General features: G+C 35.5%; 1 pseudogene; it reads right to left on the bottom strand.

Moving 5' to 3' along the window:
• Nucleotides 1-67,614: 67,614 nt before the first annotated feature.
• On the bottom strand, nucleotides 67,615-256,964 carry LOC122747196 (annotated as a pseudogene).
• Nucleotides 256,965-288,358: the final 31,394 nt, after the last annotated feature.

Below are 288,358 nucleotides of genomic sequence, written 5' to 3'. Positions count from 1 at the left end.
TCTTAATTTATACCTGTCTTAATTTATTTTCAGAATCTTATTGGAGTGCTTTTATGGCCTGAGACAAATTCATATTTTTCTTGGAAGCTTTGGATGTAGGAGCTTTGACTTTGTTATCTTCTTCTGAGGGTGTATTTTGATCTTCCTTGTCACCATATAAACTTTCTATGGTCAAATTTTTTTTTGTTTTCTCATTTTCCCAACCTATTTCTTTTCTTTTAATTCTTTGTTAAAGTGGGGCACTGTTTCCAGGGTGGAGGGTACACTGTCCCTAAGTTCAGGGGGTTTGTGCAGCTGTTTTCAGAGATATTTCTAGGTATTTGTAGGTTTTTAGTTCTTCCAAGGTCGTATGATTTAAGTAGAGGTAAGTTTACTACTCTCCTGGCCTCTGCTCTGGTCTGCAAGCAACCACAGTCCTGCCCTGGAACTATGAACAGAATCCTGTTCCACTGTGTCTATAAGCTCATGCATGCTTGTGCTCCTCCCCACACCTGGGACTGCCATCCAAGACTATGACCTGGATTCAGTATGGACAAAATAACAGAATCCTGCCTTGGACAGCTAGATGATGCAGTGGATAGAGCACCGGCCCTGGAGTCAGGAGTACCTGAGTTCAAATCCGGCCTCAGACACTTAATACTTAACTAGCTGTGTGACCCTAGGCAAGTCACTTAACCCCAATTGCCTCACTAAGAAAAAAAAAAAGAATCCTGCCTCAATGCTAGCAAAGAGATCCCTGTAATCTTCTGGACAATTGTTTGACCCCCTTACTATCTGTGGGATGAGTTCCAGAAGCAGTTGCTGCTGCTGCAGATTTAGAGGCTTCTGAGGCCTGCTACTTGTTTGCCTTGTTTGCTGTAGCTGGGGCTGGGGCTGCACTGGTGTGGTGGTGGACTTTGTTCCACACTCAACCAGGTACAACGGACCTTTCCTGATGACCTTATAAGTTGTCTTTGGCTGGGAAATTATTTCACCCCATCTTTTTCTGGGATCTGCTGCTCCAGGAATTGTCTCATGGCATTATTTGAAGATATTTGGAGGGGTCTTGGGGAGAGCTCAGGAAAGCCACTGCCTTTCCTCCGCCATCTTGTCTCCTGATTGATTGATTATTAAGAAACTTATGGTGACTAATTGTTCTGGAGGCTGGCCCTCTCAGTGAACTGTTTGACTTTCCTTCAAAGCTTATGTTTTGGGTTTTTTTGTTTTTCTTTTTTCTTTTGTTTTTCTTTTTTATATGGTAATGAGTGTTAAGTGACCTTTGTAGGGTCACACAGCTAGTAAGTGTAAAGTGACTGAGGCTGGATTTGAACTCAGGTCCTCCTGAATCCAGTGCCTATGCTTTATCCACTCTGCCACCTTGCTGCCCCCTCAAAGTTTATGTTTTAAAAATCATGCCTCTCTGTGGTCTGTGCTTCACAGAAAGGTTCCTTCCTGATGCATTTTCGGTCTTCTTCCATTCTTGTCTCCCTCCATCATCATACTACAAATGTTATCCTTAATCAGGTGTGAAGGGATGGATGCACCCTGCAAGTTGTCACCTAAATGGATTGTCACTTTTAAAAAGGATAATGATGCTTTGAAATGAGTAGGGGTGGGGGGAGAGAGATAACCTCTCATGTTTTTTTTTTTTTCAAAATACATACATCAGATGAAAAATACCTAGTCATGTATGATCTTCTCCCCACTCTTTCCTTACATTGAAATATCTATTCTTAAGGTCATGCAGGACACTCTCAGTAATTTAGTCATTCTTTCTCCCTTCGCTGTGAGTTGACTAGCACATGATGTAATTCTTAAGATTGTCATGTTCAGCAATTGAACTGGACAGAGTCTTATTAAGGAAAGGGCTTTTCCCTGATTAATCACAATCAGTTCCTATGGCCTAAAAATGATGAAAGTTTAGGAAACTAGTTCTCACAGATACTTGAGGTAGATTTTCTCATAAAAAATCAATGGCATTTTGTTGGTTGTTAATTCATAAAATGGGAATTTAAACTTTACTTTCATTTCATTCCTATCTTACCTCTACATGAGATAGCTGTTTGTGCCAATCTAGGATGATACTCTGTGTGCCTAATATAATTTTCAGGTCCTTTCTGTGTACTCTAAAGAAATTAAAGCTTTAAACTTTCTATATTAATATGATGTGTACATCTATAAGTTAGAATTTCCATAATAATACTGATTAATAGAATGAAAAATGTTACTAGGAATCTTCCCTTAATTCAGTATCTCTTATTGCTATTTCATTTAGGGAAACACTACATGTCTTTGTTCTATTTGGCTGAGAGAAATTTTTTTGGGGGAAATAACAGTCTGATTCATCAATACACTTTCGAAATACCACAAATAGCAGGGAGTTCTTAAAGAGAAACTTTTCTAGTTTCTCATTTATTTGTTCATTCGTTAAATCATTTGTTCCTTTATTCAACAAGCATTTATGAAGTATTTGCTATTATTTACAATTTGAGCGTTATTCTTCAAAAGCTATGGGGAATTGGAAAAACCATATTTTTAAGCCACCTGTGATACTATGATGCACATAGAAAATGAGTTGATACTGTTTTAACATGATGCTTTAGTGAACATTGAAAAGTGACAACTTTTCTTTCTTTTTTTACATCATTCATCGACCATCATTCTAAGCCCAAATGAGCTTTTCTTGTCATAGATTTCCTCAAAGTTTTCTTCAAGTTGAAATTTCCCATGTTGCCCTTAAATGTATTCAAATTACAAACAAATCTTTGTAATTCTCAGACTCCTGGTATCATGCCTCAGATTTTTATTTATTTTTTTTTTTCGGGGCAACAGGGGTTAAGTGACTTGTGCAGGGTCACCCAGCTAGTAAGTATCATGTGTCTGAGGCCAAATTTCAATTCAGGTCCTCCTGAATCCTGGGCTGGTACTTTATCTACTGTGCCATCTATCCCTTCAGATTTGTTTTTTCATAAGATTTAGAGTTCCAAATTTTTCTCCCTCCCTCCCTTTCCTCCCCCTCCACAAGATCTCAAGCAGGTTATATATGTACAATCCACAAGTGTTCTTTTTTATCACTTCTTTCTATAGGGGTGCATAGTAAGCTTCCTCATTAGTTCCTTGGGATTGTCTTGGATCATTGCATTGCTGAGAGTAGTTAAGTTATTCACAATTGTTCATTGAACAATACGGCTGTCACTATGCACAATGTCCTCCCAGCTCTGCGCACTTCACTATATATTGATGTTCATTAGTCTTTCCAGGTTTTTCAGGGATCATCCTGTTTGTCATTTCATGTAGCACAAGACCATTCCACTACAATCATATAGCACAGCTTTTCCCATCATTGCTCAATTGATGGACATTCCCTTGATTCTCAGTTCTTTGCCTCCACCAAGAGTTGCTATAAATATTTTTTGTACAATTTCCCCCCTTTTCTCTTTTTCATCATTACTATTGTTAACTGTTTCCCATCCATCCTATTCCCTCCCCCATGATATTTATTCTATTATCCATCTTCTTTCTTCCTATCACTCTTTGAAAGGGATTTGCTTCTGTCTGTCCCCTCCCTCACTCTGCCCTTCCTTCTTTTGCCCCTGTCTCTTTATCCCCTTCCCCTCCTATTTTCCTTCAGGGTTAGAGAGATCACTCCACCCAGTTGAGTGTGTACATTATTCCCTCCTTGAGCCAATTCTAATGAGTTTGAGGTCTTTGAGCCAATTCTGATGAGTGTTAGGCTCATTTACTGCCCAGATTAAACAGATTACTCCACCCAATTGAGTGTGTCTGTTAGTCCCTCCTTCAGGCAGCTCTGATGAGTTTATGGTCTTTGAGCCTTTTCTGATGAGCGTAAAATCCATTTACTGCCCTGCTCCTCTACCATTTCTTCCCCCACTCCATAAGCCTTTTCCTGTTTCTTTCATGTAGGATTTCACCTCTGCCCTTCCCCCTCCCACAGTGAATTCCCTTCACCCTTCAATTTAACCCTAAAGATGTCATCACCTAGCTAAGTGACACAGTGGACAGAGCACTACCCCTGGATCCAGGGGGATCCCAGCCAAAACCCAGCCTCAGATACAAGACAGTCGCCCACTGTACAACCCCAGGTATGTCCCTTAGCCCCAATTTTTTATGGTTCTCTATGGCCTTGTATTTGAAAATCAAGTTTTCTATTCAGTTCAGGTCTTTTCATCACAAATATCTGAAAGTCTTCTTTTTCATTAAAGTCCATTTTTTCTGCTAAAAGATACTGCTGAGTTTTGCTGGGTAGGTGATTCTTGGTTGTAATCCCATTTCCTTTGCCCCCTGGAATATAATATCCTATGCCCTCTGGTCCTTTAATGTAGAAACTGCTAGATCTTGTGCTATCTTCACTGGGGCTCCACGGTACTTGAATTCTTTCTTTTTGGCAGCTTGCAATATTTTCTCCTTGACCTGAGAGCTCTGGAATTTGGCTATAATATTCCTAGGAGTTTTCCTTTTGGGATCTCTTTCTGGAGGTGATCGGTGGATTCTTTCAATTTCTATTTTAGCTTCTTCTAGAATTTCAGGGTAATTTTTCCTGAGAATATCTTGGAAGATGGTGTCTAAGCTCTTTCCTTGATCATGGTTTTTAAGTAGACCAATAATTTTCAAATTATCTCGCCTGGACCTATTTTCCAGGTTGGCAGTTTTTCCCAAAAGATATTTCACATTGCCCTCTATTTTTTCCATTCATTTGGATTTGCTTTATTGTGGCTTGGTTTCTCATAAAGTCACTGGCTTCCATTTGTTCAATCCTAATTCTTAGGCAATTATTTTCATCAGAGAGCTTTTGTACCTCCTTTTCCATTTGGCCAATTTGACTTTTCAAGCTGTTGACTTTTTTCTCATGTCTTTCTTGCATCACCCTCATTTCTCTTTCCATTTTTTCCTCTTCCTCTCTAACTTTATCTTCAAAGTCCTTTTTGAACACCTCTATGGCCTGAGACCAATTCATATTTTTCTTGGGAGCTTTAGATATAGGGGCCCTGATGTTGCCATCCTCCTTTGAGGGTGCCCCTTGGTCTTCCTTGTTACTGAAGAAACTGTCTTTGGTCCTCACTTTTCTCTGTTGGCTCATCTTGCCTTTCTTTTACTGGACTTTTAGCTCCTTAAAGTGGAGCACTGTTTCCAGGCTGCAGTATCCCAAGCTTAAGAAGTCCCAGGTGGTATGATTTAAGGAGAATCAGGTTCTTCACTCACCCAGCCTGTTCCCTTGTCCTTAGATGACCCCAGACCAACTTGCTAATCAACCAGCTTTGTGTGTTGTGGTTGTTAGCTCCAATGAGCCTGTGCCCCTCCCCTACCTGGGCCACTGCTACTCAAGCCTACCTCCTGGTTCTCAGCAGGGGTATAAAATCCAAGTTCTGCCTTAGCACCAGCATAGACCCCTGTAATCTTCCCCCTTCCCAGGGCTCAGCCCACTCTCCAGACTGTGAGCTTAGTTCCAGACAATACTGACACTTCAGCTGATTCAGAGGCTCTGGAGGTCTGCTTCTCTGGTGAGTCCTTCCTGGGACTGGATCTGTGTCAGGGTGACTGTGGGGTTGGGCTCAACTCCTGTATCAGCACAGCAGTTCCATCCTTCAGACCTCCAAGCTGTTCTTGGTTAGAAAATGATTTTAGCACATTCTTCTGTGAGTTTTGCTACTCTGGGCATTTTCCTATGGCACTATTTGGATGTTTTTTGGAGGGATTGTGTCATGAGTTCGGGAGCTCACTGCCTTTCCTCTGCCATCTTGGCTCTGGCCCCCATATTTGTTTTTTATAAATAATTTTAATTTTATTAGAAAGTCTTACAAGGGTTTAAAAACCTCATCTGATCTTTAAAGCAAATATGTGTTTCTTAGTCTTACCTTATACTGTCCCAAAACCACAGATATTAAATTTCAAAATTACATTTAACTGACATCAACTATAATACAAATCAATAAAAGGCAGGAATTCTATTCCACTTGTATTTTTTCATGATATTCAAAATGATCTGAATTTAGAGCACAAGAGCAGACTTCGGGTACTTTTTGTACTTGATATTCAGAATTATTTCCATTTAGCAAAGGCTTTATGTAGTTAATTATGCAGTGGTTTTCATGGATATTTTATAGAAATTATAGGAAAGATACACGATAGTATAATATACAATACTGACTTAGAAACTTGGAAAATGCCTGAAGGAAAACCAAATGAGTTGATGATACACAGGTGTTCATCACTCAGCATGATCAGAGGGGAGAGCCCAACTGCCATTGGTTCTACATTTATAATTATCTTTGTCCCAATACAATTTCTTCCTTGAGCTGTCTAGACAAAGGCAAGAAAATGAAGTATCATTAACATGTATAAATGACCTTAATTCCTTTAGAAACATATCAAAATGCTCGTCCTCTGCTTCTTACTCCCTTTTCCTCTTGGTCTATAAACATGTACAATTTTCATTAATATTTCACTTTAATGAGAATTTTCATGGTATCAGAAAATGGGAAAAACTGTCTAGTCTAATTGTGGCCCACATTCCCTGCTTTGGAAGCTCAGTGGTTTCAGAACACTTCCCTTATTTTGAGTCAATTATCTGTATCACTAGTGGCTCAATCAATAAAAAAAAAAAAAAAATAGGTTTCTGCCTCTGCTCCTGGCTGCCTGCCCAAAGAAAACCCTTCCTCCCTTGGCTCCCTCTTGGTGTTAACTTAACAAAATTAACTCCAAATACAAAAAAAAGTGTTATACAGATCAAAGGAAAATGTTTAAGTATAAATTAATGTTCCCCAATGTGAGTCTCTTGGGAAATGCTCATCTCCCTTTAGACAAGAGATTAAGTTCAACAATATTTTTAGGAGGTTTCTATGGTTTTTTTTTTGTAATCTTATCCCTATTATACATCCACTTAGTTTACTTTCCATAGCTGTATTGGGAAAGAAATTTGGGGGGCACCTATGGGGGGGAAGATTGTTTACTAGTAACTGTGACTAAAATAAATGAGATGTCAAAGAGAGTGGCAAATTAGGATTCTGATGCTTTTTAGAGGTTCAGTAGCAATCTTCTTGGGACTTACCTAAATTTCCTGAGCATGTTCTGATCTTATTTTACTTTGACATTTTACAGAGCTTTAATTAATTGTTCTCTTCTCCAAATTATTTTTATAGCATCCTGAGAGACTTATGAGGGTCAGTTATAAAATGAATTTATTAATGACCATTTTTGTGCTCCAATTATTTTTACATAAAGAATGTTAATGAAGTTGCCCTAGTTCTGCCTAATCAGGTAACCATGTACAGAAACATCCAAAAAATTGGTTATTCTGTTGGCATCCCATCAAAAGGCAAATAGCAAGTGGACACAGATCCTAATCAGGGCATTATGTTTGTTGAGTTGAGAGTGGAAGCACAGTGTGATTAGGACTAGTGATCTACAACTGCTTTGTTGCACCTGGTTTTCAAAATATGGAAGACTCAAATTTCTGAACTCTAAATCTAATAACTTTCTTTTTTTTAATTTTAGACTTTTATTTTCCAAATTACATGTAAAAGCAAATTTTGACATCAATTTTTTTAAAAAAAAACTTTGTGTTCCAACTTCTCTTCCTCCCTCCCCTCCCAATCCCAACCCAAGGACTCAAACAATTCAACTTAAATTATACATGAATGGTGATGGCAAACAATTCTACCTTATCTAGGTTGTAAGTAGAAACAAATATAAACAAAACTTCAGATTAAGGAATTAAAAAAAAATTGTTTCAGTCTGTTTTCAGATACCATCAGTTCTTTCTCAGTAGATGGATTACAATTTTCCTAGGTTCTTCAGAGTTATATTGGATCATTGCCTTGCTGAAAATAATCACGTGCTTCCCAGCAGATCAGCTTACACTAATGCTGTTATTTTGTATACAGTACATTTCTCTCTGTTTCAGTCCATGTGGGTCTTTCCAGGTTTTTATGATAGCATCCTGTTCATCACAATTTCTATATAGTACCTTGAACTTGACAGAGAATTTTCTTCACAATAGCCCAGCAGAGTAGGTACCATACATTTTGACCTTGTAGTCAATCAACATAACTATTTTCCTCCATCCCATTCCCTTCCAATGATATTTATTCCATTGTCTACCTTATTTTGCCCTAATCCTCCTCATAAAGGTTCTGCTACTAACTGACCCCTCCCCTGCTCTACCCTCCTTTCATTAACACTTCCCTCCTTATCCTCTTCCCTTCCTATTTTCCTGAAGGGTTAAATAGATTACTCTTCCCTATTGGAAGTGTATGTTATTCCCTCCTTGAGCCCACTCTGATGAGGTTATGGCCTTTGAGCTAATTCTGTTTTCTAAATTTTTCTTCCTCCCTCCCTTCTCAACTCTCCCTATGAAATCAAGCAATTCAATATATGACTTCCCTTCCCCTCTTCTCCCCGCCCCCCCCATCTCCTTCTCCTCCCACTTTTCCTCAGGGCAAAAATATATTACTATACCCACTTGAGTATGTATATTATTCCCTCTTTGAGTCAATCCTGATGATAGTGAAGTTCACTCACTCCTCCTCTTCCCCTCCCCTTCATAGGCTTTTTTCTTGTTTCCTTCCTGTGAGCTACTTCTCCCCATCCCACCTCTCCCCTCTCCCCTCCCCCAGTCTATTCCTCCTACCCCTCACCCCTATTTTAAAGATGTCATCATGGGTTAGCTAGGTGGCACAGTGAATAAAGCACCACCCCTGGGCCCAGGAGGCCTAGAGTCTAAATCTGGCCCTAAACACCAGACAACCCATCTTGTTTGCTCCACAAAGAACAAGGATATACAAAAAATAAATGCTTTACAAATACCATCCCTTCATATTCATTTCAGACCTGTGTCCTTTGTATATTCCTCACCTGGCCTGTTCTCTGGTCTAGAGATAAACTCAAGCCTATTTACTAAACAACCAACCAGCAAAACTTTCTGTGGTGTGGTTTTTGCTTTGGATGACCCTGCACACCTGTGCCACCTGAGCCTCCTGCTGATCAGGATTTCTTCCTGGTTCCCCACTGGGGTGGGATAACCAAATTCTTCCCCTGTCCTTCTGGCACCCCTTCAGTTTCTGTCTGCCTCCCATCCAGCTGATCCGCCCTCTCACCTGACCACATGCTCAGCTCCAGAAGACGCCAGCGCTGTAGCTGATTCAGAGGCTCCAGGCTAAATTCCTCAGGCGGCATGTCTGGTGTGTCTGTCAGCTCGATGGATCGTGGGGTTAGACTTTACTTGTGGTCCAGCATGGCCCCCTGAAATCTATCTATAGCTGGAAAATAATCTCAGCCTGTATTTTTGTGTTTTTTTTCTGCTCCAGAGGTTCTTTTATTGCCGTTTTTGGGGTGATTGTAACAGGAGCTCTGTGTGTTTAATGTCTTTCCTCTTGGCTCCACCCCTCTAAATCTAATAACTTTTAAAAAAATTTTGAATGATTATGATTCAAGACAGTCTCAAGTCTACATCTATTGCATCTTGGTTGTGGATAGTTGTTCTGTCATTTTACAGGCGTGTCCAACTCAATGTGATCTAATTAAGGGTTTTCTAGGCAAAGATACTGGAGTGCTTTGCCATTTCCTTCTCCAGTCCATTTTACAGATGATAAAACTGAGACAAATGGGTTTAAGTAACAGGGTCATACAGTTAGTAAGTATCTGAGTTCAGGTTTGACTTCAAGAAGTATCTTTATATGGTGGCAGATAGGTATCTCAGTAGATAGAGAACAGACCGTGGAGTCAGAAGGACCCGAGTTCAAATCCAGCCTCAGACCATTGACATTTACTAGCTGTGTGATCCTAGTCAAGTCACTTAACCCCAATTGCCTCACCAAAAAAAAAAGTATCCTCATATGGTAAATGTGACACATAGTTAGATAGTATACTCAATTGGTGAGATGATGCATACTTTCCAGTACTAATTGTAATATTGAGAAAGTCATCTAATGTCATGACTTTTTATCAAAAAGCCTTTAGAATTAATACATTATATATATTGCTGCTGAATGTTCTCTGGGTCCCTATTTTCATGCTTCATACTTCTTCCTGCAACTTGCTTTCTCATCCTGCCTGGCCAACCAGAATTCTGTTACTGGAATATATCTTTGCCACCATATTCTAGAAATTTTCTCAGCACTTCCTCTGATTGCCGAGTTATTCCTAGAACTTTCATTTTAAAGAATGGATTAAGTGAATTATGTCCATTCCTCCATTCTACTATTGACAGGTTCCAAATCTTGATTTTCTGGACTTACTTCTCCATTTTGCTTCTACTTTTTATACCCTCATCCCTTTGCTTTTCAGTTTCTTTTTATGTATTGTCTTCATCCAATGTAATATAAGTTCCTTGATGGAAAGATCAGTCTTTCTTACTTTTATGTGTATTCCCAGTGCCTCTCACACTTCCTGACATTTAATAAGCATTTATAAATACTTATTGCCATGACTCGACTTGACCATCACTTTCTCAGACTTTTGCTAAAGAATGATCATTTGTTCTTCCACATGAGGTTATGGAACCCAGAAATGTGTAGAAATGGAACCTTGAGAAGTTTGTAATTGGTGGGGGTGGGTGGGATTTTGGGGTAGAAATTTTTAAGTTAAATTTTCCTTTCATAGCTAGGAAACCATTTTTATAGCCAGTACTTCTGCTAAGGACTTCATTCCTAAAATATATTGGGAAGTAAATCAAATTTATAAGAATCTGAGTCATTCCCCAATTGAGGAATGGTCAAAAGATATGAACAGGCAGTTTTCTGATGAAGAAGTCAAAGCTATCTATTGCCATATGTGAAAATGCTCTAAATCACTATTGATTAGAGAAATGCAAATCAAAACAGCTCTGAGGTACCACCTGACACCTATCAGATTGGCTAATATGACAAAAAAGGAAAATAATAAATGTTGAAGAAGCTGTGGAGAAATTCGAATACTAATGCATTGTTCATGGAGCTGTGAACTGATCCAACCATTCTGGAGAGCAATTTGGAATTATGTCCAAAGGGCTGTAAAGCTGTAATCTAGCAATACCACTATTGGGTCTTTTTTCCAAAAAGATCATAAAAAAAGGAAAAGGACCAACATGTACAAAAATATTTATAACTGCTCTTTTTTATGGTGGCAAGGAATTGGAAATTGAGGGGCTGCCCATTAATTGGAGAATGGATGAACAAGTTATGGTATATGAATGTAACAGAATTCTATTGTGCTGTAAGAAATGATGAGCAGGCAGATTTCAATTGTATAAAAAAGAAAAGTGAGACAGAAACAAGTTATATAGCTTTCTCATAAACACAAACTAATACTATTAGAGTTTGAGCTCAAACTCAGGCCTTCTAATTGGTTGCTCTTGCCACCATCCCAAAACAGCACATATGTCTCTTAATTATATATTCCTATCATTTATATAGCTTAAAGTTTGTCCAGGGAACAATCTTTATTAGTTTGTTTTATTTAAGTTTTCATCATTTTCTTTTTTTTTTTCTTTTTTTTTTTTTTAGTGAGGCAATTGGGGTTAAGTGACTTGCCAAGGGTCACACAGCTAGTAAGTGTTAAGTGTCTGAGGCCGGATTTGAACTCAGGTCCTCCTGACTCCAGGGCCGGTGCTCCATCCACTGCGCCACCTAGCTACCCCCATCATTTTCAATAAGTCTATTAATTCATTCATATATACATGCATATACACCTCCCTAATTTTCTAGTTATTTGTCTTTTTGCATTTTAAACCTATCTCAATATGATGAACATATGAAGCTCCATTTTACTCCTAAGTGTGTTTGATCTTCATCCATAAGCAGAATGTTATTTGTTTACACATGCCAGGCAGTATATTTAAGATAAGAGAGAATGAAGGACTTGATTAATTGTAATCCAGTCATAGGCATTTGAAAAGGTAATAAGATAATAGATTTAGACTACAAACGGACATTAAGGAAAATTTAAACCCCAAGGTCACACAAGTATTAAAGAAAATAGATATCTAGGGGAAGCTAGATGGCATAGTGGATAAAGCACCTGCCCTGGATTCACGAGGACCGGAGTTCAAATACAGCCTCAGACATTTGACACTTACCAGCTGTGTGACCCTAGGCAAATCACTTAACCCTCATTGCCCTACCAAAAGGACAAAAAAAAAAAAAAAAAAAAGAAAAAAATCTATCTAAACCCATGCCCTTTGATTCCAAATTCAGTACTCCTTCCACTACTGTATAACAGAATACTTTAATATAGAAATATTTGATGAGATAAGCTTTTAATCAGTATAATGGGACTCTTGTTTACTAGCTATGCCAGCAAATTTGGAAAACTGAATAGTGGCCACTGGATTGTAAAAGTTCAGTTTACATAAGAACAATGCCAAAGAATGATCAAATTATTGAACAATTGTATTAATTTCACACGTGAACAGGATTATTTTATATTCTGCAAGCTAGACTTCAGCAATATGTGGACCAAGAGTTACTAGAAAAGCAAGCTGCTTTTTGAAGAGGCAGAGGACCTAGAAACCAAATTGCCAATATTTGCTGGATTATTGAGAAAGCAATGGAGAAAACAAATATATATATACATAAACATATACACATACACATACATTTACACATACACATACATATACATTTACACACATATATATTTGTATATATACACACATACATATATACCCATATACATATACACATATATTCACACACATATTTACATACATACATACTTTTGCTTCATTGACTACACCAATGCCTCTGACTGTGGATCATAAGAAACTGTGGCAAGTTCCCAAAGAGACGAGAATATCAGAGCATTTTACTTGTCTACTGAGAAACTTGTATTCAACCCAAGAAAAAATAGAACCGAACATGAAAAACTGTTTTAAGTTTGGAAAAGGATCACAACCAAGGTGCATGTTCCCAGCTTATTTATTTTACTTATATGCAGAGTACATCATGTAAGATGACAGTCTGAATGAGTCAAAAGTTAGACTTAAATTTGTCAAGGGAAATATTGGCAATCTTAGAAATGGAGAAGATGCCACTCTGATAGAAGAAAGAATAGACAAATTAAGAAGTTTTTTTTATGAGAATTGAGGAGGATAGTGTAAAATCTGGCTTGATGCTTGATATTAAAAAAAACAAAACAAAACCCAAAACAGATCTAGCCAACTGGTTCCATCACTTCCTGTTAAATATAAGGAGAAATAAAATGGAAAAAGTATGAGATTTTATATTCTTGGGCTCAAAGATCACTTCATATGGCGACTATAGCCACAAAATTGAAAGATGCTTGCTCCTTTGAAGGAAAACTATACCAAATATGGGCAACATATTAAAAGCAGAGACATAACATTGCTGACAATGGTCCGCGTAGTCAAAGCTATGCTTTTCCCAATAGCAATCTATAGCTATAAGAGTTGGACTATAAGGGAAACTGAGTGCCAAAGAATTGACACTTTTGAATTGTTGTGCTGGAGAAGACTGAGTCCCTTGGACAGTAAGGAGATCAAATCAAATCAATCAAATGATATTTAAAGAAATTCAGGCTATTCACTGGAAGGTCAGATACTAAAACTGAAGTATACTTTGACCACATAATGAGAGGACAGAGTAAATTTGAATTGACCCTGATTTTGGGAAATATTGAAGGCAAAAGTAACAGGTACTGCGGAGGTTGGGATTGATAAATAGTGTCATAAAAGCAATAAATCTGAGCTTCCACAGACTTCAGGAGATAGTGGAGGATAGAAGGGACTGGTGTGCTATCATCCATGGGGTCAAAAAAGTTGGACAAGACTGAATGACCAGTAGGCTAATGAATACAATTATTTATCTGTCAATAGATGTATTGGCTGCCTCTTATGCATAGCCTTTAATTCAAAATTTATTGTGGTATTGATTTTTTTCCTTTTTATAAAACCTTCAGACTTTTTGGCTTCATTATAATCATAAGTAAACATAATTGAAGATAATGCCCAGTTATAAAAACAAATACCCATCCTAAAGGTGAATTCCATGAACCAAAAGCAGTGTATGTGGGTTTCAGAGACATGAAAATACATAGAATTTTTTTTTTATCAAAAAAGCATTTTAAGTAGACTTTTCTAGTAAAACTTCTGTTTAATGCATTGCCAAAATTCTTTTCAATTGTGAAAGTAATTCAACAACCTATTAAATTTGTACTGTATACTAGGCACTAGGGATTCAAAAATAAAATAACATTCTCCAATCCAGGAGGTTTTACTTAAACAAAAAGATGAGGCAGGTACATAGATAACTAAAATACTACAATGAAAGCCGGGATAATGTAGTGGAAAACATTCATCTTCTGGGTTGAACCCTGACTTTGATATTCGTGCTTTCTGTGACCTTTCACAGATTATATTACCTCTCTGAGCCTTAGTGTTCTCATCTGTAAAATAATAATAGCCATAACTCTGTATTTATTTCAAATAGTTAATAACTGGAGATAAAACAAGTTAAATGAAAGAACAAATGAGTGGAAAAGTATTAATTAGACACTTGTTATGAGCAAGGAATAAAAAAGTGAGAACACTTGTTTTCAAGAAGCTCACACTCTAATAGGTATAATCATATGCAAGAGGTTTCAGCCATAAGGCAGAAGGTAAGGCCCAATGATCATCAGGATAGAAAAGCAAAGCATATGGTAATGTGTCTTTTTTCTCTTCATTTCCATTGCTAAAACTAATTTCTACTGTTGAACTGTTTGACAGGACTAAAAATTTTAAAGTGACCTCAGTGTCTGGTGCTGTGGAACTTGGAGGTTTAGTTAAAAGGTTGCGTTACTAGAAAAGTTGTGCAATACGAAGGCCATTGGCACAGATCAGAGCTCATAATGGAGGTCACTACTCTTTTTGGGGGGTCTTGGGATTACCTTCTTATTGAGGGTATCTGGTCAACAGTTGTTGTTGGTTCTAGTAGGGAAGATAGGCATTTTTATCTGCAAAGGATTTCCTCCTAAACTATGGTTACAATGGTTAGATGGAATTAGGATGAATATTTTTGGTATTTTACAATTCTTAGGGCTCTAGAACTCTAGGTCTTCAGCATTCTACACCAGGCCATTTGGAGAAGTGATGTTCAAGATGGTGGTAGTATTTTGACATGGCTGGCCCATACAGCTTCCTATTTATCCCTTGGAATGCCCTGCTTCATATAAAATACTCTGTAAACTTTATGGCATTGTATACATTATTATTAATATAATTAAAATGATTAAATGTATAAGGGACATTAAATAAAATGACTGGAGATATTCAGGGATGGAAGAGTCTCTTATTGCTAGTCATATCACAGAAGATTCAGTGGACAAAGAAGTAGTTCTTGAGATGGGCTGTGAACAGCTGAAGGATAATAGTGTATGAAGGTTGAACAGTGGTGAGATCTATTCTAGGGGGGAAAAATAGTATCTACCAAGACACCTGGCTGCTTCCCTGGACTCCTGTATCTCCAGAAACTCATAATTCTGTAAGATAAAATAAACTCTGAAGCTCATATCTCTTCAGGTCACCTTGGTCCTGGGTTCGCTTCCTCCTTCTGATTGCAGAGTAGAAGGTAGACATCAAAGAATTCCTCCCAGATCCTACACCACTAAAAACAACAATAACAACAACAAACATCCAAGGCAGCCACTTAATCATTTGCAACCACAGTTTTAGGCTTTCATTATGTCCCTGCACCAGGTATTTTCCCTGACCTTCCCTGGTCTTTCTGGCTTCTTCTTTTTTCTTTTTGTGATGCCTTACTCTATAACATTATAGCCTCCGTGAGGGCAAGGACTGTTTTGTGCCTTTTCTTTGTATCCCCAGTGCTTTTAAAGTGTCTGGCATTTAGTGATTTTAATAATTTTTTTTTCTGTTTAGAATTTTATTTTCAAAATTACATGTAAAAACAAATTTTGACATCAATTTTTTAAAATTTTGTGTTCCAACATCACTTCCTCTCTCCCTTCCCACTCCCCACCCCCACCAAGGACTCAAGCAAGTCAATATAAGTTAAACATGAGTAGTCATAGAAAATATCTCCACATTAGCCAGGGTGTGAGAGAAAACAGATAAAAACAAAACTTCAGATTAAGAAACTTTCAAAGAAAATTATGCTTCAATCTGTTTTCAAATACCATCAGTTCTTTTTCTGTAGATGGATTGCAATTTTCATAAGTCCTTCAGAGTTATATTGGATCATTGCATTGCTGAAAATAACCACGTGCTTCCCAGCAGATTATTTTACACTAATGCTGTTATTTTGTATACAGTACATTTCTCTCTGCTTCAGTTCATGTAGGTCTTTCCAGGTTTTCCTGATAGCATCCTGTTCATCATAACTTTTACATAGTACCTTAAACTTGACAAAGAATTTTCTACACAATATACCAGCAAAGTAGGTAGCATACACTTTGCCATTATAATCAATCATCATAACTGTTTCCCTCCATCCTATTCCCTTCCCATGATATTTACTCTATTTTCTATCTTCTTTTACCCTATTCCTCCTCAAAAGTGTTTTGCTTCTGACTGCCCACTCCCCTACTCTGCCTTCCCTTCTTATCCTCTCCCCCTCTTACTTTCCTGCAGTATTAGATAGATTACTCCTCCCAATTGGGTGTGTATGTTATTCCCTCCTTGAGCCCACTCTGATGAGATTAAGGTCTTTGAGTTAATTCTGTGTTCTAAATTTTCTTCCTCCTCCCTCCTTAACCCTCCCTGTGAAATCAAGCAATTCAATATAAGTCATACATTTACAGTTATGTAGAACATCATCACCTTCCTTGAAAGTGTTTTGCTTTTTACTGCTCCCTCCCACAATCTGCCCTTCCTTCCTTCCCCTCTGCTAGCCCCCTCCTTATCTCCTCCTCCCACTTTCCCTCAGGGCAAAATATATTACTATACCCACTTGAGTATGTATATTATTTCCTCTTTGAGCCAATTCTGATGATAGTAAGGTTCACTCATTCCCCCACTCCTTCCCCAGGTTCTGTTCCCTCCATAAGCTTTTTCTTGTTTCTTTTATGTGAGCTACTTTTCTCTAGTCTACCTCTCCCTTTCCCTTTCTTCCAGTGCATTCCTCTTACACCTTAACTTTATTTTAAAGATGTCATCATGGTTTAGCTAGGTGGCACAGTGGACAAAGCACCATCCCTGGATCCAGGAGGCCCCGAGCCCAAATCTGGCCCCAGACATAAGCCACCCCATCCTGCCTGCCCCACAAAAAATAAGAATAAACAAAAAATAAATAATTTAAAGATATCATCCCTTCATATTTAGTTCAGATCTGTGTCCTCTGAGTGTATTCCTTTCAGCTACTCTAATACTGAAAATGTTCTTATGAGTTTGAAGTATCATCTTCCCATGTAGGAATGTAAACAATTTAATCTTTTAATATCCCTCCTGATTTCTTTTTCCTGTTTACCTTTTTATGCTTCTCTAGGGTCTTGTATTTGAAAGTCAAATTTTCTATTCAGTTCACGTCTTTCCATGACAAATGCCTGAAAGTCCTCTTTTTATGGAAGTCCCATTTTTTCCTCTGAAATATTATACTCAGGGGCAGCTAGGTGGTGCAGTGGATAGAGCACCAGCCCTGGATTCAGGAGGACCTGAGTTCAAATCCGGCCTCAGACACTTAACACTTACTAGCTGTGTGACCCTGGGCAAGTCACTTAAACCCAATTGCCTCACCAAAAAGAAAGAAAGAAAGAAAGAAAGAAAGAAAGAAAGAAAGAAAGAAAGAAAGAAAGAAAGAAAGAAAGAAAGAAAGAAAGAAAGAAAGAAAGAAAGAAAGAAAGAAAGAAAGAGATATTATTCTCAGTTTTGCTAGGTAGGTGATTCTTGGCTATAGTCTCAGTTCCTTTGCCCTCCAGTCCTTTAATGTTTAATGTTTAATGCTGCTAGATCTTTTTTTATCCTTACTATAGCTCCACAGTATTTGAATTCCTTTTTTCTAGCTGCTTGCGATATTTTCTACTTGACCAGGGAGCTCTAGAATTTAGCTATAATATTCCTGGAGGCTTTCCTTTTGGGATTTTTTTCAGGAGGTGATTGGGGGACTCTTTCCATTTCTATTTTACCTTTTGCTTCTAGAATCTCAGGGAAATTTTCCCAGACAATTTTTTGGATGATGATGTCTATTAGATTATAGCCTCTTTGAGGGCAAGGACTGTTTTGTGCCTTTTCTTTGTGTCCCCAGTGCTTTTAAAGTGTCTGGAATATAGTTAGTGATTTTAATAAATGTTGACTGACCTTAACTGTGACACAGAAGTGAGAAAAGAAAGAATGAGATTGGGGATGATGATTAATCAAATTTGGTAGGAGCATATCACATGGTATGGGTAGGTATCACAAAATAGATTTCTTTCATACCTCTCCTGCCATTTCCACTCCCAGATAGACCCCCAAGCCTTGTTCTGCTTATTGATGAGATCTCATTATATCTAGCTAGCCCATTCACCCAATTATACCATCTCCTTTCCATGTGTCAGGTATGTAGACTCTCCTTCCCCCATTCTCTTATCCTGAGAATAATAATACAATCATTTCTATCATTCTTTCCAGAAAAGTAACACTATGTATTTGCTCCATGGTTCCACATTATCTTATAAGTGCTTCTTGAGGGCAGAGATGGCCTCTTTTTTACATTTGAATTCTGACTATTTAACACAATGGCTAGCACATAGTAAGCATTTTTTTCATTCATTCATTCATTCATTCATTCATTCATTCATTCATTCATTCATTCAGTTGGTAAGTCAGTCAGTCTTCCCTTTCATCTTCATTCCCTCCCTCCTTCTTTCCTTTCTCCTCTCTACCTCCTTCCTTCTTTCCTACCCTCTTTCCTTCCTCTTTTTCCTTCCATCCTTTCTTTCTTCCCTTTTTTCCCTATTACCTTCCCTCCCTCCATCCATCTTTCCCCCTCTCCCTCCCTTCCTCCTTTCCTCTCTCCCAACTTCATTCCTAACAATACTGTGGAAAAAAACATTGAAGTCAGATGGTCTTGAATGAAAATGTTAGTTTCTATTTTATTCAATAGAAAATGGGGAGCTACTGAAGGTTCTTGAGCAACATGATCATATCAACGCATTAGAAAAACTAAATGACCTTTCAATTTCATTTTTTGATGACTGCAAGGCCAGTGAGTTATATAGATGGTTACAGTCTAATAAAATGTCTGCCTTATAAGCTACAAGGGAAAGAAATGAACAGTAATAGGAAGATTTTATTTCTCTTTACTACTAGTAGATGTACAGTGTTTGCAATAGCAATATCCTAAGTGTGTTTTCAAAATATTCTGGCTTTCAACTCATGACTCATACTTTTTTTTAGATATCAGAAATCAGGTGCTCATGAAGATTAGGCCAGCCAGCTAAAGGCAGTTGATTGGCAGGGATGTATTTCCAGAAAAAAACCCAAACAAACAAACAATGATATTGATTTAATTAAGAGTAACTGACAAATTGTTTCAATCTTTCAAGTCATGCTAGATTTAATCCTGGAGATATTTTTTGATGCAATGTACAGTAGTAATGGCATAATGAGTCACTTAAAAAAAAACCAAACTACCCCCTAATACCATATCGGTTGTTGAAAACCCTCTTATGTTTCCAGGAATGAGATATGTACATTGGCATAATCCTGAAGAGGCAATTAAGATCTGTGTCTGCCAGGTTTTGCTTGTGAATGCATTCTCTCAGGGCGAGGCAAAAGGAACTGCAGCTAAGGAACAGCAGAACAGAGTGCTTAGTTCATGTCTGTATTTAAAATAAATGGCTTATTTTATATCCTTGTTGTATTACTAAAGGTGTTACTATAGAGAGACTTTTGTCTCACTTGGGATTTGGTACCATAAAATGACATCATTCTAGGAAAGAATCAGAATAGTCAACATATAGAAAAAACTCTATATATTTGATACAAGTTGAAAATTAAATTGTGATGTATGACTCTCATGTACTTATAGTTGTCTAATTTATTTCCTATTTATTTCTAACATTTATCCTTACTGAACTGAAGCTACTGGAACACAGTTGCCATATTTTGTGTTTCTTGTATTTCTCCCAAAACAGTAAATAGTATAGTGTGCATACTCATTTTTAAATTAATATTTGAAATAGAAGAAGTGAGAGGGAACTTTGGAAACTAGCTAGTAATTACTTATCGTTTCATTATTTGTAATATGGCAATAATAGAACTTTGATTAACATGGTCATGCAACGAATGAAGATCAAATGACATGATGGGGGGGGCAGCTAAGTGGTACAGTGGATGAAGTAAAGGCCCTAGATTCAGGAGGACCTGAGTTCAAATTGGGGCCCTCGGACACTTGACACTTACTAGCTGTGTGACCCTGGGCAAGTCACTTAACCCTCATTGCCCCACCCCCCAAAAATGATATGATGTATGGGAAGTATTTTGTAAATTGCAAGGCCATTATTTACCATCATCATCATAACCAGAAGCATTTCCTTTTCTAGAAATGGTCTCACTTTCACAGGAAGGACCTGAATTTTGTTGAAGAAATTATTAGGCATTAATGAAAGATAAATGATGGCATTCAATCATCAAGTATTTGTGAAGCATCTATTATGTGCTAGGAAATGTATTGACTCTGGGAATGCAGAAAAAATGAAATATTCTCTGCCCTCAAGAAGCTTATATTCTGTTCCCCTAAGTTCATTTTACAGATAAATGAATTTATGAATTAAATACCCCAAAGTAATTTATTTTAACCATTTCTGGAGTACCTTGACCTGAGTAATTATATCTAGAGAATGTTTTTTATCCTTGGTGAAGGGAATAAAGATGAAAGAGAGGTTATTTTTACTATTTAAGCACATAGTTGCCTCAGTTGAGGTTTTTGTTGGGTTAAATAAAGTATCTTTTATTCACTATTTTGTTATCTTGTATTCCTTCAAAGCAGCTAAAGAGGTTTGAAGAAATACAAAGCAAATTCTGATGGTTCAATGGGTTTCCCTAGGTGATTTCAAAGGTAAAAGAGATTGTGACAAATGTCCAAGACTAAATTAAATGTTAATAAATAATTCCTAATGGGCCATGGATTTATATGAGTTATTGTGCTAGGTGCTTAACTAAGGTTTATTGATTGATTGATTATAAGTGAAGAGACCCTTGGTAAAGTTTGCTGATTGTGTTTATCTTCATTCCATCATCACCAAACAGCAAGACAGGTGCTACTTTGACAATTACAATAAACAGAGGAGAAGAATGTCACAGCTTAGAAAAAACCCTTCAGGAAAACCAGTAGTAAGACTGATCAGACAGGAAAGACATTAGTAAACCACCCCCAAAGATGTAGAAGCATGATGAATAAATATTTATTGGAAAAAGACAATTATTTAAAACACAGGTAAGAGAGAAAATACTGCAACAATGACTATGAGCCCTAGGAAATGATAAAGGAACAATTTTTCTTTCTTTCCTTCCTTCCTTCCTTCCTTCCTTCCTTCCTTCCTTCCTTCCTTCCTTCCTTCCTTCCTTCCTTCCTTCCTTCCTTCCTTCCTTCCTTCCTTCCTTCCTTTCTTTCTTTCTTTTCTCTCTCTCTCTCTCTTCCTTCCTTTCTATCTCTCTCTTTTTCTTTCTTTTGTAGGGCATTGAGGGTTAAGTGACTTGCCCAGGGTCACACAGCTAGTATGTGTCAAGTGTCTGAGGCCGGATTTGAACTCAGGTCCTCCTGAATCCAGGGCCAGTGCTTTATCCACTGTGCCACCTAGCTGCCCTGAAAGAACAATTATAAGAACCTTCAGATTTTTTTCAGAACATGAGAACTGCTTATTTTTAATTTTTTTTTTAATTTTGTGGGGCAATGGGGGTTAAGTGACTTGCCCAAGGTCACACAAGCTAGTGTCAAGTGTCTGAGGCCGGATTTGAACTCAGGTACTCCTGAATCCAGGGCCGGTGCTTTATCCACTGCGCCATCTAGCTGCCCCGAGAACTGCTTATTTTTAAAGTAATTAAGGCAAAATAATTAAAGGAACAAAGTAATAACTGAAAATAATGTTGTGTGTTCAAACAACATAGAAGAAAGAAATTGAAGTACTTTAATGAACAATTTTGACCCAAGAGAAGACACACAAGACTGAATCTCCCTCCTTTCTTTGTAAAGATGGATAAAAATTCTCTATTATTGAAGATGACTCCTTGAAGCTGAGAGGAAAGACTATACTGAAAACTATAATTGATAAAAAGGCCATAAACACTTTTAAAGGAATGACTCAGAAGAATGATAACATACATAAAATTAAATAAAGATAAAAATTAGCAATGATAGGGAAAAATTGTTGCTGAGTTGTTTTTCAGTCATATCTGACTCATTTTGATCCCATTTGGGTTTTTCCTTGGCAAAGATACTCGACTGGTTTGTCATTTCCTTCTCTAGCTCATTTTATAGATGAGGAAACTGAGGCAAATAGGTGTAACTGATTTGCCCAGGGTCACACAGCTAATAAAAATTTGAGGACCCATTAGAACTCAATTAGATAAATCTTCCTGACTCTAGGCCCAGACCGCCTATCCACTATACCACCTACTTACACCCAAGGCAGGGAAAAAGAAAAAACAAAATAATAGGTACCTGGGAATAAAAATTGAATATACCCTCCAAAACAATAGATTCTCTGAAAAAAGGGAACAGATTTGAAAAATGTCTTACAATCTAATTCTATTTTTATGGAGAAAATTGAATGATATGGACTAAATAGAATGGGTTAAATTGATATTAACAAACATTCATTTAGGACTTGATAGTAACATGTAAACAATATTCTGCCCAAACCAAATCTGAATTACTGTGTTCTGTTTGGGGCTCTACAGCTAAACAAAGAGAGTGATCTGAAGAGACTTTGAGGAGGACAACCAATATGGTGAAGAATCTTAACATCTTTCACAAAAAGCATGGATGGTGGGACTTAGGAGTTTTAGCTTGGAAGAGAGGAGACGTTGGGGGCATGGGAGAAACATGTTAGTTGTCTTGTGTTATTTGAAGACTTTTTTGTTGAGAGAAGAATTGGATTTATTATGCTTGGCCCCAGAGGGCAAATCCAGGAAAAATGAGTAAAAGTTGCAAGAGGTCAATTTAGGCTTGATATCTGGAAATAATTCTCTAACAATTAGTATTATCCAAAATTCTCCAATTCTACAAAAAGTTATAAGTTTTCCATAATGGTGGTGGCTTCCCTCACCTTAGAGGTCTTGAAGCAGAGTCTGGATGACATGTTAGATATATTAAAGCATGCATTGCTTGTTAGTACTTGGCCATTGGAGTATCTTCCAAATGTGACATTCTATGATGTTGTCATTCTGTGTTTGTTCAAGTCTGAACATGAGTTGTATTAAAGGCTGGGAATTACGTTGGGTCTGAATTGTGGAGCAACACATATTATGTTCTATGTATTCCATTTATTAAAGTTATGGAGTATGTGATACACTTTGAACTATTTTTCATTGTCAATAAATCCACTTGTGTTTCAAGGCACAAACTTTAGTTATCTGAAAAATGAACTTAAACTAAATAAAATATAAGACCTTTGAGAACAAAGACTGTCATATGCTTAATTCAATGCCTAGAAGCTGCATATTAAATATTATTTGCTAATTTACTTGACTGATTGGAGTGGTTTATTTGTTTCTGATGCCTGAGAAGTGAAGCATTACCTTAATACTATGCTGGTATTTTCTGTTAGAAACTATATGGATTAAAGTTTTGGGGGATAGAATTTATTTTAAAAAATAGATATATTCTCTGTTCTGTTCTCTACATAGCTTTATGTTTTGCAATGTAGTGTTTTTCCTATTTGAAATTTCATCTGTTTTGTTTGTTCAGTTTTCTGTTTAAATGAGGGGAGTGGCCCTGCACTGTTTTGATGTCCCTAACCCTTGACCATTGTAATGTTTTTAGAATTAAATGTAGCCACACATTAAGAAATCCCTTTGAGAACTTTGCATTCTCTATAGTTCAAAGACCACTAATCTGGGACCATCACATTGGTGACAGGCTACAAATGTTCTTGATAGCTGATCTATCTTAGAGGTCACTATCAAATTGTGGTCAGCCATTTTTCTTAATTTTTTTTCAGTCTATCCGTAGCAGTTAGGCTTTTGACCTTTGTCTGACTCCTGCTGTCTTTTTCCTTCCATTTTTCATTTCACTGATTTGGGCAGAAGCAATATAAGAGATTTAATATCACAGAAGAGTTCCAGAAGTCGGAAACCATGATCCAGCTATTCTTTCCCTGAGATCAGATGAGATGTGTGTGAACGTGCTTTGTAAGCTGTCAAACTCTATACATATGTAAGATGTTATTTTCCCCCATGATTTCTGGTGTTTTACATTTAGTAGGAGAAATGAAAGAAGAAGAAATATCAGGAGTAGTGCTGGAGGCAGGAAATTGCTACAATTTCCCTAGTCCACACATTCTTCCTGCATCTTTCAACTTGCCTGCTTCAGGCCAAATTTAAATGGACACTTGATTTTCAGTGTGTTCCAGTATAATCGGCCCTGTCCTTTTATAGAGTAAGAAGAATGGTAAAACTGTGACAAAACGAAACAACACCTAATATAAGTTGATGTTGAGTGTTAGGCATTAATGAAATATTGAGTTGTTTTCAATGCTATATTTATTAGCACATAATTAACTCATTTTTTTTTTACCATATCAATATCTAAGGCACTAGGATAAGACATGACATAGTAATACTACAACTGCTATTAATAACAAAACACCCAAACAATAATATTTAGCATTTATACTGTAAGTTAAGATTTGTAAAGCACCTTAGATTAATTATCTCATTTGTTCTTTACAGTAACCTGGGAAGGTAGGTGCTAATCTGAGCAAAGAGATCAAGGTATTTGCCAAGAATTTCCCAGATATTGTGCCTGAGTCACAGTTTCAAATGCAAATCTTTCTGCCCCCAGTCCATTACTCTATCCATTGTGCCACTGTGGATAGCTTACTTCATTTAGAAAGACCTGAGTTCCAATTCAGTCTCAAACACTGATTGTATTAACCAGGGCAGATCTCAGCTTCACTGATTTTCAAGCCCCTCATCTCTCAAACAATGATAGAACCAAATCCAAAGGATGGTAGAGAGAGTTAAAATAATGTAATACATGCAAAGCACTTCACAACTTATAACTATCTAAAAATCAGATATTATTATATTATTACTATTATTTTGATGATTTTATAATATATTATAAAGATAATCAACATACCAAATAAAAACTATAACTATGCTATTTTGAAACTATTTTTTTCCTGTGTGTGTATGGGGTGGAGGGGATATGCTGATTTATTTGCTTGCAACATTCTTTTACTTCCAGGTTTCATGCTAAGTAATTATGGTACAAAGAAAGACAAAAATGGGAGCTTACATTCTAATGAGGAAGAAAACATTACAAAAACAAATAGGTATATAGAAGATATACACACAGCAAATAGACAGTAGTTTCAGAGAAAAAGGACTAGTTATGGGCAGCTAGTTGGCACAGTAGATATAGTGACTGGCCTGAACTCAGGAAGATCTGAATACAAATCAGTCCTCAGATGCTTAAAAGCTGTGTGAACCCATGCTGAATCAAATTTTACTTCAATTTCCTCATCTGTAAAATGGTAGCACTTATGAGAAATATTTGAAAAGCACTTAGCTCAGAGACTGCTACATAGTAGGAACTATATACATATTAGCTAAAAGTAGTAGTGGTAGCAGCAGCAGCAGGAGTAAATGATAATAATAGTAGTTATATGTATATATAGGTAGCAACCTGAATCAGTAGAAAAGTATACATATCAATTAAATAATTAACCCTCAAATATCTTTTTAACAGCACAACCAAATCCACAAATTTTCAAGTATATAAAGCACATCTTTTTCTATATTTATATGACCTTTCAGAGGTCAAGAAACATAGGAATGTCATAAAACTTATTTGTTTGCATATAGAAGAAACAAGAAAACAAATTCAGCAAAGAATTACTGAGTGCCTACTGCTAACTGTGCCAGATACTATAGAAAACAGAAGGATAGTTTTGAGCAATTTATCAGTATACAGTAAACACTTATCAAGTAAAGTATTCTTAAGTTCTTGCCATGAGTCTGTCACTGTATATTATATAAAGAGGAATTAAAAAAGTATAAAACAGGGTTCCTGCTCTTAAATGAACATGAGTAGTTCAAACATAATTAGGCACCTAAAAAGTTATTGGATTGTAATGTTGGTTATATTCAGTCAATCAATAAACATTTATTGAGTCATGCAATATGCTAATTAATGGAGAGAACAATGAAAGGTAAACAAAGCCTTTTTAAAAAATTTAATTTTACACTAAATAGTGAATTATATAAGGCATATCTAAGCAAATTCTAAGCTAGTTGAAGCAAATGCAGTAGAGGGTAAAGAAAGTAAGAAATTTAGACTATCTTGGATACTCATAGAAGACTTCTTTAAGATGTTCATCTTGAGTTGAATTACAATAAGCGGGTTTCTCATTGGACCTCTGATCAATGGATTTCTCCCAGCCTACTTAGTGAAATTACAGGATGTAAAAGGAAAGGAACAATAACAATGCAGTAACAAAATTACTACAAATGACAGGGATGTAGCAAAATGGGCTAAGTTGTTGTTGAATTGTTTCATACTTTTCATAACACTTTGGACCCCATGGATCATGGGGTCTTAGTGGCAAAGATACTGGAATGTTTTATCATTTCCCCCTTCCAGTGGATTGAGGCATGTAGATTAAATGATTTGCTTAGGCTCACAAGACTATTAAGTTTCTGAAGCAAGATTTGGAGTCAGATCTTCCTGACTCCAGACCCAGTCCTCTATCCACTGATCCATCGATTTGTCCCTGTGTCCTAATGAAAGATAGTTAGTTTTCATATTATACAATAATTATGCTACATGGACTTTGTAAGGTTCATTAATAGATCACAGTGGAGAAAAACACTTGGAAAAAAAATACCTGAGTCTCTTTAATTACTAAGAGCTATTCAAGGCAGGAAATATGGACAAAATGCTGGCCATTGGATTTTCTGGACAGATAAACATTTAATTGTGGAGAGAGTATTCGGTTATGGGGCTGAGAGTAGTGATTATGGTTGCTCTGCTATAGAACCAGAGTTTTGAAAAAAAAATAGATTAATTTGAATAGGTAGAGAAGAGACAAGGATACAGACATTTCACTGTACTACAGGGAGCAAAAAGAACTGAAAAATGAGCAAAACAAGAGTCAGGAAAAAATGTATTGAGATCATTATGAGCATAGCATGGTTTCTAATTGCCTTTCAGTATCTAAAGTAGTTCAGTTGTAATGATTGGAATGACGCCACCTGCTGGAGACTTACTGTAGAAAAGCTCCACCATGAGGTGAAGGTCTCTGAGGGCAAGACCATGTGCCTTTCCTTTGGCATCAGGAAGTGATGTTTGCTAGTGGGAGGACGAAGGAGGAGCCTGGCACTCTGACTCACTCTCTCGGGTGGACTCTGGCAGAGAGCAGAGCTAGGAATGCTCGCTCCCTTTAATAGATCAGAAACTAGGCCTTTCTCTTTCTCTTCACCGAATTCTTATTCTCCTTAATAAATGCTTAAAAGTCTAACTCTTGCTAAAGCTTATAATCTATTGGCGACCACTCATTAGATATTTTAGATAGACTTGCTAGAATTTTAGCCCTTAACACAGTATAATTTTACATTAAGGAAGATTTGGGGGGAAATATGTTGAGACTGTTAATTTCTCTCCAACATTTATCATCTCATCTACATTGGCCTAAAATGTCAAAAGACCATCCACTCAAACTCAAATTCTACTCATTACACATTATTTACTATCCACTCTATTTGTTCTATGCTATATGACTGATTTATATCTGAAACCAATTTGATCATTTATAATGAGAACTATAGCCACCATATTTGTATCTATCACCTACATTTGGATCAATCATCAAATTCTTCTCCCAGTTGGGAAGCCTAATGGAGAAATCAGACCAAGATCAGAAAATTGCTTAATTACTCTAAGCAATCATAGAATGTCAAGCAAAAATTAATAAACTCTAACTAGATGCTTGTCCGATTACAGTTGCTCTTTGGCAATGATGGGGATACAAAGACTATATTTCTTTTTCTCCTAATTTTCAATACTCTCAGCTCATTTCTGGTTTTTTTTTTTTCATTCAATCACTGGTCCCCTGATTGCATCAGGAAGAGAAGAGGCTCTAGTATGCTTTAATCTCCCTTTCAACACACTTCAGCTGCAGATTTTTTTTTTCAATCAAGAAGAATATGCCTCCACAGGTTTCACTGGAGAAACTTAAAGAAGAAAAATAATCCTGAAGGAAAAAATGCTAATTTAAATTTAGAACAGATGAATGGGAGTAGGAAAAATAACTGAAGTGATGTACTTGACTGGAATAAAGGAATGATTCCAATCATTGTATTTGTCAAAAGCTGTTTGAATATTTGGAGTGTAAAAGACTCAAAAATATCACTTGTAATTTCAGATTAAAGGTGTGTATGTAGTTTTTGATGTCTTTCTTCTTAAAATGTTTAATTCACTTATTTACATTTCTCAATTTTAGAATTTAATTTTGTGAACTGAGAAAATAGAGTGTAGTACCAAGAAACACTTACCCTCTGCGTATTCTATATAATGCATATACAATGCCAAGCAATGTTAGAGGCCATTCACTGAAGGGGGTCATCTTGACCCCCAGACTAAGCTTCACTGAGATTCCTGGACAGTCTCTATTCCCTGTCATTATTGGGCTGCCTTCACTTCTCATGACATAGATAATCCTGATTCTTCTGTGAGCTTTCTCCTTGAAATACATGAAATGAAAGCAATGTTCACTGGTTATTCACTCTTTCAGTCATGTCTGACTCTTCATGACCCCAAGAACCATAATGCCCATGAGGTTTTCTTGGCAAAGATACTGTAGTGTTTTGCCTCTGCTCCAGTGGATTAAGGCAAAGAGAGGTCAAGTCACATATCTAGTGTCTAAGGCTGGATTTGAATTCAGAAAAAAGGAGTCTTCCTGACACAGACATAGTGCTTTACCCGTTGAGTAACCTAGATGACTCCAGTGTTAATGAGTTACCACCTACTAATCAATCAATAAGTATATTAAGTTCCTAATATGTGCCAAGGACTATGCTAAACTATAGAGATGCAAAGACAAAAAAAGAAACAGTTCGTGCCCCCAAGGAACTAATATTCTTTAAGGAGAGACATCATATAGATATTTAAGTATACTATAAAATAGACAAAATAAATATATAAATATATAAATATAATACCTACGTGTATACTCTCTGCAACCAAGTAGGAGGCCAAAATGGAACTTTCAAGAATATGGTATTTATTATTATTCATATTGTTAATAATAATAATAATACATATGACTTCTGTAGGTGCTTTCAAGTTCACAAAGTATTTTGGAAATGTTATTTCTTTTCATTATACAATGACCCTTTGAAGGAGGATTATAATGATCCCTATTTTAGATGTGATAAAACTGAGACAGAGAGCATGAAGTTATTTACCTGGAATCATATAATGTCTAAGGCTAGACTTAAACTGAAGTCTTCCTGCCTCCAAATCTAGCAATCTCTACTACACCGCTTTGTTTGCCCATCATTACAGCTCCTGTATTATTATAAATGCCACCTGATATTCCTGACCCTGTAGGTTCAGACACCCCTCTGATACCCTTCCCCCATTTGCCATTGCAATTTATGCCTGCTGAGCAAAACTGCCTATAAGATTGTTGAAGATATGGCCAGACTTTATGTTAGACAGATCCTCAAGGGAATAAATGCAACTTGTCTTACTCAACCCAATTGGCTGATGGCATTTTGATCTCAAAAATCATCATGTCCATTTGAGTCTTTCTTAGTATCCTTTACTGGATATCCATGACATCTTTGTTTATTTTATTTTATTTTATTTTACTTTCAAGGGAAAAAAAATCAGCATTTGCCTTTGAAATATGATTCATACAGGGCAGCTAGGTGACGCAGTGGATAGAGCACTGGCCCTGGAGTCAGGAGTACCTGAGTTCAAATCTGGCCTCAGACACTTTACACTTACTAGCTGTGTGACCTTGGGCAAGTCACTTAACCCCAATTGCCTCACTAAAAAAAAAAAAAGAAAGAAAGAAAGAAATATGACTCATAGAATGTCTGTTTAGGCTTATGGCATCAAACTCTTCTGTTTTCCACTATTAATATTTCATTAATGTGAACTCACTCTTGTTCATACATTTTTCTTTCTTCTTTCTTTCTTCTTCCTTTACTTACTGTGGTCTTCTAATCATCACTCAAATGATTCTAAAGATCAGAAAAGAGGTTGACATTTCTGTTTGAAGGGGAGGTCAGACTACTCTATTTGCTTAGTATGCAAGAGCATTCTTCTATCAAGCTTTCGGAATAGTTTCCAAATATTATTAGGACTATGAAGATCTCATTGAGGCAGCTAAATTTGAATTGGCACTTCTCACACTTATCAATGCTTCCCTCATCTCCTTCCTGATTCCGTCTGCTTTCTAATGATTCTCACTTCATTAGGATAGAAAGAAAAACAGAAACATAAATACGAGCTTTGGACATAACCTGTTTCACAAAGGATTGCTCTCTGAAACTGTACTGGATACAGTGCTGTATGTGGAGTCAAAAAGATTTGGATTTACTTCTGCCCCCTGTGATAACGTTGAAACCATGGGAAAGTCACTTAACTTGCCTGAGCCTCAGTTTTCTCATCTGTAGAATGAGATATTAACTTTTAAATCTTTTTCACAGGTCTGTTGTAAGACTGAAGTTTGTAAAATGCTTCAAAAACCATAATTAGCTATCCAAATATCAGTTATGGTGATATTCCTTTGTTTTGTTGTTTTTGGGGGGTAAGGCAATTGGAAGTTAAGTGACTTGACCAGGGTCACACAGCTCATAAGTGTCAAGTGTCTGAGGCCAGATTTGAACTCAGGAACTCCTCAATCCAGGGCCGGTGCTCTATCCACTGCACCACCTAGCTGCCGCATGATGTTCCTTTGTTTTACATTCTGGTACAGGCTTTCATCAGCTCACCCCTGGACTGCTGGTGGATCTGCCTACCTCAATTTTTCCCCACTCCCATGAATCCTCCATTTAGCTACCAAAGTGATTTACGAATGCACATGTCCAACTATGTCATTCCCCTAGGAATAAACTCCAGGGCTCCTGTCACCTCCAGGATTAATATTCAAAACCCTTCATAACCCTGCGTCCTCCTACCTTTCCAGGCTTCTTACACCTTACTCCCTACCACCTACTTCTCTATCCAGTGATCTTGGCCTCCTAAGTCTTCCCCAAACAAGAAACTGAATCTCTTTACATGCATATTTTTTTCTGGCTGTTCCTCATGCCTGGAATGCTCTCCCTCCTCAGTTCCACCCTCTAGTATGTCTGGATTACTTTATGTCCCAACTAAAATCCTATCTTTTATATTAAGCCTTTCCCAACCTTTTCTAATTCTGGTGCTTTCTCTGTTAGTTTCCATTTAGCTTGTATATAGCTTGCTTATACACATTCCTCTGCTTGTTTTATTCGATTGTGATCCCCTTGAGGAAAGTAACTAATTTTTGCTTCCTTTTGTATTCCCAGTACTTAGCACAGTGCCTACCACATTTGTTGTTTGGTCATTTTTCTGTTGTCTTTGTGACCCCATTTAGGGTTTTCTTGGCAAAGATACTGGAATGGCTTACCATTTCCTTCTCCAGTTCATTTTACAGAGGAGAAACCTGAGGCAAATAGAGTTAAGTAACTTTGCCAGGGTCATATAGCTAGTAAATGTCTGAAGCCAGATTTAAACTCAGGTATAGTTTTCCTGACTCTAGGCTCAGCATTCTATCTACTACACTATCTAGCTGCCCTCCTAGTACATAGCACCCATGTAATAAATGTTTATTGACTGATTGATTTTAACACCCTTTATTTTCTCAGTGTAAGAAGCTTCTAATGAGGAAACTCCCAATGTGTATCAGCAAATGTTTAACACTGACCTAGAGGGCTGTCTGGAGCATTGTGAGGTTAATTTGCAGGATCATAGAGTCGGTATGTGTTAGAGACAGAACTTGAACCCAGGTATTTCTGACTCCTGTACTATATCCATGAAGCCAAGCTATCTCATGATTATTGATGAGATTATGATATGAAGATGATGATGATTTTAAAGAAATTTCAAGTCAATAGTATGGATAATAATTATAATTTATGTTTATACCCGAGCCAAGGAAACAAAGCTCAATTGTTTGGCACAAATAAACAATTGAATGGGAAGTCATATCTATGGATTCAAACTGGATAATTTTCCTGAGGGGTCAACATCCAACTTCTCTGAGTTATGTTAGCACATTTTCTTCACAGAGGGGTTTCCTAATAAGATCTGTTGCATTCGGCTTAATGTCCTGGCTATGTGCTACACCTTTAGGTTAGTGGCCCAAGTCAAGAAGGGTTAAGCAAGAAAGGATGGAGCAGGTGATTGAGTACTAGGAAGGAAGGAAGCAGACCTAGGAATGTAGTGATTATGTTTATATCTCAGGATCTCACTGATAAGTCAATAATTCTACAAGACAGCTATAAGAGCTAGAATCAAAAACACAGAAGAGCTCTCTGGGTTCTGAAGGTAACAGTGTCCAGAAGTCCAGAGCGGCTGGTGATATTACAAATACCTGAGAGCTTTTGCTCTGGATTTAAGCCAGGGGTTATCCTTGGCCCTGTTGCTTTTCTAGTTTTGGACCAGGTTCCCTCATTGTCAGTTTTCTCTGATGGAGTACCTGCTAGCAACTGAGGATAATACAAATGCTCTTGGTCCCTACCCTCCTCCTAACTCCAGATATTATCTGAAAATAACAGATGAAAAGTTAGGACTGCATAGAAATGACAATACCTCTGGTTACCTACTTTTGAGCAGTGCAAAATATAATTATTTCCATGCCTCCTCATTTCTAGATTCTAAGTGACTTTTACTTTGCAAATAGGATCTCAGGTGATCTCAACCCTCTTGTGTATCTTTTTGCATTAAAAAAGAAAAAAAAAACCTAAGTTTTTAGATAGTTTGGGGCATACATAAAACTACAAAACCATCTAGGTTTGTTTTCCTTTGAAAATGACTTAAGCTACAATCATTTGGGAATTGGAACAGAAGATGACATTTGGGTGGAAATCATAATTTCTCCTTCATTAAGGAACTTTTGCAAATAGATTAAAACCAAAGAGTACTAATTACTCCACTGATGTGAAGCAGGCAGTGATAAAAATCTTCAGGGAAACCTTTAAGTGGTCCTCACAAATTCCCTTTTCTACAAAAAGAAGAAATAAAGTGGCCTGGGAAAAGAAAACCTGTGACTGTGGTTTATTTGGAAAATCTTCAATCAGGCAGAATGTATAGGATCTAGGCAAAAGAAAGAAAATTGTGTGATATTTTCTTCACTGTTATGGGGAATCCAAAGTAATGGGGAACATTTGAAAGATTACTAAATTGAAATTTCATTAAGAAGTTGTCTACCTGGGTAAAGACCAGAGCATAGACCATGATGTCAGCAACCAGACCACTCCCCACATAAGGCCACTTTATATGCATCAAAATCATATAGACCTAACAGACCAAGCCATGAAATTAGAAGAATAATATAAAAGACAGAAGCTCAGATAAGTCATCTGCCCCAGGGATGAGTAAAGTCAAGCTCTAACATGAAGCTAAAAATAAAAAAATGGGCTGGACAAATGAAAAAAAAAAGAATCTAACCATGAAAAGGCACTATTCGTGAGAGGGAAACTAAGGATACAAGCTCAGAAGAAAATTGCTTGAAAATATCTGTGAGCACTGTCTCAGAGAAAAAAATGCCCATTGGACACAATGCCAACCCGAATTTCCAGAAAAAGTAATGAAGGGGGCGGCTAGATGGCACAGTAAATAAAGCACCAGCCATGGATTCAGAAGTACCTGAGTTCAAATCCGGCCTCAGACACTTGACACTTACCAGCTGTGTGACCCTGGACAAGTCACTTAACCCCCATTGCCCTGCAAAAAAAAAAAAAGTAATGAAAGCAATTTTTAAAAAATCTCAAAAATCAAAAAAGAGAAAAAGAAAGAAAGTGTGGAAAAGAAATGAGAACAATGCAAGGAAATTGTGGGAAAAAATTAACAGCTTGATAAGTCATAAAAATACTTGAATTTTTCTTAAAATCAGAATTGGAAAAATGGTCAAAACAATTCAAAAGTTCATTAAAGCACAACTTCTTAAAAAAGCAGAATGAGTTAGGTAGAAGCTAATGACTCCATGAAACATTAAGAAACAATGAAATACAGGGAAATATTTGAAAAAAAGGAAAAAAAATGAAATAATTCATAGGAAAAACAACTGACCTAGAAAAACAATTGAGGAGAGACAATTTAAGAATTATTCGATTATTAGAAATCCATGACCAATAAAGGAGCCTAACCATTATATTAAAGAAATTCTAAAGGAAAACTACCTAGGTTTCTTAGAATCAGAGGGGAAAGTTGAATTTGAAAGAATCCACTGATCACCTCCTGAAAGAGATCCCCAAATGAAAACTCCCCAGAATATAATAGCCAAATTCTAGAGTTCTCAGGTTGAAGGAAAAATATTTCAAGCAGCCAGAAAAAAAGCCACTTTAATACAAGTGAGAGTCATGTTCACACAACACTTAGAAGCTAATAATATGAAGGAGTAGAGGGCTTAGAATATGATATTCTAGAAGGGAAATTAGGTACCATTGCAGTCAAGAATAATCCATCCAGTAGAATTGAATATAATCTTTTGTGGGGGGAAATGGATATTAAAAAATAGAGGATTTTCAAGCATTACCAGTGAGAAGACCAGAGCTGAATAGATAATTTGACATTCAATCACAAAATTCAAGAGAAGCATAAATAAGGTAAATATGGGTAAAAAATCATAAGGGTCTTAGTAGAAAATGTTTGTATTCTTATTTGGTTGGGTAATATATGCAGTACCTCAGAACATTATCATCATTAGGGCAGTTAGAAGCAATCTACTTTAAGAAAGAACATGGTTGTACCTATTTTCATCAAATAATTTTGAAAAAAAAGAAAGGAAGTGTGAGAAAGAAAGATAAACTAGGAGAGGGCGGAGGGAGAGGAATAGGGGGAATTATTTTACATAAAAGAGGCAAGGAAAATGTGTATGTGGGAGGAAGGGAGTGGGAAATGCCTGAACCTCACTTTCATCTAAACTGGTTCAAAGATGGAAGAATATATATATATGAACAATTGAGTACAGAAATTCATCTTACCCAACAGGTAAGTAGGAAGGGAAGGAGCCAAAGGAATAGGAGGGGTGACAATTGGTAAAGTATTTTAAGAGAAGCAGTGATTAGAATCAAAACAGATTTTTCGGAAGTCAGGGTTAAAAAAATATGATAAAAAGAATATAATGGAGGAAAATATAATGAGCAATCCTAACTGTGAATGTGCATGGGTTTAATTCACCCATGAAACAGAAGAGAACAGAAGAATGAAATAGAAAGCAGAATCCAATAATTTGTTACTTTCAAGAGACACACTTAGAAAGATGCACACAGAATTAAAATAAAGGGATTTAGCAGAATCTATTATACTTCAGTTAAAGTAAAAAAGGCAGAGGTAGTCATCATAATCTGAGAAAAATAAAAGCAAAATTCAACCTAATTAAAGCGGATATTTAGGGAAACTACATTTTGCTTAAAGGTATAATAGACAATTAATTAATATCAAGACTGAATATTTTTGCATAAAAGGAATAGCATTCATATTTTTGAAAAGAAAAATACATGAGTTACAGGAAGAAATAATAAAACTAGTCTAGGGTCAGACCTCAGTTTACCCCCTCATAGACCTAGATAAATGTAACTATAACATAACTCAAAAATATATTAAGGTTATGAACAGAATTTTATAAAAATATGATCTATCATTGGAGAATATTAAATGGGAATAGAAAAGGCTATACTTTTTTCTTAGCTGTACATAATTCTTTCACAAAAAACTGACAATGTGTTAGGGCACAGAATTTTCCCAATTGTAGAGAAGCAGTAACATTAAATGCACCCTTTCCAGACCATAATGTAATAAAAATACCTTCAATAAAAAGATTTTTAAGCATAGACTAAAAATTAATTGGGCACTAAATTATCTAATTCTAGAGAATGAGTGGGTCAAGGAACAAATCATTGAAATAATCAATAATTTAATTGAATATAATTACATCAGGGGCAGCTAGGTGGTACAGTGGATAAAGCACTGGCCCTGGATTCAGGAGGACCTGAGTTCAAATTCGGCCTCAAACACTTGACACTTACTAGCTGTGTGACCCTGAGCAAGTCATTTAACCCTTATTGCCCTGCAAAAAAAGAATATAATTACAACAATGCAACAACATACCGAAATCTGTGGGTTACAACCAAAGGAATACTTAGGGAAATTCTTTATATTAGTATTCTTTCCAATCTAATCCACCTTTTACATTTTTTGCTAGAATAGCCTTATAAAATTATAGACTGAGAATTAGTGTAGACATTAGTGTAGTGAGATTTAGACTGACATTTAGTGTAACCATATCATTTTACATATTCAGAAACTGAGTGCTAGAGAGATTAACTTGCCTAATATACAGGTAATATATGAGAGGGCCTGGAATTGATTCTAGATCATCTGATTCCAAATCCAGGATAGTTAATAATCATAATACTTTTTTTGTGGGGCAATGGGGGTTAAGTGACTTACCCAGGTTCACATAGCTAGTAAGTGTCAAGTGTCTAAGGTCAGATTTGAATTCAGGTACTCCTGAATCCAGGGCTGGTGCTTTATCCACTGCACCACCTAGCTGCCCCCAAATAATCATAATACTTAATTACTTAATTAAACAGCATCAAGGAATCACTATTTTCTACCCAGTGAAGTACATAGTTCTTAACCTTGCTTTCAAGGTTCTCTATAATGAGGCTCAAATTTACATTTCCAGTGATACCTCAAAAAGCGTCCTCTCCATGTCTATTTTGTTCTAGTCAAAGTGAACTACTCAAGGATGTCTATCCTTTTACTGAATGTTGGATAATCTAGGCCTCCATCCTAAAATATATTTGACCCAATCATCATTTCCTGTTGAAATTTCTCTCTTCCTTCAAAAAAGACAAATCATGTGCCCTTGGAATGATCCTTCATCATTTTACCAACTGAAAATTAGATTCTCAGATTTTTAATTATATTTTGTTTAAAACTTTTTTATTTATCACATTTTTTATTACTTACTTATGTACATGTCTTGCTCTTTCTTCCCCCATTTGATTATATACCCTGGAGGTCAGAGTTTATGTCTTACTTAATCACTACATCCCTAGAGCCTACACATAGTGCCCCCACTATATTAAATGATCATCTATATTAAGTTATTAGCATATAGGCAGAGAAGGAGATCCATATGTTAGATCCACTCAGGTAAAATAATGATTCTAAAGCTTAGCAAAGATACTAGAGATAGAAATAAAGATTTGTGAGGAATTCCAAAGGGATGTTAAAGCTTGAGTGGGTTATAGAACCAAAGTATAAAAACCTTGGGGAATGACTGTACTTACATGTATGTAAGAAATACATTAAGATATTGGTTTTGTCTGCAATGATAAGGAGTGCTTTGTGAGCATTTAAATACAGATAAATGGTTATAAAAAGCCAGCACTGATTCATTCAACAAACATGGATTTAAAAACTATTGACTCTGCATGATTAGAAAATGAATCAATGGTGACTAAAAATAAAAAAAAATTAGTTCAGTGAATATATGTTAAATATCTTCCCATATGCTATGTACAGTTTAAGGTACTAGAGATGAAAAGACAAAAATGTATCAGGAGGACAATAATGTGAAGATAAATAAGTGAATGTGACATAAAAGTACATAAAAAGTAATTTCTTCAGGGGAGGTCACTAATAACAGGAGAATTTGTAAAGCCTTGCATTGGACAGGGCATGTGATCTGAACCTTGAAAGAAGAAGGGCATTCTTAGAGGAAGAAGAGAAAAGAGTGCATTCTAGGCATAGAGGTCAGCTTGTTTAAGTCACTGAGATGCTAGATAAAAATTATTCATGAAGAATGGCAAGGAGGCCAATTTAATTAGAACATAGAAGGCATGAAGAAAATTAGTGTTCAATATAAGTGCAATGTCTCCTGGTAGGAGCCAGACTATAAAGGGCTAAAAGACCAAACAGAGGTATTAGAATTTTATTTTTGAGGGAACCACTGAAGTGTCTAAAGAAGGAGAGTAATCTGTGTTTTAGAAATATCACTTTGGAGCTGCATAAGGAGTTGGCTCTCCATCACTGAAGATCTTCAAATAAAGCCTGGGAAACTTGTTGATCAGGTCATGGAGGTCATTCCTGTTCAATCATGGGTGAGATTAGATGACCTCTGAAGATACTTCCTACTCTAAAAAGTCAAGGATTCTATGATGTTCAGTAAAAAAGATGACATGTCAGGTTCATTCAAAAAACTAATTTAACTTAAAAAAATAGCATATCCAGTCACTTTACTAAGCAGAAAGGTCAATTTTGTCAAAATGATTGATCTTATTGTCTTGTGTAGACCTGCACTTCCTACATTATCTTCTATGGCATTTTTCACAATCAATCAGAGATAGTACCAGGTCCAGATATACCAGACATACCTATTTTCTTACATATTTTTCTAATCTTCTTGGAAATTCATTCTATAATTTCTCTCAGTTATATAGAATACTCTTCTTCCTCCAGAAAGAAAGATTTTGGATTATGGGAGTTCCTATCAACAGGTTTGAGTATTATGAAAAAGAGAAATATTACATTCTCATATATATATATATATGTATGTATATATATATGTATATGTATATATTGGGGGGGGTTGAGGCAATTGGGGTTAAGTGACTTACCCAGGGTCACACAGCTAGTAAGTATCAAGCGTCCGAGGCCTGATCTAAACTCAGGTCCTCCTGACTTCAGGGCCAGTGCTTTATCCACTGTGCCACCTAGCTGCCCCTCTCTTTGATATATTTTTAAGAATTTCCCATCTGATTTAATCTCAGCTAATTCTGTATAACTCAACTCAATTTTCAGAGAAATTACAGACATGTTCATTACTGCTTAGTTACACTGGGTTGGTGATTTGATGATACAGGATGTATGAACAGTTATTGTATTGGGAAGCTAAAGAACTCATATACTAAAGAACAAGAACAAAATTTAAAAACCCTACTACAGCACAATTTTAAAGCAGAGTAGAAAGGATGTTAATACAAAGCCTACAATAAGTAGCATTGGTGATTTCCTTTAGTTTGGCAAATAATGTCCTGCTAACTGATGGATTCAAGAGTGGGGTTACAAATGGTAATAAGCATAAACGGTACACTAGGTAAATGACTAGGACCAGTCATACTGGCCTTTGAAATCTTATAGACAAGAGTATCATTGCAAAATAAACATGTCATATGCCATTCACCTATTTTTTCAAAAAGCATACACAAATACAAATTCCCTAAAATTGTTAAACAAAATTACATAGATATTGTAATTAATAATTCAAGCAATTGTCCACTCTTTGAATGTACTCTTTGCTAAGGAAAAGGAAGCATTTTTTACTTTAATTCCAAAGGTGATGACAAGGTAGTGCATTGCATTTAAAATGTTTTACTACAATTTGGTACTATTTCCATTTGTCATCATTTTATTCACTCTACTTAGGATAGGTAAAGGTATAAGTCAGGGGGTGATGTATGAAGAGATAAAGGTTTTCAAGTTGTCAATTAGGTGGAATATTGGAGTTCCCGTACAAGAAGCTATTGGTAGGGATAGAGAGGAAGCCTGAACACGCGGTATTTTTTGTCATTGGTGGATAACTGTTGATCAAGTTATCCATTCAATGAATTGTACAGAAAATAGTCATTAAAGGTTTAAAGGAGAGATTTGACTGAAAAATATTGAATTTGATGATTGCAAATAGAGGTAGCTTGAGAGTCCCCTGCAAAACTTGTCACATTTAATCTCTCAGACAAACCAGAATACCACAGGGGAGCCTGGTATAGTATTTAAGCTTGTTTTCAATATAGTAGGAATTCAATTTTATTTTGCTCCATCTGTTGTTACTTTCCTTTTCCAAATCACAGTTTAAAACAAAACTGAGTACCGTTGTGTGTGTTTTCTAAACTGTTTGTGTAATATGCATGCTAAAATCCCAACTCTTGGCAGAGAAAAAGCCAAGTCCAATTATTTTCATTTGTATGGTCCCTCCATCCAAAGAATAAACATCAGGTGAGTCTTAGATTTCTCACTTTAAACTCACAACTCATCCTTGATTGTTTATGTCTGAAATAATAATATTCTTCCTTTACTAACTCCCTGGTGCATAGTAACTCTACTTATATTTTCCTAAAATGAGGAACAAGGATGGTGCAATACATCTGGAGGTCATTAAAATGAAAGTTGGTAATTTCTGAGCATGGTGCTGGTAATAAGATTGACTTTGTTTTATGGGCAAGTTTCCATATAATTGCCCAGTTACTTTAGATGGATTTTCTTAAACTGTGCAAATGCTGGCCTTTGCTATCATGCTAATGTGGCATGTAGAAAAGTATATAGGGAGGTACTCATTCTTTTTCCATCTATAAATGCCAACAGTCAGACATAATGTACATCATGCAAAAGAATATAAATTGTTATATAGTTCCATACTTACATTTTAATGTTTTATTTTATTTTATTTTTCTGAGCACACTGGTATGACTCAGAATTTGATTTTTCTGGTCACATATTTAGGATTTCCCTATGTCAGAATATATGCTATGGAAAAGGAAGATGATATTCATCATTGTGTATGGGTGGGGAGGGGAGATAGGTATTTTAACTAAAATGAGCCTGATTCTTTGATGTGAATATTGGAAGTTAGAGTCATGTTTTACTAGATGTTCAAATGAAAATCAAGGATTCTAGAGGAATTGTTACTAGTATGCTGGAAAAGACTAGAGGATGGGGAAAAGAAGAAGATATCTTAGTAAACCTCAGCTCCCTCATTATTTTGCCTCGTGGACAGTAGAAAACTGGGCTAGTGGACTATCTGTGGAGAGATAAAGGGAACTCCTTTTTGTTTGCCTATTTTTAAATCTATACATAATGGATGAGGAAAACAGAATCAATGACCTTGGCTTCCATCTCCTATTGTCTTTTAGTCCTTTTTCCCGTATGGTAAAAATTATACTTCTCATCCTCCCCATTGATGATATAGTGACTATATATGTATCTATAACTATAGCTATATCTATCTCTAGTTTTCTTTTACTTCATGCATATCTAAAGCTACATATTCGTACACTTGTGTGGTATACATGTATATATATATATATACATATATATATATATGTGTGTGTGTGTATGTATGTATATATGTGTGTTTTAAGTTTTCATACCTTAAAACTCTATCAAAATTAGTGGAACATCGGGGCAGCTAGGTGGCGCAGTGGATAGAGCACTGGCCTTGGATTCAGGAGTACCTGAGTTCAAATCCAGCCTCAGACACTTAACACTAGCTGTGTGACCCTGGGAAAGTCACTTAACCCCAATTGCCCTGCGAAAACAAAAAACAAAACAAAACAAAACAAAAATCAGTGGAACATCCTAGACACACAGATATATGTATGTTTTTTCCTACCTCTATAATTTTATTATGTACAAGTTGACTCCTATGATAGAATATAAGGTCTTTAAGAATAATAATTACTTCTTTATGTTTTGTCTCCAGCAAGTCATAGAGTATAGCAACATAGTAGGTGCTTAATTGCTGATTTATTAATGTGTATAGCCCATAATAGTTCATCATGTACTCACATATGTATGTATTTGTGTATATGTGGGCACATATACATATCTCTGTGTATATATATATATATATATGTGTGTGTGTGTGTATATATATATATATATATATATATTTGTGTGTGTGTGTGTATGTATGTATACTTGTTCATGGTATATTGTTTTCTTCACAAAATTAAACTATAATAATAAGAACATTGATTCTATATTCATATTGCCCACATTGGTCACTCTGACTTTGTCTAGTTATTTGGATTTTGGTTATGTGATAAACAGTCCTCTAAGCATGAATTAGTACTGAAGCAAAAAGCTAAAGGTATTAAGACAGTAAAATTCCATTTGATACTAGATGTAAATAGAGGTCATAATTGTATAAGCATTTTTAAAAATGGAAGTAAAATAATTAAATAATGTCAGTGGCATTATCAGAAATCTGGCTGGATTCCAATCAGGGAATTGCTGACATTTCTTCTGTAATGTCATTTTAGTTGAACAACATGTGTTATTCTTTACTTTCTTCTCTACCAGCTGTTGGGGCTGATTGTTTCCTATGGGCCAATGTGGATTGCCCCCAACTGCTGCTTCTAGGTGCACAATGGAAGTGATGTAGGGCTCCTCTTCTTGGTTATTTTACTTACCAGGGTGGGAAAAAGAAAGTGAGGAGAAGGGATCTGACAGCTATTTAACAGAAAGGTAGTTAATTTCAGGGACCAATTTGGGGAAGAACTAAGTTGGTCATTGGCTAAATATTTCTTCCTTATTCTGGGTAGCAAAGGAGAAGGCTAACTTTAGATTCAGAAAAACCCATGTTTAAAATTCTACTATTTATATGACCTTGGGCAACTAACAATATACTTAGATTTCAATTTCCTCATTCATAAAATGAGAAGTTTATACTAGTTTATACTTAGAGAGTTTGTACTTTGTACTAAGATCCCTTCAAGCTGTCTATTATTCTGTGACCCTAGCACTATTGTGACCAGCAGGACAATTTGAACTATTTTAGAATAGCCACAGTGCCCTTCCCTACTTATTGAAAAAATATCAGTGTCAAGGAGGGGCCAAGATGGCTGAGTATAGGCAGCAACTTAACTGAACTCTCCCAACATTCCTCTCCAAAGAACATTAAAATTACTCCTTAAATCAAATTTCATCATATTAAAGACTACAAAAAGGAAGAGTAAGATTTTTTTTCAGCCTAAGAAAATTTAGGTGGTCAGTAGGCCAGGTCTTTGACACCTGGGTGAAGGTTGGCCAGGAGCACATATGATAATAGCACTAACAGCAATACTTTTAGTCAGCTGCAAAAGAGGCAACAGCAGCACTGGGAATTCTCAGACTAGAGATAGTGAGTTGGACAACTAGTCAGAAAGAAATTAGAGAGGTCTTTTTGCTGGCACTGGGTTTAGCTAGATTGGAAACTCTATTGTCCACAAGCAGTTCAGGGCCACAGTTTCAGGACAGAGAGTAGAACTTGTGGTCTGTCAAAAAAAAAAAAAGCAGGGATGCTTGTGGCAGTTCCAAATTAGAGAGGAGCACTAGAACTTTTGGATACAGGAGAGCAGGAGATCTGGTAATATTTCCAGGGACAAGAAGAATGCTAGAGGCTCCAGGGGAGCAGGGGCTTTTTCTGCATAATGACCAGAGCATAGACCAGGAGAATAGTGACCATACCTCTACCCAGATCACATAATAGTTAAAGTACCAAAAATTATCTCCATCCCCAGATGGGAAATGTCCAATTTCAATATAAACAAAGTCCATAAATAGGCTAGAAAAATAAGCAAATGACAACAACAAAAAAGACCTTGATTATAAAAAGCTACTACTGTGGCAGAGAAGAGAAAAACATAAACTCAGAAGAAGACAACAGTGTGAAAATAGCTACAAGGAAAGCCACAAAGACAATGTTAATTAGACCCAAGTTCAAGAAGAATTCCTGGAAGAATTGAAGAAAAAGAGAAGAATAGTAGTGGGAAAATTGGGAAAAGAAATGAAAGTGATATAAGAATATAATGAATAGAGAATTAATAGCATAGAAAAAGAAGTATAAAAACTATTGAAGGAAATAACAATTGGTAAACTAGAACTAGCCTAATGGTAAAAGAGGCACAAACTTCACTGAAGAAAGCAATTAAATGAAAAACAGAATAAACCAAAGGTAAAAGAAAGTACAAAAATTCACTGCAGAAAAGAACTTTAAAAAGCAGAATTAGTCAAGTGAAAAAAGAGGTACAACATTTCGCTGAATAAAATAATGCCTTAAAAATTAGAATTGAGTAAGTGGAAGCTAATGACTCCATGAGACAAAAAGAAATAATGAAACAAAGTCCAAATAATGAAAAAAAAAGAAAATATGAACTATCTCATTAGAAAAACAACTGACCTGGAAATACATTGAGTAGAGAGAAATTAAGAATTATTAGACAGGGGCAGCTAGGTGGCTCAGTGGATAGAGCACCGGCCCTGGAGTCAGGAGTACCTGAGTTCAAATCCAGCCTTAGACACTTAACACTTACTAGCTGTGTGACCCTGGGCAAGTCACTTAGCCCCAATTGCCTCACTAAAAAATAAAATAAAATAAAAAATTAAAAAATTAAAAAAAAAGAATTATTAGACAACCTGAAATTATTTTTTAAAAAGCCTAGACATCATTTTGCAATAAATTCTCAAGGAAAACTGCCCTGATCCAGAGGTTGAAATTGAAATTGACATAATACACCAATTAACTCCTGAAATAAATCCTAAAATGAAAACTCCCAGAAATATGATTGTCAAAATCTAGAGCTCTCAGGTCAAGGAGAAAATATTGCAAGTAGTAAGAAAAATCATTTCAAATATCATGGAGTCACAATCAGTATCACAGAAGGTTTAGCTGCTTCTCCCTTAAAGAAGTGGAGAGTTTGCAATATGACATTTTAGAAGGCAAAGAATTAGGATTACAACTAAGAATAACCTACCCAGCAAACTTGACTATAATAGTTAAGGGGAAAATGGAATATTTAATGAAATAGAGGACTTTCAAGCATTCCTGATTAAATGACCAGAGCTGAATTTCATATTGAAACACAGGACTGAAGATAAGCATAGTAAAGGTAAACATAAAGAAAAATCATAATGGATTAAATTAAGTTAGACTTTTTATATTTTTATATCAGAAGATGATTCACCTTACTTCTAAGAACTTTATCATTATTAGGACAGTTAGACATAATGAGTGTGAGTTAATTGTGTTGGTATGATCTCAAAAATAAGGGGTGAGGTAGAATGAGAAAAATTATTTTACACAAAAGATGCCCACCGAGAAGAGCTTTTACAGTGAATGGGAAATTGTGTGGCAGGCAATGCTTGAACCTCGCCCTCATCAGAATTGGTTCAAAAAGGGAAAGCAATTTTACACACACACACACACACACACACACATACAGCATTGGTTATAGAAATCTATTATGCTTAATATGTAAACAGGAAGGGAAGAGGATAAGATATTTAGGGAGAAATGATAAAAATGTGGGTAGATTAGAGGATGCAGTGGTCTCAGAAGCAAAATTGACTTATGGGAGGGACAGGATAAAAAGAGAGAAGAATAAACAGGATAATAGACTAGATGATATTTAATAGTTAGTGATTGTAACTGTGAAAGTGAATGGGATGAATTTACCCATAAGATGGAAGCAGATAACAGAACAGATCAGAATCCAGAATCCAATGGTATGTTATTTACAAGAGACATACTTAAAACAGAAAAACACACAAGCTTAAAATTAGAGCAGGATTTATTGTGCTTTGACTAAAATGAAAAAAAAAAGGGGGTAGGATTTATGATCTCAGGCAAAGCAAAAGCAAAAATAAACCTAATTAAAAGAGATAATCCCAACATTTGGTTTTTGTTTTGTTTTGTTGTTGTTGTTGTTGTTTTGTTTTTTTTTCCAGGGCAATGAGGGTTAACCCCAGGGTCACACAGCGAGTAAGCGTCAAGCGTCTGAGAACAGATCTTAACTCAGGTCCTCCTGAATCCAGGGCCGGTGCTTTATCTACTGTGCCACCTAGCTGCCCCCAATAATCCCAACATTTTGATAGAAAAGCTATCAAATACAATGAAGTAAACTCAAAAACTAGTCTGATAAAGGCCTTATTTCTCAAATAAATAAGAACCAAGTCACATTTATAAAAAATAAGAGCCATTCCCCAACTGATCAGTTGTCTAGGAATATGAATATGGAATTTACAGAAGAAAAATTCAAAAGCTATCTGTCATCATATAAGGAATGTTCTAAATTGCTGTTGTTTAGAGAAAGGCAAATTAAAATAGCTTTGAGGTACCACCTCACAACTATCAGGAATGACAAATGCTAGAGTGGATGAGGGATAATATGCCCGTTAATAACCCATTGATTAAGTTGTGAACTGGTCTGGTGATTCTAGGGAAAGAATATGGAACTCTACTCAAAAGGTATAAAATTGTGTATACACTTTGACCCAGCAAAATCACTACTAGGTCTATATCCCAGAGAGCTCAAAAAAAGGAACAGGAGCTATATGTCCAATTACATTTATAACATTGTGTTTTGTGGTGGCAACAAATTGGAAATTGAGGGGATATTCATTAATTGGGAGAATGCCTGAATAAGTTATGGCATAGGATTTTGATGGGGTATTATTTTGCAATAAGAAATGATGATGGGAGGCAGCTAAGTGGTGCAGTAGATAAAGCACTGGCCCTGGATTCAGGAGGACCTGAGTTCATATCCATCTTCAGACACTTGACATTCACTAGCTGTGTGACACTGGCAAGTCACTTAACCCTCATTGCCCTGAATAAAAAAAAAAAAGAAATGATGATGTTGTGGTTTCAAAAAACATGACAGCCTCTATATTAACTGAAGAAAAGTAAAGTGAGAAGAATTGGGATATCAGTGATCACAGTAATAACAATGTTGTAATGATGGCCATTGTGAAAGACTTTGCTACATTGATCAATACAATGATCCAAGACAATTCCAAAGGACTGATGAGGAAAAACTGTGATCCACTTCCAGAGAAAGAACTGATGAACTATGATTTCAAATTGAAGTATTATTTTCTCGATTTAGTTCTTTTGTCATACAGCAAATGTTGATATATATATATATATATATATATATATATATATATATATATATATATATATATTTGCTTGCCCTGTTGTAGTAAGTAGGGGAGGGTTAAGAGGAAAGAGAATTTGGAACTCAAAATTATTTAAAAAAAGGAATTGGAGGCAGCTAGATTGGTATAGTGGATAAAGCACCAGCCCTGGATTCAGGAGAACCTGAGTACAAATCCAGCCTCAGACACTTGACATTTATTAGCTATGTGACCCTGGGCAAGTCACTTAACCCTCATAGCCCCACAAAAAAGACAGAAAGAAAGGAAGGAAGGAAGGAAGGAAAGAAGGAAGGAAGAAGAAAACATCAATGTGACTTTTTACAATTATATATATGATTTGTTAAATATTTTTTATTACATGTAAATAATGTTTATAATATTCATTTTTTAAAATCTTGACATCCACATTCTATTTCTCACTCCTGCTCCTCATCCCTCTTGAGAAGACAAGAAATATGATATCAATTATATATGTGAAGTCCTACAAAACATATCTCTGGATTAGATGCACTGAAAAAACAACAACAAAAGATAAAATTAAAAAAAAAAGAAAGTTTGATTAATTTATACTCAGTTCATTAGTTTCACCTGGAAGTGGATAGCATTTTTCCTCATGAGTTCTTTGGAATTGTCTTCGATCTTTGTTTTAATCTTTCTAAGTCTTTCACAGCTGATCATCCTTACAATAGTGCTATTACTGTGTGCATTGCTCTCCTGATTCTGCTCATTTTAGTTTGTTTCAATTCATATGTCTTCCCAGGTTTTTCTGAAACCATCCTGATCATCATTCTTATAACACAATAGTATTCTCTCACAATCATATACCAACTTACTCAGCCATTCCCCAGTTGGTGGATATCCCTTCAATTCAAAATTCTTTCCACCACAAAAAGAATTGCTATAAATATTTTTGTATATGTAGGTCCTGTTAACTTTTCTTTGATCTCTTTGGGATATAGATGTAGTAACAATATTGCTGGGTCAAAGGATATGCAATGTTTTATAGCCCTTTGGGTACAGTTCGAAATTCTTCTCCAGAATGGTTGGACTAGTTCACAACTACACAGTTTATTAATGTCCCATTTTTTCCACATGCCCTCCAGAATTAGTCATTTTTCCTTTTTGCCCTTTTAGATAATCTGATATGTATGAGGTGGTACCTCAGAATTTTAAAATCTTTATTTATATAAGTAGTAATTTAGAGTATTTTTCATCTATTAATTTTAATTTCTTCTTCTGAAAAATGTTCAGGTGCTTTGACCATTTATCAACTGGGAAATGTCTATTTTTAATAAATTTTATTGAGTTCCTTATACATTTTATAAATGAAGCCTTTGTCAGATAAACTTGCAATAATATTTCCCTTCAGTTTCCTGTTTTCCTTCTAATTTTGGCTACATTAATTTTGTTTGTGCAAAATCTTTTTAATTTCATGTATTTAAAATTTTCCCTTATATTTCCGATGATCCTCTTTATTTTTAGACATGCACTCTTCCCTTTTTCATGTGTCTGAGATGTACATTTTTTCCATGCTCCCATAATTTACTTATGACATCACCCTTTAAATCATTTATACATTTTGACCCTATCTTGGTATATGGTGTGAAATGTTGGTCTGTGCCTAGTCCCTTTAAACGACTTTCTAGTTTTTCCAGCATTTTTTGTCAAAGGATTAATTCTCACCTCAAAATCTCAAAAGTTTGGATCATTGGGTTTATCAAATACTAGATTACTACTGTTATTTACCACCATGTATTGTATACCTTACCTATTTTACTGATCCATTAATCTCTTAGCCAGTACCAGATATTTAAAAACTCTCAATGTGCCTTTAAATAAATATTCTGTACCTGTTATTATGAATATATGCGTAGTTGAGGATGTAAATATAGATATATTCTAATAAGATAATACATTCAACCTTGCTAAAGGATTCTCACTGGTTTAGTGTTGTCTTGATAAAATGTTCTTTGAAGCAACGTAATGAAACCTCAGAATAACCTATCTCCTATTCAGAGAGATACAAAAAACTCTATGTGACATAGTCTCAATGTCTTCCTGGAATAAATAAGTTTGGGGATATTTCTTAGTTGATAATATACTCTGTCTAATTGGTGATGGATATCATTTATGAATTGAAGTCAGAGTGCTACTATTATCACTGAAGTATCCAATCAAATAGATGGACTCTTTTGATGGTAAAAATCAGTGTGGGAGAAAACTTCCATTGTGGGCAGACATTAATACAGTGATTAAAGATCATGGTGCCTAGACATTTTTCTCTCCAAATGGAAGAATTAGCATTTAGTTTTCTTATGTTTATAGGGTACTTATATATACTCTAATTGGACTGCATCTCCAATGACTCCACTTGTAACTATTCAACAAAGCATAGCATTGCTATTATGAGTTTCCCTGAATATATTTCAATTTATGCCTACATTTTTTTTTTTGGTGAGGCAATTGGGGTTAAATGACTTGCCCAGGGTCACACATCCAGTAAGTGTAAAGTGGCTGAAGCCGGATTTGAACTCAGGTCCTCCTGACTCCAGGGCCTGTGCTTTATCCACTGCTCCATCTAGCTGCCCCTATGCCGACACATTTTACCAGTGACTTTTACATACCCATTTTTCATACATCCAAAGCCATTTAAAAGAGGTAGAGCAAATATGAAGACTCACATGTTCCACATGAGGAAAATGAAGCAAGGACCATGGTTAGTATAGGAGAATAAGGATTTGGACCAAGGTTTTATGACTGGAAGAAGTGAAGTGCTTTTCCCACTACATCATGCTGACTCATGCAGGTCTGAGGTGAACTGTATTAACTGAATCTCCAGGTCATGCCTTAAGTACCTCCATTGAATAAGCATGTCCTGATTTGTTAATTATTCAATTTAATGTTTTAAGCATTAGGTAGCAACAAGATTTTCATATTCCACTCTTGATGTCTGGATTGAAGGCAGTAAAAGCTGTTTTGGAAAAAGATTCACACATAATTAGACATTTACTTTGATATCTTAAGCCTGCACTATTTGTCTGTGATGGATTTTCATAGAAAAATGCAAGCAAGCTTTAAAACAATATTTGCTAACAATAGGTGCGTATGAACTCAGCTGGTGTAAACAAATAAAACAAACAAAAATTGTTTTGATGTTCTTTAGCTTCAGTAGCCAATTGAAATCTGACTTCTTAGAAGTGACTTCTTTATTAACCCAAATCCAGAAAATAAGCTTTTCACACATACACAGTTTACTAGTGTAATAGGTAGAGTGTTGAATGTGGAGTAGTGAAGCCCTGAGTTTAAACCCAAGTCTTGGACACCTTTTTAGCTGTGTGACCCTAAGTGAGTTATTTAACCTTTACCTGCCTCTGTTTCTTTATTTCTAAAATGGGGATAACAGAACCTACATCCTAAGAATGTTGTGAGGATAAAATAATATTTGTAAAATGCTTTGAAATATTTAAAGTACTCTATGTTAGCTCTTATATATTTGTCCCTCCCTTTATTGCATATACCTAATGCAGACTACTAATTTCTTGGGGGTTTTGTTGCTGTCTTATTTTGTGTGTGTTGAAGTGGGGTTATCCTTAAGATTTACTTTTTGAGTCTTCTTTGTATATCATTCATCGACCTATTAGCATTCAGTTGTATTCCACAAAACTTAAGTATATGTCAAGCAATAACATTGTAGTTTATATTTCTTATAATTAAATTATCTATATTGAGACACATGTGTACACATAAACATAACCACCTGAAAAAACAATTTACAAAGCACAGTCTTCACAACTCTTTGAAGTGGATAATATCAATGGTAATATACTTATTTAACCAATTTGGAAATCAAGATTAGGGGAGTCTTATGTTAGGTGACTTATTATTCTCAGAAGTGGGACCACACTTATGATTACAGGACTGTGTTCTCTCCACTATCAGTCAGGTCACACTGTGAATAGAATGTTGGACCTGGACTTAAGAAAGTCTGAGTTAAAAAATGACTATATGCACTTTGCTATATGGCTTGGGCAAGTTTCTTAACCTATCTTAGTTTTTGTTTTTTGTTTTGTTAATTCAGAAAAATAGGGACAAGGAATAACACTTCCCCAGGGTTTTTGGGAAGATACAATGAGTTGCCATTTGTAGAATACTAATATAAATATATAGAACACTATCTAAATGCTAGCTGATTTTATTACCACATACTGTCAATTTTCAAAAAATCATTTATTAAGCCATAGAATGGGTAGTATGGAACAATGAAATGAGCAAACAATTGTTGAGCCCAAAATGGTCCATGGACCATAGCTTGGAGAGTATGGAAGGGATTGGCACCTTTATGGAGAGAGGGATAACTTGGGTGAGTGATTGCATTGTCACATCTTTGCTTACCCCAGTGCCATACTGAGAACTGGAGACTTCTTTCCTCAGGAAATGTTGCCAGGCCTCAAATTGTTGTGCCAGATCGTTAGTTCCTGGAATCTGAGTCCTATTATTCCTGGCAAACCTTGCTTCTTGCATTTTGATGATTCCTGTATTCTTGAGTTTCTGGATGGACCCGTGCTTATCATGATGTCTGGCACAAGGCAGGGGCTTAATAAATGCTTATTAACCAACTGATAGACTGGTGCACTGGATTGAGCCTTGTACCTTAAAGGCTCTTCATGTCTTACAGTATTTTTCATCTTGTGTAGAGACAGCTTTTAACACCAGAATGTTACTTTAACACCCCCTTCACTCTGTCTTTGATAATAAGCTGAAATTTCATAGAAAGATGTTTAACAGAAGGAAGCTATTATTGCCTTTTTTTCAGATGAAAACATATAAGCAGTAAGAATTACTGAATGGCTGTACAGTGTTACTCAAAATCATCAGTCTGTTGCAAGAACTAAGAGATAAGGATTTAAGTTGCCTGGGCCACATTTCTGTGTACTATCCAGACCGATACAACCTCTCTCTAGTAACAGAGTCGTTGAAATCAGACAGCTGTTAAATATTGTATGTGACAAATTCTCATATAAGTACTCACTAGCTTACTAGAAATATTTTTAATACTAATATATTTCATGATGTATGTGAGATACAGTGAAATGTATATATTTTATGATATAATGTTTCAATTAATTTTTTATCATTTTCACTGGAGATAATGAATAGATAGAATGTATTGCCTGTAATGCACTGAAGACATATTCTATTGTGAGACTGAAAAAAGAAAACTGCAGCTTTTTAACTCCTTTTTTGCCTAGTTTCTTGCAGAAGTAGGGCTTATTCTTTAAAATGACCTGACTTTGACAATGTTTAGGCCAGTTTAATAGGTAGGCAAATTGAATGAAAATGCTGTAAAATTCTATAGGTTCAGTGACAAGACATCCATAAGGAGGGAATAGGCTTGTACTGTTTGATATCTCACATTTCTAATTTGCCTTAGGTGTCACAATATGAAATCCAGTCTATGATAGCCACAGGAGCTCAGAACTCGTAGGTATTTCTCAGGGTTCAAATAGAGTCTTACCTACTCTTGTGAAGGAATATTGGAACCTGTCATGTCTGACAGTATTCTCTAGACTGATTGCTCAAATACAGACTACTTTCATGGAGTCTGATGCATGTGTAATAGGGATCCTTCGTCTGGTCCTGCCTAAAAGTGATTATCTTGTCTCAGCTTCAAGACCTGGATGTCTCCTAGAAGGCAAGGAAGAAAATATACCAACTCTCCCATAATGTCTAGTCCACTTTGTGATATCTCTAATTGCTAGGAAGCTTTTCCTGACATTAAACCTAAATTTGACTCTTTTGCTCCTTCCACTCATTGCTTCTGGTTCTGCCTTCTGAGACCAAATCAAATATTTAATTTCCCTTCAAATACCTGAAGAAAGCTAACCCTGTACCTTCAAATCTTCTCTTTTTGATACTCAGTTCCTCCATTTGATCCTAATACATCATGTATTCAAAGTCCTTTATTATCTTGGTTGACCTCTTCTGTATACTTTCCAGCTTATCAATATTCTTGAACTATAGTTTTGAGAACTGAACACAGTACTTCAGATGAGGTGTGATAGATCATCTAATCTTGAAGTAAATCCAATAAAATTATTAGAAATGGCAGCAGAGTTATGGAGAGCTTCCCTCCAGATGACTCTTAGGTCAAAGATATTTTGCTGAACTTGGGCAAGGAAAGTGATTGTGCATTGGCCAGGGCTTGTGGGGTTTAGAGGGCAGGCTTCATTCCTCCCTGGGGTCATAGGATGACAGATGCAAAACTCTAATTGATCTAATGTCTTTCTCTTCTGATAAATAAGGACAGAGAAGGACAAACTTTGTATTCATTTGCATAACATTTTTTCTAAGGAACCCCAAATAATTTCCAAATTGTATTCTAAAAGCCGTTAAAAAGGTATAAAATAATTAAGTGGGTTGATCAAAGTAATGATTTTTTTACTCTTAGGGTACAGTCACATTCACTAGTTCATCCATACAAATTGGGAAAACATTTTGTTTGTTTTTTTGTTATTTATTTTATTCAGTCCACAAATACACATATGTGTGTATATACACAATTATTCACACGTGTATATGTACATGTTTATGTATATGTATATACATACACACATATATGTTTATGTATGTATGTTCAGAGATTCTATACATAAAAGTAGAGAAGACATCTCACAGAACTTTTTTTTTTAAACTAGAAACTACCTTAGTCTTTAGTCTGATTCTGTCATTTTGCAGATGAAGAAACAGGCTCATGTTGTGAAAGGGCCCTACCCAAGATAGCACACTATTAAGTGGCAGGTCCCATACTTGGGCATAGCTAGGAGTTTACCCTCCAAGTTCAAGGCTCTTTCCACTGTACCACACTTAAGACAGAATACTGACTCATTAGCAACAAAATAAAGAGGTTTCACGAGAAAATGCCCCTAAAGAATGACCAGAAGCTGGAACACAATGGTCGATTAATTGTTGATTTTGTACTAGAGAAAGAAGTAAAAAGGGATAGGAACTAGGGCAACCAGTTAATCCAAGGAAACCTTTTGCAAATTATGGGAAGACCTAGTTATACTTTTTAAAAAATTAACAGCATCGAGGCTAAGTTTGATTTCTCTTTATAATGATACTTATTTGCACTTGAAAGGTTTCTGTTTTCTGGTGATTAAAATTTGTGGTAATGCTTGTTTTTTTTTTCTTTATAAAAGGGAAAAAAAAGGAGTTCCTTGTAGAATTGAAAAACTTTCATCTACTTCAACAAGATGCACTAACCTGTTTCCATGTGCCTGATTTTATTTTGAAAAGAAAAAGACAAGAAAGATTTCCATCAGTAGTTGGATGGCAGAGTAGATAGGCTTGACCCTTGAATCAAGAAGTCATGGGCAAGTCATTTATCCTTTGTGAGTTTCGTTTCCTCATCTGCAAGGTAAGGGGAATAATAGCACCTCCTTCCCATGTTTGTGAAGATAAGTGGGATAATATTATTTTTAAACCTTAAAGTACAACATATATGCAATTATTATTAATCCAGATGCAACAATATCTTAGGTATAATACTTAGGCATGATCAAATTATATTAGTATATGGAATTCCCTTAACACTTTGAGGAAAAAAATAGTAATTCCATTGTAGAAATGTAATGAATAATGAGTTAATAATCACCTTGATTTTCTTCAGCTACATCATTTTCCAGGAAAGGCTGAAATAATATGAGAATCAAAATCAACCAATCAGGAAGTAGAATGAGTATTGTTTGAGTTTGACAGGATAAATTTGGAACACCTCCTCTGTGCCAGAAATCACAGGACCAGCTCAAACCAAACCCTACCAGCCCCAAATGGACAGAACTTGCACAAACATCTTGGTTCTGGGTACTCCAAATTCTTCCTATTTTCCTGCCTCCTTTTGTTGTAAAACTATATAAACCACTCTCTAAACCCCAAATCATTGGAGCAGACAGACCAGGTTATTGTTCCTTTCAGTCATGGTTCTGTATTAGCCCAATAAATGCTTCTGGGTTTTGCACTTGTACTGTCCCTCTCTTCCCTCTGTTGAAGCAGATGCTCTACCCTAGTTAATTAAAATGCAAATTAATCACCATCAACTAAGAAAAAAAAACCAAACTTCATACTTTTAATGATATGATATAATAAACATTTATTTAACAACTACTATGTGTCAAGTACTGTCATATATCACCAGGTATAAACACTGGGGATATAAAAAAGAAAAACAGTTATTGTGGTCCCTGCCCTCAGGGAACTTATGATCTAATAAAGACAATTCACAAAAGGAAGCTGAAAAACTGGAAGGACTAATGCTAGAGTGTACATAATTGGAGCATGATGATGATGGTGGTAGTGGTGGTGGAATATGAATCAAAGCAGAGCAACTGGCAACAAGTGAAGGGATGTCTGAAATTTTGAAACTTTTATAGGTTTACAGGTTTTATTTTATTTTATTATTTATTTATTTAGTTAGCTAGTTATTTAGTTGTTGTTCTTGTTGTTTTTGGAGGGCAATCAGGATTAAGTGACTCCCCGGGGTTACAGAGCTAGTGTCAAGTGTCTGAGGCCAGATTTGAACACAGGTCTTCCTGAATCTAGGGCTAGTGCTTTATCCACTGTGACACCTAGCTGCCCCCACAGTTTATAGTTTTTAAAGGGAAGGTATGAGAAAAGATTTTTTTGTACGACTCTCTAGACCTTCAATTACAAGAATAGAAGCAACTGAGGATGCTGAAGATTTTGAGGACCAAAGCTGAAGTAATCTCCATGATAATTAGTTTCTTGGTATGATGAGCTTACTGAGTGAAAAAGGGCAAAATGATGATCATGGTGATGAACTAGAAACCAAGAAGAGCCAGAATATGAAAGATGACAACTTTCTAAGATGCATACCAACAACTGTGCCAAATAGAATGGCAGCTTGATCCTTTTCCATGGATCTACCACCTGAGTTTTAGTGCAATTCCAATCGTATCAAAATCCCAAATATTTTGTTTAAGTGGCTTCAGTAGATGAAGAGATCAGTTGAAAATATCATTATTACATGCTCTTCTTCTTTGGTGAAAACAAAGGGTTATAAATTTTGTGTTCTACTTATGATAACTTTCTTCAAAAAATTACTTCATATCAACTTATTCTGATATATGTAAATCAATCAATGATTCAACTAGAATTTATTAAGTACCTACCATATGCCAGGCAGTGTACTAAAAGTTGGAGATAAATAAAAGGCAAAAACCAACCCAAAAAACCACCCCAGTCCCTCCTCTCAAGAAGTTCACGGTATGGGACAGCTAGGTGGCACAGTGGATAGAGCACCGGCCCTGGATTCAGGAGGACCTGAATTCAAATCCGGCCTCAGGCACTTGACACTTACTAGCCATGTCACCCTGGGCAAGTCACTTAACCCCAATTGCCTCACCAAAGGAAAAAAAAAAGTAAAAAAAAAAGAAGTTCACAATCTAATTAGGGAGACAATATCTAAACAAGTAAATGAAAAGAAGATGTGTGTGTGTGTGTGTGTGTGTGTGTGTGTGTGTGTGTGTGTGTGTGTGTGTGTGTGTGTGTGTAATTTGAAAGTCATCTTAGAGGGAAGCCTCTATATTTAGGGAATGTTTCTTAAAGAACGTGTAAAGCTGGGAGAGAAGATAAAATTCTAGGAAAGGGAGATAGTCTGTGAAAATCATTAGAGGTAGGAGATACAGTGTAATCTCTAGTAATATGGTATATTTTTCCCATGGATTTTCAACCTGGTGATTTTATTTTAGTTTTCATTTTCATAATTTTCATGAATACCTCTCTGACATTTAAGTATGTATAATATACACATGACTAATATCCATAGGCTTATCTAATTTGACAAGTAATCTACTAACTTACAAGGAGACATTTGATGACTCAGGATATAGCAACCTTAAAGTCTGAATTTGTCATTGAGTTATAAATACTAAGTCCTAACATTTTTTTCTTATTTACTGTTTTTTAAGATTTGACAGTAATATTTTTTAGATTTGAGGATAATAATAATATTGACATATCCTTATTAAATATTACCTTTTTAAGATGTTCTCATCAACAGTATGAAGGATTAAATCTTAGTTCTGGAAATGTTAAACTAAATAAATGCATTTCTATCCCTAATAGGGAAACAACATTGAAAGAATTTGATAATATCTGCATATGGTGCTAGCCAAATATTTATGGAGTAAGAATCAGAACCAAGTAATATTTTGAATATGCTAATGAAGTCACAATTATGTACTGTGAACTTCAGAAATATCTAATTTTATTTTTATAGCAATAGTCCTATGAGATAGATCACCAGGGATTCTTAAAATTTTAGGGGGCATGAACTCATTTGCCATACTTGAAGTCCCATTTTTTTTTTCGCTGAAAAATTATACTCAGTTTTGCTGGGTAGCTTATTCTTGTTTGTAATTCCAATTCATTTTCCCTCCAGAATATCATATTCCATGTCCTCCAATGCTTTAATGTAGAAACTTCTAGATTTTGTGTTATCCTAACTGTGGTTCTAACATACTTGAATTATTCCTTTCTGGCTGACTGGAATAGTTTTTTCTTGACCCGGGAGCTCTAGAATTTGGCTATAATATTATTCCCAGAGGTTTTCATTTGGGGATCTCTTTCAGGAGGTCATCAGTAGATTCTTTCAATTTCTATTTCACATTCTGCTTCTAGAATATCAGGGCAATTTTCCCTGACAATCTCTTGGAAAATTATGTCTAAGGCCTATTTTTGATCATGGCTTTCAGGTAGTCCAATAATTTTCAAATTATCTCTCCTGCATTTATTTTCCAGGTCAGCTGTTTTTCCAAAGAGATATTTCACATTCCCCTCTTTTTTCATTAATTTGGATTTGCTTTGTTGTGTCTGGATTTCTCATAAAGTCATTAGCTTCCATTTGTTCTATCTTAATTCTTAAGCAATTATTTTCTTCAAAGAGCTTTTGTACCTCCTTTTCCATTTAGCCAATTTGACTTTTCAAGCTGTTGACTTTTTTTCATGATTTTCTTGCCTTACTCTCATTTTTCTTTCCATTTTTTTCCTCTACCTCTCTTACTTTATCTCCAAAGTCCCTTTTGAGAGCCTCTATGGCCTGAGACCAATTTATATTTTTGTTGGAAGCTTTGGATGTAAGAACCCTGACCTTGGTATCCTCTTCTGAGGGTGCACCTTGATCTTCCTTATCACCAAAGAAACTTTCTCTGGTCCACATCTTTTTCTGTGTTCTAATTTTGCCAGCCTATACCTTGACTTTTAACTCCATCTTTAAGTGGGGCACTGCTTCCAAGGTGCACTGTCCCAAGCTTCAATTGGTCCAAGGTGGTATGATTTCAGGAAAGGTAGGTTCTCCACTTGCCTGGCCTGTGCTCTGGGCTGTAAATAACCCCAGGAATATTTGCTCTTTAACCTGGAAACAAAATTCTATTTCACTGTGGTTGTCAGCTCTGGCAAGACTGTGCCCCTCCCCCACCTAGGCCCCCTACTCAAGACTGTTTCCTGGATCCCAGCACAGGTAAAACAACTGAGTTCTGCCTCAGCCCTAGCAGAGACCCTTGTAATCTTCCCTAGCCAACCCCTCAGCCCTGTCACCAGACTGTGAGCTTAGTTCCAGAAGAAGATGCTGTTGCAGCCCATTCAGAGGCTCCAGGGGTCTCTTTCTCTGGTGTGGACAGCCTGGGACTGGATCTGCACATGTGGCCACAGGGCTGTGCTTCACTCTCACCCTGGTACAACAGACCTTTCTTGCCGACCTTCTAAGTCATCTTTGACTGGAAAATTTATCTCACCTTGTTCTTTGGTGGGTTCTACTGTTCCAGGAATTGTTCTATAGCATTATTTGGAGGTGTTTGGTGTGATCATGTGGGGAGCTCCAAGAGTTTACTTCTCCTTTGGCATTCTTATGAAGTCTATGGATGCCTCAGAATGGTATTATTAAATGCATGAAATGAAATACATAGGATTATGAAGGAAACTGATATATTAAAATGCAGTTAAATCGTAAAAAATAAAAAGTTCATAGAACCCAAGTTAAGAGCATTTGATGTAAGCATTAATATACTCATCTTATTGACAAGGAAACACGTTCATGGAAGCTAAATTACTTGGAAAATACATGTTGTGATATGTTTTATCAAAGATCTTATCAATCGATATTTATGGATTATCTATTTTACTAACTTACTCTTCATTAAACCAAGCTAATCCAAGGCCCCAGTAAAAATGAATGAATTCAGGAGGACTTTAGTTCTAATCTGGCCTCATACACTTGATACAATAGCTGTGTGACACTGGATAAGTCGCTTAACCATTATTGTCCCTCAAAAAAAAAATGAATGAATGAATATAAACACAGATGTCTTGATATTTCATTGTTGTTGTCCAATAACTCCAGTCATGTCCAATATTTTGTAACTCCATTTTTGTTGTTGCCATTTTGGCAAAGATACTGGAGTGGTTTGCCATTTACTTCTCCAGCTAATTTTACAGATGAGGAAACTGAGGCAAAGTGGGTTAAGTGAATTTCCCAGGGTCACACAGATAGTAAATGTCTGAGGCCAGGCTTGATCTCATAAAGTTGATTCTTTATGACTTCAGCTTCAACCTTCTATCCACTACACTACCTAGCTGCCTGGATATTTATATTACTCTCCAAGAGCTATACCATAGAAGGTGCATTGACTCTTTCATGGAGCCTAGAGTGCTGAAAGGGTTAATGTAGCTCTTGGCTACTGCTAGGATATAAATTAAGCACTAGATGAATCTGGTTTAAGAATCTCACAAATGTATACATGATGAAGATTCATAAAATCCGTGGTAAAGCAGATAACAGGTAGCATTGTCCCTATTCTAATGTGAGAAAAATAAGACAGAGATACTGAATAACCTGGCCAGGTTTCCACAATGTATTATATCTATCTATCTATCTATCTATCTATCTATCTATCTATCTATCTATCTATCTATCTATCTATCTATCTATCTATCTATCTATTATCTATCATCTATCTATCTATCTATCTAAGCACCAAGTCCCCAAAGTCTTTTTGAAGGCTCTTTTTGCATTTGTCTGAGTAGTGAGGATTTCCCATTTGTAGAAATAGCAGAGTTAAAATCTCCCAGGAGACAGACTGATCCTCAGAGAAGGCCTGCTTAAAGATCATTTATTTCACCATGGAGAGCTGCTCTGCCCTTATGTGAAACATCCACATTGCAAAGGGTAATGGAACCATCATTTAGCCAGTACTGTAAGTAGTAGTGTTATTATCATTTATAGACTGTTGTGAGAATACATTGCTTTAGAGATTCTAAAGAAAAGAAGACAAAAAGTCCTAGCCATAGAAATCTTGCCTATAAAGTTGAATTTAGCAAAACCTAACAATGACGGGAAGTATTAAATATAGCTTTCTGTGATTTTGAGGGAAATGTGTTAAGGAGACAAAATCTCATTTAGAAGATCTGCCCTCAAAATATCTTACATCTGTCCCCAGCATGGTATAATCGATAGAGTATTGCATCTGTAGTTAGGAAAACTTGTCTTTAAATATTTTCTTTAGACATTTGCTAGCTATATGATGCTGGGCAAATAAAAATCTCTGTTGGATTTAGTTTTCTCAATTGGAAAATGAAAGAGTTGGACTCAATGGCATCTAAAGTCTCTGCCAGCTCTTAATGCATAACGCTATGTTTCTTTTTACACTCACACATCTAACAACATAATTCAAGTCCTAAACTGGGATAATGTGATAGTCTTATAATCTGCTCCATACACTAACCCTAACCCTTTTGTGTGCTCTGTCTATCTGTTCTTCTATCAATACTGCTGCTAAATTGATATTCCTTTTAAATATTCACTTTTATTTTATTTACATTTCCTAATTCATTCCCTCCCCTTCCCACTTTTCCACCTATCAAGAAGGCAAAAAAAAAATAGCATTACAGATATGGATGATCATACAACCCCCCCAAAAAATATAAAATGAAAACCCAGCATTTAGTAATGTCCATAAAAGGGGAAAGGCGAGAGAAAGAGAAAGAAGAAAAATAAAATAAAATAAAAATAAAATATGTGTTTATTTGTACTCTGAATCCCTCAGGTGTTTATCTGTTGTTGGATAGCATATTTAATTTTTAAGTCTTTTGAGATGTGGTTGGTCACTGTGTAGATCAGAACCACTATAATATAAATCATGATAGATCTGCTCATTTCATTTTGCATCAATTCATGCAATTTTCCCCAGGATTTTCTGAAACAATCTCCATCATTTTAAAAAAAAATAGTATGCCATCATATTTATATAGTGTAATTTATTTGATCATTCTCCTGGATGAACATCCCCTTGATAAGCATCCCCAATTTTCCAATATTTTGCCACCCCCCAAAAAGCTGCTACAAATATTTTTTGTACATATGGGTCGTTTTCCTCTTTCTTTGATCTCTTTGGGGTACAGTATTAGTATCAATATTGCTAAGTCAAATGGAATGTACAGTTTACTAATGTTTTAGGCGTAATTCCAAATTGCTTTCCAAAATGGTTTAACTAGTTTATAGCTCTACCAACAGTGTATTACTGTATGTGTTTTCCCATAACTTTCCTGGAATTCATCATTTTCCTTTTTTGAAATCTAACTTAATTAATCATGATTTATTTTCCTATACATAATTCTTACTAAACTGATACTCTTAAAACATCTATTGTTATCATCTTCTTGCTCAAGAAATTTAATAGTTCCATAATGTATCTAGCATAAAAATTATAAACTTTTTATTTTAAGTTCTTCACGATGTGGTTTATTTTTTTCATTTTTTTTGTGGGACAATGAGGGTTAAATGACTTGCCCAGGGTGACAAAGCTAGTAAGTGTCAAGTGTCTGATGTCAGATTTGTACTCAGGTCCTCCTGAATCAAGGGCTGGTGCTTTATCCACTGTGCCACCTAGCTGCTCCCCACAGTGTGGTTTCAACATGATATGGTATGCTATGATCTTACTTTTTCTAGATATAGTTCTAGATATTCCTATATCATCCTTACAGGGGAAATAAGAATATTCATTTCCCCTGTAAATCCCTGCTTGCTGTTGTTCTAGAGTTATTACTTTCTCTTTATATGATATGTGTGTTGGTGTATATATACACACATACATAAATGAATATATATATATGTGTGTGTGTGTGTGTGCGTGCGTGCGTGTGTGTGTGTGTGTATGTGTCAGTAGTAGTAAAAATAATAAAAAAAATAATACTCTCTCAAGCTTTGTTTAATGAATTAGAGGTTTGTGTGAGGGAAAATAACTGTTCCCCGCAGTATTCTTGGATAGGTGTTTAGCCCTGCTTGACTTTGTCCTGCTTTTTCTGGATACTTGAGCCAACTTCCACCTCATTAAGTGCCATGAATTTGGGTGAGAAGATTATAAATTACTCTATCAATATGTTTATCTGGTGTAGCACCTAAAGAAGACCATTTCCATCACTTATACTGTTACCATTCTGACCCTAAGCAAAACCCCACACTGGATTGTGGTGTGAGAGAGAGAGAGAGAGAATTTAAATGACTGGCTCTGCTACATTACCAAATTTAAAGGCCACTTTTGCTGCACAAATTCCATTACTATTGACAAAATATTCCCACAATCCCAGAATTTGAGAGCTGGAAAAGAATTCAAGTATCCATCTAGTCTAATCCATGACTGAAAGCAAATCTTTTCTGCAATACATTTAAAAAGTGGTTATCCATCATCTGCTAGAGAACTTCCACTGAATGGGAAAACTTCTACTTGCTGAGAAAATATATTTCTCTTTGTACAAGGAGTTACTGGAAGTATTTCTTTTTTTTAAATTTACACTGAATTTGCATTGCAAACCACTTTACACACATGTACAATCATTGCTCCTATTTATTTCCTCTTTAGACCATCACCTTTCTTTCATATGACAAACCTTCAAGTGTTTGAATATGGTTGTCATGCATACCTCTTCTGAGTCTTGACAAAACTAATTATCCTAAGTTCCTTCAATCAGTCCTCATCTGAAGTGAACTTCAGACTCTTTACCATTCTGATTTTCCCCTATGTACATGTTCCAGCTTAATGATGTTCTTCCTGAAATTGGGCACATAAAACTCAACACAACACTCCAAATGAGGTCCAATGAGGGTGGAGTACAGCAAAACTCTTCTTTATTCCTGAACGCTCTGCCTTTCTTAATGCAACCTATGATAGCATTAGCCTAATTAATCTATTAAAACCTTTGAGTATGTCACTTAATATAGTAACCCTCCTTATTAGCTTTGGGTTATCTAAATTGTTGAGAAATATGACACCAATGCTTTTAGCTAATTCAATGTTAATACTGTGAAGCAACACAGGACCAAGAAAATCTTGTTGGAGCACTACACTAAATACCTCCATCTAAGTTGATTTAGACTATTCATGATTATTCTTAGGTTCTAAATATTCCAACAGTGCTAAATCTAACTAATTATATTTTCATTTATCCCAAACATCTTTCACACTATAATAATATTAGATCTTTTTTCAAATGTTTCAGTAAAATCCAAGAAAATTATATGTATAATTCCTCTGTTATATTACTTTAGTAAGCAGAGGAAAGGAGAAAGAAAGGGAGAATGGAAGGAAGGAAGGAAAGAAGGAAGGAAAAGGAAGGAAGGAAGAAGAAAGAGAGGGAGGGAAGAATAACCTTTGTTATTTGTTCTGAGCCATTTCTTAGCATGAACCTGTATTGATGAAGACATTTTGGTGTTGGTGATTACACATAATTTGTGATTATGAGATTCTTTGTGCATGCGTGTGTGTGTGTGTGTGTGTGTGTGTGATTTTATCGCATAGTTTGAAATATACTCTGATTTAGCAAAACCTGAACTAGATGATATTCAGCTATGCTTTGGATCATAGTTTTTTGAAAAAAGATATTAAATATTTTAGGCTAGAGTTTCCTTGGATAATTAATTAATCCCTCAATTACACTAAGTAGAATATGACATTGGGAAATTATTATTGTTATTATTTACTATTTGATTAGTAGTAATAATTAATTATAGGAAGAAGAATAAAAAGAAGGAAGAGGAGGCAGGAGAGAATGAAAAATGAAGAGAAACAAAGAAAGAACTCAGTAGTTAGCCTTTGGATTTACCTAATAATTTACTCAATTTAATAATATATCAGTATGATCAATTACTTCTTGGTCTGATGCCTTATCTGGTGCACTTTTTTGTTTGTTTTCTATTTTTTAACTTATAACAAATATTTATGGTCTTTTGTAGCATAGTTTAAGATCTGGTACTGCTAGGAATGGTTGGTAATTTTAGTATTTCTTTTGAGATTTCTTTCTCATCTCCTCATGCCTGAACTGCTTGCAATATCTTGCTGGTGGGTCTGCCTCCCTCAAGATCCTCCCCACTCTGATCCATCCGCCATTTAGCTGCAAGAGTGATTAAACACATGACACTCCTCTACTTAATAAACTCTAGTGGCTCCCTGTCATCTGCATGATAAAATATAAAATTCCTTATTTGGTATTCAAATCCCTTCACAACCTCCCACCTTTGCCACCACTACATTTGTTTTCAATCCCTTGAAACAGGCCTCCTTGCAGTTCCTCAAATACAATACTCCATCATTGACTGTTCTCTAGGACTAGAAGACTCTCCCTTCTCATTTTCATCTCCTGGCTTCTCTGGCTTCCTACAAGTCCCAGCAAAAATTCCACATCCTACAGTAAATATTTTCAAATCCTGCTTGATTCTAGTGTCTTCCCTCTGAGGTTCATCTCCTATTTATCCAATGTAAATTTTATTTGCACATGATTTTTTGCATGTTGTCCTGCTCTCCTACCCAGTCCATTAGAATGTGAACTGAAAATCAGGAAATGTCTTTACTTTTCTTTTTAGCCCCAGCCCTTAGCACAATGCCTAATTTATAGTTGGTGGTTTATAGATACTATGCTTATGGACTAACTAACATACAAGTAGATTTTTTTGGGACTGTGTTCGCATTAAAAATTGTGTGGTATTGGACTGAAAACTGAAATTAAGAACAGAAACATTATGATAATAATTCTGAAAATGCATTACTTTTTCTTCATTCTTATTCTCTCTGTTGTTATTTTCCCCCTTACATTTTGTTTTAAATGATTTATCCTTTAAAGGACTTAAGTCTGGCATTATCTTTGTGTAAAATACAGGAATAATCCTCTCAAATTCCAAACAGCTTTCTTTTTATCCATTAATTTTTGGTCATATTTTACAGTATCAAAACAGAAGAAAAAAGTTGATTTTTTTTTCAGTTTTATGAAGCACGGAGTTGTTTCTCAGTGAATAATAAATCATCTTAATAAATGAGATGACGAGATTTCTTGCAGGGTAGCTGCATTCTGTTTTCTTCAATGTTGTTATAGTATGAGTATATCTTGTTGAGTGTCCTACTGCAGCTAATTTAAGGAGACCACAAGCATGTTCCACAAGAACAAATGGTCATGAGTGAAGTAATTTTGTGAACTCTGTTGAATATTTCATAAATTATGTTGACCTACTGTAGTTCATTTTTATCCTCTACAGAAATATACTCAATCTAATCTGCTTCTTCCCTGTCATTTGGATTTCCCTGCTGTTCTTTTCTTTGCTTATTTTCTTCATAGTCATCAATTCAGTGTCCTCTCCTAATCTATTTTCTGTTGCCTAAAGTCCAGTATCAATCCAATTACACAAGTTTTCAGTCTTTTTCTTGCTTGAGTTTTCTGACCTTATGATTCTTTCTTACTCATGTCTCTCCTTGATCTCTTCTCCTCTCATTTACTGTGAAAAAAAAGCCCAACAGGACATTATTATTAGGTGTGACCTAAAATTTGAGAGGAGAACCTATACTGTTTGCATTACATAAGGGTTAGGCATGCCTCCCTCTTTTGTAAACCAAAGGAATAATTGAACAAAAATTTCTGGATATAAGGAATCACATGTCTTAAAATAACTAAACAGGAATACTTTCTTTAATGAAACCAATCACATATGCATCAATTATATTTATCATCATCTTACAATGCTATTTTGTAAGATATATGGAGAATTATGCCATCATTGTAAGATTTTCAATCATTTCACCTAGTTATATATATATATTTTTTTAAGTGAGGCAATTGGGGTTAAGTGACTTGCCCAGGGTCACACAGCTAGTAAGTGTTAAGTGTCTGAATCCAGATTTGAACTCAGGTACTCCTGACTCCAGGGCCCGTGCTTTATCCAGTGTGACACCTAGCTGCCCCTACCTAGTTATATTTAGTTAATAATAACTAAGAGCAAATAGCAAAATAATATTAATGTTAATAATAAATAAATCTAACCTGAAATCTGAAGAATTATTTAGAAATTAATGGTATAAGAAATGTGAATGAGCTTTTAGGATTAAAAAAAAAAACTTTATAGGGTCATAGACTTATAAAAAGCTTTAGGGATCATCAAACTGAACACCCTTATTTTACAGATGAGGAAACTGAAGCTAAAAATTTTTAAATGACTTTTGTTCATTTATTTAGTTATGTCTGACTTTTCATGACCCTATGCACCATAGCACAACATTGCCTTCTGTTCTCCACTAAATCTTAAAATCTGTCCAAGGTCATGTTTGTTGTTTCCATGACACAACCTATCGATTTCATCCACTACTGTCCCATTCTCTTTTTGCCTTCATTTTTTTCCAATATCAGGTTGTTTTCTAATGGCTCCTATCTTATCCTAATGTAACCAATATATTTCAGCTTCAGTTTCAGCTTCAGTATTTAACCTTATAGTGAATAGCCTGAAACAATTTAAGTATTGATTGATTTGATCTCCTTGCTGTCTGAGGGACAACATCTCCAGCACCACAATTTGAAAACATTGATTCTACAGTGCTCATATTTCCTTATAGTCCAGTTCTCGTTGCTATACATTGCTACTGGAAAAAAAAAAACACATCGTTTTGCATATATGGATTTTGGTCATCAAGGTGATATTCCTGCTCTTATATATGGTCTCCAGATTTTCCATAGCTTTCCTTCCAAGGACCAAGCTTCTTTCAATTATATGGCTGTAGTTGCTATCTATAGTGATTTTGAGCCCAAGAATATAAGATGTAACAATGTTTCCATTTCTTATTTCTCCACTTTCCCGGGAAGTGATGGTGCCAGTTTCCAAGATCTTAGTTTTTTGTTTTGTTGGATGTTAAGCTTTAAGATAGCTTTTATACTGGAGTCCTTCATCCTTTTTGAGAGGCATATTATTTCTGCTTCACTTTCTGTCATCAGGGTGGCATTATTTGCATATCTAAGATTGTTCATATTTCTCCTGGCAAACTTGATTAAAGCTTTTGATCCATCCAGTCTGGTATTTCATATGATGCACTCTGTATATAAGTTAAATAAGTAAAAGTGACTATATACAGCCTTGTCATACTCCTTTTCCGATCTTAAAACCATCAGTTATTCTATTTTCAGTTCTAACTTTTGCCTCTGGGCTCTCATACGTGTTCCTCAAGAGACAAGTAAGATGATTTCCAACTCTTATCTCTTTGTAGAGTTACCAAAATTTGTTGTAACCCACACCGTCAGAGGCTTTAGTGTAGTCAATGAAGGAGAAGCAGAAGTAGAAGTTTTTTCTTCCTGGAACTCCTTTGCTTTCTCCAAATTCTGGCAAATGTTAGACTCTAGGTCTTCTGCCTCTTTTGAAGCAGCCTGATCTTTTGGTAATTCTTCTTTAACATATTGCTGAATCCTAGCTTGGAGAATCTTAAGCATAACCTTGTTGGCATGTGAACTGAGTGAGATTGTTTAGTAATTTGAATATTCTTTGACATTGCCCTTAAGAATGGGATGTAAACTGATATTTTCCAATTCTGTGGCCACTGTTAAGTTTTCTCAATTGCCTGGGATAGTGCACTTTACTGTGACACTTTTGTAGCATCATCTTTTAGATTTTTAAATAGCTCAGCTACAAGTCCATCACTTATCACTAACATTACTGTTAGCAATGCTTCCTAAGGCCAATTTGACTTCATTCTCCAAGAAGTCTGATCTCTGGCTCTAGAGCAGTAACTAGACCATGTTGTGGTTATCAGGGATGTTAAGATCTTTCTTGTATAGTTGTGTGTGTGTTCTTGCCACCTCTTCTTACTTTCTTCTGCTTCTGTTAAGTCCCTTATATTTTGTCTTTTATCATGCCCATGTTTCCATGAAACACTCCCTGCTATCTAGAATTGTTTTTAAAGGATCGTTTGTCTTTCCCTTGCTATTGCTTTCTCCTATTTCTTTGCATTGATTATTTAAGAAAAACATTTTTATCTGTCTTTGTTATTCTCTGGAATTTTGAATGCAGTTCAGTATAATTTTCTCTTTCTCCTTTATTTTTTGCTTTCCTTCTTTCCTCAGCTTTTTGTAAAGTCTCATCAGGCAGCTATTTTTCTTTCTTGCTCTTTTTCTTTGGAATGTTTGTTGTTTCTGCTCCCCATAAAATATTGTGAACCTCTGTCTATAGTTTTTAAGGCACTTTATCTACCAGATCCAATCCCTTAAATATATTAATCATTTCTATTTCATATTCATAAAGGATGTTATTTAGGCCATAACTATAGGATCTGATTTTTTTCTACTTTCTTCAGTTTATCTGAATCATCTCATCATCTGAGCTACAGTCAGCTCCAGGTCTTGTTTTAACTGACTGTAGAAAGACATTCTACCTTTGGTTGCAAACTATATAATCAATCTGAGTTTGATATTGAATATCTGATGATGTCCATGTGTAGATTTGGCTTTTGTGTTGTTGAAAAAGAGTGTTTACTTTGACCAATGAGTTATTTTGACGAAGCTCTACTAGTCTCTTCCCTGCTTTTTTTTTGCCCTGATTTTTTCTATACCCTAAAACCCAACTTCCCTGTTATTCTAATTATATTTTGATTTCCTATTTTAGTATTCCAATCCTTTTTGATATATATGACATCCATGTTTGTTGTTATTTCTGGAAGATGTTGTAGGTTTTCATAGAACTGATAAATGTTAGTCTCTTCAGCATCAGTGGTTGGAGCATAGAGTTGTATTGCTATGATGGTGAATGATTTGCTGTGGATATGAACAGATATCATTCTGCCATTTTGAGATTATACCCATGTAGTGTTTTTTCACTCTTTTATTGCCTATGAGGACTATTCCATTTCTTTTAAGGGATTCTTGCCCACAGTATTATATGCAATTACCACCTGAATTAAATTCAACCATTCTGATCCTTTAAATGAGTTACCTAGTATCAAACATCTAGAAGGTGACTGAGGCAGGATTTGAACTCAGGTCTTCTTGACTCTGAAATCCATTGCTCTATATACTTTGCCATCTCCCTCCCTTAGTCTAGGAGTTGTCTTTTTTTTTTTCTGCAGGGCAGTTGGGGTTAAGTGACTTGCCCAGGGTCACACAGCTAGTAAGTGTTAAGTGTCTGAGGCTGGATTTGAACTCAGGTACTCCTGAATCCAGGGCCGGTGCTCTATCCACTGTGCCATCTAGCTGCCCCTAGGAGTTGTCTTAATGGTTAACAAATACAAGTTTTGGCTTAGGAGGATCCAAGCAAAATCATTGTGTTATAATTTAATGTCAGCCTAGATAACTTAGGAGCAATTTTGTACTATAAACAGATGATTATAAGAAGTCTATTTTATTTACTAGTAAATTATTTACCCATAGCAACACTTATAATCCTATCAACAAAATTAAGTTTTGGGATCTAAATTAGATGATCATAAGTCCTAATATTTTGTTTTAGGTGTTTCCATATCTAGAAAAAAACCACTGACATATCCTGACAAGTACTAAGTCCATTACCACCAGCGAGAGATTACTAGTTATATTTACTAAGTCTTAGTTTGATGTATATTCATTACTATCCATGAAAGACTAAAGGAGATACACATAACTTATAACATAATATCTAGCACTCAGGACTCATGGGAGAGGTGTAGAAGAGGTGTGACATTCAAGAAGCTGGAACACTAATGCAACAAAACACACCTGAGAGACTAGGATTTCTGGGGAGTGCATCATTGGTAAATTCAAAGGTAGAATTATGCTCATTCTTCTGCCATCTGCATGTGTGAATAATTAACTGTAAAGCAATTATATAAGTAATACAAGACAAGAAAATGAGCCATAACTTTCACATTTGACTCTCTATATAAACATGACAAGACCTGTATTCAATGTTCTCAAAGAAAAGTTATTGATTTGTACTCTGAACTTGGAGAGTACAAGTAGAAGTACTTACTATCCCTACTTTGGGACTGATATATATTAAGTCCTTATCCCTGGAAAAGAGATAATAAGGACAAAAGCTATTATGATGGTAATGCCAATTCATACAGTATTCATTTGTTAACATACCTAACAAATAAGCAACCAGAAGGCATCTACATAGCTAAGGTACTTTATGGAAAATGTATTCTTTTATGTGTAACTTCTCTGACAAAGTGTTAGGTAGACATTTTGAGATCAAATCTTTCAAGAATCTGTATATTTAGATCTCTACCATGATTTTCAAGGAAACCTAGAGCCGGAAATCTGGTTATTACATTATGCAACACTGATCATGCTGGAACCCCAATGCTTTAAAAATAAAGATTAGAAGTATTCTATATAATGCCACTAAAATGATAAAATAAGCATTACTCTATATGTGCTAATATTTAGGTATTGCTTTCCCACTGATATACATCCCTTTCATTGCTTAATATTTTTGCTTTGAAAATTCCAGGGGAATAGGCACCACATAAAGGTCCTGATTTATTATGGATTTGGGATAGTACTTGGTCATCCACAGGTTCAGCACTGCAAATGCAAATCAGTAAGTATAAAAATAACAAGGATTATTTAAGTCATCAAAAAAGCACCAGGATTATTCAACTACTGACCAAGCCAAAATGGAATGCTCCAGTAGTCTTTGTGAAGAAGTTACATGTATTACTTGACTAAACATACAGAGTGTTGTGTGATGTGTATTTTGTAGGAAACTAACATAGGAGGCTAAAAAGAGATGGGGAGATAAATAGAGCTCATAGGAGGATTTAATGAAATTACAGCACTGTCCTAAGTACTGAGGACACCAATAATGACAAAACCACAGTCTCTACACTAAAGTTGCTTATATTATAAAAAGGGAAAACAACATGTAAACAATTATATTTATATAAGATATATATGGAGTAGTTAGAAAGTTAGACAACTTCAGGCTAAATACTTACTACCCCTATACTTTTTTTTTAATTAGAAAAAGACTTCTAATTCATTGACTAAATGGCCTAAGGAAGATTCATGGAAAGACATAGATAAGAGCATGAGAAAAAAAAGAAGTGGTTTCAATGTTTCTGTGTAATACTCATGTTGAAAAAATGGAATATCCATAAAGGTTTTAGACTACAGAGATTAATAGGAAATAATATCTCTATATACAGAATATTTATTGAGAAATTTTCATGAGTTAGGGAAAAATGCAACTGGACAAATACGAAATGTTTTTGACAATCAATGTTTTACCATGAAAATACATTTTGGTATCTTCTCTAAAGAGTGTGAACCTCTCAAATGCCTTACACAGACTGAAAACAATACCTATGTGTATGTGACAATGCTGGTAGATGTGGGGGTGTTAAATAATGCTGTCAAATATCTTTGCTTCCTGTTTATTTTTGTGGCTTGACACTGTTTCCATATCACTTTAAAAAGCAAGATTGAAATTTCAAAACAATATTATACAAGTATTGGTGATATGAGGCATTTTGAAATCTTGAAAAAGAGGAATATTCCAAGAAGTCTTTTCAGATCAGCAATTTACAAAAAAATTTTCTCCTTTTCCTACAAAATATAGCTTTCTTTCCTACCACGCGATTCATCTTATCTCCTCATACCTATGCACAGAGGCAGAACATTAATATATTTAGCCCTTTTGATTGGTGACTTAACATTTCCAGTGGCATAAAACATTAATACTGGCAGCCAAGCATGAAAATCCCAAATTAACAGAAACTAATGCTGCCATCCAGGCAGAGGGAGTGTCACTGTAAGAAACAGAAGCAATTCTATAATACATGACATAGCATGATATTGGGTCTCTTGATTTAAGCTTGATTCTTCATACATCATAAGTTAGGACATTAATCCACTTGTCATTTTTGCTTTGTGTTTCTGGAGACAGTACTACATGACTTTTTACTATGTTATTGCTATTACATGAGACCCTTTAAAAAATTGGAGTGTAATGCTGTTAATCTCTATTAATGTGACCAACCTAAGAAATGAATAGACCTTGATTTTTGCAAGATGTGAATAGCTTCCTGGACTTACAGCCATCTCAGCAAACTCGATTGTATAGCAACCCAAAAGGAGAAAAATACCAAAACAAATCAAATGAAACAAACAAAACACTTAAAGGTAAATTCCTTATATATATATATATATATATATATATATATATATATATATATATATATTTTTTTTTTTTTTACATACTCCTTCTTTATCTTTGAAATATACCCACTTCTATTTTTTTGCTTGCCTTTTCTTTTTCAGTCATCCTGTGTAATCTCTTAGAAAAGCAAATGAATAGCCCCTGAAGCCAGGATTCTTTTTCCTCCTGAACTTCAGTTTTCTGTGATGAGATCACTCCTGAGTAAGGCATGCAGTCTTCAGTAAGTGAAGGCACTAATGAAAATTAGCATGCTAAGAGAATCTACTGCAGCTGTCATCATAAAAAGAAACTGATTAGTGGTTTGGACGGTGCTAACTCTGTAAATTATCAAACAAAATACTGCAGAAGCATCCATTTACGTATATGAAAATTACAATTTGAACATCACACTTAGAGCACATTAATCAACTTCATTCTTTGTTTTTATGGGTAATGAAGCTTTGCAGAAAGGTAAACAGCTTGCTAAATAAAGTTGCCTCGGCAAAAATGGATGAAATGTATTCACACTTAGGAAAAAAAAGTGATTTAGTAAGAGGTGGTTGAACACATCCAGCATTCCTACTGGTACTTTTTTCATGAACAACAAGAAAGATAGAAGTAAATTTAGACCATGTTTTTCCCTTCCAAAAAAAATCACAGAAAAAATAGTTTTATTCATAGCTAGATTACCTGGTGATTATTGAAGACTTCTTTAAACTAATTAACAAACCAGTCCAACCTTTCTTTCTGACTTCTGCCAATTTATAGAAATGCTTCACTTTTTGAAAGATACCAGTCTTCTAAATGGTATTGGTGCCAGTATAAAGGATTGGCTCTACTCTAGTGTTACAAACATAAGTCAAATTCTGTGACACCCCTCTTGTGCCATTGTTAATTTGTGTGTGTGTGTGTGTGTGTGTGTGTGTGTGTTTGTGGGTATGTGTACCTAGCTCTCTGTAATGATGGAGTTAAGACCTTGGAAAACTCATGAACTTGAGACTAAAAATACAGTAATAAGACCTCATTGTACAGAGAGGGTATATTAGTGATACATGCACTGCACTTGGTCAGAGGAGATCTGAGTCTCTGACTCTATTTGTGCACTTATGGGAAATTTTCATATGCTCAGTTAAATAATCTAGTCTCAATTTCCTTATCTATATGATGGAGATTATGATATCTATAGAGCTAAGAATATCAAGTGAGATAATATATACAAAAATGTTTTGAAACCTTGAAATGCAGTTATTTTCAATCATTCATGAAAACATGGGGTAAGGAAATTAACATATAACAATAACATAGAAAGACCAACATATGGCATATAAATATTCACAAATAACAAATGACACTTGTTTTATTAATGACTAAAAGGTAGAAATATATGCTAAAATCAGCTTAAGTCATGATTTGAATTTAAGGTAAAAACATTGCTTACTATATTTGTTAAGCAATGGGGAGCCATTTGAGGTGTTGAGAGATATAGTGATGTGGTCAAACAGAAGATTAGGAAGATAATATGAGAGCTTAATGGGATGTATGGGAGGCAGATTATGGAGGGCACTTAGTAAGCTACTACAATTAACCAAGTAAGAGGCAATGAGCACTTAAATTAGGGTGGCAGTAGAACTAAAATAGTGATGGTAAAACTTGAGGCATTATGCATCATAGTTCTGTTCACAATTATTGTTATGTGTTTATTACCATTTCCCCCCAATTATATGTAAGAAAAAAATGTTAACATTAATGTTATGGGGGAGCTAGGTGGTCCAGTAGGTAGAGCACCAGCCCTGGAGTCAAGAGAACCTGAGTTCAAATCTGGCCTCAGACACTTAACACTTACTAGCTGTGTGACCCTGGGCAAGTCACTTATCCCCAACTGCCTCACCAAAAAAAAACCCACAAAAAAACGAAAACATTAATGTTAAAAAATTTTGAGCTCCTGTGAACAGATCCAACCATTCTGGAGAGCAATTTGGAACTATGTCCAAAGGGCTATAAAGCTGTGCAGACCCTTTGACCCAGCAACAGCACTATTAGGTCTTTTTCTCAAAAAAGGGAAAAGGACCCATGTGTACAAAAGTATTTATAGCTGCTCTTTTGTGGTGGCAAGGGATTGGAAATTGAGGGGATGCCCATCAATTGGGGAATGGCTGAACAAGTTATGGCATATGAATGCAATTGAATACTATTGTGCTGTAAAAATGGTGAATTTCAATGAAAACTGGAAGAACTTACATGAACTGATGCTGAGTGAGATGAGGAGAACCAGGAAACATTGTACACAGTATCAACAACATTGTATGTTGATCAACTGTGATAGACTTGACTCTTCTCAGCAATACAATGGTCCAAGATTGTTCCAAAGGACTCATGATGGAAAATTCTCTCCAAAACCAGAAAAAAAATGAACTGTGGAATCTAGATGCATACTAAACTACACTATTTCTACTTTTTTGCTTTTCTTTTGAGTTTTTTCCCCTTTTGCTTTGATTCTTCTTTCACAGCATAACAAATGCAGAAATATGCTTAATGTGATTGTACATGTATAACCTATATAAGATTGCTTGCTGTCTTGTGGAGGGGGTAGGGAGGGGAGGGAGAGAGAAAATTTTGAAACTAGAAATCTTGGGAAAACAAATGTTGAAATCTATCTCTACATATAACTAGAAAATAATGAAATACTTTTATGACATAAAAAAATTTTTGAGCTCCAAATTCTGTCTTTCCATTCTTCCCCTGACTCCTACATGAAATGGTAAGCAATCTGATATAGGTTATACATATGCAATCATGTAAGATATATTTTAATATTGGTCAATTTGTGGAAGAAAACTATGAGACAGAGAGAGAGAGAGAGGAGAGAAGGAGGGAAGGAGGGAAGGAAGGAAGGGAAAATGAAAAAACGATACTTTGATCTGCATTCAGACACCAACACTTCTTTCTCTAGAGATAGATGACATTTTTAACCATAAATCATTTGGGATTGTCTTGGAACATTTTCTTGATCAGAGTAGCTAAGTCTTTCACAGCTAATTAACTTGACAGTAGTGTTGTTATTGAGTTCAATGTTATCCTGTTTCTACTCACCTCATTCTGCATCAGTTCATGGATGTAGTTCTAGGTTTTTCCTAAATCAACCTGACTATAATTTCTTATACGCCAACAATATTTCATTGCAAAGATACATCAAAACTTGTTCAGCTGTTCTTCAATTGAAGGACATCCCTCAATTTCCAGTTCTTAGCAAACCACAAAAACAGCTGCTATAAGTATTTTTTAAAATGTCCTTTTCCCTGTTATTTGATCTTTTTGAGCTATAGCCCTAATAATGGTATTACCAGATCAAAGGGTTTTCATAGTTTTATAGCCCTTTGGACATAATTTCAAAGTACGCTACAGAATGATTGAATTAGTTCACAATGCCACCAACCATGAATTAGTGTCTCAGTTTTCCTACATCCCCTCCAACATTTATCATTTTTCTTTTCTGTCAGACTCATTACTGGCCTCTCTGTGGGTGGGGCCTCACTGTTGGTTTATACTCGAGGCAGGACTTCACTGATGACCTGACCTGGGCACAGGGTTTGTTCTAGGTTTTTTAATGTAACAAAGTTTTTAATAGCACCTATTTTTAAAAGACATTGTGTTTTTTATAAAATATAACCTATTTCTACATATACTATTAAATGATATATAATGTTTACAAGAAAAAAAATTCTTTTTATTAATTCATTTATGGAATCAAAGAATTTCAGAGCAAGAAGGGTTCCCAGTGTTCATCTTGTTGAACTCACCCTAAATATATATCTTCCCTGCAATATGCTTAGCAAGTGTTCATTTAGCTTTCCTCTGATCATCTAAAGTAAGAGGAACTCACTTCTTCATCTGGTACCCCATTTCATATTTGAATAATTATCATTGTTATTAAGTTTATTGAAGTAAGGCAGCAACTCACCTGAACTCTCTCAAGGTTACCTCCAAACAACTATAAAATAATGCCTCAAAATGAATTCTGTAGTGGTAGAACCAAGAAAAGTTTCTGATGAAATAATTTTCCAAACCAAGACAAGTTCTAAAGTTGACAGGAAAGATCTGTCTTACTGAGATAAAAAGGGAACACAGTCCAGTGCAGGCAGCATTTAGGAAAGCCAGCATCAGGCCCTGATGCAACAAGGCAGTTATAGGGGCCTAAACCCGGCACAGGACAGTGGTGAGGCCTCATGGTCCCAGCAGAACAGGGCAGCTATAATAAGAGCAGACCAGTGGCAAGGCCCCATGCACCCATCCCAGTAGGGTAGGAGAAAGGCCCTGTGGCCCTGGTACAAGAAGCTTGCAATAGTGCCCCCTCAACATGAGGAACAGAATCCAACTTTAAAAGTAACAAAATATGTAACTATAAAATGACAAAATACTATATAAAGAAAAAAATTTAAAATTAAAAATAAGATACAATGATAAAAAGACACAACAAAAGAGTTTAACTCTGAGCAACTGAGGTACTCCTAGAGACATAAGTACCAGTATAAAAAATCAATCTTACACAACCCTGTAAATTGAAGTATGCATATGTGTGTTTGTATATATGTGTGTGTGTGAGATATACACACATGTGTATATATGCACAAACATATACATATATGTATTGTGTTCATATATACATAATACATATATACACACATCTGAATTAAATTTAAATAATTTAGTGAAAGTTAATGTGTTGTATTTAATTTGCGAAAAAGATTTTCTTTCTTACTGAAAAAAATTTTTAAAAATTAAAAAAAATAAAAGTCACAAAATAGGCTGGAAAATAAGCAATGAGAGAGAGACAGACAGACACAGAGAGACACAGAAACAGAGAGAGAGACAGAAGGAAAAACAGTGGGAAAATAGGATGGAAGGAAAAACACAGTAATCATAACTGTGAATGTGAATGGGGTAAATTCTCCTACAAAATAGAAGCCAATAGCTGAGTATATTAATAACCAAAATCGAACAGTATGTTACCTATGAGAAACACATCTGAAGCAGAGAGACACAAAGAATAAAAAACTGGAATAGAATTGATTATGTTTCAGCTGAAGTAAAACAGACAAACAAATAAACCAAAACAGGAGTAGCAATAATTATCTCAGGCAAAACAAAAGCAAAAATTGATCTAACTAAAAGAGATAAAGAAGGAAACTGTATCTTGTTAAAATGTGCCATAAACAGGGCAGCACAGTGGATAGAGCACCAGGCCTGGATTCAGGAGGACCTGAGTTCAATTCTGGCCTCAGACACTTGACATTTACTAGCTGTGTGACCCTGGGCAAGTCACTTAACCTCAATTGCCTCAACAAATAAATCAAAACAAAAAAGTACCATAAACAACAAAGTAATATCAGTACTAAACATATATGCACCAAATGGTATAGCATTCAAATTTAAAAAGAAGTTGAAAGAGCTAAAGGAGGAAATAGACAACTTTTCCCCCTGGAACTAGATAAATCCAACCAAAATGTAAATAAGAAAGAAGTTAAATTTTAGAATTGTAAAAAAGTTAGATATGATAGACCTCTAGAAAAAAATGAATGGAAATGGAAGGGAATATACCTTTTTCTCAGTGCTACATGGCATCTACACAAAAATTACCCATGTATTATGGCTAAAAAAATTCACAGCCAAATTCAAAATAGCAGAAATAGTAAACACATCCTTTTCAGATCATAATTCGATAAAAATTACATTCAATAAAGTCCCATGGAAAAGTAAACTAAAATTTAATTCAAAATTAAATAATCTAACCCTAATGAATGAGTGGACCAAAGGAAAAAATCATAGAAACAATAAAGAATTTCAGTAAAGGGAATGACAGTAATAAGACGATATGCCAAAATTTATGTGATGTGGCTGAAGCTGCAAAGCTTAGGGGAAAATTTATATCTAAATGCTTATATATATATATATATATATATATATATATATATATATATATATATATATATATATATACACACACAGAGAGAGAGAGAAAGCAGATCAATGAATTGGTTATTCAACTAAAAACTATAAAAAAGGTGAAATTTAAAATACCTAATAAAATACCAAATTGGAAATCTAAAAATCAATGGAGAGATTCATAAAACTAAAAGCAAGATAATCACTGTAAATAATACTAGAACCTGGTTTTATAGGGGAAGGGGGATCCAATAAAATAAATAAATCATTTACTTAAATTGATTAAAAAAGAAAGAAAGAAAACACAAGTTACCAGTGTCAAAAATGAAAAGAGTGATTCACCACCAAATGAAGATGACATTAATGCAATTATTGGGAGCTATTTTGCCTAATTATATGCCAATAAATATGATAAACTTAGCAAAATAAATGAATATTCTTAATTTTTTTATTTTTTAGTGAGGCAATTGGGGTTAAGTGACTTGCCCAGGGTCACACAGCTAGTAAGTGTTAAGTGTCTCAGGCTGGATTTGAACTCAGGTCCTCCTGACTCCAGGGCCGGTGCTCTATCCACTGTGCCACCTAGCCTCCCCATAAATGAAATATTCATTTAAATAAATTGCCCAGATTAAGAAAAGCAAAAGTAGAATACTTAACCCCATTTTAGAAAAAGAATTTGAAAAAAACATCATTTACTCCCTAAGGGAAAAGAAAAAGTCACTAGGGCCAGATGGATTCACATGTGAATTCTACTAAACATTTAAAGTGAAATTAATTCCTATACTGTATAAACTATTTGGGAAAATAGGCAAGAAGAAAATTTATAATTTCATCAAGCCTAAATTTGACCATCTGAAGCTTCCATTCATTATTTCTGGATTTGTCTCTCTGTGACCAGGAAGAACAAATCCTGAAAGTTTAGTATCCCATGAATCACCACTGACATTTTCAAGAGTAGGCAACGTTCCAAATGGTGGACCGTAATGACACTGCAATTTAAAAACAATCAAAATTAAAAGAAACAAACAGAATAATGAAAAAGTAAATAAAAAGTGTGCTTAAGTAGTCTATAGCTTGCAGGGGCAAAAAAATCATGAGTCTTTACTGAGGACATATGAAATAGGACAAGTAAAAGAGGAAGGCTTATCATGTGAAGATAATGAGAAATATATGTACTACATTACCACCTTTGCAATATAAAAAGTATAAGAAGAATGTCTCTAGTGTGTTAGTTGACTCTTTTATGGAATACTTATGGAAAGACTAAATGGAGAGGAGTTGCATAAATTATGATGGTGCAAAGGAAGTGTGATATGCTTCAGTTAAAGGGATATCTACTTGGATTAAAAAGCCATGGATTCATTAGAGTATTAAGCAGTTTCATAAAGTAGATTATAGTTTTTATTATTACGTAATGCTTTGGAACATGAGAAAAGTATAATACCATTTGAAGGCATAGTCATGTCTTGAAACAAAGCTCTGGAAAGTGACATTTTTATCTACTTGTAGAGCATTTGGTAACCTACTTAAAGAAAAAAAGTTTATAAACTGGCTTTTCCTATTGTGAATATTACGCTTATTTCATGAAGGTTTCAATCTTTCAAACTTTATTGTCATGTTTAATTGTGAAATTGATTTGGAGTATGATAACCTTATTGTTCAAATCAGCAAATTGAATTATCTTGGTGAACAGATATATAGTTTAAAAGTGGGAGGACTTTAAATGTCAAATTATTGGATGCTTAAAATTTTTCATCTCCTTGAACAATACAATTATTAAATCAACTCATGAAAATGTGGGCACTGACCTGAATTACCTTGTTTATATGCCAAGAAACATGTAAGAATATATTTATTTTACACTTTTAATAAATGGAGGTTTTATGAATAACAAATAAATATTAGTTTGATCATTCATTCCCAGGATGCATTGTCATAAAGGACGATCAGCTTGTTCTTTGTTGCTTTCTGTCTATACGCTTAAGTGTTCTTTCTATAATGGCAATGTGATCTTAAAATATCAGCCTTTCAGAATAGATCTTTCTCATCAGCATAAGAAACATGTAAGCTTTAGAATCAATGAGCTTTTTCAAAAGATATATCCATTTAACAAACAACTACTAAGAACACTAAACTGGATCTAGCTTTTGTCATTGCTGTTATTTTTCTATAAGTTTCAGCTAACAGTTCACTCATTCTCAATCTGCATAACCTTCCAGCAAACTAATTGTTACTTAGTCGAGTAAAAGTCTATGAAAACTCAACTATACTCAAGCCAATAAACCAAACTTATGTGAGGATTTTACAATAAGAGGGAAGTGAACAGACTTTTCCCCAGACAATCACACTTTTAAATCACTACAACATTAAAGGCAACACCCTGTCCATCTCCCATAGACTGAACTGTGAAAGCAATAGAAAGACATAAAATATAGAAACTCAAACAAGGCATGTTCTCCAAAGGTTACCAGAGTCAATGCAACTGAAGTCCAAAGTAAATTAGTAGACTCAAAATAAGCTAATAATAATAATAATAATAATAATAATAATAATAATAACAACAACAACAACAAAACCCTTACAATTAAAAGCTATTATGTTGAGACTGAAACTTAAGACACAATGACTTGAAGACTTGAAAACATCTACAAACAAAGCTTCCAATAAAAGAAATGGTGGTTTTACACAAATCCAACAAGAATTCCTATGATACTCAAAGAAAAAGATAAAAAGAAAAAAAATAAATTATTTTTAAAATCAAATAAGATTGGTAGAAGAAAAACTGGGGAAGATATATGATATTTATGAAAGAAAATTGTGGAAAGACTATTAATAGCTTTATAAAAGAGTTGTAAAATTATTACAGAAAATTACTCTTTTAAAATTATAATTGGCCAAGTGGAAGTTAAGGATTCCATGAGACATTAGGAAACAATAAAACAAAGTCAAAATATTGAAAAAAATTGAAATATTTTTTAGGAAAAGCAACTGACCAGAAAATAGATACAAGAGAAGTAATTTGAGAATCATTGAACTTCCTGAAACCTATGATTCATAAAAAGTGCCCAGGCATCATATTTTTTTTTGTTTGACTATTTAGAATTTTTATTTTCCCAAATTGCATGTAAAAATAAATTTTTGACATCAGTTTTTTAAAACTTTGTGTTCCAAATTCTCTTCCTCTCTCCCTCCCCACCTTCACCCCTACAGAACTCAAGCAATTCAATATGTTACGTGTAAGTAGTCATGCAAAACATTTCCACATTTGCCAGATTGTGAAGGAAAAGAGACAAAAACAAAACTTCAGATAAAAGAACTAACCAAAAAATATGCTTCAATCTGTGGTAAAAAATTTTTTTAGTAAAGATTAATATTGAAATTTTTAGCTGAATAATTTGAGAGATTGAGCATGCTACGGAAGCAGCTTTTGAAGGACCTCCCCTTTTGGGGAGGAAAATGTGAGGAACATCCAGAATGCCAACTCAAAAGTGACAGCAGAAATGGAAATTCTCTCTCTCTGGCGGTTGGCTTAGCCATGGCGCGCATGGGAAAACTCTCTGGTGGCGCTCTGGTGAGGGGAATGCAGAAGCACATGTTTGGTGTTTAGTCTTGGGTGCACTGGTTTTCGGCCTGGCGGGCAGTTTGGGATTTGGTAAGTTTTATAAAGGAAAATCCTAAATTCCTTTAAATTAGCTTAATCTCTGGGATCTCATAGACTAAGCTTAGAGCTAAGACTATTCATCTGTATTTCTACTTCCTTATTTCCCTAATTGGTTTCATCTTTGTGGTCTAATTAATTCTCAAGCAATAAAACCTGATCCTTTATGAACTAAAGCTCTCAGAGGCTCTTTTTCTTATTGGCCTGGGATATATATATATATATATATATATATGAAAGTATAAAAGGGGGAGATTAATGCTCCATATATCCAATTTTGATTCTCACAAAGCTGTATTCAGATACCATCAGTTGTTTCTCTGTAGATAGATTGCATTTTTCATAAGTCCTTCAGAGTTGTCTGGATCATTGTGTTGCTGAAAATAACTAAGTACTTCAAAGCATATCATCTTAAAATATTGCTGTTATTTTGTATATAGTACATTCGACTTTGTATAAGCTCATGTAGGTCTTTCCAGGTTTTCCAATAGCATCCTGCTCATCATTTTTTTATAGTAAACTACATTTATATAGTACTTTAAAGAAAGATTTCGGGCCAGCTAGGTGGCACAGTGGATAAAAGTACTGGCTCTGGATTCAGGAGTACCTGAGTTCAAATTTGGACTCAGACACTTGACACTTACTAGCTGTGTGACCATGGGCAAGTCACTTAACCCCCATTGCCCCGCCAAAAAAAAAAAAAAAGAGAGATTTCTTTACAATAAGCCCATGAGGTTGATTCTTGCAACAACAGTAATAGATAACATTTATATAGTACCTTATATCTAACAAAAATTGTCTTCACAATAGCCCAGCAATGTACCATACGTTATATCATCATAATCATCAATCAATCCTAGTCTTCATCCAATTATCATAAATCCATCCATCAATCAATCAGTCCTCCTCCTCCTCATCATCTCATATTACTCTTGTTTCTTCTTCAAAAAAATTTTCACAATTACTATTGCTAAATGTGTTTCCCTCCATCCTATTCTCTGCCCATATTTACTCTATTTTCTATCTTCTTTCACCCTATCCCTCCTCAAAAGTGTTTTCCTTTTGACTGCCCCCTCCCCAAATATTCACTCCCTTCTTTTACCCCTCCCCCTTATCTCCTTCTGCTCTTACTTTCCTGCAGGGTTCAATAGATTACTCTGCCCAAATGAGTGTGTGTGTTACTCCGTCTTTGAGCCAATTCTGATGAGAGTAAGGCTCACTCACTCCTCTGCACTTCCCCCATCTTCCCCTCCACTCCACATACACTTTTTCTTGTTTTATTTATGGGAGATACTTTACCCCATTCCCTTTCCCTTTCTTCCAGTGCATTCCTCTCTCACCCCTTAATTTTGATTTTTTAAAGATATCATTGCTTCATATTCTACTCACACCTGTGCCCTCTGTCTAAATATACTCCATCCACCTGCCCTAATAATGAGAATGTTCTTATGAGCTACACATATCGTCTTCTCATATGGGAATGTAAAGAGTTTAATGCTTTAATATCCCTTATGATTCATTTTTCCTGTTTAGCTTTTTATGCTTCCTAGGGTCTTATATTTGAAAGTGAAATTTTCTATTCAGCTTAGGTCCTTTCATCACAAATGCCTGAATGTCCTCTCTTTCACTGAATTCCCATTTTTCCCCTGAAAGATTATACTCAGCTTTGCTGGGTATGTGATTCTTGGTTGTAATCACAATTCTTTTGTCCTCTGGAATATCATATTCCATGCCCTCCAATCCTTTAGTGTAGAAGCTGCTAAATCTTGTGTTATCCTGACTGTGGCTCTACCATACTTGAATTGTTTCTTTCTGGATGCTTGCAATATTTTCTCCTTGAACTGGGAGCTCTGAGATTTGTATATATTCCTGGAAGTTTCAATTTGGGATCTCTTTCAGGACTATCAGGGAAATTTTACCTGACAATTTCTTGGAAGATGATGTCTAATCTCTTTTTTTGATCATGGCTTTCAGGTAGTCCAATAATTTTCAAACTATCTCTCCTGGATCTGTTTTCCAAGTCTTCTGTTTTTTCAAGGAGATATTTCCCATTGCCCTCTATTTTTTCATTCTTTTTGTTTTGCTTTATTGTGTCTTGATTTCTCATAAAGTCATTAGCTTCCATTTGTTCTCTCCTAATTCTTAAGCAATTATTTTCTTAAGAGAGCTTTTGTATCTCATTTTCCATTTGGCTTTTCAAGCTGTTGACTATTTTTTATCACCTTTGTGCATCACTCTCATTTCTCTTTCCACTTTTTCTCTACCTCTCTTACCTTATCTTCAAAGTCCTTTTTGAGTGCTTCCATGGCCTGAGACCCATTCATATTTTTCTTAGAAGTTTTGGAGGTAGGATTTTTGACTTTATTATTTTCTTCTAAGGGTGTATTTTGATCTTCTTTGTCACCAAAGAAACTTTCTAGTGTCTGCATTTTTTTCTGTCTATTCATTTTGCCAGCCTATTTCTTGACTTTTAAGTCCTTCTTAAAGTAGGGCATTGCTTCCAGGGAACCCTGTCCCAAACTTGAGGGGGTCCCAGGTGGTACCATTTAAGGAGAGGCATATTCTACACTCCCCTGGCCCTTGCTCTGGTCTGTATGTAACCACAGACCTGCTTGCTCCTTAACAGAAGAAGAGAATTCTATTTTACTGTGGTTGTTAGCTCTGGCAAGCATGTGCCCTCCCCCACCTGGGCCCACCAATCCAAACTTCTTTCTGGTTCTGAGCATGGGTGACACAACAGAGTTCTGCCTCAATACAGACACCTGCAATCTATCCCCAACCATCTAGTGGTCAATGAGCTGAGTTCCAGAAGTAGCTGCTGCCTCAACTGATTTCAAGGCTTTGGAGTCCTGATTCTCTGGGGCAGGGGCTGGGTCTGTGTGGTGCAGCCTGAACCTGCACTCCACTCTCACCTTTCCTGCTGACCTTCTAAGCCATCTTTCACTGGAAAATTATATCAGACAATCCTTCTGTGGTTTCTACTGCTACAGGAAATTGTCTTATGACATTATTTGAAGGGATTTGGGGTAGAGCTCTGAGGAGTCATCGTCTGTCCTCCACCATCTTGGCTCTGCCCAGGAAATCCCCAGACATCAAATTTTAAGAAATTAGAAAGGAAAAGTGCCCAGATATCTTAGATCCAGAGGGAAAAAATAGAAATTGAAAGTAGCCACTGGAGACCCCCTGAAAGAGATTCCAAAATTAAAACACCTAGGAATATTAAAGACAAAATCTAGAACTCTCAAGTTAAGTTAAAAATATTGAGAGAAGCCAGAGGGGCAGCTAGATGGCGCAGTGGATAGAGCACCGGCCCTGGATTCAGGAGGACCTGAGTTCAAATCTGGCCTCAGACACTTAACACTTACTAGCTGTGTGACCCTGGGCAAGTCACTTAACCCTAATTGCCTCAGCAAAAAAAACAAAAAAAAACAAAACAAAAAAAAAAGAAAGAAAAGAAAAGAAAAAGAGAGAAGCCAGAAAGAAATCGTTCAAATACAAGGAAGAAAATGCAGGTTTACATGAGATTTAATGGCTACTGATAGAAAAGAGCAGACGACTTAGATTATGATATTCTGAAAGGCAAAGCAGGTATCATTACAACCAAGAATAACCTATCAAGAAAAACTGAGTATAGCCCTCGGGGGGGGGGGGAACATTTAATAAAATAGGGAACTTTCAAGCATTTCTAATGAAAAAATCCAGACCTGAATAGAAAACTTCACATTTGGACACAATACTCAAGAGAAAACTAAAAACTAAACACGAATGAGAAATTATAAGTGACTAAACAATGTTACCTCTTTATATCCTTATAACAGAAGATCATACATGTAAGCCATAGAATTTTATCATCACTAGGGCAACTAGAGGGAAACTACTTAGAGGGCATGGGTTATAGTGTATTATGTTAAAATTATTTCAAAAGAAGAATGGAAGGGTGAGAAAAGTGGATGCATTAGGAGAAAGGGAGGAAGGGAGGAAGGAAGAGGAAATATGAGGGAAATTAAACTATATAAATGGAGGACCCAAAGAGGTGTTTATATAATGGAGATGGAAATGGGAGAAGGCAGAGCATCAGTCCATATTTATTAAATACCTGAAATGTGCCAGGCACTGTGCTAAACATTAGGGATGCAAAAAAACAAAAAAAGGAAAAAGACAGTCCCTGCTCTCAAGAAACAATCTAACAAGGGAGACAACATGCAAACAATTATACACACAACTAGCTATAATACAAGATAAATATTGCATAATTAACAGTGGGAATTAAATGGGGTAAGGGAAGGTTTCTTAAAGAAGGTGGAATTTTAGTTGGGACTTAGTTCAAATGAGAGATGTCAGTAGTTGGGAGAAAGAACTGCCAGATAAAATTCATGTAGCAGAGAGATGGAAAGTCTTGTTTGTGGAATAGAAAGGAAGTCAATATATCTAGATCAAAGAGTATGTATTATAGTATAAGATATAAGAAGACTGAAAATGTAGAAGAGGTCTATCTTATGAAGGACATAGAGTATTTTGTATTTGATCTTGGAAACAGTAGCTAGGTAATAAAGTGTATTGAGTGTAGTAGAGACATGATCAGAACTGTAATTTAGGAAAATCACTTCTATTAGGTTGACAAGATACTTGTGACATGCAGATTTACCAGCAGGCCATTACAATAATCCAGAAATGACATGATAAGAGCTTGCATTGGAGTGGTAGTTGTGTTAGAGGAGGGAAAGAGTAAATATTTGAGAAATATGGTAGAGGTGAAAGTAATGGGCCCTGGCAAGAAATTTTATATAGGGGATGAGAGAGTGAGTTGCTAGTAAAGGATGACACCTAAGTTGTTAGCTTGAAGTATTGGGAGACTAGTGCTGCCCTCTATAGTAATAAAGAAGGTAAGAAGGGGAATGTTTATGAGAAAAGATAATGAATTTTATTTTGGACATATTGAGTTTAAGATGTCTACTGGACTTTCATTTCCAGATATCTAAAAGGCTTTTGGAGATGTGAGATTGAAGGTCAGTAGAGAGTTTGGGACAGGATACATAAATTTGAGAATCATCAGAATAAGAAGGATAACTAAATCTATGAGACCTGATGAAATCACCAAAGGAGGAAGTATAGAGTGAGAAGAGAATAGGGACAAAGATAAAACTAGGAGGGCTATCTATGGCTAGAGATTATTATCTCAAGGGGGATCCATCAAAAGAAATAGGAAAGGAACAATCAGGAGAAGAGCCAGGAGAGTGTGGTACCACAAAACCCAAGGAGAAGGGAATACTGAGAGTAGAGAATGATCAACAGAACCACGTGTCGAAAAGATCAATAAAAATGAGAATGACACTTGCATCTCACTCTCATATGTACTAATTCAAGAAGGGAATATACACACATAGTTTTATTTAAATATATTTGTAGATTTATTGTTTAAATATTTTACTATAATAAATTTATTATAATAATATAAAGAATTATATTTAATTTTATGTAATATATAAAGTAATGTAAAGAAGTATAATATAAACTTTATTATAATTATAATTTTATATTTATGAATTTATATAGAAATATATTTTATAATTTTGTATGTAGTTATATGCACGCATTTATATAGAGATATGTGTGCATGTATATATACACACACACTGGTGCAGAAATTCATCTTATTCAACAGGGAAATAGAAGAAGAGAATAAGATAAAGTAGTGGGGTACATGAGAGGAAAAATAAATTAAATAGGCAGTGATCAAAACCAAAACAGAGACAATAGGGTAAAAAGAGAAATATAAGAGAATAGGATAGAGGGAAATACATATTTAGTAAACATTATTGTGAGTATGAATGGGACGAACACTTCCTTAAAATGGAAGAGGACAGCAGAATGGATTAAAAACTAGAATAAAACATAATATTGTTTAAGGAATAAAACTGAAAGTAGAAAGGCACACAGAGTTAAAATAAGTGGCTGAAGCAGAATTTATGATGCTTCAGCTAAAGGAAAAAAGGGGGGTAATGGTCATGATATCAGACAAAAAACAAAAAAACAAAAAACAAAAACAAAATTAGACCTAATTAAGAGATAATCAAGAAAACTACATTTTGCTGGGCAGCTAGGTTTAACAGTGGATAGAGAGCTAGGCATAGAATCCAGAAGATCTAAGTTCAAATACAGCCTCAGACACTTTCTAGTGTGACTCTGAGAAAGTCACTTAGTCCTGTTTGCCTCAGTTTGTTCATCCATATAATGATCTAGAGAAGGAAATAGCCAATCATTCCTGTATCTTTGCCAAGAAAAACAAAATGGAATGGGGGAAATCAAAAAAAGTAAAATATGATTGAAACAACTAAAGAACAATATTTGGCACAAGATATCACAGACAATGAATTACTATTAATACAGAATACATATGTACCAAATGGCATGGCATTCAAATTCTTGAAGAGAAAGTTAAATTAGTTACGGGAAGAAGTAGACATAAAAGCCAGATTAGTCCAAAATAAAATTATACTAGTGGGCGACCTCAATTTAGCCCTCAGAGACTTAGATGCATTTAAGCAAAAACAAACAAACAAGGAAGTAGTTAAGGAAATTAATGTGATGGATTGCTAGAGAATATTGCATGGAAATTTTTCTCAGCTGTTCCTGACACCTTGAAAAAAATGACCATTTATTAAGGCACAAAATCTTCACAAATAAATGAAGGAATAAATACACATTAAAAGTACCTTTTCCTAAGTATAATGCATTAAAATTATTCAACAAAATATAGATCAAATTATATAGATTGAATAGATTTAAGTATAGATTAAAATTAATCAGAAACTAAATAACCTAAACCTAAAGAATTATTGAGTCATAAAATTATTTTATTATTTGCTAGCTACATGTAGAGATAGTTTTCAACATTTGTTTTTATAAGAATTCTAGTTCCAATTTTTCTCCTTCCCTCTCTTCCCTCCCACCTCCACAAGACAGCAAGCAATCTGATATAGGTTATATATGTACAATCACATTAAACATATTTCTGCATTAGTCATTCTGTGAAAGAAGAATCAGAACAAAAGGGAAAAACCTCAAAAAAGAGAAAGTAAAGTAGAAATACTATGGTTCAATCTGCATCTAGATTCCACAGTTCTTTTTTTCTGCATTTGGAGAGCATTTTCCATCCTAAATCCTTTGGAACAATATTGGACCATTGTAATGCTGAGGAGTTGATCAAAACACAATGTTGATATTGTGTACAATGTTCTCCTGGTTCTGCTTCCCTCACTCAGCATCAGTTCCTGAGAGTCCTTCCATATTTCTCTGAAATCTGCTTGCTTATCATTTCTTACAGCACAATAGTATTCCATTACATTCATATACCATAACTTGTTCAGCTATTCCCAAACTGATGGGCATCCCTTCAATTTCCAATTCCTTGCCACCACAAAAAGACCAGCTATAAATATTTTTGGACATGTCGGTCCTTTTCCCTTTATTATGATCTCTTGGGGAAAAAGACCTAATAGTGGTTTTGCTGGATCAAAGGGTATGTATGAACAGCTTTATAGACCTTTGGGCATAGTTCCAAATTGCTCTCCAGAACTATTGGATCAGTTCATAGGAGCTCAAATTTTTTAACATTAATGTTAAAAATTGGTTCTTACATTTAATTGGGGGAAAATGTTATTAAACGCATAACAATAATTGTTAACAGAACTATGATGCATAATGGCTCAAGTTTTACCATGGCTATTTTAGTTCTATTGCCACCCTAATTTAAGTGCTCATTACCTTTCACTTGCTTAATTGTAAGGGTATGCACAGCTGTATAGCCTTTTGGTCATAGTTCCAAATTGCTCTCCAGAATGGTTGGATGAGTCCACAGCTCCACTAACAATGCATTAGTGTTCAAATTTTTCCACAGCTTCTCCAACATTTATTATTTTCCTTTTTTTGTCATATTAGCTAATCTGATAGGTGTGAGGTGGTACCTCAGAGTTGCTTTAATTTGCATTTCTATAATCAATAGTGATTTAGAGCATTTTTTTCATATGGCGATAGCTTTGATTTCTTCATCTGAAAATTGCCTGTTCATATCCTTTAACCATTTCTCAATTGGGGAATGACTTGGATTCCTATAAATTTGATTTAGTTCCTGATATATTTTAGAGATGAGGCCTTTATCAGAAATACTGGTTATAAAAATTGTTTCCCAGTTTTCTGCCTCCCTCCTAATTTTGGATGCATTGCTTCTGTTCGTACAAAACCTTTTTAAATTAATGTAATCAAAATCATCTGTTCTGCATTTTGTAATATTCTCTATCACTTGTTTGGTCATAAACTGTTCTCCTTTCCATAAACTTGAGAGGTAAACTATTCTTCTCCTAATTTACCTATGGTATCACCTTTTATATCTAAATCATGTACCCATTTTGACATTATTTTCATATACAATGTAAGATGTTGGTCTATGCCTAGTTTCTTCCATATTCCAGTTTTCCCAGCAACCTAAAGAATTTTTATTCAAAGAAAATAATCTTTAAGTCTATTAATAATTTAATTATCAATAATGACAAAACTGAGACAACATATCAAATATTTTTGCATGTATCTCTCAATGTTAACATAAATAAAAAGATAGAATATATCAATGAATTAGACATTCAAGTAAAAAAAAACAGCTGGAAAAAGAACAAATTAATAACCCAAATTAAACACCAAAATATAAATCTTTTTTTTCTTTTTCTTTTTTTTTTGCAGGCAATGGGGGTTAAGTGACTTGCCCAGGGTCACACAGCTAGTAAGTGTCAAGTGTCTGAGGCCGGATTTGAACTCAGGTACTCCTGAATCCAGGACCGGTGCTTTAACCACTGCACCAACCAGCTGCCCCCAAAATATAAATCTTAACAATTAAGAATGGGATTGATCAAATTTAAGGAAATGAGCTACTAAATAAGACTAGCAGTTGTGTTTTTAAATAATCCAAACTATTGGACAATTTGATTTTTTAAAAGAGAGAAGAAAATCTAATTATCAGTATCAAATATGTAAAGGGTAAATGCATAATCAATGAAGATCAAATAAAAGCAAGTGTTAGGAGTCATTTTCTCTAAATTTATAACAATAAAATTTACAATCTAAAAAATTGAATCCACACAGATATACAAAAATATATTGTATATTGTATATTGCTCAGATAAACAGATCAGTAAGTAGAAGGCTTAAATAACCCTGTGTTAGAAAAAAATAATTTGAACAAGCAATAATTGTGCTCCTAATGGAAAACCAAACCAAACCAAAGAAGCAAGCAAACAAATAACCAACCACAGGATCAGATGAATTTAGAAGTGAATTCTATTAAACATTTTAAGAACCAATGAATTCCAAAATACATTCAAATATATGTATATATTTTTTCAAAGAAATATAATAGGCATTCTACTAACTTCTTTTTTATTTCACAAATAATGTCTTAATACCTAAACAAGGAGCAGTCAAAACAAACACTAGACACCAATTTCCTTAATGAATAGTGATACAAAATTTTAAAATAAAATAAAAGCAATGAAATCACAAAATACCATGAAGCTCATACACTATGACCAGCCAGTACTGTGTTGTTTAAAAATCTAAATGTGGTTTCTAATCTGTCCCCCCCCCCGAGTTTTGGGGGAAACTGGGTAAAAATCACTGATAAATTCACCAAGAGTTTAGACTTTTAAGGATTTATTAAAAGATCTAAGATAGCAAAGAGAGAGAAAGATTGAGAACAGATTTCTTATAGCATGGAAATCCTAGCCTTCCTAATCGCCCATGTGAAATTCTGCCACCACGCTGATGTCTGGAACCAAAAGAAGAAGTAAGCCCCTCAGCCAGGGTCCACTTCCTACTTTGTGTCCTCCTCCCAGAAATGGGAGGCTTATTAAGTTGATTGGCTGAGAGGGGTCTCCTGCCAATGCAGCAGTCCACAGCCTCTTGAGAACCATCCTTCTCAGGGTTGGCTAGTGGTTAAAATCTAATCACCTTTAAATGGGTACTTAATAGTTCCTCATTCACACCCAATTCAAACACTACTAAGTCAATCAAGTCAGACCCCTGGGCATCTACCACATTCCATTATCTTAAAATAGTACCAAAGCAGAAAATATATTAAAAACTATCAAAACATTTTGGTATTGGATAAGAAATAGTCATTGATCAATGACATCCCCCAAAAGAGAAAAATATTTATTTATACAAAAATATTTATAACAGTTCTTTTTGTGGTGACTAAGGATTGGAAATCCAAGGAATAACCCATATCAATTAGGGAATGGCTAAACAAATTGTGGAATATGATGGTCATGGGATATTATTGTGATATAAGAAATGACAAGCAGGATGACTTCAGAAAAGCCTGGAAAGACATGAATGAAATGAAGTATTGTTAAGTGAGCAGAACTAAGAGAACTTTGTACATTGAGACAGCAATGTTATTTGATATTCTTAACAATACAATGATACAAGACAATCCTAAATGACTATTGATGAAACATGCTATCCACCTCCAAAGAAAGAAATGAAATTGATGAAACAGACTGAATCATGCTATTTTTCACTTTCATTTTTTCTTTTAATCAAGCTTTCTTGTACAAAATGAGAAATATGGTAATGTTTTACATAATCATACATGTATAACCCATATATGATTGCTGCCTTGGAGAAGGGGGAAGGGAGGGAAGGAAAGAGGGAAAAAACAATAATCTCAGATATTAGAACAAAGTTTTACCATTTGTCAAAAACTTCTGAGAAAGGTAGAAATTAATCCTTACAGGAATTGGGAAGAGACTGACATCTCACACAATATAGTAAGAAAATTAGCAGAGCATGGAAGAAATTACCTATCAAATCTATGAACGAGGAAAAGTTCATGACCAATCAAATAATATAGAGGCTGATTGGAGGTAAGATGAATAATTGTGTTTATACAAAATTTAAAAAGCTTTTGCACAAACAAAACCAATGTAGATACAATTAGAAGAAATTCAAGAAACTGGGAAAAAAATCTTTTTTTTTTGTGAGGCAATTGGGGTTAAGTGACTTGCCCAGGGTCACACAGCTAGTAAGTGTTAAGTGTCTGAGGCCAGATTTGAACTCAGGTACTCCTGACTCCAGGGCTGGTGCTCTATCCACTGCACCACATAGCTGCCCCAGGGAAAAATTCTTAGTGGCATGTTTCTCTGAAAATCTCATTTCTCAAAGTTTTCAATAAATGAAAAATGTCAAAATCACTAATAATTCATGAAAAATATATTAAGATTTCTCAGGTACCACCTCACATGCATCAGACTGGGTAAGATGACTAAAAAAGGAAAATAATAAATTAAACAGGAGATGTGGAAAAATATGTAATGTGCTCAATGCACTGTGAACTAATCCAAACATTCGGTTAAGCAATTTGGAACTATGTCCAAAAAGCTATTAAACTGTGTATTCCAGCTCTTTTTGTGGTGGCAAAGAATTGGAAATTGAGCTAATGACCATAATATGGGGAATGGCTGAACAAATTGTTGTATATGAATGTAATGGAATAATATTGTGCTGTGAGAAATGATCAGCAGGTGGATGTCAGGAAAAAACACGAACAAAAAATTAGAAAAGTTTGCAAGAACTGGTGCTGAGTGAAATGAGCAGAACCAGAAGAACATTGTACACAGTAACAGCAACATTGTATTGCGATCAACTATGCTAGCCTTACCTCTTCTCAGTAACGCAATGATCTAAAATGATTCAAAAAGGTTCTTGATGGAAAATGCTATTTAAATACAGAGAAAAAACTATGGAGTCTGAATTTCAATTGAAATATACTGTATTCACTTTTTTGTTATTTGTTTTTCTTTTTCATGGTTTTTCCCTTTTGTTCTGATTCTTCTTTTGAACATGACTAATGTGGAAATATGTTTAACATGATTGCACATGTAAAACCTATATCAGATTACTTGCTATCTTGGGGAGGGGTGAGATGAGGGAGATAGGGAAAAAAATTTGAAACTCCAAATCTTATAAAAATGAATGTTGAAAATTATCTTTACATGTAATTGAAAAAAATACTATTTACAAAAACTTAAGCTGTGTATAAAATCTGATGTAGTTCTGTGCTAATACTGCTACTAGCTCTCTATACCCCAAATAAATAAAAGGAAAAGAAAAAAGTTCCATGTTCACAAAAAATATTTATAGCAACTCTTTTTGTTGTGGCAAAAATTGGAAACTAATGGTTCCTATCAATTGGAGATTGTCTGAACAAGTTGTGGTATAGGAATGTTTAAATATTACAGTGATATAAGAAATAATGAATGGGGTAGTTTCACAAAAAAAAAATTGGTAAGATTTATATGTACTGATACAAAGTGAAATGGGTAGAACCAGGAGAACAATTTACACAGTGACAGCAGTATTGTAAAGATAATAAACTATGAAGGACTTAGTAACTTTAACACAATGACCCACAACAGTTTCAAAAAACACAATGAAAAATGATTCCCACCTCTCAATGAAGAGCAAATGGAACTCAGAATGCAGATTCAAATATATTTTTCCTCTTTTTCTTTTATGTTTCCTCTTTTTCAGAACTTGGCTGTTATGGAAATTTGTTTTGCATGACATCATATACAAAGTTTTTTATTTTATTTTGTTTTTTGTCTTCTCAATGATTGTGGGGTCAGGGGGAGGAGAGGGAGAGAATTTGAAACTGCAAATAAAATATGATTTAATGAAAATAAAAGATAATATTATATTGTTAAAAAAGACCCATAAGCAAACTTTTCACCATCAAAATCTTTGGCACTACCACATGGCTCAACATTAAAAACAAATTTGGTTTTATTCATGGAAATGATGATGTAGATAATGAATTATTATATCTTTTGCCTTTCCATCAAAAAAAAACACTGAACTATCTGGCTTGCAGCTGAAATTTCATTAAAATGTGAAATCCTTGAGAACTATTTGTTTTTTCTATTTCTAATTCCAATGCTTACCATAGTACTCGCATGTTATAAACAATCCTTTTTCATTCATTCATTCATTCATTCATTCATTCATTCATTCAATTCATTCATTCATCAATTCATTCATTTGTTGTTTCATTCAAAGATCATTGGTAATTTTCGAGAGAATAGTTAAAAATTTCTCCCCTTTCTCATATGCCAAACTAATTTGCCTAAGCACTTGTCTGAACATATAATTCCCTAATCAATAACTTCCAGTGGCTCCTTATTGCTTTTAGAATCAAGTGTATGCTCTTCTGATTAGCATTAAAAGCCACAATAACCAGTTTCCAACCAATCATTCATTTTACCCTTTTAGCTCAAGCTCATTCATGGATTCCATAAGTCTAACCAAGCTGATCTTTTTGCTCTTCCATTCCCATCTCAATGCCTTTGCACTGGCTATCCCCTATGTCTGAAATATATGCCTGCATCACTTCTGATTCTTATAATCCTTAGTTTCTTTTAGAACTTAACTCAAATTCTACTTTTGTATTTCTCTGATCCTCATTTCCCTTACTACTAGTTTATCTGTCACCCCCAAATCCCTTGTATCCATTTTGTTTATATTCTGTACAAAAGACACCATGATACAATGAGCAGAGGGCTAGCCATATAAGCAGGAAAACTCCCCGGTTTATATTCAGACCTAGATTCAAATCCAGGATCTGAAACTGAGTCCCTGATCATTTAATCTCAGTATCCACAAGGTCCCCCTCTAAGGCAACAAATTGCACATTAGTTGCCAATCTTTATTGGCACCATAAAGTTTTGACAGTAGGAAATGCTTTCAATGAAACCATAAGCCTGGGATAAAAACATAAGTTGTACCATGCATGTAATAGATGGATAGATAGATATAGAGAGAATAAATATATAATATTAATATAAATAGCTACAATTTTGTCATGTATATGCTTATCTCCTTGTGTCTAGTTATATGGATATTTAGCATATGTATGTGTATATGATGTTTATACAGGTTATCTGTCCTGATAAACTATAAAATCCTTGGGGGCAGAGAGTCTTTCTATATTATCTTCCTATGTCTATTTCCTAGGCACATAAGACGGCATATACAAGGCACATAATGCATGTTCATAAATACTTGATTAATTGATTCACTGATTAATATGCTACTTGATAGTTTTTCCCTTGCAGAGTTTCTAGTGGGTATGTTGTCAGATACATTTTTAGAAGGAATAGTTACGGAAAAAGACCTGAATAAACTAAGGCACCCCTTTTTTGCCTCTTGTATGAACTTGGGCAAGTCTTTCCCTCTCTCACTATCAATTTCCTCATTTTAAAAATGGTAATGGTAAGAGTTACATTATATATTCCATCATGTTGTCATGGGATAGTGCTTTTTAAACCTTAAAGTATCATATTAAAGTGGATGATGAAACGAGGCCCATACTTCACTCTGTACATTTGAGAGACAGCATGGCATAGGGGATTAGCATGTGACTTGGAGTCAAGGAAACTTGTAAAAGAGTAGTAACAATAATAGTACCGATTTTATGAGATTGTTTTGAAGATGACTTAAAATGTGTTAAGTACTTTTAAAACCTTTGAGAGCTGTAAGAATGAGAGCTATTATGATTATTTTGTGCCAATTTCTTAATCATTTGATATTTTTATATAAAGGCAAGACTTTTGTCACTATAATTCTGAAGTTTTATGGTTCTATGATTTACTTCTGTATTGTTCCCACAAGTTATGAAAGTTCCTTTACATTTCTGGCATCTTGGATCATAATTAAATATAAAGCAATGCAATGAAGAAAGTACAGCTTATCACATATGTGTGAATTGTGGATGAGAGAGCCAAAAAGGCCCTGAGAACATAGTACCATATGGACATGATGAATTTCATTCACTTCTATAGCTGTCCTCCAAATTCTTTATGGCATGGCTTCATTGAACTAACATATAACAACTACCTATAGAAAGTTTAGATTTTCCTTAAAAGAAAATAAAAAGTGACTTAGAAATGGGGGAAAAAATCTAATTTATTACTTTAAAAACATTGATGGTTGATTTTAAAATATAGTATAAGTATAAGAAAAACTGAAAATCAAGTCTGAAAAAAGGAGTCTATGAACTTCAAGAATATATATTTCAGGGCGGCTAGGTGGCACAGTGGATAAAGCACCAGCCCTGGCTTTAGGAGGACCTGAGTTCAAATCTGACCTCAGACATTTGACACTTACTAGCTGGGTGACCCTGGGCAAGTCACTTAACCCTCATTGCCCCACCAAAAAAAAAGAATATATGTGTCCCTGATTATGCATACATTAACATTTGCATATAGAATAATAATAATTTATTATCATTATGATTATCATCATTATCCTCCTCATGATGATGATGATGATGATGATTAGGAATATCTTTCTCCAAATGTGTAATTCAACAAGGAAGCTGGTCAGTTACATAGCAAGTACAAGTCAGGAGTGATGTGCTTATACCCAAGGAATGTTTTTTTTTTTTTTAATGAACAATAGAAACAAAAAAACAAAACAAAACAAAAAACTAGAGGAAGGCCTCTAACCAGTTAAACAGAATTTTATATGGAGGGCCTTTAGGGAAGATAAACAAGTCTCATAAAATTAAGTAATATCGATGGGTTGCTATAGGTATTAATGGCATCTACATCAATGAGATTGTAGACTCATTGAGCTACTGAAATAAAATCTAACCTTCTGTTAAACCCAATATAATAATCTAATCTAGTGTGATGTTCCACAATTAAGCTTTTCATATGGATCAATTTGATAATCTCATTATTTTGCTAAAAATAATGCAAAGAGGTAATGTGCTGGCCTCAAAGCCAAGTAAACCTCAGTTAAAGTATCAAATCTCACCCATGTTGCCTAGGTGATCATGGACACATCACCTGAACCTCTATGCTCTAGACAACTCCATAAGACTGTGAGTGGTAAGAGAAGGTACTAGCCCACATAGGTAGAGGAAATTTCCGCATGACAGAAGTTCCCAATAATAATGAAACCTCATGTTTAGTCTTCATCCTAAAACAAAAGTCCAAAAATTCCAAAAATCATAATCTGATTTTCACCACATTGCAAATAACTCCCTGAGAAAACAAGCAGAAAATCAGATGAGAGAAAAATTTCAGTAATGGCCTATATTCATTGTATATAGAACTTCATATTTTACAAAAAGTTTTCTATTATTATTAAACTTTGACCCTTTCGACAATACTGTGAATAAACCAGTTGTTATTGTTATTATTTTACTGGGGAAATTAAGGATTAGGAAGGTTAAACTAATAAACTAGAAAATAGAACTTATCAATATCGATGCTGTAGATCAAATTCAGGCCTTCTGATCCTGAGTACATATAGTGTTTTCTTCCTATGAGATCATGGCATGCATCAAGAGAGATTTCAATAAAGATACTATGCTGTTTTTCCTAGGCCTGATCCAATCTGAAAGTAGATTTAAGACATCAAAAAAAAAAAAAGAGGTAGATATAGTAGAGAGGAGGATTTTGACTCAATGTAAGAAAAGACATCTCAACAATAAGCTGTTCAAATATAGAATAGGATGCTACAGATTAATGCATTCCCCCACTAAATGGGGAATTAATTAATTGACTGATTTATCCCACCATGCCCAGAGAAGGTTGTTAACTGGAGACTGGATGACTGCTCCTGTAGTCCTCAATTCTATCCTTTTCAAATTACAATCAAAGATTGAGAGCTGAAAGGAATCTCAGGGCTGAGCCAGTTTAACTCCACTTTAAAGATGAGAAAAATGAGAAGTAAAGACTCTTGCCAAAGATCACATAGATAGTAATTGGAAGAGCTGAGATTTGATGTAATACCTCCAGTCTCATACAGAGAATTTTATTTTTGTCATTTAATAATGTATTTCTCTGGTAACATCGTATACTAGAGTTATATGCATTTGAACCTTATCTTCCTACTATACACTATAATGGGTTTAGTAATGTATCTCATTGAAAGTGTACATTTCCCCTGACAAGTGCAATAGAGCTTTATCTATGGGTTTTACTTACTAATTGTTAATTCACTGAATGAATGAAAGGGATGCCAGGCTCTTGCATTCTCTACTATCTCTCAAAATCTGACCAAGTTCATGTTTGTTGTTTCTATCCATCATCCTCTGTCATCCCCTTTTCCTTTTGCCTTCAATCCTTCCTAAAATCAGGGTCTTTTCCAATGAGTGCCCTATTCTCATTATGTGGCTAAAGTACTTAAGTTTCAGTTTCAGTATTTGACCTTCCAGTTAATAGCCTGAATTAATTTCTTTAAGTGTTGACTGATTTGATCTCCTTGTTTTCTAAGGGACTCTCAAAAGTCTTCTCCTGCTTTATAATTAAAAAGCATTGATTCTGTGGTGCTCAGTTTTTCTTATAATTCAACTCTCACAACCATACATTGCTACTGGGGAAAATAAAGAAGCAGCTTTTAATATATGGACCTTGGTCAGCAAGGTGATGTCTCTGCTTTTTAGTATGTTTTCTAGATTTGCCATAGCTTTCTTTTCAAGGAACAAACTTCTTTCAGTTTTTTGGCTGTAGTTGCCATCTGCAGTCATCTGTGAGCCCAAGAATATAAAATCTAACACTCTTCTACCTCTGTTTGCCAGGAATTGATGGGACTAGTTGCCAAGATCTTGAGTTGTTGGGTTTTGTTGTTGTTGTTGCTGTTGTTATTGTATTGTTTGTTTGCTTTTTTTTTATGTTAAGCTTCAAACCAGATTTTACAATTTCCTCTTTTACCTACATCCAGAGGGTTCTTAATTCTTTACTTTCTGCTATCAGTGGTATCATCTGTACATCTTAGATGGAATTACGATAGCTGTCTTCAAGTGTTTGAAAAATAGAGATATAGTGAAGGAATTAAGATCACATACTGCTGCAAAGACACAAAGGGTAGTTGATATGTCTATTCTGTCACTTGGAATTTATGGTCTAGTAAGAAGACAACAAAGATTAATATAAAGTATGATATCACATGATAAGTGCAGTAAAGAATTACAAAGTATATATATTTTTTAATTAATTTATTTTTTCCGTTACATGTAAAGATAGTTCTCAACTTTTGTTTATAAAAGCTTTCCAATTTCAGATTTTTCTCCCTCCCTCCCCTCCCTCCCCCCTCCCCTAGACAGCAGGTAATCTGATATAGGTTATGTGTGTATATATATATATATATATATATATATATATATATATATATATACACATACACACATAATAACATTAATCCTATTTCTGCAATAGTCATGTTATAAGAGAAAAATCAGAGCAATGATGAAAAACCTCAAAATAGAAAAAACAACAGCACCAAAACCAAAAGAAATAGTATGGTTCATTCAGCATCTATACTCCACAGTTCTTTTTTTTTTTCTTCGATTTGGAGATCCTCTTCTATCATGAGTTCCCTGGAACTCTTCTATACCATTGAATTGGTGAGAAGAATATAGTCCATCACAGTAGATCAACTCTCAATGTTGATGATACTGTGTACAATGTTCTTCTGGTTCTGCTCATCTCACTCATCATCAGCCCATGCAAGACCCTCCAGGTTTCTCTGAACTCCTCCTGCTCATCATTTCTTACAGCACAATAGTATTCCATTGTATTCATATACCACAACTTGTCCAGCCATTCCCCAATTGATGGGCATCCCCTCAACTTCCAATTCCTTGCCACCACATAAAGAGCAGCTATAAATATTTTTGTACATGTGGGTCCCTTTCCCCTTTCCATGATTTCTTTGGGAAAAAGACCCAAAAGTAGGAATTACAAAGTATATTAAGGGGGGCAGCTAGGTGGCACAGTGGATAGAGAATCTGCTCTGAATTCAGGAGGACCTGAGTTCAAATCCAGCCTCAGGCACTTGACACTTACTAGCTGTGTGACCCTGGGCAAGTCACTTAACCCTCATTGCCCCACAAAACAAAACAAACAAACAAAAAACAAACAACAACAAAAAAAGAATACTCCCTGTGCAGTAACATTGACTCCTGCTTATTTTGTGTCCTTTTATTAATTGCTTGGCTCATTCTTAGTATTGCAGCAGAATGTCACTTTTTTGGAGTACCCACATCTTGTAGCTCTGTAACCCTTTAAAATCTCGAACATAGATTGAAATAATGTCCATCATTTCTTATTTTAAAGAAAAATGTCTCTGAAAATCCAAGTGACATTTTCTTTCTTTTTTTTTTTTGTGGGGCAATGGGGGTTAAGTGACTTGCCCAGGGTCACACAGCTAGTAAGTGTCAAGTGTCTAAGGCCGAATTTGAACTCAGATACTCCTGAATCCAGGGCCGGTGCTTAATCCACTGCGTCACCTAGCCACCCCATAAGTGGCATTTTCAAAGGATAGGATTCCTTTATTTTGCTAAAAGTTGTGACCAAGACTTTAAGAAAAAAAATTATTATCATTAGTTTTTGGCACAACTAAGTGGTAAGAAAGTCAATAAAGAGCAATAGTGTAAAAATCATCTAAGCTTAAACAATAAGGGATCTGTGACTTTCTTAATTAAGGAATCATCTTTTAAAAACTGCATTAATATTATTTAACATAATTATTTCCTAAATTATAAAAGCCTAATGGCATACTGGAATATAACTTAAAGCTGCCAACCAATTGATCAATAAAGATTTATTCAGTATGTACTATGTGCCAGCATTGGGGCAGGTAGCTGGCACAATAGATAGAGTATTGGGCTTGGAGTAAAAAAATACTCATCTTCCTGAGTTCAAATCTAGCCTCAAACACTTTCTAGTTGTGTGACTGTCGACTAGCCATTTAACCCTGTTTGCCTCGTTTTCCTCATCTGTGAAAAGATCTGGAGAAGGAAATGGCAAATAATTTTAGTATATTTGCCAAGCAAACCCCAAATGTGATCAGAAAGAGTCAAACACAATTGAAAACGACAGAACAGCAACTATGTGCTAAGCATGGAAAATAAAAAAAAAAATTAAAAAGGCAAAAGACAATACCTTATTACCTCAAAAAGCTTGCAATCTAATGGGGGAGAAAATATGCAAACAAATATATGTATATATGTGTATATATGTATGTATGTATATGTGTGTGTGTGTGTATAAAACCTATATTCAGAATAAGTAGGAAATAATTAACAGAGGGAGGACACTAGAATTAAAAGGGGTTGTGACTAGCTTCTTGTAAAGGATAGGATTTTTCTCAAGACATAAAGGATACAAGGGAAATCAGTAGTTGGAGATGAGGAGCAATAACATTCTAGGGATGGGGGACAGACAGAGAAAATACCCAGAGATGAGATATGGAGTGTCTTGTTAAAAACAAACAAATAAACAAACAAAAACCTCAAAAATCACTATCATTAAGGTTTTGTGAGGAAAATTATTTGGAAAACTTAAAGTGCTTCATAAATGTGTATTATTTTAATACTTTTGAAGCACGGGGTTGGGATAAGAGCTTGAAGGTGTAATGGTTGTCTAGGCTTCTTTAAAAAAAAAAAGATAGGATAGAGCTAAATATGTTCACAATGTTTTGTTTGTTTTTTTTCAAATCATATCCATATGGTACTTTAAGGTTTGAAATGTTTCCTCAAAGTAACCTTGTACAGTTTTTGTAAATATCTTTACCCTTTTTTTTAGAGATGAGAACATTGTGGCCATGAGAATTTGTGACTTGTCAGTGATTATAGAAGGAATGTCTGAAGTAGGCTCTGAATCCAAATCTCCTCATACTAAATTCCAGTAATACATTCACTGAGCCAAGGTCCCAGTTCAAAATGTGAGGAAAAATAGATGGGAGACGGGATGGAAAATTTGACAAAAAGTATAGAAGGGAGAAAGGGAGAGGGAGGTAAATAACAAAGGGAGAGGAGAGAGACTGAAGAAGAGATTGAGCGATGGAGCAGAAAGATAGAATGAGAGAAGGATGGAAAGAAGGAAAGGAAGGAAAGGAAGAAGGAAGAAAAAAGGAGGCAAAATTAAAGACTCAAAAGAAAGAGTAGATTAATTAATTAAAAAAGGAAAATTATGTAGCATGTTTAGTAGAGAGTATACATTCACACATATTTGTACAGGAGTTAATTTTAGCAAACATTTCTTCCTCAGAAACAAAACAGGAGCAGAGGGGGGAAATGCAAAATGATTTTGAGGTGGAGAGGAGGAAGCTGAGGGAATTCACATTGGATGGTCTCAATCTACTCAGTAAAGTGTATTGATCATTTTTGTACAATGTGTAAAACACCTGACATCTCACTTACTGACAGCCTAACTCATTTATTTAATGGACTGTGACTGATTCAAAACATAGTAGCTGCCAGTTATTCAGAGGTTAGATCACTGGGTGCAAGACTTATTCCAGTAGGGCTTGTTAAAGGTCATGTTACCACAGCAGGCTGATACTCTTTCATCAAGCTATAGAAAACAGGGAGTTGGCCTTCTGAGTTAGTGACTCATTCTCCAATATAATTCATAATTCCAAGTCACCTAAAGTAAATTCCTCTGTGTCCTCATTGCTGATATATATATCCCTGCAGGCAGCACCCCTTTGAGCTATCATGTTCCTACTCTTCATGGAAATACTAGATGCCTATTGATATTAGTTTCAGGTTTACTTATGAATTTAAAATGTGTTTGTTGCCAGTGCCACTTAGATGATTTTAACTAATTAACTCTGCAGGAGGAATAACTTTTTTAAGCTTAATGTCATTGCAAAGCACCTTCACATGCCTCAGCATGACAAGATGACATAAAAGTTAGAATATACGCCTCCACCTGCTCTTGGAGTTGAGCACCCTGGTGGTTTAGCCAAATGCATTGGTTGTTCAAATGGAAACTCAATACTAATAGTTGGGGGTGCAGATGGGAAGCTGAGTTCTAATTTGCTGTTTGCATTCTATTAGAAACATACAGGAATAAGGGCAATGATTTGTACTGAGTACAAGTCCCTTTTCAATAGGTTAAAAATGATAGTGATGTGGAATAAATTACTGGATTTAAGGGCTTAATGGAGCCTGACTGCTTATCCATCATATCTACTTTTACCCAAATTACGAAGGGTTACACAGGTTACTGTGTCTTGCTTCCTTTACAATGTCGAAAATAAGTCATATAAAGCTATACAAAATGTTGTACTTTGTGGCATGAGCAGTCTGCTTATTTGTGGAATCATAATCAAGAAATGTAATGAGTTCTGTAATGATTGTTAGTAAACACACAGCTCCTGGAGTAATGACCCTCTACCCACTTACAACAAATGGAGTCAAAGTCAACCCACTTGGACAGAAGAAATTTATAAAGACCACCTTGAACAAATCCATTCTCTAAGATGTGAACAAGTCATATGGAGAATCCTCACCTTGCCTCTGGAGACTGACCCTGACTGATGGATTAAAATCAATTCAATAAACATTTATAAAGTACCTACTATGTGCCAGCCACTGTACTAAGCACTGGGGATACAAATAAAAAACAAAAAACAGTTTCTGCCTTCAAGGAACTTACTAACTGTAAAAAGAACCTGACAGGAGGGAGGGCACCAGGTGTACCCAGCAAGCTGGCTCCATGTTCCATTGAGTCAAACACAAGCAGAGCTGCTAATGAAAAGTGGAGAGTTACCCTAGAAAGTTGATCCCAGCCCTCTATAAAGAAGGACTTTGGAAGGAGTTTAGCTCTCTACCCTGCACTCTTCCAATCACAGGGGAGAGACTCCTGAGGAGTTGAGAAAGAAATTATCTCTAACTGGATTTAAATGTCTTCCATTCATATTGACTTGTCCTTGTCTTCAAAGTTTATGTCTCTGGGCTATTTAGTTTCAGAGGAAAAAGATCTTGAACTGAATTCCTTTCCTGGACTGAATAAGCACAGCTGATTCTCCACCCTGCAATCAGCTATAAGACACCTGTTTATGGCTCACATCAGCTCTCTATATGCTTCTTGCAGTATGACCTCCCCTGTATAACAGCTTAATATACTGTGTTCTGGAAGCAGTTGAACAAGGTCAAAAAAACAACAAAACCAAAAACAGATGGTTTGTGGGATTTTGCTTTTTCCATTGGCACCTTAAATGAGGAAGACAATTGCACAGCTGATATTTTTTACCTTTTCTCCACTAAAAATATAATTCCCATTGTCCTTAGGCCTTCCTTAATTAACTTTGTTGATTTCTCAACTCTCACTGGAAATCTCAATGACCATTGTTCAGCTGCAGTGTAACCCTAGAATTTCTCTCAACACATGGGCCCTCCTCAGATTTGAATATACATTCACCCTCATGATTTTCTTATCCTTAAACATTATTTTACTGAACCTGCCCCTTTTTTCCATTAAAAAGCCATACCATCACTCCTCTAACAATGGCTCCCATTTGGTGGAGAAGCCTATAGTGGCCTACCTTCATTCTTTTCCCAGCGACTTTCCAGACTTGATAGGATGCCCTTGTGTAGGAACATTCTCCCTGTCTCCCTTCTCTTCCTTTAAAACTCATTTTTGTGTGTTATCTTCCCCATTTGAATGTAAGCTCCTTGAAAACAGGTTAATAGCTTTATTTTAGCTTTTATTTGTAGCCCCAGAATTTAGCATAGTCTCTGGATTAATAAATGCTTTTTGTGGTGGTTCCAAACACTTATTTAATTGAATTGAGATAGGGGCAGCTAGGTGGCGCAGTAGATAAAGCACCAGCCCTGGATTCAGGAGGTCCTGAGTTCAAATCCAGCCTCAGACCCTTGATACTTTCTAGCTATGTGACCTTGGGCAAGTCACTTAACCCTCATTGCCCCACCAAATAAAAAAAATTGAATTGAGATAAAGTAGAATTTTCACCTTAAGATTGATTCATTTTCTAAATAATCAAGTAAATTCATGAGTTAGTATTCAAAATTGGTCAGGTGCTTAAAAAAAAAAAACAACTTAATTTTTAACCCAATGTGCTAGAGTAGCCTTAGTTTAGGCCATATCTAGACATGCTACCTCTATTGTCCTCTTCTGTAAATCCCTGGAGTTTTCTCCCTCAAGGCCACTTAAAGCAATGGACCTCATCTAACTCTCATCTCTTCCTATTTAAATCCTTGAGCCCCTTTTTGGACCACCCATTAAATTCCTGTTTCTCTTCTACGGGAAGATTAATTCTCTGGAGGCTCATTTGCAGAGAAAACAGCCAGGTCTTGAGCTCAATAAACATTCACAGTTTAACAGCCCTTCTTACATCTCCAGGCTATCTCTGATGACTCATCAAGCAGATTTCTTCCTCTATTCCCCATTGTCACTCCCCTCAAAAAAATAGTGGTTTTTTCTTAAATTATTACAACCTCACTATAATCCCCCTCCACACTCTATATTTAATAACAGCAAACAATTTTGATGAACAGTAAAACAGGGATCATTTTGTGATAGTCCTAAATAGTTTTCTGAATAATTGAAGTACAGATTATGCAAACTGTGGAGATGTGCTTTTTCGGATTATTTAAGCTGCTTGACAATTTTATTAAAATATCTATGTCCCAAAATAAATTCACTTCTCAAAGAAAAGAATAACTATGTTATACATGGATTAATGAATATCTCTGTATATTTTAAAATACTCAGAATGTATTAGAAGAAAAATAAAGAAACCTTCCTTTTCTAAAACAAAAGTTATTTAAATGCTAATTCAAATAATACACAAACACACATATATGTATATATTCAGAAAATAATGGTAAGTTTTAAAGGTCAGTACTGGGATCTTTTGTCTTTTCTCAAATTCTAAAAAAGTTGACAAGCTCACTCTATAGAGCAAATGTGACTGTGAAGGATAATGTATAGTTTTTAGCATTCTCAAGAAGGGCACTGAATATTGCAAATAGGTAAAGTGAGGATGTTCTAAGCACATGTAAAGGTCAGTACCACTTCTAGATCATTAGTCATTCATTCATTTATTCATTCATTTTTAATCTATTCATCCATCCATTCATTCATCAAATAGTTGATGAGTATCTCTTGTTTATAGAACACTGTGTTACATATGTGGGGTTATATTCAAGCCTAGAAGAGCATGTGATGACACTACCTACCAAAGTTCCCCTGAGGGAGAAAGAAGAAAGGAAAGACAAATTTTAAAATAACCTCAGTGTATAGACACATCAAGCATACTTTTCTAGATATTTTTATATAAAAAGTGAGTGGTTAACAATAAAAAAATACCTCATGCTTTAAAGAGTTTACAGTTTAGTAGAGGCAATAAGACAGATCATCTTCTCTGTCAAATAACTGTTTTACAGTCAGTAAGGAAATTTAAATGGAGATGTTATTTTGTGTCAAGATCAAGGAAAGGAAGGATGACTACCATTTCAAAGGATGAAGTAGCAGCATTGTAGGCAGACAAAAGGATTTAAGAAAGTCTAGGAAGTGGAAAAAGATGAAGGCCTAGGCAGGAAATTTTAAATAATCTGGTTTGATAAAACAGTAGAATATGTATATGGGAGAACAGTCAGAGATTAAGCTAGAAAGGGCAGGTTGGGGCAAGACCTTCTAATCCTTAAAAGCCAAGGGCTCATTCTCAGATGCATCCACTTTGATGTCACATCTAACACTATGGATTTTAACTCCTTCATCTCCTCACCTCTAATGACTTTAATTTCTATTGTGCTTCAGTCACTGATTAACAAAACCAACCCAATAATAATAACATTATTAATAGCTAGAATTTACAGTGCTTTCAATTTTTAAAAGCACCTTATTTGAATTATCTCCTTTTATTTTCACAACCCAGAGAAGTAGGCATTATTATTATTATTATTATTCCCATTTTACAGGTGAAGAACCTGAGGTAGACAGAAGTTAAGGGACTTGTCTGGGGTCACACAGAAAGTGTTTGTTTGTTTGTTTGTTTTGGTGGGGCAATGAGGGTTAGGTGACTTGCCCAGGGTCACACAGCTAGTAAGTGTCAAGTGTCTGAGGCCAGATTTGAACTCAGGTCCTCCTGAATCCAGGGCTGGTGTTTTATCTACTCTACTGTGCCACCAACTGCCCCCCCACAATGCCATTTTAAATCATTTGTGATGGTAAAAGTAAAGAATAAAAATTTCAAGATGTGAACTGGCATCCTCATTATGGTGACTGAAAATAAAATCCCAACAACTTTATTTTGATTACTTCATTTGTGCCCTAGAAATGTTCTTAGATTTTTCATTGAAGTTGTATCATTTAGGTGCTATCTCCTCATAATCTACTATACCTATGTTCTTCTTTTCTTTCCAAGCTGTGCATAACTCAAATATTAACAAGGCTAAACATCCTAATATTATCCAGTCTGCTATTGTGCAAGTCTGTCCTAGTGAGTTTAACATTTTAGCAGCACTTTTTTTTGGGGGGGTGGGGCAGGGCAATGAGGGTTAAGTGACTTGCCCAGGGTCACACAGCTAGTTAAGTGTCAAGTGTCTGAGGCTGGATTTGAACTCAGGTCCTCCAGAATCCAAGGCCAGTGCTTTATCCACTGCGCCACCTAGTTGCCCCCGAGTTTAATATTTTAAACAGTATTTTAATGAAATTCAACATTTAATGTTTGCAGGAAAGAAAAAGAATAGAAATATGATAACAAAACTTTGAAAAGAGGATGGAATGTATATCCAGTATTACAGTCCTGACATCTAATTCTTATCATAGAAAGAAGTGCAATCATTTTCTTTAATAGAAAGGCCAGAAATATGAACAAATGACTTACTAGAGTGTTTAGGAGCTAGTTTAGTTTTGCCGACCTTGTGGAAAGGTGGGAAACTGGACAGTTGAAAAGGAAGAGCTCCAACTCAGAGAAGTCAATGGACTAAGCTTAGGTAAGGAACCTGCAGATTGGACAAAAACAAAAAGGCAGAAAAGCATATCACCTTCGACCCATTTTGATAAGAGATGGCATTTGTTCAAATTTTCAGGCCATAAAATATATAAAATTTAACATTTTACCTCTACTGCCCTCTTTCCCTGCGTTCCCTTTTAAACTTGGTCTTTTCTGGAACATATACATACATACATTGTACACATGGATGTAGGTCTATATATGTATATTTATGTGCATATATATTACGTATAGGTATGTATGCATGGATATACATGTATTAATTGTACTCATGTGTATGTATGTGTTCATGTGTATATGTGTATGTAGGCATGCATGCATGTAAAAGGCAAAGAAGTAGAGAAGCTAATACCCACATATACTTTTAAAAAACACTTTTAATTATCATTAATCATTGCTTCTAGGTAGTACAGTAGATAGGGGATTGGGCCTGGAGTCAGAAAAATGTGATTATAAATCCCCCCTTATATACTTCCTAGCATTGTGACCCTGGAAAAAAACCCAAATGCTATATCCCATAGTTACTCCAAGTGTAAAATGAAGACAATATTAGAACCTACTTCCAAGGGTTGTTGTGAGGTTTGAACAAGGTAATATTTATAAAGTTAGCATAGTGACTCTCACTTAGTAGGTACTTGATAAATATTTTTTCCTTCCTTCCTAATCTCCTACATCTTTTCTTCAACCCCCCGCCTGCCCCCCCCCCTCCATGAAAAGCAGAAACCTTTCCTTTATAATGAATATGTATGACATGACAAATCATATCCTGGGCTTCTAATCAAATGCTAGGAGGTGGGAAGTATGCTTCATCATCAACATTCTGGAGCAATGATTGATTATTGAATTGATGATATTTCTTAAGGCTTTCGTAGTTCTTTTCCTTCATAATATTACAGTAATTATAAAAAATATTCTATTAATTCTAAATTCATGCTGCATTAGTTAATAAGTCCTCTCAGTTTTCTCTGAATATTCTTCTTTCATTAATTCTCATAACAAAATGATATTCCATTTCATTTAGAAAATATAGTTTAGCCATTTCTCAATTGATGAGTAACTATGTTACCAGTTCTTTTCTACTATAAAAATTACTACTTTAAATAATTTGAACATATTTGCCCAAGCTCTTTCCACACATTTAGCTTTTGTTAGAAACAAATAGAAATTGTGTAGATAAATACCTGTTTCTCATAGAGCACAACCCTGCCTTTAAAAAAAATGTTGTAATTTGTGATTATCAACTGTGATAGACTTAAGTCTTCTCAGCAATACAATGATCCAAGACAATGCCAAAAGACTTATGGTGGATAATGCTCTCCACATTCAGAAAAAGAACTATGGATTTTGAATACAGACTAAAGCATACGATTTTCACTTTTGTTGTTGCTTTTTTATTATTGTTATTGTTTATTCTTTTCTGCATTTTTTCCTTTTGTTTTGATTAATGTGGAAATATGTTTAACATGATAGTAATGTATAACCTATATCAAATTGCTTTCTGGCATCAGGAGGGAAGATTGGGTAGTAGAACAATTTGGAACTCAAAAAATATCTTTACATGTAATTGAGAAAAATTAAAAATTGAAAAAAAATTAAAGAAAAAATGATGTACTTTCCATTTAGCTTGGTGTGGTCATAGTTGCAAATTATTTTCTTGTTTATGTATACTTCACTTTGCATCAGGTCATGTAAGTATTTGCATGCTTCACTATTTATTATATTGGGTTTTTTTTTGTTTTGTTTTGTTTTTTCCTTTTTTCTTTTGTAGGGCAATGAGGGTTAAGTGACTTACTTGCCCAGGGTCACACAGCTAGTAAGTGTCAAGTGTCTGAGATCATATTTGAAATCAGGTCCTCCTGAATCCAGGGCCTATGCTTTATCCACTGTGCCACCTAGCTGCCCCAAATATGGAGACTTTTAAAAAATAATTACAACCATGGAATATATGGTTAGTAGGGTAAAAAGTTAGCTGTGTATTTCCTGATTCCTTTCCAAAATGGTTGAGCTAATTCATATTTCTACCAACAATGTATTAACATTCCCTTTATATTTTGGATATGCAGGCTTTTTCAAAGTAACTGTCTACAGAGATACACAAAAATTCTGAATACAAACATTTCAAGAAAGTTAAATGAAAACTGACCAGAACTTTTAGAAGTAGAAGGCAAGGTAGAAAAAGAAAGAATCTACCTCTGAAATGAAATCCTAAATAGAAAATTTCTAGGACAGAGAGAAAAACAGAGACAGAGAATCTATGGTTTAAAAATACATTCAATTCAAAGGAGAAATGTAAGAGAACAAATACAAGGGAGTGATTGAGAGGCCTTTTAGAAAGAGGGTAGTCTCTATTATTTTAGAATACATTTGGTTTTTATTCCCCCATAAGTATGTAAACAATAAATCTCCATATATTTCTTCCTAATTGAACAAATGCACATACTTGAATATACTTTACTTGGTATGTGCAATTTAATTTCAAAATATCTATTAAATTCTGTATTTTCATCCAGGAATGTGTAGAAACCCCTCTATTTCATTTAAGGTCCATTTTAGTTTTATTTTCCTCCTGTAAGTTTGTACTTAGTTTTGATGAATTATTTAGCATTGATTATAAGTCTTTATCTTTTGCTTTTGGAATATCATATTCTATACTCTTCTCTCCTTTAATTCAACAGCTTCCAAGTACTATGTGATCCTTAGTTTGTCCCCTTTGATCTTTAACTTTTTTCACTGTGACTGCTTCTAGCATTTTCCTTTGACCTGAAAGCTCTAGATTTGGGCTACAATATTCCAGGGGGTTTTCATTTTGAGGTTATTTTTTGGAGGTGACTGGTGGATCCTGTATATTTTCACTTTGCTCTCTATTTCTGCTATGTTTGAGCAGTAGTATTTAATGATTTTTTATAATATGGCATCTAAGAATATATTCTGGGCAACAGTTTCATGTAGTACAATTTTTATTAAATTATCTCTTCTTGACCAGTTTTTTGGCTTAGTTATTTTGGATGATAGCTAGCTAGCTAGACAGACCAACAGGTATTTCTTCAATTTTTAAGACTTTTTGATTTTAGTATATTTCTTGTTGTCTCATTTAGTCATTCTTTTCTCTTTGACCTATTCAAATTTTCTTGAGATTTACTTCTTAGGTAAGGTTTGGAATGTTTTCTTCCAAGACATCAATTTTAATTCAGCTTCTCATTCTTTCTTTTCTAACCACTTGACTTTTTATCCCTTATTTGATATCTTCTACACATTCTTGTAATCCTTGAAACCAGGAGATTTAAAAAAAATTTTTTTCAGGGCAATGAGGGTTTAGTGACTTGCCCAAGGTCATGCAGCTAAGAAGTGTTAAGTGTCTGAGGCTGGATTTGAACTCAGGTCCTCCTGAATCCAGAGCCTGTGCTTTATCTACTTTGCTACCTAGCTGCCTCAAGCCAGAAGATTTTTATTTTCCTTTCAAGGCTACTTTTAGACATTTGGTGTGGATACACTTTTTTCAGGTTCTACCCCTTGGGTGTCTCTCAGTTCAAATTATTTCTTCATAGTTTCAGGTGTTTTCCTTTGTTTGCTTGAATCAGCAGTTTGAACATCAAGGCTGGAGGACCTGAGCTTGGGTCATACTACACTTCTGTATTCCTGCATTGCATGGGTTAGCCCTTTTTATACCTGATGTTGTGGGCTGGGTTTTCCACACACATGCACATGTGTGTATGTATATATCTGTGCATATATATATATATATATATATATATGTGTGTGTGTGTGTGTATTATGTATGTATGTGAGTGGGTGTGTAGTTGTCCATATTTTTTTCAAAGAACAATTACATCACAATGTTGAAGTTAGGGTATGGTGTGTTTGGCTGTGGCTAATAAGAAAAGGAAGCACTACTACAAATTGAGCAGAAGTGGTCTGTTAGAACATTTAGAGTGCAATTGGCTCTGGATTTGTGCAGCTCACATTTCTTTTGTGGTTTTAGAATTCTGCTTTGCTCATGGAATATGAAGCCTCCTTTTTGCAGGCACACCATTCTAGAAAGTCCTGCCCCAGTCTCCTTTCTCATAGTCAATACTAAAGTTCTCAGAGATCCTTTAAGATTGTCCTTATACTGCTTCTTCTGAGTACCTTTTATGAGTTCTGTGTAAAATTTTTGGCATATTTGACATTTGAGTTATGTTTCCAGCCCCACTGCACATTCTGAAATAGAGTTAGAATGCTTGGCAATTCAGTTCTAGAAAGGGACTTACTGTCCAGTACCTTGTCTTGCCAGGTAATCTTCAGGATCTTCCTGATATAATTCAAGTGGATGTGATTTCCTTTACTGGCATGGTACTGATAGAATGTCCAGATTTCACAGACATACAGCAGTGTAGTCAGCTGCTTGTAGATCTTCGGGTTGGTATACAGCCTGATACCCCTTCTCTTCTACACTTCTTTTTGGAGTCTTCCAAATGCTGAGCTAGCTCTGGAACTATGTGAATCAACATCATCATCTTTGTGGACAGCCCTGGAGAGTATTCTGCCAAGGTAAATGAACTTATCAGTGTGGCTTTAAAAGGGTTGCGGGATGGTTCACATGCTGTTTGTTGCCCAAAAGCTCTGGGAGAAATGCCAGGAGCAGAACAGAGGTCTGTATACAACATTTGTCAACTTGAGCAAGGTCTTTGATACCGTCAATCATGAGAACCTGTGGAAAATCATGGCAAAATTAGGTTGCCTAGAGAAGTTTATTAGCATTGCATGCCAGATTCATGATGGCATGGTTGCATGGGTCCAAAATAAGATATGATGCTCTCATGATTTCCCAGTCACCAAGGGCGTGAAGCAGAGTTGTTTGCTCACTCCCATGTTCTTTAGAAGGATATTTTTTGTGATGTCAGATGCTTTCAACAACTATGAAAATATCATCAAGATCAACTTCCTCACTGTTGGTAAACCAACTTGAAAAGATTATAGGCCAAGACCAAAGTGAAGGGGGAGTTGCTACCCAATTATTTTTCACTAATGATTATTCACACATTTCAGCCTTTGAGGCTAATGTGCAATAGATTATAGATTGATTCTCTTTTGCCTGTGCTAGTTTTGGCCTGAAAGTCAACAGCAAAAAAAAAGAAGTCCTCCATCAGCCAACACTGTGTCATTCATATATGGGACAATTAACCATTTGTCACTGTATGTATGCACACGTATGTGTATATTCACATATATGTATGGAATTCTAGGTGTATGTGCATGCATATGTGTGCATATACATACACACACATATATTATATGTGTGTGCCTGTGTATAGAAATAGTATTCGGAGTGTTGGGGTTTTTTAGGTCATTGATCTATCATAGAATTTTATCTTTTTATGTCTTTATTGCACTATGTTCTTAATGAAGGACAGTCTCCCCTAGGAAACCCTAGGTTTTATTTCTTTAATATATAGGGTTGAGCATCATTTATATTTAAGGGAATTTAATTAGGTAGATTTAAAGAAGGTCTTTCTAAGCATCACATATAGCATGCCACATTCATTTTCAATCTTTTATAAAAAATAGGAGCAAAGATTTTGAAATATATTTTTATACGCTATGCAATGAAACATGAATTGGTAGGCAAATGCATATATTTCCTTTAGGGGATGGTCTTTATAAGGGTTTATGTGTGTATGTGTTATTTTTGTTGCCTGAACACCAATGCTGGAATATTGTTTTTAAATTGTTTAAAAAATCTCTCTCTCTCTCTCTCTCTCTCTCTCTCTCTCTCTTTCTCTCTCTAGTCATCTCTCTCCCAGGACAAAAAGACCAAAGGACTATTACACTGAGATATCACTCACAATTAACACATTCTCATTATTACTTTGAAATTGCTCCCTTTTGGATGGGCAGCCAGGCAGGCAGGCAAGTGACTGATTTAAAAAGCAAGGCCAAGCTGCTTGTGTTAATTGGCCAGCAGGGGGTGGCCAATTTCCTGTTTCCTATAAACCTGGGACTGACCCTTTCATTTTTGTCCTGTGGCCAGCCTCTGATATATTGAGCACTGAAGACTGGGAAGTCATATACTCTTTTGCAGGGTTCACTTTGCACACTTCAACCCGAGTTCGGCTGCTGTTGCAAATGATTTTCAAATAGTCTCTTTAGTAACAAGGCAAAATGATTCAAGTATTGTTAAAGTCACTGCAGTGAAAGCTTTACATCATTTCATTTATTCTTTACTATATACCTGACTTCTTATCAAAGAAGAGCTAAGGGCACTCTCAGGAAACTCTGAAGTCTAAATGTACTATTTATGAAAAGCTAAACAGAATAAAACTGATAACAATTCTATGTAGGATGCACCACAAGCATTCAGGTAACACACAGGTGATCCATCATTTGGTTCCCATTGTACTCAAGTATTTTTTTTCTTTCCATTTCAGATGATAGCAGTGATAAAGCATAAAGGCTTCTGCTTTGCTCCCATTCCCATTCCTCCTCCCACAAAGAAAGAACCATCTGTTTTAAAATGACCTATGGAAAGTTGACAACTGGAATAAACCAAGCCTGATTTGCTAGGTAGAAAAGGGTGTTTTGAATCAAATAGGACTTGACCTATCCATTTGACAAAGAGTGGTAAGCATTAACTGTGCTTGGGTGAAGGGTGAAGTTGGGAGTTGGGGCAGCTGATTAGTAATGTAAGCTTTAACACTGCTGAAAAGAAACTGATAGTCAGAGAGTCCAGGCATTCTTTACCTTTTGTTGACCATCTGCACCTATAAGCCCCCCTAGCAAACAGCCAGCTCACTTGGGGACAAGAGAGCAGAAGGGCATAGCTTCCTCTACACAAGAGAGAGAAACCCAAAGCCACGCTAAACACCATCAATTAAAATTCATTAGTCCTGTAGGAACTGCCCATTAGAGTGTTGAGTGTGCACAGATGCCACTGTTACAAGCCTGACACCAGTAATTAGGCACCAAAAGTAGGAGGACTTCACAGACTATTTAGCAAAGATATGATTTCTCTGTTCTTGCATAAATTTTGCTATAACTTTAATTGCTCTGAATTTTACCTACCTTGGTCCAAAGAAATATTGCTTTTCTTATAACTGCCAGGATTGTTGCTTTCTAATTAGGTTTAAGACATAGCAAAATAAATGAGATTACTACATGGGGGGAAAAGTGCTATGCTATTATAAGTGCATTAGTTATGATAGATGTCTATACTTAGTTGAGAAAAAATTAAAGTTCAATTTATTCTTCTAAATTTTCATGTCTGCTGTCATTGTTAACTGATGGCTTGTCTTTGGAATGCATCTGTAATGTTTTAAAATAAATAAAAAGACTCAAATCTAGCAATTCACTTGTTACTGTGTGTTTTGCTCAGCACTGGTAAGTGCTAGGAAAAGAACCCTCTTTTTGGTGTATTAAGTTTGTTTTTAAAAGAAATAAAATATAGCAGAATGGAGACCTGACACTGTACTCTTACATAATTCACAGAAAAAAAAAATTATGAACATAACTGACTCCGAAAACACTTAAATAGATACTCAATACACTTGAGATTTTTAGTGAATCATAAACACCCCAATGGAAAAGTGAGATTTTTCTGATTCAGAAAAAAAAGAGAGAATGAAAAAGAGAGAAAGAGAAAGGAAAATAAAGGAAAGAAAAGGGGAGAAAGAAAGAGAGGAAAGAAAGGAAAGAAAAGAAAAAGAAGCAGATCTTTTTTTAATCCAGGGAAAAAAGAAGAATAGGGTGTATATGGAGAATCCAATAATAAATGAATGCTAAGCAGGACAAACAACAACTCTAACTCTAGCATTACAAGCCCCTTAAGGGAATAGGCTCTGCAACATGTAGATTAATAGAAAAGGCAGATTAAACAAGCCATTCAGAGCATCACTGACTATCCCGCCCGGCTTCTGCACACTTCTTTTTCTTTCAAAGAGCTTTGCAGAGTGCCCTCATTAGGAACAATCTGCTCAAACCCATATTTCTCCCTGGAAGAGCATCACACTGAGGAAACAGGAATCAATGGGGAAAGCATCAACAGGACAATCAACCAGTCCCCAGGAAAGCAAGAGAGCTATGAAAACAACAGCTTGTAAAGCATGTCAGGCCCGAGTCAGATGCTGCTTTTGGACTCTTGATGTCTGGCATCTGTGTTTGGGAATAAGAATTGTCTCATGTTGTGTTCAAGGCACCAACTTTCACATTTAGGAGGTATTAAGGCACACAAGGAGAAAATAGCAGATCCATATCTACACGTTAGGTATAATTAATTTTAAATTCTGATTCACAAGACTATAGAAAGAAGATAAAGGTAACTCCCCATCTTTTTTGTTTGCTTTTTCTTCCAATCATGTTTTCTAGTGCATTGCTGCTGTCTTCAGCAACAACTGACCTTGGAAAGAATTATTCTCCCACTTACCCAAGGTGAAAACAGAGCAAAACATTATTTGTTGCTAAGAAATAAAACATAGTTTGACTTTTTCATATATGTTTGTCTTCTGACAAGGTATGTCTTCTGACTATATTGTAGGTATGATGATCTAAATATTTGGTATATATTTTCACACCTGCATCCTTTAAAGTATAGATATAAATGACTTCTTAAAATGTATGACTTCTGTCAATAATCTGAGTATAATTAATTAGAGATCAATTGAATACACAGCCCAAAGTGAGTCTTCTCATTTTATTGTTATATTTGTAGATTCCAAAACAAAAATTGAAGTGGCAACTTAATTGCTCTGAATTGAAACGCCACATTATTTCATTGGATTGGTATTTTCAGAAGACAATTAGGCCTCTCCCCAGTTGAAGTAAGCTATCAATGTTAAAGAAACAATTAAAAATATTCTGAATCTTATGGAGGAGTAGGGAGAGTAAAATACACTCCCCCTGGGGAGTAAAGTGCTTGTCCCTATGAGGTAAATTACCTCTCTGAGTGAGCCAAATGATGATAATGATTTTCAGAGGCCAAGTAATAATTCAGCAACAAGTAAAATTTGTCCATGGCAAGTATGAGTTTAGAGTATTTATAGATTCCCTGGAGCCTTTCATATTAGATATATAGCAAATGGCCTGGTAATTTGGGTATTTCTAAACCTAAATGCATTTGCCCAACATGCATTCAGTTATTACAGATCATAGTAGTGTTGATGACATTGCCTACCCCAGAACAGTAGGTGTTGATCAAAAAGAGGTCTATTGACATCATTTCAGGATGAAATATGTAGCTCGTAGGTGTAGGACAGGGAGTTAGGGGTTCCTTCCGGAATTGTGCCAACTTGATGGGACAGATATAAGAATACTTTGTCATTAGTGGTACTCACAATCTCCACGGGCATCCCCTTCTTCAGGGTGCAGGCGTAACATGTAACGTCATTCGTCAGCTATGCTATGGTGGCTACTTTTGTTTTCTATTGTTGAATAACCTGTATTGGATGCCAAGGTGATATTGGAAAAAATCCTTTACTCTAATTGCTACTCCAGCTTCTTTGTTCCAGATCTTTATTATTATGGAGTCTGGGAAGCTAGGTGGTACAGTGGATAGAGTACCAGACCTGGCATCAGGAAGATCTGAGTACAAATCTGGCCTTGGACACTTACTACGTGACCCTGGGCAAGTCACTTAACCTTGTTTGCCTTAGTTTCCTCATCTGTAAAATGAGCTGAAGGAGGAAATGACAAACCACTCCAATATCTTTGCCAAGCAAAACCCTAAAAGGGGTCACAAAAAGACAGACACAACTGAAACCACTGAGCAGCAATAATTATTGAGTCTATTTCATTTTCACACCTTCCAAACAATTTTGCAGATCTCTATTAAATGGATGGATAATTATGTCTATGGTCATCATGCACTCAAGATAGATACAAGCAGTGAGTTTTCTCTTGCCAGGATATTTACTTCTGGTGCAGTCACTGGGAAAGAAAACATAGCTGAGTCTTCAATAAAACGTAAGACACAGTCTTTCTTCAAAATTACACTTTGATTGAAGTGCAAAGGTTCAAAGCAAAAACAGCTAAATATAAAGGAGAGAAAATAGCCCACGTTCTCAAGTAATGAAAAATATATCAATTTATCACACACTGTATATTCCTCTAGTTTGACTTTCATTTTTTATAAAAGCTGAAAGAAAATTGTAGATATATTTCAAGGCAGCACAACAAACTACTGCAAACTCTTCCCAAGCAGTGTTCCTGCATACAAAATGAAAAGGGAAAGGGTCCAGAACTGAATAATAGTAATAGTAATAATAGTAATAAAATTAGCATTTATATAATACTGTAATGCTTGCACAGAGCTTTATAAGTAATCTCATTTTATTCTTACATTAATCCTGGGAGGCCGAGGCTATTATTATTCCCATTTTGTAGTTGAGGAAACTTAGGTAAACAGAGGTTACATAACTTGCCTGAGATCACACAGCCAATAACTGTCTGAATGGGATTGAAACTCAGGTTTTCCATACTTCAAATCTAGTATGCTATTACTGGGCTAGTCAATCTTTTATTGTTTTATTATTAAAAAGACAGAAGTCAATTAACCTAACTGTATTAACCACTAACTAGGCAATTAGACTCATTCCATTTTTCCCTACCTCACATTTGCCTACTGTAAACAAAAATAGGCTCTCCCACAAAAAAGAAGTTCCCCGCAAACTAGTTCTCTGTTCCATTTTACATATCAATATGCTGACAAAAACAGTATTTGAGATATCATGACATGATTTTTAAGATTCTAATAACTGTTGGTAGAGTAGCAAAAAATAGATAAGTGTTTATCAAATTCTTACTATTGTAAAGAATTAATTGTTATTTGAGGTTTTTATGCCTCAGCGCGCACTGGCCTGGGGCTCCACAAACGGCACGGTGCTTCACCCACTGGTTGTTGCCCAGGCTCTGGCACCTCACATCATCACCACTCCCCAACGCCTACATGGGCCTGGCAAAATTATAATGACTGGAAGCCTAGTGAGGGCAGTCATGTGATTGCCAGAGCAGCCATCCCATTGGCTGGAGCTGTGTGGGGAGTTTCTAGGTTTGGGGGGAGGAGAATTGGGGCATTCGAGGTAGAAGCTGGAAAGCGACAGGCATTCTGCTGCGTATTTTCAGCTGATTCCTGGGGGGAGGTGTTTTTTCAGGTATTATAATTTCCCTTTTCCCATTTTATTTCCTTTCCCTTGATCCTACTGATCCTGTTTGTGTTTTGTTTTTAAGTTTGTTCTTGTTAAAATAAATCTTATTCTGTTTTGAGGGAGGCTGCCGGTCTCCTTCCTTGCCCCAACATTGGGGCGAGCCCCTTAGCTAGCACTCCCCAATTAAAAATTGGTCTCCACACTATGTTCCAGGAATCTTAGCATTGGGAATACAAAGACAACCATACAAGGTAATATTTACCCTTGAAAAGTTTACATTCTAATGGGAGAAGAAAACTGGAAAGGGAAACTATAAAACAAGAATAGACAGAAGGGTGCTCGCAAAGAGGCAAAACTCTTGGTAAGGGGAAAGGACAGGATCAGGGAGGGGGAACAGGATAAAATATCTGGGAAGCCAAAGTATAAGTGAAAAATGACTGGAATTTCTCCTAAAATTGTGGTCAAGGCAAGCTGTCACCAATCAGAGAGTTAGGGTTGCTTGCAAGGGAATTCTCTAGGTTAGAAAGGAGCTTGTGAGGAGGTTTAGAGGTATGGATAATCAAGGGGTAAGTAAAATGAAGACAATTATGATGACTTTCTTTATGTCCAAACATCCGGGGCCATCTGCAGTTGTCCTGATATATACATCCTGACACAGGACCCAGATGCCTCTGGAGGAGAGAGTGATGTTGGTGACCTTGCACAGCCGTCCCTCATGTAAATCTAGTTCAGTGCAAGTCATGACATTACCCTAATATCATGATCCTCTTAGGGAATAAAGGACAAATAACATGTCTTAAAATCCTCCACTAATCCCTTCACAGAAAGATGCAGTCTAAAAGGTCCTCTTTTTTGTTAGTTCAGTCTAGTTACTCATGTCACCTTTGGCAAGTTACATAATTTCTCTATGAATTTCTCTATTTCATATGAAAAATGAAGAGGTTAAATTAGATTACTTGTAAAATCTCACAGTTCTAATCCTTAAGGTATCAGACCAATTGTCACTGGAGTAAAAGAAGGTTTAAAATTCTCTTGAAAAACTCCTTACATTGTCAAAAGTTACAGAATTGCTCAGTAAGTAGAGAGCTAATCGTCCTTTCTCCATTTCTTCTTTGTTGTCAAGTAAAGTCCTCCTTTTTCTATTCTTAGTTTCTGTTCCAGGACTCCATGAAAGTGTTTATAAAAGGTATGGGACACTAAGGTCCTCTTTGACTAATAGCTGTCCAATACAGAAGCTGTAATTAGCTGTTGCATTGGTATAGTACCTAAACTTCAAAAACTCAGCATTTTGGAAAAAAAAGAAAAATACTATAACTATGAGAGCAAGGGGGGAAAGAGTAGGAGGAGCAGGGGCAAGCATAGAAAAAAAAGAATGATTGATCTTTTCATATTTTTCCTGGGCCTAACTTCACAATGGGTAATAGCCATTTGAAGAGAGTTGTGTTGTCAGTGCGTATTCTGACAGCTATGTGACCTTGGAATAATCCCATAAACATTTTGGCTTTAGTTTTCTTTATTGTTGTGGCTGGATCATGGTCTCTGGACAGGGAGCACCTGGGCTCAAATTCCATCTCTGATATTACCTGTAGGGTGATGGGACAGTCACTTAATCTCCCTGGACCTCAGGAATTTTATCTGTCAAAACAAAGGGGCTGGACTAGATGAATGATTTAAAATAGAAAGGAGGCCACTATCCCTGCAAACCACATATTAGAAAACTAGGTATTAACATTTTCTATATGTTACTGTATTTTATTAAATATTTCCCTATTATATTTTCATCTGGTTCCAGCAGCTCTCAGAAGTATTCCCAGTACATTGAGGTATATATTTGACAGATCTAGAATAGATGAATTTCTTTCTACCTCTAGCTCTCTGGTAGATATAGGTCTTTTTCCATATCTAACATTCTGTATGTGATCTGTTTCATGGTCACTTACTATGCCGTTAACTTCCAGCCACTGCTTTGTAAATCAGCGCTTTGATTTATAAGAGAGTAAGAGAATATGGGGAGGGGGGCGGCATAAAGGCAGATCATTGTAAGGAAAAAAATAAAATAAGTAAATAAATAAAATGCTCTAATTACACTTCTTGATAATGGTGGGTAGCATTTAGTATAAGGAATAGCAGATAGAAAAGGATTGGAAACAAGATTCACATCTACTGTTAAAAAGTCTTCAGGGGCAGCTAGGTGGCACAGTGGATAAAGTACCAGCCCTGGATTCAGGAGGACCTGTGTTCAAATCCAGCCTCAGATACTTGACACTTACTAGTTGTGTGACCCTGGGCAAGTCACTTAATCCTCATTTGCCAAAAACAACAACAATAATAACAACAATAAACAAAACCAACAAAAAAAACAAAAAACAAAAACAAAAGTCCTCAGAGCCTATTGGAATATTTGACTTCCTCTTCTTAGTCTTACATTTTCATTCCACTCATGCCATGAAAATTAAGTATAGTCTCTTTCCTTCTAAATTAACCTGCAATCTGATCTAGTGGATTGTAATCGAAACCTTGACTGTCTTCCTCTAACCAGGTACTTGTTAGTGCTACTTTCCATCATTCGAATATTTATTTTTTAAATTTAAATTTTATTTTCAGTTCCAATTTCTTTCCCTTCTTCTATTCCATTCCCCACCCATTGAAAAGGCAAGAAATGTGATATCCATAATACATAAAAAGTCATGCAAAACAAATCCCCCCCAAAAAAGAAGAAAAATAAAAAAGGGAAAACAAATATGCTTGAATCTGCACTCTGAGTCCTCCAGTTCTCTATCTGGAGGTCGATAACATTTTACATCATGAGCCTTTGGAATTTTAGTGGATCATTGAATTGATCAGAATTATTTAATCTTATACATTTGATATTGCTGTATTCTAATTATAGAGATTATTCTTATGATTCTACCAATATCACATTGCATCAGTACATGAGTCTGAACAGGTTTTTCTTAAACCATTTCCTTCATATTTATTACAGCACAATAATATTCTGTCATATTCATATACCAGAACATTTTCAGTTATTCCCTAATCGATGGGCATGCCTTAAGTTTCCAATTATTTGCCACCAGAAAAAACAGCTGCTATAAATATTTTTCTGCATATGGGTCCTTTCTTTTTTCTTTGATCTTCTTGGTATAGATAGCAGTATTGCCCAGACAAAAGAAAAATAACAATTTTATAGACCTTTGCACATAATTCCAAATTATTCTCTAGAATGGTTGGAAAAGTTCAAAGCTCCACAAGTGTACATATCTTCCCATATCCCTCCAAAATGTGTATTTTACTTTTTTTTTTCATCTTAGGTTAGACAGCTTGAAGTGGTACCTCATATTTGTTTTAATTTGCATTTCTTTAATTACTAGAAATTTATAACTTTTTGCATGATTATTAATAGCTTTGATTTCATCCTCTGAAAATTATTTGTTCATATGCTTTGAGAATTTATCGTTTGGGGAAATGATTCATTTAAAAAAATAAATCTGGCTAAGTTCTCCACATGTTTGAGAAATGAGACCTTTATCAGCAAAACCTATTGCAAAAAGGTTTCCCATTTCCCGATTTATTTCTAATTGTAGCTACTTCGATTTTGTTTAGGCAAAACCCCTTTTAATTTGATGTAATTTGATATAAAAATTTTCATTTTACTTCCCATTAGCCTCTCTGTCTATTTCATCTTGAACTCTTCTCTATGCCCAGATTTGAGAGGTTATTTCTTCCATGCTCCCTATTTTGTTCATGATATTACCTTTTATTTCTAAACATGTTTCCATTTTGAGTTTATCTTGGTGTACACTGTGAAATGTCAGTCTTTGCCTAGTTTCTTCCACACTTTTTCCCAGAATGCCAAGTTGTTTTTCTCATATAGTGAATTTTGCCCCAATAGCTGGGATCTGTGTATTTATCAAGCACTAAATTACTGGGCTCATTTGCTGCTCTATATTTTATACCTATTCTAGTCTAGTCATCAACTACTCTATCTTTTATACAGTACTAAATTATTTTGATGATTATCACTTTGTAATATAGTTTGAAATCTGGTACTTCCAGTACCTCATCCTTCATATCTTTTTTTTTTTTCATTGAATCTCTTGATAATCTTGACCTTTTTTTCCTCCAAATGAATTTTGCTATTTTTTCTAGCTATATAAAGTAATTTTTAATAGTTTGAACTACAAAATACTTTTCACAAAAATAAAGTCATATCTAAACAATTGGAAAAATATTAATTGCTCATGGATAGGCAGAGCCAATATAATAAAAAATGACAATCCTACTTTATTTATTTAGTGCTATACCAATCAATATATCAAGTTATTTTATAGAGCTAGAAAAAATAATAACAAAATTCTTCTGGAAAAACAAAAGTTCAAGGATATCATGGGAATCAATGGAAAAAACACACAAAAGAAAGTAGTCTAGCAGTACCAGATTTCAAGCTGGACTATAAAGAAATAGAGAGGTAGATCAGTGGAAGACGATAGAAACTACCTTATAGTTAATGACTATTGTAATCTAATATATGATAAACCCAAAGATCCAAGCTTTTGGAACAAAAACTCATTATTTAACAAAAACTGCTGGGAAAACTGGAAAACAATATGGCAGAAATTAGGTATAGACCAACATTTCACACTGTATACTAAAATAAGGTCAAAATGGGTACATGATTTACACATAGAGGATGATAACATAAGAAAATTAAGGGAGTATGGAATTGTCTATCTGTCAGATTTATGGACAGGGGAAGAATTTAGGACCACAGAAGATATAGAAAATAAAATTAAATGTAAAATAGATAATTTTGATTATGTAAAATTTAAAAAAGCTTTTGCAAAAACAAACCTAATGTAACCAAGATTACAAAGGAAGTAGAAAACTGGGAAAGAATTTTTGAAACAGATATCTCTGATAAAGGCTTTATTTCTCAAATATATAAAGAATTGCATCAAATTTATAAAAATACAAGTCATTGCCCAATTTATAAATGGTCAAAGGATTTGAACAGGCAATTTTCAGACAAAGAAATCATATGAAAAATGCTCTGGATCATTATTGATCAGAGAAATGAAAATTAAAACAACTCTGAGGTATCACCTCATATCTATCAGAGTGGCAAATATGATAAAAATGGAAAATGTTGGTTATTGGAGGGGATGTGGGAAAGTTGGGATGCTAATCCACTATCAGTGGAGTTGTGAAAAGATCCAACCATTCTGGAGAGCAATTTGGAACTATGCCCAAAGGGCTATAGAACAATGCATACTCTTTGATCCAGCAATACTACTGCTAGTTTTATATCTCAAAGACATCCCCAAAAAGAGAAAAAGACCTATTTGTACAAAAAATATTGATAGCAGCTCTTTTTGTGGTGGCTAAGAATTGGAAATCAAAGGAATGTCCATCAATTGGCTAAACAAACTGTGGTATATGATGGTGATGGAATATGATTGTGCTGTAAGAAATGACAAGCAGGATGATTTTAGAAAAGCTTGGAAAGACATGTATGAAATGATGTATTGGGAAGTGAGCAGAATCAAGAGAACACTATAGACAGAGACAGCAATATTGTTTGATGAAGAACTGTGAATGGCCACACTATCTCAACAATACAAAGATCATAGACTAGCACAGCACTTTATCTAGTGTACCACCCTGCTGTACTTTTGTTGAATCAGTATGAGAAACATATGTAAATGGTGAAAATTATATGTGAATGTAGGTCATCCTCTGTATGTATATAGAAAAAATACTAAAACTCTTCTACCTGGTCAGAGAAGTTTGCCAAGAAAACCCTAAATGGGGTCAGGAAGAATTGGACACAACTGAAAAATGACTAAAACAACAACAAAAACAAATGAAATTCTTTACTAAAGTCAAAGTGCTTTAATTGGTCCTATGTGGTCCCAGAATTTTACAAAACCTTCTCACTGAAATATATAGCAATACACAGACTTTCCTTACCATTACTCCTCCCAAACCTTCCCCCCAAAAACATTATGAAATACATGCATTGTGTACATCATTGAATAGTAGATTTTACTTACCTTAAATAGGGTTTATTCTAAGTTATCTGTCATAATCTTCATAATCTGCTATCAGGTATTACTTTTGTAACTTTATATCATATATATTCTTTAAGTACCGACTAATATGAGTAGCATATTGTATTTTCTCCTAGAGATGCAGAAGTAATTAGCCGATACTGCCTGCTCTCAAGAAGCTAATTTTCTAGTAGTACATTAAACACTTAAAAAGACAAACAAATCCTTTAAAGTGAAAAGGAAAGAAAACCTGATAATTAAATTTCATTATTTAAAAAAATTAATTAAATGTATTAAGTGACCAGTGTATTCTAGGCAATGAGCAAACTCTGTCTTCTATATTTTAAATAAGAAACTACCTTTTATGTCACTTATTTCAGCTTTGTTCAAATGAGCTTTGTTCTCTCTCTGATTTTGTTGTTGTTTTTTAGGACAGAAAACTTAGAATGTAAGTTATTTGAGGGCAGAGATGGAACTGCAATTTTTTCTTTGTACACTGACTGATATGGTATTCTATGCAATTATGAAGGATCTTATTAAATGCATTTGATGATCATGTTACCTGGGACATTTTACATAGATTTATTCAATGGTCCATTACCTTTGTGAATAAGGGAAGAAAAGTACTGAATGCATAACAACCATTCCATCTCAATACAGTATGTTCTGCAAAGTAATTTTTTAATATTTTAATTATTTTTCTATAATTACTTGCCTATTGTGCTTTATGACCAAATTCTTATATGCTACTTATTACGAAGTCTCTAGATCTTATTCATTGATTGTTCTGAGTGTGCAACAAATTCCTCATTTAATTGGCTTGACTTTAATTAATTTAGGTTTTAATAATCTCTTGTTCTTTCAAGCAAATGTTTGAAACTCCTGATATTATGCTTACAAATACTACTTCATCGGTCATGTCATCTGAGCAATTTGTCAAAAATGCATGCATATGTACATATACACTTTTGTATATATGTGTATTGTGTTATCATATGCACTCATAGAGGTAAAGTAATGGCAAAGTGTAGAAAATCAAAATTAAAAAAAAGAGTATGCCTATCAGACAAATCGTTTTTTAAGTCTATCTTAATGCCTTAACAGAAAAGGCAAAGCATATAATAATCTGATTTACGGGCATCCTGTGGATGAAGAAAATGACTGAAAATACTAAAATAGCCATAAGTTCAATTTCCTGAAAACTTATAAATATGGTTAGCCAAACTTGTATCAAATATACATGTAGATATAAAATATATTCATTTAATATTCACCCATACATCAGAGAGAAAAGAATTAGCTGCAGAGGTCATGATTATTGAGCCAGGTTTATACATCTACTATCATAGTTATTAGTAGGGGAAGTTCCAAAACTTCATTAGGTCTGTGATCTCAGTGATTTAGATCGTTCTCCCTGTGGTATACATAGGAGCTCATATATGTCTACCTATTCTTTGTGACTCGGGTTCTTTTCTTCCCATAAGTTCTCCACAGAGTGCCAATCTAAAATGTTGACCTCTGAGTTTTCCAAAGTTCTTGGGGCTATCAGTGGAGCAGAGGGCTCTTCATCCATTATATCTTATTCTTGCCAGTTATCCAGTCTATCATTTTTGATTTTACATTTCTTTGATGGGGTTCCTTTTACCAATTCTCTTGCATAATTTGAAATATATGATAACCCCCTCACTCCTTCCATATACCTCTCAATTTTCCTTGGTGGGATCCTCATTTTCTATTCCTTAATTCCATCAAACTTTGGGTCAAATTTGAAAAGTACTATGGAGGCTTCTAACCCATACTTCTTTCCCTTTCTTGCCTAGTGGATACATATGCATATCATAATGTCTTACTTGCTGCACTGCATAAAATTATAACATCATACCTTACACATAGTATAGATTTAAGAAATGTGTATTCCCTTTGAATTCATTGAAACATTCAATTTAAGAGATTAACGCCTCTGGTTAAAGCTTTTCTTCAAGAGTTCTCTGTTAAAATGAGAATAATAGCTTACATTTGTATTAGTACTTCACAGTAAAACCAATTCCACATGCATTATCTATTTGAGTTTCATAATAATCCTGTGAAGTCAATCTTATGAGTAATGTTCTACCCTGTTTTACAATTGAAGAGAATTAGGCGCAGAGAAATAAAGACCCAAGTTCACTTACTAGTACTGACAGAGCAGAGTTATGAAACCATAGAATCTTTGTTTTTTTTAGTGAGGCAATTGGGGTTAAGTGACTTGCCCAGGTTTACACAGCTAGTAAGTGTTAAGTGTCTGAGGCTGTATTTGAACTCAGGTACTCCTGACTCCAGGGCCTGTGCTCTATCCACTGTGCCACCTAGTTGCCCCTGAAACCATAGATTCTTAATGTTCTTCTAGGCCACCTACCTTTACTTGAATTGAATAGAGATTGTACTCTATCTGCAAAATTCTCCAATGGCTCATCCTGCTACCACTCAAAGTCCTCTTTCTTGATAGAAGGGAAATCTACTACGTCCTGAAACATTGCATTTTTTGGACATATCTAAGTATAAGGAAGATTTTTCTTCTGTAAGGGGAAAACTTCCACTGGAATTTCTGCTGATTTGTTCCAAGTTCTGCTCTAAGGTGCCAAACATAACAAGGCTAAACATCCTTCCTAAAGATATTACATAACATTAAAATCACCTCTCTTCCAAGTTTGAATCTCCAATTCATTCAATTTTTCCTCGAAGCATATGGTTTTCCACTTGCTCACTCTGAAGTGGCCTAACTTTGGAAAGTTTCCAAATTTTGTAATACAAATATAAGTACAATCCTCTTCCATGGATAAGGGAATGGGGGGGTATATTAAGCCTTTTCATTAGTTTGTTTATCTATAAGTATAAAGTTATTTGGAAATGGGAGAGGGCAGAATTTAGTGCTGGTAGGACTAAATGGCTAGAATGATTTAAAACAAAAGGATCTAGCTTAAAATGTTAGGGAACAGGATAAAGACACAGAGTCCCTGGACAGTCAGTTATGATGATGATTGACCCCTGGTGGGTGGAAAAGAGATGATGACAAAGAATGGAAGAATCTAAAGAAGGCAACCTTTGCAGTTTCTGTGAACATATCTGATACTTGACATGCATAAGTGAATACTATGACACTAAGAGATGTTTAAAAATAAAATAGATAATGTCATTACTTAACTTTTGCCACCTCCACTGAGAATCTGGTAGCATCACAAATATTTACAAGCAAGGAAATATGTACTGATGAAAAGCTAATTATAATGGAGACATTTTTTAGCTTGAAATCTTCACGGAAGTGAATCTTTTTTAATTAACAAAAAGGTGGAAAATCATATTACTGTAAGCTTTTTTGTGTACTATGAAATAAATATTTTCTCCTCTATGTAAATGTAAATTCACTTTTCTAAGACATATTCAGGACATTTAAAATGGATGCTTCCTGAACACAGATTCTGAGAATCACAAAGGAAATATCCTTGTAGGAGTTTCACTTTTACAAACAAAAGAAAGGCAAATGATGACAAAAATATATCTTTCTAGTTGGAGTAATAGTTATTATAGTTGCTTTCACCAAGGAGCTCAAAACAATTCATATACATACAATTACTACTCAGAACTTTTCCAAGTTTAATGCCAAGTATCATAATCTCCATCTTACAACATAGAAAACCAAGTTTCAAGCAGATTCAGACTAGACCCAACTCCATTCTCATTATACAATGTAAGGTTTGTTTTTATTTTTAGTGAGCACAAAAATTAAATGTAACTATAAAAACAATGTTATTGGACTTTTAAAAACAATTGTACCAGTGTGTGTTTTACATATATAGTATGCATGTATAACAGATAACACATATGTCCATTTATACACATGTATCAGCACACTGTGCATGTATGCCACACATGTATGTGTGTATGAGTATATTGTGAAGTTTCTTTCATTTAGTCATGTCCAACTCTACTTGACCACATGGACATTGTCCATGGAGTCTTCTTGGCAAAGATAGTGGTTTGCCTTTTCCTTCTCCAGTGTTTCCATGGTTTACAGATGAGTAACTAAGACAAATAAGGTTAAGTTATGTGGTAAAAAGTTTTAACAGTCAGTTAGCGATAATGGTAAATGCCAGTTTTTTTAAGGACCACTCTTTCGGGGAGGAGACCAACAGCATGAGCTATGCACGCCAGTCTGCCTGCTAAGCACTCGATTTCTGGGGTGTGAGCTTAAAAGGCAAGGAGAGAATGGAAGCGGGCTCTCTTTCCTGCTCTGCTGGTCCCCTGGCTGCACTGCACAGACAGATACTGACTGGAGTTCAACTCCGCCCGGCTCGCGGTTAGCAGCACGCACCTGACTCGATCTCTCTCCCCAAAGATGGCCTTGGGATTTTGGTGAGTTTTATACAGAATATAGACTAAGCTTAGACTTAAGACTATTTGTTTTGTATTTCTACTTTCCTATCCCTCTAATCAACATCACCTGGTAACTACCACACAATAAAGCTTTAACTAGAAAACCAGAGGCTTCTTCCATTTACTAGTCTGGGAGATAAATTAAGGGAAAGGTTAAAGAGGGGAGATTTATGATCTAATATCCAATTTTAAATCTCACAGTTACTTGTCCAGGGTCACACAGCTAGTAAGTGCCCGAAGACATTTTTGAACTCAGATCTTTCTGACTCCAGGCCTGGTGCTTTATCTTGTAGGCCACCTAACTGCCTCATACACATACACACACACACACACACACACACACACACACACACATGCTCAAATGAGTGTTCTTCAATGAAGTTATAGATTCATAGATTTAGAATTGGGAGAAACTTTAGAGTCCATCAAATTCAACATAGAGAGGCAAAGAGAGATTAAATGAATTGCTCAATATCACCAGGTTAATAAGAATTCGGAATAGGGTTTGAATCCTTATTTTTCTGACTGTCAGTCAGTCAGTAAATTAGCATTTATTAAGTGCTTCCTATGTGCCAGGCTCTATGGTATTTAGTCACTTCCACACGCTGATCCTCAAGAACCTACCTCAGGAAGTTGGATGTTTTTCTGATAAAATTCTGCTATTGTTCAAAAAATTTTCTAGACTGTAAGTGTATAATTTCTCCAAAAGTAGCATTCTAGCATTCCTGTGGTTCCTTTGTTCTCTCTCAAACTGAGCAACATATAATTTTATTACTTTAATGAAGACCAAATGCTATCTATGTTCTCTTCTCCCTAATAGTTCAAACTATCAATATTTGGAGATAAAAGGGAGGCTCTTCCAGGAGTGGTAAATGGATTACACCAGACCACTAAATAATGGTGAATTGAGACTAAAAGACAAGATGCTCAGATTTTGAGAACATAATTTAAATGTTTGGTTTTTTTAAGTCTCGTGATTTTATAAAAATTTCTTCTATCCACATAATAGAAACTTGGTTTTTAAAAGGCTATATGCTTTCTGAATTATGCTTGGTACTAAGAAATCAGATTATTTTTAATTTTACTTCTTACATAACACTGAATTTATATTTGCATTTGATCAATTTCTTAACATGTGAGTTAAGAATAACAATTTTCTTATCCTCCCAGAAATGTACAACCTCCCAACTTAAAGATACTTAAAGGCAAGTAGTCCAGTCTATTCCCGGACAGAAGTCACTTTGTATTATCTGTGTTAAGCCTATCTGAAAATTGCCAGTGATGTGAAATAAATGAGGCAGTACATTCTATTTTTAGATTTCTTAAGTTTTCAAAAACTGGGTTTTGTCCCCTTTCTTTTGAGTAGTAATATACACCTTTGAAATTGGGACTACTTCTGTGTTCTGATGACAACTAAAAGTCAAATTCATCTTATTACCTTCCAGTGGACGTACTCCTAAAATAATTGAACAAGAAAAGAGAAAAATAGGATTAGGACTTCTTTTTGTTTGTTTGGAATGTGCTACCTCAGCTAATTGGGGTAGCCCGGTGGCACAATGGATAGAGCACTGGCCCTGTAGTCAGGAGGATGTGAGTTCAAATACAGACTCAGACATTTGACACTTATTAGCGGTTTGATCCTAGGCAAGTCAACTAACCTCAATTGCCTCAAACATTCAGGGCCATCTCCAATAGTCCTGATGCATATCTTGCCCCTGAACCCAGATAGCTCTGGAGGAGAGAGTGAGGCTGGTAACTTTGCACAGCCCTCCCTAACTTAAATCCAATTCACTGCAAGTCATGACATCACCTTCTAATGTTATGATCCTCTTCTAGAAAGGACAAAAACATCTCAGCTAATGCAATCTAAGATCAAGTAGGTTTTGTTTGTTTGGGTTTTGTATAATTGTCATGTCTTAGTATGGATTCATATTACAAAGCCATCTAGGTCTTTTTAACCTCAACAATATCTACCCATTTCTGTCACATCCTGCACTTATGAAGTAGTGTTTTTTAAATAGTGTTGGACTTCATTTTTATCCATATGAAATTTAAACTGATTAGATCTGTTACATCCTTCAGATATTTTTGTATTGTGATTCTGTTGCACAGTGTGTTAATCATAACTTTTAACTTTTTGAGAAACAGAAATATTAATCATGGATGAAAAATACTGAATAGAACAGGACCAAAGACACATCCCTACAGCACTAGGCAAAATGTCTACCTCCAGAAAAATACCATTGACCAGTCTTTGTGTCATGTTGTATAACCACTTCCAAATCCACCAGTTAGTCAACAAATTAACTAACTCACTAACTTTCTCATATCTCTCGTTCAATTACACAAATAGATAGGAGATATTTTGTCAAACTTCCCTAAGAAATTAATGGATGTCTGTCATTGTAATCTGTCAATTTAGTAACCCTGAAACACTGAGTACCGTGCTCCTGCCCTGCAAAAAAAAAGAAAAAAAAGAAATGAAATTGGTCAGACATTACTTGTTCTTGATGAGTCCTCACTGGCCTCCCTCTGGATATCACTTGCTAATTACTTACAAATCATCTCATTAAATGAATTCTAAAAATCTGACAGGAAACCAAATAAAATTAGTAAGAAGAATCCATGCCCTTCTACATTTGGAAAATTGGCATATTTTGGTATATCTCTCCTAGTTTAAAACTCATTCTCTTTGATTGTGGAAATAGAACTAAAATGAGTTAATTCATTCTACCTATTCTCTATCTTCCATCATCACTGTCATCATTCTTATCATCATCTTCATCCTAACCACTTCAAGAAACTATCTTTGCCTATGTTTGATCTTCCTTCATAGCCCTAAGAATACACAACATGGCATGTTTTAAGTGCTGTACTGAACTCCCATTTAAAACCACAGTTCACTATGGACTTTAGCAGTGCTATCATTATTCTTAGAGGAACATGAAGGTCCCTTGTTCCACTGCCTCTTCTTGCGATGCCTAGAGGGGTAGAGAAGAAGGAAACAGCAGAAAAATCTCTAGGTCTCTCTCATTATGAAGCTTCTTAAAGTGAATGATCCCATAAAGCTAATATCCTGAAGAAAAACAGTTAAGGTGTCTTAGCACAGAAATTATAAAGATATGGCAGCTAAAGTAGCTTATACTTTGTGATTTGTCTTTGTTGCTATTGCTACTATTATTGAAGTTATTGTTGTTTTTCCAGGAACATAGAAGAATAGAGAGAGGACTTAAAATTTCTTTAGTTCAGTCATCATGTTTCCCCCAATAACACTAGCATGTCTTTGAGCAAGAGCTACACTGTGAGGCAAATAATGGGACATTATCAAAACCCAGTTCTACAATAACTTATGTCTTTCTTTCTTTCTTTCTTTCTTTCTTTCTTTCTTTCTTTCTTTCTTTCTTTCTTTCTTTCTTTCTTTCTTTCTTTCTTTCTTTCTTTCTTTCTTTCTTTCTTTCTTTCCTGGGCAATGAGGGTTAAGTGACTTGCCCAGGGTCACAGAGCTGGTTAGTGTCAAGTGTCTGAGGCTGGATTTGAACTCAGGTCCTCCTGAATCCAGGGCCGGTGCTTATCTACTGTGCCACCTAGCTGACCCCTCTTGCATTCTTTCAAAAGTATTATACCAGAAGTATAACAAGCTCTAGGTTAATATGACTATGTTTCAGATGCTAACATTAACAGGAGGGTGTGTACTTAATTCCCAAGAGGACGTTTCCATACTTTCTTACCACTGTCTTCATGATCATCACTATACCTCTAGTGCAATTATCTACTCTGGACTTATGAAAACAATACCAAGGATTCTCCAACAGATGGACCTTCCTCTTCAAATAAGACTAAAACAAAAGTGACACTCTTCTGGGTACTATGCGTGGATAACTAACAAATTATAACACATACTAACAATACAAAAATTATTTCATCAGTCTAGGCAAGTGGACTTGATAAAAACAATTAAGCAAATGTGTATGCAGTATGTATCATATGGCGATACATAGAGTTATACATCTAGTTATAGGACTATATATAACTACGGCTATAACTACAACCATATATTTGATTGGAAAGTTCTACACATAGGTGCAAAAATCATCTTAGGATGAAGAAAGACAGACTATATAGCATTCAATGTGCTTAAGTTTGTTAGGGTTTTGTCCTTCTCTACTTGTAATTTAACAAGGCATGGGTAACAACAATTTGTTAAGCAATTGTGCCAGGCACTGTGCTAAGTGTTGGTGATAAGACAGGAAAAGAAACCAAAAACAATAACAAAACTCAGCAATTCATAATCCTACTTACAAGAAGTATTTCATTCTAATGAAGGTTCTAGGGGTACAAGGTGCTTTGAAATCACATAGTACACATATCTGGTATACAGTCCCAGCTTCAAGGAGATTAGAAGGGAACAAAAGGTTATTTGAACCTAATTTAACTTTGTTCAGTCTGATAGAAATCTATATAACATTAAATACTCCTCTAAAGAACATATAAATACACCCCATTAGTTTCTCTGCCTAAACCCATTATCTCAGTTAACTATCCCTCTTCAGTTTAAAGGTTCTATATCCCTTGCAAAGTGTGTATGGGTGTGTATATGTATATACACACAACTATGTATGTATATGGGCATGCATAACCATATGTGTGTACGTGTATATGTATGCATGTGCATATGTGTATGCATATGTATATATGTATGTGTATATGCATATGTATATGTATATGTATGGCATTAATGGCAGAATGACTGAATGGCAGGAATGTTGGATCTGAAACCAAAGAATCTATGTCTAAATTCTGGTATTACCCATTTGATCTTGGTCAAGTAATTGAATCTCTCTGGACTTCGATTTCTTTACTTATAAAGGTAGAGTGTTGGACTTGATGATTTCTAAGGACCTTTCCAGTTCTAAATCAAAGCTTCTATTCTTTAGATTTCCTTTCAGTTACTTTTGTTTTGTTTTGTTGTTTTTTTCGTTTTGTTTTGTTTGTGGGGCAATGGGGGTTAAATGACTTGCCCAAGGTCACATAGCTAGTAAGTGTTAAGTGTCTGAGGCCAGATTTGAACTCAGGTACTCCTGAATCCAGGGCTGGTGCTTTATCCACTGTGCCACCTAGCTGCCCCCTCTTTCAGTTACTTTATGTTAAAGTATATCAGTAAATTTTTTTTTTTTTTGCAGGGCAATGGGGGTTAAATGACTTGCCCAGGGTCACACAGCTAGTAAGTGTCGTGTCTGAGGCCGGATTTGAACTCAGGTACTCCAGAATCCAGGGCTTGTGCTTTATCCACTGCACCACCTAGCTGCCCCCTTTCAGTTACTTTATAATGAAATTCTGAGTCCCTCCTGCCTCTGATTTTTTTCTGATGGCTACACCTAAGAGACATGGAACCATTAAATACTTCAGTTCAAATCAATTCAATAAATACCTATTAAACATATACAGTGTGCAAAGTCCAGGTTCACACAGCCCCAGGCAATACTCTTAAACTCTTGGTTGCTAAAAAAGTGTCTGACCCACTTTAGGAGAAGAAGTTCCATGCTGAGGACTCTTTAGTTCAATGGAAGCATAGTTCTAGTCCATTTTGTAAAACTGTACAATGCCCCATATTATGGACAAGAAGACAATGAAACTGTAGTTGTCCTTGGGGTTTTGGGGGGTGGAGCCAAGATGGAGAAAAGAAACCAGGAATTTGTCTGAGCTTTCCTGTGATTCTCTCAAAAACAACATTAAATCAAGTCTCTAAACAGATTCTGGAACTACAGAACCTACAAAAAAACAGAGAGACACAATCCTCCTACTTGAGATAATTTAGAAGGCTTCAGGAAAGGTCTGTCTCATCTGGATGAAAGGCTCAGCATTGCTAGGCTCAGTTGATAGGACAGCTTAACTCAGCACAGCTCAGCTCAGGAGGCAGCTCAACACAGTTGAGAGTGGGACAGTTGAGAGTGGGGCAGCTGAGAGCAGTAAGAAGCTTGAAACACTGAACTCTGTGGCCCAGGAGCAGACTTCCACTTTGTAAGTTTAAAAATAGGTTGCAACACGAGCAAGAAACAAAAAAGGACCCTTACCATTGACAGCTTCTATGGTGAAAAGGAAGGCCAAAACTCAAACTCAGATGAGTTTGTCAAAATTCCTGCAAGTGAAGACTCAAGTGGGAAGATGATCTTGTCTCAAGACCAAAAAACCTTCTTTGAAGAGCTCAAAAAGGTTTTTAAAAACCAAATGAGGATAAAGCACCAGCCCTGGATTCAGGAGTACCTGAGTTCAAATCCGACCTCAGACACTTGACACTAGCTGTGTGACCCTGGGCAAGTCACTTAACCCCCATTGCCTCACAAAAAACAAAAAACAAAAAACCCAAAACCCACCAAATGAGAGGGGAAGTGAGATGAAACAATGGATAGAGCACTGGCCCTGGATTCAGGAGGTCCTGAGTTCAGATACTTGACACTTACTATCTATGTGACCCTGGGTAAGTCACTTAACCCTCATTGCCCCACAAAAAAACAAAAAATGAGAGATTTAGAAGAAAAAATGGAAAAAGAAGTGAGAAAGTCCTTTCCCTTTCACTGAATGAATTGAGTGGGAGGAGGAGGCTCCTGGGTGTTTTCAAGATTTAACTTCACCCCTGAACCTTTGCCATGACCAAGGAAGGCATTGCTGCTTTAGGTGTACTGAAGGTTAACACCACTCTTATAAGAAATGGTGAAGACCACACTCATCCTGAATGGACTAGCTTGTATAATTCCTGAAGCTGCCAAACCTTTGGACAAATGCCAAGCCCATCTTTGTGTTCTTGCTTCCAACTGTGATGAACCTATATACATAAAATTGGTTGAAGCCCTGTGTGCTGAGCACCAAATTAACTTGATCAAGGTTGATGAGAACAAAAAGCTGGGTGAATGGGTAGGCCTCTGTAAAATTGACAGAGAGGGAAAGCCCTGCAAATTTGTTGGCTGCAGTTGAGTTGTTGTTAGAGACTAATGCAAGGAATCTCAGGCCAAAGATGTCATTGAAGAATACTTTAAATGCAAGAAATGAGTAAATAAAAGCCTTGGTCAGAAAAAAAAAGAAAGAAAGAAAGAAATGAGAGAAATGAGAGTTACACTGCAAAAAGAAGCACGAAAATTAAAGAAAATAATTCCTTAAAAATACAATTGGCCAAATGAGAGAAAAAATGGCCAAATGAGAGAAAAAAAATTGGCCAAATGGAGAAAGAGGTGAAAAAGCTTACTGAGGAAAATAATCACTTAAAAATTAAAATTGGGCAGATGGAAACTAATAACTCCATGAGACAACAAGACTCTCTCAAGAAGAATCAAAAGACTGAAAAAATAGATCAACATATGAAATACCTCATTGGAAAAACAACTGGCCTGGAAAATAGATCTAGGAGAGATAAACTGAAAAAGTATTGGACTACCTGAAAGCCATGATCAAGAAAAGAGTCTAGTCACCATATTCCAGGAAATTATCAAGGAGAATTGCCCTGAAATTGTAGAATCAGAGGGAAAAATCATCATTGAAGGAAACCACTGATCACCTCCTAAAAGAGGCCCCAAAAGGAACACTTCAAGGAATATTGTACCCAAACTCCAGAATTATCAGGTGAAGGAAAAAAATACTCCATACAGCCAGAAAGAAACCATTTAATTTCATGGAGCAACAGTCAGGATGGCTCAGGACCTTGCAGCTTCAACATTAAAGGATCACAGGGCTTGGAATATGATATTCAGGAAGGCAAAAGAGCTTGGATTACAACCCATAATAAACTGCCCAGCAAAACTGATCATTTTCTTTCAGAGGAAAAGATAGACATTCAATAAAATAGGGGACTTCCAAAACTTCCTGAGAAAAAGACCAGAACTGAACAGAAAATTTGATCTCCAAATAGAAGACTCAAGAGAAAAATAAAGAGGTAAACAAGGGTGGGGAAAGGTTGTTCAATGAGGTTAAACTGCTCGCATCCCTAAGAAGGACAATAATACATTTAACTCTTGGGATCTGCATCTCTGTTAAGGAATTCTTATTAAATTGACTGATGTGATGATATAAATAAACTTAAGGGGCAGAATAAAAAGAGACTAGGGGGAAGAGAGGAAGGGGGAGGTGGAATGGGGTTAATTATATCATATGAAGAGGCACAAAAAGAACCCATTACAATAGGGGGAAAGAAGGGAGGGGTGAGCATTGTTTCAACCTTACTCTCATCAGATATGGTTTAGGGAGGGAATAAAGTACACTGCCATTTGCATAAAGTCACTTACCTTACTCTTTAAGGAAAGAAAAGGAGAATGGGGAAAGGGTGATATTGATAGAAGGGAAGGCAGAGTGTGTGTGTGGGAGGGCAATAAAAGGAAGGGCAGCTGATAAAAGGGAGGGAAGATTGAGGAAGGCAGTGATCAGAAGCAAAACATCAGTCAAGAGGAATAGGGTGAAAGAATGGAAAAAAGAGTACAAAGGGGAAAAGAGGATGGAGGGAAATAAACAGTTAATAATCTTAACTGTGAATATAAATAGGATGATCTCTCCCATAAAATGGAGGTGAATAGCAGAGTAGATTAAAAACCAGAATCCTACAATATTCTGTTTACAAGAAACACATTTGAAGCAGAGAGATACACACAGAGTAAAAGTAAAGGGTCTGGAGCAGACTATATTATGCTTCAGCTGATGTACAAAAAAGCAGGGGTAGCAATCTTTATCTCAGACAAATCAAAAGCAAAAATAGATCTAATTAAAAGAGCTAAGGAAGGAAACTACATCTTGCTAAAAGGTAAGATACATAATGAAGTAATATCAATACTAAACATGTATGCACCAAGTGGTATAGCTTCCAAATTCTTACGGGAGAAGTTAAATGAGTTACAAAAGGAAATAGCAAAACTATACTAATGGGGGATCTGAAACTTCCTCTCTCAGAATTAGATAAATCTAACCACAAAATAAATAAGAAAGAAGTTAAAGAGGTTAATAGAATGTTAGAAAAGTTAGATATTTTGGATAATCTGGAGAAAATTGAATGGGGATAGAAGGGAATCTACCTTTTTTCTCAGTGGTACATAGCACATACTCAAAAATTGACCATCTATTCAGGCACAGAAACTTCACAGTAAAATGTAGGAAGGCAGAAATAGTAAATGCATCCTTTTCAGATCATGATGCAATAAAAATCACATGTCTTTGTTCTCAAGGAATTTTCATAATCATACCATATACACACATTTAAAACAAGTACAAAATACATGCTTCAAGATTCAGTGTGACATAATGGTTAAAGAACTAGGCTTGAATTCAAGGACAACAAACAAAACTGTGTGTCCCTGGGCAAGTCAGGTTTCAATTTCTACTACTGGAACATACTAGCCATGTGACAATGGAGAGGTGGCTTCATCTTTGTTTCCCAGTGACTTTCTGGAGGTAAAAAATTAGAGACAGGCTACTGCTCTACAGAGTGAAGGAAGTTTTCTTAGAATTTGCCTTATACCAAATGAAATTACAAGTTTTTACCACCCTTCCCTCCCTCCTCAGAAAAAAAAAAAGTAATTTCAAGAAAGAAAATGCACTAACAACTTGGGGGAAAATCAGTCCTTTCTCTTGCTTTGCAACTCTTATTTAACTCTTATTTATTTTTATTGTTTTATGGCTTGTCAACTATTATAGCTATGAATATTTTTCAACTGTTATAGGTCTCAAAATAGCTACCTTATTCCTTTTACCATTTTACCATCATCCCATATAAATAGTAGTATATATCAAAATCTAACATATCAATAAAATCTCCATATAAATCTGGGTGATAAATGAATACTTATCTCAAGAGGACTTGAATGAAAGGGTTCCAGTGAGCAATTAGTGATACTACTTTCAAGATGACTGGTGGTGGAAAGAGCACAACATTCTTTTTTTTTTTTTTTTTTGCAGGGCAATGGGGGTTAAGTGACTTGCCCAGGGTCACACAGCTAGAGCACAACTGTGGTAAAAAAATGAAAGTTTTTAACTGTCGGTTAGCGAAAACTGAAGGACCACCCTTTTGGTGAGGAGGCCGTGCATCTGCTACGCACTCCACCTCCGTCTGCTAGGCACTCCACTTCCGGGGTGCGAGCTTAAACGGCAAGGAGAGAATGGAAGTGAGCCCTGTTTCCGCTCTCCTCATCCGCTGGTTGCGCTGCACACACAGACGCTGACTCAAGTTCGACTCGGTTGGTTCTCTGTAACAGCATGTGCTTGACGCGGCTCTCAGTCTCAGAGGTGGCCTTGGGTTTTTGGTGAGTTATATATAAGTTTTTGGTGAGTTCTATACAGAATATAGACTAAGCTTAGATCTAAGACTATTTGTACTTCTACTTTCCTACCCCTCTAATCAACACCACCTTGTAATTCTCAAACAATAAAAGCTCTAACTAAAGATCAGAGGCTTCTTTCACTTACTGGCCTGGGAGATAAATAAGGGAAAGGTTAAAGGGGAGTTTAATGCTCTTGTATCCAATTTTAAATCTCACACAACATTCTGTTTTTTTTTTTTTTTAGTGAGGCAATTGGGGTTAAGTGACTTGTGACTTGTGACTTGCCCAGCGTCACACAGCTAGTAAGTGTTAAGTGTCTGAGGCCGGATTTGAACTCAGGTACTCCTGACTCCAGGGCCAGTGCTCTATCCACTGTGCCACCTAGCTGCCCCCGAGCACAACATTCTTAACATAGCTTCATGATTCACTTGGCTGGAGCTATTGATTGGTAAAACTTCTAAGTCTAATTGCAAGTTACCTTAATTTCAAATTTGTACTAGCTTTTGAACAAAATAATGACATCTTGGGGGCAGCCAGGTGGTGAAGTGGATAAACCACCTCGCCTGGAATCAGGAAGATCTGAGTTCAAATCGGCTCCAGACATTTACTAGCCCTGTGACTCTGGGTGAGTCATTTAAACTCTATTTACCTCAGTTCTTTATTCATAAAATGGGGTCAAATTGGAGAATGCAGTGGCAAACCACTAATATCTTTGCCAAGAGAACCCTGTGGACAAAATTCATGGGGTCACATAGAGCTGGACAGGACAAAATGACTGAACAATAGCAATGACAATAGCAATTTGATATTACCTTCTTCCTTCCTTCCTTCTTTTCTTTCTTTATTTTTTTCACCCAGGGCAATGAGGGTTAATTGACTACCCAGGGTCACTCAGCTAGTAAGTGTCAAGTGTATGAGACCAGATTTGAATTCAGATCCTTCTGAATCCAGGGCCAGTGCTTTATCCACTGTGCCACCTAGCTTCTCCCTGATATTACTTTCAGTTAGAATTTAAGCAATGAGAATGCATGGATGCATGGACTTTTGGCAACCACCCCAAAAAAACATACCTGGTATTAACAACTTACCTTCCTTTGGAGTTTGCTGCTGTTTCTGTGTGTTCTGCTGAAAGACGTGTGAGAAGCCCAGAAGCACTATTCAATGAGTGTCAAGGAATGAATGGAACAAACAACGCTAGGTCTACAGCTCCCTGTACAGGTAACCTCTTGGCAGGCACTGGAAATGAGGGGAATACACACAGGATTGTAAAAGATCTGAACCAAGTTGACTGCAGAAAGCATATATGCCATCTGGTGCCAAGATGTGATTAGCTAGCCAAAGGGATAAAACCTCAAATGATCAGTAGGGTATTTTGAAGACAAAGAGAAGAAAACAAGCCTTTGAACAGGTTTATCTTGGCCAGGGATGTATCACTAATTATGTGGAAGAGAGTGAAAGAAAAGTACAGAGAAGTCAGTTCATAAATATAAGAAAGTAGGGATAATAGTCACAAGTGGAACAATGTCTTTATCATAGCAGTTGTGGGATGAATAATACCCCCCACCCCCAGGTAAAAAATGGAGCTAGAGTAAAAATGTTTGTAATTTTATTAAATGTATAAGAATAGAGAAAACTCTCTTATTTATTATCCATGTGCTGGTGATTCCAACAGAAAGTAACACAAAAAGCCATAGTTCTATGTCCTGTGTGATTAGCACTATTATCATGAAGGAATCCAAATTTATATCAATTATGAGATGATAATTTGCTTTACTAAAAAGCTTACAGGACTTGGGCTTTTCCAAGAAGGGACATGGAATATGCTCAGAGTTCTTATTCCCCTTGGTTGTACAGATCATGATCTCATATTTTCAGCCACTTTCCAGTCCACCATGTGAAAGCTTTGAGGACCCTTATTATATATACAGGATCTCACATTGTATGATAATGAAAGAATCCCTGAATCTTGAAGCCGTTGAACTAGAAGAGCAGAAAAACGCAGTCAACCTTTTTATAGAGGATATAATTTCTGGCTGGAACCTTCAGAGAACAAGGTAATAAGGATAGCTACCATTTATATAGTATTTTAGATTTTACAAAGTTCTTTAAATATATATATATATATATATATTACAGAGTTCTTTAAATATATATATATATATTACAAAGTTCTTTAAATATATATATATATAAATATATATATATAAATATAAATATATAATCTCATTTTACCTTTAAAACAAAGATGGGGGCAGCTAGGTGGCGCAGTGGATAGAGCACCAGACCTCGAGTCAAGAGTACATGAGTTCAAATCTGACCTCAGACACTTAACACTTACTAGCTGTGTGACCGTGGGCAAGTCGCTTAACCCCAATTGCCTCACTAAAAAAAATAAAAATAAAAATAAAAAAAAATAAAACAAAGATGGGAGGTAGGTGTAATTATTCCCTATTTTACAGATAAAGAAACAGAGAGTGAAGGAGTTTAAATTGATTTGCCTAGGCTCACATAGCTAGTGTGAGGCCAAATTTGAATTTAGGTATTCCTAAGACACTTTTCTATCATGGTATAATGACCATACCCACTCAGATGGCAGTTGGTACTAGAGATAATAATTAAAGATAATATTTTACACCAAGCCCCTCACTACCTTTGCCTCTTCTTATCTTCCCCCCTCCCCACCCCTTATTGATTTTAGGCAATCACATATCATGCCAGGACATATTGTGCCATTTTATGTCATGTATGTTATGTTATTTAATGACATACTTCATTCTGCAAATACAGATAATAAATGACAATACATGTAGTTTTTGTCCCATAATTGCTTCAAATTATACATTACCTAACTTTTCCTACCTCCCCTTTTGAAGATAGCCTAATTTTGAGCCAAAGTAACATTTTCAACATGAGGATGGGATTAAGGCTTATTAATTAGCCAAGAAAAATGAAATTGAAAAGGTTAATTTCCATCCCTACAAGCAATACCAACACCAATGGATGAGTACTACACTGGAGTGGAATAGGTTAACAACTCTTGTGTATTACAACAAGGCAATGAATCTATGCTATGGTTACTAAAAGTGTAGTTTTGGACAAGTCAATTAAAATCTTTGGACCATATCCATAAAATGATGAGGCTGGAAAAATGGCCTCTAAAGTTGCTTCCTTCTCTAGATTTATCAAACTGTCCTCTTTATAAAAATGGTTAACCAAAGAGATATTTAGCATATATAAAGTAAGAAGCACTTTAGAATAAAATAATTTATTCCCATCCATCAGACAAAAGGAGACACATGTATACATTGGCATAAACAAGTTACAGATCATCAAATATTTTCACTGGAAGAGAAGTTAGGGAACATGTACTTTAGCATGCTGACTTTATAGTTAAAAAATGAAGATCAGGAGAGTTGGAGTATCTTGACTAAAGGCATATCAATAGTTATTAAAACTAATAATCTATTGTATGTTATTTTGGAATAATATTTTTGGCTGTTATACCCATTAATGAATTTATTTCAATTTTGCAATTAAGAGAAAAGAGATAGACATTATCTAGAATATTGATGTGAAAATCAAATGGAAACAGGTCTACTAATCTATAAATAAGAATCACTGTGAGCCACATATTGACTTAGTTTTCAAACATGATGTGACTTATGTTTTATTGTATTTTAAAATTTATTTTGTTAAATGTTTCCCAATTACATTTCAATTTAGATAAGGGACCTCATAATGCCTCATGGACTGCATATTTGACATTTCTCATATAGAAAATAATGTGTATATGATTGGAAAGATCTACCCAAATTAAAAAAAAACCCTTGACATTTATGTTCATTTTTAAAGTATACAAGTTGTTTTGCATATATTTATCTCATTTGATCCACATAGACAGTACACTGAGGTTTATAATGATGGCATTTTTATTTCTGTTGTCAGATGGGTAAATTGAGGTTCAATGAGTTTAAGTTACCTGCCCATGGTAACATACTGACATAAGTATCAGAGCTAGAATTTAAACCCAGGTCTTTCTGATTCCAGGTATAATACTATGTCTTCTCTAAACCTGAATACTCAAATAGGTCTGTGATGCTAGTCCCTCCAATGCTACATGTCAATATCATCTATACCTTCCCATCCTGTATACATCTGTCTTCACATCTTGTCCACATTCATAACGATCATAGAGTTTGAGCCAGAAGGGATGATGGCCATCTAATTAATCTTCCATTATGTTACTCCTGAGCATCCACACATTGTACTAGAGATTTTGCTTGTTTGCTCTTGAACCTGAGGACACCAAAGGTACACACACAGAATACTGGCTACCCACTGCTTTTGCTACGTGACATACACCTTTTTTTGTTTCACATGTCTTTCTATTAAATTTCTTCTATCTTTTGAAGTTATTTATTATGTGATGCAACATGCTGTCCCTAATAGTTACATCATTCTCTATGCAACACTCATTTTAAATTCTTCAGACTACTGCTTCATATATCATAGACATAGACAACACAGTTATAATATATGGGCCTTTGTTTCTTTTTCTAAAAATAAGCAATAGTATTTATTTAGTTTTCAACTTTAATTTTTGTAAGATTTTGAGTTCTAGATTTTTCTCCCTCACTCCCTTCCCTACCCCCTTCCCAGTACAATCATGTTAAACATATTTCCATAGTACTCATGTTGTAAAAGAAGAATCAGAATGAAGGGTAAAAACAAAAGAAAGAAAAGAAAAACAAAGTGAAAATAGTATGCTTCATTCTGCATTAAGACTCCATAGTTCTTTTTCTGCATCAGTTCATGTAAGGCTTTCTAAGTTGTTTTTTTTTTTCTGAAATCAGCTTGCTTGTCAATTCTTACAGCACAATAATATTCCATTTCATTCATATACCTGTTCATCCATTCCCAAATTGATGGATATCCCCTCAAATTCTAATTCTTTGCTACCACAAAAAGAACCGCTATAACTATTTTTGTATATGTTGGTCCTTTTCCCTTTTTTATGATCTCTTTGGGATATAGAACTAGTAGTGGTATGGCTAGGTCAAAGGGTATTCACAGTTTTATAGCCCTTTGGGCATAATTCCACAATACTTTCCAGAATGGTTGGATCAGTTCATAAGCCCACCAACAGTGGATTAGCATGCCAGTTTTCCCACATTCCCTCCACCATTTTCCTTTTTTGTTATATGAGCTAATCTGATAGGTGTAAGGCAGTACCTCAGAGTTGTTTTAATTGACATTTACCTAATCAAGAGTGATTTAAAATATTTTTTTTCACATGATTATAGATAGCTTTACTTTTTTCATCTGAAAACTACATGGTCATCTCCTTTGACCATTTCTTAATTAGAAAATGGGCTTTTGTTTCTAGGAAAAGTTTTATGTCATTATAAATGCTCTGCAATTTTCTGAAGACAATACCACAGACTTTCCACTTGTTTTGTTATGTCCTGAACTCAGTTTCCATCCATGTTTCCTGTCTTAGATGTATATACTCATGTTTGTTCATATAACTGCATGAGGATAATAGACATATTTGAACTAGTTGGCTTTTTTCTATAGGGGGAGGAGAAAAGAAGGATACACTCTTTGAACTGCAAATTTTCCAGGAGAATATGTGTGAATCTGGGACTTTGTATAAGCATGGTTGAGAATTGAGTGGTGTTTTGTGATTTGTAGTTCAGTGGAACAACTATTTGTGACTATAGAGATCTATGAGCCTGAAGGCAGATGAATCATGTCTGGGAGTTTGTATATGGGTGCATATGCAGTCTTTGATTATCATAACAAGGAGAAGCTAGGTGGTGTGGTAGATAAAGCACCAGCTCTGGATTCCGGAGGACCTCAGTTCAAATCCAGCCTCAGACACTTGACACTCAGTAGCTGTGTGAACCTGGGCAAATCACTTAACCCTCATTGCTCTGCCAAAAAAAGAGAGGGAGAATCATAACAAGATGAGGCATAATCATAACAGTAAGGGCTATATGACCTGGGAAATATGGGTGAGTTATGAACAGCACGGGTGAAATGCCATCCTCAGGCCTGCCCAGGGCTTAATGAACTGAGCTAGGGAAAAATTGCAACAACCAAATAATAATAACAACCAAAAAGGAGAAACTGAAGGGAGGGAGGAGTTGTTGCAGAGAAGGAAAACACTGAGGTAGGCAATTTGTCCTAAAATCATCATGTAAAAGAGGAGTAAGACTTCATCTATTAATAATAGTTGCCTCTTCAAGGACTAAAGGAAGTTCCTTCTAAAAGTTCTGTCTTTTCCCCAACATCTCTTCATTATATCTATTTAATAATAGACACTGTAATTTCCCTTGTTCACTTATTTAAAATATATCTTATATGCTGAATTTTGTTTCAAGAAATGAAGAGGTCAGAGGTTAACTAGTGATGTATAAAACTTTAAATTGGAACAGAGAACTGAGCATTTAAGGCCATTCAAGTCTCAGCAAAACTTTACATGTTTCAATCCCCTTAATGCTGGTACCTTCTCTTCAAGCTATCTTGCATATATTGTCTTTGTAGATAAATGTTTGCATGCTGTTTAGTTTACTAGAGTATGTGCTCCTTGAGAGCAGGGATTATTTTACCCTTTATTTGTATCCAGAGAACTTTGCACAGTACCTTGCACATAGTAAGCACTTAAAAATGCTTGCTGAATTGACTTGAACGTAAAGACATTTCCTCACAGAAGGCTCTGAGCTATTGTAATTTTACTAAAACTCTGCATTTAATACACATCCAACAAAAATAGCAGGAAAAGGATCTATAATAACCTGAAGATCAGTATATTGCTTTTTGGCTAAAAGTGAAGTATTTGTCTCACTAATTAAATCTCCATCTTCCAATGTGAAAAAGGAAAAGAGCCCGGGTGGAAACAGGGAGGCCTAGGTGAAATATGTGAAACTCAGGTGAGATTTATCTCCACCTATTCCCGAAAAATAAGAAAGAGTAGAAAGGATTGAGTGTCTTTTATGCCACCAGTAGACCAGCATATTTTTATGTCTAGACAGGATCATCTAGAGATCACCATCATCCATAAGGAATTTCTCCTAAACTAGGACTTTGCTCTTAAACTTTTCAATGATAGCAGCAAACACATTGGGTGACCAACCATCTCCCTCTATTATGTGTGACCTAATAATTATGATCATTGTTATTGGATCTCATAAAGAATCTTGAATCTTGGGCAGGGGTGGGGGGAAATTATATATGTTGGGAGATATGTTATGATGATTTAAGGGAGAGAGTCTTTAAAATAGACTTTTCCTTTACTTCAGAAAATAGTTTTTATAATCAAGAAAGAAAACCAAGCTTGTCTCATATTTTCTAAATAATCAAGTAGATTGTGTTGTGATAAAGATATAGTGTATTGTGGAATATTGCTCTTCAATCATATATAGTAGACCAGTTCCTTATCAATATCTTTTTCATTGATGCCCTAAGTATGTGATTCTATGATTATCATACAAATTGTATATTATTAGAAAGATAGGCATAGAAGTCAATAGTTTTATACATTGAGCCTGAATTTCCTTCTCCACAACTTATACCTATTGCTTTCAATTAACCATCTGAGGCCAAGTAGAACTGTTCCAATTTTTCTTTCATATTATAGTCCATCAGATACTTGAAAACAATTAGCATATCCCCATGGTCTTTTTATCTATGTTAAATATCCCCAATTCTTTCACATTTTTCACTGTATCCTGCTATAATGATACTTTTTTTCTTTTTGGGTCTGTATTATGAGTCATCAAGTGGATTAAGGAGGTTTTTGATTAATTCGTTTTATGCCCAATGCATTTGTTTGCTTCTTGCCAAAGAACAACTGACACTTGCTAATGGTTAGTTGGTAGATATGCCACATCAGGCAAAACTGCTAAAAGTACTTTGTAACCTAATTCTACACACTCTATACTATAGGTACTTTATTACTCTCTCAAGAAGTGCTACACAAGACATGAATTTTCTTCAAAAGGCTAAGCAATAAGGAAAATAAAACTGACAAAGCAAGGCAATGAGGCATTTAGAATCTTCTTTCTTTTATTGTAATTTGAAAGTTACTTCAGATTTCTCCATAACCAACTTCCTTTGGGGTTTTGAATCATTATTGCAATGTCATTTTAAAAAAAGAATTATATTTATTATGTTTTAATGCATTCTAGAAGCTGTAATCTAATGCAAAATATTATGTATTTTAATAAGTTTTTGTTACAGATACACTTGGGGACAAATGTGGCCAGGGATAAAACACAGCACAACCAACCTTTATAGAAGTAATCAATGAACTTGTTAGATAATATACCATGAGGTGACATAGCACATACCACATGTGGATGAAATTTTAAAAATTATAGATCTCTGTATGAGAGAGACATATGAAAATCCCATTTCTTCTTAAGACCCATTTGTCCATTTACTTACTTAAATGGAAAAAAAAATCAGAAGAAATAGATACTTACCACCATATTCTCCTATTATGAGTGAGAGTGGCACAAACAATTGGCCCTCTCTAGTCTAAGGGCTCCTGAAGCACATTTTATGGATTCTTTCTTGGTTGTATTATTGGTTCAGCAATTCTTTACAAAGTTCAATGAGGTTCATTAGCTTATCTGAAGAAAATGGGACTGGTACTTTTGAGACAGCTTCTCTCTGTGACTTTTCTAATTAAATCCCTTCCATCAGATGAAGAGCTGCCCTTTTTACTTGACAAACATTTGTTCTAATTTGGCCTTGCTTGATTTTTCAGCATTTTCCCTTCTCTCTCTCCCCCCCTGCATGCCCACCAGCATCTGTTAGTCACAGGATTGCACTGGCTGACATTTACTTTGAATGTGCTTGCTTATTAAAATATTTCAATGTTAGACAAGCTTATCAGTTCAAAAATACAATATAGCTCCTGAGTATTGGCTGAATATTTCTTAAAGGATGGTTCTACTGCATTAATATGCTTTTCTTAGTGTTAGTAATGTATATACCAAGACAAGCATAGTCCAAAGACATACATTTCAGAGTGCACGCACACACACACACACACACACACACACGCACACGCACACGCACACGCACACACACACACACACACACACACACACACACTAACTTCCTTCTAACTTTATTATGAGAAAACAAAAACAAACTGAACAATGGTGGGTTAAGGAACCTTCACAATGTATTTCAAAAAATAGCAAGCTTGGTAGCAAGACTGGGCTGACAACTGCAGGGTCAGTCATGATGCCATGTCTACCATCAAAATTTAACTCCTCAAAAACAAATTAATGTTCCAAAAAAAGTTTAATCCCAAGAAGTTAAAAGGATTTTTTCCTACGACCAAAAAAATACCAGTAAAAGCCTTCAATTGTCTGACTGATTGGTGAATAATTCTTCAAAATACTCTTCTTAGACAAAATGATGATGTGTAAGGTTAAGTGTTCACCTGGGAGACACTGAACAGTCTGGGCTTTGAGTGTTTGTGCTGGACTCCAGGAAGATATGCTCTGTCAGTGACAAGCATTGCTCTATACTGTTTATTCTTCTATTTTCTTTACCACTATCCACTCCTATATTAGCTTGCCAGGCATGTAGTCTGTAAGTAATAGGTTGCAATAGCAGCTGAAATTGACAAGTGCTTAGCCCAGAGCATGAATTGAATGTAATTCATAGGGTTCCCGAGTTAATTTCCAATACCTATTTCATCAAGGCTGACTGATAGATGGCTGCCAGGTTCCTTTGGCTTTATCTCTAAATCCGGATGTCTTTCACTGTTATCATCCTGTTTTGAAACCCCACCTCTGTTTTTATACATAACATCTCTTGTATTTGCTCCTCCCCATTTTCATAACTCCAAGTAGAGCTTGCTCTCTTGGCACATTGCTCATTTAGATTTGAGGCCCTTGCAGTTAAATGCAAGACCTTCAAATGTTATTGAAGTACATTTTTCCATGTGGCCCTGTTTAAAATGATGTTCCTTTAGGGACTGCAGGGTGAAATATGAAGTTATCTGGGAGAGTAAATCTGAGACATTGGACAGATGGTGAAGCGTCAGTGCATCCACAGAAATGCATTTCATTTTTATACAGGGGACACTCTCAATCAATTGTTCCTTGAAAAAAGTTGCTTGTATTGCATCATTGGTAGGTTCTTCTATTTTTTTTTAACAGATCAATAGCAAAGTCAATGAAATTAATTAATTAATACAATGAAGTCAAAGGAAGGATAAAATGCAAATAGGAAAATTTTAATAAGGCTTTAGAAATTATTGGAAACAGAACAAAGGTTGCCATGGTGAGGTCAAAAGGAATATCAGTGTTAGTAAAACACAAAACTCATTTAATATGGACTGTGAAGCTTCATTTCTCACCTCATATGTGTTTTGATAACAAAACCACTTCACTAAGTATCTTATTTAAACTTTGGAAAATTATTTTTTCCCTTTTTTTCAATAAAGGATTGAAAGTCTACTATATCGTTTAATTAGCTTTCAAATCCAATAACATAATATTTTCCATGTATTTATTCTTCTTTCCTGAAACAAAGCACTAGGTCCTGAATTCATCTGACATAGTGCAATGAGGTAGCATTTACATTGTTTGACATTTCTTTTATGACTGATGAAATGCATTGGTAGCAAATCTCATGTGAAATTGACATCTGAAATCTTTACCTATTTGAACCAGATTCAATTTTTGAATAGTGACCAGATGGTGTTTATACTTTTAAGAAAGAAGCTTAATTCATTTATGGTCTCTATCACTGAAAGGATTTTCACTTTCCAGTTTGGGCCTAACAGTTAATCAATCTTGAATCACTCACATCCTTCATAGAGTAGAAAATGGGATGAGCATTAGACTACTTCATTCAATATAAAGGGACTAAATTGTTTGGATAACTCAAGCATGCATGTCTTCCAGTATTCTTATGAATTGTAATATATGCATATGATTATAGTCCATGTACTATTCTTTATGCATCTCTATAAATTAAAATGTTTTATATCACATGCCTTCTATTAACTAAGAATCTTCATAAAGTTCCACACAAGTATTTTATTTTACCTATCTCTTTAAATTCATGATTATTGCACAGATGCCCAGCAATGGTTCTATATCTGATCTCTTTGGAGTATTGTGGTACAAGTGACATTTGGATATTTTTGCATATGCTTTTATGTGTATAAGTTGTCTACTTTATATTCATAGCACTTAGCAGAGTTTCTAAAACAAAATATGTGATCAAAAATGTTTCATGAATTGAATTCTTCTCTTCAAGTTCATTATTAGAAGTAGAGATCCTGTTAGCATGCTTACATTAATTTGAAATTTCCTCCATGCTGTATGCTGGGGATGGAAAGGAAAAAAATACATTATTTCTCCTCAGATAACTTACAGAATATTAGTGAAGATAACCACATGTACCTGATTAAATAGGGTGCATAGATTCAGTGTGGCAGAGTGACTGGAGTAGTTCCCAAAGTCAGGAAGATCTTCGTTCAATCTTACCTCTCACTTATTCTGTCTGTCTTAGCCTAAATAAGTTACTTTGCTTCTCAGTGATCTAAGCCAGTGGTATCAAACTTAAATAGAAGTGTGGTTCACTAAACCGAACTTTACATAGGATCTCAGCTGAGCCACTTAGAAAACAACATATCCTTTTCTGTGTTGTACTTTATTTTTATTTTGTTAAGTGTTCCCAAATTACATTTAAATCTGATTTGGCCTGCATTTTGGAGTTGTGAATTTGACGTGGCTTTTCTAAGTAACTTTCTAAGATAATAAATATCAGAGAAGTTGGCAACCTGCATTAATAGAGAGTTTTCTCACCTGGGAGCTCCCTGTCAATTAAATCACAAGTCTGGTTCCTATGCCTATCTCTAAGTTAGACTATGATTCATTCAAAGAAAAGGAAATTTGCAAAAAGAGATAAAACAATCTGAAAATCAAGAGATTGTTTTCAATTAGAGAAAAGACTTTATTTTGGAAGTGACATCTAAGCTATTTAATAAAAAATGGTCAATTGATATCCAGGAGATAGTTGGTAATATGAGATTGGAGCCTAAGAAAGAGATCAAGATTGCATGCAAATATTAAGGAATCTGCACAGAACTCATGGGAGTAGCTTAAATTGTCAAAATAGAAAGTGTAAAGAATATAAAGAGTGAGACTAAGAGGGCTAAGGCAAAATATCAAGAATTATCTAAAGCTGGTGGGGGTGGGGCATTTTGCAAAAAGATGGGTGAGTAGAGATTGAGAAGTAGTAACATAGAACAGAGGGAAACTAGGAAAGGATGGTGTTAAAAGAACTGATGAGGTTTTAAGAATTTGAGTATCAGTAAAGAAAAGATGGTTTAGAAAGGATCAAGGGAGATCAGGCCTGGGACAAATACACTGAATATTGGAATTAAGTAGCTAATAGAGACCTTGGAATGAGCAATTTCAGTAGAATGGTGAGGGCAGATGTTAGATTTTTAAAGGATAGAATTAGTGGGCAGTATGGACTGGACATGATTGTACTCCCAGGCACCCCAGGCACACTTTCTGTAAACACTTAAGGGGTTGAGAAAATAGAAACACCAAGCATGTATTACTCTTTTTAAAGGAGAGCTGTAGAAGGAAGAAGAGATATATTACTATATATTAAGGATGCGGCATGATCAACCAAGCAAGCAAATAACAAACATTAAGTTCCTACGGTGTTAAGCATGGGGCTAGGCATTGTGGACACAAAGATAGAAATGGAACAGTCTCTATTCTCAAAGAGCTTCAATTCTATCTGAGAAAGGGTTTTTTTTTGTTTGTTTATTTGGTTTTGTTTTAAGGGGAGTGAAGAAAAGGAAGGTGTGTTAGTGAAGAACTCAATGTATATGTGGGCAAAGAACAATGATAGAAGACACTGAGAATGAGAGAGAAGGCCAGAACATAATCAAAGAACAAAATTCTGAAGGATACAGTAGAGTAGGGCATCAAGGACACAGGTAGAGGTGTCTGATTATCCTATGAAACTGAAGAACAGATTAATGCATTCAACTGATGGTTCTGAGTTATAGAAGAGAGCAGAAGGGGAAGCACCCAATACGTGCCTTTAATCTTTCCAATAAAGCAAGAAAAAGGGTTATCTGCTGAGAAAGGGCTGTGCATAAGTTGGGAGTTAGAGCAGAAAAAGATACATAGTACCTTATTACTTCCAAAATACTTTTCTCACTGAAATTGAGGCAAGCTCGATAAGGTCACTACTCAATTATTGTACCATTTTAAACATGAAAAAACTGAAGTATAAAGAAGCTGTGATGTGTAGGTGTCAGAGCTGGGGCTGGAAGTCAGATTTTATAACCTCAGTTCCCATGCTTGTTCTCCTATAAAATATGTATTCACTTTGCCAAAATGGGAGTAAGATTGACTCAGGATCAAAATATCATGGAGATTTTGAAGCAAATGAGTGTTAAAGCATGCATAGATGCCATCCATTGCAATAGCAAAGAGGGTTGACTAGAGTCAGACAAGGTATCAGGAATCAGGATGACACACCCCAAAAAGAGGAAGGGTGGATGGGTAGCTAAGAACCAGAAAACCATAGGAATCACTGGGAAAGGGAATATCAATGGAAAGAAGCAATTATATTTATACTGAAGTAACTTCCATCTCCAGCCATAGAGCTGCTTATCTGGTTTTGCTATGGCAGAGGACATATTGTAAGCTTCACCTACAGCATTTCCTCCTACCTAGCACGCATATCTGACCGCTGTTACTTAACATGGTTTAGGTACAAGATTCTGACATGTCTTAGTAAGATAAGCTTTGGATTTAATTAAAACATTTAAAAATACTTAGCATTCCATATTTATTTTTGGTAATCTCTATCTTAACTCCAGCCCTTTCCAGGGCCATTTCTTGACTCTTAATCACCTCCAGAGAGGAAGGAGCACATTTATCACAACTTAGCTACATTATTAATTTATCTACTAAGTCTTTTAAAAAATAGCATGATTTTCAACTTGGACAGGGTCAAATAACATACTGTTTCTGTTCTTATCACCCTCTCCTATACATAAAAAATTACTCACCAAATCTTTGTTGAATTGAAATGATCAGAAACTCCAAATATATGTTTCTTGTTCAAATTAATGAAAGATTTGAAGAAACGGGGGATATTTAGCTTTGGAAAAGGGAAGAAAGAGAATGACTTACTGAATAAGTAAAAAAAAAAAACATTTATTAATCACTTACTATATGCCTAACTAAGTACTGTGTTATTCACTGGAGACACAAATATGAGTAAGTAAGACATTTCCTGATCCACAGGCATTTGCATTCTGATGGTATAAGAAAACGTACAAAAAGTAGCTAGAGAAGAGGTGAAGATTGCTGGGGAGTGGCTAGAATTGACAGATAGGCATGCTTTTAGGCAAGATAAGGCAGAAACCCACTTATCAGGACCTAAACTCTCAGGAACAGTGGTCAAGATTCTGGTGGAAGGGAGGAAAGGAAAAACCATGGCCAGAAAGCAGGCAACATGGTATGGAAAGGGTTATGAATAAAATATTTTTTAAAAGAATTATGAAAAGAACTGCCATCAAATTGAATTAGAATGCATTTGAATTAGATAAATCTGAATTATTTTGATTGTGTCCCTTAAACTGTCAGTAGAACTAGGCAACTCTCTAAGATTGTAAGAGGTAAATTGTAAATCTGCATGAGTAGATGTTTCCACACCAGAAGTGCCCTATACACATGAAATCAAAACAGGTCCAGAGGTAAAACAAACAAAAACATTTTGTAAGAGATTTTTAGGTTTATTTTATGTGCAAAGTAGAATTAATCTGAATTATGTGTAAGTTACAGTGGAGAGGGGTATATATATTGACATTTTTTCTAATAACTAGAAATGATTCGTAAGGGAATAGTCTACCTGAGGAAGTAGTATATGTCTTGACATTGGAAGCAATCCAGGAGTAATTAGATGAATAACGGTCAGAAATGTTGTAGAGTGAATTGTTCATTGTGGTAGTAAGGGTAGGTTGAACCTCTGAGGTACTTTCCAATTCCAAGATTCTTTGAGGTTTTTATAGTACTAATGCAGTACTAATGTAGTGCCGTATAATACCTCCTTTTTCCCCCCAGTGAATGATTCTAGGCTCAGGCACTAGCCAAATAGAAAATTGATCACTTTTCCCCCTAATTGTAGAATGTTATTTTCTTTCAGTATAAAGGATAGATTTGTTTCTGATTATACATTAAAAATATTCTGGATTTCTAGCCAGAGAGGAGAAAAGGCAGAATTTTTGAGCTTTGCTAATGAATTGCCTGTGACCTTGGGTAAGTCACTAGACTTCTTACATCTCAGGCTTTATTTGTGAAAATGGGAAAAAATACTGCTCTGAAAACAACCCAACAAGGATGTTGCCCAGGTTAATTAGATTTTTTTAAGTCTGTAAATTGCTTGGAGATCCACTGTGTTACATGTCATATAAATACAACCATTATTCTTCCTGGGAGCTTGACCAAGTTTCTTTTATAAGTGCCAGATTCTGAGCTTGTTTTCCTGAAACATGACCTATGTTAGCAGTCATGATACTTTATAGCAGGGAAGCAGCTGCCTACTGAACCATTTAGAGGTTCTTTCGATCTGGAGACTTTGATTACATTTTATGATCGCTGTCCTAAGGTCAAGGAATTTGATTTGCATCCATCAGACAAGCAGCAGGGGAAAAGCCTTGTCAGATACTCTCTCATCTGCTCATCTTATATAAGGCCTTCATGGCATTTGGTTATTTATTTTCAGCATTTAGAACTCACTTTTTCCTGAGATATTTCATGTAATTATTGTTGAGAAGTAGGCTGGCATAGTGCACTGGAAGCTGGCTTTGGAGTTAGGAGACATTTGTTCAAATCTGGTCTCTAATCTATATTGACAATGTGACCCTGGGTAAGTCACTTAGTGCCACAAGAAATGCCTTGATACTTTAAATTTTATATGAGTAATGTGGAATGAAGTAATGAGAACCAGGAAAATAATATATGAGATTACTATTATTTTTCATTGATCATTCATTTCATTGAAACTTCCTTTGTCAGTACAGTTCAACAAATTGTCTGCATTTTATAGTTATGAAAACATTGTCTGGGGCATTGAGAAGTTAAATAACTTGCCCAGTTACACAGCCAGTTGGTTTCAGAGGCAGGAACTGAACCCTATCTACCAAAGTCTGAGAATGTAAACAACAAGGAAGAAGAAGAGAAGAAGGGGGAGGAAGAAGACAATGACACTAAAATTGACAACAATCAATAAAAGTGAATTCTTTGTAATTATAATAATCAAGAAACTTGAAAGAAAAAAAAGAGTTGAGAAATTTCACCTGGTACACTACAACTATTCTCAGATTTGACTGTCAGTAGATTATTCTGCACATCTCTTTTTCCCTTTCTTTTTTATTCTTGGTTACTAGAGAGGGCTTTATGTTTAGCTGAGGAGGGATATACTGAGATTAGCAAGGTGATAGAATAATAAAAAAAATAATTATTTCTTTTAAGTTTGGAAGTTGGGGGCAGCTAGGTGGTGCAGTGGATAAAGCACTGGCCCTGGATTCAAGAGGACCTGAGTTCAAATCTTAACTTAGTCACTTGACACTCACTAGCTATGTGACTTCAGACAAGTCACTTAACACCCATTGCCCTGCAAAAAAATAAAATAAAATAAGTAAAGTCTGTAAGTTGTACAACAGTCACTAACAACATGGGTAGAGAACATACTCTACATGAAGGAAACCACTGGGACATGATCCTTCTCTGCCCCATAGGGGGGTGTGTGTGTTTGTGTGTGTGTGTGCGTGAAAGCATATATTTTGCTTTTTATTTTGAAGAATTTGAATAGCATGAAGACATGGAGTTTATAAAGCATTGTAGCAAACTTCAAGATCTATAACAACCACATTTTTTTTCAGACTGGAGTTCTAATGTCATTTTCAAACGTTTAGGAAAACAGAAGTACTTGTTTGATAAAAACCAAGTAGTCTTGCACCAGGCAATCATTTTGTAAAGGGCAGGGTTCTGGTGGAGCCAACATAATTTAGGTCGCAGATGCTTCACAAACTCTCTCCTGGGAGGCATACGGCCAGCCCTAGAGCTGCCATTTCAGAAGCGCTCTACCGAACATGTGGAAGAAACTTAAAACAAATCAAGTCCTGGAAATGTTTAATGCTAATGTTGTTTGCTAATGATATTAGACCAGTGTAGAGCAGCCATAGTTACTTGAGGACTACCACAGATGTAATAAAGTTTGGTGTTCTGTGAAAGTCAGAGAGTATCAATTCTGAACTTGCAATCTGACAAAGTAACATACAAACAGCAGGTGGTGGGTAGCTATTTCATGCCCTGGGAGGCAGGAAAAATGATGGAACTTAATATTTGAAGGATGGCTGTTCATACAGTTTCATTTTGCTGGATGTAACTTGACATCAAATCATGAAAGATACAAGGAATGTCAAGGAATCTGTTTCACAAATGCTTTCCATATAGGCTATTTGCAAGGTCACCTTAATTTTCCCTACAGAGCTCCTGTGAGTTCTGTTATTGTCAGAATCACATTACCATCCTGTGTGGCTTCTAAAACATTTCTGAAAACAATTCTTCCTGGGAGTATTTATGCCAAAGACCTCTGTATTTAATAAAGATGTCTCAATAAACATCAAGGCATTTTCCATCCCTTCATTTCTGTCGGCTTATGCTAGAGTTAATTGGTAATCAATCTTTGTCAAGATAAGCAATTTGATCTACCTTAATGGAGTAACAAGTTCAGTTGGGAAGTGATAAAAACTCATTTCATTTTAATGTGACCTGCACTACAGGTAGCAGTTTGTGGAACACAGACGTTCTACTTGTTTCAGTGCTATTAAGGAATGTCTTTCTTGTATAATTCAGCTTTCTCATGAAAGTGTCTTTCTCATGAAAGTGATCTTCTTTTCAGTACAACACAATGCCTGAATTATCAAATTGGATGGTAAGCAAGGGACATTGGTTAAGTACCACTATGCATAGTCCTCACCTATGGATTGGTTTAAACAGAATAAGATTCTATTTACATCAGTGATGGCTATTTTTTTTATTATTGGTAATGGTTTTCATATCCAAAAGTGTTATGGACTCACCATAATAATGTGTATTATTAATAATCAGTAATTATTCAATATTTTAGAATAATAATTGACAGTAGTGTCAAGTGTTATAGTTTGCTAAATATATTATATGCATTATTACATCAATCTTTTGAAGTATTACAATTGTTATTGACCACGTGTTACAAAAGATAAAATTGAGTCTCAGACATTAAGTGACTTGCCCATGATCACAAGGCTAATAAGTGTAAAAGGCAGGATTTGATTTCTGGTCTTCTAAAATCTAAGATGAATACTTGATTCATTCTGTAATAATGCCTTTGAAAACATATAGATTAACATGTACCCTTGTCAGTGATTTCACAGACCCTTCTATCCACTGGTCTCTGAGTATAGCTTAAGGACCACGGATCCATAGGAAAAATGGGAAAATCAGTTAATTTCATGAAAAAATGTTACCCTCAGTGAGATTGTAGACACTGTCAAAAGACTCAGTGAATTAACTACTTTTCCCCCAATCTAAATAAGTGTCTATAGCAAAGGACATAATCTTTGGTACATAGTAATGATCCATGAAATGCAAAAAAAACAGCTTTAATCCTACAGGAATATATCAAAAGTGTTGCTGGCCAAAATAATTTGCATACCACTGTAAATCATGACTGCACAGACTTCTTCGTGTTTTCCCTAAGCAGGGGTGGCATACAAGGATCTCCTTTAAGGGAAGATGGAGGAGATGATACCTAATAATAGTATGTCTTTGTATCTGGAAAGTATCAGTAATACTTAGCAGATGCACAAAGAAAGGCTACTACAAGGTCAGGGTCATTATAACTATTAACAAATCTCCAATGAGAGTAAGATGCTTTTGCAAAACTTTGTACCTTGGATTCCTATGAGAAAAGTTAAAAGAAAACCATATTACTTGCATTTTTGTGGAGGGAATAAAGAGAATAAATCCTGTCTCAGACACTTACTAGATGTGTGGCTACATATGAGTCACTTAACCTCTCTGGACCCTAGAAAATGAGGATAAAAATACTTGTCCTACCTAGTTCACAGGGTCGTTGCAAGGAAAGGGCTTTGCAGACCTTGAAATATGATCCATATGTAAGGAGAATTGATCAGAATTGATATTATTTAAAAAAAAACTTTGACTTGTCTTCATTCATAAATCTATTCATATATGTATTCAATTATTTTACTCACAGATTTATTTATGTAATCCATTTGTCTAAATAAATAAAGGCATAGACACAAACTCAATAGTTTAACATATAAGTTTTTCCACAACTTGATTCCCAACTACCTTTCCAGATATTTCCTATCATTCCTTCTCATGCATGCTATATTCCAGTATAATTGGGATCTTAGCTGTGCTCTAATCTCTGGCCTGATATGGTTGGCATGCTTATAAAATTTGCCAGTAGAGAGGATTAGATCATACACTGGATGACAGAGTTCAAAGAAATTTGGGCAGACTAGAATATTGAGCTGAATCAAATAAAATGAAACTTAATAGGGATAAATGTTAAGTACTGCACTAAAGATTACTGATTTAAAACTGGAAGTTGCCTCATGTGTCACTGAATTCTCGTTTTATAGATGAGAAGACTAAAGCTCTGAGGTTATAAATGACATGTTCTTGGCAACATTGATAGTAAGTGTCTAAGTCAGGATTTGAATCCAGGTGTCCTGACTTTAAGTCCGCTGTACACTATGACACCATTCCTTCCTATTATAGTCATACAGAGTAAAAAAAAAAAATCATGTTTGGCATGAATACAAAAGGAAGAATTTTAGTGGGTAATAATATTAGGGGATATTACATCAAAATGTAGCATGAGCCAAGCAAGGTATAGGAGTGAGAAAAACAAGTATTGTGGGAGGAATTATCCATACCAACAAAGTTGGTCCAGGTTTAGGATGGGACAGGCATAAGAGGAGAATATCAAAGAGGATTGTATGTGTGTATGCACGCATGCATGAATATATGCACATGTATGTATTTATGTGTTGTATATATGTATATGTTTGTGCATATACGCATACATAGATATGAAAGATGGATGGATGGATGGATAGATAGATAGATAGATAGATAGATAGATAGATAGATAGATAATAGGAAAGCTATGGAAGACTGATATTGGAGTGTCATATACATTGAAATAGTCCAGAAAATGGAAACTACACATGATCCTGTTCAAATGGAGCATATAGACTATCCGTCATCTACTCCTAACTCTCTCTATCTTGGTGGACTACATCATTTTCTGGTCATATATTTCTGTGACAGAAATATTTTTGCTGCCTCCCTTTCATGATTCTTTGGCATGATGATGCTGCCTGTTCATGTTGCCCTTTGTGGGAATTACCAACTTCAATAGTTTAGCCACTACAACATTCCATGATAGTTGCCATATAGCATCATTGGGAAAATATTGATCTTAAAAAGATCTACCTCTTTCTGGGTTATTAAAAATACCACACAATTTTACAAATGGATTACGTCCCAGTAATCACTTCCTTCTCTTTAATTCTGAAGCCAGTTATTTATCCATTTTGCTTTCTCTCCAAAATACAAATACTGATCATATCCATGTGATGTCTTGGCAATTGGTCATTCTTCAACCAATTTGTTTTTTTTTTTTTGTTACTGTTCTCCTATGTTACTAGTTAAGATGATTTTTTAAAACAATTATAGTTTAGCCCACCCAAACTAGAATGTGACCATAGCAGTCCCCAAAAGGATTGTGTATATGCTGTGTATATTCAGGGAATATGACTCCTGAGTGGCTGAGAGACTTCTAAGAGAGGAAGCGGTCAAGTGAGGAAGAAAAATAAATGAGGCATGAGAGGAAAGAAGGCATAAACTTTGAATGGAGGATGGGCCCTTGGAGTTGTAGCATATGGGCAGGAACAATCCATTACTCCAACCTGTCCTGTGATTGCCAGAATCAGTACCAGCAGAAACTGCTAAGATTGGAGAGACTCTAGCAAGGTTATTCTCTCACCATATGAATTGAAATTTCATTTCCCCTATGTGCCCCCTGCTCCAGTTGCAGAGTCCCATGAATTTGGGGTGTTTTTTTGGCTAAACTAATCTTTATTCCTTCCCCTGCTACTGTTTAACTATCTGCTTTGATAAATATGTTTACCCACTATCCATGATTATCTTTTGTGTCATAAGTGATTGGTGAGAAGGGAGCTAAACTAGGTAAGATTAAATTCCAAATCTGAGCAAAACAACCTACACACACACACACACACACATCAATCTTATCAGGGAATCTATGCATTTATGTATCTCTGTATCTATGAATCTCTCTGCATTTTTACATATGTATTATCTATCATCTATCTGTGTCACTGTATACATATATGTGTGTGTGTATGAATGTATATATATATGTATGTATATATATGTGTGTGTGTCTATTTCTATACAATTATATTAACCAAAAGTAAAGTCTAAACAGATGAGTCTTTAGGTTTTCACTGTTTATGAATATGGGGAATGTCTGTTCCTTTTGGACTTTCACCTTGACAGCATCCATGACAGTGGCAAAGATCTTTAGTGAGCATCAGCATTCTGTTTTGACCCTCACTTAATAATAATAAACCAGAGTGTGATTTTAAAAAATTTTTAAATTTTTTAAATTAATTTTTAAAATTTGTTAAATCTTTCAAAAATATTGGAGGATTTTGACATACATATGGGAGATAAAACTTCTTAGAGTAGAACTTTCAGATGATATTTTATTCAGTCAAATAAAATGCTTTTTCATGGTAATTGTAAAATAATTACATTTACTGCTCATATTCTCTGAACTCTTCAGTCAAATGTCTGGCTACAAAAATGTAGTTTGCCACAGAGTATCATTCATGCATATTTGCTTATCTCCTTGCTGTTTGACCTAGGTATACTTATTAAAAACTATATAAAGATAGCAAGGCATGCATGTGGATTTATGTGAATAATAATAATAATAATAATAATAAAGCAGATAAAGTTTTGCAAAACACTATAATTATCTAATTCTATATTAACAACTATGGAAATAGATGCTATTAATAATGTTTTAATCAATTTTTCTTTTTAGGGAAATAAAGGTTTTTGACTGTTCTAAATTTTTAGTATCTTCCTCTCCTTTTATTATATTAAAAATAGAATACATAAACCTTCAAAATTGTGCTTACTTTTAGCACAAGACCCCTCTGTTTATATTTGTTCTTAGTCAAGCAGTTCTTCCAATCTTTAATTTTTAACTCAATTTTTACTTCCTCATGCATCCCAGCGGGGCATGTGATTTTAGTATCTAAATAGGATGGCTGAACCATTTCATCTTTAGAGAGAAAAGATTTTGTTAGAAAGATCTTTTAATTTTTACCATTTTTCTTTTGTTCTTGATCTTTCTAGTTTCATTCTTAAAATCTTTAGTGTAATATAACTTATGTTAGTCTCTTACCAAGTTCTTGGATCTATCCTATATTTTCACTAGAACATACTTACACCCCTAATTGAGCACACAAAGTGATGAGGCTTCCAGGAAGAGCCTTCAATTTAACTTTTCAGGCTTACTCTAGATAGCATGAGACCCTTATGTTTACATGATCTGGGCCTCTGCCCCTAGTACTAAACCAATACTAGCATATGCTCAGGATGTAAGGTTTGAAGAAATTGGCTTAGCCCGATTGCTTAGTTTATTGCCACAATGCCAGACTTTTGGAGTACTTAAAAGATACTGAGCAAGTAATTTGGAGCCACAAGCAGAAGAACAGACATAACGAAGTAGAATTGTCTTAAAGTAGAATGAGCTGCTTTGGTAGCTAACAAGTTTTCCATCCTTTGCTGGCTGCTCATCCATATAATTCTCCCTAACTGCAGGTGGTTAACAGAATTCTGTCCTGGTTCTCTCTCCCTCTACCATATCTTGGACAACTCACAAGTGATCATGGATATAACTCTTATCTCTATACCATTGTTATACATACATATATGTCTATGTGTGTATATACATGCACATATATACACACATGTACATATGTATGTGCATATATGCCCACATCCACACAGATGTATCTCTCTGTACATCCTATACATATACACACATATACACATAAACATACACTTACACATAGACACACACATACACTTATAAATATATATCCTATTTTTCCCATGAGGTCCAATTCTGTATTACCAATAGATATTAGACATCATAAACTCAACATGTCCAAGACTGAATTATCTTCCTCCCACGCAAAGCCTTCCCTCTTGTAAATTTCTTCTTCTTCTTTTTTTAGTGAGGCAATGGGGGTTAAGTGACTTGCCCAGGGTCACACAGCTAGTAAGTGTTAAGTGTCTGAGGCCGGATTTGAACTCAGGTACTCCTGAATCCAGGTCCGGTGCTCTATCCACTGCGTCACCTAGCTGCCTCTCTTTTAAACTTCTTGATTTCTCTCAAAGCACGATCATATTACTGTCTCTCAGCATTTTAACCTTATCATTATCTTTTAGTTTTCTTGCTCTGACACTCCACATACCTAGTCAATTGTCAAGTCATGCTGTTTCTACCTTGAGTGGTTATCTTTTTTTTTTCTTTTCTGCTACCACCTTCATTAAGTTTCTTAATCAAATTTAACCTAGGGGAATCATAGCAGCCTCCTCATTGTTCTTTTCTTTCCAAAATGCCGGTCTATCATATACCTTACTAATAAAGTGAGTTTCTCAACTGTACTACTCCCCTACTCAGTAAATTCCATTAGTTTCCTATTGCATACAGGATAAAATATAAATTCTTAGATTTAGCTTTTAAATCCCTTTACAACCTGTCCCCAGTCTATCTTTCCTTCCTCATTTCGCATTACTCCTCCCACACTCTGATTCTCAGCCAAATTGCCTTTCTTCTGTTACTCCCACAAAACATTCCATGTTTTATCTCTGTGCCTTTTCACTGGCCATCCTCCATGCCTAAAGTGCATTCTGCTCCCGCTCACCTTCCTCATATATAATCATCTTTAACTTCAAGATGAAAACTCAAGCACAACCTTCTACATGACATTTTCCAAATCACTTCAACTCCTATTGCCTTCCCTCTAAACTACTTATTTAACTACTTTGTGTTTTTTTGTATTTATTCTCTTTATATTTAAGATCACGCCCAAAGGGCTATAAAACTGTGCATTCCCTTTGATCCAGCAATACCACTGCTAGGTTTATATCCCAAAGCATCCTGAAAAGAAAAGACCAATTTGTACAAAAAATATTCGTAGCAGTTCTTTTTGTAGTAGCTAAGAATTAGAAATAAAAGAAATGTCCATCAATTGGGAAATGACTAAAGCTGTGGTATATGATTGTGATGGATTATTATTGTGCTATAATAAATGACAAGCAGAATGATTTCAGAAAGACCTGGAAAGACTTATATAAACTGTTGTACAGTGAAGTGATCAGAACCAGAAGAACATTATGCACAGGGAGAGCAATATTGTTTGATGAAGAACTGTGAATGATGACTATTTTCAACAATAAAATGATCCAAGACAATCCCAAAGTACCAATGATGAAATATACTATCCACCTCCAAAGAAAGAACTGACATTGATTGAATACAGACTGAAGCATGCTTTTTTTCACTTTCTTTAACTTTTAAAAAAATTATTCAAGTTTTCTTACACAAAATGACTAATATGGTAGTGTTTTACATAATTGCAGATGTATAACCTATATCTGATTGCTTACTGCTTCAGGGAGGGGGAAGGGGAAAGAGAAAATGAGGGAGAGAATATGGAACTCAAAACTTTAAATAAAAATACTTATTATCAAAATCTTACATAATTCAGACATCTTTCTCCATTGTGCCTCCTGGATCTGTCTCCCACAAATCTGGCTCTTTTCCGTGAAAATGGCAAAACCTTCTACATGTACCTTTGATCATAGTACTTCCATCCATAGCAGCAGATTGTTCCATCTATCGTTCCTATTCTTACTATACTTAAATCTCCCTCAACTTCTGTTTTTTCCCTGCTGCCTACAGACATTTCTATATCTACCCCATGCTTTTAAAAAGTCCACTTGATTTGAACATCCCCTATAGCTATTATTGTCTTATCTCTCCCGTGCTTCATGGCAAAACTCTTTTAGGGAGCTATTTCAATAGATGTTTCTTCCAAACCCTCTGTAGTCTGGCTTCTGACCCCAACATTCAATTAAAACTGGTCTCTTTCCAAAGGTACCAATGATATTTTAATGGTCATAGGCAATGATATTTGCATAATATTCATCCTTCTTGACCTCTTTGCAGATTTTGACATTGTCAATCACTCTATTGTCCAGAGTACTCTTTCTGTTCTAGGTTTAGATGAATCTGCTCTATCCTGCTTCTTTTACGTATCTGACCATTCCCCAGCCCCCTTTCGTGGATATTGTTCCAGATAACACCCACTAGCCATAATTGTCTCCAAAGACTATGCCAGGGCATTTTCTTTTCTCCTTCAATCCTATGTAACCTAGAGATTTTATTAACCACCATGGTTCAAATGTCATCTGTATGCACATGATTCTCAGACCTAGGAATCTATTCCTAACCTCTTCTCTGACTTCAGTCTTTCATCATCAATTGTCTATTGGACTTATCAAACTGAATTTCCTGTAGATATCTCAAAATGAACATGTCCAAAATAGAACTCATTATCTTTATCACCCCCACTCTCTCCTTTCTTCTAAATTTTCCTTTTACTATCAAAGGTGCCCATGTTCTCCGAGTCACACATTCTCACAATGTTGGTATTATCCACAACTCCTTACTTGCACTGACCCTACCCTACATTGTTTTTACTGTCACATTATCTCTCATATCGTCCCCTTCTCTCCATTCATACAGCTACCGCACTGGTACAGGTCCTCATCATCATAAAACTTGACTATTGCAGTAACCTTACTGGTGGTCTCCTTGCCTCAAATGTCTCCCAACTCTAGTCTATTCTCCATTCATTTAACAAAGTTATCTTTATAAAGTGCACGTCTGACTTTCTCTCTCTCTCTCTCTCTCTCTCTCTCTCAATCTCTCTCTCTCTCTCTCTCTCTCTCACACACACACACACACACACACACACACACACACATACACACACACACACACACCACTCAGTAAATCCTGAGGGCTCACTCTAGGATGAAATATAGAATTTTCTCTTTAACTTTTAAAATTCTTTAAAATATGTCTTCTCTGTACTTTTTCAGTCTTATTATATTTTATTCCTTTTCACATACTTAATGACCCAGCAACATTGACCTTTTTGCTAATACTAACACACTTCAATCTAAGAAGATAATTTAATCTAGATTAATTGAGAGAGAGAGAAAAATCTAAATATTTCTGGCTTAGTGGAATATTTTTTATGTTCAAGACACTTTCCTGGTCATTATACTTTAAAAGTAAAGAGTAATCTCAATATTATACACACAGGCTCAATTCTTTCCCACAAAATTCTAATTACACAAAAGATAATGAAAAATAGTGAATTGTGAGTAAACAGCAAACAAAGAAGTTATACAGATGGTAATATAACAGAAAATACTCAGTGTGAATGGGAATATGAATTCCTATTGGGAATGATGTAGGTCAACCAAGTGAGAAGAAGTCTTCATTTCACCAAAGGGAAATTCCCTTGAGTATCCAGGGAAGAAAGCTATAAATGAGAGTCTTGCGAATGAATAAATGTATCTCTTCTCCAACCTCCAAGACACCTCCATCCCTCATGCAGGCAGACAGTGTCAAGTCATCATTCACTTCAACAATTTGGAAAGTCACTTCAAAGTAACATCTCATAAAATGCTCAAGTTTTGGAACCTAAGTTATAATAACAACGTACATTTTTCAATTATGAAAATTCTCTCATATCTTAAGGTTGGATTCTTAATTTCTTCATAGACTGTAACATTAATAAGTACTACTGTGATTTAACTTTTAAATATTATTTTTTTGTTTTTTTGTTGGGTAATGAGGGTTAAGTGACTTGCCCGGGGTCACACAGCTAGTAAGTGTCAAGTGTCTGAGGCTGGATTTGAACTCAGGTATTCCTGAATCTGGGGCTAGGTGCTTTATCCACTGCGCCACCTAGCTGCCCCTAAATATTATTTTTGAAAATAAGTTTTAAGGATAACACATTATAACTTAATTGTTGAGTTTAGTTTAAAGTATTCCTATCAATGGCTGTGTGTTTGGAGTTTAGTATTGCTTTTGTGTACATGAAATACATATTTTTCCCATAGTAAATATTGAACACTCTTTTATTTTTCCCTTTGTGAAAACTCTAGAGATGGGCCACACCCAAACTTTAAATAATTTTTTGTTATTTGCCATGGTGAGGATATAATGAGCCAAAGAGTTTGAGCAAAGGAACACTGACCCTTCCCTTTACAGGTCAAGTTCTTTCAGGACTGAACCCTGTCCACTACACACTTGGATACAAAGCAGAAAGGACTCATGGTGGGGAAAAAGATGGCAAGCTTCTCATCCACTTTTGCATAGAAGAGGGTAATAAATGTTAACATCAAATATAATACACATATGCATGTATATAAAATATACTTGTATTTGGCAGTTAAATTGTAAATCCAAAAAGATATAGTTCAGAAGAAAGAAGTTCAAGTTCTTAGGGTAGATTTCACAAGTGAGATAGCTCTTGAGCTGAATCTTAAAAGAATTAAAAAGCTTTGAGAATCAAGTGCTGAGGTAGCAAATGAAAGGATGGATTATATGAAGGGAAAAGATTGTGAGATTAGGCAAAGTCAAAAACTGATAGGACAATATTTAGGACTACCTAGTTTTCCATCTTGATGAGAATATTAAAGTACTTGATGGGAAGCAATGGATGGTTGGACCCAAATTGTGGAGGCCAAGATTTCAAAGTAAGACAAATTTCAGGCAATTGGGAACCACTGAAGTTTCTTTGAAGTGGGGAACAACATGGTCAAATAAGTGCATTTAAAAATTATGTTGGCAACTGTTTAAAGGAATAGAGTGGACAGAGGAGGGATTGAAAGCAGAGAGATCAATTAGGAAGACGTTATATTGTCCTGGTGAAAGGGACTAAAGCTGTGGTGGTGACAGCTTTAGTGTAGAGGTTATTGATTTAAGGAAATAGTTGTGGTGGTAGAATCAATATGCCCTTGTAACTACAGAATTGAGGGAAAGGAGTAAGTGAAAGATTATTCTGAGTTTTCAAGCCTGGGAAAGTGGGAAGATCAGGATTATATTAGGATCTTAAAGTACTTGACTTCCCTTAATGATAAATTTTCAAGAGGTTGGGAATTTATATTCTATATTAGGTTCTGAATAACCAGGGGAAAATGAATAGTGAAAGTAAAAAATGTGAAGAACTTTAGGGGGAAGTGACCATTCAATATTAGAAGCCATAAAAGACTCAAGCATAGTGTTAAGCAAGTCTAGATTTTAGACACTTCAAATAGTTCTAAGCAATTATATCCATGATACTACAGTGTCTCCACATATGTTTCTCTGTGTTAGTGAAGTGATATTGTCTGAGCTGGCTTTCACCTTTGAATATGGACATTATAAGCCAGGTGTAGCCACATTTTTTCTCTTTTCACAAAGGAATTAATTCACCCTCATCTCCACCTCTACAGAGAGTAGAGGAAAGAGGTAGAAGAGACTGAGGATACATGAGCCTACAGTTCATGGTCCATTTTGTATCTGCCTATACCAAAACAAATCATTGTTTTTCTCTCCTACAGGCACTGGTACTAATAATTCAAAAGCAGTTAAAACAAATTAGATGATATCTATCTCAGACTTGCTTTTAAAATTACTACTTAAGAGGAAGCAAAGCTAAGATGATGGAATAGTGGGAGCAACTCACTCAAAGTCTCCCAACATTTCCCCCATACGACTTTAAAATAACACTTCAAATTGAAGTCTGGAGCAACATAGACAACAAAAGGTTGGGGTGATCTGTTTTTCTACCCAAAACAACTTAGGAAGTCCAAAGGACAGGTGAGAGAAGAGTTCACACGGTGACAATACCAGCAGCAAGCCTTTGATGCAGCTATGATAGCAGTAGCAACAGCTTTGGGATGATAAAGGGATTAGACATCTGATCAGAAAGAGATTACTGGGGACACTGATTTGACAATGGGCATAGAACTGCAGTTACAGTTCATAGTTCCAGAGAAAAGAAAAGCAAAGATCTAGTATTTGGGGTTGCCAAGAAGTGCCATCCCTTCCTGGTTAAAGGAGAAAGCATAGGCCAGGACACTAGTGACTACACCAATCCCCAGATCACACTGCCTTGGAAGCACAGAAGACCTACAGAGCCCCAAAATAAGCTTTTAAAACATTAGCAAAAAACATTTTGAAACTTAGGACAGTGCCTCCCAACACCAAGCTGAACAGAGACCAATTTTAACATAAGGTTCAAAGTCAAGAAATAATCTAAAAAAGTAAGCCCAAAGCAAACAAAAAAGGAAAAAATAACCAGGTCATAAAAATCTACTATGAAGATAAGAAAGGTTAAGACACAAATTCAAAAGAAGACAACATAAAAAGAGCTACCAGCTGCTAAGCCTTAAGGAAAAATGCAAATTGAACACAATACAATATGAATTCCTATAAGAGCTAAAAAAAGACAAGTGGTAAAGGGGAAAAATGCGTAAAGAAATGAGGATTGTAAAAGAAAATAATGAAAATAAAATTGACACCAATAAAAGCAACACTAAACAATCAGCAAAGAAAATAATATTTTTAAAAAATCAGAATTGATCTAATGTTAAAAGAGACACAAAAATTCCCTGGAGAAATTCTGCTTAAGGAGAGTTCTCTTTAAAAAGCAGATTTGACCAAACGGAAAAAGAAGTAAAAAAACTAACTGAAGAAAATAATTCTTTAAAACTTTAAATTGGGGAGCCCTTCTAGGTGGTGGGGGGCAGAGCCAAGATGGTGTAGGAAAGGCTATGACTCTCTGTGCTCCAGATAAATCCTACCACATACATCCAAAAAATGCCATGAAAATTAGAACTGGGCAAGTGGAAACTAATGATTCCATAAGACATCGAGAAACAATAAAGCAAAATCAAAAGAATGAAAAACAATAGAAGAAAATATGAAATATATCATCAGGAAATATAGTGTCCTAAAAAGAGACTGAGGAGAGATAATTTAAAAATTATTAGACTGCCTTAAAGCCATGCTTTAAAAAAACCCTATAAAACATATTGTAATTAATTATCTAGGTAAACTTCTTTGATATCCTAGATTCAGAAGATAAAATAGGAATTGAAGGAATCCACAGATCACCTCCTGAAATATATCCCAAAATGGAACTCCAAGGAATATTAGAGTTAAATGCCAGAACTCCAAGGTCAAAAAGAAAATACAGCTCTAAGTATTATGGAGCCCAAATCAGGATCACACAAGGTTTAGCAGCTTCCATATTACAGGATCAGAGAGCTTAGAATAAGGTATTCTGGAATGCAAAAGAGCCAGGATTACAGTCAAAATTACCTACCCAGTAAAACTGTCTAATATTTCTGGGGGGAAATGGATATTTAAACATGAGGGCTTTAAAACATTGCTGATAAAAAGACCAAAGCAAAATAGAAAATTTAACTTTCAAACAGAAGACTTAGGAGAAGGAAAAGGTAAACATGAAAGGTACTCAATAAGATTAAATTATATTTTTATATGGGAAGATGATACATCTAACTCATAAGAACTTTACCATTCTATGACAGTTAAAAGGAGTTTACATAGACAGAATGTATGGCAGTAAGTTCATTACTTTGGAATTATTTCCAAGAAAATGAAGGGAAGAGAAAGAGGAATGCACTGGAAAAATTGAAAAGTGAAAGTAGTAATGGATAAAATTATATCACATAAAAGAGGTGCACAAGGAAGAGTTTTTTACAATGGAGGGGAAAGACAGGATTGGGGGGGGTGTGGCAAGCAATGCTTTAACCTCACTCTCATCATAATTAGTTCAAAGAGGCATTAAATATATATACACACACATATATACATACACATTCACATATATGCATATCTATGTGTATACACATGTATGTGTATGTGTACATATGTGTATATATGTTTATGTAGATATGTATGTAGATGGATAGATAGATAGACATATGTATGTATACAAAAAGATTTATAGCAAGTATTTTTGTGGTGGCAATGAGTCAGAAAACAAGGGGATGCTCATTAATTGGGGAATGGCTGAACATGTGGCATATTTCGATGGAATACTATTGTGCTATAAGAAATGAGGAGAGTGTTAAAAAAGTTGAAAGACATATAAATTCTTGCAAAGTGAAGTGTGATGAACTGGGAGATTGCTGTGCAAAGTTGCAGCAATGTCCTAATGATGATCAACTGTGGAAGGCTTCGGTACTCTGATCAATACAATGATCCAAGATAATTGCAAAGGATTCTAAATGGAAAAAAGTGCTATCCATCCCCAGAGAGAGAACTGATGAACTCTGAGTGCAAGGAAGCATAATTTTTTCACTTTCTTTATTTTTCTTGAATTTTGGGGAAATATTTCTAATATGAAATATGTTTTGCATGACTTCTTATGTATAGTTGATATCACATGGCTTGTCTTTTCAATGGGTGTTGGAAAGAGTGGGAGAGAGATAGAACATTTGGGGGGCAGCTAGGTTGTGCAGTGAATAAAGCACTGGCCCTGGACTCAGGAGAACCTTAGTTCAAATCCAGCCTCAGATACTTGACAATCAAAATTTAAAAATGAAAAGAATGTTAAAATAATAAATTGAAATGCTTAAAAAATTAAGGCAAAACTAAATATTTATGAAAATAAAAACACTATTTAAAGTAATCAAAACACTTTTAAAGTGTTTTGATTTTAGACAGAAAGGGTAGAAGCAAGTTATATTATCTAGTATTTATATAGTGCATTAGGGTTTACAAAGCAATTTTACATATATTATCTCATTTCTTCTCCCCATAACCTTCTCAAGTAGTTGCTATAATTTCCCACATTTTTGTAGATCAGGAAACTATAACTAAGAGAAGCTGTGTAACTTGCCCAGAGTCACAGAGCTAGTAAGTCTCTAAGACAAGATTTGAAGTCAGGTCTTTCTGACCCCAATCTAACACTCTATTCCCTGTGGCACTTAGCTTTCTGTAAGTGACTTCACCAATTTACTGTTTACTCAGGCAGGGAAAAGTCCACCATTTATCAGAAAATTATTTTTCTTGGGGTAAAGACCTCCAGTTTTCCCTGGTGTATGAAAGCACTACTTGTTCTGATTTTTCTCTCTCACATAACATCTCTTTCCCCATTGTGTTTGTTAACATCATTGCTTCTGCCCCAGAAGTCTCCAATCAAATATTTTCACCTTATCTCTGTGCACATTCAGGACCAGAAGACAGTATGTTGCCTTCAAACTAAATCTCTCAGGAACCTAAGCAACCAGGTTCCCTCTCAAAAGCCCACTCTCATTGCCTACTATCATAACACAAGAGCAAAGCAGAATGATGCAAGAAAGAAATTAAAATTGGAAAAAAATTCTTCCTATCAAGAAGAAAATGGAAGTTATCTACTTTAAAGGCACCAATGAAGATAGACATGGAATCTGTATACCAATGTGGAAAAAAACAAAACTAAGTGGAAGTTGGAAAAGGGTGGATAGTTAATGAATAAAAGTGACAGCTAATAAGAATAATTAGCTAAAGGTTATAATGAAATGAAACTGATGATTCTCCCAAACCACAAAAAAAAAAATGTTAAATTATCATGGGGGCAATAAGTAGTTCAAAGAATGAATAGGTTCAATGGTCTAAGTATGCCATCCAATAACGATGAAAAAAATCAGAATTAATAAAAATGTAGAACTACTAAATGAGAGAAAAGCAACAAATTGAAGTGAAAAGATGAATAGATATAGAGTCAGAGGACCTGGATTCAAATATCACTCTTGTGTAACCTTTGAATAATCAAGTAACCTCTCTGAAAGTTTCCTCCTTTGTAAAATAACTACATATTATCTGAAATGCCTTCTAGCTCTAAATCTATGATCCCAATGAAATACAAGATAAGTGAAAAGATGGTAGAAGACCACCACATTTCATTTAATGACTTGGTTTTGTCAGGAATAGACAAATACTATCCCAAGGTTTGTTAAAGAGCTGGAAGGTATAATTACTGAGTAACTGCCAGCAATTGTAAAAACATACTTATAGAAAGGACAGGTTGCAAAGAAGGGGATAAGTACAAATATTGACCTGAAAATGGAGAGGAGAAATCTCTAATAAAACGATTGACAAATTTAACTTTAGTGTCAGCTAAAACCCTAGAACTTATTATTAAAGGAATCATTTGTGAGTCATTAGAAAGGAATTAGTAAAAGTCAGCATGACTTCAATAACACATGATACCATACCAACCTCATTCATTCATTCTGACAAGATATCTATTTCTGAGAACTACCACAGGTATTTATACCTATATAAAAGTACTTTAAAAAAGATTGTGAGGGGCAGCTAGGTGGCGCAGTGGATAGAGCACCGGCCCTGGAATCAGGAATACCTGAGTTCAAATCTGGCCTCAGACACTTAACACTTACTAGCTGTGTGACCCTGGGCAAGTCACTTAACCCCAATTGCCTCACTTAAAAAAAAACAAAAACAAACAAAAAAAAAGATTGTGAGATATAGGATGGATAATAGTAAAAATTAAGAAATCACAATTGGTTAAATGACTCTACTAGAGAAGTTTGTTGATGAACAAAAAAAGAATGTTATCCTAACAAAAGGGCATATATAATATTAAATATTTGTGTTGTAATTTTAAGGTTTATTATATGCATCAAGAAATTTAATTATTTTACTTCATCCAAGTTAAATTTGCACACTATAATATAAGGTAACACCCCAAATAAAAATGTTTTGATAAATAAGTCATAGTGATCATGAGAGAATCCTGTTTTCTGTCTTTTGCCCGGGGCAGAAATCCAGTTAAATGGTTTTAACTACTGCTTGTGAGAGGTTAAGAATAATGTTAACTAGGGAGGCAGCTATGTGGCACAGTAGATAAAACAATGGTCCTGGATTCATGGAGGACCTAAGTTCAAATCCAACTCAGATACTTGACACATACTAGCTGTGGTGGGCCTTGGCAAGTCACATTAACCTTCATTGCCTCCACCCCCACCCCAAATCAAGAAAAATGTAACTAGCTGTAATACATTCAATTTCATATAATGACATATAATGATCAAATTTCGAACTCAAACATTTAGCATAGAGAAAAGAAATTACTTAGAGCTTGTATGTTGGATTTCTTCAAGTATCTGAAGGGCTCAAATGTAAAAGGATTAAGATGCACTACCTTGTCTTAAAAGGAAAGACAAACACTAATGGATGTAAGTCCCAAATAGACAGGTTTAGACTCAATGTAAAGGTAAAAAAAAACTTTCTCACAATTAGAGGCTGTCCAAAAATGGAATGGGGTTGCATCAAAGGCAACATTTTCCTTTCACTGGAAGTCCACGAGTAAAGGGTAGATTATCACTGTTAGGGATGGGAGAGGTGAATTTTCTCCCAGCTGTGGGTTGTACCAAATTGTCTCTGAGGTCACTTTTAATTATTGTTTCTGTGAAAAGCAGAAACAGAGACATTCAGAGGAATCGTAGGGAAGGTGATAATTTGTGTTTTAGAATTGTTCACATTAAAGGATTGTTTGGCAGGACTGATGGAAATATAGGATTGAAGTTCAGGGAGGATAGGTTTTTTTATGTATATTAATGCATCATTGTGCATAGGGGAATATCATTTAACTATTGAGAGCCACTGAAGTCACTGTGTGAACATTCAGAGAACAGAAGTGAGGCAAGGAAAAATACGTAAAGGATAGTCATGTTTTGGACCTGCTTGAAGGCTGCACAGTGGATGGAGCACTGGGCCTGGAGTCCTAGAAAGATCTGAGTTCAAACATGGACTCAGATACGTACTAGCTGTGTGACCTAGGCAAGTCACTTATCTCTCTTTGCCTTAGTTTCCTTATCTATAAAATGAGATGGAGAAGAAAATGGCAAACCACTCCAGTATCTCTACCAAGAAAACTCGAAATGGACTCATGAAGCCTTGGATATGACTAAACAATAGGAAGAAGAAGAAGGAGAAAGAAGAAGAAGAAGAAGAAGAAGAAGAAGAAGAAGAAGAAGAAGAAGAAGAAGAAGAAGAAGAAAAGAAATGGGAAAGGAGAGATTACTTAAGTAGGAACTTTATTTTTTTCTGTATTGGATAGTTTGTTGATAAAGAAAAGAATGTATATATAATAGAAAACAGCTTCATATAGTACAAAGATGAGGATGGGGGTGATTTTAAATTAAGCTTATATTAAGGAGCTTTGGAGGGAGACAATATTAATAAGAATAATAACGTCGGAAGCCAGAATTCAAGAGGGTAGAAATTGAAAGTGTGTTGAGGCAGGAGTTATTTCACATGTAGCCTTTTTTCTAGATTAATGGTAAATAGGAAGATATGTAATATGATAAAGAGAGCATGATGAATCAAGAGAAGTTTTTATTTACTTTTATCCAGTTATTCATTTGGGATTTTTTGTTTTTGCTTTTTTTGTTTGTTTGTTTTTTTTAGGATGAGAACTGAAGCTATTTGAAGGAAAGGAGGAAGGAAACAATTTTGAGGATGAGAGAGATATGAAATAATAGATGCAACAAGTTCCTGAAGTTTATAAATGGCCATGCAATTAAGGTTGTAATTGTTGCCAACCATATCATAATTGCTATGTGGTGCATTAAGCTAAGGTAACTTGTATACTGAAAAGAAGGAGAAGGCAAGACAACATATATTACATTCTGAATATGCCTATTAAATGGTTGCCATGTTTGAGCATGTGTGGATGTGGCCATATTGTTGTTGGGTGGTTCAGAGGGAGATGATATTTTAGCTATTTCTAGTGCTTGTTTCATAACAGAAAATCTGTTCAAAGTTGAAACAGGAATGGCTGAGTCAGAATCTGATAAAGAAGACCCAGACAACATGATTACAAATGAGAGCCAAGGATTCCATAAATGAAGAATTCAGTCATAGTCAGAATCAGACTGAGAGCTTCAGTATTTCTTATGAATCAGTTTGCAGGTGGAACATTCTGTGACTCAGAGACCATTGCTATTCAAAGGGATCTCCCATGCCCACTAGAGTCTCAGCCAATAATCACTCCCTATGCTGGTAAGAGTCCTATAACCTAGGTCTATTTCCTTGGGCAAGTCACCACATCAGTACTTGACTACAGCTAGCATTTATATAGCACTTTTAAGGGTTGGAAAGTGCTTTTAAAATACTATTATTTATAATCACAACAACCCTGGGAGGTAGGTGTTATTATTATTCCCTTTTGACAGAGAGGGTATAGGAAGCAGAAAACTGGTGAGTGATTAGTGTTTGAAGCTGGATTTGAATTAACAACTTCTTGACTCGTCTAGTTTTCTATTCACTGTGCCACCTAATGTCCTATATGATTTAAACATAGAGTATTAAGGACATTAAGGATCCAATTTCCTGTTGTGCAAAATGGTCATAACAATACTTATACTACATACCACATTAAATCTGGAAAGGATCAATTGAGAAGTTCTTTCTGACTATTAAGTTCTGTGTAAATATGTTGTAATTATTATTTTGAAAATGTAAAAAATCAATCAAGCCATGATCTGACCCAAGTGCTATAAATGAGATTTAGACTAATAATAGGCTCTGTAGCATCTGACTTTGAAGTGTGCCATCCATCCCCTTATGAATGAAGATGCCTGTACTGAACCATTATTAGGTTTCCATGAACTTTGAGATATTTTCCCTCAGGAGTGTTTTAGTTCTGATCCTGCCCTGAGTGTGACCAAAAACTACCATTTGCAAAGATGATTGAATGAGATTAGAGGTGTGTGCGATGGTCACAGAACAGATTGGAACTAATTAACTCATGTGGGGATTGAACCTGTGACCTTAGTTTCATTAGCACCATGCCCTAACCAACTGAACTAAGGAAGCTAGAGGCAAAGAACTTAGCCCATTAGTGACATACAACAAGAATTACTTTATAAATACATATAGTTTCCTTTAGATATAAAATATTTTTATTAAACTAATTAGAGAATTCAAGGTTTATCTCCTCCTCTCTCCTCCCAGGCACCACAAAGTCATTATTTCATGGAGCTTCTTTGGTTTAGTCAGTTACCTGAGGTCATTACTGTGTGCAAATCTGTGAAGAGTTCACAACCAAGTGCAAATCCATTTAAAATTGGGAATGGTTGTCTTCTTTTGCCACTGAGGAATAGAACAAAGTAGATGTTTTTAATGACAGTGAGATAGTTTAGTTGCATGACTCAGAAATGTTGTTATATTGGTATTTTTAAATAGACATTATTGGGCAATTCAAAGACTATTTAGCCCAATATCTACCACTATTCTTCTAAGTTTTCCTTCCCAAATACCTAGGGCACTTAGAATATTATCTAATGATTATTGGAAAAAGTAAAGAAATAAATATTGTTTACTGGTTTGTAGGTCGTGTTTTTTATATTGTCAATTTTATTAATCATTAAACATGCTCTTGTAAGTATCTTTCTTGGTATATGTGTGTGTGTGTATGTGTGTATGGCAGCACACAATAGGAGTGAATGGTCCCACTGTACTACAATGTCGAAACTCATCTAAAATATTGCTTTTTGGTTTTTCAAACTTCCACTAACTTTACCCAACATAACCTAAACCTTCAATTAATCAGAATGTGCTTACCCTTGACTTTTAAGAGAGAGAAAAATGACAAGAAAACAGATGGTATTGAAGTGTTAGTCAACAATATATGTCCAAGGGTTTCTATTGTATATTACTACAAGATACAAGAAATCTCTACCTGCATCATACTATTTTAGAACCAATCTATCATTCGTTAAGCAAGACTATGTTTCTGGCACACTACTTGGAGCTAGGCATGCAGAAGACAAGAATGAGGAACACTCCTGCTTTCAATAGGCATGTGAATGATGCCCTGTCACTTCCAGATACTCACTCTCAAACTTAGTTAACTTTGGTTGACTCTTTTTTTTTTTAACGGGGCAATGGGGGTTAAGTGACTTGCCCAGGGTCACCCCTAGTAAGTGTCAAGTGTCTGAGGGCCAAATTTGAAGTCAGGTCCTCCTGAATCCAGGGCCAGTGCTTTATCTGCTATGCCACCTAGCTGACCCAACTTAGGTTATGCTTTAGAGAATCTAGTATAAAATATTCTTTTTCTCTTTGGCTTTTAAAGCTCTTGCTAGCAGGTTCCAACCTGAGTTTTTTTTCAATATCATTTTACATTACCCCCTCTTCCCACACACTACAACCTATGAAAATTGTATTTTGTATTCCTTACAAATAACAATGCATCTCCTATTCAGTGACTTTGCATTGGCCAACACTCATGTCTCAAACATACTTCCTCCTTACCTATGCCTTGTAGACACCCTTCTTCCAAAAAGTGAACTCAGTTACCATCTTCTACATTGGTTACTCTCTCTTCCAACGAGGCCTGCCAACCTGCTACAGCTCTTCCTCCAAACCACCTTGTTATTATCCTGTTTATATTTTTATTAATATATTTATTAATATTTTCTATTATATGTTTCTAATATATTTATGTATTTCATGTTTCGACCAATAGAAGCTTGTCATAAGTTATTTGGCCTATAATATTTCTGTTCTTCTTTTGGAATACTTACCATGTTTCTGGAGACTGCTGGATGTGGCATGCCTGGTGTGTGTGTGTGTGTGTGTGTGTGTGTGTGTGGTTCAAAGTACAAGATATAAGAGCAAGAAGTATACTGACATATTTAAACTTAGGAAGTGATTTCTTATGGAAACATTTAACTTTTATGTTTCTATATCAAATGCTCTTTTACTACTACTATGTGACCCTGAAGGCATGCCTTGACCTCTATGGGCCTCACTATCCTATTCTATAAAATCAGTGGGTTCCTAGATGTAGAGCTGAAATGGACCTCATAAACATCTAACCTAACCCTTTAAAATTTATAGAAGAGGAAACTGAGATCTATAGAAGCTAAGGGGATTGCCAAGGTAACCCAGGTGGTGTCAGAGGTAGTATTTGAACCTAACTTCAGAACTAGTGCTCTTTCTACTTTACTGTGCTGGAATAAATGACATCTGGGCTACTTTCAGGTTCTAAATCTATACCCCACTGCGCTCCCTCAGATTTCAAATTTTTGGTTTCAAAGTGCTTTGATCATACAGAATGAGGCTGCACTGAGCAAAGTATCACGAAGAATACATTGTTTATGACTCATCAGTGAATTATCCCTGGTTGGATTCATAGGGGTTAAGTATTGCAGCTCTACTTTATCTCTCTAAAATTTTCAAGGGAAAAAAAAACACTTTTTGAAGATTAGAAATATCTTTTATTTTGGAAAAAAATGCAACTATGATTTGGAAATATTTGTTGGCTGGTAACTAAGATTTGGGTTGGAAGTATGGAGTGAGGATCTATAATGAAAAACGCTCATGCTGAATAAACAAGAATATAGATGCACAGTAGGCCAACTCTCATTAAACCACCATTGATAAGGTAATAAACATGACAATACTCATGCAAAATGTTTCCACTTTAGTTAGGAAGGAAGGAAGGAAGGAAGGAAGAAGGGAAGGAAGGAAGGAAGAAGGAAGGAAGGGAAGGAAGGAAGGAAGGAAGGAATACTCTCTCTGAGGGTAGAGAGCATTTTTCCTCATGATACCTTGGATTTACCATTGGGCCCATTTTTCTCTATCAAAGAGGCTAAGGCTTTCACCAGTTGGCCAATCAGAAAATTTAAAGCATGGGAAAAGTATTAGAGATCATCTAATCCAAACCTTTTATTTTCCAAAGAAAGAAAACTGAGGTTCACAAGGATTGGGTCACATGCCTGGGAGTTAGTAAGTTAGAAGGCAACAGGTTACTTTGCAAAGTAGGCTGGACATGGACTTCTGAAAAGAAGGCACACATTTCAGTAACTTATATGGTATTTAATAGCAAGGAAAGACAATCGACAAGTAATTTACAACTTCTAAGTTTTTATTTCCTTATCGTCTAAATTCATGGGAAGTGGGAATGTTGGAATAAGTGAAAGAACATACATTTAAAAAAATTAACACATAGAACCATATGTCAGGGATCTTAGAGGATGACAGATAAGCCTCATACAGCTGGATCTAATGGATTAAGCAATGAGGCAAAGGTTAGTTTAAAGGAAACATCCAGAGGGGACAAGAGGCATTGTTTTGCTTCAGCTTTACTGGGTTCCTGCTTGCCATGTGGATCCTCTGTGTCTGGTTAACAATCTATATTCACATCTCTTTATTTCTGATCTTTCTTCTGTTTAAAGTCTTTACTCTATTTCCTGAATCTCCATATGTGAGGGAAATGTCCTTGTTCTATTATTAGGGCCTGGGTTGTGGGTTTGAGAACAGGATGATATTGTCATTGTTTGTAGGCCAGGTTTGAATAAGCCTTTTCAAAACTGTAATGAACTGAGAAATTCAGTCCCTTTAACGGTTAAGAAAAAGGTTTACTTAGAGGGCAGCTAGATGGCCCAGTGGATAAGGCACCAGCGCTGGATTCAGGAGGACCTGAGTTCAGATCCAGCCTCAGACACTTGAAACACCAGCTGTGTGTACCCTGGGCCAAGTCACTTAACCTCATTGCCCTGCAAAAAAAAAAGAAAAAAGAAAAAGAAAAGAAAAGAAAAGGTTTACTTAGCCTTAGCAGGGGATTATAGAGGCATATTCCTTCATGATTTAGCCTTGATTCAGCTGGGCACAGCATTCTTGTGCCTTGTTTTAATAATCATAGTCTGTGATCAGGAAGCCTGAGGTAGGAAATCTAGACCCTTGTGCCCTGGCTAGATTGGTACTTCTCATACTACCAGGATGCCAATAATTGCTGGAGCCATAGTCCCCTCAACTAATTGAATCTCAAGAGCAATATCAATACCATTTAAGATGGAAAATCTAGCCTAATCTGCGTATTTGTCCATGACCTCTGAGAATTTTTTTTTAATTTTTTTTTTTTTTTAGTGAGGCAATGGGGTTAAGTGACTTGCCCAGGGTCATCACAGCTAGTTAAGTGTTTAAGTGTCTGAGGCCGGATTTGAACTCAGGTACTCCTGACTCCAGGGGCCGGTGCTCTAATCCACTGCGCCATCTAGCTGCCCCTATCATTTTTTTTAAATAGGCATTTGAACTTGCAGTTTGGGATTCCCAGAGGGGAAATAATAACTGCTACTATCATAGAGGATTCACCATTGGGTGGTAGTACTAAAGCAGGGCGAGGGTTTAGTGATCCACAAGGAGAAATCAAATTCCAGTACCTATCTAAGGACAAAGGAAATCTGTTCAGGCTCTGTTAACCCTTTTGGAAAGGTGAGATGGTTGAGAGCTTAAACTCAAAGAGGAATAGTTTTGGGGAAGTCTTTTGTTGACATGGATATTTTGGGATAAGGGTAGGTCTTTCCCTAACTGTGGCCAATGGGTTGAAAAAAGTAATCTAAGATGACTGTGTTCATGGAGTAAAAAAGATATAGGAGGATGATCCTTGCTTATTCTTATTCCAGACCACTTCCAGAAGTTAAAAGCCTATGAGAATTCTATGGCTATTAAATATTTAAAACTGGTTCTCCCAGAAGGAACAAAATGTGGTGATGACATAATTGTTACATTTTATCTGCATTATTAATATTCCTCCATCATTTTCTTTTTTTTTTTAGGTTAGATAGATAGAAAGAAATAGAGATAGATAGAGATATGGAAAATCATGTTGAAATATTTCCACATTAGTCATGTTGTGAAAGAAGAAATCAGAAAAAAAGGGGAAAATCACAGGAAAAATACAAGAAAAAAAAAACCAACACAGAATATGAAAATCGTATGCTTGATAAGCATTTAGACTCCATAGTTCTTTTTCTGAGTGCCTCTATCATTTTCTTGAGCCTAGAACAATCAATAAGATAATAAAGCCCTGATTCTTAATATTTGGCAATTTTCAACATATTATTCACAATGAAGTTCAACAATTGCTTCTATTGCACTACTGCTTCTATATCTCAGTCATGGAAATAATAGAAACTCTTTTAAATAGGAGAACTTGAAAGGAGGAGGCTAGTTGGTGGGAAGATGCTGCAACTTACAACTCCTTCCAGTCGACAGTCAGTATATTTTACCAGAGAAAAACCTGATTTTCCAAGAAACAAGATAAGGGACAAATATTTCAGGAAAATGGTGAGCTTCAAGGAAAGTGTTTTTTTTTTTAATTTCTTATTTTAATGCCCCTGTTTTGGAAAGATGATAAGGTGATCACTACTGATCTGTGACATACTACAATTTTAGATGCTGTTGCAAGGCATACTGCTATACTCTGTTAATCAATCATCATCAAGTTAGTGATACTTGCTTAGACTGGTAGGGTGACTCATGCTTATCAAGTTGGAGTTAATATTCTTAACTAAATTACAAATGCCTATGATTATCTCAGCTAGAGTGGCTATACTTTAAACTGATTGAAGGGAACAACCTTGTCTGATTTATTTCTCCTAACACCTTTCACAGTACTTTATAAATCACTGGTGCTGTTCTAATACATCTTTATATTGCTGAACCTATAACATCAGACAACAATTTACTATCTTTGGGAGCCAATATCCTTATTTGTTTGTTGTTGTTGTTGTTGTTGTTTTAAGCCAAGTCTTATACTTGATGAAGTTCAATGGCTTATATTACTAGATTATTGGATGAATGAATGAGTGAATAAACAAAGACATCTCCTTTCTTTAATCATTCAAGGAGTCCCCCTTTCTAGTTTAAATTATGCAGTATATGTTTACATGCATATCTAGATATAGATTTCCTTTCAAAATAATCATGACATGTCTACCAAATACTGTTTTCTATAATACCCTACATTTATGTAATGTTTTATAAAATGTTTTCTACACAAAAGTCCTGTGAAATAGATAGCACAATTATCTGTATTTTACAGATGAGGAAACAGTCTCACAGAGGTTAAGTGATTTCCCCATTGTTTGTATAACTAAGTTTAAAACACAGGTCTTTGATTCCAGGACCTGTAAATTTTCTGTTATAACACACTGCCTCACTTTTTAACCCCACTTCATTTCTGGTTTACTCATTTAAACATTCTTTTTTTTTCATTGAAGCATTCTTAAGCAAAGTGGAGCCTTTTACATGCTGATACAGACAATTACAAAAAATTATGGAATGTGAGAGATTGAAGGGACTCAGTTACCACCTAGACTTCCTTTAAGTCTCAACTAAAATCCTGCTTTCTATAGGAAGACTTCTTCAATCTTTCAATTCCAGTACCTTCTTTCTATTAAAATATTGCCTATTTATCCTGTATATAGTTGCTATGCGTGTATTTGTTTTAAATGTTGTCTCCCCCATAGACTGTAAACTATTTTAGGGCAGGAGCTGTTTTTTTTTTTTTTGTTTTGATTTTTGCCTTCTTTTGTATCCCTAGTGTTTAACACAGTATTTGTCACATGCTGAGCAATTAATAAAGGTTTATTAATTGGGGAAGTTAGGTGGCACTGTGGATGAAGCTCCGGGCCCTGGATTCAAGAGGACCTGAGTTCAAATCCAGCCTCAGGACACTTGACACTTACTAGCTGTGTGACCCTGGGCAAGTCACTTAACCCTCACTGCCTTGCAAAAGAAAGAAAGAAAGAAAGGAAGAAAGAAAGAGAGAGAGAGAGAGAAGAGAGAGAGAGAGAGAGAGAGAGAGAGAGAAAGGGATAGATAAATGAATGAATGAATAAACAAACAAATAAATGAATGAATGAATAAATGAACAAATAAATGAATAAATAAATAAATATTTATTAATTGACTGCCAGAGGCCCAAGAACCTCTTCCATTATGTCTAAGTTCATACTATAATGTCAAATGCAGCCATTCTATAGAGGTTGAGGGATTCTTTGACCAAGTAAGTTACATTGGAAATTTAGAGATGTTTCCTCATTGTGCATCTAATCTGTTGAATGGAACCTATCTGTTAGCTGTAGCAGCTTCTCAATGAAATCTTATTAAAATTAGCCCAGGGAATAAAAAGTAATTAACGAGAATCCAGGGGTACAGTCAGGCTGTTTGTTGTTGTTATTTTTTTACAATCATTTTTCTCAGGTAACAAAAAGTTTGTCATTTACCCTTTTATATCAGATCATCTTAACTATATCCTTAGATGATTCTGGAAGTAATGCATTCTACCATTTTAAAATTTAGGAAGCAGCATTCTAGTCACCACCACAATAAACATTAAACTTCTAATTGCGAATCAGGGAGAATCATCCTATTTCTAAGATGGGGGAAAAAACTCTATCTCTTCAAAATGAATAAAAATGATAAATATTCAAATAATGCATCTCAATAAGCTCAACTCTCAAGGGTCCTTACAGTCTTCAAGCCATTTGGTACTGACAGAAGGTAATACCAACCAGCCGTAAGTAGTCCCCATAGCAATCCTAATTTACACAAAGTTTTGGCATATATTTATGCTACCAGGAACATTTCCATTTATTTCTTGAAATGAACTCTTCTGAAGAATGCATTTAATCTCAGGATAGGGTATTTGGAATAAATAAATGCAAATATAGCAATATTATTTTTCTATTAATAGGAAAATTTCCAGAATATATTTCAGAGATAATACTGTAATGTTTTGTTCATCCATTCATGGAAGGTTACTGTATTTGGCTTGATAATTCTTTCCTTATATTTATTTGCTTCTCTTAAGGGATAGCAATACTCATTTAACTGATCCTTAATTTTCTAATTGTATGAAGATATTTTATTTATTATTAGAGTATAAGATTGTGCCTTCTGCATAGTAGGTGTATAATGATTTTTCAATGCCTGAATAAATTAAGGAATTCATTAAGAATTCACTTGTTCAATACTAGAATTACATGAAAGACAATTTCTTAAAAAAGCAAAATGTAGTTTCTTTGCTATCGATTATATCCTATTCTAAATCAGACACCCCCCTACCTCTTTTGTGACAATGGCCAAAGGGGAGTTTGCAAAATAACTCATACATAGCATGTTTCAATCACATAATTTGGACAAATAGAACATCGCTGATTTATAGTGTCATCTTTATTCATCAGTTCATAGATCAAGAATTGAAATGAGTCATAGAAATCATGTAGTTCAAATTCCTCCTTTTCCAGATAAAGAAGCTGAGGTCCAGGGAAATCAAATAACTTGCACAAAGTTACAAAAGTTGAACATGACATCAGAGATAAGATCTGAATACATGCCCTAAGATTCTGAAGTCAGTGCTCTTTCTACTGCTTCACAATGTCTCCCTAATACTCTTTTGCTGGGACTTCATTCAAATACTCAATGATATCTGTGATCACATCAATCAAGATCCTGACATCCTATGGAGCTCTTGTTTATGTTCTCCCAAAAGTTCACCACAGGAAATCCACCCAACGGGCTTAAGTCTTTCTTTACATCTAGGCATCAAGAGAACTTTAATGTTAGTAAACATACTTTACAATTTCCTAAAAGCATTCTTACCCTCTTTCCTTTTCCTTTTTGCCCGAGTCAACTTATTGTCCATCTCTAATGTTTGTCTCTGATATACATAGCATTCATCAATTTGGCCAATGGAAGAGTGTCTGTTTAATTGCTGAAATCTGGGCAATGGATATTTTTCATTGACTTGCTCTTTTCCATGTAGATGGATAGGATAGAGTCCTTTCAGTGATTACAAATTTCTTTGACTTTATTGTTAATGGTCTATGATGGACACATTCCTACCTTCCTAATCAAGTATTACGATATGAGAATTCAATTAGCGACCATTCCAGTTTATTTCTCTTAGGTGCTCTGAGCTTGGGTAAGAAAAAATCAGGGAGATAACCATTAACTCCACCCTCACCCCTCTCCAAATCTTTTGAGTAGAAAAAAGAAGAAAAAAGAAGAATCTAACACTTTTTTATTTCATTTCTATATTTTCAACTAATAAAAGTATTTTATCTTCTTAAATGTTCAGCAATGAGAATTCATTTAACTTTTACCTTTGTTGCACTTTTTAGAAATTAAAGTTAACTCTTTATAGTCCTTAGCCTCTTTGATTTATAACTAGAACATGGATACTTTACAATTTATGATATATATTTTTAAGACAAGGAAATGGAACATCAGAGAAGCTAAAAGACATGCCCATTAGTCACACAGCTAGCAAATAGCAGTTATAGAATTTGAACCCATGTCCTCAAAGGCCAAACTAATGCCCTTTCCATTATAATATGTCTCTATGTCTGAAGAATACTAATGAAGGAACAGATTTTTTTTCCTTTTGCTTTATAAATATTCATTTTTGTAAAAAGTAAAAATTGGTGTAAGTCTAAGAAAAATAAAGACCACTGCTGTTTGTAATTAATCGGTAATTGAGCAATTATGCTATCATGTGGTACTAGTAGGATTGTGATTTTCAGCAACTACTGATTTCAAGCTGATAATCATTTAAGTCAAAATGATTTAGTAAATTAAGTATTCCTTTACCAGGCACTCTTCATACTTCACATAATTTCTAATTAATATTACCTATTGAAGTAATTATATCATTACTAAGAAATGTGTCAGTGTGGTAACTTAAAAATAATAAAAGTGTTTTTCTTTTCCACATCAGGAAATTGCAATGAATATAAAACTGGAGTATTTTGTTTTGTTTCATTTTGCTTTCTCTCAAAATTCCTATTCCTGGTTCCATCCAGGTAAGACGAAACTCAGAAGAAATAGTTGTGTGTACGTCAAGCTTCCAGTTATTTGGGGATCTAGATAAGGATGATTACGCTATTGATGCCACTTTAAGTTTCCCTGGCAAATTCTGAAATGTAAACTCAGTACTAGATCCAGTTCAATGATAAGGACTTAAGATTGATTGACCTAGCCACAGATTCATTTGTCCCTCTCCCTTCCCTCCCCTCCCAACACTCCACACCTTTGAAGATTTTTCTTTAAACAGCTGGACCATTTTTCATAGCAACAAAAACTCCATCATGGTTTTCAAGCCTGACTCTCTTGCCCTAAAATTTTATTCACCAATTTTCCAGGGCTAGCCTAATTATGAATTTTTCAAGCTTACAGAAATGTTCTAAAACAAATTGCACTTATGAAGTACAGAATGAAAGTGATCCCAAAATGGATCAGATAACTTTCAACCAATTTCCTCTGCTAAAGAAAATGTTCTATTACCCTGTACAGAAAATTGACTATAGCTATTCTTTGCAGTCCCACTCATGTAAGTGCTACTGGTTCATTTAGTTCATCAGATGGTACCTTAGAAGGTACCATCAACCCTGCTTTCACTGGTATGTTTTTCAGTGTCATTACTACATAGTGTGAGACAGTTGGAAGTATACTAGATTTGGCACTAAGACATGAAATATCTCCTTGTCTTGGAACAAACTAAGTCACTTTGTTAGTTTCAGAAGCATTCTAGTTTCTTTGTAATCACGTGTTTCTGTTTAATATGGGGGTTGTATTATAAGCACTTTTTTTTTTTGCTGAGACAATTGGGGTTAAGTGACTTGCCCAGGGTCACATAGCTAGTAATTGTCAAGTTTCTGAGGTCGGATTTCAACTCAGGTCCTCCTGAATCCAGGGCCCATGCTTTATCCACTGTGCCACCTAGCTGCTCCTATAAAAACTCTTATACTATTAAAAATATATCTTGAGATTCTTGATGATAAGGCCTTGCAGGCAAAAACAGACTGACAAATTGTCTGCTATTAACACAATGAGGATCTACCAGTCTTTCTCAAATGGAGGTAGGGTCTCTCATTTAATCTCTCAGGTCTGGTATTTTTCATAGGCCATCACACTTGTCTAGAATGCTTTCCTACTCATCTATACTTCCTGGCTCCTGTGGCTTCTTTCAAGTCCCATTTAAAATATGATTGTCTACAAGAGGATTTTCCTTTATATATACCCTTTAATACTAATGTCTTTCTTTAGGGATTATCTTGAATTTGACCCATGTATATCTTGTTTGTACATAATTGTTTATATGTTGTGTCCCCTATTACTCTGTGAACTCTGAGAGCTTTCTTGGTATCCTTACTATTTAGGGTGGTACATAGAAAGTGGTTAATAAATGCTTATTGACTGACATAGTTTTTTTAGTCTTCCCAATGAAAGTAAAGTCTGTGCTCATTAGGTGTCATCTGTGTTTGGAGTATGGGGCATGTGTGAGGTACAACATAGCATGGGAGATAGGGAACTGATCAGTGAGTCATGAAAACCTGGGCTCAAGCCTTACCTCTAACACATACTGGCTGTATAATGCTTCTGCATAGTTATTGAACTCTTCAGTTCCCCAGCTTCTTTCTTAGTTAATACAAAAAAAAAACAAATCAGAACAGATAGAACAAGGGAAGAAAGGAGAGAAAGAGAGATAGAGATAGAGAGAGAGACAGAGAGAGAGAAAGAAAGAAAGAAAGAAAGAAAGAAAGAAAGAAAGAAAGAAAGAAAGAAAGGAAGGAAGGAAGGAAGGAAGGAAGGAAGGAAGAAAGAAGGAAGGAAGGAAGAAAAAAAAGATGTTGCTGACTTACATTGGTAAAGACAGTTTCCTTATTGAAATTCACTATACAATGAAATCGTGAAAAGTCAAAAGAAAAAAAGTGTATAATAACATAGAAGTCTAGAACTTCATTCATGTTTCTTGAAGGAAACAATGCTTAGATAATTGGAAGGAAATGACTTACAAAGCAAGCAAATCCAGGGAAATGGTGTATGGCTTATAAAATCATTGCGGGGGGGGGGGGGAATTTAAGAAAAGAAAAACTTCCTAAAATAAAATAGAATAATGTATAAAAATTTTGCCAGTTTGTCTTGATAGGCCAGCTTACTAACTCAGAGAGACTTCTTGGATTTTTCAAATATTCCTTGTTAGGGACCTGGAAAATTATCTCCATAAGGAATTTACCAGCAAAAATAAAATGTTTCCCTTCCTTGTTTCTCCTGGCTGACCATTGCTAAAGACTGTTTTGACATTAGCCACAACCTAATTCTGAAAACAGAAGATGGAAATAAGTTAGAAGCTGATTTTAGATATTTTAAACTCCATCTAAGACTGAGTTCTGCAAATGGGAAAAAGCTCTTTCTAGGCTCTTTTCTGAAATGTTTCTCATGTAGATTCTGAACCAGTAGTTCCCGACAATTGGTTTGTGATATTTTCTTCCCACAATTCCACATAACTTTTATCAGCAAAGGTCCTCATTAAAAACAACAACATATATACAAAAATATGACTCTATGCTTCTCCCATGCTTTTATGCAGGTGTTCCGTCAAGGAAACATTTTGTTTCTTGAGGAACAACAGGGGGGACTGTAACGATTGGAATGACGCCACCTGCTGGATACTTACTGTAGAAGACTTCTGCCCATGAAGGGAAGGTCTTTGAGGGCAAGACCAGGAGTCAGGAAGTGACATGGGCTAGTGGGAGGAGGAAGGAAGAGACTGGCCCTGACTCTGGGGCTCTTTCCTGAGGACGCTGGCGGAGAAGGGAGCTAGAAATGTGCTCTCCCTTTAATAGATAGGAATCTAGGCCTTTCTCTCTCTCTTTACCAAATTCTTATTCTCCTTAATAAATGCTTAAAAGTCTAACTCTTGCTAAAGCTTGTAATTGATTGGCGACCACTCATTAGATATTTTAGACAGATTAGCTAGAATTTTAGCCCTTAACACAGGTCACTGATGAATTTCTGAGAATTATATGCTTCCTTTAGATACCAGGAGGAAGAGTAATTTGCAATTGATAAATCTTGATTTTTTTTACTCTGAAGTCTAGTTCGGATTTGGAAACACTTTTCTAACCCAATCAGAATTATCTTTGGTAATCACTGGAGCAATATCTTCCTCATCTTAGAAAAGCAAACATAATTCTACCCTTGTTGTATAGGGATAAGATTAAATAGGGAACTTAGTATATGCTAGAAGCAAGAGAAAATGCTAACAATACAGCTGTAGTGGTAAAGTTTATGATGGAAAAGGGTGTTCATGAAAAAAAGATTCAGCTGCCAAAGAGAATGAGTATAGTGATTAATTTGCCTCCAGACCTCTTCTCTGGTTGTTAACCATATCACTTTCATCACCTTTCTGATCTTTGGATGGGTGAAAATTCATAAGTAAACAATCAATGGACAGAATCACAGAAAATAAAATAGACAATTTTGATCATATAAAGTCGAAAAGTTTTTGCAAGCAAATCTAATGCAGTAAAACATAGAAGGGAAAGAGGTAACTAAGAAAAAAAAATTACAACAACATTCACTCATAATCATACATGAATTATACATAAAGAATTGATTCAAATCTACAAAAACTAGGCATTTCCCTTTTATAAATTGGAAAAAAAATTATGAACAGGCAGTTTTTAAAGGAAGAAATCCAGTCTGTCAACAACCAAGTGAAAAATGTTGCAAATCACTATGCCCAAAGAGCTATAAAATTGTGTATACCCTTTGATCCACCAATGTTACTTCTCTACCACTTGTATCCCAGAGAGATTTTTTTTAAATGGGAGTGGGGGAGAGGAGAAAATATTTGTACAAAAATCTTTATAGCACTCTTTTTGTGGTGAATAAGAATTGGAAATCAAGGGGATGCCCATCAATTAGGGAATGGCTAGACCAGTTGTGGCACATGATTGTAATGGAATATCACTGTGTAATAAGAAATAGCAAGCAGGATGATTTCAGAAAAACCTGAAAAGACTTACATGAACTGATAGAAAGTGAAGTGAGCAGAACCAGGAGAGTATTGTACACAGTAACAACAATATTGTATAATGAAAAACTGTGAATGACTTAGCTGTTCTCAGCAACACAATGATCTAAGACAATCCCAACAGTCTCAGGATAAAAAATGAAATCCGTCTCTGGAGAAAGAATTGATGTTTTCAGAATACAGACTGAAGCATACTATTTTTGCCTGCCTTCCTTCCTTCCTTTCTCTTTCCTTCTTCCTTCCTTCCTTCCTTCCTTCCTTCCTTCCTTCCTTCCTTCCTTCCTTCCTTCCTTCCTTCCTTCCTTCCTTCCTTCCTTCCTTTCTTTCTTTCTTTTTTTCTTTCTTTCTTTCTTTCTTTCTTTCTTTCTTTCTTTCTTTCTTTCTTTCTTTCTTTCTTTCTTTCTAAGTCTTCTTGCACAAAATGACTAATAAGGAAATATTATACATGATTGCATACCTATAACTTGTATCTAATTGTTTACTGTTTCAGGGTTGGGAGGGGAGGGAGGGATAGAATTTAGAAGGCAAAACTTAAAAAAACCAACAAATGTTTAAAAAAATGTTTTTTATGTATAATTGTGGGGAAATAAACTATTATTGTAAAAGGTAAAAAAATGAGTCAAATTACTATTAATTAGAGGAATGAAAATTAAAGCAATTCTGATATTTAATGTTGTACCTAAAAAGCTATCAAATATGACAAAAAAAGAAAAATGAAAACTGTTGGAGGGATTATGGTATAATGGAAACCTTACTTCAATTTTTTTTGGAAGTTTGAATTGGTCCAGCCATTCTGGAAAGCAATTTGCAACTAAGCTAAAACAAACTACTAAACTGTGCATACCCTGTGACCCATTTATACCACTACCAGGCCTGATACCCAAAGAGATCAAAGAAAGAGGAAAAGGGCTTGTATGCATAAATTTTTTTATAACAGTCTTGTCTATAAGAAGTAGCCCCAGAGGACAGTTAGGTGCCTCAGTGGATAAAGCACAAGCCCTGGATTCAGGAGGACATGAGTTCAAATCTAGCCTCAGACACTTGACACTTACTAGCTGTGTGACCCTGGGCAAGTCACTCAACCCTCATTTCCTTGCCAAAAAAAAGGAAGTAACCACATAATGGAAACCAGCAAGGACCTACATGTTGGAGGATAACTAAACAAATTTTGATATATTTATGTATTAGAATATCATTATGTTACAAGAAACTACAAGTTGGATAGTTTCAGGGGAACCTGATATACCTCTCTGAAATAACATAGAATGAAATAAGCAAAAATTCAGTGAACAAGTTATTCGGTGAAAATCACATTTGAGAGAAAAGTACCTTTGAAAGACTTCATGATTCTGATTGATGCTATGATAAACAATGAATTCAAAGAACTAAAGATGAAATACAATAGTCACCTTCTGCCAGAGAAAAAAAATATACTTCAAATGCCAAATGAGACATGTACTTTAAGACAGGTCCAATGTGTTTAAATGGTTTTGTTGGTCTTTGTATACTTGTTATGAATATTTTGGTTTTTTAAATTTCTAAATGGCTATATGGGGGTGGCACTAAAATGAAACAATGATAAATGTTTTCCACAATAAATAAACAAATAAGTTAAAACATTTAGCTTTTTTTTTTTTTTTTTTTAGTGAGGCAATTGGGGTTAAGTGACTTGCCCAGGGTCACACAGCTAGTAAGTGTTAAGTGTCTGAGGCCGGATTTGAACTCAGGTACTCCTGACTCCAGGGCCTGTGCTCTATCCACTGCACCATCTAGCTGCCCCAAACATTTAGCTTTTAACCAAGATTTTGCAATTTGGGGGCAGGGGCGTGTTAAGTGGAGCATGGGAGGAAAGTATGTCTGTTTTATTGTTTTCTTAGTATGAGTGAATATAGTAGAAACCCAGAGTTTTTAAGCTGAACAAATAAACATTAACAGTGCCTCTACCATCTTCAGTACAAGTGTTTGTCCAAGCATTATGTAGAAATGAAATGTTGATGCTTAAAATTTAACTACTTTGTACTTATTTGTATTCTGCATGTATATGCTTATGTGTGTCCATATGTTATAGATTCCCCCCATTAGAATGTAAAGTCTTTGACACTGGCATACAGTAGGCAGTTTGCTGATTGATTTGATGGATTTATTAGTAATACAATAATATTCTTTTCCACAATGGTATGAACAAAAAACTAAATAACAATAAATTAAAAACAAAGAAAGCCAAATAATAATTTGTCTCAATACTGTACCATCTTTGATATTTAAATCAGGTATTAATCATCTGGTCAATATTTTGAAGAAGATTCCTTCCTGGAAGTTTGCATAAATTAATGACCAGGAAGGAAATAGATTTTGTTCTTCTCTTTGAAACTCCAATATACCAGTACTCAGATACATTTGGTGGTCTCGTATTGGTCCATCTCTGCTATAACTAGCAGAGTCTTTTTCATCATTAGTTTTCTTACTTTTTCCTCCTCTTCTCCCTCTATTATAAGTTCTCCCTACTGCACACTGCAGCAGTACTAAAAAGCTGAAAATGCTCTTAAGTCTGAAGCCAAGATAAAGGCAACGCTGCCACTTTGCTCCGCAGACTCCCCACTCAATCTGCCAATTTGCAGAAGTGGGTTACCAGTTTCATTGCTAATGATGAGATCAGAAGATGCTGAGGCTGTTCTCAGGCTGGCAAGCAATAGATATCCCCCTGTCAAGGAGGGAGTATGCTTGAATTCTTCTAAAGGATCAAGCTGTTAGTGCTACTGCTAAATGCTATATCAGAAAAGGACTTTTTAAAAAGACCATGGGGTGCATTCCTTCTTCACTCCCAAGAAAGGAACACTTCCACCCATCAACAATAAGAGAAAATGCACTGTGTAAAACCTAGAGGGATTCTGAAAAAGAACAAAGTCAGGGACTGTGGTGACTTAGCTTGGAGACATTCCAAATATTTTTATAGTAAGACAAGCAAAAGGTGTCACAGAATTCTGGAAATATAAAAGTGTGCTAGTGGGGGGGACTCAGCATTAGTCTTGTAGGATACCTGAAACTACAGCAGAAAGCAGGCCACCCTAAGTGTAGAAAGCAGGTAGGAAAAGAATGGTACACAGAGTTTTGTTTCCAGAGAGGGCCATCTGAAAAATCAACAAGAGTGGTAGGTCTCCGGTGTGTCTGAACATTACTGTGGCTCATGATAAATTTTACTCTCAAAGCTTTAGCTTGATTTCAACCAATCAACTAGGGCCCACTATGTGCAAAGCTCTATTAATATACACACATATACATATGCACATACATACATACATGTATGTATATATATATATATCTTCTATATTAATGTATAATTCTAGAGCATCAGACATACAAATGAATGCTGATCATAGGACCGTAGAATTAAATGTAGAAAGAGTACCATATGAGCTTCTTATGCTATCAGCTATAAGAGGATAGATAGAAGTAGACATTCTTTTTCACTTCTGATAAAAATTGCTCTTGTCAGAAACAGAAAACATTCTTTCACTTTTATGGTATGAGAAAGCTCTAAGTTGCTGTGACTGAGGAAAAGGAGGAATAATTTACTGATTTCACATTCTTCATAGTTTTCTTTATGTTCTCTCTCCCATTAGAATTTGAACTTTTTGAGGTCAAGGACTGTTTATTGTTTATTTGTTTGTTTTGTCTTTCTTTGTATCAGCTATATTTGGCACATTGCTTGGCACTTAGTGGGTCTGAAGGTTGCTGTCCTTCAAAAATTTTTTTCATTGTTTTCTCCCAAATTTTGCCAAATTTCTCCTACCCAAATGCAACTTCTACCCTACTTCAGTAATTCCCTTCAAGTCTAATTTGTCTTTTCCTTCTCCCTCTTATTTGTCTCAAGCCGTTCCCTTCTCTCTTTTCCCTCTCCTCCCATAACCTTCTCCCAAAGAGACCAGAAGAAGAGTTTAGATGACCTAGTTCAAAATTCAGAAATTAGAAATGAAGTACCTCTCCATGGCCTAAAGGTATGAAAAAAGGATTGCTTTTCGTCCTTGGAGTCGTCCATTATCTTACACTTGTTGGGTAATAGGAGTCCGAGTTTAGAAGAAGCATTTATTTTGGGGGAAATATCACTGATATAACTATATTGACAAAAGCCCAGAAAAGTTGTTTTAATGACTTCAGCAATCTGCTTAGGAAGAGGAATCTAGGTGGCTCAGGGGATAGAGCGCTGGGCCTGGAGTCAGGAAGACCTGAGCTAAAATCCAGCCTCAGACATTTACTAGCTATGTGTCCAGGGTTAGTCACTTAACCTCTACCTTAAACCACTGGACAGTGAAATGGCTAGCCACACTAGCATTTTAGCTAAGAAAATCCATGGACACTATGGTCCATGGGGTCACAAAGTGTGGGACACAACTGATTGACTAGCCAACAAATTTGCTTAGAAGTTTGAAATCAAAGACTAACGTTAAAAACTAGAAGCCTTTTGACTTGAAAAGATAACATTTTAATATATCAATCAACGTTCAAAAAAAGATGAGATGGCTTAAAGAAAGAAAATGTGTATGTTATTTCCTCTATTTCTAACTTTCATGGAAGAAGATTATTGGTGGAGAGGGATAAGTGAGAAGAGAAGTAATTGACAGGAATACAAAATAGCAGGATAGGGCATAGGGACTCTGAAGGGGTTCCAACTAGTGAAATACTTCAGAGTTTGAATTTTGGGAATAGCAATTTGGCAAAGTTTGGGAGAAATGACAAAATGTTAAGGATGATAATCTGCAGACACAGGTATTGGTCTACATTCTATTTCTCAGTTGTAAGAGAAACAGGATCAAGGACAATTAAGAAGATTATGAAAGTATTAAGGAGGATAACAAAAGATTGGGAGTGATATCTAAAGGAGTAGATTCAAGAAGGATCAGGGAAACTAAGCAAGATAAGACAAAATTACATAAATGAGAGAACTTTAAGTGGAACAAAGCAGGTAAATTGATAGAGTTGGTTGTTGGATAGATCAAACTGGTTATAAAAGTTTACCTTTTAAATTAATAATAGTCTGTAAAAAGTATTAACCAGAAATTTACATAAAAGTAATTTTAAGAAACTAGCCTAGAAATCCCAACTATTATAGAAGACAGAGGTCAGCTTGGTGGCACAGTGAAGAGAACACTGTTCTTGGAATCAGGAAGACTCATCTTCCTGGGTTCAAATCCAGCCTCAGACACCAGCCATGTGGTCCTGGCCAAGTTACTTAACCCTGTTTGCCTAAGTTTCCTATCTGTAAAATGAACTGGAGAATACAATGGCAAACCAATGTATTATCTTTGCCAAGATAACCCCCAAATTGTATCATGATGAGTTGGACATGACTAAACAATAACAAAAGAGGAAATTTTGCAATGATTTGCTCTGTGTGCAATGTTTATAGTTCTGCCACTGTCTGGTCACTGCTATATGTGTTCCAAATAAAGGCTCTCCACTGAAAGAGATGATGAAAAGACTAGAAGAAGGCCTCTCCACACTCCAGGTTTTTTGGGATGATTAAAAGGTTATTAAAGGAAAATTAAATTAGTCTTTGATGGAGGGAGGAAATACATTCAACAATGGAAAAAGGGAAATTTGGCCATTGTCAACATGACCCAAAATTCAAAAGTTTCAAAGAAGAGAAAAGGAGGGAAAAGGTTCCCCATACAATTGGAGTTTCAAAATAAAGTTTTGAAGCTCTTCCTAATGTAAATAGAATTGGAAGCTCTGAAGAAGAAAGAAGTTGCTTATCTTTCCATGAATTCTAGAGTACAGCTCCAGAAGGTATTGTGTGAAAGATATTATCTAATAAACAGGAAGTTAGAAAAAGTAGAAATTAGTAACTCCCTAAACAGGAGACTGAGATAGCTATTTCTTAAATGTATTTATTTTCTTTCTAATCTATGAAATAAAACAAGCATAATAGAATTTAAAGAGATGATTACTTATGAAATTGCAAATCTATTATGAAAAACCTGTTATTCCTTTTAAATATATAATAAAATTATCATGTAACTTCTTTATTCTTTCCCCTCTCCACCCTACCAATGACTACCATTAGACACAAATATATAAGTATATATATGTGTATATATATACACATACAAACACATATGCACATATATATGCTATGTATGTGTAAAATCATCTGATACAAACTTCTATGTAACCCTAATTTGGGCATTTATAATAGTAAAAATGACTTAGTTGATAAAAGTTATTCTTAAAACAAACTTTCTTTAAATTCATCTTTCTCTTAGCTCTGCTCATTTCATTCTTATTTATTTCATGTAAGCCTGTCCATGTTTTTTTTTCCTAAAATCATTGAGCTCATCATTTCTTATAGTACAGTATACTGGGGGAAGTTGGGTGGCACAGTGAATAAAGTGAATAAAGTATTAGCCCCAGATTCAGGAGGACCTGAGTTCAAATTTGGCCTTGGCCCCTTGACACTTACTAGCTGTGTGAACCTGGGCAAGTAACTTAACCCTCATCGCCCTGGGGAAAGGGGGGAAGATCATATACCACAACTTATTCAGCCATTCCCCACTTGTTAGATATCCCTGCAGTTTCCAGTTCTTTGTTCCCACAAAGATAGCTGCTATAAATATTTTAGAACATATAGGTTCTTGTCTTTTTTTTCTCTAATAATTGTTGAAAAGAGACCTAATAATAGTATTGCTAGGTCAAAGGGTAAAGGCAATTTAATAACTATTGGGGCCTAATTCCAGATTGCTATCCAAAATGATTGGATCAGTTCACAATTCTACCAATAGTGAATTAGTGTTCCAATTTTTCCATGTCCCTTCCAATATTTGTTGTTTGACCTTCAATGGTGTTAGTCAATCTTATAGGTATAAAATGATATCTGAAGGTTGTTTTAAGTTGCATTTCTCTAATCAATAATATTTTAGAGCATTTTTCATATGATTACAAATTATTTTGATTTCTTCATCAGAAAACTGCCTGTTCATATCCTCTGACAATTTATTTATGGGGGGAATGACTGATAAACATATGTTTAATAAATTTCTTTATATATTTGATAAATGAGACCTTTTATCTAAGAAACTGTCTATGTTTTTGTCTAATTTTTTGCTTTCCCTCTGATCTTGGTTACATTTGTTTTATTTGTACAAAACCTTTTAAATTTAATGTAAATTGAAATTATCCATTTTATACTTCTCACTGCTCTTTATCTCTTGGTTATTAAGAAATTATTCACCTATCAACAAGTCTAATAAATAATATGTTCCATGTTCTTCAATTTTTTATGATACCTTTATAATCTAGGTGATGTATAAATAATAAAAAAAATCACAGGTGGAGAGTGGGAAAGATGACAGAGAATATTTAGGTGAAAGTTAACAAAGGAATAAAAATAATTGATTTTGTCATTTGGATTATTAAATAAGATCTGATAAGTCTCCATGCTTCTTATAAAATTATGTGTGGGGATCACATATTTAATATTTAGAATCTATAACAACATAATTTAGTCTAAAGTTTGACTGTATTTACAGACCAACTGGATATAAAAAGGAGAAACAGATTTTGAGTCTCGCATAGATGCATGATGTATGTTAGTAATGGGAGACTTCAATTATATAGACATTTATCATTATCATCATTATTGTTGTTGTTGTTGTTGTTGTTGTTGTTGTTGTTGTTAAATTGTCTAGATACTCTCTCTGCCAAAGCTGGGGCAGCTAATCACTTCTTGAGTTTACACAGTTTATTAAATCCTTCAAAAAGTAGATGAACAAACAAGAGGAAAATATATTCTACATGTAATTCACAAAATAGGAAGGATATGAATGTTAGATTCTTAGAAAGCATAAATCAACAAATAAGAACAAAGATAAGAAGACTCCTATGAATTAAAGAGCTTCAGGAGAAGTCATACCAGTAGAGATCAGAGATACTTAAGAATGCAATTCTAAAGACACAAAGGGAAACAATTTTGATGAGAAGGAAAAATCTTTTTAAGAGATGAACATGTATGTACTTGGAAACTAATCCAATTAAGTTTTTAAAATAAATGTAGGGCAGCTAGGTGGCTCAGTGGATAAAGCACCAGCCCTGGATTCAGTAGGATCTGAGTTTAAATACAGCCTCAGGCACTTGACACTTACTAGCTGTGTGACCCTAGGCAAGTAATTTAACCCTCATTGCCCTGCAAAAAAAAGGAAAAAAATGTACAGAAGATAGAAGTATTTTATATGCAATTTGGGAAAATAAAATTTTAAATATTAAAATTTTTTAAAAAATGCTTTGGCTAAATAACAAAAAAAATATTTAAAAAGAAGTAAGGCCATGTAACTAAAGAGAATTATAATATCCTTGAATTGTCCTATATATTGTCTATGGTCAAGAAAGGTAAAGCTAAGATTGAACTAAGGAAGATGGCAATTTTTTTTTTTTGCTTTTTTGGTTTTTTTCCACTATATTTTGAGAAAAAGAAGTTTCAGAGAAGATATAGGGTCTTTAGGAAAGGGGAGAAGGGATGATAACAGCAGACAATAGAGAAAAGCTGGAGTTCATTCTCATTTTGTTTCTGTTTTCTTTGCAAGAAAAGAATGGCATCACTACTGATTAACAAGTAGTTGATCTTCAAGCTATGTAAGAGGATACCTAGCTATTATTAATAACCTGACCCAAATGTTATATCCTCATATATGAAAAAATAGTATATTAAATTTCTGAATTATTATCAGTAATATTTGTAAGGGCATGAAAAATGAGAAAAGTATCATCCATCAGATTAGATATTTTTCCCTGATTTTCAAAAAAGGAATAAGACCAGAATTTGCAAACTATAGGCCAATGAGCTAGACATCAATTCTTTGGAAAATTATAGAAAGGATCAGAAAGTGATGAATAGAAAGAATGAGTAGGGTTTCATGATGTATTGCTTGTGCCAGACTAATTGTCTTTATTGACAAGATAACTAAGTGCAAAGATGAGGTGAATACTATGGATATAGTTTACCCAGACGTTTGCAAAGCTTATGATAAAGTATCCCATACTATTCTTGTTGAAAAGATGGAGAGATATGGATTAGACAATAATTAAATCAGATGGATTCAGGACTAGTTAGCTGACTACACTCAAAGATTAATTGTTAATGGTTCAATGTCAATGAAGCAGGAGATCATTATGGAATGCCCCCAGGGACTTATGCTTGGCACCATCCTATTTGACAACTATATCAATGACTTGGATAACAGAATCAATGGTCTGCTTATGAAATTTGCAGATGACACAAAACCAGTAGGGAGAGCTAGCACAGTGAATGATTAAGTAAGGATCCAAAAGGATCTTGGCAGCTAGAGCATTGAGCTGAATCTAATAAGATGAAATCCTATGGTGATAAATATAAAGTCTTATCTTTGGGTACAAAAAACCAATTCACAAGTACAAAATAGTTACTGCATGAGTAGATAGTAGTTACTCTGAAAGGGAAAAAAAATGTTTTGGGAGTTTTAGTGGATTGCAGACTCAATATGAGGCAACAATGTGATACTGCAGCCCAAAAGCTAATGTAGTCTTGGGCTGCATTGAGAGGAAAGGCTTCCTGGAAATGCAGAATTGATGGTCTTAAATCATTCAGTCTTTGTCAGACTTTAACTGTTGTATTTTATTCAGTACTAGGTGATATTAAGCAAGAAAATGATAAGCTGGAGGGTGTCCAGAGAAAGGTAGACTATTGAAGTGTCTGGATTTTATGTCATATAAGAGTCAGTTGAAAAAATTGGGTGTGGTTAGTAGACTCAGGGAGGACATGACAGACATGACATGACAGCCTGTCATATGAAGGGATTATTTGTACTCCTTAGTGCCTAATCAGGAACAGTGAACAAAAAGTACAAAGAAGGAAATTCTGACTCAATGTCTGAAAAGAAATTTCCTAACAGTTAGAAATGTCCAAAAGCTCAATGGGTACATGGAATTGGTGATGAGTTTCTTCTTCTTTTCGTTTTTCAAGCAGAAGCTGGGTGGCCACTTCAAATGTATATTATAAACTTATGAGTTGGACCAGAAGGCCGTAGCTGAATCAAACTGTATTATAATCCAAAAGGGTTTTTTCAACCAATTGACAAATTTCCTAGATTCTATTAAGCCACAAAAGGAATTTGAGTTCTTCTAAGCAAAAAATTCGATGTAATACTAGAGCATCTCATTACTTAGCCAGTTTGATTAAAGTTTTCATTTTCAGTTTGACATAGATGAAAGACATTTTTTCTTTATTTACTTCTTTACTTTGACTATCTTAAAACTCTCCAGGATAGGAGAAAACATTTTGTTTATACTCTGCATGTGACTATATACTACAAACAATTGACAGAATATGATGACAGCATCATCCTGTCCACCATCTATTTATTGATGTATTTGTCATAGCAATAAATACTTCCCAGAACTACCCTTGAAAACCTGTTCAAAAAGTTAGCACATAGCAGTTCATTTGCTTATTTGTTTCTGCTACAGAGGATGTATGACACCTGAAACCTGCATTTGGTACTATGATCAATTTCAGGTTACCATTTGTAGACTCCCAGCTATAACATAAATAATACCTCTTTCCAAAGGTCCATGGCAGCTTAAATTAAGAAAGAAATCTAGTAAAAAGTTCTACTGAAATCAAAGTTTGTAGTGTCTTTGATTGTACCTACAAGGAGGAATGGTATACTTGCTGATTGAACCATTTTTGGTAGTGAAAAGAACAATTCATTTCAAGTTAGAGAATATGGTTTTAGACTCAACTTCTGCTGCTTACTAACTGTGGGACCCTGGGCAAGTCCAGGAATCACTTTCAGTTTCTTCATCTGTAAAATGAGTGGGCTTGACTAGATTATCTCTAAACCTATTTGTTTTACATCTATTGTCTTTTGATTCTTGGTCTTTTTCTCCCATTTTAAGAAGGTATAAAAAAGAAAATGTCAATTTACACCATCCTGAACTACTCAGCTAATATTTCATAAATGTGATTTAAGAAAATTTTTTCAATTATTTAAAATTACCTAATAATATTTTAATAGAATTGTTTACATGAGAAAATCTAGTTCAGTGTTATATCAGATTTTTTTGAGTTGTTTTAGTTGCATCCATTTCTTTGTAATGCCATTTTGGGGCATTCTTGGCAAAGATATTGGAGTGGTTTGCCATTTTCTTCTCTAACTCATTATACAGATGAGAAATTGACACAATCAGGTTTGTGACTTGCTTAGGGTCACACAGCTAATAAATATCTGAGGCCAGATTTGAACTCATAAAGATAAGTCTTTTTGGTTCCAAATCCAGGGCGCTATTTGCCATGGCACCTAAACTTGAATATTTTAATGCATATTTGACCTCTTTGCTATGGGCTTCTGTGGCATTGATGTGGAGCACAATCTATCCATGACTTTTTATCCCATGAGATTCATATTCAAGCTGACTCCTAACCCCCAGATACTCTGTGATCCAGGTTATTGGCTTCCTTGGTCTTCCTCAAATAAGACAGTTTATTTCCAGATTCCAGGCATTTTCATTGACTATCTCCTATATCTAGATTTTTTTTCTCTTTGTCTCTGCCTCTCGGCTTACTTCAAGTTACAACTAAATTTCCATGTCCTATGAGAAGCTTTTCTCCATTCCCTTAATTCTAATTCTTTTCCTCTTGATTATTTTCAATTTATCCCATCTATAGTTTGTTTTACATAGTTGTTTGTATGTTATTTTCTCCAGTAGACTGTTAGCTTCTTAAGGGAAGGAACTGTATTTTGCCTTTCAGTGTATGCCTAGTGCTTAGTACAGTGTCTGGCACATTTTAGGTGCATAATAAATAATTATTTACTGACTGACTTTAATCTAGGCTTTTTACATTTTACAGGTACCAGGGGAGGATAAAAGTTATTCATATCATGCCTCATATTTACCACATGGCTCTACCTTTCTCAATCATATATAACCCTGATAATTTTATGATGTAATTTTTTACACATAACTCTTCATTAGAAATATTTTACAGTCTGATTTTATTCACCATGTGTCTCTATACTGATCTTATAGATCACTGAAAATGATTCATTGGAGACTGTGATGTTTGTAAACCACAACCATATAATACCACTGGTAGAACATTTGACTTTAAAAAATAGTTATTTGCACAATGGAGTAAGTTGGGAGCATGAAAAGCTCTGTACAATTTGCTATATTTAATGCAGGTTGTTTTCTTATTATTAATTTCAGGTTCCCTTTTCACCATTCAAAATAATTATCCTAACTATACATAAGGCTGGCACCCAAACTCAGCATCCCATCTAGCACTCTCTGCCTTTGCACAAACTCCCCCCTCCCTAACCTCCCCCTCCCAAAACACACAAATCCCCATGTACACCCAGATACAAAAAACACCTGGAATTAGATTTCTTATCACATCTTCTTAAAATATTTTGATTCTGGGAGCAGAGCCAAGATGGCAGAGGAATGACACTAAATGCACAGAGCTCCTGACACAATTACCCCCAAAAAGAGCAATAAAACAAGGACTGGAGCTGCAAAACCCACAAAAAGACAGGCTGAGATTATTTTCCAGATTAAAGGTGGGGTTTACTGGGCTGGAAGAGAGTCCAATCCCATGATTGGGCAGACAGAGACCCCAGACACACTGCACAAGAGGAACTTATCCCCTGAGACTCCAAATCAGCTGCAGCACCAGCATCTTCTAGAAATAAGCTTACAGTCAAGTGAGAGGGCTGAATGGCTGGTGGGGGGGAGGGAATAGGGGTGACTCTGGGACCTAAGGAGGAATTCAGCTATCCCACCCCAGCAGGCAACCAGGAAGAAATCCTGAGCTGTGGGAGGCCCAGGTGGGGGAGGGGCACAGGCTCAGTGAAGCTAAAATCCACAGCACACATAGTTTTGCTGGTTTAGCAAGTTGGCTTGAGGTTATCTTCAGACCAGAGAACAGGCCAGGAGAGAGAAAAATCTGCCCTCCCTCAAACCAAAACACCGGGGACCCTCTGAAACTTGGGATAGTGTAGCTTGGAAGTAGGGCCCCACAGTAAGAGAAAGTTAAAAGTCAAATAAAAGATGGCAAGATGAGCAAGCAAAGAAAATTCAAGAGCTATAGAAAGTTTCTTTACCTACAAGGGAGATCGAGGTGCACCATTAGAAGAGGATAATAACCTCAGGGTCCCTACATCCAAAGCTTCCAAGAAAAATTAGAATTGGTCTCAGGCCATGGGGTCTCACAAAAGGGATTTTGAAGAGAAAGTGGGAGAGACAGAAGGAAGATTTAGAGAGGCGGTAGAAAGAATGTAAAGAGAAATGAGAGAAATGCTGGAAAGTCATGAGAAAAAAAAGTCAACAGCTTGAAAAGCCAAATGGAAAAGGAGATACAAAAGCTCCCAGAAGAAAATATTTGCCTAAGAATTAGGATTTAACCAATGGAAGCTAATGACTCTATGAGAGACCAAAACACAGTAGATCAAATTCAAATGAATAAAAAAAATAGAGCGTAATATGAAATATCTCCTTGGAAAACAGCTGATCTAGAAAATAGATCCAGGAGAGATAATTTGAAAATCATGACCAATGTAAGAGTTTAGACAGCATCTTCCAAGAAATTGTCAGGAAAAATTGCCCTAATATACTAGAAGCTGAAGGCAAAATAGAAATTGAAGGAATCCACCAATCATCTCCTGAAAGAGATCCAAAAAAGAAAACCTCCAGGAATATTACAGCCAAATTCCAGAGCTCCCAGGTCAAGAAGAAAATATTGCAAGCAGCTAGAAAAAAGGAATTAAAATACTGTGCAGCTACATTAAGGATAAAACAAGATCTAGCAGTATCTACATTAAAGGACTAGAGGGAATGGAATATGATATTCCAGAGGGCAAAGGAACTGGGACTACAGCCAAGAATCACCTACCTAGTAAAACTGATCTTTAAGAGGAAAAAATGGGACTTTGATAAAAAAGAGGACTTTCAGGAATTTGTGATGAAAAGACCTGAACTGAATAGAAAATTTTGACTTTCAAATACAAGACGCTAGAGAAGCATAAAAACGTAAGCAGGAAAAAGGAATCATGAGGGATATTAAAAGATTAAACTGTTTACATTCCTACATGGAAATATAACTCATAAGAACTTTCTCAGTAAGAAATACACAGAGGACACAGGTTAGAAATGAATATGAAGGGAAGATATCTGTAAAGCATTTATTTTTTGTTTATCCATGTTCTTTGTGGGGCAAACAGGGTGGGGTGTCTTATGTCTGGGGCCACAATTGGGCTTGGGGCCTCATGGGTCCATGGCTGGTGCTTTGTCCACTGTGCCACCTAGCTAACCCATGATGACATCTTTAAAATAGGGTTGAATGGTAGGAGGAATGGACTGGGGGAGGGGGAAGGGGAGAGGTGGACTGGGGAGTGGTAGTTCACATGAAACAAACAAGAAAAAAGCTTATGGAGTGGAGGGGAAGAGGGGGAAGGAGTGGGGCAGTGAGTGAACTTTATTATCATCAGAATTAGCTCAACAAGGGTATAACATACATACTCAAGTGAGGATAGTAATATATTGTTGCCCTGAGGGAAAGTGGGAGGGGAAGGAGATAAGGTGGAGTGGGGGGAGAAGACTGGAAGAAGGAATGGACAGATTGGGGGACAGAGCAGTATAAAGCCAAACACTTTCGAGGAAGGTGAAGATGTTCTGTATACTTGCACAAGTATGACATATTGAATTGTCTGATTTCATAGGGAGGGTTGAGGAGGGAGGAAGAAAAATTTAGAACACAGAATTAGCTCAAAGACCTTAATCTCTTCAGGGTGGGCTCAAGGAGGGAGTAACATTCACATGCAGTTGGGAGGAGTAATCTATTTAATCCAACAGGCAACTAGGAGGGGAAGACTATAAAGAGGGAAGGGTAAAAGAAGGGAGGGAAGAACAGGAGAGGCCGAAGTCAGAAGTAGATCACTTTTGAGGAGGAATAGAGTAAAAGAAGACAGAAAATAGAATAAATACCATGGGAAGGGAATAAGATGTAAGGAAAGAGTTATGATGACTGACTATAATGGCAAAATGTATGGAACCTACTTTGCTGGGATATTTTGAAGACAATTCTTTGTCAAGTTTGAGGTACTATATAAAAGTTATGCTGAGCAGGATGTTATCAGAAAAACCTGGAAAGACCTACATGAACTGAAACAGAGTGAAATGTACTGTATGCAAAATAACAGCAATAGTGTAAGATGATCTGCTGGGAAGCACGTGGCTATTTTCAGCAAGGCAATGATCCAAAATAACCTTGAAAGACTTAGGAAAATCTCAGTCCATCTACAGAGAAAGAACTAATGGTATCTGACAACAAATTGAAACACACTTTTTTTTTTTTTTAACAATTCCTTAATCTGAAGTTTTGGGTTTTTTTTATCTGCTTTCTTTCACAATCTAGTTAACATGGAGATGTTTTCCATGACTACTCACGTATAATTTATATTGAATTGCTAGAGTTCCCGGCATTGCGGGGTGGGAAGGGAGGGAAGAAGAGAAGTTGGAACACAAAGTTTTAAAAAATTGATGTCAAAATTTGTTTTTTCATATATTTTGGAAAATAAAATTCTAAACAAAAGAAAAAAAAGAATATTTTGCTTCTTTTGAAGTTTAACTCACATTCCACTACCATATAAAGCCTTTCTTAGTTGGTAGATCTTTCATCAAATAATTTTGTATATACTTTTGCTTACACATGGTATCCCCCGACTAGAAATTAGGTTCTTTTAGGACAGGGAATATTTTCCATTTTATCTTTACATACTCAATGCCCTATAAACATGCATTGTTTGATTGGATTAAATGCATTAACAATTCTATCAGGAAGAAGGAAATGGAATGCAGATTACTTAACTCCCTCAAAATGTTGTTATTGTTAAAAAATAAAAGCCAAATTTAAGAACAAAATGAAAAAAAGTACCTTAGACAGTCAGAAGTCTTTTAATCTTTCTATTCAAGGTATCTAATTGTGTCTTACAAAAAGTAGGCACTTGATGAGCATATGTTTGTTGTATTAAATTGAAGGTAAAAGGATTAGAACAGATTGAGTCCTCTCCTGCACAATGACCAAGTCACCTCCTAATAGTTGAGTAATTATGGATATGCATTTGGAACCAGTGACCGGAAAGAGCTTAATATGACCTACATGCCCTACATGCTGTCCCCCCAGTGCATTTGCTAATTTACTAGCACAGAGTGATCAGTATTCAGGAGAAGCAGCCTATGTCACTCCTTTATAAATGCCTGAAATGAGTAAGAAAAAGAAATATGAGTAAAAGTAATATTAATCACAAAAGTTAAACAATATAATAAAGGTAGAAATATGTGTTCAATAGAGTAGAGGCCCAGGTTAAAACTAGTTACTCTTGAGCACTCTGAAAACTGAGCAGGATTTCCCTTTCCTACTTCTTATAGTTTTGTACCTAGAGAGTCTATAGTGACAGTCCCAGAAATCAATGAGGAAGGGAGGGTTTTCAAACAAACCACTTCTGTAGCTCTTCTCCTTTTGGGAGATTATCACAGAACACACTGTGGCTATGATTTACAGGTTACTTTCCCTTATCTCTCCATTCTCTACCTTTCTATGTCTTAATATTAATAATACATTTCAAAGACACCATCAGTAAGGTTGAGTTTCATAAAGGTTTCAGTGTGCATCCAGGTTTTAATGATCTATGGTCAGAGATAAGAAAAGTAGCTAATTATTACCAAAATTTAAACATTGTGAGATTAGGGACTATGCCTTATTTATCTTTCTATGGGCCACTATATCTAGAAAAGTATCCTGTGCATAACAGACTCATAATAAGTATTTACTGAGGGAGGGATTAATGCTTGGATGAATAATGCCTAAATGTCATTTTAGTTTCAACCTCTTCCACTGAGAGTTTTTATAAGTTCAATAAATTCCTATTTATCTAAAATCCAGGGAAGCAGAAGTTTCAAAAACAGTATTTGTCCTGTACTTTTATGAGACAGGGATTAATAACAACATAAATAAATTGATAACAGAGATGTATTTTCAAAAAACAACTCCCAGCAAATCACAGCACAAATTCCACACTTTTTAATGAAGAACTGTAAGGTAAGAATTGGCATTTATTGGGATTGCTGTGTGGTACTATTAGATATGGAATGGACTCCTACAACAACAAAAACACCTATATTATTTATAGTATAGCTTTGGTTTTAAGAAGAGTTATTGTATGACTTTTAAGGAAATTGTCAGACAGCAAGTTAGTGTGCTGCATACAATGACATACTTGAAGTCAGCAAGATTTGGGTTCAGATCCTGCTGCAGACACTTAGCAGCTTTGTGACCCTTAGTAAGTCATTTACCTTCTCTTTGCCTCATTTCTCTCATCAGTAAAATAAGAGAAATGATACAACCTTCATGCTAGGGCTGTTCAGATAAAATCAGATAAGATATGTAAAGCATTTTGCAGATCAGAAAATGCTATTTAAACGCTAGTGATCATGATGGTGGTGGCCAGGTATTGAGGAACTTGAATTCAATACTACAGTGGGACTAAAACTGATGGTTGCCAAGATTAAGTCTGGCTCTCATGATTTTCCAGAGGTAAAGAACCATCAAGCTGCCTAAGGATGAATGAATTAGGACATAGAGGGGGAAAGAAAAAGAACAAGTTGAAGCTTCTTTGTTGATCAGTATAAGGATGATGATTTGAGTGACTACTAAACTTCTAACCTGGGAAAGAAAGGAAGACATAAGAGAGAAAGGAAGGGATGAACTAGAGAAGGAAAGAAAAAAAAAGAAAGACAGGTAGAAAGAAAGGGGGAAAGGAAGACAGAAAGAAAGAACAAGAAGATGAAGAAATAGAAGGAAGGAAAGAAAGAAAAATAAAGAATATACAAAAATTAAAGGAAGGAAGAAAAGAGATAAAAAGAGAGAAAGCAAGAAAAGGCAAAAAGATAGAGCAAAGGAGAGAAGAGGAATAGAGAAAAAAAAAAGAAACAGTGGCAGTTTAATGTATAGTTATCCCTTCCATATCATGGGGGTCAGAAACACAGTGCTCTGGAAAATCCATATAAATTTTTTTGACCCTCTCTTTTTTTTTTTTTACCAGAGAAGATGTCTGATTTTTTTTTCTTTTTCTTTTATGGGGTGTTACAGTACCTTATTGTAAAATATGTGTTATGAATTTGGTCATAGGCTATATGTAGATCAATGTTAAATAAAAATACTGTACATATATATGCAGTTCTGAATTTCTAATTTTTTTCTATGTTATCTGCTGACCTTTATGTGTCATTTGTGAATTATGCAAAAGTCCCCCCCAAATTTCCATTTAGTTTCTTAGGATGACCCACAGCATATCAAAAACATGATGGGAAAAGTCCCAATGTGGAAGGGATGACTATATTAGAAAAAGTAGTTGATTCAGATGGGCTGGGTTTCATTAATGGCTCTGCTATATTTTAGTATATTTATTATTTTGGGTAAGTCATTTCAGTTTTTTATCTTAATTTACTCATATTTATAATGAGACATTAGAATTACAATTTTATGGTCAGTTTCTGCTTTTCATCTATGAGCCTATGATCACACACAAGGCATTGTAGTACTATGGAATGAATGCTGTAAAAAGAATCAGAGAGACTGGGCTGTAAATCCAAACTTGGTTACTAATTACCAGCATGACCCTGGCCAAGTCATTTAATGTATCTAGGACTCATCTTTTTCATTTGCAAAATGTTGAGATTAGACTAGATGGCTTCTGCCCCTTTCTTGCTCTAGATCTTTGTGATATTTTAGCCGTCTTGTTAAATTAAACAGAATGATGCTTTCCTCAACCATTGTGGGAGAGGGAAAATCATCTTAACAAAACAGATTGATTATAGATTTACCCTTTCTTTGCATTGCAGAAGACCTTATATATACAACATGGCCAAAAGCAATGTTATGAACAAAATCAAAGGCCTAGATGACTCAATGTAGTAATTTATTTGACAAATAATTGGGTCAGCTGCCCATCAAAAAGTTTGCAAGAAATATTTTTAAATCTATTAACATCAAGAAGTAGGTAAGTATTGTCTCTCTTTAGAAAGTGATAATCTGATAAAAAGAATGCCCACTGATTTCATCAGCTTTCTGATGCTCAGTTCCAAAGAAACATATGTGATGTAAGCCACTTATAGTCATACATCCATTTCCTAACTGGGTCCTTAGAACAAACCCAAAACAAATTTGGATTTTTTTTTTAAAAAGGATATCATTGTGGTCACACAGAAGAACTGATGTGTATAGAAGAATAGCATTGTTACATTGATTGTCTGACCCATATTGAAAAGAAAACATAAAAGTCATAATTCTACAAGGTATAAACATTGATCACTAAAAAGAAGTTCTTGTAGTCAAAGGAAAATCATGCCAGGCAACACCTTGTGTTCCCTTACCTCCAGCAGCTCCTTCTCTATGAGCAGGTCAATAATGATAACAAGTTTCCCTCAGGAAACAGGGTCTAAGTTCCCCCTGCTGTTTGGTCTTTTCAAAACGAAAACCCTAGTCAATGAAACATGGGTGGCTGAAAATAAAATAGAAGGAAAAAAAAACATGAATTATTATTTTCAAAACCTATTTTTCCATTTAGTGAATTGAATGTGTTTCCTTCTCTGCATGGAGCATATTTTAAAGACCAGAGTGAGGACTAACACTGCTAGTGGTCCAATGGGATGAAGAAATAGCTGCTGCAAGTGCTATCTTGTGAATTTTCTTATACCAAATCCTTCTCTTGATAAGAACATTAAAACACACATCTACCCCGAACCCTGGTTCTTGTGCAGAATTATTGCTTGAAATAAGCACGTTTTCTTGAATACTTGATAGCCATCTCAGCAAGATACTGTAAAAACTCAGTTGTATACTTAACACTGCATGAATCCAAGAACTGAAACTTAGATCAGTTTGTATATTTTATGATGTGCATTTTCTTAATCTGACTCAAGAGTAAAACCTGTCTGCTTCCTTTGCTCTCCAAGGGACCAAGGCTGTAGTTCAATGTCCACAGAGCTAGAACTCATCTTTGAAATAGAGGCCATCTGTTACTCACAGGTAATCAGAAATCATCAAGCAAATAAGCAAAAAGAAAAAGAAAAAAAGATTATATAGGAAGGCAACAAAAACAAACAAACCAAAACAAACCAAAAAAACCTAGTTGGTTTTGAATGGGATTTGGGAGTACTGTACTTATGCCGCAAGAAAGCTATAAAATGAAAAGGTGTCAAAAATTGATCTAACATGTTTTTCAGTCATATCTGATTCTTCATGACCCTATATGGGATTTTCTTGGCAGAGATGCTAAAGTGGTTTGTTTCCTTCTCCAGCTCATTTTACAGATGAGGAACTAAGGCAAATAGGATTAAGTGACTTTCTCAGGGTCACACAGCTAGCAAGTGTCTGAGGACAGGTTTGAACTCCTGAAGATGAGTCTTCCTGACTTCAGGTCCAACACTCTATCCATTGCACCACTTAGCTGCCCCATAGGGGAAAAAAAAAACGCCCTTTTAAAAACATGGTTCTTATGCATGTTTTATACATACATACATACATACATACATAAGTGACTAATATTCAGAAATGGCATGACTAAGCTAATACAATTCAGGTAAATCAGTTTCCAAATTCTAAAATATTTACTCCCCCCAAATTCCATGGTGTTAGAAATTCCATCAGAAATTAATCTCTTCCATTTGAGCATTTTACTATTTCAGAATTATTCTTTGAAAATGCAAATCCGCCATGGAGTTGATCAAGTACATCTCTCCAGGTAGAAGGAAAAATAGAACACCATAGTAGTATTGCGTGTCATTGAAATTTGAGGACAAAAAAGGGCATAAAGTGGGCATCTATGTGGCACAGTGGATAAAGGACCAGCCCTGGACTCAGGAAGACCTGAGTTCAAATCCAGGCTCAGACACTTGACACTTACTAGCTATGTGACCCTGGTCAAGTCACTTAACCCTCTTTGCCACACTAATAAAAAAATAGAAATAGAAATTCATCACAATGGACAGCAAGGTGGCTCAGTGGATAGAGTATTGGCTCTGGATTCAAGAGGACCTGAGTTCAAATCCAGCCTCAGTCACTTGACACTTGCTAGCTGTGTGACCCTAGGCAAGTCACTTAACTTCAAATGCCTCACCAAAACAAACAAACAAACAAAAATGCAAAAAAGAATGCCAAAAAAGGGCACAAAAGGCAAAAGGGAGGAGACTATAAATTTTTTTAGTTTCACAATTTGAACCAGGACTAATTCTAGCGACATTGATACCTAACAAGGATGGTAGTTTAGAAGATAATACACTGAAATTGTTGTCCTTCATAAAGTCACCTGACCTATTTGTGCCTCAGAATTTTTTTTGATTGTTTTGTTTCTTTTTAGCATATTTGGAAAAATGATATATTTACCCACTGACTTTTTTTGCTTGCTTCTGTTGAATTCCTTATAATAATGCTTTTTTCCCCATCTAAACTGATCAATACTTCAAAAAGAAAAGGAAAGAAAACCTAGTAATATTCACCAAGTTCCATATCAGAGAAATATTCCTATCCCCTTCATACCTCTGGAAAAAAGTTCAACTAGGTATTTTCTCATATGTTGTTTTTGTTTTGTTTTGTTTTTAGAGAATAGTATGTTTTTTTGTAATTATGTAATGTTTACTTTCAATTATGTTGTGGTTCCTGTTCTTTCCATTTGCATTGTTGTCTTTATTGTATTATTATTTCCTTGATTCTTCTTACTTCCATTAACACCAGTACATGTAAGCTTTCTTTATTTTTTTACTTCATTTTAATAACTTTTTTTCAACTAACAAACATCAATTTTCTTTCTCACCTACTTCTTTCCCTCTACCCATTGGTAAAATAAAAATGGAAAAAAGATAAAAAGCTTAAACACATAATACATATGCAAAAATCAAGAACAAAGTATCCCCATTAGTTCTTTCCTAAAATGTACAACTTAGTGACCTTGAGGGTATAGTTTCAAATTACTTTACAGAATGGGTACAGTACTTCAGAAATCCAAGAATGTGTTAATATGCTTATTTTCACTTATAAGTATTTTTATACTTCCATCTGTATTCAGGTACCATCAGTTATTTCTCTGTAGATGGATTGCATTTTTCATAAGTCCTTCAGTGTTGTCTTAGATTGTTGCATTGCTGAAAATAACTAAGTCATTCACAGCAGATCATCTTACAATGCTGTTATTTTGCATAGAGTACATCTCACTTTGCATCAGCTCGTGTAAGTCTTTCAGGGTTTTTCTGATAGCATCCTGCTCATCTTTTTTTTTTTTAATAGTAAACTACATTTATATAGGACTTTAAAAGGAGATTTACTTGTAAAACCCATGAAGTCAATTATTGCAACAACAATAATAGCCAATATTTATATAGTACCTTATACCTGACAAAGAAATTTCTTCACAATAGCCCAGCAAAATACCATCATCATCATCTCCTTATAAGTATTTCCATGCTTCTATGTATTCATCATAGTCATCAATTCTGTCAGCACAATATCACTTTACATTTGTGTACTATAATTTGATTAGCCATTTCCCAATCAATTGCCATCTATTCCACTGAACTTCTAATTTGGTTTCCATATTTTGCTTTAATCTATGAGCTATATGCAATCATCTTACTTCCTTTCTTCACCTTTTGAGCCATTTGGCTTTCCCCTGCTGTTTATATAGATAGAATTCAGGAGTCTATGGTGTGAAGACCTATTGAAATCCTCTGGAAATACTCAGCTATTCATACTCTGATCATGGATGATATAATGATGATGCTGAGTACATAATAATGTATTTTAATACGAAGAATTGAAGCGACCTTTGGCTTTCTGATAAAAAAAAGCAAAAAAGTCCTCAGATTGTATACTGTGCAAAAGAAAAATCAACAAATTGTCTTACTTCTTGACACCTTAGGGTCATTTTTATACTAGCACATCCTTTCCATATGCTCTTTGCAAATTGGCATTGTTTCCCTCTTCATATTTGTAGTGTTATTATCTAAAACAATGTTTTGAACAAAGTAAGCACATCTTAAGTGCTTATTGATTGATCCCCATCATTTGTAGGTCTAACACCATGCCTCTTCTCCTTTGGTTCCAAGTGAGAGTCTTCACATAAATTTATATCCTAGCTCCATGGATTGAGAGGATGCTATTGCATGGGCACTGGTTTTAAAATTGTTAGACCTGGATTTGCATTGTATGGCATGGGGGGAGTTACTTAAACTCTCTAGGCCATTTATAAGCAGGGCTCATACACAACCATCTCTGTTATTTGAATTATTTTACATATTGGCCAGAAAGGAATCCCAAAACTAGTAAGAAACTTTTACTGACCAATTATAACAAAAAATATCAGTAAACAGGATAAGACCTGTTTGAGTGATTTCTTCAAAGAAAAACAGCACCAACTTATGTTGCATATTAGGAGAATGTAAGTATCAGGCAACTTCTGGAATGTGTGTGTATTTACTTTTCTATCTGGAAGGAGATAATAAGAACATAAGCAATATTCTAATTAGGATTGATCACTTTTCACATATGCACAGGCATATGTGACCTGGATCAAAAAGATTCCACAGTTGCTAAAGTGCGGTGGGAGAAAATTTTTGATATATGCAATTTTTTGCCAGAATCCATTATGATAAAGCTAGAATCTTTTGAGAGGAAGTTGCTCAAAAACATTCTGGCTTTAGGAGGAATCAATCAATCAATAAAATGATTTTTAGGCTCTATTCTATGCCAGACACTATCAGGTACTACGGATATGAAGACAAAAGTTAAGCAGTTCCTACCCTCAAGGGTAGGTAATAAAAAGGAGAAGAATCCAAAACACATATATATATACATACTAAATATATTCAAAAGAAGTAAAAAATATTTGGGGGATACCAAGAAGGTCTCACATACAAAGTGGCACTTGAACTGATTCTTGAAGGGAAAATAACTTGAAGAAGAAGAGAAGGACTTCATTTTAGGCATGGAAGACAGCCAATGCAGTCATGGAGATGGGAGATCCATATTCTACTATCCCAAGGGTTACAGCAAATGGAGAAATTTTAAATGATATGGTTAAGTTTACTCACCTTCATAGTATAGTTTCTAAGAATATACACATAGATGATGTGGTTGATGCACACATTACCAGAGCTATCTCTGAATGAAAGTGTGAAAGAAAAGAGATATTAGGATGCCTATCAAATTGAAGGTCTACAGAGCTATTTTTCTGGCCTTATTGTTGTATGCCTGTGAAAACTGAATAGTATACCAGTGACATTCCAGGAAACAGAATTTCTTCCATTTGAATAGTCTTAGGAAGATTCTGAAGATCATCCCGTGAGATGAGGAACCAAAAACTAAGGTCCTTTCTTGAGCTGAATTGCCAAGGATTCAAACTCTATGGGAAAGAGTGTAGCTCTGACACACCAGTCACATTGTTTGAATGCCAAATGTAGGTTTGCCTAAAAGATTCTTTTACAGAAAAGTGACACAAGGCAAATGTTTGCATGGAGGTCAGAAGAAGCAGTATAAGGACAATCTTAAGGTGTCTCTGAAGAACTTTAAAATTGATTGTGAGACATGGGAGACACTGAAATAGGATTGTCCAGCATGGCACATCTGCATTAAAGAAGGCACTGTGTTCTATGAGCAAAGCAGAATTGCAGTCGTTCAAAGGAAACATGAGGTGTGAAAAGTTAGACATCTCCACTCCAAATTTTCATGTGGGCTATTTGTGCCCAACCTGTGGAAGAGCCTTCTAAGCCCATATTGATCTGATCAGCCAGTCAGACACACTGTACCTTGACTCCAACATAATGATGTTGATCCTCTTTGAGAACAAAGTAAAACAAAAACAACTATCCCAAGGAAACCTACTATATATTTGAGATACATATATGGTAGGATTACATATGGAATGATCCCATTTCATTCTCCCATATGTGTGTATATGTATGTATGTATACAAGCATGTATATAAGTAACTAGACATTTTATATAGATCCATATACCCACAGCAATAATTATAGTTATAGATATAAACCTATGAAATATCTATACTAAATACTAAAGCATAAGTATGACTATCTTTGCCTTGAACAATGCATATTTCATCATGGCTGGCATATGATGTGACTCTTGTCTATATCCTCTCATAGACTCTTTTCCATATCTATTTTGACACAGGAGATTCTTCCCCTTACTTATAATAGAGGTTTATGATTCATAAGGGGAAATCCCAGAAATGGCGAATAAGGTCATGAAAGTTTTATAGTTTTCTAATAATTTTCATTTTAACATCCCAGACCTTCTTACCAACTTTTTTTCAAGTCCAAGCATTAGTAGGTTTATACTATTTGTGTATTGTCAGAGAAAATGACTTCCTCATTGGTTCATTTATTAATTAAAATGACAACTTGTGAATCTGTTTGAATTCCATGGGGTGACAAAAGCAACATCAAGACTCTGTTGATCTAGTACAGAGTCTTGGTGTTACTTCTGCAGCAGCTGGGAAATCCAGCAAGTGCATAATCAGGATTTGTATGCCATTACATATAAAATGGGGGGATTTAGCTGGATGATTCAGAAAGGCCCATTCATCTCTAAATCCTGTTATTTAACTTGGCTAATAGATTTTGGTTTAGACTATGCTTGTTTTCGATTATCGATTCAATAGTTATGTTTTATGGACCCACTGTCATCTCTACCTTTCTTTCTTTGTACAGACCTGAGAATGATGGCAAAGATAACAACTCAGCAGTAGTTATGAGAATGGCTGACAAGTAATGCAGAGTGTTCTTTCCTTAATTTTTTTTTTCTGAACTCTGTTGTCATTGTAGGTATCAAAAGTAGAGTCACCATATATGTTCTTCAATATTTTTTAACAACACATCAAAGCACCTTGACTTCTTTCTCATCTTTATTAGCTCAGGTAATTGTAATAAATGACATTTACGTAGTCACATAATGTTTACAAACTGCTTCACATACATTATCTCATTTGATTTTCACAGAAATCCTGTGAGTTAGGTACTACAGGTTTTATCAGGTCTTTCTTTAGAGATGACAAAGCTGAGGTTGAACAATGTTCAACCAATCATTATCATAAAAGTATTAATAGAGGTAGGGTTTGGACACAGGACTTTTGGGCTCTCACATTCTCTCCTTGTCCTTTTGTTTGTTTGTTCTTCCATATCCTTTCAAGAGCTATCATGTATTTTATGTCTTTTTTTTTCTGTGTGCTAGACTTCGATATACTGTAATGTCAAAAGGCAGAGTGGAAGGTACAAGAATATTTGTCAGAATATATTTCTAATTGTTGATTGTTAAATCTGGTGTTTATAATTAGAAAGATGACCATCTACTGGAGTTTAACTAATTCAGATCTAGGCTTGGTTCCATTTGTGGCTTCCTTCCTTCCTTCCTTTCTTCTTTCCTTCCTTCCTTCCTTCCTTCCTTCCTTCCTTCCTTCCTTCCTTCCTTCCTTCCTTCCTTCCTTCCTTCCTTTCTTTCTTATAAATTAATTAATTTTATGTTTGATTTGTTAAAAAAGACTTTCAATAACATAGTATAATAAAAAAACACGATTTCAAATGAAAATGCACATCTATTTTGTACAGTTTGCTATTCCTTTTCATTATCTAATGAAGTTATCACATAAATTTGATTTTTTATCTTCCCTCTCCCACACTCCAGAGACAGCTACCATTAGACACAAAGAGGTGTGTATGTGTGTGTAAATACACACATACATATATGTATATGTATGTGTATATATATATACATATATGCATATATAAAATTCTTTTATACATATATTTTGTTAAGGGTTAAAATTCTAGCTAAACTGTCTAAAATATCTAATGAGTGGTCGCCAATAAATTATAAGCTTTAGCAAGAGTTAGACTTTTAAGCATTTATTAAGGAGAATAAGAATTTGGTAAAGAGAGAGAGAAAGGCCTAGATTTCTATCTATTAAAGGGAGAGCACATTTTTAGCTCCCTTCTCCGCCAGCGTCCCCAGGAAAGAGCCCTAGAGTCAGCGCCAGTCTCTTCCTTCCTCCTCCCACTAGTCTGCGTCACTTCCTCCCCGCCAAAGAAAAGACTCCTGGTCTTGCCCTCAAAGACCTTCGCTTCATGGGCAGAACTCTTCTACAGTAAGTATCCAGCAGGTGGCGTCATTCCAATCGTTACAATTTATTAGTTCTTTCTCTGGATGTAAATAATGTCTTTTTCATGAACTTTATAGTTAATTTGGGTATTTATAAAAGGAAAAATGACTTGTTTGATCAGTTGTTCTTAAAACAATATTGCTGTTACTGTATGTTCTTTTGGTTCTGCTCATTTTGCTCTTCATTATTTTGTGAAAGATTGTCAATGTTTTTCTAAAATCATTGAGCTCTTCATTTCTTATAGCACATATATGATTGGAATGATGCCACCTGCTGGAGACTTACTGTAGCAATGCTCCACCATGAGGAGAAGGCATCTGAGGGCAAGACATCCATCTCTTTGGCATCAGGAAGTGAGGAAGAGTGGGTGAGGCGGCCACTCTCGCTCTCTTTCCTCAGGACTCAGGTAGAGAAGGGAGGTAGAAATGCACTCTCCCTTTAATAGATAGATGAATCTAGGCCTTTCTCTCTTTACCAAATTCTTATTCTCCTTAATAAATGTTTAAAAGTCTAACTCTTGCTAAAGCTTATAATTTATTGGTGACCACTCATTAGACATTTTATTGTTTGTTTGTTTTTTGTTTTTTGTGGGGCAATGGGGGTTAAGTGACTTGCCCAAGGTCACACAGCTAGTAAGTGTCAAGTGCCTGAGGCCAGATTTGAACTCAGGAACTCCTGAATCCAGTTCTGGTGCTTTATCCTCTGTGCCACCTAGCTGCCCCTCATTAGATATTTTAGACAGTATAGCTAGAATTTTAGTCCCTTACACAGTACACAAAACTTACACACCCCTTCTCACTTTTCTCAGGGAAGATTTGCACAAGGAGCCCTGAGCCAGTACTGCAAAGGGTAGTAGTAGGAGAAGTCTTTTATGGCCTTTGCTTTGTTCTGAAATTATAATTTTCTGCTCTATATTTTCCCTCATCTAAAAATAGGGATTAATCAACTAGCAATTCTTCACATTAACAAACTTTTCTTTTCTTTTCTTTTCTTTTCTTTTCTTTTCTTTTCTTTTCTTTTCTTTTCTTTTCTTTTCTTTTCTTTTCTTTTCTTTTCTTTTCTTTTCTTTTCTTTTCTTTTCTTTCCTTCTTTCTTTCTTTCTTTCTTTCTTTCTTTCTTTCTTTCTTTCTTTCTTTCTTTCTTTCTTTCTTTCTTTCTTTTTTTGGAGAGGCAATTGGGGTTAAGTGACTTGCCCAGGGTCACACAGCTCGTAAGTGTCAAGTATCTGAGGCCGAATTTGAACTCTGGTCCTCCTGAATCCAGGGCTGGTGTTCTATCCGCTGTGCCACCTAGCTGCCCCCAGCAAACTTTTATATAATCTTTTTAATTATGATCTACTTTGCCTTTCTTTTCAGACACTTCTTGTGTTCAAAATGAATGACAGATGTATACTTAAGAAGTGTACAGAACAAAATGTGAAGAGTTTCATAAGTATCTGAGATATTTAAATAAAATATTTTTACAACTTAATTAAATTTAAAGCACATTTATTAAACTTATATACAAAGTACTTTATTGGTTACTGGAATTACACAGGTGAAAGCACAGTCATCTCTTGCCTCAAGAAGCTTACATTTTACTGGTTAAGGGTGAGTGTGGATATTATAACATGTATCATACATGCATATCAAAATAACTACAAAGTAAGTTAAAAAAGTAATTTGGGACACTGAAGAGAAAGCTAATCACTAGGATAATCAGGAGAGGCTCTTGCAAAGTCTTGAGAGAAGCTAGGGATTCAAGAGGCAGAAGTGAAGAGGAAAATAATTCTAAACATGGGGTACAATTTATCCAAAAGTACAGGAACAGGAAAGAAAATGCCAAGTATTGGGAACTTTAGATAAAACCAGGGGAATTTTCTGTTCTTAATTATCAAAGTTAATGGAATGTTGAGAAAAGAAAACTCTATGCCAAATTCCATTTTCTAGGGTGGACAATGATCTATCAAGACATTCATTTGAGCATGCTTTATATTTGTATACTGAGTTGCAAAGATTATAAATGCAGAACATTATTAATATTATAAAACTCAATTTCTTTCTGGTCAACCAAGAAACATTCATATTGAATTCCTTGATCAGCCTACAGAGTAGGTGAGAGAAATCCCATTGAATTATTCCATCAAATCTCCAATCTTATTTTTTTTCTTCCTCTTAGTAGTTTCCTTTCGGGGTTATATTTTTCTCTGTCCATTACACATATGCCTTCTCTTTGGTCTCTCATTGTAAGAATTTGTAAAGTGCCCTCAAGGTACATATCCAGCTTTAGATATTCAATTCAATTTCATTATGTTTGCAGATTTCACTCTAGAAATAATAAAGTCTGCAGCATGTGGTGGAACAATAAACTTTGCTGCTTGTGGTGGTCTCAGAAGCTTGAATGTTATTATTACTGATGTCCCTGTCTCAAGCAGCCACACTTTCAATTCTGGATAGTCTATTCCATATTCTGCATTTTTTCTTTAGCTTGAAACTATATACTGAAAATATGCATTTATAAATAAAACATATATTTATATGTGGATTTTGGTGGGAAAAAATTTATGATGACACTATATTAGCTAAGCCACACTTTCAGCCCAGCATCAGAGGTTAGTATAAAAATGCTTGCATATAAAATTTTTTTTAAAAGCCCCTATATACAACAGTGATAAGATTCTCTCCTGATCCATGGTTTTTAATCATGGCTATGATTTATATATATATGTATACACACACACACACACACACACATATACATATACATTCCCTGTATTAAACTTCAAAGAGAAAAAAAGGACAGGTATTCAAAATTCCTATTTGTCACCCATGGTGGTATCAAGAAGGTTCATTGGCTCCCTATTGCCTACTGTACAAATAGAGCCCTCTTTTTAATATTTAAATTACTTCATAGTATTGCTGAGCTAAGAGCTAAGTCTATCACAGTCATCATCTAACAATGTTGTAGTTACTGTGTGCAATGATCTCCTGTCTAAAGTCTCTGCTGGCCAAAAACCATTATTTTTGTGTATCTTCATCACTTAGCAGATTATGAGGCACATAGTAGGCACTTAAAACACACTTAATTGAATGAAATTCTTTGGAAATGATTACTACCTGTGGTCTGTGTCACCTCAGATTCTTTTTGTTTGCAATATTTTCTCTTTAATAAGCAAAGGTAAAAGCTATAGGACAGTTGGCATAAAATATGCAGAGGGATTCTAAAAGGAAAGCAAACCTCTGACATACAAACTATTAGTAAAGTTGATTCTACACCCATGTCCAGTGTTCCATGAAGTATAGAAAAAATACAGAAAGTAAAAGGATAGGGGGAAAAGTTTCTAGAAGGCGTGGGAAAAAAAAAACCCACCTCATTTATGTGCAAGAAGGTTTCAGCTATGCCTTTTCTTTTTAAATAGGGTCAAAGAGAATATTTATTATCCTTTACTCTCCCATAGAATCGTGGAATCTTAAAATTGGAAGGGCTTTTAGAAATCATCTACTTGAAGGCATAATTGATATATGAATTGCTTCTATAATATTCTTAGTGATTATTCACCCTTTACTTGAACACCTCCAGTGACACAGAAGTCACAACCTAATGAAGGAGGTTGTTTGATAATTAGAAGAGTATTATTGTTTAACAACTAACAGCTCTACTTGTTTAAAATTTCTTTCCAATATTGAACCAAAATCTCATTCCCTATAATTTACAAAACTGGTCCTATTTCTAGACTCTGAAACCAAGCAGAATAAATTGGCTCCTTTTTGTATGCAAGTTTTCCAAATTTAGACAGTGATTTTGTCCATGAAAAATACATAGAACGCTGGATTTAGAGTCAGAATAACATGATTTGATTCAAAACTATGCTACTTACCACCTAAGTGACTTAAGGAAAGTCACTAAATATTTCTGGACCTCAGTTTGCACATCTGTAAAATGAGAGAATAAATATGCATAGCCTTTGTGATGCCTTCCAGCTTCAATATATAATCTATGCTAGTATGTCCTAAAATATCTTTTTACTCTAAATCCTATAAATCTTTTATATCACATGCCCTGTCTCTTCTTCAGGCTAAATATACCTAATTCCTTCAAGGGATACTGGTATGAAATTAAAAAGTATGAATAAAAAATTTTATGTGATTTCAAATTTCATTGAGAGATATGACATTAAGAATAAGGATTGTCATAATGTGTTTATTTCCAGTTGCTATAATTTAGTAAAAACAATGGGAAGCTAAAGAGAAGAGAGAAGATATGACCAGGATGATGAGGAATCTTTACTTCATGCTATATGACAACTGGGTAAAACAAACAAACAAATCTAGAGATATTTCGCCTGGAGAAGACTAATTGAGAACATGACAGCCATATTCACGTATTTGAGGCTATCATATAGGAGATACATTAGATGTATTTTACTTAATCCCAGAGAATAGGTCATGGATCTGTGAGAGTAGAAGGCAACATGGTGTATTGCATAGAATACTATACTTGGGCTTAGGAAGATGAGGTCTTAACATGCTTCAGACATCAAATAGCTATAAAACCACAGACAGGGAAGTCACTCATCCTTTCCGTATCAGTTTTTTTAACTATAAAAATGAGAGGGCTGAATTTGAAGAGAGGACCTTTACAGCTCTAAATCTATGACCTTATAATCCTGTAAATTCAGGCAGGTAGATTTAGGTACCATTTAGGGAGAAAATGACTCCCTCCAAACAATGAGAGCTGTTGAAAAAAAATGGAAAGAAACATTTTTAGAAATAATCAGTTTCCTTTCTGGGTGTGGAACCTATATGATAGAGTAGAAAAAACACTTAGCTGGGCTTTCCCAACATTGAACTGCAAACAATTCTAAAATAATATCCCAAATCAAATTCTAGAGTGGAAAGGATACTATCTATCCATCAAAATATCAGGGACATTCTTTCAGCCCAAAACAACTTAGATTTGTTGCATGTGGGTAGAGACTGACCTAAAGCCCACCTGGTTGAAATGCCTGTGGTGGGATGAAGTGCTTGTGACAACCAACAGAAGCTTTAGGAGCTCTCTAGTCAGAAAAGGTAGGGGACTTGGCAACTTCTCAGAAAAAGAATGATTGATTACAGGAGATCTCTGTGATAGCACTGGTTGTAGGGTCAGACATTGTTTGTCAACTCCATCACCTATACTGATTTCTGGGGCATAGTTCAAGGGGAAAGAGAGGAGCATTTTCCATCAAGAGGAAGTGGAACTCCTGAAAGGTAATATCACTTTTGATCACAAGGGATCAGGGACCCTGAGGAACGATATCACTTCTGCTCCCAAAGGATCAGAGGCCCTGAGGAGCAATATCATTTCTGATCCCAAAAGAGTAGGGGCCCTTATTGATTACCTTTAGGTACTTATTGATTGCAATCTCAAGGAATCAGTATAAATATTTTAAAAAATGTTTTGATAATGGACACCCCTGCTTCACACTTGATCTTATTGGGAAGGTTTCAAAATTTCTCCTTTACAGATAATACTTGCTTTTGGTTTTAGACAGAAACTACTTATTTTCAGAAAGGCTCTATTTATTCCTATTCTTTCTAATGTGTTTAATAGGAATAGGCATTGTATTTTTTTAAAGGCTTTTAATGCATCTATTGAAATAATCAAATGATTTTTGTTGCTTTTGTTATCAATATGATCAATTATGTTGAAAATTTTCTTAATATTGAACCTGTGTTCCTGGTATAGCAATAAAACAATAAAACTAAATTGAAGGAATAAAAATATTTAATGAGGAAACAAAACTATCTCTCTTTGCAGATGATATGATGGTATTCTTAGAAAACCCTATAGAATCAACTAAGAATAACTGAAACAATTAACAACTTTAGCAAATTTGCAGGATATAAAATAAACCCCTATTAATCATCAGCATTTCTATCTATTACCCATAGAATCCATTAGGAGTAGATAGAAATAGAAATTCATTAAAAAAATAACTGCAAACAATATAAAATGCTTAGGAATCGATCTACCAAGGGGGAAAAAAGAGGAACTATATGAACACAATTACAAAACACTTTTCACAAAATAAGGACATACCTAAACAATTGGAGATATATTAATTGCTCATGAGTAGGCCAAGTCAACATAATAAAAATTATAATACTATATAAGTTAATTTACTTATTTAGTACCATACCAATAAAATTATTTGAAAATATTTTCTAGAAGTAGAAAAAATAATAAAATTCATCTGGAAGTATAAAAGATAAATAATAACAAGGATTTCAATGAAAAAAGTGAAGGACGTTTAACCTAGCAGATTTCTAACTATGCTACAAAGTGATAATCCCCAAAACAATCTGTTACTGGCTAAGAAATAGAACAGAGGATCAGTCAAATAGCTTAGGTACACAATACATAGAAGAAAATGACCATAGTAATCTAATGTTTGGTTATCCCAAAATCCAAGCTTTGGGGTTAAAATGTAGCATTTGATAAAAAAAAAATGCTGGTAAAATTGGAAAGCATTTTGGTAGAAATTAGGCAGAGATCAATATCTTACACTGTATACCAAGAAAAGGTCAAGATGGATAAATGATTTAGACATAGAAGGTGATATCATAAATAAATTAAGAGAGAATAGAAAAAAATGTGACATCCAGATCTATAGATAAGGGAAGAGTTTATGACAAAACAAGAGATAGAAAGTATCACAGGAAATAAAATTGATAATTTTGATTACATGAAATTAAGAAAAAAAAGGTTTTGTACAAACGAAACTAATGCAGCCAAAATTATAAGGAAAACAGGAAACTTTAAAAAATTACTGCAGATTTCTCTGATAAAGGCTTCATTTCTTGAATACATAGGGAACTGAGCCAAATTTATAAAAAATAAGGACCACTACCTAGTTGATAAATCATCAAAGGATATGAACAGGCAGTTTTCATAAAAAGAAATCAAAGCTATCAATAGTCACAGAAAAATGCTCTAAAGCACTACTGATCATGGAAATGCAAATTAAATCAACTTTGAAACATCACCATACACCTATCAGATTAGCTAACACTACAGAAAAGGAAAATGACAAATAAAGGTGGGGAAGTAGACAATAATGCATTCTGGAGAACAAGTAGAACTAGGTTCAAAGGGCTATAAAACTGCAACACCTTTGACCCAACAATACCACCATGAGGTCTGTACCCCCAAAGAGATCAAAGAAAATGTAAAAGAACATATTTGTACAGAACTATTTATAGCATCTCGTTTTGTAGTGGCAAATAATTGGAATTGAAAGGATGTCCATCAATTAGGGAATGACTGAAAAAGTTTTAGTATGATTGTGATGGAATACTATTGTGTTATAAGAAATGATGAACAAGATGATTTCAAAAACCCTGAAAAGACTTATTTGAACTAATGCAATGTGAAGTGAGTAGAAGCAGGAGAACATTGTGCACATGTGTAGCATGTACAACAGCAATATTGTAAGAATGATCAGTAGTAAACAATTTAATTACTCTAATAAAGATGTTAATTTAAGTAAATTCCAAAAGACCCATGATTAAAAATGCTATTCATCTCCAGCGAGAATACAGATGAGATCTGAATGAATATTGAAGCATATTTTTGGTTTTTGCTTTCTCTATTTTTCTTTTTTATCTGTTTTCTTTTGCAACGTGACTAATATGTAAACATGTTTTCTATGATGTTTCATGTATAATCAATATTAGACTGCTTCGCTTCTCAAGGAGAGGGGAGGGGAAAAGGAAGGGAGAAAATCTTGAACTCAAAATTTTTAAATGTTGATTTTTTACATATAATTGGAAAATATGTGATTAAATACATAACATATTTTTAGTCAGTTCTTCTCAGAAGTCTTCAGGCATACACTAGGTGGTCACTTATAAGGAATACTATGGGGATTGGAGAGTTTATGGTCCAGTTTCAGGTTAGAATAGATATTCTCTGAGCTATCTTCCAACTCTGAGATTTGGTGATTACCTAAGAATAATAGTACTACCTGCTTTTTTCATTCAGAACACCATGATTCATTAATACAACTTTATTTTTCTCCATTCTCATTAGGTATTCATTTGGTTGACTGAGAAGGGAAAATGCTACTAAAACTGTAGCAGTTTACACTTTCATGCTACAAGCCTAGATATGAGAAGGAAGCATATCCTGAAATATCAGATATTAAATAGGAGCATGGCCTTAAAAACAAATTGGGCACCATTGTTAATAATATCTCTTTATAAAATCTTTTGGGGGCAGCTAGGTGGCACAGTGGATAAAGAGCCGACCCTGGGTTCAGGAAGACCTGAATTCAAATCAGGCCTCACTTGGCATTTACTAGCTGTGTGACCCTGATCAAGTCACTTAACCCTCATTGCCCTGCAAAATATAATAATAATAACCAAATAATTATAACATCTTTCTACATCCTTATCTTGGTTTCCTTTATATTTGGGCAGTTTCATTTGTTACTGAATTTTATATTCTTCATATATATATATATATATATGTATGTATATATATATATGTATGTATATATATATGTATATATATGTATATATATGTATATATAAACATGCATTTATATATACACACATACATACATACATTTTTGTGCAATTATAACTGTGTGTTCATGTCAAATTCAAAAAGTTTGGAACATAATGGAGTCAGACCAAGGAGACCTGCCTCCACACAAGTTATTTTTCAAGATCTAATCATTTCTAGAGTTTCTTCTAAGTAACTTTCATACAGATAACTAGAGGTGAAGGGGTAAAGAGGAGGAAAGGTCACATTTTACTTTGCATCTTTCATTTCTGATTCAAATGAAAGGCATGGCATAGCTCTCTTTACTTAAGGGGAAGCTGGATTCAGTTCTGTGTGGGTGTGGAAAAAGATGACAAACAGGCTCATTATTATTTCTTCACTGGCTACACAGCTCATAGTCCTCTCCTGCTTCATATGGTAGTTCAAAGAAGAGCTGATGGACAATATTTATTTTCTCCTTCTGTTACATGTTGATTTTACCCACATTACCAGTTGGTGCTATTATAAAGTAAATTACATCCCTATCTCAGTCCCAAATCTTTCTTGTTCACATGTTTTCCCATTAACATAACATCCATTCTAAATCAAATTGAAAAATAGGGCTGACCAACCTGTTACATGCTTACTGTAATGTACTTAGAAAACTAGGCATGCTTAGTATCACCTGAGGGTGAAATAAGCATGATGTGTGTCAGTGATATGGACAGAAGGAAATATGTACTGTAATCATTCACAATTATATTTGGCTTACAAAAAGTAAAGGAGAGAGAGAGAGAGAGAGAGAATCTATAAATAAACAATAAGGAAACATACTAGATCTCCTACCTGAATATATTGCAAGAAATTTAAAAGGAACAAAATTAACAAAATCTTCATTAATCTTCATTGACAATGTATTTCTCTTTGTTAATGTCAACAATTCAATCAATAGGTATTCACTAATTAATTCATCCCAGGAACTAATAAAAAAAAAGTTAATTTCATTTTCTTTGGCAATTTTCTAATGAGTGAATGCTTATTACTAAGGCATTTATCCTACACTGACAAATTAGTTAAATACGTGGCTGTAATTCAGAAAGTCACAGCATTTGGATGGTTTTCTAGTTTTATTTTTAAGCCCAATATGACTAGCTGAACTCATCTTGGTTCAGAAAGAGCTGAAACTTGGACACCATAGTTCTAAAGCTAGTTTTATATTTAAATCTAATATTCTTTATCCCTTCATTCTCCAAACATAGGTTCCCTCAGGTGGCTTATTGACTATATTATTTCTGCAAATATTTTTATTTCCATAACCTTTCAGGACAAACACACAATAAAGGCACATGAAATAGTTTTATGATTAATGCATGTTCTGTGGCCTCAATATTTGATGCCAGAGAAGAAAATACTACTTCGTGATTGGCTGCAATAGCACATTATGACTCAGGTCATTTCTCTTGCTTTCCTCTTCAGAAATGAGCAATTGAAAATCAGCAACAATGCACAGAGATAAGTTATGCTTATTCCCTCACTAGCAGTGAATACAACAGTAAGTTGTACATGTAAGAAATTAATACCCACAGTTATTTGGGTATCATTCTTTCTGATAATGACAAGCACAAAGAATGTGACACTAGCTATTTTAATTTTGCATTTCTAGGATTACCCAGACTCCCTTCAGTGAACAATATTAACCTATTTTGTAAATATACTCTCACATTTACCTCAATTTTTTAAAAAATCTATATTTGCTTTGATATCCATCAAAGGCTTTATTTATTTCATTTTTTAAAATGATCAAGAGATTGATTTGATAGCTAATTATACATGGCTCAAAAATATATTTCATCCATTATGAAGCTCAATATGACATGCCAGGGCTGATTTTGAGAAGAAAAATAAAATCAAGTCAAACATATACATATGTAATTTATATAGACATGTCCATCTATATATTTATATGTTTATGTTACTATACACATAAATGCATATTATACATATAAAGAGACAAACAGATCATAAGGAAGAAACAGAGAGGCATCATGGCATAGTAGCTAGAGTGATAGGCTTTGAGTTAGGAATACCAAGCTTCTCATCCTCTCTCTGATATATAGTGTGTAACTTGTCAAGTCACTTGGTCTCTATGTCCCTTAAATATTTGCCTGTATCTAGTAAGTTATAGACAGTTTGGTATCCATCAATGGAGAGCATTCTTACACTGGAACTTCCCTATTCTGAGAAAAACACAGATCTTTTGTTTTTCTATATTGTATTGAAAAAATGTGATGGATATCATGCATATATTATACCTCTATGTATGTATGTACATATGTGTATATAATACACAAATGGAATATATAAAATGCATAAGCATTTGTTTATGAATACTTTATATATGCATGTATATGTACTTGTATATGTGTGTGTCTGTGTATGTATGTATTCACACATGTATGGTCACACACATATATAATACCTATTTTATTTTTCTCATAGTCAAATAGTCTATGTGTCACAAACACCTGTTTTCCTAGAAAATATCTGCAAATGTTAATGATGCTTTGGGGTTTTTGAAGGCATTATGTTTATTTATTTTTAGGGGACAGAGAAACATGTTTGAAAGTGTTGTCGTGGGTCTCCTGTTGTTTGGAGGCCAAATGGTGGAAGCATCTGCAGAGACATTTGGCTGTGGCAATGGAAGAAACTTTTTTTTTTTCCCAAAATATTCACTTGGCAAAATTTCAATGGCAGTGAAGACTCAGTCACTTAAATGAAATTTGTTCTTGGGCCAGATCAAAGCTTGGGCAGTTTTAAGGGGAAAAGAAATGGTTGTAGGTTGGCTGAAACTTTTGAAATACTCCACAAGCATCCTGTAGTTTCCATTTTAGATCATACACAGTGGGACTCAATAGAATTTCTTGAGGACTTATTGTTTGTGCTACCCAGTAAAGGAGGGTGTCTAGTCAGTCCCTCCCCTGTTCAGCACGACACACAGATCTCTGAGGATAAAATGTATCAGGAAAAGATGGGGTTCTGTATTTGAATCAATCTCCCAAGAATTCCCTAAGACTTTTCAAATGCATTCTGTAGGGAAGACCTTAGGGGGTTCTTTAGGCTTATCCATTGTCCTTAACATGGGAAAGCTTTCTTGTGCTACTGTGCAGGCCTACAACTTGCCTTTGAAACTTCCCAATTGTAGAACAATTGGCAAGTCATTGCATTTTTTAAAAGGCTTAGTTTCCACATTTTATGAGGCTCAACTGAGACTATAATAAGAGTTAAATATGTGCTACTTAAGGTTTGCATACATTATTCATTTGACCCTAATAATAAGGTTTTGAGGTAGAAATGGTTATAAATCTCATTTTAAAGATGAGGAAACTGAGTCTCAAAGAAATTTTAGGTTTTTTGTGTGTGTTTGATTTGATTTTACTTTCTCCTGGTCAAATAGTTAGTGAATGAGCTGTCCTTGCTACCCTTTTTCATTTTCTTTGGAAAAGACTGACTCACACAGAATGAGAAGCTTAGTATGAGCTTTAACTAGCACCCCACATATCATAGCAGCATTATTCTTCCCCCTCCCTGCACAAAACTCATCCCTCTCTTTAGTCTATATACCTCTCCTTAACCACCATCATTTCAGACACCCAACTTCCCAAACTTGTTCTTATTCTCATTCCACTCATCCCACAATGTAGTCAATTATCAAGTCTTGTCGATCCTATCTCCAGACAATTTCTCCTGTCTATCCTTGTCTCTCCAATCACAGAGCCACTGCACCCTTCATGTTGTCATCTACTATCACTTGTACTATGGCAACAGCCTCATAATTGGTATCCCTCACCCTAATTGTCTTACCAGCCCAATTCATATGCCACACAGTTGTCAAATAAATGTTCATAAAGTATAAGTCTAAAATCATGTTGTTCCCTTAATCAATAAATTCCAGTGACTCAGGGCAGCGAAGTGGCACAGTCAATAGAGCACCAGCCCTGGATTCAGGAGGACCTGAGTTCAAATCTGACCTCAGACACTTAACACTTACTAACTGTGTGACCCTGGGCAAGTCACTTAACCCCAATTGCCTCACAAAAAAAAAATTCCAATGACTCCCCTTTTAAGATCAAATATTCTTTCATCTTTATTTAATTGTTTTCAATTTCTAATTTCGTAAATTTATAATGTAAACATGTATTAGCACAGTATTGCATTACATAAGTAAAGTAAATAAACATATATTGGGAGTGCATATGAATTTTTTTAAAATGATGGGTGTAGGGGCAGTTAGGTGGAGCAGTAGATAATACACTGGCCTTGGATTCAGGAAGACCTGAGTTCAAATCCAGCCTCAGACACTTGACACTTATTAGCTGTGTGACCCTGGGCAAGTCACTTAACCCTCATTGTCCTGCAAAAAAAACCCCAAAAAACAAATAAAAAACAAAATGATGGGCATAGTATTCTCCCCCTACAAGATCCCTGGACCTCTGCAGGCCTCTCATTTATTTTGTTAAATTCTTCCAATAACTTTCCTTTTTAGTGTGTTGAAGCCAGTCACATTCACTCCTTCATTTCTCACCACTCACGATGCTCTCAGTTTCACCCCACCCCTCAGATACCTTCCTTTCTCCCGCTTTCAGCACTTGTTTACATCTAATCATTTTCTATTAAAAGGTAAGCTCCTGTACAGGGAATATATTCATTTTCTTGTTGTTGTTTTTAGGATATAGCATTGTCCACTTCTAGTAAAGAAGACCTGATTTTAAATTCTGATTCTCATTTTATTTTGGAGATGAAATCCTAGGCAAGTCAGTCATTTAAGTTTATAGACTCATTTGAAAGAGGCCTTAAATATCATCCAATCCCGTCCCCTCAATTTGCAGATTAGGAAACTGAAACTCAGAGACGTTAGTGATTTGCCTGGTCCCACAATTAACAAGTGACCAAACTAGGATCTGAGCCACGTTATTGCCATTCCAACCTACCGGACACGGTAGGATACCCTGACGGAGAGATAGGAAGTGGCATGTGTCGGGTAAGTCGAACAAGTACCACCTTATTGTCTAATATCTCTCCTCAACACCTGATGAAGAGAGCCCACAATTACAAATCCAACAGCTTTGAGAATAGAAAGACTTACAGTCCAGTGCCCTCTGATATCATCCTGAGAAGCAATCTTTTGCAGATGCAGCACAACAAGGATTCTAGCAAGTGCTACTTGCTAGTACAGAAGAAAAAATTTCTTGCCACCAAATGATTTTACACTAGAAATGATTTTATCACTGGCAATGGCATTAAAGAAAAGTTAATAATATCTTATTTGCCTCTGCACCATAAGGACCATGAAACTATTCCATCTGACTTGCAACTAAAACTTTCCATGTATATTATTTGCTACATTAAAATGTGAGCCTCTTGAGAACAGGGACTAACTTTTCTATCTGTATCCTCAACAATGAACACAGTGCTTTGCATTCAGTAAGTATAAATATTTCATTAATTCAAATTCAACACTCTATCTATTACACTACATTGCTAACACATCTATCCTTTCTGAACCTCAGTTTCCTCATCTGTAAAATTGGGATGATAATAGAACCTACTTCATAGGTTTCTTTTTTTGAGAATGAAATGAGGTAAATTGTAAAACACTTTGCAACCCTTAATACTCCATGTATGTGCAAGCCATTATTATTTAAGAGTTAATGCATATCAAGGAGTAACCAATGGGAGGGGCAGTAGGTGTTGACTGTATAAAGGGTAAAAAGAATTAATTCCAACCAGACCATGTGACGGATGTAAGTAGCAACATTAGACTGAAGTTCATAGGCCATGTGCTTGGGAGCACTGCTATTAATTTTCAGCAAGTCAACATTCTTAAAAACCTACCAGCTATTGAAGCAGCAGAATTTTTTTAGATGTTTCCATCAGTTGGGGGAGCTGGGGACTTTCTCTGAATCTATACTACTGTTCCTAAGAAGAAAAGAGAGGGCAAATAGGGCCAAGCAGGAAACAAGGGCTGGCAAAGGTTGATCTAATTAGTCAGGGTTGTTTTAGGCAGGGAATCCTTTAGGCATGCTCTAGGAAACAAAGAAAAGATTAGGGAAGATATTCTGGGCCATGAATGCCCTTATGCAAGGAAAAAGAAGGTAGGTGCGTATGTATGTGTTGTTAAAGGCTGTTAAGGGGTCCCCTGAATTTGTATTTAAGAGTTGCCATATTTTATATAAACAATGGACCCAGAGCATGCAGGAGGCCTTGAATGTGTCAAGGACAAATCTCACCCCCTTCTCTCCCCTCCTCACACTGGCATAATTTTTACTGTTTGTACCCAAACTGGATACCTTTTGTGTCCTTGGGAGACAAGACAGGAGTCAGCCACATCTCTGCTAGGCTGGGTTGATATTTGTACATCTGGAGTCCTTTGCAAACCTTTCTTCTCATAGTCTAGCTTGTTGTTGTTTGTCCTTTGTTCTCAAAGAGGACCATGGCAGCTCTCATGACTTCCAGTGAATTGGTCACCAACCTCACTCTTTCCTCCAGAGCCATCTGGGTCCAGTGGGAAGATATACATCAGGATGACTGAAGATGGCTCCAAATGTTTAAGGCAATTAGAGCTAAGTGACTTCCCCAGGGTTACACAGCTAGGAAGGATCTGAGGTGAAATTTGAACTCAGGTCTTCCTGACTCAAGGGCCAGTACTTTATCCACTGCACCACCTAGCTGCCCTCCCAGTCTATCAGTTGGCAATGGAAAAGAATGCTGTTTTGTCATGGCCTTGCGCTGCCCTGCTGGGAGTGGTATTGTCCTTTTCTCTACCTTCACTCTACCTTTCCCCTCCCATACCACTTCCCTTCTTGTAATCTCCTTCTATTGTTGTTCTATCATAAATATGCAAATATCCATAAGGACTGTGAACTCTGAGGTTCCATCAGCATGTTAATTTCTCTTGTAATAAACCTGTTTTTCACACAAGTGTTGTGATGCTGTGATTTCCTGTTGACAGTGGGTGTGTCTGCTCTGAGTGTGTGTGTGTGTGTGTGTGTGTGTGTGTGTGTGTGTGTGTGTGAGAGAGAGAGAGAGAGAGAGAGAGAGAGAGAGAGAGAGAGAGAAAGAAAGAAAGCATGACCCAGACAGATATAGCACATCCTGAGGTGAAGAGGAAGAACCAATGGTAATGATTGCCCAACAGGTCCTTACATAGTTTGGCAAATATGGCCCAAGCACATTTATGTCCCTGAATGTGGTTGTTTTACATAACAGCTGCTAAATCTTCTGTAACCTCGACTGGATTGTATATAGCAGTATAATGTATAGGTTCCTCTTCTTCCAGATCTATACTTAATTCAGAAAACAAGATATCTGAGTAAATAACTTTAAATCTTTCTTTCCCACATATATTTTCTACAGGAGCAGTTATATGGAACCTTGGTGATATCATCTAATATACAGTTGAAGTCAGGGTCAGCATCTGCCTTCAGACAAGTTAAGCCAATGGGAAATTGACTGACCATGCTGGAAGAGAAAATGTGGTTACTGAGAGGTCATATAGTGATACAAAGATTAGCCTCACTTGTTCACATTTAAATACTATAGTTTTCTCACCTGTGAGGATTGAAAATTTCAGAAACATTGATAATATCTCATGTTTATTTAGAACTTTGAGTTTCAAAAAGAAATTGTGAGAAAGCTGGATTATATTGGAATATTTTGACACTTTAAAAGGTCATTAGTGTGGCTACTACTTACAATGTAAGTCAAAGAGACAATGTCCACACAGTAGATAATTTTCATGTTTTCTGTCCCAACTACCAACTAAAAAAAGTCACCTTCTAGTGAACAACCATATTGTGATAACCCTTTCAAACATTCTCTGCTTGTTTTCTCCTATGACAAATTTATGGGAGTTAATATACAACAGTCGCACAGAATGGGCAGGGTAGATTGGGCTACATTCTTCATAAGAGGGAATATCCACAATGATGAATTCACATATCCACTTGAGAGTATTTGACTACTGCAAAGCTATAAAAGTCAATTTTTCCACCTCTGTTCCTTAAAATGAAATCATCTATATTTTTATCTATTATACCTTCACAATAATTTGTTGTTCTTCAGTTGCATCCAACCCTTCATGCCCCCATTTGGGATTCTCTTGACAAAGATACTAGCATGGTTTGTCATTTCCATCTTCAGCTCATTTTACAGGTAAAGACTCTGAGGCAAACAGGGTACACAGGGTCACACAGCAAGCAACAGTACAAGGCTCCATTTGAACTCAGGCCTTCCTGATTCCAGACCTGGGACTCTTATCAACGGTACCACTTAGCGCTGCTTTTTATTATTTAATAAAAAATTATTAAGCACTTACAAAAGTGTGTGAATTTTTGGCACAAGAATCAATTTTGATGTGGTTTCCTATAGTAATAGCAATGGACATATTTATATGTGCTTCAACTGATATTGATACTATTGATTCAGAATTTCTGATCTTTACCAGATAGATTGAGCTGGTCCCCACCTACAATTAATTCTCAGTTTGAGTGCCATATTTGGTGTTATAAACATGTTTCAATGCTCTCTTTTCTTGTGTTTTTTGTTGTTGTTTTTGTTGTTCAGTCATTTCAGGCCTGTTTGACTCTTTATGATCCCTTTTGGGATTTTCTTGGCAAAGGTAATGGAGTGATTTGCCATTTCCTTCTCCAGCTCATTTTACAAATGATGAACTGAGACAAACAAGGTAAGTGAATTGTCCAGGATCACATAGCTAGTAAGTGTCTGATGCTGCATTTGAACTCAAGTCTTCTTAACTCCAGGCCCAGCACTCTCTCCAATGCACCATTCAGCTACTCTGCTGTGTTTGTAAATACATGATTTTTAACAATAGATATTCTAAGGAAATATGAAAAGTTATTGCTTTTAAAAAACATGCTTTACTATACATAGACATGACTATGTATCTATCTATAACTCATATATTTTCCAAATATATGCATATTATATGTATACTGTGAATATATACATTGTGAATACACATAACATGTATAAAATATATGTACAGTGCAATATATTATATACATGTAATATATTTGGATACTTTATGTATTCAAATACATGTGTGTTTTTATACATATAGTATCCAATTTTATTGCATGTATAGTGTATATATACACAAATGAGCACAACATACACATGTGTGATATATATGTATGCTATAATGTTTCTATATATGTTATTTAATTAATGAGATATATTCTTATTTCCTCATCAATTCTGTATCGAAAGTGATACAGTGTTGTTTTAGTTGTTCCAAACTTCCCTTCTATTCCCTTCTTTCCCCTTCCTTTTATATACTTTTATATCTATATATTCATATCTATCTATAGATACACATGTATATATATAGCATAGCAGAGCATATGTATGTATATACATACCAGTATAGCTGGGAAGGAATGATACTTTTTCCTCAGATATTTCAACTACAGCTCATATAAATATACTATCAATATTTGAAAATGAGTTATGGGGTAGCTAGGTGGCGCAGTGGATAGAGCACCAGCCTTGGAGTTAGGAGTACCTAAGTTCAAATCCGGCCTCAGACACTTCACACTTACTAGCTGTGTGACCCTGGGCAAATCACTTAACCCCAATTGCCTCACTTAAAAAAAAAAAAGAGTTATTGTTAAATATTTTGGTAATGATAACCTTATTTGTTTTCCAATGTTTACATGTAAACAATTTCAAAGAAATTCTTAAGCAGTTGTGTGTGCTTTTCTCTCCCCTTCTTATTAACATTCTAAATTTAATATTTTATTTTTCCCCATCACATGTAAAAAAAGTTAACACTCTTTAAAAATAAAATGAGTTTTAAATTCTCTTCCTCCCTTCGCTCCCCATCTCTCCCATTGATAAGTGAGCAATTTATATAAGTTAAGAATAATTTGAACACACCTGTCAAAATCCTTGAAAGTTTCTCTTTTGTTAATATTGCAGGGACTCTATACTATGCCTCAATTATTAAAAACATATATATGGAATATATTAATAAGTTGCACAGATATCATTATGCCTAATGTCCACAAAGCAAGAAACAAAATGAAAGATAGACAAAAACAACCAAGAACATTTACTTAGACAAATGAGGAAGCTAAGATCGACAGCCCAGGAAAACAAATGAGCAGGCAGAGAATGAAATAAATGAGCAATAATACAAACTCCAGATATCTGAACCACGTCTTGGTAATGGAGGCTAACTTTATAGTTTGAGGACACAGCATGAGGAGAATTTTATACAGTTTTTAAATGGTAAATAATTTATTTTGCAAGTACCCTGATCAGAAACTCATATGGCATCATCACCAAGCCTTTATCTAATGTTTATTATTCACTAGGAACTGTTTAGTTCTGTTTTGAAATGCATATATCTCAGTTTGTGCTTCTTCCATATGCACATATGTATCAGAAGATTTGGCTTTTGGAGGGGCCAGCTGTTTTATTGGAGACAAGAGACAAGATTAAGCTCTTCTAGCAATATAACCTGCCATTTACCAGTAAGTGATATCTAAATGGTTGCTTTTTAGGTAAGTCAGCAGCTACATTATAAAGTAAAGAACAGCTCAGAAACGACTTATGTATCTTAAACCAAATAATCAGAATTATTTAAAGATAATTTGGCATGTAATTGCTGGCTTTCGGGCTCATAACAAGCTTTCAGAAACAGCTGCCATGGGTTCCTCAGTGCTAAGAGTAGAGGACATATTTCTCTAGGTACATGATGTCCCTAAATCTAGAAACACTTGAATCTGTACAAAAACTTATTAAAATTTTAGATAGGGGGCAGCTAGGTGGCGCAGTGGATAGAGCACCGGCCCTGGAGTCAGGAGTACCTGGGTTCAAATCCGGCCTCAGACACTTAACACTTACTAGCTGTGTGACCCTGGGCAAGTCACTTAACCCCAATTGCCTCACTAAAAAAAAAAAAAATTAGATAGTCAAAATCATTCATTATATTTTCTGTGATGCCCTCTTTCCCTTGACTGCCATGAAATCTCACCCCATCCATAAACCATAAATCTGAAAAGTAATTTCTTCCTTTATTTTCTAATTTTTTTAAAAAAGATGTCACCTGCATTGTGACCACACTGATGTAAGTGAAAACAGCTGAAAGGTCCTTAAAGAAAGTAGCAGTCCAAGGATAGAGGCTTCTGACCTATTATTTTATATCGTAGAGGTCACATCTCCTTTCATAGGATCTGACATTGTAATCAATACGTGCTTACAAGTTCAATACCTTGTGGTAATCAGGGGGTGAAAGGCCAAGCTTAATTTTAAGTTTCTAGTAAGATGGAGGAAAGAGCACTGATACTGCGGTCAAGAAATCAGTGTTAGAATTCTGCCTTGAAAATTTGCCATCTATGTGACCCGGACCAAGTTACTCCAACTCCTTCGACCTAAGTTTGCTTATCTATAAAATAAGATGGTTGGACAAGATGTCCTCCGAGGTCTCTAGTTCCTGATCTATTCCTAATTCTTTTATCTCTACAAAAAACATTGTATAATTTTGATGTTAGATGTGGGAGATGCCTCATTGTAAAAGAGAATGTAAAGTGACATTTCATTCTCTCAAATCCAAATTTTGTTATTAGTGTTTTATTAATTGAAAAATAATAAGCACAATGGGGTTTTATATTCTCTACATATTTTGGTTAACTGTGAAATGGTAAAGAATAATGTATCATAATCACTTACAAAAGCCTACTTCTTTCCTGTTAATACTCTCATTGAAATTTCACATTTAGATAATTCATAGAATTTTTTTGTATAGATGAAAGGGTAGATTTGTAGGTCAGTAGTTACTGTTGTCATTTTTTCGGGCAATTTTCAATCAATATTTATTAAGTGCCTACTGTGTATAATAAGTTCCAAACTTTTGTTGTTGTTGTTGTTGCCCATAACTTTGGTACCATCCCCTATTTCCGATATCACTTATATCTCTCTTTCAACATCCTCACAATTGTATTGTATCCAGAATTGATTTTTAATATAATTACTGGTTCCAATCTAGCTATTTCTCCCATCATCTTTATTGCTATTTCAACATCCTCTATAAGCATATCTGGTATTCTAATGTTAAAGTTCAAGTATGAGGGTTCCCTTTTCTTTGATGGAGAAAATAGTAGGTTATAATTTTGAATTTTATAAATCTTTTCCAATTTTCTTCTGTTTCTATGCTACTGTTTATTTCTTTGCTTAAATGAAAAGTCTTGACATGAGTGCTTAGTATGATATGCCATTCTATCTTTGAACCAGTTTTACCCTACAATACTTCTTTTTCTTTTGAGATAATTCTACTCGCCAAACTTTCTGTGTAAAAATTTACAAAGAGAGTTTCTATTCTTTAATGCCTTTGGCAGTTCTCTTTCTCCATGTGGCAAATAAATAAAGGCTTGGATTGCCTTCAGGAAATTATACTTGTCTTTTATTGATATGTTTCCCATAAAAATAAAAACCCATTTTTTAAAATGTTTGTTGTTCAGCCATGCCCAACTCTTCAAGACACAATTTGGGGTTTTCTGGGAAAAGATACTGGAATATCTTGCCATTTACTTTTCTAGTTCATTGTACAGATGAAGAAACAAAGAAAGCGAGGCAGAAAAGGTCAAATGACTTGCCCAGTCTCAAAGTTAGTAAGTGTCTGAGGACAGATTTGAAATGATGTCTTCTTCAGTCCATGCTTGGTGCTCTATCCACTGTGCCACCTAATTGTTTCCAATTTTTATTAATACTGATATTCTATTAGTGTTGTTATATATTATTGAAACATTAAATTCAACCTCCTCCAAAGAATTAAAGTATCATAAAAGGGCAATGAAGAGGGAAGGAAGGAGGGAATGGGGGGGGAGGGAGGGAGGGAGAGAGGAAAGAAGGAAGAGACAAAAGAAATAAGCATTTATTTATTCAGCACCTATTATGTGTCAAGCAGCATGCTAACAAGGTGCTTTGTAATGATCTCATTTTACTGGTAGCTTTGGAAAAAAAATTTAATTTAAGTAATAAGGTCAGAAGAAGCCATGTGGCAGAGAGACTAGGAGTAGAGAGGAAGTTGAGGCAATGAGCTTGGCAGCTTTTGTCTAGAAGTTCATATAAGAAAAAGAAGATAAAAGGCAATAAATTGAGGCAATAATAAGGATAAGTGAAGGGCTTTTTTGTTTCTTTGCTTGTTTTTTAAATACAAGTTGGGGATATATTAGCATGTCTGAAGACAGTTTGAAAAAATTACTCAGTAGATGGGGAAAGATTGAAGATTGGAGAGAATCAGAGAATGAGAGGAGGGGGAACAAGGAACAATCTTCTAGAGAAAAGGGGAGAGGTTAAAATAAAGGCTATAAACAGGCTTTCTTTTTGCAAGGAGAAAGGCCATTACATTACCACTAAATAAAGGAAGAGAAAGTAAAGGATGATTTCAAAGATTTTGAAGAAAAGAGAAGAAAGGGGAGTTTACGGTAAAAGGCCTCATTTTTCTTTTTTGTTTTGTTTTTGTTTTTCAGTAAATTAAGACAGAGGAGCACCTCCTGAAAGACTTAGAGGAAAGGGAGGTATAGGACCCTCTCTCTTTAGGAGAGAAGGTTATAGAAATTACTTCCAGAAATGCAATTATATGATTACAAATCATAAAAATGCTCTCTTTAATTGCAAAAGCCTCTTTATGACTTTTCCATGACATTTTTTAAATGATGATAAATCCTAGATTAATTTACAGATTTAGTGCTACAACTAACTACCAAGGGTTTACTTAATAGACCAGGACAAAATAACAAAATTCATTTCAAAGCATAAAAGGTTTAGAATCACAAGGAGAAAAAAATGAAGAACAAGTAGGAAAAAAAGGGAATAGAATTTCTAGTCCTCAAATTTCATAAAGAAGCTGCAATCATAAACACTTTTGCTGGCTAAAAAAAAAAATAGAAGAAAAATATAAATCAGGGGAAAGGACAAATGGGAATAAGAAACAAGTTAATTCAATAGCCCAGTGTTCAAATAAACCCAAGAACATAAACTACTTGGGAAAAACACTTTTTTTTATCAGTAACTGCTAATGAAATTGGAAAGTATTTTGGCAAAAAATAGTTTCAGACCAACATAACTATTGCTAGAGTTAAAAATGCACAACTGAACAAGGGTTAGGGGATACCACAAAACAAAAAATAGACAATTTTGATGATACAAACTTGAAAATCTTTTGTATGAACAAGTCAATTCCTCCGCAAGGAAAGAATAGAAACTCTCAGCTGAGAAAAAGAATGCATCATATATGTTCAATAAAACTCTAATATCCAGTCTATAAAGGGAATATACACACCAAATATACAAAAGACAAAAATATTTATAAGAGCAAAAGTCATTCCCCAAAGGATACAGAATGAAATATATGAGCAAGTAGTTCTCAAAAGAAAAATTGTAAGTTTTTATCAAACATATGAATGATGGCTTCAAATCTTTTATAAGGGAAATACAAAATTAAATAATTATGAGGTTTCCCGCACATCTGACAAATTAACCGAGATAACGAAAAATGGAAAAAAAATATGCTATACGGACTATCAGAAGACATACACCTGAAACACTATTGGCATGTCTCTTGATTTTTCTAGTCATTATTTAAAAATAACATTAAATTATATAAAAAAAGGTAACTAAAATTTCTATAATTTTAAAACTAAATTAAGACAGGTGCCCTAAGCTGGTTAAAGGGAGGGGGAAAAAGTTTCAAGTATAGCAAAAAAATTATAGGATCACTTTTTGTGATAGCACATATCTGGAAACAAAACAGATATTATTCTACTGGAAAATGGCTAATGAAAGAGTAGCATTTATTTGAATGTTGTAAAATCTTATCATAGCATAAGAAATAATGATCACTGAGATTTAGAGAAATATGGCAAGATGCATTTGAATTCATTTCCCTTCAGGGCTGCACTGCTGACTTAACTTTATAAGGCTTTCTCTATTATGCCCCTGTGCCCAGTTCCTTACCCCACTCCATTCTTGGCTTTGCCTGTCTATTTGTTGTCCCCTGTTCCCACCCCTTCCCCTATAAAAATGTAAGTCCCTTGGGGCAAAGACTATCTTTTTTCTTGCATTCATATTCTCAGCACTTAGCATATTACTTGGCACATAGGAAGTGATTAATAAATGCTTTTGACTGGCAGTCTAATTGAATTGACACAATTAAAATAGGAAAATCAGGAGAGCAATATACACAATTACTATTACAATGCAGATGAAAAAATCAACAAGACTAATCTGAACACTATTTGTTTATAATGTCTGCAGTTGCCACCTGAGAATAAACATGTAAATGTGCCCATTTTTGCTGAAAAGGTAGGGAACTATGGGTCTGGAATAATTCATGAGTTGTGTAAAGAATTAATTGTTATTTGAGGTTTCTATAACCCCATCTTTGCCTAAAATCAGAAACCCTGTGTGCCCTGACTCTGGCGCCCTGACCTCTGCCCTCCTGCCTGGGCTTGGCCAAATTATAATAAGGGCAGCCCTGCCATGACTGGAAGCCTGGTGAGGGCAGTCAGGTGACCTCTGACATCTGGAAGCTGAAGGGGGGCTGGCAGATGTAGAACAGCTTGTTAATTCTGTCAATCAGGGCTTCCGGACAATTAGCTTGGGGTTGTGTGTCTGTCTGCCCTGTTTCCTGGGAGCCCGGGGGTTGTTGGTAAGGAGAAGGGAGGAGTTTTGACATTCTGGCTTGGAGCCAGAAAGAAACAGGACACAGCTGTGTGGTCTGCTGAGCCCTGGGTGGTGGTGCGATTCAGGTTGTACTGTTTTCCTTCCCCCATTCCTTTTTTTTTTTCCTTTCCTTGAATTCTACTAATCTAACTTGTGTTTTTAAGGTTGTACTTGTTTAATAAACCCTGTTCTGTTTTAAGGCTGTTAATCTTCTTCCTTGCCCCAATATTGTGGCTAGCTGCCTAACAAACACTCCACAATTAAAATTTGACCCGTACAGTTGTCAGACATGGTTGATGGGTCTATTGATTTTCCTTATTTTTTCCCACCATTTCCACAAGGAAAGTCTCATTAGATGGGTTAAGGGTAAGACTTTTTTTCTTTTTTTTTTTTTCCCAGGAATGGCTGTGATATTTAAATAAAGAGGATCTACATGATTAGTTTAGTGACTGGCACAGCACAGGGCCTTAATAAATTTTAATTGATTGATTGGTTAATACATTTTTTTTAAAGTGTGCTTCTAGAATTAGTGTAAGAAATTGATTTAATTTGATATTGTAAATATGTGCCTCCTAGAATTGTTATCCATATTTTCTTCAACAAGGCAGCTAGATGGTGTAGTGTATAAAGGGCCGGGCCTAGGGTTTGGCATATCTGAGTTCAAATTCCACTTCAAACATTTACTGCCTGTGACCTCGAAAATCACTTAATCTTTGTCTCGTTTTGCTCATCTGTAAAATGGGGAAAATTAGAGCACCTACCTCCTAGGGTTGTTGTAAAGATCAAATGAGATCATGGCAAAATGCTTATCACAGTGTCCACCACATAGTAAATGCTTTATAACAATTAGCTCTTGTTATTGCATATTTTCACCTCTACATAAAGGGAATTTGGAAGTGTGGTCTGGAAGCATATTTTAGTGGAAAGGGTTCTGGATTTAGATGGGAGAACCTAGGCTCAAATCCCAGCTCTAACACTCACTAACAATAGGACCTTGGGCAAATCATTTGACCTTTCTGGGCCTCAGCTTCTCCAACTGTAAATAAGGGGACTGGATTAGGCAGGCTTTAGGGTCCCTTCTAACTTGTAATATGTTATCCTGTGAAGTTCAATTAAGAGATACATGGAGTTGAATTTCTAAAAATATATATGTATATAGGTATGTATGCATGCATGCATATAGGTATACATATATACACATTGTATATATGTATATATATTTCTATTTTAAAAAGGCAGAGGCATTTACAGTAGGTTTGTGGGGAGTAGAAAAGCATGAAATAGAAGACAGAAATAAAGATTCACTTACACAATTTCCTTTACTTGAATAGATCCAGTGGTAGAAGTTAAGAGAGGGAAGCCACAGGAACAATGATACATATAGATAAATTATTATATATTTATTTTTAAATGTAGAAATGTGTGGGTCATAAGTAGCATACTGGGCTAAGAACATTGCCTTTCTGGTCCACTCAGGGGCAAGTTCGTGAAACTCCCACCTCTCAGTCTGATAATGGTTCACTGACAAATTTTCTATCAGCAGGTTCAAAGGCAGTCTGGAGGATATGCTCTTGAAGTCTCTCAAATTGTCTCCGTCTTTCCCCTTTTCCTTTAGATTTAATTAGGGAAACCCATGGGCCATTGTCTTTTCCCTTTGTCTCCAATCTTCATTTTGGAGACTTAGACAAAATTACATTTAATAGCCATGAACAGTGTTGCTATTAGCAATAACAAGTATAAATAAAACTAGATAAACATTTAAACTAAGCATAGAGCTAAACATCACATGCAGATAGTCAAAGCTATCAAGGAGACCAGGGTAAGAATTAGCATAATAATGACATTCTAAAAACAAACAACCTTGAAAGATTTGACATCTGTTCAACAGAATGACCAGACATGATTCCAGAGGACTAATAATAAAATATGCTAGTTATGTCCTGACAAGGGAAGTAATAGATTCAAGATGAAGAATGAAACATGCACTTTTGGAAAATGTTGGAATTTGTTTTGCCTGGTTTGCCTATTTGTTACAAGTTTTTGTTTGTAAATTTTATTTTTTGTTCTTCTTTTTAAAGGGAAAGGGCGGTAAGAGGCAGAAAAAATAAATATTTTATAAATTTAAAAAAAATGAATGAGCAAACAAAAACATAAGGTATTGCTTTCATTGGGGCTTACAGCCAGTCTTTTCTGTGATTTGGAAAAGCTGTTGATTAGACTTCACTGTCTTCAACTGTCACAACTTTTTGTTTCATCTTCAACTCCAGTCTGCTCTTCTGTCACATGACTGATTCCTTACATCTAGCTCTCTTGTCTACATGTTCAAAGTTTTGTGATTCTTGCCTTTTGATCTCCTTTTCTGTGTCCTAAAGTTTGTTTGATAATTCCTTCTTCAAGATCACTATAACCTCAAAGCAAATTGAGTTGTTCTGGACAAATAATACTCTTTTCAGAATTTACATTCTGAGTCCAGTCTAACTATCCTTAGAATGTCTATTTGTTATCAAGCCTAAGTACTCTCTATTCTGTGGTAAAGTCCTCCAAAGTCTCTGGGATCCCATTAATATATAAAGTCTCATTGATCTTGAGTATAGCCAGCATTAGCTATCAATGGCTAGCATTTAAAGAGTGCTTTAATTTTTCAAAACTCTTTACCAATGTTATTATCTCTTTCTGTCTTAAGACTTAGAATGGTTAAATAACCTGCCCAGTTTCACATATCTAGTAAGTGCCTGACTCTGGTGCACTCACATATAGTGGCCTGGGAGTTAGTTACCTGGAGCTATAAATGTATACTTTTAGATATAACATGTCCAGGAGGAGAGGAACAAGAATAGTATATGGACTGGACTCAATATCTTATAAGGATTGACTAAAGGAACTTGGGATACGGAACCTAGAGAACATTTTAGGGGAGAAGGATGTGATCACTGTCATCAATTATTTAAAAATTTATCATATGGAATAATTCTTAGATTTGTTCAGATTGGCCCCAGAGTGCTGACAAGCAGTGAGAAGATGCAGATGAGGTAGATATAAGATAAATGTAAAGAAAAAGTAACCCTAATAGAGTCATTTAAAAGGGGAATGAGCTGCCTTAGAAGGTAGGTATGGAATGGAAGTCTTGAAGCAGACATGGTCACCACTTGCTGGGACACTGTAGAAAACTTGTCTATTCAGCTAGAGCATTGTATTATATATACTTAGGTGTTTCTTTGAGACTGAACATTTATTCAATCAATCAATAAGCATTTACTATATGCTAGGAACTGAGAATACAAAGACAAAAATGAAATAGTTCTTTTCCAATTGTAAAATTCATTGATTGACTTTTTTATATAGTACTTTATTTTATTTTTTCCAATTACATGTAAAGATATTTTTCAACATTCATTTTTGTAAGATGTTTAATTCCAAATTTTTCTCCCTCACTCCTTTCCCTCCCCCTCCACAAGACAACAAACAAATTGATATAGGTTATACATTACAATCATGTTAAACATATTTCCACATTAGTCATGTTGTGAGAGAAGAATCAGAACAAAAGGAAAAAAAACATAAGAAAGAAGAAACAAAATATGCTTCAATCTGCATTCATACTTCATTGTTCTTTTTGTGGATTTGAAGAGCATTTTCCATCTTGAGTCTTTTGGCATAGTCTTGGATTATTGTATTGCTGAGAAAAGCTAAGTTTATCACAGTTAATCATGACACAATGCTGTTGATGCTGTGTACAATGTTCTCTTGGTTCTACTCATTTCAATCAGCATCAATTCATATAAGTCTTTCCAGGTTTTTCTGAAATCTGCCTGCTAATCATTTCTTAAAGCAAAATAGTATTCCATTACATTCATATACCACACCTTGTTTAGCCATTCCCCATTTGATAGGCATCCCTTCAATTTCCAAGTTTTTGCCACCAGAAAAAAGTAACTATAAATATTTTTGTGCATGTGGGTCCTTTTCTCTTTTTTATGATCTCTTTGGGATATAAACCCAGTAGTGATATTGCTTTGTCAAAGGGTATGCACAGTTTGGTAGTTGATTGACTTTTTAAAATAATGTTGATATAATACAGAGCTGTAAGTTTATAGATAATGAAGCTAATAGTCCCATCTCTTTTACTACTTATCTGTATGAATGTCAATGAGTCCCTGAAAGCTTTCTGGGCTTCAGTTTCCTCATTAAGGGAGGGTTGTACTAGGTGATCTCTGATTCCTTCCAGCTTTAAATCTATGATTGTATGATTTGTTGGGATCAGTCTTAAATACATGAAACTCACTAATTCAAACTGAACTTGGCCTGGAAGGAATATCAACCTACATTAATGGGGGGAAAAAGTGTGTGCATTTTTTTCTACTTTTTTATTTTTTCAGAGAGGTAGATGAGAGATGAGAGATGGATGGATAGATAGATGATAGATAGATAGATATCCCTCAACTAGTCCCCCTCTGGGGGGGGGTGAGGTTTGTTTGTTTCTGTTAAAACTTGCATTTACCTTAGTAATTTCACCCTCCAAAAAACTTTCAGAATACCTGCAAGTTCTTAGAATGTCAAAGTAGAAAGTTAAGAATAAAAGGAATAAGTTCAAAGGAAAAAAGCAGCAATTTGTCAAATGAGTCTCTGAACCCTCTACCACCTTCATACCTCCTTTTTCTCCTGTAAGATTTTTGTGCAGCTCTTCGGGGGCTTCAGTGGTCTTGACCTGATGAACATCGTGATGGGGATGGTGTTGTTCTAGTTGATCAGCGGGTTTGGGACACAGACAATAACCACGTTGTTCTTGCTGGTTCAGGAGCCCAGAATGTTGGGAGGAACCAGGACATTTAGTAGTATGTTACCTAATTTGGTGTCTGCTGGATCCAGAAGCTGGGTTTTCTGATTGGCAGCAGTTTTCAAGTACAGGATTCCCATGCCCTTCTCTTTAAATCCATCTTTTTGTTTTGTTTTGTTTTTGTAAGAGTTTGCACTTCCTAAAGTAAAAAGGCTTCCTCTTCTTTGACTTTAGTCACATTTGCTTGGGTAGGTCCTCACTCTCTTCCTCTTCAACACCTTTGCATTTTGGCATTTTGGACCACTAGGTGGCGCAGTGGAGCACAAACCCTGGAATCAGTAGGACCTGAGTCAAGTCCAGCCTAAGACACTTGACACTTACTAGCTTCTGTGACCCTGGACAAGTTGCTTAATCCTGATTGCCTGAAAACGTCCGAGGCCATTTTTATTCATCCTAATGTATATACTGCAACTGGACCCAGATGGCTCTAGGGGAGAAAGTGAGGCTGGTGACTGCACAGCCCTCTCTCACTTAAATCCAATTCGCTGCAAGTCATGATGTCAGCTTCTGATGTCACGTTCCTCTTCTGGAACGAAGGACAAACAACCTTTGCATTCACTAGCAGACCTCCAGGTGTGTGTGTGTAAGTATTTAAAGATAGTTGTAAGTAATTAAAGAAATATCACAAAATTAGCCAGATGAGGGAATTTGTAGTTTCGGTCATACATGCTTTTGGGATCAAGAGTGGACGGGTTTAGAAAAGGAATTTCAAGAACAAATCTCTGAGAAAAGCAAATTCATTGACTATTTCAATCCTCTCTTTTATCTTGTCTGACCCTTTCCTCAACCAAACTCTGAATGAAGGTTGAACCACCTGATACCTTTCTTTCCAATTAACTTATCTGGTATTTTTCTTTTATTTTTTAATACTTCCCCCCAATTTGAAATACCAACTACTTTTATCTTCTAGGAAATCAGCTATAACTCTAACAGATCCTGATAATCAGCATCTACCTCACCATGGGGCTCTCCCCAGCCCTCAGCTAGACCAAAAGCCTAGATGGTCAGTCTGTGGGCATGCCATATAAAGAACTGAACCTAATGACATCCTGCCTTAGAGTTATGAATCAATTATTTTGAGAAAGTGTATTACAAATTGAAGCAAATAAGGGGCTGACAGTATATTTTCTTAAATCAATCCTCTCAATGCAATCTTGTTCATCCTAGCTTTAAAAAAAATGCCCAACCCCTTAGTAGTTATTGTCTTTTTTTCCCCCCTATTCACTCCACTTCTGTTCCCTGACCCAGACCTGAACTCTCTCTCCTTTGGTTTTTGGAGAAGCAGGGTCTTTGTCTCCATCAGCTCTGGTTCTAATCTCTTTAACTCTAGGTCCAATCTACTCCCCTCAAAGTCATCCATATGCTGCATTGGATGAAAGCCTTGTAATTTGTTCACAGAAATTCTCTGAATTGCCCTTTTCTATGCTCTGGAATAGAATTCCCTTTTCAGTCCCCCTGAGCTGACTTCTTTATTTACTGCCTCTTTGTTCCTCTTCCCAAAGATAAACCATTAGGGTTAGTTTCCAGTTTATTCACAATTCTATCTCACCAAAAAATGATTCATAAGATAATAGCTAAGTCCTGAAGGAAGCTCAGAGGTCACCTAGTCTGATCTCTTCATTTTACAAATGAGGAAACTGAGTCCAAGGCAGGTTAATGTGATGGTCAAGGTCACCCAGGTAAGTAAGTTGCAGAGATAGAATTTGAACTCAGCTTTCTAACATTTGAACTATGTGAAATAATATGTAAAAATCTTCCTCCAGTCCCTATAGCCTTCAGTATTTTATCATTCATATGAAGCTCTTGGAGTCTTAAAAGTTCCAATTTACATTTTATCATATCCATTCATTTTCCCCTGTCCCACACACAATCTTCATTTACTTTGTGTGTGTGTGTGTGTGTGTGTGTGTGTGTGTGTGTGTGTGTGTTTTGAGGGAAGGAGAAAGCAAGCTGGGGAAGGCAGTGCTTTTTTTTTCTATAGCTTGATGTCATTTATTTTTTCAAAGATACATTTTATTTCTAGTAAAATCCATATCTTGGCCTTTTTTAATTCTTTGTCTATCAGTTCACTTCTATTGCTGAAATCCAAGACAACTGAGTCAGAAAAAGAGGAAAGGGGAGATTCTAAAGCCTGATAAAAGCAAAAATTTTAAACTATCTGATCATATTAGTTGTCTACATAGGCTTAAAATGATAGTATATGAAGGTACAGAGTGGAGCCAATCAGTGGGTTTAGGCTTACCCAATGGGATCAGCACATGATTTATTAGCCCACACTTATTATTTCTATTTTCTGTAATCTTTAATAGCAAAACCCTGTTTATCAAAAAATACTCAGAGAGCAGCTGCAAACAATTTGCCTTTATTGATTTAACTGCTAACTCAGACTGACTGCTTCTGGCCAGCTTGAGTGAGAATGTCGAGTTGCTGCCACGCCCACTCTCTTGAGTGCTTCCTATCTATTGAACTGGAAGTCATTCACTACTCCCCTGTCAGTCAAACCTCTCCTGACTAATCACTTATTCTCTACCACAACCCACATCCACCCTCTCCATTGCCCCCACACACAGTGTTTATCTTAAGTTTCTTCAGCACTTGTTATTACAGAAACCATCCCTTGCCACATTTCTATCCTTTTTGTTGTCTTTTCTATAAACCCATGAATGTTTTGAAATTTCAACTGAGTGGGAGCCTTTTTTAATTTCTATGATGCCCCCCTCCCCCGTACTAAGCACAGTGTCTGGCACATTTATTAAGTGGGTTTTCAGTTTTGTCTGACTCTTCATGACCCCATGTGGGGTTTTCTTGGCAAAGATACTGGAGTAGTTTGCCATTTCCTTCTCAAACTCATTTTACAGAAAAGGGAACTGAGACAAAAAAGTTCAAATTATTTGCTCAGCGACACACAGCTAAGGCTGGATTGAACTGAAGTCTTTCTGACTCCAGGTCGTGTTCTATTCACTATAACACCTAGCTGCCCCTGTCTGGCACATAGTAGATGCTTAACACATTTTTATTTACAAACTAATGCTCTTTTGTGTGTGTGTGTGTGTGTGTGTGTGTGTGTGTGTGTGTGTGTGTGTGTGTGTGTGTGTGTGTGTGAGGCAATTGGGGTTAAGTGACTTGCCCGGGTCACACAGCTAGTAAGTGTTAAGTGTCTGAGGCAGGATTTGAACTCAGGTCCTCCTGAATCCAGGGCCAGTGCTCTATCCACCGTGCCACCTAGCTGCCCCCTAATGCTCTTTACAATTCTACCTCTATTTTTGGCCAAATTTATTGGTTCAGATACTTTTTTGGAAAGATACTAGCTAGTTCACAGGCATAAGACCTTGGTTAATAATTGAAACTTCATTTTCAGAATTGGTACCTATTCTCATCCTTGGTATGCTTGTTGTTTCATTTTGTATTATTGAATCTGTCTGCATTATAAATAACCTGCGGATAATTGTTCTCATTACTTCTGTAGTTTCTCACCACTCATTATATTGTCTGATGGGAACTGTCAAATTGTCTTGCAAATGATGATTTCTTGGCTCCTTTTTAATTATTATTAAAAAAAAAAAGTCTTGATTCACCAATATGTTGCCCTAGAATAGCAATCTCTTCTCCCTAGATTGGAGTCAAATCTCTTCGCCTACTTAAGCCACAGCTATTTCATCTGTAAAATGAAGGAGTTGGACTAAATGATCTATCTCACTAAATTTCCTTTCAGCTCTAAACAATTGGAAGCATCTGTGATTAACAGGCCTCTGGGCTAGGATGTTCTTTAGAATAACAACCATCAACAGTATCAGTCCATAGTCTTTATTAATAGCATTTTCACCTAGAGAATCTTTTAAAAAGTGACTTGATACCAGATTTTTTAAAAAGGTTTTTGAGTGAGAATGCAGTAGAACTTCAATTCGGAGATTTTCCATTTATTTTCAATAGGTCACGCCAGTTAAATAATTATATTTTACCTTGACTATAAGTGATATGTAGATCTATGATCTTTCAAAGGCTATGCCTGTTTGGGAGTCAGATCTTAGCAATGATTTTCTCAATAGTGCTGCAACAAAAACCACCTTATAATAATTTCTTAGAATTTAAATCTTTCAATTACTTACTATATTACTGAGATTGGGTATAACCCAACATCTGAGAGAGCCTTGTTTTTGTATTTTAATGACTGTTGTCCTTCATGCTCAAAGAGGACCAAAACCACCACACTATGTTGGAGTCAAGGTATAGTGTATCTGACTGTGGCTGCTTGGAAGCCTAGGAGCTCAGCAGGCTCTACCACAGATCATGCACAAGTATTCCATATGAACATTTGGAGTGGAAATATATCTAAATTTATGGATCTCACATTTCTTTTGAGCTATTGCAGTTCTGTTTCACTCATAGAGCACAGCACTTCCTTTGATGTGGGTAGGCTTTATTAGGCAGTCCTTTGCCAGTATCTCTCAGGTAACTGTAAAATAGTGTATATAAATACTACTATGTCTCTGAGGAAAGATAGTCCATTTTTTCTAGTTGAATAGAAAAAAAAGCTGTTTTAGTTGGAATATGATAATTTTTAAGGAAAAAAAATAATTCTTAAGCAATACATATTTTACTTTTTTGTGTTAAAAAAATAAAAATATTTCTATTGGGCCAAACTTTACTCCAAAATAAATGAAAAAGTGACTGTGAGATGAATAATAACTACCAATCTATATGTCTATTTTCTATCTCTGCCATATTTTAGAGCAGTAGTCCACAAAATATTCCCCAGTAGCTGATAGTTTTACAATGACATAAATGACTAAATTGTCAGACAATACAAGATTGCATGATGTTCATTGTTTGCTGACAATTTTTTAAAAGTGTTTGATTTGGTTCAAACAAAACCCCATCTTAAAGGCTCTTCTCCATGTCTCCATACATATGTCAAAGTAATTCAAGATTCCTTGAAAGATGTTAAAACAGAAATAGAGCTATCCTATGACCCTTTGATCATTAATATCAATCAAGTACTTCTATTTTCAAAGAGAATACTTAGGGCAGAGTTCACATGGAAGAGTGAACCCTTAAGGATGGTAAAGTTCTGTGGCTCTTCCTTGCAGATGATGTTGTACTGATTACACTGAGACCTAGAACAATGTAGTGCCTCTTAAATGAAATCATTGTCACTCAAAATGGTAGTCCACTCATACACTCAGTAATCACCAAGTGAATGAACAACAACAATTAACCAGACAATATACAGTTAGACAGAGTAACCCTACAGATGTTCTATTGTTACATATATCTTTGAGAGAAATCAAATGGATAAGTTATGTCCCAAAGAAGATAGGAAGAGGAGAGTAATTTAAATTGCCAATGAGAAATTTTATGGTTCTTCTAACCCTAATTCCATGCTCCAATTTCACCTAAAGCAAAGGCTTATGTTTTTAACATAGATTTGACCTCAAACCATTAATGACTATTTTAAGTGGAGCCATTAAACCAGCTCCTAATCTGTCTAACTGTATTATCATTTAGCACACCTTTCTCCATTTGTTCCTGCAAAACTTTGCTAAAATTGTAATCAACTATATTTTGTTCTTCAGTCATGTCTGACCTTTCATGACCCTGTGGACCATAGTACACCAATGTTGTCTATGGGATTTTCTTGGCAAAGATACTGGAGTAGTTTATTATCTCCATCTTCAGTGGATTAATGAAAACAGAGGTTAAGTGACTTGCCCATAGTCACATGGCTGGCTATTGTCTAAGGCCTGACTTGAACTCAGGTCTTCCAGACTCCATGCCAAATGCTCTATCCACTTACCTAAGTAGCTGTCCCCAAGGCAAAAAGAGGTTAATTGATTTGCCCAGGGTCACACTACTAGTAAGTGTCTGAGTTTGGATTTAAGTATTCCTTACATAAACTCTGATTATTTCCTCTTATCTACCAGTTTTAATAATTTAGGGATTTTGCTTTGTTTTATGTTGTTTTGCTTTTTAAATAAGCTTAGTTCGGCATGGCCTATTCTTACTGAAACCCAGTTGTCTCTTTCTGATCACTAGTTTCTTTTTTAGATATTCACTAAGCTATCTGTAATGATACAGTCTAGAATTTTGCAAGGAATCAAACTCCACCTCACTGGCCTATAAATATTTTGCAGACTCTTTTCTTTTCCAAAAGTACCCAACACCAGGACATTTGCCCTTCTCAAGTCCTACAGTACTGTTGCCTTTCTCCACAATATTTCAAAGCTTACTGACAGTGGGTCAGCAATCATATCTGTAAGTTCTTTCAGTAGCAGAGGATATATTTCATCTAGCCTCATGGCTCAAATTCATCAAGGTAGCTAGTTGTACTTTTAACTGTCGCCTTCTTTTTTTAAGGTATATGCTTGTTAGTAGCTATTTTTGTTATGTCCAGTTTATTACAAAGGTTATTCTATTTGACTTAGAATTTTGAAGCAAAATTAGAATTTCACAACTCTGCCATATCTAGTATTAGCTGTCATCACATTCATATGTAACAAGGGTCCTCTACCTTCTATGTGCCCCTCTTTTCTTCAAGATGGCTATATCATGAAACAAAGCAATCAAAACCTAAGTCTCTGCTGTCCTTAACTTTCCTTGACAAACTTAGCTTACCTTAAGCTTTAGCTGATTCTATTTTTGTTCTGTCATGCCAAGTTTTTACATTCATTCCCCATTATTTGCCCTAGCTTCCATCTTTTCTATCTAACATTTTGAAAACTCTAAATTCTTTAGTGAGTTTCCTATGTATCCAAATCAGTCCCTTAAGGCAACTACGCCTTTTCCTTTTAATTGGAATTATTTCCTTTGTGTCTTTAGAATTCAATTTTCAGCTTTTTTTTATACTTCCTGGGATGATTCCTCCCATTAAATTTTAGTGTGCAGGTTTACCTCTCTTTTATGTGAACCATTGAAATTTACTCTCAAAAATCCAGGCCACTTATGAAATTATTTCCTCTTCTTCTCTCTCACAAACTCCAGGAAGGAATGGTCATTTGCACTAACTTCAGGTTTCCATCATTTCTGACTTCCAACAACCAATGCTTCTCTACCTGTGAGAAAGGAATCTGGAAAAGACTTTCCCCTTGTTGTTTCCTCCATCATGAAATTATCATGAAGTCAAGTCAGGGAGTTATTAGCTGTTCTCATTTCAGGAGTGAGAGTTCCAACAGATGCACTGATAACTGAAGTCACCCATCACAGCTATATCATTCCCCTGTACCAGTATTATGATTTATTTCCCAAACTCATCTATTTTTCTTTCTCTCTAGGTGTCTTTAGGAGAAAGTCATTTCTCTTTCTTCCTCCACTGAGCTTCACTCAGTTGGCTTCTATCATGCTTTCCCCTCTGGTTCTTAGATTTCCTCACATGACTGTTTGTTCTGAATATAAAATGATATTCCCTACTCCCCTTTCCTTGATCCTTTATCTTTCAGTTGGATATGTCCATTCAATGCTACATTTCAGTTACAACCCTCATCCCACTAACTCTTACTTATGAGTCAAATTTTCTTCTATGCACCAGGACCTCTAATTGTGCTCATTTTATTCATTGCCTAAATTTTGTATTTCATGTATACATTTGAGTCCATTGCTTTGTAAATCACCTTTCTTTTCTTAAATTTTATTTCCCTTGAGCTTCATGAGTGTCTCAACCATTATTGTGTTTCAACTGACTTACACTGCTTTGACTTTCTGAATATACAGTTTTCTCCCTCTCTCATCACTTAAAATACTTTTGATTAGATTAGTAAGACCCCGGGTAAGTGTCTTTTTAACAGCATTTGTTAGTGAAATCTGTCCATGGCCAAGAGCTTGTCATTTACCTATTTTAATTTATGGTCCAAATTCAAAATTTCATTTCTAGGCATAATTTTTTTCTGGCCATTTTTTTTCTAAATCAGCTCTTCTCTACTTTATCCCTTGTTTTGATGAGAAGAAAACACTACCTGTACTCATTTCATCTTCAGTTTTCATAATCTTTGGCAATTCTTTCTAAGTTCCTTCTGGGAGCATATGTGCCCATGTGAATCACTGGAAGTGGGCAGTAGTCATCTGTTTTGAAAAGTCTTGGAAGGTTCTGTTATATCTTTGATACATGCCTGGGGAAGAAAGCAGTTCTCTATTTTTTTAACCAATAGTTGTCTCGGTACTCCTAAGCAAGAAGAAATGGTCCATTGCCCATCTTCTCCTTATTCTCTGACCTTTACTGTATGATCTCTCAGTTGGATACACTTGTAGATCTACTTCATCATTCCTTGCAGGACAAGAAGTTTATTGTTCTCAGAGCATCTAACTCCCTGTTCTTTAAGAAGCAACCCACATTTGTAGCTTAGTTCAATGTATATTGGTATTTTATTTCTCCTTTGTGCAATGGATGATATATAGCTCCTGGCTCTGGGACCCACTCTTCTTCCCTACCCCCAATACTTAGAGGGTCTGGGCACTGGAGGTATATCTCCTGGGCCTATTGAGTAATGGGGAGCTAGGAGGGAGCCATCCTGTTTGCTCTGCAGTCAGAGAGGGCCCCCCAGCCTCATTTCTTTTCAAAGCCAGAGCTGAGCACTCATAGGATTTCATAAACTGGACCTGGTAGATGCCATCCTCCTTCTTGAGCTGGTAGTCTTGCTTTGGTGCCAGGATCAGCAGGGCTTCCTCAGGATACCTGGTTGAGGACTGGCCATGGGGCAGCTTATCAATCACCCCAGCCAGGGCATAAGGGTTTCTCTAAAGCTCCCCCTGCCATATCCTCTCATTCTCCAGCATCTTCTACAGTTCCATTACCTTCATCTGTGTTTCCATCTCTTTGTTCTTCAGCTTGATTAATAACATGCCCAAGAAATTCATGGTGTCTTTGTCTTTGATCTACTCTTGGTCCAACTTGGTGGAGGCCACCATGTTGGCAGCCAACTCATTCATGGACAGGGAACACTCCTGAAGTGTGCTTAGATTCCTACTGTTTTTGTCTGCTTTGACCTTGGAGGCCACTTTTAGTTGGGTCATGCTGGCTGGGATTTTGTGGGAGCAGAGGATGAGCTCCTCATGTGTGCAGGAAGGAATACCTTGTCAGCTGACCCCAACCTTCTCTTCTATGAGAGACACCAACTTATACTTTGAACATAGATAGGAATCACTGTGTCAGAAATACAAATATTACATAGTACTGCAAATCATCGTACCTGTTTTTTTTTTTTATAACTCACCTCTTAAGCCACTGTAGAGGTGTTGATATTCTTTTCATCACCTATTAAGAATTTATCAGTCACATCCATTTTCCTTTCCATTGTTCTACTACTCACCTATTTTGTTTTAGAGAAATTTGTTTTATTTCTCTTTTCCTATTTATTCTATACCTTCTCCCAGAATTCTCTTCAAATCCTTTCTCTTCAGTGCTCCTTCAGATAGATTCTTTCATCAAATCCACCCATTCTTTTGCTTTGGCTCAATGTCCTCCCTCAACATTCCACCAAATTTCTTCTCTTTAAATTAATTTCCTCCTGTCCTGTACAAGTACACATCCATTTAAATCACCTTCACAGTTTATTTTTCCTTCTTATTCAGCTCAAGGCCTTCTCTTCCTCTAGAACCTCCTGCCTCATAACTTTCTTCTCCAGAAGACAGAAGTAGGGCTTCTAGTTTTCTATAAATGTGTTTAACTGAATCAAGCCACATACTGTAACACTCAATTAGCATGACTAGATAAAAATAGCAACCCTTTATTAAAATAAACAAGCATAAACAACTACTAATCACTACTGTTTAAAATAATGATACTCAATTATAAGCAAGATTTAAAATGGTATAAACATCTAGGTACCATTTCCATTAATCCTTGAAGGTTATTGATCATAACACATTCCCTCTTTTTCCTGGATAATTAAGTAGGAAATGATTTAACTCTTTATCTCACCTACTAATATCCTTGGCCTCACATAGCTAAAATCTGTCTATAGACTTTCTTTCCCTTTTATGTTAACTATGAGGGTGAAATAGCCTTATTCTGGCTGCTTGTTTGACATATTGAACAGGATCTGGTCAAGGCATTTAAAATCCATGGGCTAGGGCAGCTAGGTGGCACAGTGAATAGAGCACCAGCCCTGGAGTCAGGAGTACCTGAGTTCAAATCCTGCCTCAGCCACTTAACATTTACTAGCTGTGTGACCCTGGGCAAGTCACTTAACCCTAATTGGCTCACCAAAATAAAATAAAATAAAATCCATGGGCCTCAGTTCCTTCATCTGTAAAATGAAGGATTTGGATAAGCTAGTAAATAATTTAAGTCCTAAATCTATGATCCTATGATAATGTCATGAAAAAATAGTGTATTATAAATATCTCAGTACTTAGAATTCTTGTAGTTTAATTTTTATTAGTTTTAATTTAATTTAATTTTGATTCATTATTTATTTATTTTATTTTATTTTGTTTTATTTTATTTTATGTTACTTTCATAGACAAGTAGTCAGGCAGCAAGCCAAAGGGAATAAAAGACTGATTGTTCAGTCAGGATCACCAAATGCAAACCTCACTAGCTCTGACAAAAATAGGTGTTAGACAATGGGAAAGTCACTTTTGTAGATGTAGGAACTGAAGGCCCTGAAGATTAATTTGCTCAAGATATGCAATTAATTGACTTACTTGTTCTGATTGCAAAACATGTGGCTTCTAAATAAAAATATACCTTTAAATATCAAACACCTTGTTTTTTAAGTATAAAAATGAATTCTTGGGGTAGCTAGGTGGCGCAGTGGATAAAGCACCAGCCCTGGATTCAGGAGTTCCTGAGTTCAAATCCAGCCTCAGACACTTGACACTTACTAGCTATGTGACCCTGGGCAAGTCACTTAACCCCCATTGCCCCCCCCCCCCCAAAAAAAAAGAATTCTTTCTGACATAAGGAGATCATGAAAAAGAAATTGTAGTATCTAAGATCAGAGAATTTGACTGATAACCATAAAGATAATGAATAATCAAAGTATATCAACTGCATGTGACCTAGAGATCCAAACACACAAAATGTGTGAGAGTTCTAATTCTCTATTACTTTTAATATCCCCCCTCACACCAAATATTTGAAATGCATTGTTTGTTTCTGGATTCTTGAAGCTTCACTCTGGGAACTTTTAGTATTTTGTTCTTTCATGCATTCATTCCTTACCAGGTGGTTATAATAAAAATACACTATAAATCTTAAAATATAATAAAAATGTATTTTAATACTCAACTTGGTATCCCTAAAGCATAGGTTCGACCCTCTCAATCATCTTACTCAAGAAACAATAGTAAATGAGTATTAACTCTAGAATCAAATGAAAACTATTTTATTGGGTATTTTAAAAGTCCTTCAAAATCTAGCTCCAACCTGTCTTTCCAGACTGATTTTGCCTTACCCTCCCTCCATGTAATCTGTGTTCTAACTAAAATGGTCTACTTGCCATTCTTCACACATTACGTCTATATCTTTGCAAAAGCTATCTCTCATGCTCAGTGTTCTTTCTTTCTCATTCTTCCTCCTAGAATCTTAGTTCCATTTAAGATTCAGATTATGAATATTCTATGATGCCTTCCTTGACACCTACAATATGAATATTCCCTATCACCCCCCAATTATATTGCACATATTTTGAATCTATCGTGTATTTACTTCTCTGTATGTGTTTGTTTACATCTAAAAGAATATAAGGCTCTAAAGAAGAGATTGTCAGTCTGGGGTTCACAAACCATAGATTTTATGGCATGGCATATATGAACTTGCATTAGAAGAAAGTTGTCTTTATTTTCACTAAATTTGGTTTCCCTTTGTAGTTCAATGCATTTGATTTTATGCATACAAAATATCACATTGATAAAGGGTATGATAAGGCTTCACCTGACTGTGTTATACACACACACACACACACACACACACACACAAACACAGATAAGGTTAAGAACTTTTCTATAGGATAAGGACTTTTTTTCTTTTTATTCCTAGCACAGAACACAATGCTTCACACAAAATAGATGCTTAATTTTTAAAATCGAATTGAATTTATTGAACATATGGTATATTTTGTGTAACATGAATAAGATCAAGCCTCTTAAGTATCTTAAAATCTAATAGCAAAGGTAAGACACATATAGACATATAATAGAGACTATAATAGAATTGTTTGGGTTTTTTTTGGTTTGTTTTGTTTGGTGGGGCAAGTAGGGTTAAGTGACTTGCCCAAGGTCAGACAGCTAGTGTCAGGTGTCTGAGGCCAGATTTGAACTCAGGTCCTCATGAATCCAGGTCCAGTGCTTTGATCCACTGTGCCACCTAGCTGCTCTCTATAATAGAATTGTAACAGGAAGAAGAATGTAGCAAGATAATGAGGTGCCAGGGATTTTCTGTCTTTGCTTCCATCATCTGTACCTTGTTTATGACTGATTGGAGATTGCTAAATGAGAGAAGTCCCTTTTACCATGAATTTTATTTATTCATTTATTTATTTTTGGTGAGGCATTTGGGGTTAAGTGACTTGCCCAGGGTCACACAGTTAGTGTCAATCTCTGAGTCCGGATTTGAACTCAGGTACTCCTGACTCCAGGGCCGGTGCTCTATCCATTGTGCCACCTAGCTGCCCTCTTACCATGAACTTTAAAGGAAGCAGAGACAGATAAGAAATGAAGGGTCTTTGTTTTGTTTTGCTTTGCTTGGAAACATGCATGTGAAAGAAGTAGGAGAGTACAGGGCTTATTGTATTTTGAGAGATCATAAAGGAGTTGAGCTCTATGGAAATAGTCATAGAATCATATAAAATCAAAATTGTAAGGACTTTAGAAGCCATGTAGGCCAAGCTATACCTAAGTAAATAAGCAGCATACACAAACATGGCCATAAGTAGAAATATTTTCAGTGGCAGGGGCACTTGGGAGCATTAGGTGAATCTCAATTGGGGTGAAGCTTATGTAGAAAAAGCAAGTTCTAGCCTGGGATGGGGGTATAGCTGCTAGAAGAAGATTTTTTTTTTCATTAAGATACCTCTGAAGGGAAAAACATGGATTCTCTTACTAAGGACAGAGCTGGGCAAAGGAAGGATAATACTGGGGCATTTGTTCACTGGTCACAATTAGACTTAAGTCCACACAGGTTCAGCCATTCTGGAAAGCAATTTAGAATTAGATCTAAAAAGTTACTGAAATGAGCATGTCTTTTGACCCAGCTATGCCAATACTAGGTCTATAACTTAATGCCCAAAACTTGTGCTAAAGCTTCTAATTTATAAGTAACAACCAGCTAATTTTCCTCAAACCTGGGAAAAAATAAGGTGACCACACATATAGTTTTACATGCTGCATAATGAAAAGATCAAAGAAAGAGCAAAAAGTCTTAAATGTATGAAAATACTTATAAATGCTTTTTTTAAAAAAGAAGTGACAAAGGACTGAAATCAAAGGGATGTACATAGATTGGGTCATGTTTGAACAAATTGTGGTATTTATAGCATATGGTATGATGAAATGCTATTGTTCCATAAAAGAAAAAAAAATGAAGAGGACAGTTTCTGAGAAACCTGGGGTGACTTGTATGAATTGATACAGAGTGAGAAGTGATAAGAATAACAAAAACAATTTGTACTGTAACAACAATATAAAGACAAACTGTTTGAAAAATTTAAACTCTGATTTACACAATGATCAAACACAATTCCAGAGAATCAATGCTAAAATATGCTACCCACCTCTTGACGGACATTTTTGGACATGGCCAACATGGGAATTTGTTTTGCATGACTGTGCATATTTGATACAATAGTTTTTGTTGTCATTGTTTTGTTATTGTTGTTTTTCCTCTCTCTAAAGGGAAGAGAGGTAAAAGGGAGAGACAATACATGGTTTATTGAAGAAAAATTTAAAAATAGGTGTTCTACCATCTTGTTAATCACATCACTCATTTCAATTTTGGATAGCTCTAGTTATCAGGAAGTCAATCCTTAGTTTACTTCTTTCATAACTTTGCTACCAGTTGCTCCTGGTTCTACCCTTTGTACCTAAATATAATAATTGTCATTCCATTCCCCATGTGATAGCCCTTTAAATACTTGAAAAGAATTTTCATCACCACTTTCTTTTTCTCCCACTACCTCTTGGAATAGCATTACCCTTTCCTTCAGTCAATCTTCATATGACAGGTACCAAAGGTGATCTGTCCTGGTTCTCTTCTCTGAACAGCCTCCACCTTATCAATATACTTCTTAAACTGTCTTGTTCTGAACTGAATCCAGTGTTTGTGAATGGTCTGTGTAGGTCCAAGTACAAAGGGATGATTGCCATCATTGAAGACTATGCCTTTTGTAATGCAACCCAAGATAACATTAGTATTTATAGTAGCCACAGCACATTGCTGGCTCAGATGAAACCTGAAGTACACTAAAACACATAGTTTTTTGTTTTGTTTTTTTCAAAAAAGCCTAACTGTTATCTAACCCTTATTGTCTCCTAGAATATTCAATACTTGAGAATTTGAACTTCTGAACCCAAATGTAAATTGTATCTTTATTGTTATTCAGTTTCAACTTATTATATTAGGCCTGCTGTTCTGGGCCATCAAGATCTTTTTGGAACTTGACATTTATCTGGTCAGTTAGATAGTTAGTTATCATTCTCAGTTTTGTCATCTTCAAATGGGAAAAACAATCCATTTACATACCCAACCAGAGCATTTATAAAAATATTATTCAACACGAAATCAAACACAGATCCCTGGGGTACTGCACTTGAGACCTCCTACCAAGCTGACATTTAGAGTTTCACTCACCATTCAGTTTTGGGTGCATCTAATTGTATTTTCATCTGGTTCCCATCTCTGCTTTTTTCCATTAAGAACAGTGTACAATATACCATCAAACGGTTTATGAAAATATAAATTATATTTATAATATTACCCTGAAATTACAATTAAACTACCTTGTCAAAAAAAGAAGTAGGGGCAGCTAGATGGTGCAGTGGATAGAACACCGGCCCTGGAGTCAGGAGTACCTGAGTTCAAATCCGGCCTCAGACACTTAACACTTACTAGCTGTGTGACCCTGGGCAAGTCACATAACCGTAATTGCCTCACTAAAAAAAAAAAAAAAGAAGTAAAATTAGTCTAGTATGACTTGTTTTGATAAAATAATGCAGATTCTTATTCATCAGAGATTCCTTCTTTTTTTTTGTGAGGCAATTAGGGTTAAGTGATTTGCCTAGGGTCACACAGCTAGTAAGTGTTAAATGTCTGAGGTCAAATTTGAACTCAGATCCTCCTGACTCCAGGGCCAGTGTTCTATCCACTGTACTACCTAGCTGCCCCTCTTTTCTAGATTCTAATCAAAGATCCCCATCGAGAATTTCCCTAGTAGTTATAGTCAAGCCTCAAATATGCAGAGTCTCTTATCCTTAAAATGAAAACAAATACAAAAACAAAAAAACTATGACATTTACCTTTCTCTAATCTTTTCTAATCCTTAGATCTAACTTTTATAGTATTTGTTTATGTCCTTTCTTCTGTCCATTTTTCAGTATCAAAAGTTTGCAGAGATTAGCATCGATGTTTCATTTGCGGACCATATTTCTCATGTTATTATTTTTAAAATGTATACTTGTATACTGAACATAATTAATATAAAAATGAATATTTCTAAGTAGAACAGAAAAGGAAGATTACATATGAAACTTAAAATCTTTACTTATATCTTTTCAGCATATGGTACATTCTACATGTTACTTTCAAAATTCTCCAGCTTGTCTGTTTCTGAATATCATTGTCTAATATAATGCTTTAACAATATAATTTATATACTTTATATAATATTATATAATATATAATTCATATAATATACTTTATTAATATAGTCTAATGTAATATTTTATGTTTATTTCTTTGGAATACTTTTAGATTCAGTTCAATGTTCTACTCTATTCTTATCTTCTTTTTAATTTTTAACCTGTTATTAACTCAACATGCCAGCTATCCCTCCATAATTTGTCATTGCAAATTTGACAATGAAGCCACCTATGCCTTCATATAAATCATTGATTATAATGTTAAATAGTAAATGAACTAGATAGTACCCTAATAGAAGTCCAATAGTGATTTCATCCAAGTGGGTTTTGATCCACTAATGACTACATTTTTTTGTGTTCTATAATTCAACCACTTCTGAATTCACCTATACTATCCAATAGCCCACAGTTCTCTATTGTTTCTTCAAGAATTGTATGAGAGCACCAAATGCTTTCTTCAAATCTAAACAAATTAGTTCTATAACCTCTTTCTGATCTGTAGTATTTACAATCTAATAACCTTGTAGAAGAAAAGAAGAACAGAAGAGGAAGAAAAAAAGAAAGAAAAAAAATGGGGTTGGGTTGACATGGCCTGTTGAAGCTATTATCTTATCATTGCTTCCATTTTTGTAAAATCCCATTTAGCACTATTTTTTTCTAACTCATACTCACTTTTTAATCAACAAACATTTAGTTAGTGCCTATTACATGAAAGTGGGGCAGATAGGTGGTACAGTAGAAAAAGTGAAGGCCTGAAGTCATGAAGACTCATCTTGGTGAGTTCAAATCTGGCCTCAGCCACTTCCTAGCTGTGTGACTCTGGGCAAATCACTTAATTCTGCTTTAGTTCCTCATCTGTAAAATGAGCCAGAGAAGGAAATGGCAAGTTACTCCACTATCCTTGCCAAGAAGACGCCAGATATTACTGAAACGACTAAAGATTAATAATGTGCAAGAACAAGATCAGTGAAATGAAGATCATGTTGGTAGAAAACTAGAAAGATCATGATAAGTGTTTTGTTCTTGCTTTAGCTATAGCCTTGTATCCAAGGTTTTTTTTTTTTTTTAATTTTAAAGTAACCCTGCCGACATCATCTTAACCTTATTGTATGGTGTGTGGAAATGAATATATGGAAGATAAAAGGCCATCTTTCAAAAATATTAAAATGTAACAAATGTTATAAAATAAAAAATTTTATCTTGTTTTTTTCTGACATTTTTTTTAACTGACAGGTTAAAAAAATCTTGTCATTTTGTTTCATTGCATCCATGCAAATTTACTAGTTACCATCTGGTTTCTCAATGATCATTTTTGTGTGAATCCAGTCAGAAGGTGCCTGCATCTTACAGAATGATTCTGTTTTCTGTCATTCAGCTCGACTCACATTTCAGTCTGGTTTTCAGTGACTGGTATTTTTCTCATTGCATGAATCACTGGCTTTACATTTTCTTTTAGTTTCATACACTGTATTATAAAGAAACATAATCCCTTTAAACACATCAGCAAACATATTCAGGTTGCCACTGTGTTATCTTTTGCTTTGCAGTGACCTGCACATGCCTTATTATTCTAAAGCTCTCCACATTTTGAGTAGGAATAAGAGAGGTCTTTTTTTTTTCTCTTCCCAATTTAAGAGCCCATGGGTATATGGCAAGTTCTGAGGTTTGAACTCAATATGTGACTTCTCTGATGCAAGTGTTTTTCCTCATAAAATTTATTTTTAAAGCATGTAGAAATGAAAAGCATTCTTAGACTCTCAAGAAAACGAAATTGGGAATCTCATATGTGTTCATTAAGTTACAGGATTGTTTAAAGATTAAAGTAAGAAAACTGAGGGGGGCTGGGGTTAAAGGTCACAAGTTGGGTAAAACATTGAATGTTATTTCCTAAGATCAAAGAGGTAACATTCCTTCTGTGTTGAAAAATCCCAGTGTTAACTATCAGTATCTATTTTGAGTACAAAAATCACTGCATCTACTTTGCTCTTATAGTCATCAAGGATTTCAAAGGACCATAATGCTGAAATTTATTTATTTATTTTTTGGCTACATAAGCATACAGACTTGTCACAATCGTTTTCAATCTCTGCATGTTTGGTCTACAAGCAGATTAGTCTGAACTTTAGTATAGAACATGAAGGTAATAATAGAACTTTGTATTTTGAATATCAACTTTTTTGCAGGGGCAAAAGTGATTGCTATTATATTTTTCTCTTATTTCTGATAGACAAAATGAATATCTCCTGCATTTGATTGTCTAATCATTTTGAGTGCTATTTTCTGCAACAGATAATTTTTAAACATTTTAGTTTTTTAGTATTTGGATATTAGTAATTAATTAAATTGGATACTAATAATCAGGCTGCTGCTCCAAAAATATTAGTCTCAGTTTCTGATTTCAAGCCATTTATCTATTTCTTTTTTCCCTTTCTTTGCTTATAGGGCTTTATTTTTTCACAGGCTTGGCTGGCTACTCTAAGCTGTGTCTTTAGGAACACACTTAATTTACCTTTTATTTTAATCTAATTCTGGTAGCTCATCTATCAACAAATCAATGTGCATTTATTAAGTACTCACTATGTTCCCAGTTTGGTGCTGGTCACGATTCTGCCAACTAGTTTGTTTGTAAAGAGAAACCATAGGTTATTATTCTGTCTGAAAGCCATAGCAGGTTGAATCCTGCCTTTTGGGAATGTACAGTCACTACTTAAAGCTTTTCTTTGCTTCTTTTGCATTTTTTATTCTCTATTTGTCTCTGATAAATCCTGATATTTCTTCATTAATGATTTGAAATGAATGCCATATTTTTCATCATTTATAACAAATTCATATTTAGCAAGAAGCATTTGAGGAGAATAGAGGCAAATAATTCAACTTTATTGATAGCTCAGAATGGCATGCTTATTATATCTTCAGTAAAAGAGTCTGTCCCAGACATACTGTCTCTCTTAAGTACTTCCTGTCTATTGAGCAGGAAGTTACTCAGGAAAATTGAAACTGTGATACATCCTTGTTTGGAGTTCTTTTGTCATTCTTGTTTTGAAGAAAACATGGAGACCCATATCAATTACAGAGAAAATAATGCTGGAGTCATGAATAAGCAATACATAGTTCCAAAGAATGCCTGGTATTAGATAACAAAGGGAATTCTGATCACTTGTCCCAAAGCCAGAAAAAAAAATCAGATCTGGACAAGGAATATTTTCTTTCTTTCATTTTTGGTCATGCTTTTTAAAAAAATCATTTTCATTTTTTGATGGTAAATTTATAAATGATTCATAAAATAATGATACAAATATAATTTTTTATCATTATTATCTAGACTTAGATATAATGTGAGAAGACAAAGAGACATTAGTGAGTCATTTAATAAACATTTATTAAATACCTACAATGTGTCAGGCACTGTGAAAAGCACTGGGAATACAAAGGAAGGCGAAAAACAATCCCTGTTCTCAAGGACCTCCAAGTCTATTCAAGGAGAAAATATGCAAGCCATTCTGTAGGAACAAGAAACTCATGCAGAAATATGCATTATATACATATACGTACACACATAAATATAAAATTTGGGGACAGTCTGAGGGGGAAGGCCCTAAGATTAAGGAGGACTCAGAAAAACTTCTGGCAGAGAGACTTGAAGGAAGCCATATAAGCTAGGAGATGTAACATAAAGGAAGTGGAGCATTCCAGGCATTGGAGAGAGCCAATAAAAATACTCTAAGCTGGGAGATAGAGTGTTGTGTTCCAGAAACAGCAAGGAGGCCGGTGTCACTGGATCAGAGATTATGTGGAAACAAATAAAGTATATGAAGACTGGAAAGATAGGAAGAACACAGGATTGGAAGGGCTTTAAATACCAGGGTGGGGCCACTAGGTGGCACAATGGATAGAGCACTGGCCCTGGATTCAGAAGGGCCTGAGGTCAAATTTGACCTCAGACACTTGACACTTACTAGCTGTGTGACCCTGGGCAAGTAACTTAACCCTTAACCTGGAGAATTTTGTTTGTTTGTTTGTTTTTGGTTTTTTTACCTTAGAGGAAATAGGGAGCCATTGGATGTTATTGAATGGGAGGAGGTGTGATGTGGTTGGACTTGCATTTTAAGTTGTAGTTTCAATAGAGAAAAGGCATGTATATGAGATATTTTACCATCATTAACCAGTTATGATATAGAGAGAGGCAGTATGTAGAATAACAGATAAAGAGTCAGACTCAAATCCAGGAAGATCTGGTTTTAAGTCTGACTTCTGGCACATACTGCCTGAGTGACCACCCATTAGTGGTTTAGGCAATTTTGTGAGATTATAAATTTCAGAGAAGGTTGCAGCCTACGTTGTTAGATGGAGTTTTCTCCATTCATCTGGGTGTTCCCTGTACCAACAAAACCATAAACCTAGTCCTTATCCCTATCCTTATGTAGAAGTGAGAAAAATGAATATTCTGTTATTATTCCAGTGTGCATAAAGACATAAGACCCCCTTTGCTCTAATCCCCCAATTTGCACTTGCATTTGTGGGTTGCATTTTTCAGAGGATGGCTGCTACTCTCAGGTCCAAGTTGTAGCCTGGAAGTCTTTACTTAAAATGTATAGCTATCTTCCATTACTTCCAGTTAGCTCAAAGCATTGATACTTACTCTGGTGGCACAGAAAGAACAGCAGCTACACAGCATTCCTGCTATAAATCTGAAGTGCACTCACCCTTAAACAGAATCCATGGGAAAAGTAGGGCAAAACTGGCCATGCCCCCAAAAGATTTTAAATAGCTAAACTCACCCTGGCAGGATTATTTAAAGTATAATGATAGTAAGACACACATGTGGCCAAAACAACTTATGCCCCTAAAACTATAGGACTTCTATATCCTTTCTTTCCTCATAAAATATTCTTGAAGTTCCCTCTTAAGTTCAGCATCTCTGTGAGCTGGTTGCTCAGGTGGGCTATCACCATCTCACACCTCAGTTCTCCATTGCCAAGAGCAAGTTCTTCCCTGGCAACTGGGTGGTTCAGTGGGTAAAACTCTGACCCTGGAGTAAAGAATACCTGAGTTCAAATAAGACCTCAGATACTTGCTAGATGGCTGACCCTGAGTGAGTCACTTTACCTCTTTTTTCCCTTAATTTCCTCAAATGTTAAATGGAGAAAATAACAGCACCTAAATCACAGAAGAGAATGTTTGTAAAGCATGTCTGACTACCATGTCTGGCAAATATTAGGTATTTTATTAAAGCTTGTTCCCTTCCCCTTCCACCTTCTCCTTCTTGAATCCAGTTTTCTGTGTTCTCTCTTGTTGTTTTTCATTCGTTTCAGTTGTGCCTGACTCTTCATGACCCTATTTGGGGTTTTCTTGGCAAAGAGACTAGAGTGGTTGGCCATTTCCTTCTCCAGCTCCTTTTACAGATGAGGAAACTGAGTCAAACAGGGTTAAATGACTTGTCTAGGGTCACACAACTAGTAAGTGTCTGAGGATAGATATGAGTTCATGAAGATGAGTCTTCTTGATTCCAATCTCAGTGCTCTATCCACTGTGCCACATAGCTGTGTGTCTTCTCTGCTGCCAGCAGTCAAATCCCTTGAATGTATAGTTTATCTTCAATCATTTTCTCTCTGTGTCCAAACCTGAACAGTAATTCCCAGACTGAGGGGTAAGGTTTCTTCCTCCTGCTGAGTAATTACCAACCCCAAGATATTATGGCCAAAGAGGTAAACGAAGGGGAAACACACACACACACACACACACACACAAACATACACACACAGAAAAAGAAACCCCTTCCCTTCTACCTTCTACTATAGACACAGTGGTCTTTTCTATCAAGATGCTTCCTACATGGAATTACTTGAACTCTTGAAATGTCTTCATTGAATGCTGGCACCCTCAGCTATTTAAAATTATCTAAGAGTCTGGCCAATCCCCAACCATCCCAATGCCTGCATTGTTTCTTTTCTAATTCACCGAAGAAATTTTTTCAAACTTCATAACTGGATCTTGGAGCTTAAAACCTGTCCCCCTCCCCACTTTAATCACTTGGTGATTCCATTCTGTGCCTTCCCTAACTCTCCTCAAGATGTGACCCTAAAATCTTGAAAGACATTCCAACAAAGCATAAGCTCTAAACTCAAAAGTCTTTGTGAGCTGCCAATAGACTGAGTCTGTTTTCTGAGTTCCTACCTTGATAGATAGAGACACTAATAAGGTGAGGTACTTGGGAATGATTATTTTTAGTTGCAGTAGCACATGAAAAGCATCTTCTATAGCTAGCTTTTTACTTTGGATTTTACATATATTAAAATAATGGTTCACTTAAGAAATATGAATGTGTTCCTAGCACTATTTTTTAAATCTGTTTTTACTTATGGAAGGGCTTCAGTCTGCCCTTGAGGAGAGACTAGATAGATCATCAAGAGTTACTGATTTAGTACCAGATGCCTGAAGGATAAATTTGCAGGTCAGCAGCTTGCGATTCCTCCTTTGTTCAGTTTAATTGCTTGCCTATTCCATATCAACAAGCATTGTTTTTCTGATGCCTTGCCATACACTCAATAAGAATCCTGTTTCCTCATGCCTAATGTGCAGCCTAACCAATGTGCTCTTGCAGGAACAGCAGCAGCATCAGTCACTTCTGAACAACTTTCTCCTGGATGCAGCATATTGTTCTCTCTGGCAGGCAGATAAAATGTATGGTCTGGTTCAGGCCAGCGGTGTCCTGGCTCATCATGCAATGACTCTCTCCCTCTAGAAAGTTTGGAGAGGATGTTTGCCCTTATTGTTTGGGATCTTCTTGTACTTGGACTTGAATCTGGAAGTCACTATTATACAAATCATTATTCTATCATATAGATGGTGTGAGTCCAACCCTCTTACCTCCTGCCTATGTTAAGACAAGGATCATTTCTGCTTTATCTGTATCTGCCAAGAAGTTGTCAGGCCGTAAAGAAAAATCAGAAGCCTATCTAAGCCCAGAAACTGGAATATTTACTATATTCTATCAGCTGGTTTAGAAATCATGCACAATCTAATTAAGGAAGTGTGAAAACATGGCACATAGACAAATTGCCCATCTCAGGTGGCACATAGCCCATATGGGTTTCATTGGGAGAATAAAACCCAGGAGAGAGCAAACAAGGGGTGAGTTCCTCAGTAATCTTGTCATGCAGCTCCAGCAACACATTCATTACTGTTCCAGAATTTTTTTTTTTAAACTGAACACATAGATTGTTACTTACTGATAGATGTTGGTTACTGAATGGAAAACCTGGCAGGCACTCACAGAAACAGATTAAACAATGTAGAAATCCTCTGAGCTGTCCCATTGTACCTGAGGAGTGGGTGGTGAATACAGCCGCTTGCCAGTGATGGGTTGTATCTTTTTCACCCTCCATTCTGAGGGCCTCAGAAATGGTTTCTGAGAGAATTTGAGAGACCACAGAAGCCTCCAGGGAAGGTTGGTGGTTGTGGGATCTTTTTACAGTTTCATATAATATTTCATCAAGCTCTGCCAATTTGTGACCTCTGAAAATGAAAAGGTCTACAATGTCTCCTACATTACTAAGGGCAATTCAGTGTTTAGGATGCTGACTATAAAATGGTTTTTGTGGTATCTCTTCCTTTCTGAAAGGTTCCTGTGGTATTAGATTATATCACCGAATGGGCAATTTACCTACATGTCTTGCCTGTCAATTCATTTCCCATAACTTTAGAACTAGATATGACTGGGAAATGAATAATAGATATTGTGTCATTCAAGGTCTGCCTTGACCCAATGATGTTCTCATCTGTCCCTTCCCATTGATCTAAATGCCTCTTTACTGCTAGTACTCTGTTATACATACACAACTGAAAAAAACCACTATATAATTTTTAGGTAAAAAAACAATTATTGGACATGGAAATATGAAGGAAACAAAGCAACAAAATGAAGCTTTTATCTGGATTACTATAATCAACATTACTTCAATTATCTGAATAGTGAGATTAAGTATTTTTTTAGCATGCATTATACAGACAATTGCTTCAATTCTTTAATTCAGATGTATAGACCCAACCAAAGACAAGTGTCTATTAACATTTTTAAGTATCATTATTTTTCAGATGCTCATTTTACTTAATTAGCTTCATTAGAGAATTGATTAATGTTAGGTTGAAAATGAGAAGACAAACTTGCTTTATTTAGTACCAATCTGATGACTAGGAGACTGATGGAAGAATTGCTAGAACAGGGAAATCAGGAGGTAGAGGCAGATCTAAGGATTGGGGGCACAGGGCACAGAGTGGTAAGGGGATGATAAATTTCATTTTCATGTATGTTGAATTCGAGGTTTGACCTTGAGGCATCTGGGATGAAAAATCCAGTAGAGGAGTGAGGCCCAGTGGTAGATAGAGACAGAGGTCAAGCTCTTATCAAATTGCATTCCTGCTAGAAACCTTTTAAAAGACTGCTTTGAATCCTGGAATTTTTATCTAAAAGGGATCTTAGAGATTATCTAATTCAACACTATCATTTTACATATATGTAAACTGAAGCCCAGCAAAGTGAAGTGACTGATCTTTGACCTCCTGACTCTTAAGCAAATGGTATTTTCCCTAAACCTCTATGTAATCTAAAGACTTCTTATTTGAGGACTTTGATATGTAGATCCAATCTTCCATACCTGCCCTGTGTCACCATATTTTCCCTTAAAGTAACCTAAAATATGTTGTTTGTTTTTGTTCAGTCCTTTCAGTAGTGTCTGACCCCATTTGAGATTTTCTTGGCAAAGACACTGGAGTGATTTGCCATTTCTTTTTCCAGCTCATTTACAGAAGAGGAAACTGACAAACAGGGTTCAGTGACTTGTCCAGTCACACATCTAGTAAGTGCCTGAGAATGGATTTGAATTCAGATCTTTCTGACTCTAGACTTGTCATTCTATCCACTGTGGAAACCAGCTGTGCAACCTATAATATAGTTCAACCCAAATTGAAGAACTTAGTTATATATTGTGTAAGTATATATATGTATATATGTTTATATATACATATAAAATAAATATGTGTGCATATATACATATATGCATGTATACATGGATAAGGGAAGGGAATAAACATTCATACAGTACCTACTATATGTGAGACAGTTTGCTAAGTGCTTTATAAATATTATCTTAATTGATCCTCACAAAAACCCTGTGAAGTAGGTGTTATTATATTTTAGAGTTTTTTTACACTAATAAAATAGAATGTTATTACATTTTACAGATGAGGAAAATGACACAAACAAAGGTTTATGTGACTCTCTGGATGTCATACAACTAGTAGGTATTTGAGGCCAGACTTGAACTCAGCTCCTTTTGACTCCAAGGTTAGCGCTCTATCCACTCAGCCACCTAGTTGTCTATCTACATATTCATGGGACCTAAGATTTTCATTTGCATAGGAAATTCCCAGTGAGAAAGTTCTTTTTATTGTTTTTCATCCTTTGGTTTCAAAGACAAAAAATTTATCAATAATAACATCATGGGGTGATGTCTTGACTTGTGCATGAAATGGATTTAAGTGAGGCAGAGCTGCACAGTCATCATCTCACTCTCTCTTCCAGAGTCAACAAAGGCCAGTGGCAAGACAAAAATCAGGATGGCCAGTGATGACCTGAGATGCAGTACTTTAAGGGTTCCTCAGCACTTGTTTCAGCCACATTTATGGCTCTTGAAATAAATTGTTCTCATCTGCCTATTCCAGTGGGGGAAGTCTTCACATGCTTGGGACAGACATTCACTTAACTCACCAATGGCTTTGAAGCCTGTTGATTACCCTCAACCTGGTTTAGCCCATCTGCTGAGATGTTTTTTACTGGGGTGTGGCTTCTGAGTATGCTACAGCTTCTTGGAACCTCAGGTGAGAGTTGGATGAAAGTTGAACACCAAAGGTAGATGAACATCCCGGAAAAAAGGCTCATCGAGCACTCACACCAGAGGTGCTAGTCTTCCCTGAACATATCATAAATGAGGAAATTGCTTTTATAAATATTGGCTCCACAAATTATAATCTTTAAGGTATACCTTGGGACACTGAGACATTAGTTTTAATATGATTATAAAATTAGTATGTTTCTTTTCTTTTCTTTCTTTCTTTCTTTTTTTTTGGTGGGACAATGAGGGATATGTGACTTGCCCAGGGTCACACAGCTAGTTAGTGTCATGTGTCTGAAGCTGGATTTGAACTCAGGTCCTCCTGAATCTAGGGCCCATGCTTTATCCATTTCGCCACCTAGCTGTTCCATTAAACAGAATGTTTCAAAAGCAGGACTTGAGCCTAGGTCTTTCTAATTCTGAGAATAACTTGCCGTTAGGATATACTACTTCTTTCTTGCTGTTAACACCTCTCTATAAAATTCTGTGATGTTCTGGTTTTATATTTTGTTATGTCCTAATTACATAAAGTAGATAGAGAACCAACTTCAAAGCCATGAAGATGAAGGTTCTGGTCCACACACCAACCCCAGTCTCTGTGACTTTTATGAACATCAATCAGTCAGTCAATTAACATTTATTAAGCACCTACTATGTTTCAGGTCCTGTCATTTGCTATGCATCAATCACTAATACTTAGAGTTTTCCATTCCTTATTTATTTTTGCCTGTCAAATTTCTATCCATCCTTCAAAGCCTGGCTAGATATAAAATTTGTAAATGGCTAGTACGTGTCTGGCACAGGGTAGGTATTTAAAAAATGTTTATTCCTTTCTTCTTCCCCCTAAAAGAATGGTGGACAACATAGTAGCTTAGCTTGACAGAATAGCTCAACAGAATCAAGGGGGAAGGTATTTGTTGAGGTTGTATTTATGACAGGAAATCCTTGTTTTTGTTTTGTTTTGTTTTCTTTGAAGACTGAGAAAAAAATACTCCATAGGGAATAAGTGAAAGTTTAGAAGGGGATAATTGAGGATTTCTGGCCCTGAATGAAGCACAACGGGATAAATTTGAAAATACACATAGTGAGTTTAGCTGTGGAAATGAGAGAACCTCTTCCTCTTAAATTTGAAGGAAGGATGAACTATGAGAATAGAAACAATTATTTTAAAAATGGAAGGAATATAATAAGAGAATATTTCACATATATCATGTCAGATAGTCCTAGTTTTCTTAGCAGGCAAAGTTTAGAGGCAAGGTAATCTGTTGCAGAGACACTAGAAGAATAAGAATTGAATTGGAGGCACCATAATTACATTGTTTACAAAGGTATTTATATGTTTCATATGCTTTTACCTTGTATTGTTTATTTAGCTTTGCTATTTATAGGCTTGCAAAATGGAATGGCTTCTAGAGTTAATTCAGTAATAGGACATATACCTTCCATCTGTGGACTAGAATAGCTAAGTTTAGAAAGGCCTTTCCTAGGGAATCCCCTCCCTCCCTCACCATTGCCATTGGCTCTGAATAGAACTCTAGGGAAATCTGATGGAGCAAGACTGGTGGTGGGCCCCTTTCTGTAACACATTTCTCCTAGTATTTTCAAGTGAGCCACATATGTTGGAGAAGTGCTGAAAGGACTTGTGCTTTGGGATGCCTAAGCTAGCCCTGGGTGAGGTATCTTGGCTATCTATTTACCCTTAATGGCTATGACGTTGTAGAAGGTTTGTTTCTGAATGGATGGGGATATTAAGCTAAGAAGAAACTTTAACTCTATAAAAGTGAAAAAGAATCAATCCTCACCTCTTGCTGTCTTCTTGGGTCAATGCTTTTTGATCATCTCCATCAGGGATTGTGTACTATCCTCTCCCCTATCAGAAATGACAAACCACCCAGCCATGCCTGCCAGCACCTGTGCTATCTTAGGTGAGCTTGAGATTGACTCATAACCTTCTACCTGCTCTTCAGCTTTGTATTTCTTTCCTAACCATGTCAACTAATAACAATCCTATGCTAGACATTTCCAGCCTTTAAGAGGTCAGAATCTATTGGGTGCATCAGTAAGTTCCTACTACACTAAAAAAATATGTCACCACATCCATTATACCATTACTTGGAGAAAAAGATGATCACTGATGAAAAAAGGAGCCCAACTCTTGGCCCAGTTTGCCAAAAAGATATGATCTTGAGGAAGATATTACAATGCCAGTGAAAACATGAAATGCCTATTCAGAAATTTAAAAAAAATGTGTCATGCTCGACTATTTTAAGTATAAAAACTCCTCTGGGAATAGTAATCCTCTCCTAGAGACTATAGTAACCATTGTAATTTACAGCTTCTTAAGTTGTTTTTTTTTTTAATCTTTATAAACTGTGGGCTTGTGAATCTTTTGTGCTTGGCAGTTCTGTTGTATAAAGGAAATAAATAGCTGTCCTATATCTGATTTACAGGGTGCATTGAGTTCCTTTCTTTTCTTCCCTATCCTCCTTAGATGGAGATGCTAGACAAGAGTCAATGTAACTTTTAAATGATTTTCCTGGGCATCTTAAGTATGGGTAAAGAGCCAAAGACTTCAAGAAAGGAGCCTAACACTTTAAGGTCCTTTAAGGTACATTCTTTAATTTCTCAAGACTGAACCTATTTTGTGTACATAGGTCCAACGATACAGTCTCCATGAGTAGAAAAGCATTTGTGCCCCAAACCACATTGGGCCCAACTATGGCTATGTGTCATCCTTTATAACTTAATGATGTATTTTTTCATGTCAGCATCTCATGAAATTACTAAGGCATGGGAGGTTTTGCAATCAGTAATGGTGGAGGAATTTATCCATATCACTGAAATCAGAGATTACAAATCACAGATTTAGTGTGACCTTGGAAATCCTATCCTCTCATTTTATAGATGAAGAAAATGCAGGCCAGAGAGGTTGTGATTTGTGTAAGTTAATGCAGGTGGTAAGTAGCCACAGTGTGGTTCGAACCCCATTCCTGTTACAGTACACTCAATGCTTTTTCTTCTTTACTGTGTTTATTCCAAATCATAGTCTCTTAAAATATTGGAGTAATTGATCAACCCAATGTACCAGCTTCATATATGATTCTACCATATATCTTCATATAAGCATATATAGATATAATTAGAATTTATTTAAACTATATGGTTTTAACATAGGATTATATCAGGCTCAAAACCTGAATGGGACACTTTGAGCTTAAGTCAGTTTTATAGTTTGCTCTTTGGTAAACCTGACTACAAAATCATCGTAAATGTTATGCAGTAATTAACTAAAATCAAAATATGGCCAACTTGCTAAAGCAGCTATTTCAGACTAACTGGTGTAGTGGATGAGATCAATGATTCTGGAATTAGGAATACTTGAAATCAAATCTGGTTTCAGATACTTCCAAGCTAAGTAATATTGGAGAAGTCACTTAACTGTATACCTCACTATCCTTATCTGTACAATTGGGATAATAATACCACCAGCCTCTCAAGGTTGTTCTGAGATTAAAATTAGATAAAGCTTCTTACAAACCTTTAGAGTGCTATATAAATTCTATTATTATTATGGTTGTTATTGTTGTTGAAAATATACATTTATACAGAGGCTAAATTGCAGCCCCATACCTATAAGAACAAATTATAACCCTTTGGGTAATCTACTTTAACTTCTGTCCACTGCAATTGTCTCCATAATGGCTAATGGCTATGCTCAGCAATGACTCCATACTTTTGGTCTACATCCTCATTTTTAGTTGTTGTGATTGGCTGTTCAGTCAGGGAGTAGGAAAGTGTTAATTTATTGAATTGGGTCTTTTTCCTCTCTTCATTCCCCTTCCTGAAATAGGATGACTAAGAGACAAGTTGCTTAGCTTCAAAATGCTGCCCCTGGACAGATGAATCTCCTTGGCATGCAAAAGAGTCGCATCTGCTATCAGATATTTCACAGGAGCATGATACTTCACCATGTCCCTGTGAATGAGGGAATTAGAATGAATCCATAAGTGTCTTTGTTTTCCATATGAAGAAATGAAACCAGAGAAGGTCGAGTGGTCCTTCAAGGTCACGTAAAGCACATATCATCAGATTTATTCTGTGTTTCTATGACACTAAAATTTCTAAATAAAAGTGAAATATTAATTTATCATCCTATATTACATCTCTAGATATAGGCCAGGAAGAATGTTAATTTCCTTTCTCTCATATATTTCTAAGTATCTAGATGTTTCTTTTATCTTAGGTCCACGATCATTTTTAGTTCACTTTGAAGAGCATAAGACTTAGAAGAAGGGACCTTTAGTCCAATTCTCTCATTTTACAAATAGGAAAACTCAGGATCAGAGAACTTTAATGATTTAACCCAGATCATACATGTAGTAAAGTCAGATTAAATCCAAGTCCTCTGCTCTAAATCTAAATGCAAATTTGCCCACTACCTATTTTTCTATTGTCCCCCTCCAGAGTCTTCAGTCTCTCTTTTTTATTGACTCTTAGCTACTACGTTAAGCTTACCCTCATTATGGTTCAAGGAGCGAAATGTTGTACAAGTTGTAAGAACAGGAAAAGAATAAATGGAAATATTTTTTTTCTTTTCATGTGGCTGAAAAAGGGGAAGAATAACAATTATGATCATTATACAATACTTCCCATCTTCAACCAATCTGACTAGCATTACTCAATCTGCTAATTATATTAATTAAATAGAATAATTTACAAGCTAGTGATATTTGAAAAAAATGTTCAAATGGATTTTTCTTCAATGTGTTCTTTAACTTCAAATACTACTTACTCTCCACTCTGTTCACATTGTCCCCTCCTGAGCCCCAGTGATTATACGGCGAATGTTCAGATGGAGAGTAAGTGAAGCAGGGAGCACACTTGGAGCTTTTATCTTTGACTCCCCATCCCTTGTCTCTCCAGTTTTGACATGCAACTTAGCTAAAAATTCACTTAATGGCAAGATCTGTGTTATTAGAAATGTGATATTATTCTCCACCTAACTCCCTACCCCATCCTTTCTTTCTCCTTGGATGTGAATAACTTCCAAACGTTTTATAAAAAAAGTTTACTTACCTAAAACTGTGAATGAACCATGTGGCCAAGGCTCATCTAACACACACTTCAAGGAGCAGTCCCTCCTTTATTCATTTTTTTTTCTGGTACAGGCTGGTCGGGGAACAAGGAACCCACTTTTCTTTGCCCTTCATTGCTCTCTGGAGGAGCACAGTAGGGGCCCAGCCATTTGCTGATGCCCAAACTGTCATGACAGAGGCAATTAATGTGGTAATGAGAGTTTGCCGTCCAAAATGTTATTTCCTGCAGGGCTTTTCACATGTTGCAGAGAACATTAGGAAGAGGCAAAAATCTGTTTTGTCTCTTCCCACCTCCAACATTTTGGACTTTGAAATTTCTATCCATAATAGGCTCCCTGAGAAAAGCAGATTGACAACAGAGGGGCAAAAATTAAATATTATGCATTTTCAAGCCCAGATGAGGTTTGGAAAATATGGAGACAGTCTTGAGAGCTACAGTGAAACAGAAAGAATGCTTCAGTATTTGGGCACAGACCTTTCTTATATTAAAACATATGCTTTCTGTGTTTTATGTGTGGCTTTTTGAAATGAAGCAAAAAAGTAAATAATTTCATTGACATTTTTTGTTTTGCTAAACACTTTATTTTTTAAGATTTTTTTAAAATTTTATTCAGAACTTAAAAATTAAACCAAGCATTTCCATTACATAGTAGAATAGAAAAAATAACATTTCATGTCCTCTTTACCTGAACAGGCATATATCATACTCTGCTCATTCTTCCCTTCAAGATGAATAAGATGTAGGTGATGACACAGTGGGGAAAAAAAATCAGCTTTGAAGTCAGAGGACCTGGATTCTAGTCCTTCCTGTTGCTACTATGTGGCCCCAAGCAAGACACTTAACCTCTCTGGTCTCAGTTTCCTCACTGAGGGGGTTCAACTCAATTTCCTCTGAGGTCCTTCTTCCTCCAAATCTATGATTGTAATGGTATGACTCTTCCTTAGACCCTTTTCATAACTCTCAGGTTCAGCATATTCTTTGAAAAGTTTACTCCTTATACTACCAGGGAAAGGAATGTCTACTCTTGCCTTCCGTTTTTAGGTTTAAAAAACCCCCTCAAATTACTATTTTCACTGAAGTTGACTCCAATTCCTCAGCCTCATATAAGCTGACTCCGGATTCCTAGTTGAGCACAAGCTCTCAGAGCATTCAGCTCAAAAGGCTGTGAGTGTGGTTAGGGAACCAGATTGTATCTGCAGTTTCATAATCAGCAGAGCTAAGTACAAAGAGACTCATCCTGCAGGGGTTGGCAACTAAGTGATTAATTCTTTGGCTAAAGCAACCTAAAGAGTATTGAATTTTCTACTTAGGTGCTCACAAGTTGAAAGGAGATTAGTGAGCATGGATAAAGAAGCCTCACAATAGAACACCTGCTATCTCTCCCTCCTCTCTGCTGTGCTCTTTGCTTGCTCAAGCGTGATCTCTCTCATAGGCATCTTGTGGTATGTTGTATAGAGACCTGGGCCTAGAGTCAGGAAGACCTGAGTTCAAATGTAGGCTCTGATATTTACTAGCTTTGTGAATCTGGGCAGATAATTTCACCTTGGTTTGACTCAGTTTCCTCAGCTGTAAAACCTTGCAGCATTATTGTTCATCTGGTCTCTGATACATATTAGCTGTATGAATTGAGGAAAGTCCCTCAAATTCTAATTGCTATGGGCAGCTCTCTAGGGTCATAAATTGTCAAGGATGTGCCATTCCGTATTAGTAAAGGAAATATCTCTTAAACCCCAGGTCCAGTGCTTATTCTCTCACCCTAAAATGTGTGCAGCTTTCCTCCATCAGGAGATGCCTGACCACAGTGCTTTAGGTATAGCTGGAAGCTTTTTGCTCAGTGATCAGGCACTATGTGTTTTTTGCAGGTTGTAGGATCGTAGAAATATTCTATCACAACATAGCTTTGCAGTAAGTCACCTACCTGATGCCCATGCCTAGGAAAAATTTTTTTTTCTAGAGATTCTCTCAATTCAGTGAGGCAGGTGGGGAGTTCAATTGAACAAACATTGGTTAAATGCTTGGAATACATTTGAAAAATACTTCCATCATCACTTTCCTCTTCCATTCTGTTGAATACTGTGAGATGGATATAGTATTAACTTAGATTTACCAAGGCAACCATCTGCAATCTTGTTCACCACAATAACAATATGGGGAAGAAGGCAAGGGCTCTTATACCACAAGTCTCAGATTGTTTCTCCCAGAATTCATAGCACGTTACCTAATCTCATGATATAATCTGCATTGCACCAAGAAAAAGGTGGCTTGGCCCAAGAGAGCTGGACAAAACTGTATCCATTCATAGAGAAGACATAATTATCTTTCATAGAAGACTCAACAAATCCCAAGTCTACCCTTCCCAATCAATCAATAATCAGCCTGTGTTTATTAAGTGCCTATTGTGTATCATAACTATGTAAGACAAAGCTCCTTGTGCTATCTGGCCCCTTCCCCTGGCCCAAAACACACACACACACACACACACACACACACAATGCAAAAAGGAGGAATCTTTCCTTTTAAACAAAAGATTAAATTTTCTATTTGCCTTTTAAATTGAGCTTTCATAGGGCTTGGGAGGGATGAGAGAAAGTGAAGATGGAGTAGAATAGCCCCAGGTATTTTCAGCACTCCATCTATGATCCTGTGAGTTTTATGGTTTGGTTGCAGTTACTTAATGCCTCGCATTTACACAATGCTTTAAAATTTATGAAACATTTTCTTCACAACAGTCTGATGATATAGGCCCAAGCCAAAATTATGCCTTCCTTCTTTTGCAGTCTGTATTGCTACTCATCTTCAGGGGCCTTCTCTACTATGACCTCGGACTTGTTATCTTCCAGGGGCAGCTAGATGGCGCAGTGGATAGAGCACTGGCCTTGGAGACAGGAGTACCTGAGTTCAAATCCAGCCTCAGACACTTAACACGTACTAGCTGTGTGACCCTGGGCAAGTCACTTAACCCCAATTGCCTCACTAAAAAAAAAAAAAAAAAAGAAAAATAAAAAGACTTGTTATCTTCCCTTTTCCCCTCACCCAGTCCCTTTGTAGCTCTTTTATATGTTACCTTCTCCTCCACCTCGAGGACCATGCCTACCTTCCCTTCTCTTTTTATTTCTATGCCCAGTGATTATCGCAGGACCTGGAGCATATTAAGCACTTCTTGTTGCTTGTTGACTGCCTGATTTCATTGTAAATGTCATTGTCCCCCATTGCCTAGGTGAGGAAAATAAGCACAGAAAGTTTAATTTATTTGTTTAATATCACCCAGACACTAAGCACCAGACATAATACCTGAAAAGCAGATCTCCTGAATTATGACATTTTACTGATATGTATGTGTATGTGTATATATAGAGAAGATATATTTGTGATTTCAAATATTTTATCATATTGTGTCATACAGCAGATTAAATAATTAAAATGTATTATTAAGATTATAGAAATTAAAAGTTCCTGTCCATGTGCTTTATATAAAGCCTTGGAGAGATTACAAAATAATTAAAATAAATCAATTCATAGAACACTTAGAGAGAGTGCAGCAGAGTATAAAGGGCACTGTTTCTCATAGGAACTCTATTCAAATCATGTTTCTATCACTACCTGTGGACCATGGGCAAGACCTTGGGCCTCGGTTTCCTTAACTATAAAGTGAGAGGGGATGGTTAGATGGCCTATACGGTGCGTTCCAGCTCTAAAGTTAAGATCTTATCAAATGTTGCTTCATTCATTCATTCATTCATTCATTCATTCATTCATTCATTTGTTTGGTTGTTTTGGTGGACAGCAGGTAGAAAGAACTGAGCAATTCCTTTCGGTACTCACTGTAACCTAGGATCAATGCTTATTCTTCACTGTGAAGTACAGTCTTTAAAGAATATATCATAAAATATCAACAAAAGTCTTTTGATATTTGCAATTATCAAAGAGTTTTTACATTTCTCTCAAAGGATGTTAAAGTGAACAGAGAGATCAATCACTCTTGCTTCTAGAGTCTTCAAGCAGAGAAATGATGTGGTCCTATCAGGATAGAAGCAACGTAGTGTGCATATTCATGGGTCTTTGGTTTTATTGAATTCATCAATGCACCAAGGATGTCTTCCATAAATGTCAGGTGCCACCTCAAGTCTCCTCAGAGAAGCTTTTCATATTCCCATGCCAGTATAATTCTAAGCCAATAGTAAACAAAGAGGTGGCCTATCAAGAAAGGTAGAATTTATCATGATTCAATATGTGTGCCTTTATAGTTTGGCTTTCACTGACCTCTTCCAGATTTTTATCTTTTGGCTAGACTTCAAGATCTATTCCTGGAGTGCACTGGACCATTTAATTTGGTTAAAGAGTAAGGAAGTAGCTAGGCTAGACTGTGACTGCCTTGCAAGTTTATCAAATAAATTAATATCCTACCCACTGCCCATCTGTATGATCTCTGACATGGCCATTTTCTGCATGAATATAACTTCTATTAAATAGGAGACTTTTAATAATAATACCTTATTAGGAAATTAATTAACCAATTAGTATGTATTAAAACTGATTTTGTTCCCAACAGTTTGCTAGGCACTGCAACTATGAATACACAAAGAAAAAATCCTACCTTCAAGGAACTGATATTTTATTGAAGGAGGAAGGGAGTGATAGCATGCACGTACATAATTATATGTAAAATCAATACAAAGCAACAGAGAGGGGCATTAATGTCTTGGGAGACCATGAAATGTATTGAATCTTTGACAACTTGCTCTTAAGAAAAAAAAAGGAAACATACTCAGAATATCCTTTTAATTTTAATCTGTGTTATTTTCTCCATCACTTTAAGTCTAGACAATAAACAAAACAATAAAGCAAGCCTTAATCTCCAGTATCTGTCTATTTCTGATATTTAATGTTAACAATGAAAATTTAACAATAGTCTCAAGAGTCTATATCAGGTGCTTCCAACCCACAACTGATTCCAGGGATGTGGGACAGTGTGTAAAGGCACAATTGTGGGAGATAGAATTTTCTGTATGAGAAACAATTAGATTGCCATTCAGGGAATAATGTATAACAAGGCTATGAAGGTAAGCTAGAGCTAGATTACAAAAGGCTTTAATATCCAGACAGATGAGAGTGTGTTTGATTCCTCCAGGTAACATCATGTCTTTGGAGTTTTCTGAACATGGGAGTATTTTGGCCAGAATTCTTTTTTCAACAGTTGAGTTTGGAATACTAAGAGAGCATCCATTTCAAGATGTCTATTAGGTGGTTGGTAATTTAGGAATAAAGCTTAGACTAGAGACTAGGACTGGGTAAATAAATCTCAGAGTTATCTGCATGGTATGCTATCTGGATGATAATTAAAGCCCTGGGAGTTTATGTGCTACCAAATGAAAGAGTTCAGGTGGAACAGAAGAGGATCCAAGACGAACCTGTGGCTAAACTCACAGTTAAGGAGCAAGGTATGGATGATAAACCAGCACAAGAAACTGAGAAGAAGCAGTCAGACAGGGAGAATGCAAACCAAGAGCAAACAATGTCATGAAAATCTAGAATGGAGAAAATTGATAGGAGTAGAAGGTAGTCAGTAGTGTCAAATATTGTAGAGAGGTTGAGAAAAATGAATATTAAGGAAAGTTCATTAAGTAAAGGTCACCAGATTTGAAAGGTAAGAGATAATTGATTACATTTGAGGGAAGAAATTCAGCTCACTCATGAGAACAGATCCTGGATTGCAAATTAAGAAACCATTGAGGCTGAACAAGTTGTGGTATATGAATATAATGGAGCGCTATTGTGCTGTAAGAAATGATGAGCAGGGGGATTTCTGAAAATCCTGGAAAGAGTTAAGTGTACTGATGCTGAGTAAAGTGAGCAGAATCAAGAGAACATAGTACACAGTATCAACAACATTGTATTATGATCAACTGTGATAGATTTGGCTCTTCTCAGCAGTACAATGGTCCAAGATAGTTATAGTTCCAAAGGACTCATGATGGAAAATACTCTCCAAATCAAAAAAAAACAACAAAACACCCCAAACTGGGAAATATAGATGCAGATTGAACCATACTGCTTTTTTGTTTTTCTGTTTTTCCCTTTTGTTCTGATTCTTCTTTTACAACATGACTAATGTAGAAATATGATAAATTGAGTGTACATATATAACCTATATCAGATTACTTTCTGTGTTTGGAAGAGGAAAGGGAAGAGAGGGAGGGAGAAAAATTTGGAGCTAAAAATCTTATGAAAACAAATGTTGAAAACTATTTTACATGTAACTAGAAAATAATAAAGTACTTTTATGATCAAACACAAAAATTTAAAGAAGAAGCCATTGAGAGGGAAATCAAAGGAAACAAGTATAGACAGCCTTAACAAGCAGAATCATCTATCTATCTATCTCTATTTCCATATTTATATATATATTTTTTTGATGAGCAATGGGGGTTAAGTGACTTGCCCAGGGTCCCACAGCTAGTAAGTGTCAAGGATCTGAGGCCGGATTTGAATTCAGTTCCTCCTGAATCCAAGGACGGTGCTCTTCCGCTGTGCCACCTAGCTGCCCCCATTTATATATGTTTTTCAACCAGTCAATGAACAACCACTAATCAGGTTCTTACTATGTTCCAGGATGAGGAGAGGGAGAAAGAAAGAAAGAAAGAAAGAAAGAAAGAAAGAAAGAAAGAAAGAAAGAAAGAAAGAAAGAAAGAAAGAAAGAAAGAAAGAAAGAAAGAAAGAAAGAAAGGAAGGAAGGAAGGAAGGAAGGAAGGAAGGAAGGAAGGAAGGAAGAAAGAAAGGAAGGAAGAAAGGAAGAAAGAAGGATAGAAAAAGAAAGAGAGAAAAAAGCAAGGAAGGAAGGAAGGGAGAGAGGGAGGGAGGGGAAAAAGGCAAAAAGTTCCTATTCTTAAGAATTCACAGCTCAATGGTGGAGATGACATGCAAATAATTATGTTCAAACAAGAAATATGAAAGATAAGTTGAAGGAAATATTAGAGAAAGGGCAAATTTCTTGAGAATTTTATTCAGACTTACAGAGATAGAATTTTAGCTGGGAATTGAAAAGATTCACGGAAACTAGTATATAGAAATGAGGTAAAATATGAGGGACAATGAAAATTCTCAGAGTCAGGAGATAGGTTGTCTTATGCAAAGAACAGCAAGGAGTTGAATGGCACTGTATCAAGGTATGTGGGGCTTGTGTGTGTGTGTGTGTGTGTGCATGCATGCATACATGTACTTATATACACTATCAGATATAAGCATTTAAGGCTTTACCACAAATCTCCTGTATAGGGATATTCTGTTCTAGTCATGTCAGAATATGAAATAAAAGATCATAGATTTACAGTTGAGGAGACTGAGACATTGGGCAACTCAGTGACTAATTCATGATTGCAGACTTAAAAACTAGAGTCAAGATTCACATCCAAATCATTTGACTCTTAATCTAGTGCTCTTTCCTTTCCATAAATGGTTGCTTTAGTCATTTACATAGCTTGTACATGGTCCTTACCTATACATGTCAATGTTTACCATAATGAAAACAGATGCACCAATAATTGAAGAAAGTCTTGAACTATAGCCCTATATATAAAGTAAGCCTTTTTAGTCATCAGTATAACTTTCCATAATTAAATAAAAACAAAAAATATGCTACACGTGTAAACCTGTATGAATGGAGAAATGCAATCAACCAAATTTGTAACTAATTATTTATGATAAAACAAAAAATTAAAGTGCTGTGCTACTTTCAGTCTTAATTATTTTTCATTTTCATTTTATAATACTTTCCTCTCCATTTACCTGAAAACAAAATGGTACAGATTTAGTAGAATATAATGTAGTATTATATAATCATGCCAGTAAGCTAGTGTTTATTAAGTATTTCCTATGTTCCAGATTCTCTTCTAAGCTAAGCACTGGAGATACAAAGAGAAGGAAGAGGAGTTGGAGAAGAAGAAAAAGAAATTGTTGCTCTCAAAATGCTCAGTTGATCATGTAAACATATATGAAAACCAAGGTAGAAATGAGGTACATTGAAGAAAATCTCAGAGGAAAGACTCTAAGGAGGACTGGAATCTGGGAAATGCTTCTTCTAGAAGCAGAACTTTAGCTGAGACTTGAAAGAAAAGCAAGAAAAGCCAGGAGGCAGAGCTGAGGCTGAAGAGCATTCCAGACATAGTGGAGAGGAAATGAAAATGCCCAGGACAGGAGACAGAGTGTCTTGTACATAGAACATCAAGGACATTCATGCCAACAGATGCCAAAATATATCTCTCTATTTGATGGAAGAAGTAGTGGGAAGATACAGACAGTGTAAGAAGACTGGAAATGGAGGAAAGGGCTCAGGCATGGAGAGTTTTAAAAGTTGAACAGTGTGTTTTAAAGCAACATTATACAAACTTCTTGGAAGATATGAATCTTAATGGAACATATTCACATCCAATTAAAGACTAAACTATTATCTTTTTTAAAACTTCCTCATTGTGATATTTAGGAGATAGGAAATTGATTATTAGATTTGTACACCTCATTCAATTGCAGTTTCAAAATGAAATTAAATATTATAGATTTTTTTAAAGCATAAGATTTGAAATTTTGAAAAAAGAGTTTGGCCTTGTGACATGAAAAACACATTGGAAGCTAAGAATTCAATATATAAAACCCATTTCTGGTTTTGACTAAATGTTATTCTTAGGGCAAGTCACTTAACCTCTTAATGTTTCATTTTTCACATTTGAAGAATAGAACATTGGTACTTTTATTTTAATGTATTTTCCTCAAAGAACTTTAAATTACTTTGCTCATAATTATCTTTCTAATTTTCAAAATATGATAGTATTTTAAAGCTGGAAGACCTAAAGATTTTTAGACTATTTAGTCCAACCCACTCATTTTTCAGATGAGAAAACTGAGGTGAGTAACGGTGAAGTAAATTAATTGTCCAAAGTCATACAACCAGTTAATGGGAGAACTCTGACTAGAAACCAAGTTGCTTGATTCTAAGGTTGGTGTCATTTGCCAAACAACTTAGTCCTTTCTTTGTTCAGGGAATATTGGAAGCAGGAAAAGAAGAAAAAAGCTTGAAACAAAATGCCAAACGTCCAGTTCACACTAGAAATAGATATTTTTTGAAATGATTCAGAACTTCTACTAATGCTAGTACTGTGGAATCTCATAAACTAAGAATTATTCAATAAACTTATTTCCCATCCGTGTAGGTTCAAGAAAAACTAAGATAGGGGGCAGCTAGGTGGCGCAGGGGATAGAGCACCGGCCCTGGAGTCAGGAGTGCCTGAGTTCGGATCCGGCCTTAGACACTTAAATACTTACTAGCTGTTTGACCCTGGGCAAGTCATTTAACCCCAATTGCCTCACTAAAAAAAAAAAAAAAAAGCTAAGATAGAGATCCAAATACTTCATTGAAGAATTAATGTCTAAGCCTTTGGTTGACAAGACATAAAAACAGAGATCCCAAAACCATTG

This window comes from Dromiciops gliroides, chromosome 3 (assembly GCF_019393635.1).
Source record: "Dromiciops gliroides isolate mDroGli1 chromosome 3, mDroGli1.pri, whole genome shotgun sequence".
In the NCBI taxonomy this organism is placed as follows: domain Eukaryota; kingdom Metazoa; phylum Chordata; class Mammalia; order Microbiotheria; family Microbiotheriidae; genus Dromiciops; species Dromiciops gliroides.
Note: the sequence above shows the minus strand (reverse complement) of the source record. Positions and strands in the feature narration are given on the sequence as shown.